General features: G+C 41.7%; 8 protein-coding genes, 3 long non-coding RNA genes and 1 pseudogene across 29 annotated transcripts; 4 read left to right on the top strand and 8 right to left on the bottom strand.

The window, feature by feature from the left end:
• Positions 1-16,408: 16,408 nt before the first annotated feature.
• On the bottom strand, positions 16,409-18,115 carry LOC111248580 (actin, cytoplasmic 3). The gene has a single exon (XM_022801125.2). The coding sequence runs from the start codon at positions 17,908-17,910 to the stop codon at positions 16,783-16,785; it is 1,128 nt and encodes a 375-aa protein (XP_022656860.1). The 5' UTR covers positions 17,911-18,115; the 3' UTR covers positions 16,409-16,782.
• A 6,442-nt stretch (positions 18,116-24,557) lies between these two features.
• Positions 24,558-29,095, top strand: LOC147756204 (uncharacterized). 3 transcript variants are annotated; one of them, XR_015326539.1, is made up of 3 exons: positions 24,558-24,700; positions 25,294-27,044; positions 27,611-29,095. XR_015326539.1 is itself a non-coding variant. In XM_086987280.1 (3 exons), the coding sequence occupies exons 1-3, from the start codon at positions 26,217-26,219 to the stop codon at positions 27,706-27,708; spliced, it is 372 nt and encodes a 123-aa protein (XP_086843406.1). In that variant the 5' UTR covers positions 25,830-26,216; the 3' UTR covers positions 27,709-29,095. The 3 variants fall into 3 exon arrangements, 1 of the variants encoding a protein (XP_086843406.1); XR_015326540.1 differs by having other exon boundaries at positions 24,560-24,700; positions 25,294-26,311; positions 26,706-29,095; XM_086987280.1 differs by lacking the exon at positions 24,558-24,700 and having other exon boundaries at positions 25,830-26,333; positions 26,706-26,862.
• A 27,522-nt stretch (positions 29,096-56,617) lies between these two features.
• LOC111249254 (putative aminopeptidase PLBD2) lies at positions 56,618-81,513 on the bottom strand. 3 transcript variants are annotated; one of them, XM_022802864.2, is made up of 15 exons: positions 81,380-81,513; positions 78,557-78,773; positions 73,716-73,989; positions 64,367-64,572; positions 62,060-62,182; positions 61,605-61,737; positions 61,031-61,137; positions 59,395-59,612; positions 59,087-59,178; positions 58,545-58,705; positions 58,177-58,269; positions 57,915-57,986; positions 57,595-57,747; positions 57,281-57,440; positions 56,618-57,071 (listed from the first exon to the last, which is right to left on the bottom strand). In XM_022802864.2, exons 4-15 carry the CDS (start codon positions 64,537-64,539, stop codon positions 56,886-56,888), a joined length of 1,671 nt encoding a protein of 556 aa, XP_022658599.1. In that variant the 5' UTR covers positions 64,540-64,572; positions 73,716-73,989; positions 78,557-78,773; positions 81,380-81,513; the 3' UTR covers positions 56,618-56,885. The 3 variants fall into 3 exon arrangements, with proteins under 3 accessions (XP_022658599.1, XP_022658601.1, XP_022658600.1); XM_022802866.2 differs by lacking the exons at positions 73,716-73,989; positions 78,557-78,773; positions 81,380-81,513 and adding an exon at positions 63,699-63,841 and having other exon boundaries at positions 64,367-64,505; XM_022802865.2 differs by lacking the exons at positions 73,716-73,989; positions 78,557-78,773; positions 81,380-81,513 and having other exon boundaries at positions 64,367-64,953.
• On the bottom strand, positions 69,515-71,390 carry LOC147756203 (uncharacterized; annotated as a pseudogene). Its single transcript, XR_015326188.1, has 4 exons — positions 71,254-71,390; positions 70,663-70,785; positions 70,302-70,476; positions 69,515-69,721 (listed from the first exon to the last, which is right to left on the bottom strand). The product of XR_015326188.1 is annotated as an uncharacterized LOC147756203 (transcript).
• A 422-nt stretch (positions 81,514-81,935) lies between the features above and the next one.
• On the top strand, positions 81,936-86,179 carry mRpL1 (mitochondrial ribosomal protein L1). Its single transcript, XM_022804762.2, has 5 exons — positions 81,936-82,355; positions 82,814-82,951; positions 83,404-83,482; positions 83,855-84,286; positions 85,056-86,179. Exons 1-5 carry the CDS (start codon positions 82,087-82,089, stop codon positions 85,332-85,334), a joined length of 1,197 nt encoding a protein of 398 aa, XP_022660497.1. The 5' UTR covers positions 81,936-82,086; the 3' UTR covers positions 85,335-86,179.
• Positions 86,180-94,522: 8,343 nt separating this feature from the next.
• Positions 94,523-113,705, bottom strand: LOC147756202 (uncharacterized). 2 transcript variants are annotated; one of them, XM_086987788.1, is made up of 3 exons: positions 112,368-113,705; positions 111,850-111,962; positions 94,523-94,745 (listed from the first exon to the last, which is right to left on the bottom strand). In XM_086987788.1, the coding sequence occupies exons 1-3, from the start codon at positions 112,416-112,418 to the stop codon at positions 94,523-94,525; spliced, it is 387 nt and encodes a 128-aa protein (XP_086843914.1). In that variant the 5' UTR covers positions 112,419-113,705. The 2 variants fall into 2 exon arrangements, with proteins under 2 accessions (XP_086843914.1, XP_086843915.1); XM_086987789.1 differs by lacking the exon at positions 94,523-94,745 and adding an exon at positions 102,498-102,728 and having other exon boundaries at positions 112,368-113,132.
• On the top strand, positions 94,536-198,831 carry p120ctn (adherens junction protein p120). Of its 12 annotated transcripts, none has more exons than XM_022805851.2 (12): positions 94,536-94,671; positions 95,155-95,252; positions 139,511-139,749; positions 141,295-141,369; positions 177,836-177,877; positions 182,607-182,823; positions 185,791-186,087; positions 186,583-186,746; positions 187,261-188,115; positions 188,481-188,968; positions 189,362-190,011; positions 191,087-198,831. In XM_022805851.2, exons 3-12 carry the CDS (start codon positions 139,733-139,735, stop codon positions 191,432-191,434), a joined length of 3,153 nt encoding a protein of 1,050 aa, XP_022661586.1. In that variant the 5' UTR covers positions 94,536-94,671; positions 95,155-95,252; positions 139,511-139,732; the 3' UTR covers positions 191,435-198,831. The 12 variants fall into 12 exon arrangements, 11 of the variants coding, with proteins under 11 accessions (XP_022661586.1, XP_022661589.1, XP_022661590.1 ...); XR_002673400.2 differs by lacking the exon at positions 94,536-94,671 and adding an exon at positions 190,413-190,773 and having other exon boundaries at positions 94,739-95,252; positions 191,087-191,225; XM_022805855.2 differs by lacking the exon at positions 94,536-94,671 and adding an exon at positions 96,569-96,661 and having other exon boundaries at positions 94,739-95,252.
• Positions 129,232-134,232, bottom strand: LOC147756201 (uncharacterized). Its single transcript, XR_015326917.1, has 2 exons — positions 133,936-134,232; positions 129,232-131,366 (listed from the first exon to the last, which is right to left on the bottom strand). It is a non-coding gene; the product is annotated as an uncharacterized LOC147756201 (long non-coding RNA).
• On the bottom strand, positions 151,047-167,826 carry LOC147756200 (uncharacterized). The gene is made up of 3 exons (XR_015326916.1): positions 167,278-167,826; positions 166,851-166,965; positions 151,047-151,800 (listed from the first exon to the last, which is right to left on the bottom strand). It is a non-coding gene; the product is annotated as an uncharacterized LOC147756200 (long non-coding RNA).
• Positions 184,112-192,779, bottom strand: LOC147756199 (uncharacterized). The gene is made up of 4 exons (XR_015326915.1): positions 192,641-192,779; positions 186,627-186,804; positions 185,584-186,097; positions 184,112-185,237 (listed from the first exon to the last, which is right to left on the bottom strand). It is a non-coding gene; the product is annotated as an uncharacterized LOC147756199 (long non-coding RNA).
• Positions 198,832-199,224: 393 nt separating the features above from the next.
• On the bottom strand, positions 199,225-201,762 carry LOC111249972 (splicing regulator SDE2). The gene is made up of 3 exons (XM_022804484.2): positions 201,621-201,762; positions 200,811-201,247; positions 199,225-200,250 (listed from the first exon to the last, which is right to left on the bottom strand). Exons 1-3 carry the CDS (start codon positions 201,679-201,681, stop codon positions 199,624-199,626), a joined length of 1,125 nt encoding a protein of 374 aa, XP_022660219.1. The 5' UTR covers positions 201,682-201,762; the 3' UTR covers positions 199,225-199,623.
• Positions 201,763-201,899: 137 nt separating this feature from the next.
• Ttc19 (tetratricopeptide repeat domain 19) lies at positions 201,900-204,552 on the top strand. Of its 2 annotated transcripts, XM_086987787.1 has the most exons (3): positions 201,900-201,972; positions 202,067-202,306; positions 203,187-204,552. In XM_086987787.1, the coding sequence occupies exons 2-3, from the start codon at positions 202,122-202,124 to the stop codon at positions 204,148-204,150; spliced, it is 1,149 nt and encodes a 382-aa protein (XP_086843913.1). In that variant the 5' UTR covers positions 201,900-201,972; positions 202,067-202,121; the 3' UTR covers positions 204,151-204,552. The 2 variants fall into 2 exon arrangements, with proteins under 2 accessions (XP_086843913.1, XP_022660218.1); XM_022804483.2 differs by having other exon boundaries at positions 201,936-202,306.
• The last annotated feature ends 11,002 nt before the right edge of the window (positions 204,553-215,554 follow it).

The raw sequence follows: 215,554 nt of genomic DNA, 5'->3' as shown, positions 1-215,554 counted from the left end.
TTTTATTATTGTTTGTGATCCTTATTACTGTTAGTGCCATGGGCGCTATCCACATGTAACATGGAACGGCACATAGTTCAGCTATCCGCGCGCGGAACGACCCGAAGCGCGGTCCGAGAAACCAGTTTCTTTCTTGCCCTCCGGTGTTATTAAACCGATTATTCACTCTTGAGTAACACCGCCTCGCCACCCATAACCGCGACCCCGCAAAGACACCACGGCACCACTCGTAGGGGCCGCAATGAGAACATTGGTGCCGTCGAGGGCAGCGTCAACATGGCGACCTGGCAATCAAAATGATCGTGGCCAAGCCTCCTGGGTTTGAAAGGTGGGGGCGGTGGAAGTTTGATGGGAGTCCCTAGCTCCGTCAAATATGCTGTCACCGCCATAGATAGGAAGCGGCGGATATAGCAGCAAAGATAACACAGTCGGGGGTGTTACAGCTGATACAGGACGAAGAACTCGCTAACTAGAAATTACTAAACCTTCACTGTTTATTGTACGCCAAATAACCTAAGTATACTAAATAGGATGGTAGATAAAAATTAACAGGCAATATAGTTAGTCATATATCCTGAGGTAGATCGTTGAACCGAGTCTTACATTTAACAATATATATATATATATATATATATAAATTGTATGTCTTCCGAAATTTTCAGACAACGTTGTCTATATGTGTCTCCTTTGAGATTCCCCGAAAGTCTCACAGAATCAATTAAAATACCTACAAAATTATTGCTTTTCTATTATCATTATAGGAGTGATTGCAAGTTTAATACGAACATGGGTTAACCCTTGTTAGCGTTGAGTATCTCCATGCCAAGTTAGTATTCGGCTGACAGCAACGTGTCCGCACGAGCACTCTCTGTTCGAAGCGTTCCTTTTCCTCTTCATTTCTTTCTGCTACTTGCACAAAGTTTGTGCATTGTTTGCACAATGGCATTCCATCGCGATGAGACTAACTACGCCGAAGTGAAGCGTTCGCATGCAATGCTAGCGACGGCGGCGGACCGCCCGCAGTGAGTGCCATCCCTTAGGGACGACGCCGGCACCGGATGGCCTTTAGGGGACAAGCTAAGAGAGGTCAATGCACACGACGGTCCGGAAAAGCGTGCTACTATAGCTCGTGGAGAACGTTGGTATCGTAAGGTAGTGGCGGCGGTGGTAGTGGGTGGGAAACAGCAGCGCCTGCGATGGAAACAACTAGTTCGGCAACCAACCCGACCGAATAAGGCATCCATGGTGCTGTTGGCGGTAATTAATGAAATATTCATCTATGTAAACTTTACTCCATCAATCTTTCTCGCAAACGAGCAGTGTGCCTCCCGTACTTCTACCTCCCTATGGCCGTTGCATACAAGCCGATATCCCCTTGCGCGACGCTTGTTCATTATGGAGCGGTACCCGCGAGAACCAAGAGCGAGTCGTAATTCTAGTTCACATTCGCACAGATACCGAAGTCTGTCGTTCTCACTGAAAGCCTGTCCATGGTAGTTCATCCCGGGCACGCGCGTCTTTCTGGGGAAATGACTAAAGTGAAGTGAGTCGTAGGCTAGTGTAGCGAGCAGAGAAAGAAGCAACCAGGCTAAAGAACTGCGAGCAGACCAAGCCAGCGGTAATGCACCCACCCGCACCTATCTACCGATTCCGTCGATTACTATCCTTTACCAGTTACCGCTGTTTACCGTACTTGTAGGAGAATCTGCGCCTCGTCGCTACCTCTCATCCGTAAACAATCCCTAAACAAATACGACAAGTTTTAGGTTTTGACCTTGCTTCATATCCATTTAATCAGACGGAGAAAGAATGAGATATGGTCTGCTAGAAGTAAGTTACTAACTGTGCTCCATCGCACTCTTTCTACTTTGAGCTTTAAACGTGATCAGGTAGCGAGACCCAAAGAATCGATAAATCCAGAATTAGAAAAAAAAAAATGGGAAAACAGCCTGTATATAATTTTGCATTTGCATACGTGGGATATGGGAACATGCATTGACCGCGTGATGAAATGAACTGACGGTATTTGCGCACAAATCATCCGCATAATTTAACTACATTAAGGAAATCAAGACAGAGGTGCAGCACGTTGGCTTTTAAACAGGTTGCTATTTACCTTGACATTTTTCTAACTAGGTTAATGAAAGGCTGAATTTCTTTTCATTTGCTTATTATGTTCGTGCTGCCTCTGAGCTTCCGCGAGTCGGAGCACAGAAGCACTAGAGAGCGCCTTGTTTAGAAAAAACAGCCTTCTCCATGCGTACGCTATTTCATGAATATAATGGATTGATTTCTCTAAGCAGCGGCTCCCCGTCTATACATTTCTTACGTCTTACTGTATTTAAAGGGTACGCCATGAAGAGAAACGTGCACCCATTAACCAAAATAAAGTCTATGAATGCAGATTTATGTCACTTATCGTTAGAACAGAATCGACCATGGACCATTAAGTGCTGGGTGCGTGAATTCTGAGTGTATTAGAACTGATAAGTATACAAACCGTCTTTAGGAATAATACTTAGAGTAAAGAGAGAGAGAGAGAGAGAGAGAGTTGCTGAGAGTTACACCGAACTTTTTGGATAACTTATGTATTAAAATTATTGAAGTAAAACGCTAAATTACTACTGTAAGTAGCAAATTTCTACCACTAATATTACTACGGCTGCAAATTTACACAATCTCGATACACCTATACGTAAGCTGAACTTAAGAAATATATATAATATTGTGTTTAATAAAGGCGCTTTTAAGGTACTTTTTATCTACTTATACTTTTTCTGTACGTGCCGATACGTTCATACGTTTAATGTAGATTTTCTTGTGGCACTCTACGTAGGTTACGCTGGTGACGAGCTGAGCACGCCATAGCAATCGCTAGCGCATGTTTGTGAAAAGTAACGCTTTGACTAGTTCTTTTCGCTTTTGTTCTCTCTTGGCTTGATATATTACGATGATGTCCACGTTATAGCCGACGTTGTATTGTGTCATGTCGTAGGACATTGTGATTCAAATGTGAGTACGCTGGAATTCCTTATAGGTTTACTTCAGTTCCTTGTCCATAGCTACTCGTTCTTTAAGAGACGGACGCTTCACTGATCGTGCTTATCAGCATGAAAGTAGCCTAGTTTAACCTCTCATTGTAGTCAAACCGACGAATCCGCGGCCTGCTCTCGTCTGCTGCCTCCCACTGCACACGCTATCTAGCTAGAACCGTTGCCCAACGAAATAAGGCTCGCCCATGTATGCGATATGGAGATTGTTGGTTTGCCCAGTACACTGCTGGCAGTAGGCATCGCAACTATTGAGGCTATAGGGCAATGGCGGCAAACAAGAAGGTACAGACGCGATGGCATTATAATGCCACGAGTCATTCTACGCCTCAGTCATCTTGTGGCCCTTTTGTGGCAGTCCCTGTAAGTCTTTATCCAGCTAGCTTTTAGACGTTTGCAAACGTGTCGCGATTCGGAAAGCATGCCGCTGGTTACGGTTAGCGCGTTAGAAGGGGACCGTCTAACGGCGTCAAAGATCGCCTGGAAATTCGTGCCTGCCTTGTTGGCGCCAGAGTGGGAGCGAGACAAGATGTGACTCGTGTGTCCATTGGGCATTCCGAGCACGACTTGTGTCAGCTGGCTCGCCCATCGTTCTCAATGCTCTATGGCGTGTCATGGGTCATTTGACCCTAGGGCGATATGGCATAATGTCACCTGTCGTTACGGAAGTCACCGTGATTGTTGCCAAACAACCCGAATGGATGAAGGCATAAAGATAGTCAACGTTCCTCATGTGTCCTTCCAGCCTTTGACATTGATTAGTCGGCATATTGCAGTTCCTTATGCCGCCGTAACGGCCGCACGGCACGTTACCATGCATATGACTAAAGAGACCAAGAGATACCCTTTAGTCGCACGTTAAGTTCAACGTTGAACGAGCTTAGTGAATCATTTTTCAATAATTTCACACAATGTGTATGCTAAAAGCGTGATCGGAGTAGAAAAGAAAATAATGTATTATAGTATGTTAGGCAATTGATAGAGCTTAATTGAGACGACCTTGATTAAATAGCATGCTTCAAATAATATTTGATTTTTCTAAAATAGTTGAAATTCTACATGTCGGAAACCCGTTCTGTGAATACGCTTGCTTGTCCTATCGAAAAAATGCAGTCGAAATTTCCAGACACATGTGCCCATTTGTCTGGTCTGAATACATAACCCACTTATACAAGCAGGGTTTTGTGGGTCGATACGTTACCCCGATTACGCTTTCATAAGGCGTCATTATCACATGGGCATTAGGCATTAGCTTGCGACAACGGATCAAGGAATTGATCGTTTACGCTTTATCGTTGGAGGGGCTGATCGTGCAAACGCAAGCAGCTCTTTTTTCGCATCGAATATCTTATACAAGTTTCAATTCGAGAGCCGTTACCGTCATAATTCGTATATTTCTTTTTCTTTTCTTTGGCCCTTCAAATCAGTTTAACGAAATCATTCGCGTATGATCGGAGACCTCTAGAACGTATATAGTAAAGCTAGTCCTATATAAATTAGCAATGTCAAGGTGCCTCTGTACTTTACATAAGAATCTTCTGTCTGTTACTAAGTTATTATAAAGATATTAGCCAATAAGGATGAATGAGATGACTGCATAGGATATTAATAATAGGTCAAAACGACCGCTACATACCGGTGTCACATTAACTGAAGTGCAAACTTGGAACTCAAAGCAGGGGCAATTGTCTACGTAGTTACAATTTAGAAATGTACATGTGGATATTGAATCTTCAATAATTTCGCTAACTTAATCTTGAATTTGTCGTATTTCGCAACGCATTGAAAAAACAATGTACAGGAACCTTAGTAAAAGATTTGAAAGCAAAACTAATGTTCATCGTGCACCAATGTAATGCCAAAGTGAGTCGTACCTGATATATTGATTACGTTATTTCTAAAGCGGGCTCGATTATTAAAGAAACGATATGCGTAGTAGCGTAGCTTCGTTGAATGAGCCTAATTTGTATTAGGGGTATGCTAAGAACCTCAATTAATAAAGGTCCAGTGTTCTGATGTATATTGAACTTTGGACGTTCCTAATAAAAGCTCTTTCATAATAACAGAGCGAAAGATGTTAATCTTTCGCTTTTTTTTTTATTACTGCAGAACCCGTATACGCATGCCAATTAACAAATAGATTACGGAATTTATAGATACACTTATATAGGCACTGGAAATTTTTTACGCACGCAAAATCTAAATACTCAGTAAATCAACGGATACTCAATAAATTACCGGTGCAAATTGGACCTTTCTGGATGACCAGTGTTTTTCAGCTTATTGACTGCCTTATATTGTTATTGTTTGAGCTAATTACTCAGAATAAAGCGCAGTGTCAGTCATCTTTAGAATCAACTGTTTTGTTCGTTACGACCTTTTTATTGTTTGATCTGTCAAAGAGCCATAGTATATGAAATTTCTATTTTATATTCGTATTTTTCTAGGCAGCACCCTAAATAGCCGCATTCGCAAATGTACTGTCCGGCCACTATGTAGCAAGGCAGGTTTTGTCTAGGAAAGCCAATCAGGAAGTAACAAGGACAGTTGTCATTGGAGATGACCGGCGCACGCCTTTAGCATGGAGACAGGCCGCCCTCCCTGTCGCCTCCGTAACGAGTCAACGAAATAAGAAATCAGCTCATTTCCTCATTGACCCCCTTGATGGAAGCCATAGTTGAACATCGACGAGCAACGGACTCTTCGCTGCGACTCTTAGCAAAGTTTGCCGCTTTGATTGGGTTATAAAGACGTGGGTCGTGCGCGAATCAGCCAATGATGTGTGCGTCCGGAGAGAATGCCAAAGGATGTCGTCTCTAGCCTGGTGCCTTGAGGTGTTCTAAGACGGGTTGCGTATGCTTGCAAGAGCGCTGCGTGTGCGAGGCCACGTTCGAAGCCTTCAAATGAGTGACAATGTCACCATTGTTTTTTCCAAGACTTCGCTGGGAATTTCCAAAAGTCTTTACGAAGCTTTGTCCCGCATCCTTCACTACAAGAAATACGTTATGGACGCATGACGCTTTGACGATGTTCCCGTGTATATCGGGTTCGTCACACATCAGATGTACGCGATGGTTCAGAAGAAATCGAAGCTAAGGCCTTCGTAGGTACCCACAGTAACGGTGGTAGGGAACAGATAACTACGATGGTGGCGGTCGCAGCTGACGCCGCAGTTCGCGCTCGATAAGAATGCCGGCAGGGAGACTCTCGGAAGCTGCTGACAAACGACCTCTGCGCATACAGGCATCGCAAAACTCACTTTTTCTCTTGCGCAAAATTTTGCGAAAGGTTGTTCGCCATAAATAGTGAAAGAAGAAGCATATAGGAGGGTCATACATAAGTCTGGAGAGGTCGGGTAGGCTGACTGCAGCTAAGCGTGTGTTAAGGGATGAGTCGACAAAGAGCGACTAGTCAGTTGCAGAACGTTCATAGCGCGACTCCACAACGGAAGCGACGGCGCTATTAGAGAACGACGAGCCGTAAGGTGAGAAATTGAGCTAAAGAAGTCTAGTTCACACAAGCGCGTATCTTTAAATATGTGTGTGTGTATGTAACCAAGGAATAACCAAGTCGTCGACGTCCGAATATTGTAGCGCTTGCCGCTAGAAAGAGGTGAAGAGAAAGCGCAGGGGGAACGCGAACAGAAATGTCCGCGGGTAGGCGCCGGAGCATACATGATTTCCCCTGAGCCCTTCGTATGGGGTGTTGGTGGATAGGCAAAGCCAAAGGCGAAATTTTCGGGACAGCCTCCCCTCGGCTTCCTTTAGACATTTGTCCCCATTTTCGTCACAGTTTCGTCTGCTCCTGCTTTGCCCTAACCCCTTTAACGAACCTGCGGCTGCCCCCTAGCGCTGACGCCTACACTCCGACTAACTTCCTGTTTTCTCGCTATCTTTCACTCTGTCTTTTTGTATATTTCGCCTCTATCTCGTTGAAGTTTAAGAATGCACTCAGCATCGCTCACTGCAGCCGTTGCCGTGACAAATTTACCGTTGACTTAACAGTAGCCGCAATCAGCCAATAGCAGTTCGGCTCTGCAACGGATGACGAAAACGGGCCCACATAGAGAAATACCAAGAGCACCAACAAGCAAGGTCGTAAAGCAGCACGCATAGCTGTGAGGCTCAGAAAAAAAGGGACCAGTGTGTGGGATGAAGTGAGGCGGGCAAGATGAAACCGCTCCACCGAACCCAAAAGTCAAAATGGGACTGGCTTGCGCTCCTGATCAACAGCCCGCTACTGCGTTCGAAACTGGTCACAATGCACGGAGTTCCTGGTCAGATTGTAGAGCGCAATCACCCGAGGCGGCGCAAAAAATACAGTAAGAGAAATGAAGAGTGACCTGGCATAAGTGGGTCCGCTTAGATAAATGGCCAAGATTAACCGCAGAATCAACGCATGGTATGCTTCATTTCGTTCAGCCTGTTCATCGTATTTTAGTACGTGAAATCTACAGACCAAGACATAGTATAATTATAACTTATAAAGTTAGCGGTACATGTATATGACGCTGTAATCTAATATCATATAGATAGTCCATATATTTTAATAAAGCTAATGTAGGCCGATCCAATATCGTCATTAGGAACAAGTTAGATAACAATTGAGTAGTCTTTATTTTAAAAACTAATTCGTCAGCTACCCTACACCTGAGAACTGTCCAGTCTACCAAAATCTAAATCGCAATGGCGAAAAAGATGGACCGCAAAACTCTCAATATAATGATGAGCTGAATATTCAAAACCGAATCACGCGGGTTGAAAAAAAGGGTTTTACCTAAAAAAGTTCTACGCAACCTAAACGGACACGAAGTCGAACCAATAGCCAGCACAACAAATATTATTGATTAAATAAATTTAGACTTTTCCAAATAAGGGCAGTACGGCGATTTGAAAGCACTTAAGATCGCAGCCTTTGATATCTCTTAATTTGAATCTATAAAACTATAGATATCGGAGACTTCGCCGTATGTGGAAAATATCAATAGCCGAGAGTAAGAGGAAGAGGGTCGACCTTCACTAGAGTTTAATGAAGAAAACATACGGACTGCTAGCATGCCAAAACTGGTCTGTTTGGGCTATTTTAATGTTTGGATTAATTTACACTTCGGAGAAAGCTACACTATAGCAAGTACTACGTTGTAAGACACGATGTTCTTCTACGAAATAAGTGGATGAAAAGGGTCTCAAAGCCCAGGCTGTCTACAGACCCAATGAAACTACTAACACGAATAAAATAGAGATGAAGATTATCTCGAGAGTGTAAGAAAAATACATGTTCGTGTTTTTATATGCGCGGAAATCTGTTCCACGGTACTTCAAAAGTGTATCAAGGCAAAGTCTCGTCTCCACCTAAAAGCCCGTACTCTAAAATGATTTCTAAAGGCACGCGCTGTTGTATGCTACATTCCCCCAACTAAGTAATGGACTAGAACATCTATATACTAGTGAAGTCTTGTTTTCATCAGCTAGGCGAGCTGTGCAGCTCCATATACATTTACATATTAAAAAAAAAACTGGTAACATCATACCCTATGTACGGCCTCTTTGACCAATTTTAATAACAATAATAATATTTTCTTTGTTTTTTATAAAAGTATAGGGCAATGCATTTACACACGAGCGATATACCTTGAGCTGTTTCTCTTTATGGTTTATTTGATGGGGTCCCAATGTGAGACTAACCCATTTGTTTGCAAAAACTAAAAAAAAACCTCACTCTAATGATGCAGCGTTTTGCAGTTTTTTTTTAAATCTTTACTCTTTTTCCGCGTCTTGTATTTCAAGGCTTCGTTTTTACGCCTTAAAATTATTTTTTTTTAATTAGCGAATAATATGCCCCAATACTTTTCTCCTCTACTTCACTCTTCTGATCTGAAAATATGATCAACACCTATTAGTTATGTTGTTCTAGACGCATCTGACAGTACTTCTCTGCGCTCTTCTCGCAACTACAATATGGCGCACCCCATCTGTTTTGCCTGACTCAAATAATACCGTATGGCATGCTAGACTTTCCCTATTTTCCCCATACAGGTTTACTGTTGACCATATATATATATATATATATATATGTATATACTTGGACACGGCCAGTAGGAAGAATGAGAGAGACTCGCAGGTCCGGGATGAGGAACGTTGTCCAGTTATTTGTTTTGTCTGTCGTTTCCAATTGTGATAATTTTTTTGGCATTTCGATCCATCGTTTGCCTTTCACCAGCAAATTTGAGCGAATTTCATTGCAAACAGTCGTATACTAACCTCTGGCTACTGTAATACTCTTGGTGTCCTTAACCAGGCCCTCTGTTCCTCTGAGTAATATTCGTTTCTATCGAGACAGCACATAACACTACGGATTCCAATATCGACATTTTGAGGTTACTGAGGGACTTCTCATTTTAGGCATAAGTATCAAAAACAGCCTAGATACTTTAGCTATCGCTTGCTCTGTCAACGCGACTTCCTTCCACTTTTAGCACAGCCCCGGCGATGTTTTCTTTTCTGTCAGACAGATTGATGCGCTTCTCTCTGGGGCCACCTAAAGACAGCAGTTCTTCTTCCAGTCCCGTGTGGAGGTAAGGACCTTATTTGTTTCTCCTTTTAACTTTCCTTTAAATAGAGTTAATAAGGTCTACGTTATACCTTAATAAGAGTCTAGAAAACTAGCACAATCCGTTATTAAAAGCAGAACACATTTTGCTATTTTGGTCAACGATGATTCGTTGTTCTGCTTTACGAAAGGTGTAAAAGGAATGATTAATTCTGAGTTACAGAAATAAGCATTGAAGGCATTTTACGGTACCTCCTGCTGGACCAGGATAACTGGAATAAAGATAATCGGCTCGCACGCACTATATTCACACTAAATTTACCGACGCTTCTTGTATACCTGCTTCAACAATGCATGGTCAATATGAACGATCCCTAAAAAACGTATTACGTTTATAATTAGTAGCAGATGACGTACATTTTGATTACAATGTGATAACTTTTGCAAAATTGAAATTCTAAAAATAATCTGAGCTTTCGAATCGACTGCTAGTGGTAGGTTTAATGTAGTGTAAGACAGAAAAGCAACGCCTAGAAAGCAGACGGCTTGAGACATTATTAAGAAACGAGCGCGTCGTGTACGTAGTAGTAAGACCAAGCTCATTCGCAGAACAGGAAACTTGCTCAGATTTAGGAACCCGGCTTAAGTATCACTTGTTTGCTATTGAATGAGGAACTGGAACAGAGAAAGGAATCGAGATTACAAGGTAGTGGCCTTAGCCCGACACTCAGCCCGTAACAAATAGGTTTATTTTAGAAGTGTCCAGCTAGTAAAAAAAAAAAACACATTCATGACTACTTCTCTCGTATTAACTTTATCGAAGCATTTTTACGATAAAAAATTGATGACAAATAAAAAAAACTGTTGGCTCTAAAGGTTAGTTAGTTCTAAAGGGGTTTATCGTTAATTTTCATTTGAATAACCTCCATCATTTCGCGAGAAACGATCTATATTGGTAATTGGTCTTGCGGAAATACCAGCTTAACTGCATAAGGGTATAGCAACTGTTAATAACGAAACGCAGCAATCGACCTACCAAACTTTGTCAACAGAAGCTCGAATTCGAAGTAAGGATACAAAAGTGCAAGTTTTTCTTTGCAACAATTCGGGATCTATTATAGATGCAGTCAGACGAAAAAAATTAGAATAAAATGTCCCTATTTACCAACTCAACTGAAAAAACTCTACTGAATGTTACGAAAAAAAAATGGGAAAAGTTCTTAAGCTAGAGTTCTTTAATACGACGTAAACTATGCATACTCAAAGGAACATCATGTAATTCCAGATGTAATTCAAAAAATTCCACTACCTGGTCTACTCTGTTTATTCGAATTAATATTTTATCCCATTCTTATTTTAAAATTAGCCATTTTTGTTAGTCAACCGGAATCAGCTTAAACGTAAGACCTCGCTATTCCTTGATCTTAAACTTTAGCAGTCTATTATCTTTGTCACCTAAGAATACCGTAAACTGATCTAGTTGTGACCAAAAAAAAAAACAAGCCTTATTCCCCTGTACTCTGAAACGTTTTTTGGGTACATAGGCTACGTGCATTATTGCTTATTTTTTGTAACTACAAAATCTGTCGGGTAACGACTCTCAAAGGTGGTCTACTGCGATAAACGTTTAGGAAGCCAAACGCTCTACAATAAAAAGTAACTACAAATGTGCAAAAAAAAAATGTTCTTCTCATTCATAAAATGCAACGTATGAATAATGTCTGTAACCTTAATTTTTTCTGCTTACAGACACTATCCATATGTTGTCTGTGTTACAGGCGTATTCGGCGCAATGAAAATTTAACTTCTGTTCATTAGAAGGTAAGAGAATACACTGCCCGAGCGGACAGAGTAACCAGGCCGCTTAGGACACGCCGAAACCGCACATCGTCGAGACATCGTCGGAAGGATTGCTTTTTTAGTCCTGTGATGAGTTCCGCGCTGTGGCCGTAAAAATTTTCACGAGTATGTTTTAACGAAACACTAAAATTATTCCACCATAAAGTTAAATCACCCGGAATATACGACTCCATAGTTTGTTTCACTGTATTATTAGGTGTATATTATCATAATGTGGATCACTTCTTTCATCCGCGACCATAGGCCCTTTTCTCGTCCGTATTTCGATTGTACACGCAAAACTGCCACTGAACAGATATCTGTTATTTAATATTTGTTCAAAATTACGATATTTCCACTTCTTGCCGTTCCGAACGTAGAACGAGCCAGATTCCGAAAATAAGTTGTACCATTGGACCACTAGAACTTAAATGAAAATTGCCTTTAGTAACAACTGATCAGATGCTAATAGTTTATCTAAAATGACATTTGCTTTGTATTTGGGCACATTAACGACAATGGAAAAGCTCTTCAGTTAATTGTTAGCACATTGCTTTTACGCTGAAGTAAAGTCGACCTATACTAGGATTTTTTGGAAGGCTGCTGGTGTCAGTGACCTATTAGTGAACCAACAATCTCTTTCGCCGATGCCGTATCTCATCCTACCGCCAAATTAGAATCAAAAATATACAACCGTCACAATATACCACAGACAGTTTCCGTGGTCAGGCCTATTTAGGCTGTACCTTTAGACACGTGTGGCACACCTACCGTAAATCATATGCGCTAACTGGGCGTCTGTAGCAAACAAAGAACATTAATAGATTCAAAATTTATCTGAGTGGTCAGTTGTCTGCTTTGTGAGTCTCTAAACGAGTATCACGGGTATTATAGCTACATCTGAAACACTGTGCATCTCTGCTCGTTCTTTTTGTTAAGGCTAGCCATTCACTAGCGCTTATCTACATTGCGTAAGTCTTTAACGTAGCAAGTAGCACCAGATATATTATACTATTATAATTCTTTAATAAAATCAGTACATTGTGGTATTCTACTTGTTACGCCTATTTATGATAATGTACCGTTAAAGCTAGCGCATAATTGTACTGATTCATATATATGGAAAAAAAATGTACCATGTCTCAGAAGTTATTATTATTACTGTATCTCTGAAGTGTGTATATATAGTTTTCCCTTCAATTCAGAACATTCAGCCTTTGTCCAACCGAGGACACCGCTAGATAGCTCTGTCCTTCCGCAGCTATGCCATTGAATGTTCGATTTGCATGCCCTTGCCAACGACCGAGTTCCGGCATGATTCCCAGGGCGGCGTCGTGTACCTATTTCTACAAGCTGCTCCCTTTGACCCTAACACCAGTCATGTTCAGCCCCCTGCCTACCCGACTCCCCCATCCGAGAGGACTGCTACCGTCACCCAATATTCAGCTGACCTAATCTAACGGACTATCTTAACTACTGTCGACAAGCTGAACATCAAGCTGCTGAGGATGTTTCGTATCGTCTGCTGTATCAAACCGCAGTACCAATGCCAGGCTCAATCGATTTCGATGCATAATTAAAAGATGCCCATTACTACCTCTGCTGCATTTGAGGCTTGCAAGAAATCTCTTAGCGAATATGGGATTTTGACTTCGTAGATATCTGCTTCGGTGATTCATCTTCGGTACTCTATGTTCGTAAACGCCTATATGGTTGTTATTCAACCAAGCATAGGCAATTTGCTAACCATGGAAATCGCATCTTTTCGATGACTCGCAGGCGTCTCAAACAAATACTTTGGCCGTCGAAGTCCAGGGCAGACTTGAACGCACACAGATCAAACTACATTCCGAATAATAATAATAATGTTCTGCTTGCAGTGAACTTCGTTTGCGCTTGATGGGTCGTTCTCTCAATACGGCTTCGCTCTGAGTGATGCTTATTTCTCATGAAGAACATTTCCCCCATCAGCCGCTGGCTACCGCTGTCAAAATGGAAGTCATTTTCAATCGCCTATGGTGGACTTAAGTTCATCTGTGAAATGAGAAACGCGGTGCCCTATAGCTAGCAGGCCAGCCATGCGCGTCGCAGGCGACAGCTAGCTGCCGTGTACATCAGCATTGCGTTATGGCCGACCGGCAGGCCTGCTGGTCGTCCAGGCGCTGCTGTGAGCGACGCCCACAACCCTTAATGCGACGATGGAGAATGTTCGAGCGAGAAGCCGCAACAGCTGTGCCCTTAATTGCACTCATAAAATGAAAGTTTTGCTTAAATATTTAAACCCTTAACGTGACTTTAAGTGGTGCCTGTGAAGGCCCGTATGCGGAAAGTCCTGTTTTTGTCGCCCGTTACTATGCGTTCCCATACAAGCACCGAACCAGCATCTTTCATACCGAAACGAAAGAAATATAATGATTATATTATTAGTAGCAGAAATAATAATATGAACAAAAATACTATTAATCTTTTTCATTTAGCTACTGTGTTGACTTGCGGCTTTAATAATTAATAATGATAATAAGAAGGAGAACTTATAAGGATTACTCAGGATGACAAACAGGTTTTATCGACAGAAATATTAGTGTGAGCTCAAAGAGTATATATATATATATATTCGATCTATTTTGGTAGATACCGCAACAGTAGTTTTTACCTAAACTAGAATCCCGAATACTAATATTGCAGTGGCTGTCTGATAACGTCCGTCGGCGCAGATTTGTCATACTTTAATGATGACTTTTAATATGAATCTACACCGAATATGCATATTGTTCGATCTCTGACAAACGTAGATATTCCGTAACTTGCATGGCCAGCGTTCTACATTAAAAGTAAACTTAGACAAACTATGACAGACTCATCTTACTTATCTTCCTCTTTCGTATAAACAACTACAATCTAATAAATGATCATTTACTTCGTTTCACTATATATTTCATTTTACACATACATAACTCCTAACTATGTTATGTTATGTGTGATATAAATATATTCATTTGAGAAGTCATCGAAGTCTGAACTACACTGTTCTTCTATTATTATTAGAAATTAAGGCTCATCCCAGAAAATTGCCCCTTTCAGTTAGTAGCACATTCAGGCAAAATTCAATGGTGACATCAGCCACATAAGCAGTGACGATGTCTATCGCTACACAAGGCCTATCATTTTGTTCCCGCTTGTTGGTCTGTTTAGTGCCTTTATTACATTCGGCCGACTCATTCACATAGAAGAATCGGGAAGAATCAGAAGTTTATGGTAACCCTATGTTAGAGCAGATGCTTTTGAAAGAGGCTCACCCGTCTTTGAAGCTCAAGTCTGCAACCTGCACCCTATTCGCCTTCTGCTTGTGTCACTATTAGCATCACTCGGTACTCGAAATGAAGCCTTCTTTGCTGTTGGCTAGATTTTCTCGGTCCTTTTGCTCCAATTTCAAATTATGTTTCTCAGGCTCCCCAAGCCTGCATGCTCTTTGCCTCGATGCGGCCAACCGATCTTTCCTTAACCAACTGGCGGTAGTTCCTCCTTTAAACAGTTTGCTCTAGGTGGCCCACCAGTGCGCGGCAGCGGCAGTAGTAACAGCATGTAGTTAGAGAGTTGCTTTTCTGTTAGACTTAGTCAGAGGCATCATTAGAAGTAGCAGCAAACTTTTCGATGAAGAAGAGATAGACTTCGTTCGTGCGTCGCTGGTGTCTGACCTTTTCTTTCCTACACGACCATCTCATTCGAGGCGGATCTCGGTGGCCCATAGAAACAGTAATAGTAATAGTCGAACGGGAAAACGGCGCCAAACGCAGGCCATAGTAGTCAGCTCTTTTAAAGGACCTTGACTGGTGGGCGTAGTCGGTGGGGAGGAACGTTGGGTTACTAACAGCATTTGTATCATAGACCAACCAACGAACTGCGACCCTTTTCGTTTGGTTCATTCGTCTTACCATTTTACCATACTTTGCTTGCGGTGCAGTTCACTACCATACGCAGTCCGATGCTGTTCCGGGCAGCTCTTATTTGGTTCCCGCCGGCCCAAACCACAGTTAGTTCAGATCTGTGACACGAACAGAGAGAAAAGTCACGAAGAATGTAGACCTTCACTCGCGTCCCCTTCCGAACGAACTTGGCCAAGCGTTCTTTCGGACGCGCCTGTACGCTTCCTGACCTCGAGAGTCTTAAATGGGTAGATGCGACGGAGAAAAGACTTTTCTAATACAGACCCAACAATAGTATGAACAGCCAGATTAGTATAGGCAGAAGCAGCACCATGTAGTACGGTGCGACAAATCTGTATGCGCGTTTGGAAGTCATAACGCATGCTACGAGAATCGTCCGGGAAAAACCGGCTGCAACTATCTGCGATTCTGCTACATAAGAATTGTGCCGAAGACCAACAATGCAGTGAATAACTTTTATGAGTGTATATAGCTTGCTGAACACTTTGCATGGCGTTGTTATGATGGAAAAGGTTGTGTCAAAGGTCCTACAAAGATTTTTTTAATATCATAAGGTTCGTTTCGTTAGCGCGGAGCCAACTGATGCGGGATTTAGGTATGAGGTAAGAATTAAGGAAATGCCAACAACATACCGAACGTGCATACGCTGGTTTGTGTCTTTAGACAGTTTAAAATTAGAGTTACTTAGGCTCTTTCTAACAATAAATTGTAGTTTGGACCGCAACCCACATAAGCTCTTTGTTCTCGCTTTGGGAATTAATGGGAGCTATAAATCTATCGTTCTTCTAATTTTGAAGTTGTGGTGTTTCTCAAATATAGTGATAACGAACTTATTATACACAAAGCGCTACGAAGTATCTTGTACCGAAGCACTTAAATACGCAAGAACAATAGAATGGTGTTTCTCAAATATAGTGATAACGAACTTATTATACACAAAGCGCTACGAAGTATCTTGTACCGAAGCACTTAAATACGCAAGAACAATAGAAATTTTCGTATATATATTTATTTAACGAATGGGCGAGTAATTTCTCTAAAATTTTTTAAAAATCTTAAAATAGCACACGTGAATAGACCTTTATGTGATGATATCAATCGATAGTGAAGCTTACCGATCAAACATTGATCTGATTAGTAACCCGGATGATCGTTCGATGCCTTAGGTCAAAAATTTTCGATGGAACGTGAAAAACGGAGCGGTAGCTTACTGTTTAAATAAAATAAACTAGAAAAAAAAATTAGAGAAGAGGTCTGTTGCTGTTAGATGTTTGCGGCGCTCATGGTATCTGGTGTCGATACTATTAACGTCTCATCAGTTATTCGCCCATAGTGGCCGTCAGATCAATACCATCCATCAATATCAGACAAATCAATACCAGCCGTCATATTAAACGAATCTAAAAGCATTTCTGGTGGACAATTGAGGGACCGCAATCATCGTATTCCTGTTTCGTGATCCACATCTGTTGGAATGTTGAAAGCGAGGCCAGGATTGACCCTCCAATCCAGACCGAGTATTTCCTCTCCGGAGGCGCAATGATTTTAATTTTCATCGTAGATGGCGCCAGATTGCTAATCTCCTTATACATACGGTCGGCGATTCCTGGGTACATCGTTGTTCCCCCGGACAAGACCGTGTTGGCGTACAGATCCTTGCGAATATCAACGTCGCATTTCATAATAGATGCATAAGCTGTGTGATGAATCCCGGATACCTCCATTCCAAAAAACGATGGTTGGAAAAGCGCTTCCGGACAGCGAAAACGCTCGTTTCCGATGGTGATCACCTGTCCATCAGGAAGCTCATAGGATTTCTCTATTGATGGTGAAGAGACTGCTTTCGCCATTTCCTCTTCGAAATCAACTGCCACATAACATAGCTTCTCTTTGACGTCGCGAACGATCTCACGTTCGGCAGTAGTCGTGAAGGAATAGCCACGTTCGGTAAGAATCTTCATTAGATAGTTGGTAAGATCGCGACCGGCGAAATCGAGACGCATGATGGCATGGGGAAGCCCGTATCCCTCGTAGATGGGTACCGTGTGCGACACACCGTCCCCTGAATCAAGCACGACGCCGGTTGTACGACCCGATGCGTACAACGACAGGACAGCTTGGATAGCAACATATATTGCAGGTGTATTGAACGTTTCGAACATTATCTGTGTCATTTTTTCGCGGTTCATCTTAGGATTAAGAGGCGTTTCGGTAAGAAGCACGGGATGATCTTCGGTGATTACTCGGAGTTCATTGTAGAACGTGTGGTGCCAAATCTTCTCCATGTGATCCCAGTTCGTGACGACGCCATGCTCGATGGGATACCTTAGAGTGAGGACACCGCGTTTAGATTGAGCTTCATTTCCAACGTACGAGTCTTTTATTCCCATACCGATCATCACTCCCTGGTGACGAGGGTGGCCAACGATGGATGGGAAAATTGAGCGCGGAGCGTCGTCTCCAGCGAAACCCGCTTTGCACATTCCCGAACCATTGTCAACAACGAGAGCGGTGGTATCGTCGTACATACCGCCGACTTATTGCAGTAATAAACAAGTTCCTATAGAGCACACAGAGCTCACGTAGCCCAATGATTCTTCTAGGCGAACAGGTCTGATACTGCGATAAATCGGCCAGATCGGCATAACATCGTTATTCTGAAAAATAGCCTGTGATGAAAACCGCAAACATCATCTTGTAGTCCCGACGCAGTGGGTTGGACGGCTAAACCTTCATCTGATCAAACCAGAGGCTAACGACATATACTATAGGATAGGTTTAATTTAACAAAGAAATATACATTACTTTGAAACGAATTTGTGACAAACAGAGCCAAGCTAAGCATTTCCTTTACGTCTACAATGCATCTATAAATACAAATCGATTAGTAATCGCAGCCACTGCCTACATAGATGAGACTCATATAGAACTATATGGGAGTAGGCGTAGTAACAGCAGTCACTTTCGTAGAGACCTGTCACTGACATCGACTGAGTTTCGATTAAATATCCAAAAGGTCATTGTTCACTCGCAGGATGTTTACAGGCATACGACATTAGTGGTTAAGCACTTTCATTCATTTCAGCTGATTAGAGAGAGGATCTTTTATTTGTGGATCTTGAAAAGGTCAACCTCCTTCTTTAGTTACAAATATAAAATGATAATTCAATATTTCGTTATTACAAGCATTACTGACGCCCTTATCTGGCATCAATGATTCAGATTTCGTAACAAGCATTGTATTGTTTAAATTAATAAAGCGGCATATTCCACTGGGAAAACAGCTAGTCTGGTGTCGCTTTAAAGCTCCCATTGGGCTTATAAAAGCTAGGTTTTAAACAGAACACCTATAGTTATGTAAAATCGTCTCCTATAGGTAAAACGTGACAGACTCGTGACCGCTAGATGTAGCATGAATCCTAGTTAACCTGAATTAGTTAAAATTTTATTGCTTACATTACTCATCTAGAATTTCGTAGCGGCGAAGATTCTGATTCCGATTAGATGCGTATGGTTTGTTTTTGTATTTAAGTTCGCCTTTATCTTTGTGTCCATAGTGCACAAACATTATTAGAGCAATCCATTACATTAAACCCAATCTGCCAGAACCTTGCAACAATGTCTACTTTCTAAGAAGCCCTAGCTTCTTGGCAAGCTACGTGACGATGCGGGTAAAGACTATATTATTCTTTCTCCCGAGGGATTTATTCTACACGACTAAGAAGCTCACAGTAAGTGAAGAAGTTTTTTGACCTGTTTCGGCTCTATAGAGATGTTGAAACATAGGGGTCCATGGGTCCATGGCTGGAATACGCTCACTAAAGATCAACTATGGATGACTAAGGTCTGGGCTCGGAGTCGATTTTGAATGAACAACTTTATTTACTCGGCGTGCCTAGAGCACGCACTCGCATATCGATCATCTTTCAAATTAGATTCAACTCTATTGTACGCGGCCAACGCTAAGCCTATCGCGAGAGCGCAGAAGAGGAACGAGTGTTCGCCATACATCAGGCACGAGACGCTCTACGAAGCTGTCAATATCTTGTCATTATCCGATCGACACTCGCGGACCGCTCGAATAAAGTGAGAGGTTTATTTTCATAATACTAAAAAAATCTAGCCATGTAGACATTTGATACAATTACAGTTAGTTGAACTTATCGAATAAGATGACAAAATGTCAAATCAGACCGGCTCCTTTATAACTTACTGTCTCAGATAAGCGGAACGAAACGAGATTTATATCTAGAAAGGTAGGCTTAAAAAATGAATCACCCTGTTGAGCTATATGCAAGCATCATTATTATCAGTCGAGCTTAAAGTTAAAGTTGCAATGAAGTTGTAGAAGATTTACAGAACTCAGACATTATAGTAATTGTCGATCGCCCACTCAGACTGTGGATGAAGACAGGTACGTTGCTTCGTGCTGATTCTTCCTGTGGTAAGTTTAAGTTTTTCTTGAAAAATCAGCAATGAACATCATTAGGAAAAGAAATGGCAAAGCCAGATGATAGAGAATGTCATATCTTTTTCTAATATACTAAGTAAATAATTTGCAAATGAGCTTTCTATACCAGAATAAGGAAAACCATCAATACAGTATATGTAGGTGCAAAGAGTGGCCCAATTAAACGGGCCAACTTAGATCAAAGGTGTTCGCTAATAGTAGCTCTTGTATATGAACATTTTAGGCTCGTCACAATTTTATTTTACTCCTTATAAGCTTATTACTGTCCCACGTTAATATATTTCTCGATTATAATAGCGCGACCAGTGAAATTTGCCCATCTGCATATATTCACAACTACCGCTCAGAAACAGGCATATATATATATATATATATATCGGAAGCTTCTTTATCTTTTGTTTCGAAGACACTACCGAATTGATAACAGATATTTCAGCGAAATTGTTTGCATATGCTAGAGGCGTTATCTTTGACTGGGATTCGTCAGAAGTTCTATGAGAACCGGCAATGGCGTCGATTTTAAGCAAAAAAGAAAGCTCTTAGTTCTGGTGGAGGTTCGTTTTACGAGAAGCGATTAAATAATAGCTCAGTTGCGCTTGTACCTGAAAGATGCTAAAGTCTACACAATCTTACTTCTATTAGGATCAGTGCTCAGCAACCTAGCAAGAATTCTACACATTGACAACAGCTTTCATGATCATTGCGGCTCTTCCATATCTTATTAAATCGGAAGACCTTCTCTGTCCGTGCGGCTATCCGTTTTCCGCCACCTTCGCCATTGAGAAATGAATAATTGAGTTACACTAGGGAGCGTTGCGTAGCATCGTGTATCTGGCATTTAGATGCTTATTTTCAGCAAAGGAAGTATCCTTCAAAACCTCTTGCCATTTTTGGAGCATTTTTCTTCACTACGCCACATCACGGACAGGAAAACGGTGCAAATACGTTATTTCCGTGACATCCTTTTTTCTCCCCTCATGATTTTTGAGAAGCCCTCCCCATTTTTGCCGGCCGCGTAAGGCTATTATTACCCAGAATAGCTAAAAGCCTGCTTCTATGCAGCAGCGTAACGGAAAAATTAACGTGGGCCTGTCGCTGACGATCAAGACGCTTGTGTATGCAGATGACGTATCCTTCATCCGTCACGAGAATAGAGAGTCAGCCGTTTCTAGCGAAGTGACAGGTTGACTACGAGTGGCACAAAATGCAATATTTGTAAGCGTGCTCGCACTTCCGACATTGCGAAATCAACTCAGTGACTTTGGATCTAATTACGCTGATTGAGTGCTCGACAAAAAAGACAGTGAGAAATGGCCAGTGGAAAAAAGGGTGCAGATAGTCTCTCGTAACGCCAAGACGCTTAGAGCGCATGGCGTTCTCCCAAATGTTAAATAAATACATCTTTCATGCTAGCTACGCCGTCGTTGCTCTTGACTGAAATAAACACTCTTAGAAGGTGTTTTCGTCCTGGCTGGAGTCAAAGAAACCGTAGACATGTTTATCGTGCAATTGAACTTAGAAACAAATTCGTAATCAAACAGCTTTTAGAAAAAGATAATTAAGGACCAATAATTGATGTTCAATTAAGTGATTTCCTTAAATTAAACACATATTATCCTGTGCATTCAATGCCGAAGGTGAACATAGGATATATAAAAAGTTACTGATGAAATTCGCCATTAATTTTACGTTTCCTAAACCGTACGATGCTGACAACTGTACCAATAAAATTTTCTTCATTGCACACAGCAGAAGATCACGTGCACATAGAAGAAAATAGAACCGAGTGTGCCGAAACTTCACACCAGCTCCTCTATAAACAGTACATGACTGTGTCCGGAATAGTCTCTTATAGCATTATAATATAGTGCATGCATTGTTTCGTGGAAAAGCCTATAAAGGATGCGACACGCTGACTAACTACTACTACTACTACTACCACCACGCTTCACTTTGGATTCTCATAATAACCATAATAATATAATAATAACACTTTTGAAAGATATGCATTTTATTTTAATCCAATTTAGCCACGGTGCAGTATCGTCCCTGGTATACGGTAGTCCACGAGCGTCTGTGCTAATCAGGCACAAAACAAGCGTATCGTCCTATCTTTGTCTGGCTGTGTTGGCCTGTTGTTGTGGAGGCCAGCTTCATTACTTCCTGACTCCCTTCTTCACTAGCTCCCTGTTAGTTGGCTCTGTCGCTCGGCTCTTAAGTGCTGCGTCGTTCAAATAGGTTTACATTCTGTTGCTTACTGGCTGTTTAATGGGTTCTACCAAGCCTTCCCACTCGCTATGGTTGATCCGGCTTGGACCCGTCGTCTCTCGCGTTGCCATTTATTCATTCAGACCTTCTCTCTTGCTGAAGATAATGGTGGTGCATTGTTACCCATCCACTTCCACCAGCTTTCCAGTGCCGGTACTAGATTCTAGTGTACACGTACATAAGCTTATGCACACATGCACAGATAACGAGCCGCATACATAGAGCGAGTTGGTTACGATATAGTTCACCTCCGAGGAATGTCTTGTCGTTTCTCGTTGGTGCATACCCCATCTGTAGAAGCCATGACACTAGTGCGACTGATGCCCGCGGAAGGCCTGTACACTACGGGCAGTTACATCCTAGTAAGGCCTTATACAGGTCCTCTCAGTTCTAGCTTATGCTAGTGGTCACACGAACATGGCCAAGCGTACAGCTGCCACTCCGCTAGAGTATAGTCCCTTACAGCCGGCGATGCTGGAGGAACGTTTCAGTCCCGTGGCCGTATTTTGCCGCAGCCGCAACCTCCGTCTTGTTGAAAACCTCTACCTTAATTCCTTAATTAGGGCAATATCACACGATGTAGCATTGAACGAAGCCGGAAGGACAACGAAGGTAGGCGATGGACTGTAAGAAAGCGACGAGAAGAGAAGACAACGCAACGATTAAACGGCACCTTAATTTCATTATAATTCGTGCAATTAAATTGCGTTTAAGGCCGACTCCCGCGATCCCTAATTTAGCATAAGAAGACACAGGAGAAATAAGAGTGCTTCGGTAAACCGAGCAGGAAAGAAAGGTAACAACCGAGGCTAGATAAAGTGCCCTTGGTTGATTTGCATTTGTGCGTTATAACTAAGGAAATATAGGTACTTGCGAATGTGTTTGTAATTTGCTACGTAATGAGTACATCGTACGTACAGGGTAGTACCTGTGCGAAGAAGAAAGTGAATATATTTGCCTAGCAAGAACTTTTACGTAGTGACTTTTGTATTTTTCATTCAAGTTATTTCAATTTTTTTAGAGAAATACGTGTTGTGGTATTATCCTATCGAAGACGGTGCCCCCTCTATTCACCGTTTCCGGTCGATTTTTTCTAGGCTTGTGTTAATCTTACTAGTTATCGACAGTAGAGGTCGGGATCAATCGTTCTGCTAGCCAGCAGCAACTCATAATGCACGATTCCTCTCTAAGCTTACTAAACACCTAATACCACATTTCTTGACGCCAGTCAGAACTCTGCCACAGATTGCGGAGCAGATGTATGATCAGTTTTTCATTGTCCCTAATAAATCACACCTAAAATCCGCTCGAGTTCATTGCGTTTCTATAGAATTTTGCAGATGTACCTCGCAGAGTAAGTCCTATTGCATCAGTTCGGCACAATGGGCTTGTTTTTGCAGCCAGCTTTTTTCGCTAATGGGCATCTCTCGCATCGAAATTTCGAGAACGATAGCCACAGAACCATATTTGAAGTCTGTAATGGCATTCTAAGGATTTTACTCAACGCAGCTTCTATAACAAGCAATATGCGTCCTTGAAGCTATCTAGCGAGAGAAATACTCAACCCTTTTTTTATCTTTAAAACCACCAAAGTATAATTGAGCGTTAAGCCTGTATGTCTAGGGCTCTACTGGCTGCAAATGAAAATTTCAATGATTCTGTCCTTGCCTAATGAATAAAAATACTAATGCCAAGCAGTCGTTACTAGTTGGGTAATATAATAACGAACTGCATTGTACGTTGGGCCATTTCACCGAAACAGTAGACCCGAACATTTATTGATACCTTTATCGCGTATCGATACATATATTGATATCTAACAGAATGCTGTCACTTATCTAAAACCAGCAGGCATAGGCCATACGGATTTCAACTATACCCAATTTCAACCACCTCGATCTGCAGAAGGGCTCGAACTCGGTACCCCCGGTAGCACTATTGCTGTGGACCGGTAAGAGTCAAGTCCGTATTCCCAAAGCCACTGCTTCGTTATGCTCCTATATTTGTGCTGTTTTTATAAATTGTGTTTCAGGTAATACGTTACATTGTTCCAGTCAATCCATTGTTTTGTTCGTTAGCCTATTTAATAAGTATAATAATTATTAGTATTTTGTTAATCCTGCAATGGCCGATCTGGCCGACTGCCGCGACCCTGACGCTACTGTCTTCGTATCGCCTGGCCGTTTTCCACTTTTTAATCAATTAACTCGTGCTACTCTAATGTGACCCAATTGTGTAGAGCTTGGAAAACTAAGCTATTCTTTCTGGGCTTGAATGTTTCGCAAATTGTTGGTCGTTGTCGAGATCGTCGCCCAAAATAGTCATCTTTCTACAACTTTCAAGGGAGTTATTGGAGGCTCGTTTATATGTTTCAATGTAAATCGTGTTTTTTTTTCCTTTAGCCGTCGCACTTTTTTCCCCGTATATATGGACAAAGTATCACAAAAGAGCCCTCTTCTAGGTGGAATTAGCGCCCAGGTACGCTGCATGGAAACGTACAGTCTCTTCCTCGATTAAGAGCCCAGAGCACCCCTGTCTGGTTAATTGTTAAGAGTAAACATTGCAACCTAGATTTACAGGTAAAACTGTTTGTAATGTTCAAACGTTTCCATTTCGATAGCGACTCTTAAACTTAGCATAGAAACCTGAGATTAAGGGCTATGTACGGTAGGCGATACGCCTGGCAATTACGGTTTTTACTGTATCTTTTAGCACTAATTACAAAACTGATCGTGGAATTTTTTTTAATGAAGTATGTATATAACCAAATTGAATCCGTTATTTTCGCTTTTGCTCATATTTTGGTTTATATTAAATCATGTTCTATATTGTATACATGCTTATTTTGTACGCATACATGGTTGATCGCTAACATCTTGAACGCGATATTTCAAATTGTCCAAATTCACATATTCACACACAGTTTAATTATTTTTTAACTACCATACCATAAACATGTACTGCCTATTCATTAACAATAGCAAATATATTTTTTGAAAGTGACGGCCTCGGCTTATCTAGATGCGCCAACTCTATCTAAAGGGGTTACGGAGTTTCACGCTAGCTGAGTTGCGCAGTCGATTTTTCACAGACTGCCCATGGGATATAGAAAGTGGCGAGCACTCATGAGCAAAAACGTTTGTAACGCTTACCATTACCTCGCCGATTGCAGCGGCATCTGTATCCTCTAAGCCGGGCGACGGTGGTCCCGTCCATGTGCAGATCCGTTTGTTGCGGCAGGCAGCTAGATCTAGCCGAACGGATGATGAAATGGTGCTTTTCATGCGTTTCTCCCGGTACCCAGCACGTGATAACAGTGGGAAGTGGATCCGTACGACTAGAGCAGGTAACCGCGTACCACGTAGATTACAGCCACAGTGTCTACGGTCGTCTCTGCCGTCTTCTACGATCGAACCGCGAGGCCAGCTTTAGCGATTCATAGTCTTTAGGGATTCTATTAGTATCATCTTGTGCTACCGTATTGTGTTAAGAGGCCAATCGATCGGAGGCTAGCGTCGTCCGCTTGTCAAGGTGGCCAGCAAGAGGATCGACAGAAGAGAACGCGCCAGTGACGAAAAAATGGATGGGAATGGCTACCGCCAACATGTATTAATCCATGCCTCTATGGAAAAAAAAAAAAGAAAAAAACGATTACCATAGCCCCGCTACGGATGCCTTGTGGGCGGGCGCACATTGTACATAGACCGTATTGCACCGACAGAGCGCATATTGTATGCGAAGTGTAGGAGGCCTCGGCTAATACTGTTATTGAAGGTGGGCGTACAGAGAAAGACTGTAAATTATGGATTGGCTATCCCACGGGTGACCGATTGGATTTCGTCTGTGTACGATAATGTCGAAGGTAATAAAATGCGACGATCTCAACCTCTGCCGCAATGTCGAATAGCCCCATTGCGCCAGACTCGACAGGAGTGGCGACAGCCTGCTGTACTTATTTGTGATTTTATTACAGATTGATAAACTACTATTATAATTCGGATCCGAAGCGTGAAAGCTAGCTCCCTGCTAGATAAAGTTTTCGACTTTGTAACCCTGAATAACTTCTGTAGGTACGCCCGGTCAGTGTAGCAGTCAATGATACTTTCGACGCTAAAGAGGATAAGATGTTTCGACGCGAAAAAGTTCAATGACAACATTTCGATGCTTCGAACAATTATATTCTGGAAGAGGTATGACGTTGCGGTCATCAAGGTAAAATATTCATGTTAACTTCTCAGACGGACAGCGCTACTGCAATTGCTGAGTTTATGCTTGTGGTTTTACAAAGGCAAGCATATGGAAAGTATTTAAAGAAAGAAAAAGTATAATAACCAATTTAATTATTCAAAAATAATATACAAAAAAAAAAAGAAAATTCTATTTTTTCAGAGTAACTAGTGTAGTAAAATAAAACCAAATCAAACTTAAATCTAATAGTTTAATTTTTTTCTAACAGTAACAACGTCAGTTCCGCAGCGAACTCTGAACGAAATCAGCAGAAGCGAGAAAACAATAGAGGCCGCCAAAATCCGTCCCATTTTTAACAGTATTACCAATTGTAATATACGATTATCCTTATTGCAGTTATTAATGATGTATGTGGAAGGCATATTTCTGGTGAAAATATGCAATTATATTCGACCGGACGTATCGGTGACGCCGTTCGCTGTCATCTGCAATGGCGTGCGTGACGAAGCTGGAAGTAAGCGAAACGCTTCTCGCAAAGTGGCTGTGTCAGCAGGTACGTCGCGTATATCTGCTAAGCTTTGCCCCCATCTGGTACGCTGCTCATTTACCGCGCCGCATAGACAGTCCACGGGCAGCAACGGCGGCAGCAGTTGATGGTCGCCTCGATCAGACGACGTCTTGCTGGACGAGTGGAATCGCTAATAAATGGCGCTACTGTTCTGACTACCTTCTCAGGTACTTTCTGAGAGAAAGCTCCGGCCTTCTGCGATCGATACGTTAGTTGCGTTCCGTTGAACCTCCAAATCTGTTCGACGATGCTGTTCCTTCTGAATTCATTAGTACCATCTTGTAATGCTTGCGTCAATTTCGAAATTCAACCAAAACCGCGTATTACATCCCCTAGTTAACAGCAAATAGTTGCTGCGAACTAGTCCGCAATACCTGTTCTAAGGGACAGAACGACAAAAAGAAATTGACTAGTGGGCTAGATAAGAAGGCGGAGAGTTTTAGCCCACGTAGGTCCGTGTGTGTGTGTGTGTGTTTGCTTGTAGACATATATATTGTTCATGCTAGAAACAACCGAAGTTCGATGGTCAACTGTAGTAAATAACCTATATAATGATGCTTAATCGGCAAATCACTAAAAAGCGCGAGGGACCAATAAACCTTGAGGCACTTCTAACCAACTGGTTAGAAGTGTCTCGAAATTGCGTAAGCCAACGTATGAAGTATGAACTTGTACTAGCGACTGATATATGTGTTGTGTGTGTTTCTGTGTGGTTAATCCTTGCGTTTGTCAGTCTGTCTCTTTTCATGGCATGAGCATGGTGATATCAAACGCACGAGGGCTGCGGGACTGCAGCCGTCCCTGACACCAACTCAGGCCCGTTTCGGCTAACTAGCCATAGGTACCTGCTGGTACTTGTGTAACTGCCGCTTGGCATCAGTATCCACTTGGTTCGCCCCAGACAGGATTCGCATTCCGCCGTTGCCGCCGTCACTTGGGAGAGAAAGAAGGGGTTATTGATGATGCGGAGAGTTGCCGATATAACATCGCCCAGCGTTGAAAGCGGCTGGCGGTAACGGCGGCGTTCCGTGAAAGCTCAGATGATATATGATATTGCAGGAGGGGCCAATTTACTGGCCATTGCCTACATCTTTCTGCACTCAGCCGCTCCTTCACTGCGCAGTGCAAATACCTACACACAGATGCCTCTCTCAGTTCTCACAGGAACTTTGACGAACATAAACACCTAAATACGAACAGTGGAAACATCAGACGGCGCCGTCAGCCTTGATCACCTTCAACACACAATGTGCGGGTGCTGGTTTATGTTAGCAATGCCGGTTTTGCGTAATGTTCTCACGGATGTTCTCTCGAGTTGTCGATAATGCAAATAGGTAGAACGCCATCCTAGCGCTGCGATCGGCCTCCACATACTGTTGCCAGGGCTAACATCAAGCCCAAGTTTTAGTTTAAAAAAAATAAAATGCTTGTGAAAAAGGCCTACGTTTACCACTACAAACGAACGCTTAAAGTGTTCCTCCCGGTTCCACCATGCGCAACGTAAAATGGAGTTATTCTCCAATAATAAAAAACCTTCTTAATCAAATACTTCCTATTGTGTTAATTATTTTTTTCTATACAGTTGGCCATTAACTGCGGGGGCTAATATTGAGCCAGACGCGCTGGACATTGATCAAAAGATCTCGAGAAATAGACGACGTAATGGGATGAACGTGTAGAGAGAGCAACAACAGCTATCTCAATATCCGAGTAAGCGAGGGGTTCGTATGAGCAGAGATCGTGAAGGTGTGGGCTGTAGGGGGGAAGGATAGGGAGCCACGGCAGAGAATATGCGGGCGGGAAACTGGGACATGCGGCAGGTCTGGATATCACAAAAACGACGAAAACAACGACTGAGCTATGGGAACTGGGAAGCGGGCAGCTAGGAGATAATACTACATTATGTGCGGAATACAGGGTAACATATGAGGTATCCAGGGGATTCAGGAAAGGCGGATGTTACTAGCCAGCCAGACAAGTCAGGAGATAAAATGAGATAATGAGTTTATTTGCTTGATTCCGCTGCTGGAGAGACTACTGCCGCACAGCCCAGCGACTCCTATACTGCAGGACTGGAATCAGCCAGAACTACTCACGTATCGATTCTGTCAGTATAACAACGCTACCAGGTTGTTATATTGACCAACGAGCATAAAAAGAAAATGTAGAAAACACATTACGTTAAAGTATACTAATAAACTTCTTTATAATAGCGGTTCTTTTTGGCGTCTTTTTTTTGGGATTTAGGATTTACAAAATGTGGGTTAAAATATACCGGACCATATTGTTATCGTATTATGTCGGTCAATAGCAGGGCGCAGTTAATTATTAAAATTCGGTATTGCATTCGTCGTTTTTCCCAAAAATCGGGCGAGGTTTTACTAAAAACGCAGCCATTTACTGTCTCGCAGGATCGCAATGCGGTCGTGACGCTTAGCCGATCGGGCTGTGTAAGAACAATTTACAACAATTTATAACAGGGTACCTAGAAACTTAGGTCCTACTCTAGTGACTAAAATAGGCACGGCTGCATCCGGTTAACAAAGCTCATACGCTCAGGATGCTCATGCCTAAACGATCTTGTTGATAGTACCTGATGCAGTTGGGCCCGTATAAATAAAGTATTACATGCGTCTCATGCCGTTAATCTGTGTCAGCAGTAATGGTAAAGGCAGCTCTATGCCACCCGCCGAACAAGCATATATGTGTAAATTGTAATTAGAAATTAATATCAGCATGCGAACCTATCTACTAACGGCTACGTAATAGTTTTGGCTATGTTAAATAGTGTTATCGTAAATAGAGACGGGTCGAGGCACACTGCGTAAGTGTTCAGACGACAATGCACCATCGTGCTAATTGTAGTTTCCATGCTGGCAAAGTAAAACACGTTCTTAACATTAGACACGGCGCCGAAAGCCTAAAGATTAAGGGTCAAATTGTAGAAGACCGATCGGCGCTTGTACAAGAGCCGCGACAGAAAGTACGACAAGCTGTTAAGTAGTATTCCACGTGACACGATGCCCTCCCTATATATCGTAACTATTCGCTTTAGCTTATACGATTTGTATGCATGCATGCATCTGTATGATGTATGCTATGATCATTATGTCCGATCAGCCAATGGTTAGTTCCTTGTTGTGGCCTTCCAGGTATTTTGGCAGCCTGCTCCCAAATTGCAACTGCGCCAATTTAACAAACCAAATAAAAATAAATGCATAGGTTCTGCATAAGCCGATCGTTTCGAGTTATTGCGTCTATCCTTGTCCTAAATTATTTTTATAAATTCTACTTAACTGTTGCCACATATTCATTTGATTTAGGCAGAGGTTAACTCAGCCCTATGAAAAGTTTTTGCATAACAGTGTGATTTCAAGTTAATTTCCAACATTAAGAAATCAATAGTTTCATATTGATAAGTTACTATTTTATATTTACAGAAATACAGTGCAGATTTGGACGTGGTTAGTATATTATTGTTGCGTATGTAATAATAAAAACAATCAATTTTTTCAAAGCTGAACTCTTGTAACAATGAGGGGCATACATGTTAAAGATATAAAAAAAGAGATTTTAAACAGAGTTTTGTTTGCATCCTCTTTAATCACTTGCATTACTGCAGTAGGAAAAAGGAATTAAATAGAATAATGGCCACAATAGATACTGATAAGGTTTTTCTGCTTTTTTATAAATCTGTTAAAAAATTCTCATAAATTCAGAAAAAGTACTCTCGCTAATCCTTGAATTAATGATGCCAAAAAATAACTCCGAAGGCTGATTTATACAAGAGTATAAGTGAAAATTAGCTTAAAACACAACGAAAAGCTTTAAGTGACTTCGTATTAATAGATGTGGGTGCGAATCGAAATCGCTTCCTGGATCAGGCAAATTTTTCTTGCTGGAAATTGATGGACGTAGATGGTAAACTTGAAGTATTGCTCTGTAATAAAAAAAAAAAAATTATACCATATGGCTCTATTTAACTAAATAGGAGTATACATAATTAGTAAGAAATACAAAGGACAACAAAATTCCTAGCATCAAATTTTAAGTTCACTCCCATTCCAATTATTGGCTCGTCGAAAATATATTAATCGTTTTTCTTACTAGATGGCTCTAAAGTTACATGTCTCGTGTAATATGGGTCGGGTCGGGTCGGGTCGGCGCTGGTAGCATTCAAAAGCTGAGGTTTGGCAAGTAGTTGGGTTACAATTGTTAGAACGCCTATATAAATAATGAGATAAATAGAGCGCCTCGCAGACGACTGAAGCTCACTATATTTTACGATTCTTCTACGATAGAAACCAAATGTTGCCGGAGCCCATTGGAACATTTATGCTGCTTATAATCAAGATGCGTGATCGGAAGGAACGACCCGAAGATGGCTATGTCGCTTTCGTTCGATTAGGAAAAAAATTTTAGGATTAGAAATTATAGCGGAAACTGAGCAAGACCCACGCGTGAGTCACCATGATATCGCCGATGAAACTATATATTTCAAGTTGTATGACCTGTATGCCATTAAGCATTCTATGGAACGGCTAAATCCCAGCACGAAACGAAGCGCATCCATGCCCAGATTTGAACCCAAACCATGTGAAGAAAGCTGGCTGCAAAGACAAACTCGATATTTGGTGCCACACAAGCTAATTTACTCAATCGTATTTTCATCTGCGAAACTTTACGGAATACGCGACGAAATCGAGCCATTTTAGGGCAGTTGATAGCTGAAAAAAAATGTGCAAACAAAAAAAAAATTAAAAAGTGCTCCACAATCAGACTATTGTGAAACAAAGGTGAAGCTATATATTTGATGGGATTGGAAAGGAATCGTACTCTAAGAGTTGCTGTCGCCTGGAAAAACGATTGATTCGAAACTCTGCTGTCTACAATTAGAAGAAAGAAGAAGTCAATCGAGACCACATACGTTTTTAGCTATCCGGTAGAAATTGGCAGAAGTTAAATGAAAAACACACAAAACGTAACCCAGAAGCCACTGACATTCTACAGTGATAGGATAATCGTATTATCATCGTTATTGAAAAGGTCATCATCGATCAGAACGGCCGTTTAAAATATTCAAAAGAAAAAGATTATTTTCAATTTTGGCCCAAAAAAAGGTCAATACTTTTTCCATAACTTGATATGTATATTCCGCTTAGATCTAAAGCACGAAACGCGCTTTTCACAAAGCAGTGCCACCGACTCCAGATGAAATGCGTTCGGATTGATTTCTGTAGGCAGCACATTTTGGTGGGGCATTCCTTGAGCTGTCTGTATCTAATCTGCTGTATCAAAATACGTCGATCTAATATCTAGATGGCGCCTTCCTTGGCGTTGCCTGTAGAGGCCTAAGAAAGAAAAAGAGATAATTGGCTGCCATACGAGCAGGACTCATGGCCATATTCCGCACTGAACGCAGTTTTCCCCCTGACTTTTTTTCCGCTAAACCTCTGTCTCTCTCTCTCTCTCTCTATTCATTTTCATCCTTCTCTACCTCGCGTGGCTCTTTTGGCAAGAGAGATCGAAAAATCACCATTGCGCGCTTCTCTTGATTATCACTGCCCTCGTTGGGAAGCGCGCAAACGAAGCAGGCATATTATCCTCAAGGTAAATTATTCTCGTTTCCTCGGCAAACCAGGTGGCGCCATAGTGGAGGATGGTAGTGGTAGTAGCGATAAACGAACCTTTGGGCTGAATTCAAAGCAGGACGAACGGGCGGCGAGCTTTCATTTCGCGTGGCCTAAGATGGTGCCGCGAAAAGTTCGGCAGGCGATCGGACGCGGCAAGCATTGGTACAACTGTATGCTTCAAACGAATCCTCGTCTTACTATGAGCTGCGGCGGCTGTAACCGCTGCTTCTCCACTAGTAGCGAGATATTGGCTGTAATCCTACCTACCCAAGGCTTCTTCCTAGCACAGTGCCGCCTTGGCGGCTTCTTATGGTGTTGTCGCTAGCGCCGTTGCTCCTGCGACTCCCCATTCGAGACGTTTAAAGGTGGAAGACCATCATAGATTTTTATGCCCAATGGATCCATCTCCATAGGCCATCACTTTCTCGCCGCTACCAAGACTCTGATCTCTCACTATTTCTGCTACTGCTGTTATAGCTAATCCCCATTCCCCTCATCCCTTCTGAACAATCTAAGCGGAGATACAGTAGCAGAAGTGCTACCGGTTCTCTCTTCGGGAAGGCGAAGAGAGTCGAGAGAGGTCAAGCGATTTAGAACTTAATCCGTCTATCCGCCGGCCGACCAGGCTGTTAACGGACTTTTTGACTTAAAAACTATGGTCGTAAACCGTGGCCAAACAAACTTTGAGCGAAAAAAACGTCCTGGCCGATGCCTGGCTCATTACAACTTAATATGAGAGATTAATATGAGCTGTAAAGTAAAACATTTTTTATTCAAGACTTTGTAGAAAATTTTTGGATTTCTTATACTCATCCCGAATTTGAGTAATATCATGTATACATTTTTTAACTGTCTTACGTTGGGCTTGATTCAAAGGAAACAGTAAGAGTTGATTTTTCTTGACAAACGGTAGTCAATTGGTTGCTATCTCGGTCCTGCCCTATAATGTAGAGTCAGGCAAACAGTTTAGTTTCAGTAGAAAAGGAAATAGGAATGCATGCATAACGTAGATATAAGTAAAGAAAACAATTGCACAGGTATAAAACATTATATTATTCGATGTTAAACCTTTATTTTTGTATCGGAAGTTTCCGAGTGTAACTTCCATCAGCTGTTGTATGGACTCTCTCATTGTAGCTGACGGAGGATACAAGGCAAAGATTATCTACAACCAACGACAAATCGACTTTATCGGCGTACACGAAGAGCGTTCCCCTAAAAGATACCGCTTAGCGTTGCCTTTGAGCACATGACCGGCCATGATCGATAAAAATACTGTGTTTATGCCCGGTTCACAATTGAAACCATACATAGAATCATGTATAGGGCGCTTGACACAAATAAGACCAAAATAACCCTAAGTAAGGCGGTCTGTTTTCGATTCTTTTTTCAAACCCGATCTGTGAAACCAATTTTTCCAGAATGTCTAAAAATATGGCTGTCTGCCTTTCAGACATCAGGGCGTATCTGAGCGAGACATTTTGTCAGTGACATATTTCAAGGTACATGTAGATTAAACATGGGCCTGCTGTGAATAGGTATGAACCCGTTATCCTAATGCCACAAACCTATAAATGTACAAATCTAATCTGGTTTTTGAAAAGTAACTCAAGATACGTCCTCAATCGAAATTTCCCGTATAGTCAAATGATCAAAATATCAACATTTTCTCGCAGAAACTTTCGAGCAAGAACTAATTCGCAAGTGCTCCTTCTAAAGCCAGAATAAGGCACGAAATATTTAAATGATAAATTACAATAAGCTGTAATAAAGAATAGAGAGTACTAAGAAACATCTATAATGCATATGGGTTATAACGTGTTAGAAGGCCTATTTCTATTTCAAACATGTCGTGAACAGCAAAACACCTTAAGAATTTTAAAGTAGTATACGCAGGCTGTATCATCGAAGATTTATTCTTTAATTTACAGCTGCTTTTTGGAACGGTGTACATGATATAAAAGCGTCATACATCCAAATCTGGCTGGGCTCGTTTCCTATGCCGCAGCTGAAAATGCAAGAGACATTCTCATGCTGCACGCGTTGGCAGGAAATGTTTGCTTCTGAAAGAAGCCAGATTTCTTTGTTTCACTCGCCTACCACCCGTGTCTTATCATATAGATATCGCAAAGGATCAGGATAAATACTTAGATTCGCTTACGCCTCAGAGGCGTCCTTTTCCCTACACTAGCGGTCATTGAAATCTGCTGAAAAATGTAGCCAGCCTGTGGATTTCCATACAGCTAATGCGAGCCATAATTCAAGTTTTTGTTTTTGAAAAATATCAACGCAAATACCTGTCGCAAGAGGCATCGGGCCCGATTCTCATGTGGTAACAGGAAATATAGGCCTGCGTCTCTTAAGCCTTGTTCAGAAGCATACATTTAACATGTGCAAAATACGTTTTAGTATCTCAGAATCAAGCATTATTACATGTTAACACACTTTTACAAGGTAAACACTTGCCGGAACGTATAGCAGTATCGGGTTTTCTACTACTGAATAAGTTAACGAATCACCTGTTGCCTACGGTATAATTAACGAGCCAAGTATACAAAAAACGTTCGGTTTACTGAACGAACTGGTAAGTATCGATATGCTTGATAAAGGCAAATTTCATTAAAAAAAAAAAAAAAAAAAAACAACCTGTCAAAGATGTTACCAACTGCACACCCGTAGCACAGGGTACGTTATTTTTTCACAGTTTCATCTTCTGTGTGGATATATTACATGCGATTCAATAACGGCCAATAGTCACGCGTATATTATTGTTGCTCGTGCTGTTATTCACGTTGAATATTGACCTACCTGGGCACACATCATGACCCAGCACAGGTCATATTAGTAGCACCATTCGCTCTTGCATCTTTCTTTGCTAGCACACTACAGCACGCTAATTAAAGCTGGATAATTAATGTATCGTGCGCGACTAATGAGTGCCTGGCGCTCTCAAGAGCAAACGGAAAACGCTAAAGCTGCGCGAGTGATACAACTAAGACGGGCGAGAAAGAAGAGGAGTAGAGTCGAGCGTATGTCTGCATGTGTGAAGTCGACAAAAACAAACCGGCCAAAGCATTCTCAACTATATTGCCATCAGTACACGCGTCTTTGAACTCTTCTTACTGTTTCCGGCTGGCCTGGGCTTACAGCTGAAAGGAAATGTGTTTTAGGAAGAAAGGGTTTTGCCGTCAGCGAAAGGGGAATTAGGGGATTCCTTGCGAAGTGGTTGTACGGACCCCCGATTACAAACTCGATAATGGCCAGCCGAATCCGGAGCCTGAAACTCGTAGTCGACTCTCACAGGCTGTCTTCTCATTGTCGTCGTCGTCAGTAACAACAGCAGCCGGTACAGTTTCGGCTATTGATAGCAGCGTTGTTCTAGGCTCGGCTCGTCTCTCGCTTTTGCGAAGCGGCAAAAGAGCACTGTGTTAGTTGCTGGCCAGGCCAGCTGCAGTGGACCGCAGTTGCTGCCGAGACAGCCATAACAGCTGCAGTTCTTCTCCTAGTCATACGGGCGCAGTTTCTGTCGCGTAAGCAACTCCTCTTTTACCGCCTGATCCGGCTTTCGCCAGCATCCCCAAGTGTTCCACTGCTACTGTCAACAATACGACGGCGACGAAGTGGCGTGCCCTAAAGCCGCCCCTACTCTCCTAGACAGCAGCAGAACACCATGAAGCCACTGGCGTTCGTTTATACAGGACGCTCCCCGATGGGTCCCATCCAGTCCCGGCGGCATACGCTCTTGCTAAGAATGCCAGCTGAAAGAGCGGTACTACCCCCGATAATGATGCCGCCGCGGCACCGCAAGCTGCCCGAAAACAGAGAGAGTCTTCGTAGGGAGAAGACGGAGGGGGCGATACGGAAGAACAGTACCGCTAGTGGCACAGCAATCCAACGATTTGCCCAAAAGCCGTCAGCACAGCCTTAGGGCTCTCATCGCTATACAGCTAGGCGGGGTACTAAGTTTCACTGAATCCTTCCGACACTTTCGATGCTTAGTTCTTTTTCATACTTGAGCTTACTCGGACAAAGGGAATGTTCAGACTCTTTGATGGAGAATCGTTTTGGGGCTAGGCGGCGGCCATGGAAACTGCATGAGGATGGAGTAAGAAACTCCAAGTGGGTTTGGGGGTGTTGAGGTCTTCGAGGTCCATGCGTGATGAGAGTGCGTAGGCTTGGATCTTAATGAGCGTAAACAGTTCGTGTATAGTAGCTGTGCTGACCACGCAGTTACAGTGCCCAACTCGAAACAGCTACTGCGATTGTCACAAGCCTCATCGGCCAGACCCAGCCGCCCCTGGCGACCCTGGTCCGTACACAACGGTGTCAGCTGTCGTTTCATCCCATCACTTCATTGCTGGGTAGCCTCTTATCGCACCGGCAGTAGCAACTAGTAATAGTGGTAGTTCATTCTCGACCAGTTTGCTTCATCCGCTATCTTCCCTGCCTTAGAGCAGGCAAAGAAGAGTCTTCATGCGATTCTACAACCCCGACCTCTGTAGTCCAACCGACATTACTATGACCATCACTACCACCGCGTCTTTATTCGGCCAGCGCAGCCAGTTGCGCACCCGTCCGACGGCCTCTGTTACGCGCCCCCCACCGCCAACTTAGTTAATGCGTCCCACTTTTTACTTAACACAATGGAGAAACGGAATTCAGCAGTGGAAGACGCGAAGAAGCCGCGCTATCAATTGGATAGTTAAACAAACGTCATACAGTCACACCACAGGAACGCTGGCCCAAACAATAAACAACACATTCCTGCTGCATGATCGAAGAATTAACTATCGAACGAGCTAATGCGTTGCGGTAGTGACCGGTAGCAATTACTTCACGCTAGAACGATGACGACGCGAGCAGCCTTGCAGTCAGCTAGGACTAGTTACCGGCCGTTCAAACGGCTTGTTTTCGTCGCCTGAAAGGCAGTTCGGCGAGGTTCCTTTTCGCCGATCTCCCCTTTTCTCTCTTTGGGGAATGGCATCCTCCGCTCGTTATTAGCCGCTCGATAGTCTCTGGAAACCGATCGCCGTCTATCACATGCTAGACAAAAACAGCGACACTCATTATCTTCTTCGGAGATTATGATTATGACCTAGATGTGGAGCATGTGGAGGTTGTCGTCATGCACGAATGTAGGGCAAAACTGGCGGTATACGAAAAAGGCCAAGAAACCAGATAGGCAGCTGTTTAAATTTACCAATCACATACAGTCATTGTCGAACTTTGTACTATCTTCAAAAATATGTGTCAAAATAATAATAAGTCTTCTCATAAGCAACGTTCTCAAAAATGAGACAATTTATTGGTTTACGCAATTGTTTTACGCTGATTTACGCTACAGAAATACCGGCTTCCTTAGACGAACGCAAAACGATGTACGCAATTTCCCACTTATTACACCTGGCTCAAATAGGTGAAATTTCACACTAAAATGAAGATCCGAACCAGTTTCGCATGCAACAAGACGTATAGCCAGACAGTCCGTATATCGTGACCGACTAGGACATTAGAATCGCAATATTTCAAAATGCTATGTACACCTCGTTTCAAACTCCTCGTCATAGACCCAACTTCGTCCTTAAAATGTATTCTCTTAATATAGGCCCTGAACGGAGGCTAGTCCGGAGCGATTGTTAACTATAGACTTATGTAGCCCAATGCAAATCGAAGAGTTTCGTAGCGCAAGTCTAAAATTGAGGCAGAGCCAAGCGACCGAAAGTCTCGTTATCGCTTTATGTGTCTGTACAATGTCGTGTATCTGTAGCACGTGAGTGTATGCACTGATGGCGATAACGAATACAATATATGTATTGCTAACGATAGGTAGGAGAAGGAGACGGATTGCCATCATCTCATCAGCTAAGAGGTGTTTCGGCTTACCGCTTCCACTAGTCGGCTACCGGCCCGCTATCCATTGTAGTAACGGCCCACGAAGGCGATACGTTACGCGGGAAGAACTTACCCCGATCCTAAGCACAGGGATAGCCTATTGCGAGCCACAAGCAAACACACTGAGAACATGGTGCACTACTGATTAAAGCCATCCCAACAGTAGTTCTATTTATATACAAAACAGCAATAATAATGGTAGCATTCACGAAGTGACGACTACGACGGGAAAATAGCAAGGAAAAGGGGAAGTGCAGGTCGTGCTACCGGGTAAGGTTGAAGAAAAGCAAATTGGCGTTGCGAGCAGACGAATTGGGTTTAACATTGGGGAGGAGGAAAGACAAGGGGTACATGCGTCAAGAAATGTAAGTGATGGATCTGTTCATTCTTCTACATAGTTCCTAGCTGCATTTCGTTCGGACTGGATTCGGCTTAACCGTTGTGGATACCGGAAGTAGGACGATAACACGAATGATAACAGGGCAACTAGTAAAAGTAATAGTGGAACGTCAGGGAATAGTAAGTACTTCCCATTCTGACAGAAGTGAATATTTTCCATTGATTCTAAATATATAGATTTTAGGATTTAATATATATACATATTTGACGGTACCTTAATCTTGACCATTGTCACAATTTTTGGTCATCATCATCAGCAGCATCGTCACGTCCCGGGGCTGTGAATATCATTATTGTTTTCAACAGTCGGTCGTTCCTTCGCCTAGGTTGTAAGCACTAAGGGATACAATTGTAAGCAAACAAGCTAGGTTAACATGAATTAATGGACGATCTACGCAATGTAATATAAAATGTTTGAGGTTAATCAGTGAGGAGTGATAGACATCAGTGAATGACAATGATGCCTTGAAACGTTTACATTAAGACTGGCCTTAAACATTCAAACCTATTCGAAAATCACTCTAGGAAAATAATTTCGAGGATTATGCGATTCCGTAATGAATACTACCTTGACTAAGGAAGTGAGGACCTTTGCATGTGGGAAAGGGCCTTGTCTGTCTTCTAATAGCTACTCTAAGGTCGTGAATTAAAAAAATATATATATATAATTAGTCAGATAATCAAAAGCTGAAAGGATGGAAGGTTTCATTGCCCAGCTTTGAAATTAGGCCATTTAGAAGCTTTCTATCCTGACCGAAGCTCTGAACGTGCCTGTGTAGAACTAAGGCCCAGATCTTTTATTTAGCACCAGTCTAATACCAACCGGGCAAGCAAAGTGGGCAAACGAACTTCAGACATAAAGGGTGATAATTATGGCCTTTTTTTTTTCTATACAGTCGGTTATATCGAGCCACTTTGATTCGTAATCACTTAATATTTTAAGTTTTTATTTGACTCGTCGAAACAAAAAATGTAACGAGCGTTGTCCTAATATCTGCCCGTTCGATAATTAATAACATTAAATGAATAACTTGTACTAGCATAGTGTTATCTATTCACCGACGAGTTCGTCAAAGTTTTGCTCACACGTATTTTTCTCCCTTGATGTATTACTCATTCGCTATCCTATAATTGATCATAATTTTCCAGAGTTTTTAAGGAGTAATTTTGGCTAACCAAGCAAGAAATAATAGTCCTACTATTATGCAAATCTTAATAAGCCTAATCCGTTGTTAGGAATCGACGAAAACCTTAACAAGAATCTTGTAGATTACGCGAAAAAATCAATCTTCTATGGCAGTTCAATTATAATATTTACCATATACTTACAACTTAGGTTTATCGCTTTTACATAGTATCGGATATTAGCGTTCAGGATTTACAAATGCTGGGCAACTTGCTTATCTAAATTTTGTTGATCATGTCGGCAGAACTATGAGTAATTACAGCGGCTTGTGAGGATACCTTTACTTCAATCTAACCTTGCCACGACCAGGTTTATTCCAGGCGATGTGTGCCAAAATGTCGGCGTTCGCTATACAGGGCAAAAGAAAAAAATTCTTGGCAGTTTACAACAGAGTTACTTAATAATCAAAGAGTTTCCATTCTGCATACGTGCATGTAGCAGGGCAGTAAAATGTAGCAAATAAGAATTATGGAACGGCAGGAACTTTTAGACAACTTTTTTGAAAACTCTCAAAGACTTTTGCGTTACGCTGTATGTACGTTAAAGCATCATGCCTATGCCGTTTATCATCTGTTGTCGCTATTCTTTGGCTACTATTGTTCGTCCTTTAGCGGCTGTTTGTGGGTCCCCTGTTTTAGCTATTTGGCCGGCAACGACAGGAACCTCGCTCTACTATAACTTGCTTAGTTCGCTTTCGGGAATGGTGGCTTCCAGCATTACGTTCTCTTTCTTGACAGGACAATATCTTACAGCACTGCTTGCAAATCACTAGCCCGTGCATCGCGGCTAGTCATGCCGTGAAGCATTTCGGCCTGACCAAAATAGGAAATCGTCAAGAAAAAGTTGCTACAGAATCTACTACCCTGTTTTCGTACGTGCTGTGTTAGTTAGGCGGAGAATCGTGAATCACGGAAAACCGACGGAACCGGCCATGTTCATGAAAGCGTCGGGCGGGCGTAACGTTAAACTCGGAAGGGCCGAAAAAATGAATGAAGGAGGACAGAATATCGCTCAAGCAAAATGATACCAGACGGATAACAGTAAATGAGCAGGCTGGCAATAGTATATAACTCACAAAAGAACCACGGATCATTTCTTGTTGCTGCTTAAAAAATATAATCATGAGAAAAAATTAAACTTTGTTGTACTTTATACAATGTAACAGAACCAGTGATAATGAGCTGTTTATTTATACATGTTTGTGATGATACCGAGTTAGATAGGCGATGGCAATGGAAAGGGTCACCTTGAGGCGGATTGCCCGACCTCTGCAACCACGGTTTATATTCGAAAAAAAAGCCACGCAATACCAACAGGACGGAAATAAAGTATCGCTGATATTGGCAGTTAAGTCTAAGGAGTGATTCATTTCATTCTAAGATGATGCTCATTCAGTCGTTAGTTCATTATCCGTTGCTGGCCAGGCCAGGGCCTGCCTAATAGCGCGAGCGAAACATGAATGAGCACAAATGGACTAGCGAGAAGCAGCGAAATGTGTTAATGAGGAAGGAGTCAGGACAAATACTCTCCGTCGGAATAATACCCACTTTACTCAGCGTCAACTTGAATACCAGCCAAAATCAACGCCAATATAATGGCATACTGAAAACATTTGAAATGGGGAAAGGTCAGCGTTCGAGAAGATAAAAACACCTTAAGCAAAAACAGCCACAGCAGCAGTGCAATAGCACATTGATTACCCGGGGAAGCTGGCAGCTCTGTTCGACATCCGGATCCGGGCAGCTGATTTGGGTTTTTGGGACTACTAGCTTTCGATTTTGCTCGAAAATTAGCTTTGGCTCCGACATACATACGAGCAGTCTTGCATCAGTAGCTGATAGACCTACGCCATGCCGAGTATGTACTCAACACACTCAACGATACCGATTTTTAGACACTGATGGATCCCCCCTATATACACCCGGTGTCTACTAAGCCTGAACAGGAAGTTGTATATCAGGAATGGCTGGTTGGTGGGTGAGTCCATCTCAAATCAAGAATGCGCGTGTGACCTTTCACCTAAACTTTTCAATTCTACGATACCGTGGTTACTCTGGCGAAAAAGAATAGGTCAGATATTTTCAAGGACAGGTCAAGATACAAATAATATCGATAAAAAGAATAGAGGCCATGTGTTGGTTATTAAAACATTAGTGAATACATATGTGTAGATCTAATGCTAATAAGTTAATCTTCTTTTTCTAAAGTTCCCTATTTTGTGTCCTTAGTAATCACCAGCACTAAAATAAACAGTTAACTTCTCTATAACGTTAGAACAAGATTGCAGCATTTTCGGCTTTTGCCTACACAGTGACAAAGAAACTACTGATTGGTGGGCAGGTTGTCTCAATAAGATCGATAAGCGGGAAACCACAAAGCGTTTTTAGTGAGGGAGTTTCAAAAAGATCGCTTTTGGCGTTCGCCGACTACTGGAAAACAAAGCGTCGTCGAACCCTGCTTTGTTTGTTAAAACACGTTTTTTTCTTTCCAGGCTTTTGAAGTTCGATCTACGATCACAATGGCGGCCATTGGTGGTGATTTTTCTTCATCCTCTCAGCTTGTTTTCCGCATCATCTTTGTATAGGCTATTTCACAAAATGGTATACCTCACAAAAACAGTGGTAGCAACCACTCCAACTGCTGTTGACGCAGAAGACGTAAATACAGCCGTTACCAAAAGCCTGTGAACATTTCTAGGCCACCAACGCACGCCGATGCCTAGGTGAATGAATCGTTTAGAGACAGCTGTCGAACATAATATTATGTATATACAAAAGCACACATGCGTTAAGAATACATAACATTTTTTATCGTTCATTACAAAGAGCCAAAGCTTGTCTAAGGTGTGTCAGTCGATGTAGCATCGATATCTAACTTTAGCTGAAATGCCTCTAACGACACGAATTGAGCAGTCAGCAAACGACCCTCATCCAGTTGGGCGGGTAGAGAGGCCGAGCCCCGTCGGAGAGAAATTGGACTTCGGGAAATAGGAGGAAAGGCAGGAGGGGCACCACGAACTAGACGTGTGTGGCGAGGGCTACATACAATGGGGATTTAGGCTTTCTAGCAAACCATTCTTGCAGGCACTCCCGCAGTGTGGGGGTGCTGGTGGTTCTGGCTGTGACGCGGTGAGCGGTTACCATCTGGCGTCGAGTACCACTCCATAAAACCGACGAAGGTTGGACTTTTAAGGTACAGGCAAAGCTACGAAACAACCGACACTTCCACAACGTTGAGTTTCATTTGTCCACTAACCCGACAAGGGACCAATGGGACTCAGCCGTTGTCAAGTTTGCGCACATTCTTTTCCGACCCAAAAACCTACGCCAATCCTCAACCTTTCCTGCTAGCTGGTTCCCCTAACACGCTCTAGCAAAATGGTCGGCAGTGCACCTTCAAGCCAGGCGGGTCTGATATTGACAAGAGCTAGGACCACACCCACGAAGTCAGACTAACATCCACATCGTCAGTACAGTCTGTACAAGGAAACCGCAGAAATGCGTACTTACTAACACGTAGGATGGGGAAGATATAAAATTTACGCTGAGCAGAGTACTATTTTTCGTAGTATGTTTTGTGGATCGTTTATACGTATGGCACGGTAAATAATACCTAGAATACATAAAGTCAAAAAGGAAATATGTATACAAAAAGTAGTTGTAATCGTGAGCCTTTCGATACAATCCTGCACGCATAGTATCCCGCCACCAGGAGCCCTAACGGATTGACCAAGTTTTTAAATGACAATTGCTAGACCTCGTTGGCCTTCCGATAGAAAAATTCATAAATGAAAAAAAAACGAATAATAAGACGCGCCTCTTCAAAAAACTCGCAGCAGTAAATTATTCATGTTTATTGATTTTCTACCGAACTTATAAACGTACTACGATTTCTGCCAAGATCATAAATGCACTGAAGTTATGCATTACGTATATATCTGTTCAGGAGTACCGCTAAAACAATCGTACATTAAAAACAATTCACTAAATCTAAACAAAAATTATACAGATTTTATATAGCGAGCCATACATTTATTCAAAGAGAGACTTAAAAAGTATTCGGCCTCGTTTATTAAAATAATCTCTCATACGTAAAAAGAGACGGCGGAAGTATACCAGCTGCTCGGTGCAATTTCTTTACCTAGTGGTTGATACACAGGACGAATCACAAAGATAAATGCTAAAACACAAGTATTTCGGCAAGTCATATGGCAGCAAAGGTCGATCTATCTGCAAACAAGTAGACCAGTCGGTTTCCTGGACGGGTGCAGAGTGAAGACCCAGGACTTGTATTAGGAAGGCAAGTTTACTTTGTTCAGGAATTCGAAAACCTTAACAGATAGTTTTTCTAGTATTGCTGGATGCTCTGTCATGTGGCCAAGGCTAACTTCGTCTGCACGAAAACCCGATGAAAGGTCGGTCTGTGGTCTGCGATCAAGCAGACGACTCTAGTACTTTGCCACTATATGACAAACGCAAATTAAGCGAGCATTTTCGACATTGTACTTAGTCGTTTATTTAGTTTAAAACGATAATAACTTTCGTCGCGCAGCCGTAAAACTTTAGTTGCCTTTTCCCTACGATTTGAGCTGTGTGCCACACTGGGGAAAAAAATGATCAGTCAATCAATCAAAACGCCTGTGCGAACGTATCAAAGTGAACGGATTTGTTTCAGTGTATAATAACTGCTTACTAGAGGCCGATATGTTTTACTTCTAATTAAATCTTCCTGTTAATCACTTAGGCAAACATGTCTGGGGTAATAAGGTGATCGAATACATTTGGGGGCTATATTGCGACATAGGTAACACGTCACACAAACAGTAATTGTGGGTGCATCGCTGATAGGTGAATCTGTTCTTGTCGAATGGTCCATGCGCGCACGTGTCAATGAAAGCGAATTGGCGAGACAAGATCAAAGTTGCGAGTCCCACAAACGTGATACGTTTCCTATTCTGCATCCTTCCGCTATCGGGGGGACTAGTGGGAATGCTGACGGAGTCGTCACCCCCAACTTTAAGTGAGCCGCATGACTAACGCGTAGTGAACCGATGATACGACGAACTGTCGCACGAAGCGTGCCAAATGAAAGCAGCTGGTGAATAAGGGGTTTCATAACGCTGTAAGCAATCGTACAGTCGAAACTCTGTGGTAACATTGACTGAGGAAGGGGGCAGTTAGTCCTCTTCTGCAGAGATAACGATAGCCATTGGAAGAATTTGCAAGCGATTCGAGAGGTAAAGTGGTGAATGCGATGAACTGACGCTTTCCTCGCACGACTTCGTTTGTTGGTCGGTTGCTGGGATGCTCAACTTCGTGAGAGGAAGAGGAAAAGATCGAACTTTGCTTCCCTGCGTCGCCATCGCTGACGAGAGTCATTTGCGGGTCACTTACGCCGAGACTGAAAAGTGAGGACGTTTCACGTCAATGGGGTACGGCCGAGCGTAGACTGCAGGAAATGCACAAGAGTCTCGATAGATCGACTTACCGTAGTCGCAAGATAGAATGTAGATAGGGCCATCGCAGCGCACGTGAACATTGCGAAAGACTTTTTGCAGCACGCTAGCTACGGTAAAACGGTAGGTTTTTCAAGGTACACGGGTACCACGAGTGATGATGTTGCCATTGCTTTATCGCAGGTAAATCTTAGTTGCGTTGTAATAAAATCCGTTATTTTTCGAGGCGAGTGAAAAACATAACGGATAGCAATTGTGTGTTTGCGTTAGTATAGTGTCCCAACATAACCGGCCGTAAAATCTGTATAAAAACTTCTTTTAGGTTAAATGGTAGCTTTGTTAATCTCCTGCCTTGGCTAGAAGACCTTCGCGGACACACACTTAGGACTAGTGATATGTTTTCGATTTACTACACTGTAGTCTGGAATATTAGCTATATATATATATATATATATATATTACTAGCTGTTTGAATCGTACCTGAATAGATCTAAAATGAAAATAAACCACCGTATCGACCTCGTCTGTTTCACAGTCATTGCACAATTAAGACTCTTGTTTTTAAAGTCTCATCTAGTTTGATATACATTGTTGCCTTGGCAATATGTAACATCTAGTAAAATATTGTATAACAGTACGTTTTGTTGGCTGGATTTTATCAAACTTAGTCATACTCATGCCATATTGTGATACAACTGTACAGAGAATCTATCTTGTTTATATCTAACCTAGCTTGTCAATGGTAAGATGCGGTGGCGGGCACTTGTGTATAGCTAGCCCGGCAAGGTGCAAGGTCAGTTCTATCAATGACATTTATTCATCAGCCATCCTCGGGACAATGTTGAGCAGCATAGCAATATTCGACCGTACACATAAATGAACTGCAAACGTAAAATTGAAAAGATGGTCGATGGTTTTAAGCAGCGTTGCCAAATAATTCTTAAAATACAAACATAAAAAAGAGTCCTTCTAAACATGTGTTTTTTTTTTATTATATACATTCGTCGAGGCCAACCTACAAGAAAGGAGCAAAACACGTACGCCCGCCTCCCAAAATCCCTGGTACATCGGCACAGTTTATAAGAGAAATAAAGTGTGTAATTATTCGTTTAGAATCAATATTAAAGAAATACATTTGCTTTGCATTACTGTGGAATCGTATTTTTCCCTTTAATAGTATTGGCTGAGCACGGCTTAATGAAGCATTGGAATTGTTACACCTCGGTGACGATCAATCGTCTATTGTCTCTGGCGATCTGAGAGTGACATATATAAAGATAAGATGAGAAACGGAGACGGGCCGATCGATATACAGATAAAGGCAAGCATACTATAATTGGTGGATGCTGTCAGCAGCATACGCTTTGATAAAAGCCAGTGCCCGTCCTAGCACGTCGCAGGAGGAAACAGGGACAGAAAGCCGCTAGAAAGACCGTAATACAAGTCATAGTACTTGCATTGATACGAACAGCGGGTGGAATAGAGCAGGCAGATAACCAACTAAAACATAGGGACGGATGGACAAGCAAAGAACTAATCGTCAGAGATTATTGAAATGCTGAGTAAAGAAAGTAGCGCGGGTCGTCTGCTGTAAGTTTTCAGCTCAGGCCTTAGCCCTGGCTTCTGCTGCTGCCGCTGGATCCCCCGATGACGTCGGCGGCGAATTATCTGAACAGACCAGAAGGAGCGCCTACATGTAGTCGAAAAAGGAAGGCCAGTGAGAAAGAGACAATGTGCAATAATCGAGCGTCTGCGTCTGGTACACTGTAGCGGCTGCAGTAGCTTCTGTCTGGTAGTTCCTTTCTCCTTTTCATTGGTCCTTATAAACGAGATTCAAGAGCATAACCGGACACAATTGTGCTACCGCACTGGCAGTTCGCGTTATGGTAAGCGGTAAGTAGGCGGTTATCAAGACGGGTTTTGGCTTGTCGCTTGCCTATCTTAGTAGAACCAAGTATAGCAAAGCTGCAGCGAACGCATGCAGCCAGTAGTCTACGTAGCACTAGCAGCGGTGGTGATAGCCACAGAAACAGTACGGCAAAAGACCCCATAGAAGCAGAACTCATGGCGAAAATTGAGGCGGTAAGGCAGAACCACTGATCTATATAAGCACGGGCTAAGGCGGCCAGGTAGAGGGCAGACACAGAGTGGAGGTGCGAGTTAGAGGGTTTCCTAGCTAGCTGTCTTCCTGGCTTGGCGGAGCCAAGTACGACGGAAAAGCAACGGAAGATAATGACTGAGTCCAAGCCTCTTCTGAGACCTTCTGGGACAGACCCCAAGGATATCAAACGAAACTCATTTGCCAGCAGCACAGATAGAAATGATTGGAAAGCGAAATTCTTCTGCTGTTCGTGTAGGTAGACTGCAAGCGAGTAGGCTGGTAGAGGGGAAGCGGCAGTTAGGTCGATGAAGGGCGTCGATATCTTACCAGAAGGCAAAGCTGTACTTTCATTGAGCGAAAGATATCGTTGTATTTGGGCGTCGCAGTTACTCCCAACATCACTCCTTCTACTGCTGCTAAGACAAAGGTGAAGAATAAAGGCCAATTCCAGCTTATGGTGGAAACAGCTCAACGTTGATCAGGCCTTGACTGGACCAGGCCATCGTAATGTTGAGACACACTACTGCCTCATAACTCTGTCAAAAATAGGTTGAGCGATGGTCAAAGTCGACACGTAGCGAGTAAAGTTCGTCTATTTTAATCACTGATGCCTACAACTCGGGTCGCCAGACTCAAGTGAGTGCAGTGCATTCGAAACTAGAAATGGTTCATTCGCCTCTATAAAAGGGAGGCCAACCCTTTTATTGTTTTTTTATCGATGGTAAATTTATTATTAGACACAGGACAACATAAATAAGCGTTCATCATGCGGAAATTACACCAAAAACGGCATGTTATCAAATTTTTTACATTGCCCTTACGCCTTTGTACTGCATAATGGAGACCCTGAATCATCATATGTGGACAGTCACTTTAATTAAAAGCTCGCGTTCTTACCGATCACATGTAGCAATCTTAATATTGACTTTGTTTAAGTTGGTGAGACTGCTGTCTCATGTAAAGGCCATATGATTTATATCTTCATTTATTCTTAACCCAATTAACCGCTTTGTAATCGATGTGTTATCTCCAGAACTAATCAAATAAGGCCTTTTTTGCCATATAAGACAGTGTGGACAAACATATATATATATATATATATATGTATGTATAGGTTTTCTAAGTCAGATGAAGCGTTCCCAATCCGATCCTATTCGAAGAGGCGAAGATTCCTAGTGCTAATGTATTTGATGGGAGCACTGAGGGTAAAATATATTTGGGGTGACAGTGGCAACAGACACGAGATGCTGGCGGCGATGGTGCCGGACAAGAAAAGGGGGAAATAAAACTGCTATAGTGGTCCTTCTGGCCACTAACCAGCACTCAGATGAACGGTAGCGTAAAAGAAAATGTAGATGATATTGCCACAGGGTGGGAAGGGATAGGACAGTTGAAATTGGCCGCTATTAAAAGAATCCTACTTTAGTCCGTTTGGACTAGAAGAGGACTGGTAGCATCTGGGCTACCAGCACTTCGACCAGTTAGGCCAAATAGAACGTCGAAAAGTTATTCTGCTCATTTAACGATAACAGTAACAACCGCAGCGACAACGACGGTGGAGGCCGCTAGATATAGAACAACGCCGGCGAGGGTGTGGCTAAAGAAGCTAAGCCCCAACCTGCTATATCCCGGGAGGAGAGGTGCGGAACCGCGCAAGACGCAAAACGAACAAACAATGGTACCACTGCTGCTGCAGCAAACTCAGCCAGCGCCACCACCGCTGCAAAGAAATAGGTGTCACGACATGGTTGTCTGATGTCATACTGATACTGGCTGTACGCAGGACCAGTTAACAGAGGTCATGGAATTTCGTGATGGACACACAGACCATGACGGAACCTACGGGTAGAAAAGCACGAAAGGAGGAAAACAGAGGATATCGACAAGAAGACAATGTCATCCATGTGCAAGAGGACCCTGGGGTAAAGCGGGAATGCGTACCCAGTCGGTGCGCCATGTGTGAGGCCGAAAAGATAAAAAAAAAACTCACCAGACCAAACGACGACTAGTAGCTAAGAAAACATGGAACAGACCTCTTGAACAGGCGTTGTGACAAAGCGAGCGCAGAGAATCCTCACAACCCAACCTACAATTCGCCATTTCCCGCTCATCCAGCAAAATCCAATGACAATGGCTATGCGACAACGATCCTAAGAAGAAATACAGAAACGACGTTGAAAGAAGAAATACAGTGAAGACACTGCCGGGAAATAGAGAGGCAGGGACTGCAAAGAATGGGCAGTCGGCGACCAGCGCAGCACAGGCTTCATCGAATGCCTCAACTGGGCTTGGCTGGAATAGGGGAAGGGTCCTGAGAAGAACAAGGATTTGGTCGGCTATCCGCAGTCACATGGCTTGTTCGTCCGTTGAATCGGATTATCCCCCGTTTTTATCCGCGTAAAAAATACGAGGCAAATCGACGAACCGGTCGGCTAAGGAAGAAAGAAGCTATGCGAATGGAAAGCAAGAAAAGGACATAAAAAGGATTTTATACGATGGGCCTCCCAGGACAACGACGGCATCGGTTAGGCGATTCAGAACAGAGTCACAGGATGACACCCAGGAGTAAATGGATACCAACGAACAGCTAATAGCTTTACCACCTTCCTCTTTTTTTCGCTTTATTGCTCTATCTTTCTTCCGTCGCTATTTCAGCCCATTTCGAGAAAAAAAAACAACGGCACACGACAAAACGCGCTACGAACGGACCACAACTAGAGCAGACTGAGCTGAAAGAAGGATTTCTGGAGCACAGGATCAGGGCCTGGCCAGCCATGGTACTAGGATCCGAATTGCAAAGGGGATTGGGCGTGCCGAGGGCTGGTAGTGATGGTCACAGTGGCTGTTGTTAGCTTTGACATCTGTCAGCAGGTACAAAGACTCCGCCAGCGATGGGATTAACATATTGAGCACATCAAGATACGACGCTCATAATGAGCATGAGCGCAGCGAACGATTCCAGCTCGATTCGTTAGCCAGGAATCTCCATTGCTATTAGTTGATAGCAACCAGCAAAAGAAAACACGATGTGAACAACGTAACATTGTCTTATTAAGAAGTACAACGAAAAAGACAACGTAAAGGCCCGTGACATAAAAAAAAAAAAAGAGGTAATGATTTCAACTCAGTTAAGCTAGCCATGTCCCTTTCTGTTGACCAGCGTAGTAATTCAAGCATTATGTGTATAATAAGTGAAGACCGTACGCCCGCCGGAGGTCACAGCAGCCAGTTAGATAGTACTTTCGAAACATGCGTGAGGTAAATGAAGGACGAATCTTTAAACATTGGTAGTGTTCAATGTACAGTATTGAAAATCCATATCACAACAAAATACACCTATGTTCCTTGTTGCTAAAAAAAAAGACAACTGCCAGCTGTACTTGGTATGTAGGTGAACATTTTGACATAGAAATTTTCCTTATAGCTTGACTTATGGATCCCAAGAGGTTGAACTGAAGTAAGAAAAAGCTCCACTAGCTACCCCGTCATGTAGGAATCATACTTCGGTACTGTTTCAGCTACTGTGAAGTCCTATCTCTATAGGACAGTACCCCTCAGTCAATACCTGACTAGTGAAGTTAAATTTTTCTATCGACACTGTTTCTTTTGTGTGTCATGTTAGCTACTCCATATATTTTCGGCTTTATTATCAACGGAATAGAGAGGTACCAACATTGCGTTGTCGTGCTTTAGCTATGTGTGTAGTGACTAGACACATCCAATTATCTTATAAAAAGTACGTCATTTTCGTGAATAAGAAAATTCATTGAGAAAAATATCTAAAGATTTGTTAAATTATTGACAAGCGAATTTTTTTGTAGCCAAACCCTACCTAGCTACTGCCTTTAGCGAAAATACTGCTTTAACAGAATAAGGTACCGAGTCAACATTTGGACTTTTTCGGCGTACGGTTCAGCTTCTGATAAACAATTTTTCACTGGAGTCGGTATATAAAAATGGTCCTTTGATTAACACAGCCGTTTAGTTCCTTTGTGTCGATATATATATATAACTGTTACAGTTTTTACCTGTTTATAAAGATAATATTTTTTCGTTTCCGATTTATTAATTTTATAAGTGCTTTATTAATTAGACAAGCAAGCGAGTGATCTAGGATTACAATGAAAATTTTCCATTTATAGTATTATATTTAAATAAATCATTTTTTATTTTTAGTATGTAAATAGCTAGCCTTTTGCAACTAATGTAGAATGGAATATTAGCTATCAATAATATTTTTATTCTTATAAACCCATGTTCTATGTCTAATTACAAACGTATATAACAGATAACAAGATAGTATATTTGCTTAGATCACACAACATGTGATAAGATCGATATAAACTAAGATGGCGCCACATCTAAGCGTTGTCCTCATAAATGTATTTTGTAATAACTAGTTATATTGATATTTACAACAATCCATATCTAGTGTCTGCTACTTCCTATCTCTGAGTCTGTTGTGTGCATCTGCTAAGGAAACTATAAGAACAATGTTATAATTATTTGTGAGTTCCGAGGAAACAGATAGCCAGTGCTTTAATACTAGCAACGGATGCTTCACAACGAAAGATAACTGTTGGTATGAGTACTTCTATTAGCTAGCGTGGAAGAGGATGCACGCATGCCTCTAATGGGTGTATTTTAAATTAAATATTAAGCAAGAAAATTCGCAAAAAACGGCGTCTACTAAAAACGTATAGTTTATCTTAAAACGCTACTGGTATATTCAGTACTTAGTGATTATGCTACACAATTATTACGAAATTTTACATTCAACGTAGACATTTAACCGGTGACCAGCACCGAGAGAAATATAGCAAGATTGTGATCTCATTTTATAGATCATCTGCGAAGATAAATAGGGCATGCTTTCATTAGGTAAAAATTATCACGTCATGACTATAGCACTCAACATAAACTGTTAGATCCGATAAAGGATCGAAGACAAAGGGAGCTGAGTTTCGGAGAAGCGATCGAAAACAAACTATATACAATAGACGAGCTTTGTAATGGTGGTATTTTTGTTATTATTTATTATGTAGGTGATTGTCGACATAAATACGAAGAATTAGCCTTGATTCTAAGTCACTCGTTTTACTAGCACCATTTGGTGTAGTTTGTCCGCAGTAAATTTTGGCATTTTCTAGCCAGTAGTATGTAATAGCTTTTAATTTTGTTTAAAATTAAAAATTATCGTTTACATTCACTTTACGTGCTTGAATCAGTCATTGTATAATGCTTCACTGAAGCTGTATAAACAGCAAGTCATAATTTACTCTGCGTAATTCTATAATAATTTCAGTCAGTTATGATTATTATTAATAACACACTGATTGTTGTAGCAAATGTTAAATTCTTACAAATTCGAGCTTCTGTTTGAAGAACACATCATTTATGTGCCATCTGCGAAACCCTATCAATAATACCTACAATTGTCCACCTAACAAATTATATTCATTATTATATATTATATTCAATATATATATATATTCAATATATATTATATTCAAATTATATTCAACTGACATGAAAGCAACCCATCATCGACGCGCAAGATTCGCCTGGGCATTTGGATGTCGGAAAGCATTTTCACTTAGGGCATCCATAGCAGTATCAGCATCTCCCACTAATGTCCACACATACGAAGAAGCTGTATAACAATGTACGCTAATTTACCATCATTAAATGTTTGGCACAAAATTATGATAAAACACTAGAATAAGGCGCTACCTACAAGACTCACAGATTGATTAACTTCTTGTGAATAGACGTCAGTGTTAAGAATCTCGGTTATTACAACATCTAAGTGTCCAATAAACATACCGCAGAAATGACTGCAGGAAAGCGCACACCCTCGGACTGTGGTTGAGTCTCGTAGTTAAATACATGAGTATTGGCAACATTTGCATATCAGGCCTAATAATTAATATTTGAAATTTAAACTGTTGGCGGACATTTTTAGGCGCGAATTTCAAAGTGCAAGCGCGAAGTTCACTTTATGTTCATTTTATTTCTTGGGAAAATACATGTAGAAAATGCTGTGTTTTCTCGGAAGTTTTCTGTTAAACATCGCTTATAAAGAGGACGTTCATTTTCTAAACCAATTAATTAAAAAAGTAGTTTTTTTTTTGTTCTATGGTAATTATGTTACGTCGATTTTTAGCGCTGTCTGTTAAAAAAATTCGAAATTTTTTGACCGAATGTTGCATTTTCATGGCGAAGGAACTTTTCTTTTTTAGGAATAAAATCACATTAGCAGTATGATAAAGTCATATCGTCGAAACGTAGAGGTTTACCGTTTGTCACTTACCGCGTGAAAATAATCTTTAAATTTGAAAACCATGAATTTACAGACTTGTTCAATCTACAAGTCTCTAGCTAATAGATACAATAAGTCTATTTCCAACAGTCACAGCGCATCGGTGAGTTCTATCCTAACACAAAGAACAATGAAAAAGGCCTATGCCTGTGTTTACTCGATCAACAAGTTTTAGAATGTATAAAGTCACAAGATGATTTCTATGATTAGCCCGTCTGGAAATGACCGTTTAGCGTAAACCACTTAACGTACTTTGGTACTTCATATCCCGAAAATAAATTCGTCTCTTATTTAGGTACGCTGATTTCTTTCAAGCGAACTGGTGTAACCCGACAACCCAGCTCTTGTGGGTCATACGGGGGTGTCCCGTATATAGAAGATTTTGATTTCCAAATTCAATGTACGTATATTAGTAGCTTACGACAGCAAATTCGATTCGAAGTACAGAGGGCCGTTGTTACTATAAAAATGTATTTTAATTAATTCATATAATTTGTAATTCAGTTTGCTCATTTACGGACTAGTTTGTTTGATTTAGTTCGCAACCAATTTATTGACTAATAGACTAAGAAACATATAGGGCTGGACGTGTTCTAATATTTAGTGAGAGCTGTCTCTCACGCAGTATTGAATCGGCGAAATAACTATATAAAATAAACTTCTATGGATTGGTGGAATGAAAATTATTCTCTTTTAAGATGGCTCATAAGGAACTTTGGGATAAATGAAATACATTACAATAATTTTACTGTCGATATATGTAAGTCAGTCACTACATGACTGCAAGTAGAGTTGTTCTCTCGTCTAGCACTGGTGTAATCGGCATAAACGGCATAAAAAGACGTCAATACAAATGATTGAAAGAAACGCTTTATGTGACCCGCATCTCATTCTAAACTAAATTCTAACCTGTATATCTATTATAGACACTACAGGGAAGCATGGCGCTTCAGATAAAGTTGTCTGTATCGCTTCTATAAGTTTTGGCTATATGCGGCTGGACGAAAAGGCTGTTTTGCCGTACAGGGCTCCATTGGATGATTTAAACACCTTGCGTACTAATCTTGGGACCGGGAGAACGTCAAGCTTATGAGAAGTGTCATGACAACAAAGCATTTGATGGCATCCTAAGTTGCAGAAGCAATTTACGGGCAATAATAGGAAGCTTACTATTTTTTCATGATTTCAGATTGCTGTGCCAAATCGGAAAAATTAATTTTGCTGAGACAAGTGCTCTTGGGACCTTAGAATTGTTCAGAAGCACAAAACCACGCTATTGAACTTGCTTTGCAGTTCTATGTTAAAAAATCTTGTGATTTTTAGCTACTCCTTTACTCTCAAAAAATATATAAACAAACAATAAAAAAATATTAATTTAGAAAAAATACTAAGTCTTCGTTAGGGGCCTGATTTGAGACTACACGTCCTATTTATTCCACACCGCGGTAGCAAGATGTACAATATGTCTAGTAAAGTTACGAAGTATAACAGCTAGTAAAGTCAAGAAGTAAGGTTTTATAGTCTCAGTGGTGCTTACATAAATGTATGTGTTGTGCTTTGAAGTTACCTTTACGGGCGAGACTATCTACGGATTACGAAAAAGGCCGCTATTCCACAGTAACTGGGCGGAGGCACTTATTATTATTATTATTATTATGTTATTTCTTCTGTCACCAATGTTTAATTGCCATATCCCAATAACGATTTCCAGCTGCTCTATCTGCAACTGTACGTTTCACATATTGTGCGGACACGTTCCAATAATGGCCAGGCGATTTTTAATAGAAAAGTACATATCCTCCGGGTTAGTAACCCTTCCACGGGTCGGGGCTAAGTCTGAAGTCTTTCACCACTTTGCTTAAAAATGGTTAGTGACGATTTGCGCGCAGGATCAGCGTTAGACTATTAGAGAATAAATAAATGCTGTGTGGTCCTCAGTACGAATCAGCCTCTAGACACGAAATGCGTCCACTTTCAACAGTACTTTCCTGTTTCACCGAGTCGAAATACGGCTTCTGTGAACATCTCATTATCTTTATAAGATCATGAAAACCGAATTACAAACTAAAAAATTGTAAATTTCAGGCTACGTTCTAACTGATGCAAGTTTTCACCGGTTAAAATCTGTTTGTAAAATTAATACCTATCTATCATTTAGCTAAAAACATTGTCGCTGCCATTGCTAGTTCAGTTGGACTCACGGCTCCTGGACAACGCTCCGCAACGTAGCAACTGCGTATAGAAGATGAATAACTAAAACTTAAAAAAAACCAAGCAGCGCTTATCTCCACCAAGAATAGGATTGATTTTCGGAAACTTGTTGGACGCCATTAATCAAATTTATCGACCGAGTAAAGTTATAGCTGATTTTCAAAGTATCATCAAAGTCATACGCCAAGTACTAAACGTTACCGGCAGAAAGAGCTACTGATTATAATTGTAGTTTGTTATATTGGCTATCGTGAAAAGAATCGAAAAAGGATCCTTTACGGATTTGCCTGCAAAAACGTCCCTAGTGGCTTTGGCTACGACATTGTTATTTTTATTATTATTATTATTATTGACAGAAAGTGATGCGAATTTTCGCAAGGTTCGTTTAGTTCATTAAACAATAAACACCTATTTGTATGTTTATATAGAAATTATATTTCAATCGAGCTCATTTAGCATAACTAATATCAGAATTATATAGCACAGGATACTCGTATACAAAATACACTTAAACCGTATGCTGAATAATAAGTACAACATATTTCCTGAGTCCATTTATTTTTTATCTAGTAATCCTAGAATAGATGACTAATTATATGTTTATCTCTTTTTATAGAAATTTAAAAAAAAATAGCAAAACAATTTAATTTTTGCCAAAAATTTAGAAGTCCCGCATTTCCTCGTGTGGAAAGCCTTTCGAACTTAGAACCCCTGATCAATTAAAGCTATCAAAATTTGCAAAGACATTAAATTAGTATAGCGTACCCGTTTGCACTTTTTCATCTTCATTTGAAAAAAAAAAATAGCTACTAGTCAAAGCTAGGCTTCATCCATCGGCTAAGAACAGGCGGGAAATTGAAGACATCAGGCTGTCCCTCATGTCGAATGACCTGATTAAAATCAGACTGCCTCCAGCTAAATGTCGGCTGTTGGTCGTTGGTCGGACCACACTGGATTAACATCGCAAATTCTCGGACCATTGTCGAGTTGGTCACCTTTAGATTACGAAATATGGCAAACAACGATAATTTCCGTAAGAAGTCATTCACAGAATTAACGACGTAGGTTTCAGAAGGGAGATGTAGCCCTGAGCTATAGTTTCTATAATTTCGGTAATGAAAAATGCCTACCAATTAGGCACGCTATTGAGCAAAAAAAGAAGCTTCTTCGTACATTTCATGCGAAACGTTAGAGTACGACTTACCTTGACGTCAATAGCCCCACGCGGCCGGTGTCCAAGAGCGGGGAAGGGGTATGTTCCGTTGGCGGGGTTGAGATCACCTCTTGCAGCAACTGTGTTTTCGGCCGAGTACGGAGGGGTACAATTGCATTTTGAAAGTGGATCGTTTTTGTAATCGTTGTACCTGTGAATTAGAATTGAAGAAATAAGTTCTATTCGTAAAATTTCTATAAGCCGAACTGCGAACTGCAGAGGTATGAAATGAAAAATGAAAGGTGACTGCAGTGTCTCGAATTCTCTCGTAGTTTCTGACGCTATTTAGTTTAGGCGAAACTAACCTGAGAAGACGGCGGAGTCCCTCAACGCTAACAGCTTTGCCGTGATCGCGCTGGAAGATAAGAGCCCGCGCAGTCTTGTCGTAGGTATACCAGTCACCGTACTTCTTTACTAAATCCCATTGGCCGCTGATGTTGAAAATATCCGGGAAGTACCTGCGGTGCGGTGCGGCGCATAAACAAGTGTTAGGGTATCAATTACATAACGTTCACGCAATTCCTTGGAGAAAAGCAGACGTAACTTTTGAGACACATTTATAGTTGAGTGCAGACTTGAGCGAGCACAAAAACAAAATCAATCATATTAAAAATTGTATACTCACGCAATATTGTAGCTTGGCCAGAACCTGTATTTCTGCAGGAACCATGACATGTCCCGGCGTTGAACATAGCCCCTAAATATAGAACATGCATGGCAGCAGTTCAAATAGTGCCCATCTATAACGATTCGGTTTAAATGCGCATTGAATTACAGATCCAGCAAACAGTAATAACCATAGTAACAGCAAAGATGACTACCATAAGGAAACTAACGATATGATCTCTATTTCCAACATAGCCTCCCAAAGGAGTCTCCCAACTTACGGCATCTGTTCAAGAACGTAGAATGCTCCTTCTGGTAGCGGTTCTCCACTTCTGAATAAATTATAATTGAGTATCATCCACTGATTGTTGTATCTGAAACGCGTTGATGACGTGTCACACAACCGAGTTAGGTTTCAAGCCGTAATTCCCATACGATGACAAGCGCTGTCGTGCATAAAATGTTGTGAATAACAGCGACGGCACGCCACCTGGCTCTTTGACTGACTCAATTCCCTGTACACTTGAGCTGTGAGGGATATTGTTAGACAGCATTTTACCCCAGCAGCCAGAAACCTAACCCCAGCATCTGGTCAAGTGGCTACCGCAGCCGAACAGAAAATTTAACGTGAATAATTTTCCTTACGTACGTTCCGGAGTTGTTGTATGCGTATAGTTCGACCCATTCCTCACAAGAGGCGGCCAGACGGTTGGCAACGATATTTCGAATCCACGATGGAACGGTTCCACGCGGCGTAGTATAGGAATAGAGGTGTTTGTTGTTGTTCTCAATGGTTGTCTCGGTCACAACCTAAATAACATACGCCGTGTATCGAGAAGGCTTTTTAAATTAACATGTCAAACTGCAATATGAACTACAGCTGAGTCGCATCGTAAGTTAACATAACGGCAAACGGTCTTCCATTTACAAATAGACAGTAAATTATGAAGGCGTAGATAAACAAATTGCAATGGTCACAAAACGTTTCTCGTCAATGTAACTTTAATCCTAGCAGCTCTCCCGATTACGAGTGCTCCAGTGATCGAAAGGATATTTTCATTTAAGGCTAGATTGAATCTGCCGGGCATAATCAGGTACGCTTGTTGTATGCTAATACATATACTGATGTAACTTGAGCGAGAAAATCATGTGACAATATATTCGTTAATATCATCGTTTACGTAAACGTACCAGCCCACTAGACAGGACATAGAAATCATCTCCAGAGATCAATCGACCAGGATATGATGAGAATGCTGCGCCATTTCCAGGAACTGACTCGTCTTAAAAACAGCAATCATGACGTAAAAATTGAGCGTCTATTTTCGATTATGTGCAGTTATGCGGTTTATTTATTAGTGCAACCATGCTAAGACCTCTAGAGCTTGTTAAACTTCCACAATATCCCAGTATTTATAAAAGACGTGATGTCGTCCTTAGAATAACAAAATGTTAAAAGAAAGGGCTTAAATAATGGCATACAAATGTGTAAAACTCACTGCTATCGAACGTTTTGTGGTACTGAAATGTAAACCTCTTCTGTATACGTAGCATGGCGTTATAGCCCGTCCAGGTGTTATGGCCGGCGAGGAGGTCACGGTCTCCTTCTGTTAAAGCGATCAGAGCAGAGCAAGACGATTTTGCACCAGGCGCCTCTTCCTTCAGCTTGCCCAGTTTCTTTTCAAGATCGCAAAGATCACCGTGAAGATTCATTTGCCTTTACTCAGATATTCAGTTGATCACAAAGAAATATATTGGGTCGTCGAAGAAGTATTAAGCCCTTTTCTAGCTAGCCCGCTTTAAAGCCGTAGGTACCATGAGTTAACTTTGGCGCAGTTCAAAAGCTAAGATTTGGCACTCGTAGATGTGTACCAAAAAAAAGTAGACAAACCACTGGAATGCCTTTATTTAGACCTAAAATAGGATGCATTGAAGATCAGTAAAATTCCTGCAAGAAAACTTACTATATTTCGCAGTTTTATTACACATAAAAAAAGCACAAGTGCTACCGAGACCCATAAGAATATATTGACTGTTTTTGGTTATCTCAAGTGAAATGGCCACAGGATGCTTCGGTCGTTTCCACATTGCGAGAGATATTCCTCGTAGTGGATGATCAATCACGTAAGAAGTTGGTGATGTTATCACGAAAGCTGAACGTTAGTAGCCATGATATCGTCAAAGAACTAAAGTTCAATTACCAAGTAGTTTGATTCAATAAGTTGAAGAAAGTTAGCTAGAAAAAGGTTCGATTTACTCGATCGTATTTCCATCTGCAGACCTCTACCGAAATTGATCGAATTCGGGCTATCTTTGAACGCGACTAATCACAGGTGATGAAAAACTGATTACATACAGTAATAATGTTCAAATTAAAAAATATATGGCTGACACTGAAGGAGGTGATGCTGAGCGTGTGATGGAATTGGAAAAGGACTGTGCAATATGAACACGTCGCTGCCATCTGACAAAATGACGGATTCAAACTTCTGCTGTTACCATTCAACAAAATTAAAGCGAGCTCTTGAACGAGAAGTCGACTGGAACAGGTACGCAAAAAAGGTGTTATGCTGTATCGTGATAATGCCAGACCACATACATCTTCAACTGCCCGGCAAAGCGCGACAAAGTTTCAATGCCATTCACCATATAGAACGGATCTTGCATTATCAGACGACAATACTTATTCGGTTTTTTTTTTTTATCAGGACTTTTTTAATAGCGCTAATTCACTTTTACTGGGGAGGTGCAGAAATCACTTGTCGGAACTTTTCACCCGGAACCCACAGAAATTCGATAGTAATAGGATTATGGTGTTACCGGAAAAATGACAAAAGGTCATCAGCTATGATTTTAAGATATAAAGGATGTTTGCTTTCATTTCACCTTAAAAGCAATAAAGTAAAAAGGCTGACGTACTCTAACGATCAGGGCGCTGCGGGCCAGATAAAAAATGCAAGTTTTCTTATCCTGCATGTACACTCTAAATGTTCTCAAATAAGTCACAGTCATAGCTGCTCGTCAATTTCAGAAAGGCTACTTCTGATTCAGAGCACATATCTCATATTCTGCCTTAATAATTTCGTACAAAAGTACACAGAATAAGCGATCATTTTCTTTATCTGTAATACTTACATGATATTAGAGATATTAGGGGTCAGGTTTTCACCGACGTAGACATAGTAATCTTCCATACGAATCCCCGATTCAATACCCGCGAGTTGAACTAAAACCAGACCAACCTATTTGATGATCGAACAGAGTGAATGCTTGATCAATTAATGGCGCTAGATTGTTATTTAAAAAAAAAAAACAACAAACTAAATAGATGGTAAATGGATGCCCACGTCAGGTCAAAAAGGCATTACTTGTAAGCACACTCAACTTACGTGTCGGTCGATGTCTACTATGCTTTCCTATCTACTATTTTATACCAGAAAGGGTAGCTAGATGGAGATCCATGCGTATACGTCTGGATCATTTCGAAAACAACTTTAAATAGTTAGAAGATCTGTTTCTTAAAAAAATATTTAATTTAAACAGAAAAAACGATGATGATGTCAACGCCGTTTCTAGGAAATATGGCATTTATGCTAAAGCACATTGAAACAATATTCAATATATAGCCTTATAGGCGCTTTGTTAGCACACGGGTGGATTGACACATTACAGACACTAAATTAGACTTCGTTGAAATATTCTGTCTCACCTGGTGCCAATAGGGAACGGTAAAGCTGTATTTTTCTACCATCTCGAGCATGTAAGCTAAATTAGTCTGAAGGAAGAGATGAAGCTTTTCACAGTAGACGGCGTTTCTGTCACAGTAATCCTGATACTCATTTCTGCAACAGTAAAAATCAACACTAAAGTCAATATGACGCTTACTTTAACATGAGATACTCGTTTGAAATGAAATAGAGTTATCATTAAATGATCAACGGATCCTGTACACTACAACGGAGCAACGTTGCAGTTGCTGGGTGTATAGTGTACAGGCAGCTTTACAGTACTTCACGTATAACGTTGCCGGGAAAAAGAAAATATTTAAAAACTAATAGGAACGTTCATTCGTCGAAATACCTAAGCTGGTTTTCTATAGGCCGATTTATATTTTTGCTATTATATAAATAGCAGTAGCACCTAATAATAACACTGTACTCATACCGCCATTGCTTTTCAATTAGGTCTTTTGTAAGTCGAGCCTCCAGAAGGCCTGCAGCGTACGCCTGATGGTAGTCAAGGTAAGCTCCATTAAGCGAATTCGTGTGAATCTCGAGGAATCCCCAACTGAAAAGCTCACGATAAAAAGAGACAAAAACGATTTTTATTTTCACGACGTTGTAATGATAAAAATTTGTATGTGTTTCAAGCAATAGGTATTTGTACGTCTTTCGAACGTATAATCCACCATAGAGTTACTATCCCATGATGATGCAAAAGAATACTTCGAATTTTATTAGGTTAAGCCTTAAACTGGCCTTCACCCGTAATACTCGTTGTTTCGTCCGCAGGTAATCCAAAGTTACGACACAGATTTGTCCTGTCGTTGTGGTGCCTTGGCTGGCAGCCACCAGATTACGTCATTCCTAAAAATTTAACGCTATTGTCCATGCCAATTGTCCCAAGAATGTTTTCATATAAAACTTCCTAGATGTTATTCGTTTAGTTATGGCCAACAAATCCGTCACTTTAGCTTTTCATTTATTTATTTAACGGGAAACATCGGGTGTGCCTGTAATTGTAATTACATCTATTAGAAAAATTAGGCTAAGTACTTTTTGCGTTTATCACCGTGACGCTTATTCTTGGACGGTAAAGTTCAACTACGGAATCTGTATTCAACTCAGTGGCAGACAAAGATGTTTTATTGATTTTTAAAATAGTTTACATAAACTTAGCGATCATCCTTCTCAACGTGGCGCATTTAACAACGGTCAGCTGCATAGGTTTTGTTATGGGTAAATCATTGATGTACAGTGATTATGACGTTCAAGCATTAGCAATTGACGCGACTGTTCTTCGTTTTGCTTTCAAAAGCCAGCTTGGCTACAAAGCTTATCCGAAAGTTCCTGACGCAAATACAGGTGCTCCTTCGCGACGACCATTTACTACTATAAAAACCCTGTTTGTGGCCTTTCGTATCACAGCCCGTTTAAGCGTAGTAGCTGATGTCATTTGTTTACTCACTAAAAGAATGGCAGCAGCCAGAAAATGCCCATGCGGCCAACATCAGCCGCCCGCTCCTCACGTCAATATTGTTTCGTTTTGATCTACTTGGAGAGTTCAACACAGTGACCGTTATGCGCGGACAGTCACTAGAACCTACAGCTTAAAGGGCCACCAAGCTGGCCCTCATCAAGGGGCAAAGTCCGATAAATGACTAATCCATTCTCCCTTCTTTTGCTTGGACGATACTTATACGAGTGTGCATTCATTCGCATCGACTTTTGCAATAAGCAGTCACTAGAGTAGTACCCATCAGCCGTGTCATAATTCTGTTTTGCCATTGTGGTAAAAGGCGCACGCGGACCCGCCACTGCTGATATTTGTCGGCCAGATCAGCTTCACTAGACAATACATAATACATCCGTATGAACACAGTCAACATGCTTTATTTTCGTACGTTCTTGACCAGAGGAGGAAAGCAGTCTAGGCAAAGGCTGAAATTAGTCAAAGCCTTACTTGTCCTTGCGCTCTGAAAAGTAGTCGTGCACGACGCTTACCGCAATAAAACTCTTAAATGGAACCTCAGTTATTGGGAAGATAAAAAATTAGAGCTACTGCGAATATATAAACAGTTTACCTAATCGTCACAGAGTTGTACATCATCGTGTTCTAGATTTGCACATACGCTTCGTCACGCTCGTGGCTTATGTATTCAAACTGGATACTGCAGTCGTCGCGTTTTTTGAGAAAAAAAAAAGCAACATACGTTGGACCAGATACCTGCGCATACAACCAGAAGCATTACATCCGAAAGAAGGTTATTAAGATATTTTCGAGATATATCGACTACCATATAAAACAGGAATCTCAACTACACAAACACATACCTAATATATCTAGCCGTAGGATGGACCGGGTTTTGGCCAGGCTTATTTACCCACTAGATACGTAAATTTTTCCTACCAGCGAAGCCAAGATATTGTTCTGTGTCTGAAATATCCGTCCGCAGCGATGATAAATTGATTAATACCAATCGATCAAAGAAGGAAAGATATGGTTGCGTTAGAGAAACGAAATGTACGGACAGAGATTTCTGCAGATCTCGATTTCCTTGGAATCCATGTTGTTATCGTAAACGGTGCAGTGCATTCGAGCAAAATCTAGCTGCTTTTATAAGTAAGTTGAGTAACATGACAAAGATCATTCTTTGAATAAGTTATGTCAACGTTATTTGTATGTATGTTTAGTAAATTGGAGATGTCAATATAGCTTTACGGTAATTAATTTACTGGTAACCGGATTTACCCTGTCTCTGTGATGCTATCGTCGAATGTTCCTGTCGCAAGCGTTTCCTTGATCGGCCTTCCTCCGTTGAATTCGAAGCGGCCATTAGTTGAATCCCAGGTTACGTGTCCGGTGCGGATTGTAGCCTGATTTAGTCCAGCTGCCACCAAGACGAACCCCAAGATGGTCAACATGGGGATAGTGTCACTAGCCAATACTCGCACTTACTGTCTCAAAAAGAAGAGCAGATACTATTGACGCACGCTGATAGGAACACAACGTACCCTTCATAAATACGTTCCCAAAAGGCAAGAATCGCGTGTGTAACCGTAATGAAAACGCACTGGTACTGATTTTATCTGTTGTAACGTTGGAGCGTCTCCTACGCTAGGCCGAAGTGAGCTATCAAATCAGATACATTGAATGCGATTTGATCAAAGAGACAGAACCCTATCAGATAGATTACTGAGACTTAAATATCCCGCCTAGCTTTTCTTGCAGGAAGCTGGAGATGTTTAGGCAGGCGAACGTTAAACGAGCATAGAGCAACATATCACGCCGGTCCACTGAGCTATCAGGAAATCATCGGGATTGGCGAAGAAGCTGTTCTAGCGTATTTATTTGCAGTAACATGGTAACACGGCTCAATGGGGAAGGAAAAGATTTAAAGGATAACGCTTTCCGCCACAGCCGTTTACTAACGCCTGCATGGAGCGCTCGTCTCGAAAAAAGAAACCCAACAAGCTAGTAAATGCTAAGAGAGAGTAATGAACACTTTTGGATCACCTCACCGGCGTACAATACTGTACCTAATGTTCCACTTATTATATAGGTTAGATGAATTGATTTATTTCCGCGTGATATTGGTAACAAAGTTTATTTATATGGAATTTCACCGACAACATTTAGCGCCAATGTTAAGCGACAAGCAAATGGTTAGCGTACAGAATCTAGAGTTCTCTTAGGGTTACATTTCATTTTGGCCACTGAACGTCGAACGAAGCCTTATAGATTACGTAGGCACCAAGGGTGCGAATTTTAGCAAAGCACTCAATAATTCTGAACTGAATACATCTACCCCTAACCTACCAATTCTCTCATCGATTCGCAGTACCTTCGCCGCGGGCTCCTAATGCTATGAAGGTACCGCTTCAACTTAACTTAGTTAAGATGAATAGAATTAGCTATTTGAAATGTTGCCATCCTTAGATAGTAACTGTGAATTCGTTGTCCGCTAAATCACAGGAGATGGTCCAAGATCGAATATCGAAAGAGCTAGCTAATTAAGAGCCACCTCAAAGCTGACGCCTAGTTTTTGTTCTTCAGTGCTGGATATCTAGCAACGAGACAAACCTCCTGTTCAGTGGTACATATCGGGCTAGTGTTCGCTGTCTTGCGCGGACAGTCAAACATGGGATAGGTGACATGCCCCGATTAGGCGAGAAAGCTATAAATTTCAATACTAACATACAAAGATAAGGCTCAGCAGATAATAACCAACAAAATTGATCGTTACAGGCACTAGGTCACAGTTGATTTGTTGTCAGATTGGAGGGCGTGCTCGTGCAGGCTTACAGGAGCCTAGCATTTTGCATACATATACATCTTGATGTCGATTGCAGGGACGCTGTATCAAGAAATTGTTAGCTATTGTTATATCTAATTGTTAGATTCCTTTATCCATTACGAACTTGTTGAATGTACGTGGAGTGTTCAGTTCAGTGACTACCAGACGATCGAGCCCAGGCACACATGAGCCTGATTTAAACCTTTTGCGATCAAAGCTGGTCCCATTTCGCGCCAAACAGTTTGTTTGCCATTACAGAATCGATCGAGCTATATAATGTTAGCTAACAGGGCCTCTAATGAGTTAATATGGTAGTGAAATTAATAACCAGCACCGGCTGCCAACGCTTAGCTGACTCATAGAAACTCGTTTCAACGGCAGAAATTGCTTAAAGAGCGTGCAAATGAAATTTGGTATCTAGCTGCTTCGTCTGCTCATAGAAGTTAGTGAAATTCTGCTGTAAAATATATAAGTTGAGAACACCGGCGTTGCGCTACTAGTGAGGTCCAGCGTTCGAAACTCGTATAGGCACCTATGCACACTTTCAAAACTACCAAACGAGAGCTTTTTCGTGCGCTATACGTTAATTCCACTTAACAAAAATGGGTTTCGACACGACTTCAAAAAGGCTATTATCGATGGCGTTCTTCAAGGGCATGATGGAAGCCATGGAAAACGACAATTGAAAACCTACATTGCAAGGAGAACGGAGCACAGATAACTGTATATTTCTCTCTATTTATCTGAAATATTTTTATACAATATATACGGTAACCGAGACGCTTTGGTCGAATTGACACTAACGTTTCTAAACGAAAGTCGTGATTTGAAAAGTAAGCAAACTTTTCAAAGAAGATCAGGAATAATCCGATGAGTATTTTAGAAATTATCGCAGCCCATAGATACGCCACGCCAACGATGCACGGTACACCATGTACAATTGTTGCGCAATAGGTTGGATTTTTCTGTTGCGATCCCTACAAAAGAAAGCCAACATAATTATTATTATTATTATTATTATCACTATTAGCGAATTAAATGAAAATGAAATTAAAAAAAAACAGAAATATAAATACAAAAGTATGTAGCAGACAATCGCGGTGTCGATGCATACACTTCATTGAAGCAAGTACGCGCGTATTCGAAGAGAATCGAACGTCACCTAATGAGCGACATGCGTCATTGAAAAAATTACCACTGGGTTTGGTACCGAAGGTTACTAGATAGTGGCCGGCAGTCTATTGACAATTTGCTTGGCCTTTAATGGCTTTATTTGACTAACACAAGTTCTATGCAACACAAACTTTTGGCAATACATAGGTTGACTGATGGCCTCACGAAGTAGACGAAGGCTGTTAATTTCATATTACTTTGAAATGTAACAATTCAGGTAGACGCTTGCTTGACTAGCAAATAACATATGTTGCAAGGTTTTTCACACAGGTGTTGCACACAGTTACGCCGACATAAAATTCAGGCTAAGCCTTTTCCTGACTATACCACTTTCAATGTACTAGTAAATTCGTCGCCGATAGACAACGCTTGTATATGATAATCAACAGAAAAAATCAAGCGGATAATAAATCCACATCCGATACTCTTTCTTTCGTTTTTTTTTTTTTTTTTTTCGAAAAAATCGTTTCTGAAAAAATGCATCGGGATTTTTTGAAGAATCAAAAAAAATGATAAGGCCTGAAGAGTCAACATGTCCTAATCAATTTTTATCGGCTCTACTAGCGGCGGTGGAGTGTTGAATTCACTTAAGTTTTGTTAGCTTTTTTTAGGGCACTGCAAAGCCGCCATGATATACCTGTATTAGTGCCACAAGCAAATAATTTGACCAGGTTAACATAACACCCTTCAGGGTAAATAACCAACTCCCTCCGGACGAATGTATTCGCTCTATTGGCTTTATCTATTCCGGTTCTAGCGATTCCGATCTGATCATTTTAAGGAATCGATCTGGGTCGGACAAACATAAATAGATGAAATTTTAACAGTGTATGAACTGATGGATTTAAGTTTATGGGCCTTTACGATAAGCCATGCACCTTTTCTGTAGGGTGTCAACTCCGACAAACATGCAGAGTTGTTTGAGATCTTTCTATATATGTTTATATAACAATTAGTTTTTATTCATGTAACCGCGACCACGATTTTGTGATTTTATGTACAAGCGCAGCTTCAGTATAACTCATAAGCCGTCTGTTATCGTTTGACATTAAAGGGATACAGGATTTTTTGTTTTAGGTCTCATAGTTACAAATATTACCCTACACGTACGATACACAGTACAACTACGGCCATGATATATTACGTTACGTTATCTGAGCCTGCTTTCTTCAGTAGTACATTTACTTCTTCAAAACAAACATATGCATTCATGTATTTTCCACTAAGTAAGTGAAGTCCCTATAATAACACTTACCCTGCACTTACCTAACATAGACTTCTCTTGTTCTTCTTGCAAGTGAAAGAGTAAACATTCTAAAAAAATTTTTGCTTGTGATAAATTTTAGGCATATCATTTCAAATCAACAGACGACCAGATGATGTAATGATATTTACATGCTCACTTCGAGTGTGACATAATAAATAAATTAGCTGAATAAATAAAGTAGCTCTTATTTTCCTTAGTTTGTCCTTTGGTTAGCTTTTAATTACTGTCAGAGGCGAGTTCTAAATGCCACGGCCCACGGTTCCCGGTCTGCTATTGTGTCGTTTAATGCTTAGTCCAATAGGAAGTAATCAAAGCATTTTTATCCGGAATTGTCTAGTTTATGCCGATATTGTAGCTTATGCTTGTTCACCTGCCCACCCCTTAAACGATGAGCCCTCCTGTTCAGGACACCTCGTGTACTCGACATGTAAGGACAACAACCTTAATCGATAAAGTTACGACCAGTAATCGTTCATAGGTATCACTGTGGCACGTAAACAGATTTACAGGAAAAATTAAAGAAAACGCCTGAGCTCCACGAGGAACATTTTTTTTTTTGTAGATATATTTCAGAACAATGAGGGTGTAAATCGTGGAAAAAATCTAGCAGTACTTACAACTTACAAGAGGCTAACGGTAATAATTTTAAAGTTCACGCAGATGCATCTATATCTGTTATACATATTGTCAAACATAGTGATTATATCACTTTTGTCATTAATTCTGTCTGAGGTTTCGCAGGGAAGTTGTATTATAGTAGAGTTAACTTCGACGCTATCGTTTCTGCTCGAGAGACTGGGCCCATAAGCCAGTTGTAAACTTGCTGCACTTTCCAATGGACACATCAACGCTACGACGAAACCCAAAAATAGATCATGTACCAATGATTATAACTATGATGAAATGCATTTCTACCTTGGAAATGGTATCGTCGAAAATCCATCGCCCTGCGAACGACTTAACCCCTATACAAATAATCATTGCGAAAAAGTATGTCGCCACCGTGTGGCCTTCGTGATTTTCTTGACCACTAAATATTGCCGGGGGGCGTTGAACCCCATGGCGTATGCAGATTGAATCAATCGTTATGAACCATAGGCCATGAGTAAGAACGGCAATGGACCCGAAATAAATGAACAACTAGATAAAACATACTTAAAACAACTGTACAATATATAAATTATCTTTTTATTTTGAACACAAAACGTAGTAAACGAACGTCCAGGTGTCTCCCTACCTGAGGTAGCCAAGCACACTCCGCGCAAATGATCAGGACTGCCACCGTGAACGAATAGTTCAGCAGCGTATGCATCAACACATCCAGTGAAGCCCTACCGTGTAGGTGAAATCAATAGAAGATACATTGGACCTAAAGCGACCGTTACAGCTAATGATACATCTAATAGGCATAATTATATAGAATATCATTTACTTAAACTGAATGCTAGGACCTTTTTCAAGTTCGACTATGTATACATAGTGGATATTTAGCGCATCTATTTTTTAACTAATGTTCTTTCTATGGTTTTGTTTTCTTTATTTTAGCATTTGTTTTAGGCAGCGTAACTTTTAGCAAGGCTGCTTAATAGCAGTCGTCAACATGGCAAGATACAAGCAAACAAAGTAAACTTCGAATTTGGATCTACTTTCTCATACCGTCAGACCGGTAGAAGCAGACTGCCACGTAATAATATCCTACCAATTGGCGTTTGATAATTTAACTCGTTGAACACATGGTCGGAGGCAAATTCGCGGTTCCATCTCTGAGAATACACTAGCGAACATGCTGGTCGAAGGCAAACTTTACGCTCCGTTACTCCGTAAACATTGCCATAGCTAGTGTCTAATAGGATTCAAAATGCAAATTCTATCGCCAGATTATGATGGCATTTCGTAGTTACGTAGCTAGAAGAACAACTCTTTCGTCTGGGTATTCGAATGTGGCAAACCATAGCATGACCATAGTTGAGCTTCCCCGCAAACCGAAACGGGATCGCCAAACAATAAACATTCGCCACAAAAGAGCTGCCTTGCGCGGCACTCATCAAAGCTGCGAAGTCGCTTCCCAGAAGAAGTAAGTTTTTTGCACTGTTCAGGCCTACCGTTGCCTTCTCTCGGTCGATCCTGGAACGGATATGGTAACTTTTAGCTATCTGTAATTTGCTATTGGTCCGAAAAATACAAACATGCTCCAACTATAAAAAAGAAACAAGCAATACTCCTGTCACCAGGCTGACTCGACCAGGTCGACGTTGATAATGATTTTACTAGTTACGTAAACTCAGCGAACGGCTAAGTAACGTTACACACCTCTGTCGCGCGTGAACAATGTCGATGACTCCATTCATCAGAAAGAACGCATACATAGTTATGTGCTGAAGATTTCCTATGGCTGAAAAACGTCCCTCAGGATCAAAACCCGTGTATACTTCTCTTAATACAGAGGTTGTCGAAAACATACGAAAGAAAGGGACATTTAGCTAGATTCTACCCGATCCTCGTCCTGTTTATTATTTGTTGTCCCCTTCTAAAAACGGTCATCTTCGATCCTTCTAATTCGATAGGAGCATTCTCTCCGGAAATATAATCAGATGCCGCGAACTTTAGTCGCTGTTGTCCGCTGATGCAGTTTTAAAACAAGGAAAACTAGTGGAGGTGTAACGTTGTACGATAAAATGTCGAGAGCCTTGCTCCTAGTTCGCTATAAACTTAAGGCACCTATCCTAAGATGAAAGGAGTGAGGAAAAAAACTTGTACCTAAAAGCCCGTTTGAGATGTTTAACTGGTCTTTGAAATGAGGCCTGTGTAAAATAATGTGAATTTATTATCGCAGGCAACGATGAGCAACGAGCACTCACTGCATACAAGTTTATTTGAAGTACTCAGCTAGACTTGACTCACTAACCTACGATGCTAATACAGGTTAGAAAAACTTTGCACCATGCTTCCGGACTTATCCGTGCCCCTGGCCAGGGATGAGTTGCACGATTGCGGAAAGAACATTGGTATGTCGCAAGCTGCGGCGAGATCACAAACATCCACCAATTACAGATTAGACATTTCAATTAGAATGTGAACTATTTCTCGTGCAGAATTGACTGCTAAATATTAACGAAGTATGATACATTAACAGTTTTCGAAGACATCTATGATGAAAACGACCCGTATTGATTTTGGCCGCGCGGATGAAATACTATTTGGACGTTGGAGAGGATAGGAACATTATCGACTATCAACCTGAATCATCCGTAGCTATGTTGACCAACGTTTAAGTCACTGTGACCATTGTGCATCCGAGTGAGGCGTTATCTCGAAACGCCTCGCCGATCGGACCTATCGTTGGTACAGGAAGCGACGTCTCACCCATTGAAGATTATGCAGCCTATAGCATTCTTCTACACTGAGTGGCCATTAGTAAACGGCATTTTTACAAGACGGTTATCTATATAAGTTAGCAAAATAAGTGACACATTTGCTGCTAACTCATGGGCAAACATTTTTTATGATGTCACTGTTTTCGCCTCTGACTATAAGTCTTCTTTTTAACGTTTTAGCCTAGGACTGGGCTTCCAAGGATAACGGAATGTTGACATGTCGTTCACATTGAGCTCTCGAAATTTCATTTATATACAATTTATAATCTCAAAACTTTAGCGGAATCCGTATAATTTTGATTAATCCACAGTCGGATATGTTGCTTACCAGCTCTTCACATCGAAACACCAGGTAGTAATTGTCCTACAAAGGTTCCCATATTCCCTGCAAACACGAATCGCTTGTACATGCTACTGGTTAGCTATAAGGGCGGGTACAAACATGGGAGGCGCGAACTGAATGGAAATCATGACCATTGGTTACACTAAACCTTAAAGAATATGGCACGGCCGGAACATTCGTTAGGGCTAAAATTAGACTATTTGACATTTAAAATAAATAGAACTTCGCTTAGACAGCAGCAGAGAATGTCCTAAATAGTTCTATGCTATAATGGGAATGCAGCGCTTAGTTCTGTACTTTTCTATCGAAAAGCAATCTTTATAGCTAGAGACCGTTACAAGGTAATGTCTAACCAAGTTGACTTTTCGGTAAATCGAATCGTGCTGACCTGTCGATGGTAGAAAGCTGGGCTCCGCTTGATATAATAAACACACATTTTAATCTATATTTCTAAAATAGTTTATACCTTAAAAATGAAAAGGAGAAACTTGTGGCGACCATTTTGAGCTACGACAGATATCGGCACACCTGTACAATCCTAGCCCGACTCGCTCATCGAAAAGGTTTTTTCGTCAGGGGGTCCTAGATGTTAGTAATCAAAATTTCGTTAAATAGCTTTCTTAAATGATTTTGCATCAGGAATTCTACGTTTTGTTGGATCCTAGCAGAATATGACACCGCGAAAGTAGATTGTCACTAGTCGGCCATAGAGCCTTCAGAGCTATTGATTCTTAGCTGCGAGCAGAGCGGCAGAAGTGCAACTCCGAGAGACAATATTGTTACGATTAGAAAACAGAAACGCGAGTAGCTGTTATCTATAGCTTACGCTCCGAAGCATGTGATAAATGAAAACAGTCCTGCTTTTGGGACCAATGATCTTGGAACCGGAGGTTGGACAGCAGTGTCCCTGTGGCAACTGAGACTGCCACACACAACGCTTGAATGCCAAGCTCGCGTCGCAGTTGGATTCAGACCAGATATACTATAATTTACTCAAAAATATAAATGTGGCTCGCCTGACGACGCGTTGATCACGACCCCTCTTTTTCACGATCACGCCCCCCAAACGACCTCGTTTTCCCACAAGTTATTTACACGCTCGGAGAGCTAGATGTGACCGGCGATGGCCCTCGGCCAAACCGTATACTATACTCGTGCCAAAGTTAACCTTTCACTTATGGTTTAACTGGCGAGCGCACGAGAGATACGAGGCTTACGATCGAGAACCACCTAATAGACGATAGATGAGCTCGTATTGTTAGGAAAATACCTGATATAGATATTCCACAGCTGAAACCGTTAGTAGTTCTTAATATCATACCCTATAGAGCTACATGGATCGAAAAATATGCCGCAACTTTCTGGGTACTTATTATCCAACATAAAACATGTTGCATATTATGAGGCACACACCGTAATTTTGCAGAGTTCAAGCGATTCAAACGAAGTAATTATGTTAACTCGACTTTGTTCCAAATATAGGAAAAATGCTTTCTATTGACATCTAACGAACGTAATAATTGTAAGATAACTTGCGTGTTATACACAACAGCTTAACGCGGTAGCAGAAGTAGCCTATTAGCTACATTTAGGTTTCAATATATTTCAATGATCTCAAAATATCGAACAGTCGATAACATTTTTACCGTTGCCGAGTAACGCTGGGTGATTGCCTGCCACGTCGTATTCGATAATTTCCCGGATTTGCAGGTCCTCGAAGGTTATGAAAGCGTTTTGAATTTTACGTTCGGTGCTGCCGTTCAGCACCACTTCAGACGGCCGGCAGGGATACGATTATGCCTGGCTGGATTTACGTTTGCGTCCGTCCGCTTACCGTGCGAACGCGTTACTATGGCGCCATCGTGGGAACAAATTCTAGGAGATCGGCAACGCTTTAACATTCCGCCATATTCGACCGAACTGTAATGACATCCATCAGAAAGGGCACACACACCCTCAAAACAAAGTCACCATCAACTTCGCATCACATTCAAACAAATGTCACAAAACTAAATTTAAAAAAAAATATCCATACTGGATGATCTATGATTGAATGATTTCGTTTGAACAATCGTCATGGCATTTTTGTTTTAGTTAAATATTGCATTATCTATATTTCGATTTTAATGAGAATCAGCTACCTTTCTTCTTGGGAAATTAGACTGACAGCGATACTTCGAAACTATCAAGCGTCCGCTGCATTATAGGCAGTCAGCAGTGGTTTCAATATTGTAAATAATCTTTTGTCACAACTGTGGCCAGCGTACGTTGCCCCTTTATCGGTGTATCGATAAAGTGGAAAGCTGAGGCGCTTGTCCAGATTGTGATCATTCGACATGTTAAACATTGATTGTTATGTAAGGTGTATAGGCAGGCCAAGAGGTTCCGTGCTGAACACAGAAGCAAGTTTTTCATTGCCACTTTTTAACATAGCCTTCATGTAAAATTCTATGATTTTCTCATCAGCGACATTTGTACCTCTTTAATCCGTCAGTAGTTGGCACGCCAGCCGGCGAACTACGCTCTTGAGAATTACCTGATTTGCCTATTTGGTAAAAAGTTTTGGTCCGAACGGAATTTTCAGCTTAGCTATAGTGAATCAAAGGTAGAGAACTTAATTTGAGTTCTTTTTCTCTGCCTTTTTTCTTGTCCACAATTTGTGAAAATATGATACACAGTATGCCCTCGTCATTATTATCCCTTTTTCAAGGTAATTAATAGAGTTGCATGGCTGTCCTAAAAAGATACCCGGCATTGCTTTCCCAGCCGACAGAACAGTCCTCGCCCCTTTTCAATGCCAATTTATCGTTTACTGTTTTTCTTTTAGATTGTATCGAGGACACCTATGGCAGGAAAGTCTATTCAAAAACCTTGTATATGCCCTCGGAATGGGCTGCCGCTAGACTTCTGAATAAATGAATAACATTATTAATAAAGTCATTAAGTACTGTCAGGGTTAGAATCAACACTAGATCCCGGAAATAAACAAATTTGCCTTTACGTAATTACCATCGTGAGCATAAGCCGTGAAAACCAGCATCTCTTTAATACAATAACAATAAAAACAAAGATGAATCGATGTTCCATGAGAAAATGATTAAAACACAAGTGGTTCTTCAGATTTCCGCTGTAATGAATTACTTTATATGCAGCTGGGCAGACAAATCTCATAAAACCACAAGTCTACGAAATATCCGTAATGATTTAGCTCGCATATGGGGATATTGTTTCAAGTGTAACGTCCCGTATTGCCGTTTGCTATTCCTTCACACGGCTGAGTTGCAGCACAAAGCTAGGTACGTCTACGCCCTGATTAAAGCCCTACATACTACTACATATTCCTCAAATTTACCAAGCAAACAAGTTACCCACTCTGCTATTAAAAGCACTATCCGCTTGTTTCTGAACTTTGGTCCCTTATTGGAGTGGGACACAAGCCTTGGCATTACGCCGGCTCCTTTTTGAAAACCTGCATTGATTTTATAGCGCTAGTTCGAAGTTCTTTACAATTCGTTTGGTGCAGTTTGTATGAAACTAGGTAGCAAGCTAACTCCGAAATACAACTTCCGCACTTCTAGACGCATCGTACTCTAACCGTTGGAATAGAGTTATATTAATTTACCGGGGCAAGGCTGTATCGACAAGCACGCTCCCCATACTTGCTTAGTAAATGGCAATTTGGGTTCAGTTATTTACCATGTCCTCATTTGAGGCAAAACTGCAAAAAAAGCCCGTTCGCCTAAGGACCACCTACTTGAACAAATTTCAGAAATGGCAATTGAAAAGTACCTACAATAGCATGTTTCTTTCATTCATACTGCGAATTTTTCGTACGCAACTGCTGTATGAAAGTCAAGGATAAAAGAGGATGCAATGAACGACAAAACAATGTCCAAAGAAATTATATTTTCGCTAATGAGCCTATCTCATTTGCCATATGATCGTTTTAGCAGTCGAGCTTCGGCCTGCGTCCTACTGCCACGCGCTCAGATGTGTCGTTCCAATTCTATTGATACCGTATACACGTACTCTTTGAATTTATCCGTCATAAAGATGGATGGCACGCACCTAGCCATCCTGTTTGGCCAATGGTATTTTTCCCCTTAAAGAACATCAGTAATCGGGGCATACCATACCTTTATACAGTTTGCTGTTAGATACGTCGTAAGGCACGAGGAATCGCTTACTGACTCCGCAATTCATAACGGATCAAGCGGTCGCGCCGCTAACTTTTTCTTTCGCCATAATGTCCTTGCAACAACTACTACAGCCGTAGCAACCGGAAGAAGTTGTTGTAGTGATTTACAGTAAAGTTGTGATTCAAATGGCTTAAGGTAACGATACCGTGGACGTTTATATAAAGGGTATACGCAACCGATAACGTTGCGATACTTGCCCGCAACAGCGCAACGTCAGATTAACCTATTAAGCATCGCTCGGTACTACAGCAAGCCCTCAATGTTGCATAGGTCTTATCAGCCACATTACAGGTTATTTAAGAGGAAAATAGCGTCAACATTAGGCCGCACCCGTCCAGCTCACGTCGTGCCTAATTTTGATTAGCTAAGGCATTAACTCTGTCGACAAACGCTGTTTCGTTGTTGGTTCTTGGTGATGCGTTCGTCACGCTAACGTGCCCTATTAGCATTACGCAGATGTTCTACATCTTCGGAATCGATATATGTAGATAACTACCGAATCAAAGAAGGCTCGATCCCGTCCCAGCCCGATATCTTTACGCGTATAATACTAGTATACGGCAAATGGCTTTAACGGTGTATTCATTCATTCAATCACAGTGTTAACTAGGGGCAGTAAAGGCGATGTTTGATATAAGGTTGCAGATCTAGAGGGACGCGTAGTGGCTGCTAAGTATGCCGTCAGTGCCCCAGCAAATGAACTGGCATCTTCGGAATTGCTCAAAATCTTCCCGACAATGAATATTCGATTCACTATATTAGGTACATTTTATTGAAAAGATGGGTGTCACAAGCACGGCATTTCGCTTAAGATTAGGGAGCTTATTCGGGTCACATTATTATAGCTTGATTTTAGTCTTGGGGGCATAAAGCTATGTCGACGGAGAAATACCGAATTGCGCAAGCGTCTACGTCCAAGACGCAACACAAAAGAAACAATTGGATATAGTCAATAATTGTTGCAGTCATAATGTAACACAATAAAGTTGTTAAAAGGCATTGCACTCGACGATTTTCAAGCCTTTACTCCAGTATATCTGAAGTAGCAATACGAAAATCGGTTTACGCGTATCTGACTCTACAGAATACACTATGAAGAATAGAAATGGCGTACCTTCAGTCAATCGATTCAAATATGCCATAAGACAAATAATCATATTAGCGTCGTTTGACCACCCCTTCTTCCGGCCCTCGTTTCTTATGTTAGCACTTGTTCAGTCTTTCTCCCTTCAAAGGTGGCCTGTAACATAAGGCCCGGTTGTTGTTGTTGACACAGCTAAACCGTCCTAAGTATTAGCGCAGGTCCGGCTACCTAATGGCGCTCATATTTAAACAGCCCTTGCAACCTTACTTTATAACCTTGCCTTATACAAAGCGGTAACACATTGCCTACGATTACATCATAAGTGACCTATGTAATCAGCAACGAAGACGAGTTTTACATTTGCATTTAGGAAATTTAGCGTCTTCCATTACGGCCTGCGAAAGGGCCCTAGGTTGCGAGTGGTATGTGACAAGGTCAAGATTCGCCGTTCGCCGATCTGTTAAGTTTTGAATAAACTCGAGCCTGATGGTGCTTGTACAATAAAGAAATAAGGGTACATCGATTCTGTCTGACGCGGTGTTCGTATAAGTTCAGTGCTGTCCGCAAATCTGCGTGCCCAGAACTTGGCTCTTTCAAAGACCGCTACAACTTAATTATTTAGGAAATTGCTCATAGGTTTCATTATTGAAGTTGCGTGCATAGAAGAAAGTGCTCTTACAGCGGTCCTTACATATTAGAAGCAATTAGGGTCGTCAAAGGGTTCTAAGCCAAATAAGTTATTGGCTCGTTCCGACCAACCTACCCTTACTCCCAACTTCTACATTTTTGATACACTGAATTATGTCATAAAAAACACTCTATTGTTTCTGTCACTAATTACTATATTTAAGCTTCTGTGTGAGGCTGTATCCAAAACGTATACTAGACCCTTAAGATAAAAGATTTATTTCAAAAACTATGCTTGTTATGTTTATCTCAAGCCTTAAAGTGATAAAATGTGAGAAAAGAATTAGAACAAATATAAGCTATGAATCATAAAAAAGTTAGTCGTTATTTTAAAGACAGATTTTCTGCTCCCAACAATTTAAATTTTGCAGTCGACGGCTGCACGAGGCGAGCCAAAAAGCGCTTATCGTTGTAACTGTCTATTATGTTTTCCATATGAGTTTTGCTACCTTAAACTCGTTTAATTATACAGTAGTTTCATAAACATGTAAATTTGTAGTAAATATAAAGACCTTACGGTAAATGTTTGCGTATGTTACACGGTTTAGGGCGCGTAGAATCAACTTCGTGTGAGAGCTGGTGTATCATCTTCTTCCATCCGATGCAGCATAATCGTTCGTCGAAGGCGTTCACTTCGAAGTGGCGCCAACGTTCTCTTGTGCAGTAAATTGCCAATGATATAGTGGAGAAGCACGCTGGTTATGTCAATCCACACCGTATGATAAAAATTTAATCTACAAAACAAGCACAAGAAAAAAATAAGGCCAAATCTAAGTGTTGATGAATGACCTTCCACTAAACTGTAACTGCAAATTCGGAAAAAAAATATAGCCATACATAACAGAGTTAGTTAATAGATGTCCTGATCCCTTAAAGTCAGCTAAGTTTTACGTCCAGAAGCTCCGTTTGGTATTAGACGGAATGAAAATCACGGATAATATGAGGCTCAGAACTTATACTGGGCTACGAAGGTTGTCGACCTCTAACAAGCTGTCGTGTGACAATTCAACTTTGCGAAACGTTTACTAAATTTACTATTTATATTGGACAAAATAATGATTGAAATTTGCATCAGTCATTTGTCAGGGTAGCCATCTTTTAACTATTCTCGCGGCTCATTAGTCAGATTTAGATCGCTCAGATGGTCACTTGGGCAGATCCATGCAAAGTGGATTTCTGTAAGGACATATTTCTATGTTTGTCATGCATTGACTAAGACTGATTTGGAAAATACGCTTGTGTTAAATAGTTTGTCGTACTCGATCATCTGTTAAAAATGGAAGGCAGGTTTTCAGGATGATAAACGGAAACGTCGTTAGGTGTCTCCAAGCCCATTTTAGAATTGTTAGGATATCGAGATATAGACGAAACGCACAAAATTGACACTAAGTTAAGAAATTCTAACGAGAAGCCCCGCCAAAGCAGCCATTTTAGTGCTGAAACTACTACCACTACCACTATCGGCGTATTCAACGGAATAGCATTATGAATATTGGTTGAATTTAGACAAATTATTTTATAGCTGTACCTTACATTACAAAACACCATAGTACGAGCGGAGCATGTTGTTGTTAGTACAGACCGATTTTTTTTTGCAAAATACGTCAATGCTATACTAGATGCATATAAAAAAAAAAATATGGCCATTGTACTCTGTTGTAAAGATTTTACTTTGTGCAACCTTCTTTTGATTTAGAAAAAAAAACCTTTGGACGACGCTCAATGAAGACTCGATCACAAAGTGTTAGGCTACCATTGCCCATGTAATAATCTGGAATAAACCTTAATCTAAAACATCGTTTTAACCGGTTTACGGATTGGGGCACGAGGTTTTCGATATAATTTACTTTGTGTGCTGTACATTGCAGAAAAATATCCTTTAACAAATATGTATATTTTGAACAAAATATCAAGCTAAATCAGTAATGTATTCTCGAGGGAGCCGCATGACATCTAGAAATGTATGCTTTGATTAGTGTAAGGTATAATAAGATGCTGTTTGATTTTTTTTATTTTCTTTGTTTGTTCATAATAAGTCTAAAAAAAATTGATTGCTTATCTACGTACAGCCTAGTCAGCGGCAGCCGCTATGGCTGTGATCCTTACCAGCTACTACTTGCGTCCCAGAATAGGAAATCAGTATCGGCTTTTCTATAGCAGAAGAGGAGCTAGCACAAAGGATAATGGTATTTTAACAACCACTAAACAAGAACGGGAAAGAAGAAGATGCTTGACGTCTACGCTGGAAAGGTAACAACGATATAAGTGTATGGGTCATATATATTCAATGATTCTCTGTGTCTGGAGAAGCGACAACCTATTAGCAATTATAAGAGTGGAACTGAAGTGAATCAGGCACCGGACGCGGAGAGTGAAGACCGCCAAATAGGCTATTTGTAATTCTAAGAAGAAGCAACAACAGTTAGTGAGCTCTATTAAACTAGGAGCTCTTATAGAGTTCTTGGAAACTGAATCTAAGAGCAGGGAACGCTTTCGTACGTTTAACAAAAATGTTTACATAAAAAAGACTTGAAGAGAAATTAGGTAAACGACGGAAGTCGTCCCCATCGATCGAACCGTCCCAGGTGCAAAAGCAGACATCACTAGGTAGAATGCGTTGGGAGCTCATGCTTACTATCCTTGGCCAGCTGATGCATTCTGTATAACCGAAGCTAACTATAATTTTAGTGGGACGCTTTATGTACTATCAAAACCCATTTTTCGCTCGTAGATTAGGTGATAAATTTTTCGTCTCAAAAATGGATCTTTTTTTGAGCAACTTTTTGAAGCTATGTTATTCTACGAATGAAAGTCGTTTCCAGACCTAGTAAATAGCAACACGGGAGCGAATTGGCAAACTTGGTCGGTGCGAAGGCAAATGACATTTAATAAAAATACTAAAGTAATTTGGCTTATCGATGTAAATATATGTTCACCGCTTCATTAGCGCCCCATTCTGGCACTGCCGCTTCTTCTAAATTTACTCAAAAATTCCGAACTTAAACGCCATACTGTGTAAAAAATAAATATAGACATACAATTAACCAGATCATGTGGATTATGCAAATGGATACGAATGCCTCTTATAATGATCATTACTAGCATTAGCAATGGGCTTATAAGCACAAAGAGTGTTTAGTTTAATACATTAGCTGTGGGGTTGGAGTCAACAGAAGAAGTTAAATATCGAGTAGTTCGTAAACAAAATAATGAGATAACAGTGTAACGTCCTAGGGAAACCCAACGGCTTTTAAGATTTGAAATAATCAAATTAACCGATAGCTCTTCTAACAGCCTAATGACCATAACGCGAGTACCTACGCATAAGATCGAAACTTACATTCAAGAACACATATGTTGATTCCAATATACCGAAAGTATTTTAAATACCATTTTCTAACATTTCGTACCCAAAACATTGGAGCATCTTAAGATGAATGGACGCGTTTGGTCCAAGAGTTCCTACAACAAAGAAGACAGATTTCCCTCTACGGTTCAGTTACGAATAATAGATTATAATATTGTTTTATTACTTTAATGTTAATGTAACAAGCGTCCTTTACTGAAAAACTGACACCTTGGCAGAGCGATCTCTTTATACTTCTGATAGAAGTGAGACTGTAAAATAAAATGTTAGCTTAAGCATTTTCGATGTATTTTCAGGTAACCGATATGATCTTTTGCTCTGGGAAGTTTTCTATTTTTTGTTGCTTATGAAAATAAGTTGTATTCAATTGGGCAATGTGAATATCAATTAGCTTTTGTTATCGTTTTAATTTATGTGTGCGTGGAGAACCCAAGCAGCGGAAGTTATTTTAATATCACGAAATGCGAAATTTGAAATTGGCGCTCTTCGGTCGCCTAAACAGCTGGTGCACTAGTCGCTCTCGCAGCCATCTTCTGTACTGTATCCAACTAGGGCCGTGTTTTTTTTGTTGTTGGTCTGCTCCACGTTGTATTCCTAGCCAAAGGAGTAGGACTCACAGTTTATTGTTGGTGCGGGCGGTCAGTGCATTTAAAATCGATTCGAATTCGCAAATTCGAAAGATGTCGATTTGTATGATGCGCGGATTTTGGCGATCTTTAGGTCCTCATAAAGTGCCGCTCTTCTCGTCAGCGTTTGGCATGCAGGACCGATTGAAGCTTCCGTATGAGCAAAATCGTGGGTATCCTACTCAGAAGCACCAAAAGCTGATCTTAGCTGCTCAGAAACGTAACCGGGCGCGCAAGCTACAAAAGCTGGAAGAGACAGAAGTAGATTTTGTTACGTCTCAAAAATCTGCTGCTCTTAGAAAGACTGTACTCAAGAGTAAAAGGTGCGTTGACTTTTTGATATTCATTATTCTTATAGGAAAATGTTATATCGGTTTAATGCGCGATCCCGTAATCACCGCGCTCAACTGATTCGATCTGTATGTAATGTAACATATTTCCTTCGCTTTGCAAGCCATGCTTTTAAAAGTCTGCACCAATAGCAGTAATTCACATTTATTATGTGTTTGTTAATTTAATCCAACTGAAATGAATATAGTACTTCACTATCCCAAGGAAGCTTGGACGTCCTAGTACTCTCACACTATGAGCGAATCAGAGGACAAATTTTGGTTGTCAAGTTGTGTAGATGTTATGAAAATAGCAAACTTACTTGTTTTGTGCATTTAAGTTATACTACTGCATTTGTTACTATATTTTATACCCGCATTATGTCACTCTTAAGCTGGCTGGATATTTTGTCACCACGCTGTTTGGATATTTGTCTGCTAACTGCCCACAGATATGATCCGGGTAATAACCTTCCATCTGAACTGCAAGAGGACGTATATTTTCGGTCGTGGTATCGAGAAAAGACCTACTCGCTTGAAGAGTGTATTCAGATGCACCGAGAGCTGATGCATCCATCGATGTTTGACAGGCATGTACAAAAGAAATGCATTTGTTTATGCTTTACTTCGATTTCTGCAATATTTCAACGATATAATTCATCCTTGTGTCAATGTATATGTAGATTAACGATTTGGATATGCTCATCCATTGCCTTACACTGCAAAGCTAATGAAAACTGCTTCTGTGTGTACATATTTCTTGATTCCACCAATCATTTCTATAATTTTTACCAGATTAATACGGAAAATGTAATACCTTTGGAAGTCGTTTGCACATTGATTCATTTTTATGCCTAAAGTTGATCACAATTGCTCTGGTTGCAAAAAAAAACCTCTAAAATTAATATAAAAGGAAGAGTAACAAAGAAGAAGCAGAATTTAAAGGGGTTTATTGAGGAGGTCGATAGACCTTCAAAGCTAAATAAATTACTACCACAAACTATAACAAACTTTCGCTAACGAAAAAGCTTCGGCGCTTCAGGAGTGACAACATTCTTATAGCAACTGTTGAGCTAAATATGCAAGCTAAAAAGAAGAACAAGTATCTGGATCGTTTCGAGGTTAGTCATTTTGTTCACGGTATCTTACGTTCACTATATTTTCAATTTATTCCGTAAAAAAATACAATCGAATAATTTGAATCACGGAACATATTATTATTCGGGGTATATCCATTCTCGGCCTTGACGTGTCACTCGTTCGTCCTTAAAAATAGCAGTCTTATATTGTTCGATGTCTCCCTTAGTCCTAAACATGGAGCTAAATCAATTTTTACTATGAATTTGCTGATTGAGTTTCATGGACCCTTGTAGTGCTGTCGATCTGAACCTATTGTTCGTCTTAAAAAACGCTCGTTCATCTATGTGTTTCTACAAACGTAAGCTCTTGATCTAATGTTTGCTTAAATAATATATTTACTGTGGCATTTTCAGGGCACTCTATTATACCCTCACGTGTTCCCAAATAAAAGCCGTATCACCAAGATCCTCTGTTTCTGCCGTTCCTCGGACGATGCTGTTAAGCTGATGGACAATGGAGCTGATTTGGCAGGGGGAACGGCACTTGTGAAAAAAATTACCGCTGGCGAAATAGACCATACTCTATACGATCACATACTGAGTTCAGTCGACATGATGGAAGAGCTCTTGCCTCTGCGAAACATCCTGAAAAAAAAGATGCCAACCCCACAGAAGACCATGACAAGTGACCCTTTCACACTTGTCAAACTCTTCCGCAAGTCGGTTGTGTATGAAGCAAGGAAAGACCCATACGAACCGGATTACGCACAGTTCTCTGTGCCGTTGGCCCGACTAGACATGCCTCTTGATCAAATCAAAGCCAATTTGAAGTTCCTCTTTACCGAGGTATGATAAGCATTTTTACTCAATAGTAGTAATAATGTACGCAAGAATTTTGTCTTTTTTTATCAGGTTTTGCTTCAAAGTACATTAAATTTATGAAAAACATGTCATCTGTGCAAAAATTATACCAGAAAGCCACGCGTTGGAGTTTATATTACCTTCCACTTTAGGTCAAATAAACAAACTCGTTACAAGGAAGATCTAATAATTAAGATTCGTCATAACGATGCAGATAATTCAGCTGTAATTAGCGCAGTTATCTTAATAAAAGTTTTGGGCTTCAAATAATTTATTAAAACATTTTCAGAGATGCATTGTCATTTCTGCAGTAAAAACAAATACAACTAGCCTGCGGTTTTAATTAATCTTAGTAGTGTCCTTTGCGGATTTTTTCTGTACTGTCTGGAGTAATTGTGGCGCGTGAGTCGGTACGTGGCGGTTTCTAGTCCGCCATCACTTGATAATTACTGCTCTACAAAATTCAATGTCACTTGAACTCGGAAATATCTAAGTACTTTGGCCTCTGGAAATAAACCACTCTCTAAAACGTCATCCTTATCATTTTTCTTTTCAAGAAATAATCATACTGTGTTCTTAGAAGCCTCCTTACCGCTTGGTAAGCATGTGCGATACCTATAATTACTGAAATGCCCTGCTAGTCTCAAGTTACCTGAAGCGTTTATCTAAGTAAACGAAATGACTTTAAGTAATATTTTTCAGTAATCCTTTTAGGCATTCTGACTGTAAGGAATCAACAAACCTTAACTTTCAGGTAAACGAGCATATGCCGTCAGGTCGACCGATTAATTCTTTTATCACGCAAGTTTTCATCAGTTCACCTCCGTCACCAGAACGCTTTGTTCTAAATAGAGACCCTTATGAGAAGTATATTGCTGAGACAACTGTCGTTGCGGAATTGGCTGGACGGAACAAGCTGGACAAACAAAAGAAGGCTATTGTGATTCAAAGAGACGAGACCCAAGACGCTGACGATGAAAAGGAGGCCAAAGAAGGAAACGAAGATGCGAACAAAACATTCCAAACTACTTAGCAGTCCTCAAAGTAGCTATATAAATCTATTAAAAGGTTTATAAAAAATAATGTATAGCTGATCATATGTACAAAAATAATTATTGACTAGCTAGCAGCATAGGCAGAAATCCAAAAAAATAGGACGTTGGATACGCTATACGATAAAAACTGAAGTGGAACACACATTTTTTAATTTCTTTAAGCTTTTTTTTTTAAGTAGTTACTATTATGTCTCGCGAGTTCATGAGCATGTGATTAAAAAGCTTCAGCTAATGTGTTATCATAGATTGGTAACTGTTGCGATAGCAGACCAGTTTATAAGGTCTTAGATATTAGTATATTATAAGGCGGATCATTTTTATTATTGTTAAATAAGTTTCCTATTACCTTAATCGACTAGTTTATATCATGCGAATTTTGGCAGTTCCTTAGCTTAATACCATGTCAGAAAAGCTTTAGATTGAATATGTGAGAAGCTGTCTTAATTTACTCTGTTTCTGGGGATCTTGGTTCAAAGCTTAAAAATGTAAAAGGCTGTCTTAATTTACGCTCTCTCTCTCTCTGGGGATCTTGACCCATTTATTTTGAGCACGAAATGTGTAAATATTATGCAAAACTCCACTACTTCCTCCGACTTCTATGTCATAAGTTAACCTTTGCAGAAATACAATCTGTGTATTGTATCAATCTGTTAAGCTATATATTTTTAAACTTGTGTGAAATTCGAGACTCGGATGTTATCATGACCTTATTACCCTAGCTGGACCGAGAATAGAGAGTACTTTTATTATTATGCCTTTAAATCCGAAAAAATTCCAATGGTGAATTTGGAGAATAATGAATAAAATCAGTTACTTATTTTTATTGAGGTTATGGTTTGCATGCTCTAGTAATTTTCGCTTAAATTTAAAGATTACTCTGTCCTTATTTTTTAACGCTGATAGTGTACTATACACTTAATATCTTGCCAAACAAAAAGCATCTGCAAATCTGATTAGAATGCCGTGTCTGAGAGTGCTGTTTAGTTTTATTCGTTCCAAAATTATTTTTATTAAGTGTCATTGGTAAACGATAATGTAAAAACTCCTGGCTCACCAATAAATTTCAGCTGCATTCGATTTGTATTTGGCTGACAAACGCTTGCACTTCAAAATGACTTGAAAATATTTTATGTTACTTTTGTGATATGTCGACGGAGCTATTACTAACAAATTACTAAATGTATGGTTTGAAAAAAATCGTTTCGACTGACCACAACCACTTTTCGTATACATTTTATTCATTCGAGTCAGCATGTACTTCTATTAGTTGAGGTTTATTTCAGCGTTAGTGAGCGAATAATTATACCCAGTTAGGTATACTCGATATATGACTAGAGCAGACAAGCTTTGTATATAGATTATAAAAATTGTTTGAAAACTCGACCATACGCAGTGGTCACAGCTCAATGAAGAATCTTAACATTTAAGAGTACAACGGCAGCTTTATCATCGAATCAATACAAAATTATTTCCAATCATTTAGCTGGTACGCTGTTACGGTAAACGTTACGCGGTTTGAAAAAAGAGTGAGAGAATTGAAAGGGTAAGGGCGAAGAAGACAAAAATAAAAGCTGTCCTCTAAGAGTGTTTCTAGACATACCTCTGCTTTTCGTAATAACGCTATATTTCCAAAGTTAGGTGACAAGTATCAACGTAACATAACTATAGAGATTACGAGCTTAATTACAAAAACACGTAAGGGCACAAACCGAAAAATGACAAGTGATCGATGTTCTCGGATAAATAGGTATTCGCATATAGAATAAAATAAAAGAAATTTAGAATCACTTCAGATCAAATTTCACCGACTCTAATTGTCACTATTAAAAATATTTTTAATAATGGAGGCCGTTGTTTCCGAAACCGGATTAGCAATATTATTGCTCTAAAAACCAGCTATTGATAACATATCAGGTTGACTAATGTCTGCTATTAGAACAATACATCAAATCATTAATTTTTCAGTTTTCAATGTAAAATTAAAACGGTCGAATTACCACTTATAGGTAATTTGCGATTTATGTGAAGGATACGCATATATTTCGATGTGTGCAGCGACTCTTAATAATATAATTCCTAGGTAATTGTGGTCCATGTTGGATTATGAGAGGCTATTTAACGCCAATTGAACGGTAGTGTTCGTAGTGGTGCAGCGCTGCAATGTTTGCCTACTAAACCGTGGTAAGCATTGTAGCGCATCGTAGCATTTGGTGGCAGTATGGATCGAGCTCTCGGGACATGCTAGGACTTATAGACGATAATGTTCGATGCTTGTCTTGCGCTAGAAGAATAAGTAAATGACTCCGCGCTACGTGCTCAGACACAAGTGAGGACAACGCGGCTGCAGTGCTTGAGGCTTTTGTTGAGAACATCAAGGCTATTCTTCCGCCCGATTTGCTACGGTTAGGCTACTCCATGCTCAACAACGGATTCTACAATTAGAATTCGTGAAAAACACCCAAAGTTGGCCGCGTTACTGTTTGGCCTGTGGGTTGCTATATTTGCCGAGGCTATGGTTTTAAACGGCGGGTCGAATAAATGGTTTAAGAGCTAATTGTCCGAGAAGCATCTATAAAAGCGGCTCCCGGCCCATCAGAGTGCTATGGTCGACATACTTGACGACAGGAAAATTTCTATGCCCTCGCCTAAGAAAAATACGGTATGGTAAACCGGCTGGAGCTCTCTGACTTTTCTCGAGAACATTAAGGAACAGAACCAGAGTCACAGCATCGTTAGTCGGGTTAGTGCAGCTGCCTCTGTTGATTTTCAAGCCCACGCATTACCTGCTTGCCCAGACTCGAATCCTGAAATGCCTAGAACAGTCCTGGACTTGCCGGTATAAAAGAGGCTGGTTCAGCGAAAGGATCAATTCAGTGATCGTTTTCATATTCTTCCAGAGCGGCCTAGGACAATTTAAGACGGAGTGTGAGCTTCAAAAGAAGCTTCGCCTCTGTTCGAGCGCCAGTTGTATAAACGGGATAACCTATGGCCTATTCGTGCCCAAGGCTAAGCTTTCCAGCAGATTTATCTCGCTAGTCCAGCGAGGAAAGATAGACGTAGGAGGATGCGATGAATCTAATGCCCGCGCCGGATGGTTCCTTTCAAAAGGTGGACCACTGCTTAATCGGCATGGAAAATTATGCCTTTTATTTTTCCGTGGCGATCTTACTGCAGTCCATTTAACCAACTCTTACCGGTTCAAAGGGCGATGTAATCTGGATAGTCACAAATAGGCTAGACGCTCTGGTAGCCAAGGTCTGCAGTCCGCTCTATAATTATAGCTAATTATTTAATCCCAGAATATATTTCTGTACAGTTAGAATCGGAATATTGTTAAATGTCATTAGCTCCCTACTTTCCTCTAAGTTTAGCTTTATCGTTTGTTGATCTTCGCTAGAGCTTGTCAACTCTAATGTGTTCGTTTAGTTCAGATTAGAGTTCTTTGTCGTCTAGGAACTAAAACATTCCACAATTCTATGAAAACAAATCATCACCTACTCGAATCGGCTGTTTCTCTTCAACTCAAGCGTGATTGCGACTTCAAATGTATTGAACACGCTATTGAAATACTGAGCTTTGCTGTTGCAGACGAAAACTCCAGGTATGAATTCATACATAGATGGTTATTTCATAATTACACATAAAAACCAAAATAATGATAGAGACAAGGTACGTAAAATTGATGCATTGGCAACCATATGAACCTTAATGCACTTTTCTAAATATTTTTGATTGGTGTGAGTCTAATGAAGATGATTGACTCAAAAACTTTAAAGGTACTATTAAGCATTTGTGAAGAATTCCGAATTGTTTCGGCTGACAAGGTGAAGTACACCGAAGAGGTGCTTAGACTATCGATGTGTTGGAGATGGCTCGCAGAAAAATGAAGGTTTGTTCTGACCTATAAAAATATCTAATACTATAGAAGTCACTGTTGAATTTAGCAAAACGTTAAATAAGATTACGTCCACTTAATTTGTTCATATCCGTTGAGCGGCTGAAAATTGCAATTTACCATGTATGTATTTTATTAGAGCTGTGCTTCGGTCTCATCATTTGTGCTATTTATATTCAGCCTATAAAATGCAAATACTGTGAAAAATCTGTTCAAACTAATCAAGTTATATTAAAGGATATCCATATTTATCTACACAATTATGCGCTTAGCTTAATCGAATTGTCAGCGGGTCTACTTTCTTCTCCACAGTCAGTACTGGAAAATCAACTAAGCCCAAGAATAATGATTTTAGCGTATAAAGGGAAAAGCAGAAGCCATCGCTATGCTATCGGGATAGGTTGACCCTTACGTTCGGTCTCAATTGGTGATTCCATAATAGAGATCTGACGGGGTCGAGCGTTGCTCCGAAATTTCTCACGCACCAACGTTAGTTAACTGCAGTTAATCATAAAGCGACCCTGGTAAAGCTCAGAGAAAATCTTTACTAATATCTAATTTTTAGTTAATTTTAAACACATCGTTAAGCACATTATCTATACGAAGCGGCTACTTTGATGTGAACGCGCAAAAGGTTCCGTTCAAATTTTGGGATGAGGTATACCTTTAACTAGCTGTTTAAATATTTCTGTCGTATATTCGAACACGTAGTTCGCGGAAACAGATCGGAATTATTGTGTGAGTCATGAAAATAATAAAAGCAATACATTTAGTCAAGACAGTAGTGAATAGTAATACTCAAAAAGGTAACAGATATCTTACAAAACAATAATGACAACTAAACGATACATAGAATTGTTCTCTAAATATTTTCAGCGTTGACATCATCGTGACCCGTATCAAATTTCCCAGCAAAAAACAAATGAGAAATTACAGTAGAACAAATGCAAAGACGTCGCAGAGCCATTGAATCATGTGTGGCTCATATTTGAAGGCAACCCTTACATATTTTTAGGAATGCATAAACCCGCATTATCTCAGACGACCGTCATGTCTCAGCAGTACTACAATTTGTCCTATTTGAGCCGTCAATCTCGTGCATAAACAGCTAGTTAAGTTGCATATGTGCTATATAGTGTGAAAAACGTGTGAAATTCGTAGCCTAAACATGATAATATTCGGTTTGAAACAGGATTTGGAGAAACATTATACCCTTTCCTTAAAAAGTACCAGCATTATGTCCGAACCAAGAGTTCTTGAAACCACCGTCAATCTGTAACTATATTAGGCTAAGTGTTTTCGAAAATAAGCAATTCGGGTAAGACCTTGTTCGAGCGGCATATAAGTACCCAGGGCAAGTCTCATTCTGGGTGCAGATAAAGGCTATCGACTTCTCCATACGACACCCAAACTCCTTCTGGCTATATATATCTTCAATTCAACCGTGGTCTTCTCCAACGTCGAATGGTGAATTTTTTTATTACTGCCAGTAGACTACAAATTTCACTATGATATAATTCTATCACTATAATTAATATATATATAGTGATATAATAACTATTATATCACTATAATTTAGGGCGAATGTTGATTATGTGTCGAAAATTTGATATTCAATAAGCTAAAGTGAATCAAACAATTTGAAGTTACTGTTTAGATTCACTTTTTTGCGGAGCCTAGTTCATTGTTGTAAAGCGGCATTAGATCTATGGTATACCACATGAGCCCGTGAAAGCTTACCAGTCCAACGAACGAGTCGAAATATGGACAGCAATCTCTAAGTAATTCATATGTTAGGATTCGAATGTTGCACGTCTGTCCCAGGCTTCAACATTGGAGCCGTTGAACCGTTTGGGCAGGATAGTTTGCTCATGCTTCAAATTGAAATGAAATTCAACAACATCCTCATTATATAAGTACCCCGATCGTGTCTAATTCTAGTTTCGAAACCCAATTATTTAACGGTCGTGAAACACAAAACTTTAGCCGACAGTCTAAACGAAGTAGAAAAACATTGCTGTTATCCAAAACTAACACTTGTTTTAAGCCAAGATTGAAGAATTTATTTAGTTTTTGATGAACTGAACTTGAATGAAATTTATGGAGTATTTCAGCATGATCGCGGCTGATGAAGCTCTAATCGTTATTTTTTTTTCGATTTATATGCTGTATCGTAATTGCAAGAAAAGTGCTTTTTTGCCCTTAGGTTCAAATGGTCCAATTACATTAGCTACGAGTACTTGTTACTTTTCTAAGATTAAATCATCATTATTATTATTACTCTTAGGTGTTACTAATCCTCTCAGTACAATCAGATAAAAATGATGTTATAAAGCAGTATATCCTATGGATTGCAGTAATAATACCATTATTACTAAAATATGTGTTTAGCTTTACATTGGGTACAGGAGCTAACCGATTTTTTTTAAAAATTCGTTCCAGTTTTTTGAGTGACTTTTTTTTTTAATTTTAGATCACAAATTGCTTTATAACATACCTGGTGATACAGTCCGATAAGTCACACATTTTCACACTAAATGAGCCGTAAATCTTCGAAAAAAAAGTCTATGTAAGTTTATATAATATATCACCATGCCTTTGCAAAATGTTGTTACTTTTAAAATTGCTGCATCTAAGTAAAGACATTAAATTTAAAAAAGATCATCAGGTATACTGATGATAAGCGTTCGAATTACCCGACGCAGTGGAGTACCCGCAACCAGGGCGACATAATGTTATGAAAGCGATCTTGTTTTTGAACTGTTCGGATAGTACGTTTCCATTGTGAAATCTACTCCACTTAGAGTATTTATAAAAGTGTGTGTTGTATCAAAGACAGCTTCAAACAAAATTTTTTGATTATCATGCTTGAGGCTCTATTTAAATCTGATCTTGAAGTCACGTAAACTCTAACTGACAGAAAGACCTCGTATAAAACAGACATGAAAAATGACTTTTGGCTGGTTTTTGTAAGAACTTTGTGAATTTGTTATACAATAAAGAAATAAATCATAACTTGCTCGGGTCCAAAGAAGTTATCACAGAATATGGCGAACAAATTGACGGATTTTTATCGGTGGAATTATTTTTTAATCTGGTCGTCTTATTCAAGGTCAAATGTAACCGTGATGAGAAATGAATCTTTAAAAGCAAGACCTTCTTTCTCATATACCTGTGTTGAAAAACAATATGCTTGGAGACACAAATAAAAACATATTTTTTGTCGAGAAAAAAGACCCTTATAACAAATTCCCCCTAAGAGGCATTATTACTATTTATTATTCGTGATACAACTAGGACAAATTTTTCTAAAAATTGAAAAAGAGCAAAACAAAGACATAAAAAATGATTAAAAAAATAATCGTCCAATAGGAAGCCGAAGTTTTCAGGCGGAAATAGCCTGAGAAGTTTTTAAATAAATAAAGCTCAAAAGGTTATCAAGTTTATGTCAAACGTTACGATTAAAAAATCGAGTTTACAGCCCACTTTTAGGGCCCATCATCAAAAAATCATTAAAAAAACACCGTAGTAACAAAACAGCCCTTTCTTCCTTGCAAAATTCTTTTCCCTTGTGGTCTCCATAGTGAAAGCGGTCCTATTTTTACAGTTTTTTTTACAGTTAGATAATAGAGTTCAGTTAGAAAACTTGAAAATTCGATATTGCCATTTCACGTTACAAGGACTACCTATGAACCTGTCGGCAACCTGCTGTTCTAGCCATAAACATGGCCATATGTCTATAATCGTTTACACCAATCGATAGTAATTCACGAGACTAAAACAAAAAACGTTTCCCTTTATAAAAAATGGTAATTATTATTATTTCCCGCCTACCGGCACGTAATTCACAATTGGCGCGCCACTGTGAGATTTGCCTGCTAGCCACCAGACGTCGCTGCTCGCTATCAAAATGGAGTCCTTCTGCTTTGGGTGGCTTCTTCTCTCCGTTCTGTGATGGTGGTGCTAGCAGCGGTGTTGGTTAACTGTCTACATCTCGCCTAGCGGCGCGGCTGCTACCGTAGCGGGTTTGGCTGCTGGTTGCTGCTACCGCTGCTGCTGGCTGGCTGGCTAGCTACGCTGTACCATGATGATGATGTTGGGCCGATCTCTCTCTCTCTCAGGTCTCAGTCGGTCGGTTAGTGTTTGAGTTGTGCTTGCTTCACTGCCTGCAGCTACTGGAAGGTGGCTGCATGAGAATTCGTCGGATGTGTCCCTTTGCCGCTGCTCCCGATCTCGTCTTACAATTCCGGTGGGATTCTACCACATGGAACCCACCTAAACTGACGGCAGTAGTGAAGTAGTGACGGCGGAAGAAGGCAGCGTATGCCGAGCATGTGAAACCGACGGATGTGTGTTCGTTTAGAGAGCGAGCAAGAGAGACAGAGACAAAGCGAACGAGAGAAAGAGAGAGCGAGAGAGCTCTCATAGAGAAGCTAGAGAGCTCCATTGGATTGTTGTCTGGCCGCCGTCACAGTGTGCAGGTCGTGCGTCGAGTTCGAAGCGTATTGAGGAACAAGCGCTCGTTCGATAGAAGGGTGAGAATCAGTTTTTCGTCGGCCACCATCGAAACAGACCGGTCGTCGCACCAGCTATTATTGCTATGACGGCAAGCACAAGTACGAACCTGTCAATTCACAATTCGGTTAATCGGTTACCCTGACCGGGAGCTCTCGGTTGCCACCGTTGCGGCCGTGTCGAATCACAAAACTATTATCGCCGCTAGAGGGAGTGCAAGGGTCGCCGTCACTTACTGCATCCCAAATCAGTTGAAATGAAACGAAGCGTTGGCGTACAACTTGAATGAACAGCAGCCGAACGAAGAAGGTGAGCGTGGAGACCGGCGAGATAGCGTTAGATAGAAAGAGTTGCTACATGTGTGTAGATGGCCAGCGTAACAGGCTCTGGCGTATCGTTGCTGCCGCTCGCCGTCGCTCGACATACCGTCTAATCATTGTCTGTCTCTCCGTCTGATCTATTTCTATCCGGAATCGTTGTGCTCTGATGTTTGCTACGGATCATGTTTGTTTCGGTGTATACATATGATTATATTGGTGGGTAAGGCAAGGACGAAAACAGTGTCGGGACGGTATTCCAGCAGTACAGTTTAGGTAAGGGCGCATTCGGCCGTGTAGAGATCTATAGTCGAGACGAAACGCTATAGCGAGCATCCATTTTTACTCTCCTCAGACCATACAGTGGCTATATGAGCGTATTAATGGAGCAGGAGTTCACTTAGTGAAGGATGGTTGTGGACTGAGTTATTAGTCCCACCTAGTCAGCTCGGACCTCGCTCGATACAAGTGAGTTCCCTGCTCCTGAATCAGTGTGTACATATAGCAGAAGCCGGCTGGAGAGCAATGCACTTGACCCCCCCCCCCTGGCCCCGTGAGGAGTGAGATCCAACGAAGGAGCTACTGCAGGTGAGTCGAAGGCGTTTGTAGTAGTGCTGGTTATTTGGTGCTCAGTGGATGAAGAAGCGATGCGCTGACCGCTCCTAAACAAAACAAAAAAAAAATAGATACTTGAAGTGTGTACGTGACACCACGAGCATCATCGGGATATTACTGTTAATCCCCAGGCCAGTATAACAGCGACGGCAACATCAGCAACAATAACGATTGGAATAAGTCGATGCACCATTTGGATAGGGTGCATCCGAGAGCGGAAGTAATAATTAGTGCGAGTGTGATAAAAAGCAAAGAAGAAAAAAAAAAAAAGAGCGACCTGCCTTCCCAAAAAATGTACATGCCCATTGTGCAAGCAGTATAACGATAACAACATATAGTGTATGTGCTATATATTATGCTATTGCCCTAAGGATAACTAATAACGCCTACACCCAAAGAAATCGACCCGTATGTACAATGCTTCTAACGCTCTTTTTCCACTTGGCGAGTAACTAGGAAGTGTTCCAGTGCTCTAAATTAATATCTGGGCTCTCGTCTGTACGTTAGAGGATAGCAAAACTTCCTTTCTTGGCATAGGAGAATTTGATACAAAGGTAAGTGGAAACACAGAGTTCCAGTAGCTAGTGTTCTGACTCCCGTAAATCCCCCTATCGCCGGGTGGCCCAAGTCTCCATACTTGTACCTACCCCCGGGTATTTAACACACCTGTTATTTATACCTTTAAGTCCGTACACATACGGAGCCTTTCATCTTCGTAGCTGTATCGGTGCGAAGTTTATTATTGCCTTCGATGCGCCTATTTCTGCTAGGAGACACGAGGGGGAAGAGAAAGCTGATTTTCTAGTGGACTATCGGCGAAGCTGGAACCGCGGTTCGCATAAGATCAAATTGCAATTTTTGGTCATACGAACAGAGCTGTTTCTCAGATTTGGAGACAACTGGGCTGAGTCCTCGCCCTCTTTGCTATCTTACTACTTTCAACAACTGTACTGCAATTACCACTTCTGGATTCTGTATATTGCGTCAATCCTTGCTGTTAGACGTCCCCAACTGATAGATGGTAGTATGCCGTTTATGAGACCCGATAGGCCCAAGTAAAACACGATTGAAGCTCGGGCGTTGGTAATACAATGACTGGCTCGGCCGAGACAGAGTGAGTTTGTGCCAGTTTTTGAACCCCATTAAGAATGCTATTGTTCTTACAATTAGTACAGTAGTTGTCGATTGCAATGTTAATGTTAGTTCAGTATAGTCGTCTGCAAATGTGATTGCCGCTCGGTGTTGCCGGCACTGCTTTCAAAAATGTAGCTTAAAATTCACTGTAGTTATGCTGCAATACAATTTAGCATCGGAGGTAGGTTATAGCGTGGATTGGCCCGAGCAGTCATAACAGTGCTTAACAGCAGTACGCAGTACGTACAAACTCGAAACGTTCATTGGACTTGATGGCGGTTTATGCATTCGTTATTGCATCCATTCAGTTTTTCCAAACAAAATGCTCGCTTTTAGTTATTCTCGCACAAATGCATAAATACAGGTTATATGTAGTGTAACGCTTGAGCAGGCACAAACAATGTCTGTGCGCAAACGTAACCGTTCTTGAACGGTGATAAACGCGAACGCTTTTGCGAAGAATTTCCGAAAGAAGAACTCTCTCAGCAGATAAATTATACGAGATTTAAGGACAGCAAAACGTACTGCTCAGGCGAAGTGTGAGTAAATAAGGTAGATGCATTGGTAGCGGCACTAGCGGTGCTAGTGATGGGGCTAGGTGGGCAGGGGACTTACACTTCCGTGGGCAGTCAAGCAAGTTTGCATGGGGTAGTATATGAATCTGGGGTTGTGGGAAGTTGGTGTGTTGGTTCATTGATACGAAAGTAATTCGTTAATGGTTTAATCTTGTGTTCAGGAGATCTTAGGCCGCCTCACCGCCAGCATCCCGGGGAGTTGGCCCGGGCTTGACCGAGCTGACTCAGTCAATGCGTTGCATTGCACCACGATGGTATGTAGTTGATGGGCTTCTCGTTCTGCTCCTGAAAGCCGTCGCTGATGCTTTCAACAGTAGTGGCGGCGACAAGTCACCGTTTACCGCCATAGAGTGGCCGGCCCCATTTAGATGGTTGTTCATCCACTACTAAATATAACAGTGCCAGGACAGCCCGTCTGGTCATTTACTTCCCCCTAACTGTTATAGGCCGCCTTAAGTTTCGTGTGCCTTTCAAGCATGCCGCATGTTTACGGCTCGTCCTAGAGTTTTTGCTAGATATCGTGTTTGCGCGCGAAGTCTTACTTTGCGTGTACTACCTCCCTTTTCCCAAACCCCCGCTGCTGTTGATAAATAACTGTCTGGTGGGACTCAACGAGCATGAGAAAAACAGGGCTTGGGCGTTTCGAGAATTCAAGGGCTACCTTAACGTCAGGCGATCCTGCATCCCTCGGCCACTCCAACGGCTTGTGATAAAGATGGATACGCACTTACTATCTTAGCTGAGCTTAAACTAACATATCGCTATTTTTTTTTCTATTTCCGCAGCGGTTACGCATGCTCCAAGCGGGTACTTATCAAAACAATGAAGCTATATTTCTGGAAATCAAGACGATTGAAACTTAGTGTCTGTTCTTCGCATTTTGCCCATAAACGCCTTTGTCGAAAAGGCCTATTGTTGCTAATAATATGATTAGTAATGGTAAGGCCGATGGTGCAGTTTTCTCTGTGCAAACGTCGATATTGGTCATGGCAATATAGAAGTAGAAAAGGGGAACGTCATTGGTGCATTCGATTAGAAAGAACATTTAAATGCCGACCAACTGGTAGGTATAGGGCGGGTACCATTTTAGCTGTATCTTGGACCACCAAAACTGTACAAAAACTGCTTTTCAGCGAACGAGTAGATTCGAAAGTGACACGCTCACCGGGAAAATCTACTACTGCAGATTTTTCGTTTGTTAGGGTATCTTCCGATTTATATACTACTTTATCAGATATATATACTAGAATGTTATCAGTCACCGATTTTGGATCAGCTGTTATATATATGTGTCCGATGAGAATTTAATGAACAACCCAGAATTCTTCGTTCGACTCTCGCCAATGTTCGTTTTATGATAGAAAGATGCGTCTTTTCTAAACATTAATGCGTCTAATCCGAAGTAGTTTGACACACGTTTGTTTCATCTTAACAAGGTCTTTCTCCAGTTACACGGAACACTGGTGTACACGTAAATAGTAACGTGATGTCACTTTTCGTCTGACCCAGCTCGAACACCACTGATACTTCTATTTTGTGTTCGTTTCTCCCAAATGCTGCAGCGATAATAGCAATAATATCAACGTGTTGAGGAATCAATCGCTGGAGCTAGATGCTGCATATAGTTCATCAGAAAAATCTACAGGTTAGTTCGCGTATATTATAGGACCAGCCGAGCAGGACAGTGTTGAGAACGTTGGCGGCTCTCGTTAAGTTCTTTCCTTGAGTTGCTGTGGACGTTTTTCGCTATTTTCGTGCGCTTTTCGGTTTCGTTTAAATTCGAAGTGACGATGTAAGTTTTAACTTCTACTGCCCTTATTAGCTGTTGTATGGCTGTGGGCCAACGTCGCTGCCGTCAGCTGAGTCTATCAGCAATCAATAGCATACTAACCATTAGTAACGCGATCACACTTTTCGAAATACCGAGGAAATACGAGCAGAAAAACTGGCCAGCCAGCTAACAACCGTTGAAGCAAAGGACAGGTAACTAACTGCCTAGCGAACTTCCGTGGCTTTGTGTTTACTATAGAGATAGTTAGTAAGATAGCTCAACTCGACGAACTGCGCTATTACTCCTCCCATGACGGACTAATAGATAGCGAAAGTAGTGGCATACAAATCTGTATATGTAGTACAGAGCTCGCCACTTCTGTCGACAGCTATAATTGTCAACGCGTAGGGAAACTTGTGACGTCTCGCAGTGAAGGAGCGAGGGCGCCAGAAAACAGAGAGGTTAAGAAGGCCTCCAATGATTCGGGAATGTCTGTCAATCGAGAGTTTGACCTCTCTGTAATGATCATGTCGAAGGCGATGGAAAAGCCGCAGTGGTGCTGGCAGAGCAGTGAACGACAGCACTCGATGTTTACATAATATCTCCAGGAGTAAGTAAATTAGCCTTCTGAAATGACGTCAGCCTCTATCGAATATATATATATATATATATATATTAACGATATCATTTGTTGGGTGCTGCTGCTGAAAGTGTTGGTCCAGCACCCAGTTGGGGGAAACCAAACCGAATGTGAGTTAATACGAAGCTACGATGGCGGCAACAAAAAAGGCCAAATGATATTTCTATGAGCGGCTACTGGTATGGTTTGCAGCGACTGGAAAATAAAAAACAGACGTTTGTAGATGGCTTTTATTGCCTTGATCTAGCATTAGCTAACAGGAAATGTTAATAAATATCTGTGTTATTCAGAATTATTTAGAATTAGTCGGTCATCGGACGCGGGTGTGGCTTCTTTTTGCTTACTGTTTACCCTACGGCTATATATGTGTATGCTAGAGTGTGTTACTCGGCCGAGCGTTTACGAATCTGTGGCTAGCAGAACTAGCTCTCATTTATGTAACTAAAGGCTTGTTTCTCAAAGGTGCTAGCGATTTTCATACCAGCTACTTCTCAGCTTAGTTAAAATATGAGGGCTTGGATCAGTGGTAGATTGAGAAACAATGAGAGAACGTTATAGTGAACATAAAGCTGGAAAAATTTAAAATAATTATTCCAGAAATTGCAGGTGGTGCAATAATAATAAGACGCCAAAATTCAATTATTGGCTATAAAATCATCGTTAAATCGAATGCCCGTAGGAAAGATACTAGAACTATCCTTCCGAGTGTCAGCATATGAGCTTTACGAAGATTTTCCTTCCCTGTATGAATATCATGACTAAACACAGAAATTTTTGGGCTCGACTGTATAATGGCTGGCAAGTTATAATAATAATAATAGTAATAAATACTTGACTTCTCAAAGGCCTTTTAAAACATATGCTCTGTGTTTCACTATTAGTACTGCTATATTATTAATATTACTATCACTATATTATTAACTGCGAACGCTCAACAAAAGTTACTGTTTTTACTGCATTGCTGCTTGGAGTTGATTCACTATCACAAACATACCATGGCTTCATGCTGATCTCATCAATTCACTAAAATTCACTAAAAAAAAAAAATTAGTTAAAAGTCTCTAGATTTTTAACTTTTTTCTCATACGATTTCCTTGCGAATTGACTCTACTGTGATTGACTTCGCTGCTATATACCCGAGAGTTATTATTATTATCGGAAGTAACAGCGTTTGGTCAAACCCCGCTGATCAGCATGGATGACGCGCGGTTCGCTTCGTGGCATATCGTGGAAAGATTCAGCGGTAAAGTTCATGGAAAAAGCTAGTATCCGTCCTTATGTGACCATGATATTATATTGTATCATATTACTAATGCCTAATTGTTTACCCTTAGTTTTTCCACTGCTTTTCCTAGTCTCTACTGCCTTTCGACTTCCTCATGCCTTCTAAAGTTTCTTTTTCCTTCCTGCGTGGCACGACATCTCTGAAATTCGAGGGTTTCATGGCTGACGAAAATAAGAGACAGCAGAAGGAAAAAGATGCTGTCGTTTCGCGCAGGACTGATTGCTTGGCAAGGAAATTCGAGCCGAGAATAGGTGTCGATGAAGGTCGTTTTCGTCCTGCAAAGAAACAGTGCTAAGCGAACAACACGATGGCTTCGCGGCTGAACATTAATATTTGATTGATATCGCGAGTGCTATTCGATTGGTGTAGCAATTATAGCTCAACGCCAGTGTGCTGTTCCGCATCGCACGGATGCCTCCAGTTCCAGGATCATTTCAAGTCGCCAGTTAATCTCCACTCGGCTGAGACTGAGTCGACTAGCGTATTAGCCATATGTGCATGCAGGTATTTTAAAAGCTTCGTTGTGGACTTCGCATTTGAGGGTTACAATTAGTATTGCATAACCGGTATATTAATACTGGCGCGACGCATCTCACCAACGTAATTAATGTGCAGCATTGTTCGCTTGAAGACCCTTTTTTGGTATCAGCTATAAGATTAAAAAAACCTACTTGCAGCTGTACTTGTTGCTCGTATGCCTTCATACGGCGAGGTAGGGGACCACGAGGCGATGGGAAGCACTAGACACTTCTAAACTTCGTACAAAATTTGATAGCGAGTGATAACCGACACAAAGGACTCGTGAGCGATCGATTTCCAGCGGCGACGGAATCCGACCGCCAAAGCGGTGGCGCGAGTAGGAATCGCGACAGTAGAAGCCAGTTAGAAGATTAACCAACCAAACGGCTGGGGTGAAGGGGAAAGTAGTCGCATAACTGAGTCTGTGTGCTTCACTGAAGTGGTCAGTAGTAAATGGGTGAGGGAGGATAGGTTGGTCGAAAAGTTGGTCGAGTGCTTGCAGACTTTGGGTTCGCCTTCCCAAACATCTCCGCTCTAATCAACAGCTGCGGTATGGGGGGCCTCTTACGTTGCACTCCTTTGAAGCGCAGTTTCCACCTTATTAAGGCTATTATCAGAGTGAACGTCAAGCGAATGGGTGTTACCCAACGAGCCAAGCGCCGAGAGGTTGTGCTTGATTGAACTCCGTCGGGCTCCGGACTTGACTAACAACGAAAGTGAGAGAGACGGCGAGCTTCAACGCATTTGTCAGAAGATGGTAAATTTGACTTCAGCTGGCATTGGCGTACAGCTTACTGAAACTTTGTTTCGGTCATATAATGTTTCATCTAATCTGACTGCTGATGGGAGATCTTTTCCCGCTCCTGTGGGGCCAGTTATTGACAGGAGGAAACAATCCTATACTATTTCCGATGGCAGAAGATTCTTCCTAACTATGGGAATCAACAGTATGTTTAAAGGAGAGCACTGCCAAAAAATCGCAAAAAGGAAATGATCTCAATGTCGCGTTGGCCTTCAGCCATGCGCATATGTTTCATCTACACCGAGATATAAAAGAAACTATTGTACATTAGGCGGGCGTATTTGATATAATCCATGCACGATTTGCATTTTACACAGGAATCATGGCCGTTGGTGCATATCAAACGTAGTTGGTCCAGTAAGATTTGATTCAGCTGTCAAAGTTCGTTTTGGAGTCCCGTAGAGTGATAGAATCTTTGCAGTGGCTGCGGTAAAGGTGAAAGGGAATCGGTTATTTCCGGTCGACTTATTAAATTGGCTGAAGTAACCTAACTTTTTTGTGATTATACAAAGTTCACTTTTAGGTCAAACAGGCATTACGCCATTTTGAGAGCGAAAGAATTCGTGGCTGTTGCATTGAAACAGCCGCTACTCCGCTGTTTTATATCTGAATCTCTATACGACCTTTGTAGTGACTTGACTCAAGGAAAAGATGAATGTTGTTACGTGGATATCTCTGAGAAGTGTCAACCCCTACAAAAAATTAATTTCTACAAAAACCAAAAAGACATTCTCATAATAAAACTGACCGAACCTTCGGTTTGTCGGAGTAAATCATGTATTTTAATATTTCTACTATTTTTTTTTACCTTCAAGCCTTTTGACCTGACGCACATTATTATTTTTTCAGGAACCCACTCTTTTTGTCTTAAAGCTTTCTTTGTTTCCTGGCATCTATTAATATGTATTTCATGCAGCACATTTATAGAGCAGAAAACCGACAGCATCAAGATACATATAATATCAATTGATTCTTAACAATTTTACCTGTTTGTCTAGCAAAGTGAGCTTTAAGCACAGCAACATGCTTTTATATATTCACGTCTATCAAAGAGCTTTGTCATTGACGAGCTGTTTTCCTTACTTGGCGATTTGTGAAGGCTAACTTGCTAAGTTTATTATTGCGTCATCCCAATATTTGACAAATTACGCATAGAGGCTGCAGTACATCTAGAGACGTTCCTTAATAGAAATGCTTGCGGATAATGTTGTGTACCAAAATAAACCTATTATAATTCAGCATTCAGACTTTCTGGTACAGTTATTTCACGAGCGAGGTGTCCAGCGGATATAGTCCAGAAACATCTGAAAACATAGACGAGAGGACCAGTAGGTGAATAAAAGGAGTAGTTCGAAATTTGCGCACCAACTAAGATTGAAGCTCTAGTAACACAGTGACGAAGGCTCTGGCTTGAACATTACCAAAAATCCAGACACACGAAATGTCTTCGTTTTACAATAACATATTAAGTGCATTTGAACGTAAGAATAAGACAGTCCTCGTGCTTGAGGGATACTGTGCCCTGCTTTTATCACTAAGCGTCTCTCAGGGATAGGTTACTACTATTATTGATCCCTCTGATCATGCTGATATTTCGAACTGGTAATAGTAATTCTCTTTGAGCTTGGCTAAAATCATCGGCGAACACTACGTGAGGTGCTAATTTTTTCCTCACTGTTTTGCTGTTCGGGAGTGTCCATGTCCATTCTTATTTCCCTTTACTATGTCTTTCATTTGCCGCTGCAAGGATGATGACCCCTGTTTCGGGCGGCAAGCTCATCATATTGTATCGCACGGCATTGGCTCAAGCTTCAGAAGTGAAAGTAGCTTGGGGGGGGGGGGAGCGGCCCGCATTCCGATGTTGCTACTGCTGCTAGATGATAGTAAAATACCAACACGAGGTAGGACATTACTTGCATTTGCCCGTCGGCATCTCGCCCTGACGCTTTTTAGCCCTACCGCACACAGACCCAGCTGATGGTATTGTTGTTTTAGGCGTCCGTCGCGAGAGTTGCTTAAATTTGATTTTGCTTTGGTATCGACTGAGTGTCCATTCAACCGCAATCCGCTTATGTTTCGTTCGAAATTTACTCGGGAACAGCTGGCAAGTCGGGATTCAATAGCCGAGAACCCTTCTATTAGGCTCATGTCGCTCTCCTCAACTGGCAATGTTAGTTGTACCACAAAGATGTACCTTGTGCAGCTGTATTTGCTTACATTTGCCCCCAATTCTCTTCTGTAGTGCAGCTCCAACCAAGCCCCTTCTTTTCCTCCCTCTGCATAATCAGTGATCATTATGGTTACCATCATTATCGTTAAATTCCATATCGTCGTTGTTACTACAGTTATCGTCACTCAAATGAAAAAGCAACCTTTGCTGTCCCGCTTCTGATGAAGAAGTCACATGGAGAAAATTTTTCTTTTAACGGAGAGGAAAAGCAACACGCGAGATTCGTCGCTTACTCGCGCGCGCTAAGACTTACATGACCGCTTAGCGAAGCCGACTAATAAAGATATGTCTTCTGATGCTAGTAGTACTTCTGCATTCGCTTCTGATTTCGGCGATCCCGCAAGGCCTGGCAAGAAAGCGTTGCCGGTCGTCATTGTAATTGTAGCCACCGTTACTTGATCGGCGTCGTCGCCCACATTAAGTTCTCAGCCTACTCGTTCTTACTTTACGTTAACCTTACGGCTAAATCCCTGGTCTTTTGCTCGACGTTTGTCTCCTAAGACGAGGGAGAACAGTGGAAAGCAGGGTCGAAAGTTTATGGTGGCTGCATAAAAATATATTGCATATAAGGCATATTGTATAGGCACGTTTATGTAGCGTACCTCTGGCTGTGCGCAGGACCCTGCAACACGACGAGCAATTCCTATTGGATAAAAAGTAGATTTCGTAACATATAGAAATTTTTCCTACGGCGTTCGTCGCGGCTAGTCACAGTTGGATTTAAAAGCGATAGCCATCGCAACATGGATGGTTGCAATGTCACTTCTACTGCGCGCGTCGTGCTACATTCCTATGAATAATGACTATCATCAGTACGTTCAAAAGTCGGCGTATGTTTTTGTGCGTAATACTCCAAACGAAGAGACTAACGTGACTCGACGAAATATATGTGTCCCTTCATGAGTTAGAGTTATTTATCTCTGAATAGAACGATTGCTGCGAAGTTTCACATGACTGCCAGAGAAGTTAACTAGTTTGATAGGATTCGCCGCCGATCGTCGTCATAGTTTCGTTGGTGTATTGTGTTTACGATGTTGTTCGTCAAGTCCGCTACAGCTTGAAACCCCAGCTATATTACATCGTCTGGCTCATTGGGAAATTTGCATCTGAGCATACTGCAGCAAGTGCCTGATATTCACGCGGCTTTCCTTGTTCCCAGTTGCCATACCGGGCGCTTGCTTGCTTTTCTTAGATGTTTAGGTGACTCAGGCCCGAGCCGAGAATGGTGCTGGGCCGTTATTTTTTAGTCTAATACAGTTATGAGGAAGCATTTATAGATAAACATGATGCAGAGGCAAGCAGCTTCCGCAACCAACGGTTCGTACCAAACTGCGTGAAGGTTCAAGGAGACCGAAGGGCTTTCTCCGCCGCTTGTACAAGTACTACTAGCAATATTTACATATAGCGCACGGTGAAGGCTGCAGGACTGCAGCCTGGCCCCTGCACTTCAGGACTCAACTTTCCCCTCTTCAGTTACGAGCTACGCCGTCGTCGGTAAAACTGCTTCTACAGATGCTGTTAGTTTCACTTGTGTCCCGAATTCAGGCAGGAATCTCTCTGTCAATGCACGAATGGACTCGGTAGTGGCATCGACAACGTATCATAGTAGTAGTGAACAGCGTCGAACAGAGTCGAATTTCATGGTAAAGACTGACAATTCATCACGAAAACGGATTCGTACGGAGCTGCGGCCCCTTTTACTACTAGTGGCGCCTTAAAATGTCGGTACAAGACGGAGAAGAGGCCAATACAGGTTTATCAGTATGCGTGTTCCTTGTACATGTGTGCATCTAATCAAAGTATGCTGGGGCCAATGGTGTATAGATAGTAATAAAAACATTTTCCAAACAGCCCTACGAAATAGCGAGAAAAATCACATGTTGTTTAGCATACACCCGAAAAGCGAATCTTGAAATAAGTTGGCAGAAAACATATTTCAGGGTCTTGGCTACATTTTATATCTATAATGGCTGCTTTATTTAATGAAACATTACTTGTTTTATAATTTTTTGGACAATATCTATCTCTTCGATTAAACCTCTAAGCAAAAAAGAAAACTGTTCCACGGAAAAATATTCACTTACTGAAAAAATTAACTGAGATGTCGTCAGTTATGAATCATTTAAGCAAAAATCATTGATGCTCTACTAGTTCAAACCAAAAGTTATTGAAAACAAAAGAAAAATTAACAGCTCACCCCAAGGTTCAATTATATAGAGAACTTAAAAAGCCAGTAATCTTCTAATATAATATTTCACAAATTATTAACGGTTGTCGAATAAATCGTAAAACACGACCGAACTAATATTGTGCTGTATAGGAAAATAGATCCAGAAAAAATAGGTTAATCTATTTAATTCTTGCATGTTTAGTCTGCCTAGTTTGTTGTAACTAAAACCGTTCGCACAATGTTTTCCGCCTGACCAGCGAACAGCTGAACGAATAACTAGCATTAGCAGTGACCATTGAGTGGGTAGACCATTTGATCACCTCGATGCGGCCATATTGCGCCACGAACTGCTAAACGTAAGGTTTTGCTCTCCGACTTAAGCCTTTGTTGACACTAAGAGGGGCTATCAATATTTGGCGTTGCAAGATACAGAATGTTCCGCCTTCGTCGCGGAACGCATCAGTCTGCCGCGTTCAGTTCTGTAACGACGATGTATGTGTGCACTCCGCTGATCAGCGGTAGTTTATACGGAGCGAACCGACTCTAAACGGCTCAATGTTTGCAGCCGAGATATCAAGCACACAGAGAGGATCAGGACGGTATAAAAACGAGGAAAAACAGATAGAAAATTAGGAAAAAATGGGTACACTGTCACGTTGTAGATGATAAGGCTGAAGGAAACTAGCGCAAGGAAGAAAAAAGGAAAGAAAAGACTGAATAAGGAACTGATGTAGAAAATATAAGTTTTTATGACTGTTGATAGATGTGTCGTAAACGGGGGGGGGGGGGGGATAACGGAAGTGGCAAACTGAATATTGTAAAACTGATAAAACTGTTGTAGTTACTTAGTTCCCAAGGAACCACAATAATTTTATCCATACGAAATAATTGAATTTAAAAAATGTAATTTCTATTCAGTTTATTTTTTATATTTATATTATATTTATTATATATTTAACTCATTTTTGTGGAGGTTGATATTAATTTCGCTACTACTTTTAGCTACTATTGCTCTTAGGAATAGTTCCAGCATAATAATGATAATAATCATAATGAAACTATATTACGTGTTTACGTGCTATTTGGAGATTTTATCGTTTCTGTCAATATAGTTTTGTTGTTCGCTGTCGTTCAACGTTTTTATTCTAACTCAATATATAATTTCCGAAAAAGGAAGCGAACTAAAACTAGGTTGCAATAAAATCTCGCGGTGAGTGTGAGGCATCTGCAAAAAATTGCACTTCTTGAAACAATATTTCATTTTCTGTATCACGCTTCGTCTTTCTTGGATAACGTTTTTACGGTGATGGGGTCTGCGATCTTGGCCCAAAAAATTTGATCCAAGCGTGATCGAAGTTGTAATACAACAGTTGCAGAATTTGTTAACATTCGTTCGCAAGCTGGAAGCTAAACATGGGCTGTCATATAAAAATTTTGCCGTTAAACTTTTCATTCTTGTGCGATCGGTACGTGTCACTAAAAAACACAAATCCACAGATATCGCTGTTTCAGCTATCCCTTATCGTCTTTATGTAAACACCGTTCTTTCCTTTTCGCCTTGAGCGCGCACTGAAAATCGCTCTGTTGCAGTTTCTGTCTGCAGTTCTGCGTGTCTATACAACCTCGTGATATGGCTAAAGGCGCTCTTTGTGTCTTTGCCGTTCCTACCGTTGCGCGGAAAGGCTGTCGCGAGCTTCTCCTGCTTTCGGCTTCCATAACAGCTGCCGCAATGTGTGAGCAAGAAGTGCTAGAAGTGGAAGTGGAGGTGGAGGTTTGCACCCCTCATTCCTCCTTGCCTCTGACCCTTTCGTAAGAGAACTTATGTAGCTGTATGGCAAGCTCTTTGTTGTCGCCGCATTGGGTAACCGAGCTGGTCGATATGGAGCAGCCGCCGATTCATTGCTAACGTTACCGATAGTCTCTGATGGGAATTTGCTTGTGATTGGTATACTATAACATACATAGTTCGCAGCACTCGCGCAACAACAGTCGCGTTAGCGACCGAGAACAGCTTTACCCGATTAGGACTGAACGGAGCCGAGCTCTCTGACCTAAACTCTGTCCGGAGGTCAGAGATACGCCATATCTTGATGGTAACGGCAGGGGCAGCTGTAGTGCTGCAGCTGCATCGGTGGACATACCAGCAAAAGCGAACGCAGGATCAAACAGATAGCCCAACGAACCAGCCTGTTGGTGATAGAACTGGCGCCTAGGAGGTGGGAATATGGATAATTCCTATGGGATCCGGCGAACCAACGCAGAAGAGATGAAGCCTGCTTTGAGCAGACGTGGCGGGTAAAGGAAGAAGTCTTGTACGCTGACTTGTGGCAGTAGGACATTCCTACCTATCGTCCTGTTGCTATCACCATTACTGCTGCACCTCAGTCTGCATGGGTCGCAAGCAATGGACCTGTGTCGTCACTATGCTGTGCATGGTTTGTTTAGTGTTCGATTGCCGCCCCCCGGCAACAACGTCTATGGTGGCACTGGTTCGTGTGCCCCGATAATGACCTACAGGACAACATACGAAGACTGTGTTGGCCTGTATAGCCGTGTCGTTGTAGACGGGTACTGTACCGAAAGTAATTCTGTAGCTTGAATGGCCTATCTGTACCACGAATAAAAATTGAACAGATAACGGCGTAGCGGTGAATTTTCCTTCTTTAATTTCTCTGTGTAGAAAAATTAAAGAAGTAAAATAGCGAAAAAAAAAACAGACGGATGAACTAACGAACGAAGACGACAACAAGATGGCACCGGAAATGAAAGAATCGGCGAAACTCTGAAATACTGAACGTTGACTTGCCTTCCTTGCATGTTTACTTTTTTTCGTCACTTTCATTTCAGCTACTATGGTTCAACTTACGTACTTTATTCTATAGATTCCCCAAAGCATTGGTCCACCGAAAAACTAGAAGTGCCGTGGTCAGCTCTATAGAGGCGGGGATCTGCTGGGTATTTGAATTGTATATTTTATGCGTATTGAAAATCGTCGTAATCTTCGTTCTTTTCGTAAAGGTATACTATGAGTGGATGACAAAACAAATATTTCAGCTTAGCTGGTTGGAAACGAAACAATAATGTATCTTGGTGTGTCAATGAAAGTGGGATTTCTTTCTTCAACAACCCACCTTCGGCAATAACCGCATTTTCAGTTTAAAATGCTGAGCCTTACAAGCTACAATTACGAAATTATAACCCAGTTTTGCGAACACAGGGGCTGACTGACTTACCTAGATAAATGATGTTGTTTTATGATTTCATATTCAATATCCAGGTTCACTCTTGATTTTGTATGCGAGATGTGAAAACACGTAGTCCTGAACGTCTAACATAGCATAACCGGTTTGGCAATGAAACGCTCGGCTTTTCGGTGTGCCGTAGGCGAAAGAGATAAGCAGGCTCAGGCAATCTGATGTTGTCTTGCTCTGAGTCGTAAGGGCCGGAGCCCACCGCCGTTAAGCTGCGAGCTTTGCCCTACTATAGCGTCTCTCCTCTCCTGCCGTGTTTAGATGAACAGCGCAGATAGCCTTTGCAGTAAGAAAATACTTAACGGCGACAGGCGACTGAGTGAATTGAGAACAACTACGGCGACTCGGCTACGACGACGAGCACAAGGGTGAGCCTGAAGACGAGGATAATGATGTCGTCCTTACAAAGGTCACTGATTAAGGTCAATCACCGGTTTACGTTTCTGCCGCTGGAACGCTGCTGTTATTGCAGCTGACGCTGTTCGAGCAGGACTACCCATTTGTTATTCTGCGTAGAAAAGCGCAAAGCTAGTAAGAGTAGTAGAAAGCAACACGGACTACGGCCGAACGCCAACTTCGCACTAGCTAGATCCATGTGCAGATAGCGTCAGATTGCGGCCGATCCAAAAGTTGAATGCGTGCATAAAAAAATATGTACGTAGCTTTGATAGGACCGCCTAATCGTATAAGAAAAATAATTCTGTGATCGTTAGAGAAACGCAGAATAGTGTAACAAACACCTTCATTTTGTGAGAAGCGTCTATACAGTTTGATCGGGTGGGAAAAAGTAAGTTATTGCGAGGGATCACCGAAACTTGGAAGTGCTTATCGCCTCTAACTCTACATATATAAGCCCTATAGAGTTTTGATTTAAGCGACTTAAGAAAACGTCTGAAACAAATAAACAATACTTTCACTGTTGTTTCTAGTATAGCTGTGTGTATAGTCTACAGAGTTTCAATTTCAATTCGTTTTTGATATTTACATTCAATTTGCGGGCCCAATTATAGAATTAAATAGGGATTTATCTGTATAAATATTATTTGCCGCACAGTTTGTGAGTTGCGTCTGCCTCGGATCACATATGCCTCGAATCTAGCTAGGAGACTATACTTTTAAACAAACAATAAAACGTTGCTAACGTATAATAGTTTAAATAATTACGAAAACGTTCACCATTTAGTAATAATTTTAATAGAGTTGACATGCCATGGTATTATCTACTAGAGGTGGGTCCCTGTATGTTGTGTTGTACTGTATATGAAAAGGGGTAGTAACTATTTCGAATTCCTCCGACTCAGTCTATATATACGTATAATAGATACAATAAATGGACTAAAAACGACCCAAAAAGCTAGCGCAATGGCTTTTTTCCCTATAGAAAGAATGCGGAGGTCTTTATGTTACGTATTAGTTGATTAAGGCGTCGATTACAACTTGTCCCTTGTGTAATTAATATGGTATACAAACATATCTTATGCGGCATATATATATGACCCTAACCATTTTGGTCACCTATGGAGTCGCGCATTACGCCACACGTTTACGTAGAAGACGGATGGGGCCCGTGGCACTGGTATGCGCCATTGTTGTTGCCATTGCTAGCCGTATTGCAATGTCGAAGTGCGTATAATTAAAACACCACGTATGGAAAATTGAGACTGACGTTGAACATGTTCTATATTTCTGTTTATGCCAAGTTAATTAGGCTTGCTATTGTACAGCACTGCTCATGGCAGTACTAGTAGAAGTGAGAGACGCTTCTCCGGCTGTTAGGGGATGCGATATGCAGGTGGAAAAGCGTGACAGTAGGGGCGGGAGAGGCAGATACTGAAACTAGTGCGGGCTTGTTTCAGTATCTGCCTGATATTTATAGGATACTAAGGGCGTGCATAGCAGCGGCTTGCGGCCCAAACACGTGGCGCCCAGGGAGTAATTCGTCCCAGTGGTCTCAGCTAAGTCAGAGAAGAAGAGCTTGTTAAGCTGTTGGTGGAAATCAAGAGAAAATTCTAGCTAGAGAGAGAAAAAGGGGGGGGGGACATGTACACGTGGGAAAACGGGGACGATAAGGGGATAGTAGACAGATGTATCGTTGTTTTGGAATGGTACAAGTGAAGGTAGGGGGCATAATGACAGGAAAGGAAAAGCTTAGTGGGACAGCAAAATAGCTAGGACTCAGTTTTGTAATTTCAGCGAACTATATGTATATATATATATACATATAGACGCTTAAAGTAAATTACTGAGCACTAACTTGGCTGACAATGCTGTTCTTGGTGAGCAATTTGCTATAATATTGACCCCATCCAATAGAAGGCACCTCATAGAGTACATTAACGGATATTTAATTATAACTAACCTTTAAGAAATTCACAACAGATACAACCCTATAAATAATCATACCGGTTTGAACAAGGTTTAGCACCTAATGGTGGTTTGGCTGAAAATCCCACTAGCCTGATCTTGTTGAAATATCTCCAGCCATTGATAAGCAGGAAATAAACAAAGCAATTTTGAAAAAGAACATAACTTGTCTTTACAGCTAAATCTAAGTAAGACGAGATCGCTCAGAATATTGAGCACTAAGTAAGCGTCGATTTTTAGTAAGCGCTAGATGCACAGTTATTTCTATAATAGGTATAAAAATATAGGCTTAGAGCTCATTTTGTAGCCGATAAACGTCTGGATCAGGGTAAACTTTGCCGCTGAAATGCAAGTCAGACTGATCCTACTGTTCTTATTAAACATATCTATAGCAAAATACGTATACTGGCCTTTTTATTCCACTGGTAGGTCGTGGGGCGCTCTTGATCCAGTTGGGAATGTCGAAAAAGGAACAATTTCTAGGTGCATTGGCTGGCGAGTTAGCTGGGGTCTGTTCATCAGCCTTATACGAACATATAGTAACGAATTTATTATTATCCAGGAAATTAAGGGAACGATGTGTATTATCTTTACTTGTACTCTAAACGCACTCATTCCTTTTAAGTTAGAAAATCTGCCAGCGTCTTGATTTTTCTATAAAAGTGATTTTATATCGTTTCTAGATTTTGTGAGCTTTTACTCGCTCACGACTTTGATGTGATTTGTCAAGAATGCTGAGGCGACGCCACGATATCTCACGCGGAGAATTCACTAGCGCTTGGTAGTGGAAACAGAGCGGCAGACGATAATTCTAAACAAAAGATTTATCCGATAGGTGTTAATCAAACTACTTTCGACTCCGACGAATACAATAGTCTCAATTGAGTCACGCCAAATGAAAACAAGCAAAACAGGTAACAGTTGTTACCTCCATATTGTTCCTCCAACCATAACAGTCGATGCTGGGTAGGTCGGCCATGTTGCTTTGGTAGAGTGACGCAGCTGTTGCACGTCTATTTTCTCAAACGGCGTTAACCATTTACAACGGCCCTACTATGATCACCCACTGACTGTTTGGAAATCAGGAGAAGTAGCACTTAACTCCATCTAGATTCAATACGGTACACGATAAACGACACAGTTTCGCGACAATCGGCAAACAAATGAGGCGACCGTGCATTGAATGCTCCTCGCTTCTCCATATGCGTACATGTCTATCCTCAAGTCGTCAATATAGTTACACTAACATTAGTAACGGTTGCAGTGACGCAAACACCTCTGCATGCATGCGAGACTATCAAGTGCTTACGGAAGAAAGCTACGGCCTGATGCAAACGCTGCGACGGAGCACGTCGTCACTGCTGACAATGGCGAGACGACAGCATAGATATAATTGTTGTATGTGGAGGTAACTAATGGTTTAGGGAAGGACGAAGAGGCGTTTGCGATACTGTTGATTCCCTGAGGAGTGAGTCGAATATGTACAGCGGAAGCAGAATGCGGTACACATTAATTCCTCCGTCTTTTCCTGTCGGCTGAGCCGTCAGACGGTGTCGCTACATGGATACAGTTGTGCTGTCCTCAATGCTATTGGTGTTAGTGGGGACTCTGTGGTTTTCGGAGGTAGGAAGGTTGGACAAACTGAGAGACGATGATGGGAAAATATTGTTGCCAGCTGCCCTGCCAATCGGAAGAGCATATGACATGCATTCAGCCAAAGGTGCCGTCACCCGTTACTAGCATTACGACCACCAACAATTGCTATAATCGATATATACGCGCATATACAATATGCGTGAGTATATATGCAAATCCTGTAGTGCACAGTATTGCATGGTGCAGTTGTTGTGCAGTGTGTATGAGTAGAGAAATGAACATTGCTACATTAGGCGCTGTGCCGGGTGGCGGCGAATAACGGATGTGTTTAAATAGATGGAGCGGTGTACGATTGAATCCTGCTGCTCCGACTGGCACCGGTTTGACTCGCTGACTGGACACATGGATGCGAGCGCGGGGCACGCTACATACAACACTTCCTTCTGTGTGCGTCACCTACGTTGTACAGCACTCAAAAACGCCATATCGCGGTGTCAAGAGGCGGTACAAACAGCCCACTCTGCACTCCAGCGATCGCCGCCCAAATCGAAAGTTCGCACTCTGCTATCCTACGCGTGCGTTATTGAAACGGTAGATATGGTATTGCACGAAACAAAGGTTAGACGGTGGCACGATGCTGCCTCGGCGGTGGAGAGCTACGGTTACGTCGATGATTATACCGGCCGTGATCGAGTAGTAAAGCGCACTTCATGTAATTAGCGTCGTCGAGACCAGGGAAGAGTAGAAAGGGTGACTTACCAGCACTGTGACCGCGAGGCTGGTAATCAGCATGCCGAAAGGTTTATTGTGTGGATAGAGAGAAGGAGTGCGGAAATGGGGTAAACGAGCAGAGCCAATTGCACGACACTCTCAACCTTGTCGCTTCATCCATGTGGAGCATTCAACAAAGCACATGAGCTATACATTACTATTACTAGTATCGCTGCGGCTAGACGTTGCGGTGGCGGCGATGCGGCGAGAATGAGGGTCCTAATAAAAGCTGGTTTGTCGACTCTTTGTTGCGGCCTGTCCTATATCGTTTCAAATACCTGAAGTTCCCGGTTAGTAGTAATTGTAGTCGTCGTCGTCAGGATTAGTTCTGTTGTGCCATTGCTTTTTAGACAACGAAGACAAAATAATAAGGAGGAATAAAAGTTAGAAGAGGGCGTTAATAGGATCTTCTCTTCTTACGCGCAGGCTCTCCTTGAAACTCAGCCAGCTAAGATGAACGATCTTCCGGTAAGATCAGAGCAAAAGGCTGCGATTCTTACACATTGATTGATCGCGGTCTAGGGGTCTTACCTCCCCCGAACAAGCAGGACCACGGACGATTCATTTAAAACCGAAGTAGACACACGTACCCACAACCAGATACACACAAACTATAATCGTGAACACGGTTCTAAGGGTGAACACAGTCGAATATAGTTGATCAAGAGTTTTGTATGTTAAGCGAATTAATAAGCAAAATGGAAAAATCACTAAAGATTTGGAGTTTATCTTTGCAAAACTGACCGAACAGTTTAATCATTTGAGGACATTCAATACCAGGCTACCGTATTACTTGCTGTATAGGAGATTTGCGGAAACTTGGCCTCGTTTAGTTCACATTATAATGTGGCGTTACATTATTATAACAGGCGTGACTAAATAAGAGACATTATAATCTAATAGAGTAGCTTGCTTGGAGAAATGTTTTTTTCTGTGGATTGTGCAGGCCACCAGCGGAAGATATAAACCTATTTTATTTTGTCGTCCAATAAATATAATAATAACTTTACATAATTATTAAATACATTTGTTACCTGACATAGACGTTTTTCAGTTATTTTCAGATATCAGAAAACCGTTTGGGCGAAATAGCTAAACTGATTAAGTGGCGTTTAAGTGGATACATACATTACGACTAATTCAGTTGGACAGATTTAAAAACGAATGCATCTTTATGAGATCAACATCAGTTGCCAGATATTCGCCTAGGTCTCATCTGCATCACTATAAAGGACTGATACTGTCTATAGACTTTCGTTAGCACTACTCTGTTGAAGCTCAAAAATAGGTTGGAAAAGAGGGAGGGAAACAATTGCTGCAGAATAAGAGCAGGGTTTTGCGTAGATTCTTACGTTTATATCCTAATCAGATCCGCCTGGGGTATTTGCCCGCGTTGTTTCGAACAGCCTCGAAACCTTCTCAGACGAATGGGACGGCTAAATATGCTATCTGTACATGGGTATTATTTCTCCCATCTCGGCTGCTACGCAATGAGGATGCCATCTTTTCATACGCTCATACGTTCCGGCTGATTTATGTTAAAGTTTACCTTAGCCAAGCCGGACCACCTCAGCCGACTGGACAAGAACAATGTACATTCAACGAACGTACACGGAGCCTCCATGACATAGCTAGCGATGACGCCCAACGATGGACGAACGGGCGAAAGACCGGCGAGCCGGCCGCCAATTGTCTACCTTGGTTCAAGGCTTAGTAAGCGAGTGAGGCAGTGGCTGCGATGGCAGAACACCCCCATCTACCTACCTGTCTGCCTGATTTCGGTGCAAAAGGCGAGAGGGTCCGGCTCACCGACGCAAACAAGGACACAAAGACACCGGGAGGCCTATTAACGACTACGAAGTCTTTATTCTTTCTTTTTAGCTCTTCTTGTTGTCTCTGTTTTTCGACTGTGTAATGCCTTATTTCCTGCCGTTGCTGGGGCTATAGCCCCTGCTCTTTGCACTGGTAGCGAGTGCAGCCTTCAGGGCAAAATATACATATATGTGATTTGTGAATGCGTGTTTTCTGCTGCAGACAACAAAGTTGAGTCAGGCCGGTGAGAGCGACAGCGGTAACATACAGACGATTCAAACTCAACCAACCAAAGCTGGAGCAACAAACGCGAAGTCTTCTTCGCGTCTTACGTGGCGACTTTTCACTTGTGCTGCCGCCTTCGCTGCCCCGCGAACACGATATTTGACATTGAGCGTCAACATAGGTGTGCGTTGTGCTGCGCATACCAAACCAGCAGCAGCAATCGTAGCGAGAGGAAAAAAAAAGCAAAAGGATTGGCTTTTTTACATTCCGGGCTTGCCTCGGAGCGTGGATCGGTCGAGAGAAGAAGCAAGGGTAGTCAGGCTTGGGGATTTAAGAATAAGGGAGCCGCCGGGACGTGAAGTGATGGCATGACCAAACGGAACAGCTGTACCATCTATGCTGAAGGGTAAAGGAAAGTTTCAGTTTGTACATCGCCACCGCCATCGCTGCCACCTCCATACTTCACCTTTCCAGACTGGACAGGAAGTTAACTTTTGAGACTTATCCTCGGCCCACTCTCTAATCCACTACCGCTAACAGGGCGGCCTGGTCCCGTAGGTCCGAACTGTTCACGTTGCTTCTAATGTAAATACGCCGTAACGACAAGACGCAGGAGTGACGAGAATGAAAAGAAAAACAAAGGTACACTTTCCATGTGTTATAGCGAAGGTATGCAATGTGTACGTTTGATGTTTTTTTCGAATGCCTGGATTAAAAAGCTTTCCTATTGGATTGAATATGTAGAGAATAACTTTAGCGGACTTCTGTTGATACAGAATAAATGTCACTGTTTTTTTTTTTTATTTTATTTATTATTAAATGTTGCAACCGCCTAACCGGTTTTCAGTGTTATAAGATATCGCTTGTAAGATAGAAAAATGTGCATTTTTCTGGTTTAAAAAGAACAGCTTTTTCCAAAAGTGAGAGTTGACGAGGCATTACGTCGTCGATTATTGCGTTTAATGCTGTTATACTATGCCTGCATCATTTTAACTCAACGTTCTGTACACTTAGGCAGTTGGATCTTACCATGAAGCGGTATTATACATAGCGGAACAATTATAACAGGTGCATATGTTATTAGGTCCATTCGTAGTGTCGATCTACTGGGTAAATGTTTAACAGTCACAACTTTATTTCAACGAACGTAGGCCGAAGTATTGCCCTGAAAAACAGCAGCTATCAATGTATAAGATAACAGACGATATTAAAAATAGTTTGATAGGTTCTTCTGTCCAATCGAAGGGCTGGAAGTTTGATTTAGCTCTATGACAACTCTACCATGTATGTATGTATGAACAGCATATGTGCTGCACCTGCTAATGCTTCATAGTTTTAACGAACGTTGCGGATTACTAGGGAATTTTTAACACATACCGCGGAGCGGCGTTCCACCTAACTACATCTATACTATTAGCAGTCCAAATGCTAGTACTCTGTGCTGCTTCTGTTCTATTATATGCAGCACTACTGCCACATGGCTAAATTGCCTTACATGATAACCTCTTCTCGTTATGCTTTTCTTTCTATGGCCTTTGTTGCTTGCGGCCAGCGGACCCAAAGAAACCTCTGCTCTATATTATGAAATTCAAGACAAATCTTCTATATCATCCTATCTACAGAAACGTATGTGCCTGTATGTATCTATCTAAAGAGATTTTTGCCTTTGTCTCTGAAACATGTGACGTCCTCTTTCGCCATTATCTTTGTCGCATGATGTTACTTGGTCGATGCCCACTTGGTGATGCCTGTTTTGGTGGTCTGTTGTACGGGACTTTTGCTTTTGGCGTGGCGGGGCGTCTTTCCTTACAGCATCATGTTTTTCTGTTTTTGTCAGCCCATACCGTCGCCTTTTGCCTTCCCTTTATTCTCCGGGACGTTCCATGGCATGCTTGCGCTCGATACATCAAGACCGTTCAGCAATTCGTCTTTGTTCGCTGTTGCTGTCTCCTTGTATGTGTACGGTTTTTCTGCTGCTAGCTTTCAGTAAAGTCGACGGAGTAGCAGTCCAAAAAGGGGTAGATGGCTTCAATCCTTTCCTGGTTACTGCCCTTTGCGCTTTGTACCTGGTGGCCATCCGTCGCAACCGATAAGGCCAAGCAGAAATAGGCCGCCAGCCACCTATAGGCTTAGCGCTTCCCGTATGGACGCTGAGTGTTGGCTGGAAAGCTGGGAGGGCGCTGCGTTGATAACTGGATATACCAGGAGGATCGGGAAGGAGTCCGTCTGGGAGTTTCAGATGGGAAGCATATAATAAGCTGTAAGCAGGTAGTAGTGCTAAGTGGCCGAAAGGCTAGGTAAAATGAAAGAGAACTGCTGAAAAAATGGGCTGACTCTTTCCAGAGATGTGAGGCCACATCGACGGCGCAATGTAGGAGTCGGCTGTAAGCAGCAGCACCAGTAATAGTGGTGGTAGTCGTTGTAATAACTAGCGGAGAAAAAGCAATGCACACCAATCCTAACAGGGGACTCGGTAGCTCATAGTCAGGCATAGTCGTAAAAGGTGCGCATAGGTGGCAGAAAGCAAAAGTAGTAACGCCGGCAACCAGAGTAAGAGTACAGTTCAGATGTTGGTGTTGCTGGCTTGTGATGTCAGGGGTGGTCGATATACAGCAGCAGTTGAGCGGCAGCTGGGCTAGAACTATAGCGTCTGCTTCTGCCCCTATCGTGGCAGAGCACGATACGGACCTCGATGGTTAGTCACTCTTAGCATTGGTGTGATGGGTACGGGGCGGATGTGTTGCGGGCAACCAATGCCTGGAAGATTGAGAGCGAGAGGTAAACTGAAAGGAATGACAGATGGCGGGTTGTTGGCATGAAAGAATGTGCTCGAGAAAAACGAAGAACTGCAGGTGAAAGGAAAGTAGTAAATGTTGAACGGAGTGAGATGGAACAGTGCTGCAGTCGGCTTTCAACATGCACAGTCGGTCCTGCGGTAAACGAGTGGCGTGCTGGAAGTAGCGAAACAGAGGTAGTAGTAAACTGACCTTAAACCCGTCTTCCTCGTGTTTTATACCGGTCAAAATAAACGGGTGTCGAGACGGGGCTAGTGAAGATGTGGAAAGACGTCGCCTGCAACCTCGGTGCTGTTAGTTTTCCAGAGGCCAACAGCCTTTAGCATAGCAAAAGCAGCAGGTAGAGAACCCTGCAGCGGCCCTTCTTGATTGCCTGTCCTTGGCTGCATTGGTCGGTCGTGCAACGCGCGTGTCCAGTAGGAGTTGTAGCATCAGGATCTCTAATTGCTAATCTCTAATAATTAAGTAGTAACTACTACTTGTTGCAAATAGCCAACTGGAGGCAGCCATGTGGAAGCGAAGAAAGGCGCCCGCTAAGCAAGGAACTGTGCGACCGCATGTAGCTTGCAATAGTGATAGTGTTCAGTCGACTTTGAGTGTATGTGTACATGTGGGATGCGGTAGCTGGGACGGGACGGATAGGTTGAGCAAGTAAATGAGAGCAGAAGTATCCGCTGCTGGTGATGGCGGCGGTGGCGGATGTAAGGAACCTAATGTCTGCGGCGATGGATGAATTCTGGATGGGAAAAGGGTGAAGTTTCTAACTCGTTGTGTATGCGCGTGTGTGCGGTGCGACGGGAGCAAACGAAGAGCAGACCTCTATATTGGCGAATGGAAGGAAGGATGGATGAAAATACGTCAGACAGGAGAATGGGAGATAAACGGCAGACATTGCTTTTCTTCGGTATGGAGAAAAGACGGTGGAGTATCACTGAGAGGTTAGCACAGCCGTAAGCGGCTGCGGTATGGGCGATGCTCGGAAAAAGAGATGGACGTCGACTAGAGAAATATATGCCAAAACGGATGGAACAGACAGCAGTGTCAGAAACCGATGCTCAAGAAAGTAGCGGTAGCGGCCGCAACACCGGTGGCGTCTGGAGAGTGTAACGGGAACGTACGAATCAACGGGAACCGAATCGAAGAATAAAAGGAAGATAAAGAGAAACAGCCAACGACGACCCACAAACGTGGATGGGTTGCTTTCGTACACCAATCGCCAGTATCCGCAGTTCGATCTTGCCCCTGTTCGTTGATTTTGATTTTGGCCTTGGTTTTCTCGCTGAATTTACTGATTTGATTCTTCGGTGGACGACAGCAGCACTACAAGGGCACGAGCAGCCGGCGTCGAAATCGGTCAGGAACCGAATCTTGAGGATTCGAAAAACAGTTTTGCAGCGTTTGGTCCTAACGTCGACCTTCTCGCTATCTTCGTCGGTAACAGAATGACGTTCGCTGACAAAAACGGAGTGGATGAAGCGAAAGAGTTACGTCGATTCAACTAGGCAAGAGGGAACGATAAAAGCTCAGAAATGAGTTCCCACCGAAGTTCCCTACTTATTTTTTCATCGTACCTCTAACCACAGCCATCTGAGTCACCTCAGCAGGCGAATACGTGGTAACACTAAAGAAATAAGTGCAATAGATAGACCGAGTGAGACATAGGGCGAGGAGCAGAACCGAAGGATAAACAGCATAGGGAGACAACACAGAGGAAAGAGAGAAAACTATAATAGAAGGGTGAAGTGGGCCGCGTGCTCCGTCAGGCACTGCGTTTTCCCAACTTTGCATATGAATTCTGTCCTTTGTTTATGTTTCGCTTCCCTTTTTCCTATTCGCATTGGACTTAGTATGGCCTCTGCTTGCAGTTGTCTCTGAACCGTTAGCAGATCCTCATCGAGGGTCGAACAAGGCTAGCAGTAGCAGCAGCAGCTTGTAACGAATCAGCGATTCAACCGACAACAGAATGTTAATAGCTTCGTTGTATGGCAGAACGGAACATAGTGATTATGAAAAGCGTTAGGCAAAAAAAGAGTTAAAAGCATTGAGCGTAATGGTCATCGGCATACGATCTTTTGTACACTTCGATAGAGTCCATTAAACCAGCGAACAATGAATACCCATCGCAACTTTGCCGTCTTGCTGTGCAGTCCTCCGATGTGAAACGTGGCAGCACAAGAAGTGGTACTCGCTAAAGTCCGGTAGGATGCGTACCGGTAACCAAGGATCGTATTTTAATCCAGCCAATTTCGTTACCCCTACGAGCGAACACCATGACATGCCTTCAGCGTTTTCGCGAAGAAGTCCCTTTGCCGTGTTAGTACATCATAGACGCTGAAAGCTCAAATTAGTCTTGTTTCGCCTTTCACCTAAACATCGTCGTACCTTAGTGAGTACTGTTCCTGAGTTTACCGAAGTAGAAGGCATATTCTGGCTAAACAAGCCAACGATTGCCTTTCCCAGCGACGGTCGCAGTCCGTCGAATTTTTTACGACGGAAAACGGTGAAAATGTGGGTAGCAAAAGAGGGGTTTGGGGTGACCCAGCAACACCAGCAGAAGGAGTAGTTCATTCAGTTGGCTGCGTCCGGGAACGGTGACTATCGAGTGAATCAAAGCTGCAGTAACTGCGGCTTTCGACTGTACGTGCTGGTAACACAACCAAACCCTACGTGCCACTGACGTTCAAGCTGATACTGGCGACGAAGCGAGATTAGCGTGAACGACAGGAGTGAGAACGAAAAGTGGGCAAGAGCAGAGCTAGAAAATACAGAGGAGGCACCGTTCCCTAGACACTCTGCAAATGTTTCAGCATCTCGAAAGGAGCGCTGGCTATCTCTAGATGGCGGATACCCACGGGAGGACCTCTACAATATTTACGAAGAAAAGAGGAATACTCCGGCGGAATGGGGACCAATCCGTGTGGAGGAACGGCAACTTGCTTCCCCCATTGGCATCATCTCTGTGCGGGATCTGTGCACTGCCTTTTGGACGCTTTCCAGCAGCCTGCTTGCCAGCTTTCGTTGTCGCAAGGCCCACCATGTTACGATGGCCGCTGGGCGAGCGATCGCAATAACGGCGTCGGTTTAGTATTTTCTGTATACTTAGCAAGCTCGCTGCTTAGTCTGTTTTGTGCACTTACTCTGCGCCATGTGAAAGGCCGAAAGCCCCCAGAAGAAAGGGCGCAAGGAACTCGCTGCTGCTGCTGCTGCTTACTGTACAGCAGGGGAATAACTGGACTGAGTTGGTGAAGAGAAAGATCCAGCCTGGGAGGCAGCGAATCCACGCAGAGAGGTAAGAGGAATAGCAGGCATTGCCATAGCAGCGGTCCTTACTGCTTGTTCGCTACTCTGCGGACGCTTAATCACTAGCGACGGAAAGGAGTGATCTTCAAGCAGTGTTGCCCATTGCATCACGTTGTGGCACGAGTGCCGACCTACAGTTTCGCTCAAGACATCTTCAGTCACTTACAGGGCTAGGGCTGCTAGTACTGGTTTTGCGAGCCGTAAGGATCGTAGTGGCAATATCGAAAGAGCCCCATACACTGCAGTGACGGCAAGTTGAATGGGCTAATTGGTACAGCGTAGGGCGCGAGAAGGTGCGGATTGAAACGAGTTACGCGCTAGGAATGGTAAATTGTACGATCGCGATGGAAGTTGGGTCAGATGGGTGAGTGGATGATTATATGATTGAACGTTAGTTTGTTGATTCGATTGTTAGCACTGACGACGCTTTTCAGCACACGACGACTACAATACCAGCGCAGTCCTATGAAAGAAATTGAACGCTGATACAAGGTAGACACAAGAGGCAACTGATGTGGGTGCAAACGAGCGAGACAAACGGGGTGTAGGTGGTCGCAAGGTCTAGTCGTACATGATCCGAACGAATACGAAAGTGCAAAAAGTACACTAATTATTGAAACCCATAAGCGGATGCCCAAAAAGTGTCTGCCTGTGAATGAATCGATTGTAGCTGAGAAGAAATATTCGCTAGTTCACACTGTGTACATTTAGAGATTTTGGTGAACGTAAGCAATCGTTTGTTTTAAGAACTAGGTAAGTTGAATCTAAATCAGAATTAAACGATGTACAGACAAATCCACAGAACTTTTGTTAAACCGTTTCGATAATTTTGTTAAGCTGGATCCTGTGTCAAACTAGACGATCAAGATATCCCACTGAATTATGCCTACAAATTTAAACTTTCTTAGTTTGTACGATTGATTCAAAATGGTTAGTTCAAAATGTAATGTTGAATAATGCTTCCCCAGTGAAATTGCGGTTTTCTTAGTACAATATTAACGCACGTGATGACGAGTTGGTGTTCACGTCTTGTTGTTTCTTTGTGATTTATTGCTTTCTAGTAATCATAGAAATGGTGAGACTATAATGGTCGCTGGGCCGTTAATCCCGTAGCGGACAAAACATAGAATGAATTAAGGCTTGGTTGAGTAGTCAATTTTAGGATCAATTCTAAATAGAAACTTCAATAGCCGCGGGAAGACGTCGCCATCACAGGACCGAAACAGATTAGAAAGGAGCAAAAGAAAGATACGAAACAAGATTCGTTGGCGCCTGTCACGTCACCGTGGGTCTCGCCTGCACTACCAAGGGATCACCATTCATCCTTGCTCAAAAGTAACTGGGAATAGTCAGCGGGAGGAATTACGTCAGGAGAAGAAAAAAACTTCCCAAAATCTAGAACGGGAAGCATGATGAAAAGTAAAAGTACGAAGGAAGTATGAAGAGATTAGGGGCGGAAAAGGATCATTTCGGGTGAAAAGAAGACGTCGTTAAAGCCGGCAATGCCAAGGCGAAGGCGACAGACACTAAGTGAACGATGACATTAGGAAAAGGGAATGCTCAGTGAAGGAAGAGCCATTAACCGAGAATATAAAGAAGAAGAAGAACAGAAAACAAAATCGTTTGGTGTTGTACCAGCTGGTAATCAAATCGTAGTCGTGGCTATTGTTGTGAATTTTTTATTCAGGGAATCAACTTCGCTGCTGCGTTTGAATTCAATTCATATCGTCTTGACCTTCCTCTTCTCATAATTCGGAGTCGCCCATGTCTGTCTACCACAGTCGGTTGGCGAGACGACATCTCGTCTCGCTCTAGAAACCTCCGTCACTCGCAAAATGAATCGGGCTTCGTCTAAATTGATATCGGTTTCAGCAAACAATTGCTAATAATAGTAAAAAAGTGTTGGTTGAGCGCACAAAAGGAACGAGCTCAAACTGGAGTTGTTATAACTTGAATTTGGTGACCAGAAGGGAAAGGCACTGCAGCGCCACCATGGTTGTCATTGATTTAATGTCTTGTATCGTTTAGTTACACTTAGCCCACGCTATACTATTCAACCTATATTGTTTAAAGTGCACACTTCACTTGCGTATGGCAATAACACAGGCTAGATGGTGACTCTGCAGAAAGTATTCGGCGTGGCATCTTTAACTCCAATGACTTTACTCAACATTCGCAGCCTAAGTTTTTAGCAAATGAGCATACGCTCGTTACCATTGATGTGGTTATTATTTTTTTTACTTGTCTTTTTTGTCTGATCCCTAGTGTTCTCTAGTGGATCTCATAGAAGCCTTATATACTTTGGACAATATTAGAATAATCCTAACATAACGTAGTCGACTTGGTAACAAAATGACAATGTTGTTTTACGTTCCCACAGATAACAGCTAGTGATGTTGAACGTAGTGCGCATTCTTAGCCTGCTGCATTGTCTTCCCTGTTTAGGTCTACGTCCTCTTGCTTTTCTCACTATCACTGGCCCACTTTGTGGGTGCCAACTACGCACTGTTGGAACGTATGACAAATTTAGCATTTTACTTGTAAGTTCTCAAATGGTGGAGGCAGTCGCGGAACGCAAAACTACAAGTGTTCGGGTGGTATATTTGTTGAAAATGAAAGACATTTCTCCACGTTGTTTCGCGTTGTTGTATTTTGGCTTTGTTGCTGTTGTTGACAGCGGCCCCAAACTGGGGGTCTCGAATCCTCTTCACCGTTTGTTCATGCTTTTAGCGTAAAAACTGGTATGTAGCAAGTTTTGATGAATTGGATCATGCGTTGCTGCTTCACCCCAAAAAAACGTGCGTCAAGGTTTAGGTGCCAATGAAATTGGCCTATTTTCTTTCTATTTTCGTCTCTGTTCCTGTTGGTGGCCGCGTTACCGGTGCCTCGGTGTTGTAGTTCAAGGGAACGCATAGGGCATTTGCGGGCGTTAGCCAAGCGCCGCCTGGCCCAAGTGTCGCCCACCGGCTGGGTCAAGTCTTAAATTAACGACAGTAGAGGAACAAGTTAACTGCTACTGCAACAGTACGCCGCTACGTTACGGTCCACCGCTTGCGGTATAAACTCATTTGATTAGTTGGCCCTTCTCATCAGGCAATGGATCATGGTGATCGGTTGTTTAGCACCTCCGGCAATGCCATCGCTACCCACTAAATCGGTGGACCAGCTGCTAGCTCAATCGCTCGCTACGCCCAGAGGATGCAGAAGTGACCGACAAGAAAAAAATGAGAGCAACTGGCAGACAAAGGCGAAGTTAGCTAATCACTCATCTATAGAGGGAGAAGTTAGTGGCTCCATATTGAAAGAGTCTCATGTGACACCCTGCATGCGAGTTGATTTCGGTTAGTCGGCTACTCACCTGCCTGTCGCTTTCCTTCGTATCCTTCGAGAGAACTTACCGTACGTGAAACTCTTACAGTTCGATAAAAACAGCCTATGCTATCGGACAACCAGGGAAAAGAGCAGTCACCATGGAAACTGGAACCAGTTTACGCTACGTCAGGTTAGGCAGCCTAACGGACCAGCGAATCCCAGAAGAAGTATGCAGTGGCCGATGCTACCTGTACAAGCCTGGCTCTACTCCAGTGCCACTGCCCCTCGTTACCGACCAACCAACCGCTTATGGTGGAGCATACAGGATTAGGTGTGCGAGATTAGAGAACAGGCGAGCGATACAGAACAACTGCGTTGTACAAGGAAACGAGTTTTGATTACAAGCTTAGCTACCTTTCCTTCTCTCCCTCATCCGGTCGGACTAGCAAGCCACAACCCGCAAGGCTAGCGGGGTCTCCCCGTTAGTCCTCTCTCTCGTCTTTTAGCCATTGCTATATCATGATGGAGTTGCAGAGGTAGGTAGAAGAACTACCCCGGTTTGTAGTTGGATCCGAGAAGCAGAACAAAGAAAGCCGATATGAGTTAGAACAGCACCGTAGGACCACACAGGGGCTTGAGGAAAAAGCACTTGAGGTCTGGTAGGGATGAAAGTGGAAAGCCATTTCAGCCGAGTTATTACAAGGGACGACTCATTGCTAACAAGGAAGGCTCACCGGCATAGTCTCAACATAAAGAATAGGGAAAAATGTAACGTTGTTTTGTCTCGCAATTCGTAACGTCGTGGATTGTATTTTGCATCTAAATATGCATTAGATAACTCTCTATTTTTGTTTTTCTTTTTACTAGGGCTCACTTATCATTGATTAAGCGTACACGCTGGCTTTTTCTAAGGCAAGCAAGCAAAGTAATTGCAACATGACCAGAAATCTTTCCTTTTGCTTTGGCGTATAAGATTCTAAGGAGATTAAAAAGCACAACTTTAGATATCTAAACGATGTAATCACACAAAAATTACACAAAAAATTTGACACATATTTAATTTAATACCTTTATACTTATGTTGAAAAACTCGATTTACACTCAAAGGCCTCTAGCAACGAGCGTTTTTGGAGCTATTTCGTCAGAGTCCTATACTCAGGCCGCGTGTCCGCTGCCCTTAATTAGTTTCCCTGCAGATTAGGCCAATAAAAGCAGTGGCGGTGGTAGTAGCTTGCAATCGACAAATATACAGCAGTAATACCTATTTTTTCGCCTGTTTTGTGTGTTTGTGGGGTGCTATCAGTTAGTCTGCAGGAACATAAGCGAGAGCATTAGTATATTTTCTATTCGCACACTGGTCTATCTGCTCTTTTTACTGCTTCTGATTAAAAAAAAACATTGAAAAACGATAAAAAAATATGTAACAGAACGGACCGACAGTACAAAGGTATTACAGGCCATAGAATACTGCTGCGCTACTATTGTGTAGCCAAGATACGTGCGAGAGAAAACGAGATCAGCGAGAACGTTGTCAGCTAAAGCGGCCGTCATGATGTTGTGCAGCAGTACGATGCAATTCGCTCGTCACATTTTGTATATAGCGTGCATGCTAAGCAGAAAAGTATCAGTGAATGAATGAACGAGTAAGCTGCCGAACGAAACAAAGACGACGACGGAGATCAGCAATCACTGATATACACACATATATCAATGATGACATGTAGAACATCGGTACGATTATATCTTTACAGCTGACAAGACAACATGAATAAGCATGTTGATCCGAGACGTATCCGAGAGTGAAACATATCTGAAGGGAGGAAATCTACGGAAGACGTGACCCCTTACCAATGCAGGTAATGAACCACCACGCCAAGACGTATACAATCCGCCGGCCCTCCCAAGATTGCAATAGATGACGAGACAAGATGTGAACTCAATTCCGCGACCTGTTGCAAACTTGAATCTATAAGAATATGTTGCGATGATGGTAATGTGACAACGCTGATTGTCATGATGAAGTTCTGGCGGTAATATCTAAAAGGGAAACTGCTATTCTCTATGGTAGTAGTGTAGAAGAAAAGCGACGGCTGCAGATAATAGAAATGGCAATCCTTTTGTGGTTGGAAATCGCGACAGAGATGAAGGCGCTCCTACTGCCAGTGTCCTGTTATAAAGCCAGCAAAAGTTAAACAACAACTACAAGCCAAGTCATTAAAATAGCAATCAAAAGAGACAAAAGAAGAACAGTGATGCGGGCATCTTAGTGTTGATGCGTGGGCGACTGCTTTTCCATAGTTGCGTTTCCCCCTTTCGTGTTTTATCGTCGAGCGATGAGCAATTGCTCCTGTTAATCCAATACAACGAAGTAATGTCGGTAATAAAGCAAACAGACATGGCGTGTAGATTATTCTTCTGAGTAAGATGAGGCTAATAGGAATGAATCGAAAACAAATATAAATTATGTACCTGTATGTATGGCTCAATATATTGTATCTGACGAATTTCATACGGTTTTCGACGTGACGCTTTGGGTCGAGTAGGTAACGGCAAAACTTATCCTAAACATCGAGGAGTTTATATCTACGGTCCGTATTGGACTCGTCAGACTCTCATGACACACATCGCCGTCTGGACCCAGCATAGCAGATTAATAATTAGACTACAATAAAAATACTCGGTACAAATGTAGTGATAATTTTTTTTTTGGTATGACAAACCGAAGTAGATCATAGTGTTAATTATTTCTATAATTTTCAATAGTGCGATTAAGCCTGTGCAACTTGACAAATATGTTGTTTATCTATTACTGCTAGATGTGTAATGCTGATATTTCTTACCAAGAACGTTACTTTATTGTCTCAATAATATATGCGCCAACCGAATCATACTTTAAAACACTAAGTCCAACTTATTTACCAACCCATAATGCCCATGCCTATCTACATATGTAAATGAGCGTGCTGTTTGTTCATGATACATAACTTGATTTTAATCATGAACTTAAAAGAATTGAAGGACTGAACTATCGGATTTCTGTACAAAAAAAGATTGTCCCAGAGATCCAGTGTTTACGGAAAATATGCACATAAAAAATCATTTTTTCAACCGAGCCGTAACTCTGCCTATTCGGATTAGTGGAAAAAAAAAAGCTGCCCCACCTAAGCGCGAGAAATTAAAATTTCTAGATAACCGTTCTATGAAATTGAAGGTGTGACCGAATTTTTTGTGAACTTTACATTTTGACATTTCTCATTATGGATACGCATTTAAAGGCCGTCCTTTAATCTGAGCGAATTTCAACTGTATAATCTATGCTTGCTATAAGACAGCGTCATTTACTGCTGCACAATCCAAAGATTGAAGTTAGTGCACGCAGAAGTTCTATAAAGGCATCCTTATCATGCCGCCTTATCAATGCGATATAATTACGCTGAACTGGGAAGTGAAGTTTATAGCTATAAACTTTTTATAATTGGTAAACTAAACATAACTCGATGCACGAGAGATGAATGACTATATATATATATATATATATTGGTACTCCCTTATATGAAATAAGTGAATAATTCCCTAAGGGAATTTAGGCCAAAGATTTATATATTATTTTTGCATGGATTTATCTCCATTCGAGGCTGAGGTAACTTGTCAAAAAAACAGCAAATCGTTGGAAAAATGCGTATACATGTACGCGGATAGAGAGACGTGTGCATTCATATGCAATACGTGCAGGCTGTGTCAATGGTCAATTCTAAAGGATCTACTTCAAGGGAAAGAGATCTGCAAAGAGACGGTATATATAGTTATATACCGTCTCTTTGCAGTTATTACAATATAAGTTAATCTTGTATGATAAATGTATTTTGTCTGCATTCTCGCATGAGTACTATTATAATACTGCTAGTGGTTAACGCGTCTGGCGAGCCCTGCGCTTTTTGCCTAGAGCCCTATCTACCTAAAAAAATGAAAGTCACTGGCGGATAACGTTGCATATCGCTGCTGCAAGTGTATATTTTGTTCGTGCGTGCGCCTCTGACAAGGAGAAAATATTTGCGAAAAACTGAAAACGCAGCAATGACGCATTACGCTTGGAACAAAACGACGACCTTCATTCTATTTCACTGATATCGAAGTTACGTTGCTTTTCGAAGTTTTTCCGTTACTGCGCTGTCATCATGTGTCGGTGTTGATTCTGCTTGGGCTCCCGAAGCAGAGGTCAAAAAAGGGGTATCTCATATCGCAGCTGCGGCGAGAATCTGTCGGCAGACTGAAGTTCATAGGTGTAGCTTCAGACTGAAACGCGAAGGAGGAGACGCTCAAGCTCTTTCACGGAAGTATTAACGATTTAGTACAATCCTTTCTGGTTAACTGTTAATAATTTCTGCTGCTAATATTGATACGTTGCAGAAAATTGCATTTTGCAACATCACAAGCGTAGCACGATATTGCACTAAAAGCAAACGCTACGAAAGAAACATTATCGTAAAGCTGAAATCGCCTGACTATTGATCGGCCACTCGAGCGTGAATAGGCTGAGGCTTTTTGTACGATGGTTAAATGTGGCTACGGTGGGGCAGTACAGGAATAGGCGTACGCGTAAAAATATATTCAGCGCATGAGGAGATGTCACAAACAGGTGTCTTTGTAAAACTTACGATCGATAACTATAGCAAGCTTTATCTGGAACTCCATTCGCGCTGTATTCAATATGGAGACATAATGTTAGCTAGGCCTTCTAAGATAATGAAATCGTAGATATCTGCAAGCAAAGTAAGAGTTTCCAGATGTTCTTCACGTTTGCTTGCAACGAACGAAAGAGTAGTTTCAGATCCCCTACTTGACGGTGTTTTTATTCAATACTTAGTAGATGTTAGGCCCGCCAAATGTTATCTACGTCGAATGTATTCAATGGGCCTAACTATGAAGGGTGTTAGATAGCTATTTTCTTAAATAGCTATTATTTTTATTGCTTGCAATGAAGGGAGATAGGAAAGTAAGTGACATATTGTATTGTTACTTCGATTTTAGTTACAACTAGTCAAAAGCCTCTAAAGCCTATCTTTTTGGGATATTTTTCGTTTTTGGTTATCGTTTCCCCTTCATCTACATCCGCAAATGGATTAAATTTGATTAGACTGTCCCCTAGCTATGTTTCACTTACTCTATCCAAGCTTGTCAGTGCTTTTGTGTTTTAGCTATTCTGACTTTATTATCGTCATCGTTCGCTAAATCATAGCCGCTTTGGTCACTGCTAGCAGCGTCGTCAACCCCATAATTACGTCCCAGTGATCATCATCGTGGTCGTCTTTTTGTGGTTGTTGTCTGCAGTAGCAGTATGTCCGGCGTCTCTGTGTACGCGAGTCGGTAATGACTTATAGCCCGCCATGTTTGCTGCCGCCGTGGCGGCGGCGGCATCCTGTTCCAGCTGTTCCACTGTTCTAGTCGTTGCCTGTACTATCTGCTTTGATGCGTTGCAAGCAGGCGTGGCTTATTTTTGTTTGTCGTCGTCGTCGTCATGGGCAGGCTTGCTACATTTCAACTAGCTTCTTCCTTGTCTGCCCTAGATAATTGATAGCAGTTGTTTATTAGTAGATTAGATCACTGCTGCAGCGTTCGGGAGAATTAGACCAATGATGAAATAGGTAGTAGCGTGGTCGAGGTTAAACCTGTAACAGCAGCAGATGCGTGAAGGACACATCGGTATGCATGACCCCAACCGTGCTAATGTTTTTAATAGTAAAAAACGCTATTTTTGACGATGCTGCGGCTATTACCGGCGCGAATGACTGAAGACCTGTCGTCTCATCCTCGACTAGCGAAACGCACGCGCGGACCCACATTCATTTTTTCACATTTGAAACGATCTTGTTCCGGAGTGGAAATGGACACGGACGGATAGAGACAAACAGTTGTTCGCTGCTCCTGGTAATTGGTGGTGATAAAGGGTAGACTCTTGCTTTGAACGTACGCGTTTGCCAAATAGCTTGTATCGTTGCTGTGGACGAGTGATCCTTTCAAATACAAAGTCTAGGTTGCAGTACTGTAGCTATGGAAAATCTGTGAGGATGAGACGGCGAGCCAAACTGTGCAAAGTTCTTAAGTGGGTAAACAACCACCTGGTAAACGACCCAAACAAACACAACACAACACAACACAACGACTCGATAAAACCAGCAATTTTGTCGCGAGATTATTCAGAAACTAGGAAAAATTAACAGCAAATAAGATCACGAACAACGCTCTTTCGTTACTGTTGCTGGTTAGTTTTCTTGGGAGGAAGAAGAGCAGTTTTACTCCATGTGCCTTTATTTAGTCGGTTGAAGGGCTACCCAGAGCCGACAAGAACCACTCCCATAACGCGGTGACTGTATGCAGATCCGCCGCTAAAACTTTACCAACTGCAGCGACAGCAGTGGCAGCAGCTATGGCAGAGACATTATGACGCTGCCGCATTAAGCAGATGGGAAAGATACGTTGCAGAAACCTGCAGAACGAGCCTCTGGGCTACTCTTTTTCTCTCTCATTTGCTCCGAGTCTTTAGTTTTTAGCGCGCGAGTTTCTGCGGGTTGTTTGGCTTGCCGTTGGCGTGACAACGGCTAGCAGACGACTCTATTGTAGCAACATAGTGTATTATCGCTGTCGCCAGCGTGCGCGCCTGGTTCTTACGACGGCAGACGGAAAACTGAAGAAAGCTCTTTTTTGAATATCCCGCCCAGCAGTGAACTGTTGAACGGCATGAAAGGCAACAAAGGAAGCGTTCAAAAAAAAAGAGAGTGAACAGGAAAAAAGCTAAGCAATTGACGAACCCGCAGTTGTGGTAGCAGCAATAGTAGCTAATGGTAGTCATGGCTGAAACAGAATTGAAATGGTGCGATCTGCTGCTGATGGTTTTCACGTTGCTCATGCTACTGAGGAGGCAGGACGAGCGCACGGAGAGCGCATTGCTATGAGTATATCTTAGGGCGAGGACAGTCGATCTGGTCACTGCCGGTTTAGAACAAAAAACAGCAATCGATAAAGGGATCGAGCCGAGCAGGAGCAACAATAAGCAGGCTATTCGTGCCTAAAGCCGAAAGAAAAGCTTCTTTCTTGACGTCGTCACGTAGCAGATACCGCCGCGCGATGACATGAAATTCCTGTCAGCGCGTGCTTTCAGCGTCAGCGTGGTCAATGCTACAAGCTGCTTCGGCAGAAATAGCGACGATGCGGCCGTATTTCGCTGTTATTATTATGTTTGCCCTAGTGGCAGTAGCCGTTCGCCAATTTAAAGCGTCACCTGAAACTGGTCACGCCAGTCTGATAAGCCTGGTTTGCATGCCGGTTGGCCATTCTACTGACTCTACAGTAATTAGTCTATGGCTGTACGCTACGACCCGCTTATGGGCGAGGAACTGGTGGAAAAGTGAATGGCAGATGACAGAAGAAACACATAAATAATAGCTTAAACAATAAGCAGACATGGATGGGCTTAAGTACTTGAATAGGGCAATTATCTGCGCGAGTCGTGTGTCACAAAAATATTTAAGTGTAGATTTCTATGGCCTGCTTCAAGGAATGGGCTTATTCCGCTTTGGTCGCATTTAACTATAGAGTAGTTGCAAATGTTTTCACTCATTTATATTCACCGCCAATGTTTCTAGTGCAAAAAAATTGAAGACCCATCTTGAAGTGTTGTTGATCATAATAGCTATAAAGCGATATGTTAATTGAATCTGAAACATTCTTACCCCGCCAAAGCTATTCTTCAACGAGTGATAAGTAGCCTGTTCTTTTTCATGGGGCAAGATTTTGAGCCGTAGAGACTGTTAGTATAACGACGGTGTTTTCGGCCAAGACATTTTGCCGTCTAGTCAATTCGCGAGTAGAGAGTTCGCGGCGAATATGGACGTAATATATCATAGTAAGGGACCATCGGCTGCTGAGACAGCTAATAAGGTGCAATCGAACGTACATAACGTGCCTTCGATGTAATTGCCAACTTGAAGGCTTTTAAGGGATATTATTTTCATAATGTATAGGAAAAGAAAAAAAACAATACTAGTCGACCTTAGGCCAGAATGCTTGTATTGCATGGCCTATATGAACTGTTAAAACTGTAAAAAACTGCTTCGGCTCGAGACGCGGCTTACATTTCAGCTTATAAAAAGATGTCTGTAATTATGGGCTTCGATCGATAAACCCTTAACGACACAAGTCTGCTAATTGAAGGAGTTTGGTCTGCGCAGTATTCTAAAAGCATTGCCATATTCCGATACGGTCTCTGATTACTCCCCCACGGGAGATAGAGTCACTAATTTGCTCAAACATCGTTACCAACGGAGTGTACAAACATCCATGATTCGCAATTGAATACTGGTCACATCTATCAACTGCCTCATCGCGTCTATTAGCTCTTCTACATCAAGTTGATCTTTCGTGATCCCATCGCGATCTTTTCGTTTTGTAAGGTGGCGCTGTTACATACTCATCATAGCACTTTCTGACAAATTCAACTATTTTCACAAAAAGTATTATACTGAAAAGGGTGTACGACTGAGGTAGGCTCTAGTACCAGACATGGTTCTGCCTCACTTTTTCTCTCCTCTCCTATTCGAGCTTGGCCTTGGCCGAAGTAGCAACGGCAATTCATTGCCCTTGGGATTCAGACTTGTCCTGATTGCGTTGTTTTGCCTGGTCTTGCCTTACCTTGCCTTCGTTCCAGTAGTTGTTTGTCGTAGCCGCTTTGACTTTTTCCTAGCTGTACTCGACGTCGTTAGTCTAGCCGATGACAGACTGGTCGGCAAACATAGAACTGTAGAATAGAGGGCGGCGGCGACGGAATGATGAAGGCGGCAGCGACGAGTATTGGTATATCGCTTAGCCGTCGTCTGCTATTGCTACTGCAGTAACGCTCGTATTGGTAGCGAAGGGTGGTGGTGCCATTTGACTTCTGCCACTGCTTGGCTGCTGTCTCTTACCGGAAGAGGTAGCTGAAGAAGCTGAGATGTTTCCAAGCAGGAGAGCACAATAGAAACAGTAGCAGCGGTATAGTAAACCAAATTAGGAACATTCACAGTAGGACAGTGAGGCAAGAAGAAGATGGGGACAGGATGATGTCGGAGATGCGGAAGGGACGGCTGGATAAGGAAGGACATTTGAGAGAAAGAAGAAAGAAGGTTGTCTGTCACTGATGTCACAACGAAGTTTTTAGGGTTACTGTATGTAAGCGTCAGACGCAAAAAGCTTAGTTAGGCATGCCTAACGGAGTGCGGCCCGCCCCTAGTAAAATAAATCTAGAGTGGGTCGGCGAAAGATATGGAAGAAGCGACTTGGATAGCTAGTTAAAAAGCCAGGACTATGAAGATATACACAATACCGTAACCAAAGCATACTCATCCACATTTAGGTGAATAATATAATACATGTAAGTCGTCTAATCTAGGGCAAACAGCAATAACCCCACTGATTACAAGATGCTGAATCATTACTGTCAGTAACTCTCGGCAGAAGGTTATAGAGGTGACAACGTTGCTACGGTTCGACCTGGTAGTCTTGCACATTGAAGGCACAGGAAACGGCAGAACGCTAAGGCGGAGAAAAAATGGGTATCAGGAATAGGTACGAAGGAGAATCACATACGTTTCCGATACGGTAATATATCAAAAGGCGAAACCAGAAAGAGAATGAAGAAAAGGACATCTATAGAAGGGATTTCTATATATTGTAAAGCTATCATTATTATTATTATTATTTTTGTTATTCCGACACATACAGCGCACAATTTCGTTTTTCCGCAGGGACAAAAGAATTCAGCTACCCTTTACCATCAAAAGCGGACTAGTTCCGCTTCCTTTGTGCCACGAACCTTTCCCCCGAATCGGGAGAATACATCGCATGCCAGTGATATACTTATACGCTATCTTAATGGGACCACGCAGCCGCGAGTGTTAGCGCAAACAGCAGAAAAAAAACGAGACCACAAGAAATATTTATTGTTGAGAGCGCCTTCTGCTTTCTACGTAAATGGGTGACTACTCGCTTCTGCTATACGTTTGGGTCTCTAAATTAGCTGCTTGCTAGCAAGCAAATAATCTAGACGAGCTCATTTGGGCCACTGTATGTAATGCTGCCGCTTATGACGCATAGAATTTGGCTTGCAACTATTGCATGTTTTGTAGAAGCAGCTGATTTTCGCAACGGGAACCCAGTGGTGACGGGATTTGTCTAAACAGAAGTAGATAGAATCAAGGCAGCAACCATAACGTATTTTAAATTTCTGATGAGTCAGTCGCAAAGGTGAGATAAGGGATCGCGCCGAGGGAGTTACCATGGAGTTCGCAGCCATCGTAAGAACGCGCTGAAATAATTGCTCCGGGTTCAAGTGCGATCAAATTAACGGGCCAATGGTGCAATGTGTACAGCTTTACTATTGTGTCTAGACATGCGCGACATATATAAAAAATATATAGCCAGTATTGTGACGAACTGATAACTCCGATTGCTCCGGGGGGGAGGGGGGTGATAGCCGCTGAATGGCATCTAGCCTGTATATATATCGGGACTCATGATACTTCAGACTTATCTTAGAATATCGTTCAGTGTTAGTAGGTTACTCACCGCCTCGCCATAATATAGACCAAAAAAGCCGATTATAGTCATTATATATAGACACCCTAATAATATTTAAAGTAGTTATTGAAGAAATATAGCAGTCTTTTTTTCGATTCCCTTTATTACTTCGCTGTAAACGCTACATGCTCGTAGCCGTTTTTGAATTATTTATAAATTCGCACTGAATTGTCTACCCTGGTTGCATCATTCTTTCTGTTCATCAGAGGTAACCTTCTGATTTGATCTGAGACGAAACATAATTGAAAGCAAAAGATGTGCTAATCTATTCTCAGATAGATTGGTTGGGGCCCTTTCTTCAACTACTGAGTCAGTCCATTAGCGACTTTGTTAAGTAATTAACAGTTTTAAAATGCGGCTGAAGTTGGTAGGGGGATCGAAAGGATTGGATCGTTAGCTCGACGTTTTTCCTTAGTCACCAACAAATATTGCCTCTGATCGACTTCGACTTCCGGCAGCCAAAATTGAACAATTTTTTTGACCAGCTGCTTTCACCTGTCTGCTTTTGAACTTATCGTCGGTGTGCATCTCACACAGACACAACAGCGCATAGTAATACTTGCAAAAGAAGGGCTATAATGACGTGCTGTGCAAAGCAAATCCACAGTTGTATTTCTATGCCGCACGGGAACATTCTAAGGTTCTAAAAATTAATACACACAACAATAAATCATAGCTTCATAAAAGAAAAAAGCTTTTTAATTACTTATATTGCAATTAGACCTTTCCGTTTTAGCATCGTTGGGATAATACTGAAGCCTAACCTTACGATTTTAAAGGAACTGTTGAAGACCATGAAACTTTAACGTGAGTATCGGAATGGTAAATATTAGAAATTGCACGTTGTTTGACGTATCGATGTAGCAAAGTAGATTTATTGTTATGTGAAACATCGTATAAAGACTTATTTTTTTTTTTCTAGATGGTAGCAAAGGCTCGTTATGAAGCTTATTGGGGACGAATATGGACTCGACGGCTTGGTTCGCTTTCGTGTAGCCTGCCTTTCTATGGCCAACTGCAGGATCGAACCGACTAGCTAAGGGACCAAACCTTTTTCGCGTAAAAAACAACAACGTCTCGCATCTTCCCTGTGGGATTTGGTTTGGGCTGAACGAAAGTAGTTGTCTCTGGTCGTGCTGCCATATGAACGCTTTGTCAGCCCTCCTAAAACTCCCTGCTTGCTCAAGCTGTGTTTGCGTATCGCTATTTGCGATACGTAGCCAACAGAATGTCGTGTGTCGTCATAAAAGTTTTTAAAGGCATCACCTTCACTTTCCCCGCTGGTTATAGTGGGCCAGCCCGTTGTCGTTTTCATTCCCAGCTTCCGTGTGACTGGATGACTCGTTTGCGGACTGTATAAGCAGAGAATCTAACTGGCAGAGCATGAGCGGGCACTCGCTAATTCGTGAAAGAAGATGTGTTGAGAATCTACTTGGACGCAAGCATGGTACAACTGCTGATTCTTCTTCTATTGCCGCAGTACGCGCACGACGCGGGCGTATGAATGCCCTTGAGTTGGTAGATCTTGGTCTGTCTTAGTAATGACTATTCCCCTCCGCATCACAAAGGCAATGGCTAACAGAGCAAAAGTGCGGCAGACAACTAGAAACAGGTATTGCTTCTTTCCTATTGAAGAATAGACGACCGCCAGGGTGATCTGGCCGCACTAGTAGTACTCGACGTTACGCGCCTTGACCGGAAAAGTTTCAGTTAGAAATGACATGTGTTGCCAGATAGAATCGGGGAGTCTGGTGTGGGAGAGGCGAAACTGCAGCGTAAAGAGATGGACAGAAGTAGCTATGAAGGGAAAAAAAATATCGTTAGCTTTATAACGGTTAAAAGGAGGAAATGGGACAAAACTCAAGGAACAAATAAACGGAGATAAAAAAAATGACGGCGAAGAATATAATCTTGCCCATCTTTATGAGTTCCTCGCGTCGCAGTCTTTTAGTTTGTTGCCATTTTACGATTGCCAGCGTGCTTTCATAATGATAAATATAGAAATTAAAAGTTCGAAATTTTCAATTTAAACCTGACTTTCAGATAACTAGTTGCCACAATAATAAAGAACAATCATACTGAGGACTTCAAAAATCTAGCAGAAGTAATCGCATCGCTGATTAAGCTCTCCTGATCTGGAGACGGCACCCAGACCTGTGTATAAGTACGCGAAACGTACCTGGCCGCTTGTAGGGGCCTTCAGCTTCTAGGTGGCTTCGTAGATTCGTCCGTCTCTTTTGATTGTCTCGATGCTGGGCCACAATCCTCCTTCATCCGCTTGTTCATCTACTGTCTGAAAGCGATGGCTAAAACCATTTAAGCGGCTGTAGGCAATGATCTCACACTACGTAGTTCTTGCCATTTTTCTTACCATGTCTTATATTCTTTTTTTTCTTAGACTTTGTTCACAATATCTGGGCAATTGGTGGGGCAGAACACACGTTGGCCGTTTCCTATGCTACGAACTTCATTGTTGGAATAAATTTTTTTTCCTCTAAAGAGAGCGATTCATAAAGCCGCATTAAAGTCCCACATTGTACAGCGTGGACTGTATGAAGTAGTACATGTAGACGAGAGTAGATCTGACTAAAGCTGGGCTAGACTCAGATTCCCTGTCAGTGTCTCCGGTCGATCACTAGCTGTTCCTTTTCATGGTGGCACATACGGTCAGTACATTTACGCCGTCAGGCTTCCGTTCCGCCGCATGCTTACTTTTTCCTGGGCACGTTTCCCATAACTAGTTCTTTACTCCTTCGTTGGTATGTTGACATACGCTGTCTTTTACCATCGTTTTGTGTGTCCCTGTTCTTCCTCTTGGCGATTGGCCTGACCCTCCGATTAGGCATCAGCTTCTTGCAATTTTCAACTTCATGGGTGGAAACAGATCTCGGTGCAAAAAAAATACGGAAAACAAAAGCTGTGTTGTCTGCTACAAATGAATGGCCACAGAAAGAAATAGGAAGTTCTCACACCAGACAGGGCGGGTCGAGCACACTAGAAGCGTTAACTGATGAACCAGCTTAGCAGTATACCAAAAATCCCAGTCTCAACTTGAACAGTTATTACCACCACCATATTCTATCGTTGTACTAAGCGCCCGGCAACAACCGACCGGACGACGGCGGGCAAAACGCTTGTAGGGCAGTAAAGAAGACACATTTCGTGCTTTAGAATCCGGCAGCCACAGTGACTGACGACGGGACTGGAAGCTTGCCCCCCAGGTTTGGCCCTTCGACATTGGCACGTACGAGTAACCGCATAATAATAATAAAAGGAAGAAGGATTGCAAACAGCCATTGTACGGGCGAAAACTATTTCACCTTATGTTACGCCTTTTCGTCTTGGCTATATGCACATACGTATGAGTGCGTTCACGTTAATGCGGTCCATGCTATGCTCAGCTATCGCCTTTATCGAACGAATAAAGGAGTATGGTTGTATGAAGGGAAAGTTTAGGAAGTAAATCCATTTACTTATCGGTGTGTAGACTAACGATATGATCGCTATGTGCCAAGGCCGTTCTCTGCTCTAAACCCGACATTCGTTTACAAAGATTTCATATAGCATTTAGGTTATATTAGCTTAGCCTAGCCAACCCTTACTAACAACCCTTTTTTGCCTATTTTCATCCTTATTCCGACTTATATTTCAGGATTCAGGATTTCAAGCTAAGTTGACGTGTGCGTGTGTGTGTGTGTATGTCGGAGGAGGGACAGAGGAAGGAAATAGCGCGAACGATCGAGAAAAGTTGGCATAGTCCTCCGCGGGCGACAACTCGGCCCAACCGCATAGGAGAGGCGGATCAACCGCGAGGATGAGGGAACGCCACTGAACCATCGTCACCCCCGACAATCCCTTCGGCCTTACTCAGAATATGGCCGAAAATCATATGTGAGTAGTGTGGAGCATGGAATGGATTTAAAAAATGAAGGATGAACCGCGTTCTATGTTTATTACTAACAGCCCATTTAGGTAACATCGATATAATTACGAAAGTGGGCAACAGCTTGCGTAGACATTTCATTATAAGCATTACATTGTTCCATACCAAATCAGTGCTGGCCCACCGCGAAACACGCAATATCACAACGCCAATGATCTTTTGCCCAAAAAGAAAATAGTACTACCGATAAGCTTCATTGCGGTTACTTATGGCGATGCAGCATCTTGTACATCTCATGTATAAGATGTATCGAATAGGTTTTAGCTAGTTTGGCCGAATCTTTAACACAATTGTCCCTAAAGCTGTATGTTCATGATGAGCACCATACTCACTCTAACAATTCCAATTAAGCAACAAAACACCTAATGCCAAAGTTGGTAAAACGTATAGAGAATATCACTAACAAAAAACAAGGCAATGCTCGCATCCATTCTGCTGTCAACCCAGCTCATTAATCTAACCGATATTTATCGTTTCACTTTCTTTCCTTTAATAAGCTACATGTATTGTTGCATTCGATGTTTGATAAATAAATGTATTTCTTATGTGTAGTTATTTGCCGACAAGTCACGTTTCTACTAGGCGGACAGTGACGCAAACCTGTTCTACCTTTCTTTCCATTATGAATTGACGTCGTCGGTATTTTCCGGATGTTGTTGGTGTTGTGCTAAACTTCCATTCATGTAAAGACAATATTTAGAGTTGCTGCTATGATTTTGTCTATTATTCCCACTTTCTATATGTAGCTGTCAAATTATGTATATATATGTACAGATTATATATCAATGAACCTGTGTGCCGTATGCGAATATGTTATGCATGTGGGTACGACGCTCCTTGTCCTACACCCTTATAACATTGTCGTAACGGCTCCTCTTTTTCCTTAATGTGTTGCCTTTCTCCTTAATGTGTCCGTCAACGGTTGTTGTCAACCACTTACGTATGCGTGGGCGTTTCGTACGTTCTTCTTGATAATCGCCCTGCTGCCTGTGTCACAATCATCATCAACATTACCATTACGACCCATCGTGGAATCCTTGGCAATCTGCGATAACTGTGGTTTGGCTGTTGTTCAATTATTGCAACGACGTTATACAATAATTCGTACGGCAACAACAACAACTTCTGTCCTTGACAAAACACATTACACAATGACACCGTGTTACCACCTCGCTTTCCGTACCGGCTGATTGCCTGACACTTCTGCCTGGAACATTAATGGACTTGCACCGAAACCGACCCTCATCAATCAACAACAACAACAACAACTACCACGACGACGTGATACGATCATTCGCGACTGAACTACCCTTCGTTACCACCTGTTGTCACCTGTGCTCGTATCACCGCTATACATTGTCTTCTTTGTACCTTGATCGTCTCGCCTTGGACATCTTTTCTCGTCGACTTCTGTTGATTTACGTCTTGTGGTGGCAATCCTGGTAACTTGTTGCCATTCTGATCACGTTTACCTCCTTTTCGTTGATCGACAGAGCTGTAACGGTCACCCAAGAGGTGAAAGAGGAACAGAAATCGGTAACGAGCCAGGTTGTTCAACAGGTGCACAGGTAAAAGGTTTATAAGTTGCCGCACGTAACCGTTGAACTACAGTTGAGGCATGCTTGTGAGACCGCGGCAACAGTCCCCGGCTCTCGCTGCTAGTAAGTTCTTCATGAATACTGCCACCGGAATGCTTCTTCATACGAAGACCCCCTCATACCTGTTTCATCTTTGCCATCTGCTATATACGTGCCATGATCCCAGAAGCTGAATGAGGATCCTGTATGTGTAGATTGCCAAGAAATGGTGCTTTTTTCCGTCGCTTTTTCATCAAACTACTGCTCATCGTGCAGTTCTATCGTCATCTCGCTATCTCCAACGCTGCAGCCCAACACCTTTTCCCAATCCTTAGAGTTACAAGATCCTGTATCAGTGCGAATGTATACACGTAATTGGCCTATGGTCGATGAATGACGGCGTACATCGACACGTTACAGAATGAAAGTACTTAATGCATAAATCTATTGCTTGCTCGGCAATTACGGAGTAATCTACTTGGCGACGAGGATGCTGTAGGTCATGATGGTCATGCCGGTCTGGCCCCGTATGCTTCGTCGTCCTTCTCCTTGATTTTAAGCGCAAAAAACGCGCAATGATCATGTCAGTCTGTCCCGATATCCGCCTGTTTGTTAGGTTTATTAAAGGGCGCATCTATGTATGAGAGCGAGACTTTGTCTATTCGAAGACTTTCTCCTGTGATGAAAAGATTGGTAAACTGCAGAGCAGAGAGTAAGCGCAATGGTGTCTGTCAGCCGTATTCCTGTCAGAATATACAAGTGAAGCGTGTTTTCTCTTCCTAATCAGAGGCCCGTGTCTAAGCTGAAGTGAGCATGTCCAGCTATGTATGCTTGTCAACGAACAGACGAATCGCCATCTTAGCTTTATATTATTCATTGTACTTTTGTAGTGTGATTGGCTGGGAGCCATTTTTTCGATACGTTCGCAGCTTTGCATGAGTTCCAATCTTGAGCCCGCCTCTGTTGTTACCAACTGATACTCCCCGCTAAGTGTGCTTATTATAACGGCTATGATTACGGAATGTTTTTTGTGTAAGTGATTCTGAATAATGAAGTTATCTCGAGCATCTGCATGACAAGTAGCGTTATCCCTAGAACCACTTAATGTTTCATATGTAGATTGATCGTTTTCGATCTCAGGCTCATTCAGTTGGCAACTAAAGTAATTAGTAAATTTATTTAGGTACTGATCATATAGATGCGTATAAACGTTTCTGTGCCTTATTATTTATATGTAGGTTCAATAATGCACATCACTGACTTCATTCTGTGATAAAGTCAGCGACAGTATTCATTGTATGTAATTATGTTATAACATATTGGTAAATGTACGTCGTCTTCGTATCCTTGCTTGGGTAACGTGTTTATGTACATCGAACAGAAAAGGCTCAAAAATTCAATACTAATCAGTATTTAATTTAATCACCTATTGAGCAATTTTCAGGATTTTTTTTTCGACGGCAATAACCCGATGACACGACTTTAACACTCTACATCAGTCGCAAAATAGCAGTCATATATGGAGCTATTGTCAAAGTGTTCCTTTGTAATGTACGTCTAGTCAGGCATGAACGAACATTTGACTGTCCTGAGTTCCTTCGCAATCCGTCACCATACTGCTTGTCGATTATGTGATCCCTATTGACTGGAAGTGAGCAAATATTGCACATCTTAGATGTTTGGTAGAAACGTCACGCGATGGATAGGTGATGTTTTTTGGATAACGACAATATATATTGTTTTAATGTGACCTAACCTTTATAGCTCAGCTAGCTAGGCAGATTCGAGTCGGCATTCGTTTTCGAACGTTTTCTAATCTTATGCTATGACGTTTATGGAACTTTTATGGAAACTGATGTTTTGAACGCTCTCGTACTAAATACGTACACGCAAACCATTTACGAATAAGTCAACATTTAAACACGTTAAATACGTCAAGCCATCAATGTCTGCTGCTGTACAGGCGAAATCAGTTAACTGAGCTTCGTTCGCCTTCTCTCTCTCGCTCTCTTCCTCCGTATCTCATTTCTAGCCTAAAGTGCTCATTAGGTAACTTCACTCCTTAAGCAGGCGTAATTCCTTTGGATGAAACCATGTGCTCCGCATTGGCGCTTCTTCCACCTTACTTATTTTTCTCTTATTTTCGAGTATGCCCTCGATTTGGATCTCCTCTCGATTTTCTCGAGCGCTTGTAGGTTCGATTAATTGGTTAGGGGCTTTATCTACAGGCGTGTTTTTATTGCTGATAATCTACGCGGACGTGACCGCGGGCAAGCGAGCACCGTCCGAACACTAAACAAGGTAGATTGATGAAGACAGTTACATAATTGCATTCGCCACGATATAGGGCAGAAATGTATGTGACAATGGTGAAACGTTTACGAGTTCTAACATATGAAACGCTAAGAATAAAACCAAAAAAAAAAAAAAGCTTATTCTTATAAAAGATTTTATAAATTTATCGCGTGGCTCAATACGCTTCTGTTCCATATTGGGATTTCAAACTTTTTTCAGGGTGATTATTTGGTCTATGGAGACGAACATGTCAACTCTGTGTAAATACTTTTCTTTTCACGTTTTTTACGTTTCGAATATTCGTACGTTCAGCGATGACAATATCGGTACATTGTATTTAGCGATAGTTGGTCGTCTTCGAATTCTTTCTCTGGATTGTGCCTACTGTTGAGTCGTCATTTCTTGTAGCCGTGTGCTCTCCCCCGTATCAAAGGGCTTCATAAAAAGAGTCGTTAATCATTTCATACTCCCATAGTTTTAGATCGTGTGCTATCAAGCCAGCGCCTGTCTTGTTGTTGTTGTTAATGCTTCTGTAGGTTGTTGCTGACAAAACCTGCTCTGTTGAATTCAAAACCTTTTTGTGCCAAGTACTTGTCCCGGCATTCATTACCGCTAATGCTAAGCTCTATGCTATATAGTTGTTAAGTGGGCCGTAAGGTAAAACTTGCGGGGCGGAAGTAATGGCAAGAGTATCTACGGTCAGCGTCGATATTGTTATGCATAAATTGAAAAGGAACTCAAGCGGTTAAAGTTTCAGAAGTCCCTTAAACGTAGGGTAATTCGTACGTTATTGTTCTACATTGCGTCTGCTATTCTGTGGTCCATTCAGGACAAACTGGGAGGTTTTTGTTAAACTCAGTGATGAAATAGGGACACCGAACACATGGTTGCTAGACAAGCCATTTGGCAATCGATGAACGAGGGACAAGGGGAGAGCGAGGCAGCGAAGTGGAGAAAACACTAGTAACTACGCTTGGTCCTCTGGGAGGGTCGAACTGGGATAAACGATTAAAATAGGATTGAGTCGGTCCCATGCATTGTCAATGGGATCCTGAGCACTGGGAATTATCGTAAGCTCGGTGCTTTCTGGCTTGTTAGAGTAACTTGGTGCGACGATGACGACAATCCAGGAGCCTGTATCTCGGGGGCTTTCACTGACACCAACAGGCGTCTCGTGATGGGTTTGGGCATGTGACTTAGCTCTAAGCTAGGTAATGCACTATTCAACTGAAAATCACACAAAGGTCGAGGTCATGAAGGATTCCATTCAGAAATCTACCACTCGAACGCTGGTAATTAGTAAAATTCCCTAGCGCATCACATTATTCTAGAAGACATCTATTGGAATCGGTTACATGAAAAGGTTGAACGTAAAAAGGCAGACATACATTTCATTAGATGTACAAAACCTGTATCAATATGAAGCCTCTTCGTTGTGCTAACACTGCGTTATGATCGACAGCTAAACTATTCGGGTAGAAATAAAAATAATTAGAAAATGAATAAATAAACTTTGAGTAGAAAAGTTTATTAAATTTCTTTATTTAAATAAGGACATTTTTTGTTTCTTTGAAAATTCTATTGGAAATTGGATTGAAAAGAAACTCAAGCTTGCGTTAAGGATCGATTTAGGCCATCACACACGGCTGTACACGCTCGGTGCGTTTCTTATCAACATCTGGATGTGAACTTTTACAACACGTCTATAGCAAAATAACGATAATGGCTAGATTGTATTGCCGAATAAGATTAATAAGTCGTAGGATGCCAGAAAGAAGGGATACGAACCGGCGTCGTTGGCAATTCTTCGAGGGAGCAGTGATTCGTGGTTCGCTAATGTTCTTGTCACAATGCTTAAATCGTTTTGACGTCATTTTGGCCACCTTTCGACCGCTGATTGCATAAGGCCACATTCCATGTTATTGTGGCTTGTCAATCCTACTGCCGCAGGTGGTACTGCCCTGGCACATGCTTTCACTGGATAAAATACGGATTAAATGTTTATCTCCTGACCCGCATTCAGAAAGCGGCCGTAAAAAACGTGGGATCAGGTGGACTGCTGCTACCGCAGGACTAAAATGTTCGAAAAAAGGAGGAAGTGGGTTGAAACCCAGAACAAGTATGTTGAACAAATATGGTTTGTTCGCAAAATATTCTTTGCGTTGGGGTTCAACTAGTTTCAAAGGCATATCGTTTTTATTATAACTACATATTGATGCATCCGCAGACTGATAAGTTCAGCTAGTGGTCGCTTGAAGCTCTTTTCAACAACTGCACTCCAATGGCGCTTTTTCGGTTTTAGAAGCTTATCATCACAGTCATTGTCATTATCGATCATTGATTTGTCACTGAGCGACAAATGAGAGAGAGCACTGTATATTCTAAGAACTGTATATTTAAAGGCATATAGATACAAGAGTATTTACTGCTTGTAAAAACGGAATCGCTTATGATTCTTGGTTACGATAAACATAACAATGGAGGCTAGCCCCATCCACTAAAAGGCAACCACATTGCAGGCATGTAATAAGCCCTGATTTGAAACCTGGAAAATCTTCGTGCACCGAACGAATTTATAATTATTTAGCGCGATTCACTGTCGTTGTATTGGCTGCAGTATTATCACTTACAATAAAACATAATCTATAACGGCAAACGAACGGAAAATTAGGCTGTTACTATTTGAGAGTATAAACAAAAACGTTTAGTTGGAAACATTGTGCACCACATTAGGAGCCATAGCGATGGTCTAAACATGCCTAGAATAACTTGAACATAGATAGAACAAACAATTACGCTTTATTATTTTGGAAGAGCCGTTTTATAAAGAACAAAGATGTTGTTCTTTTGATAATGTGTACAAGATATATACTTGTCTATAGTACTGAGATAAATATTTATAAAGTGAGAAAATATACTAGCACCTGATGAATATAACTTGCATTTCATTAGTATTTCTGGTAAATATTTATATATCTACTGGCGCAGATACCGTAGTAAATGAATCCGTCAGCCCAAAAACAAATCCATCGGAACGTTTAGCATCAATATCCACGCAATAGCAGAACTACTACGAGGTAGATTTATTGCTATCACCAGTCGCAATGATCAGACTTATAATAGAATACTTGTTATTATTATAAAAAACGCGCCATTAAGTTAAACATACCTTTCAGTCCGGTCTGCTGAACAAATGGTGTATAGCGTTAAGTGAAGCGCACCGAAGTGGATTCTGTCTACGTTCTCACAGAACGCTGCTTCTGATGCCCCCTCTTTCCGGTTTGTGCCACTTCGTTTTTCTGGTTAAGCGCTTCTTACGGCAAGCAACAACTTATCAATAATAGCACGCATATCGTCAGCATCGGTCCGAGTCGTTATGGCTGACGGTCGACAACGTAACTCAGCGTTCGGAGCTTAGTTTCGTTTCAGCTGTGTTCGTCGTCTAAGAGATACTGAAAAAAAACTGGCAGCTAACGCTAGCAATGGGTTTGGTACTAGATTCGACTAGTTCGTGTGTTCGCTAACAAGTAGCTCGATAAATTGACTTGCAGATAATCAGTCCAAACGGACGCTGAATAAACACACACGTGTGTATGTGTGTCTATTGTATACAGAAAAGATACGGGAAGCAGAAGACGGACCGGCTGCCGATTCGCTATAATTAACACTTTTTTTTTTTTATCGTCAAAGCAATCTGGAAACGGTCGCCATTCCCTGAAAAGAGTTAGTGATATATACCTGCTAATATCGTAGTGATAAAACTTACGCGTAGATATTTGTTAGTTATATTGATGGCCATTGATATACGAACCCATACGTTAATACACGTTAAGAAATATTACCGCCTTGCCATGCCACCACTGCCTTCCTTACGCTGTCAAGTTGTGGGTTATATCGAGATTGACGGGGATTCGGCCCAGCCCAGCAAGTAAGCCAATCTCCCGATGACAGCGAACAACGGAAATGTGACACATTGCGAATAACTGGCTTCTATTCTACAGAGACAGAAGGTTACGTCGCCGCTAGCCACGACAGCAGCTTCTGAGTGGCAGCCAAAAAAGAGCAGACAGCTAACTTCGACATTGTTCGACAGCGTACCACAGTGCAGAATAGTCGTCACTTATATCTTACTTATGTCCTACGACTTCAGTCATTCTCGCGTTCTGCCCGAGCGCCATGTTGGCCTCACCGCTCAGTCGTTCGCCAGTCTTCTTCTATTGAGTATTGGCAACGGGCAAGCCGCGCCGTTGCGCTCACATGAATGTCGCATTAACCCTGGATGGCCAGCCAGCGATACCGAAACACATGCTGAAGACTGTACCGGATTCAGTATCCGAGATACGTGGATGGATCAGTTGAAATACAACCTGATACCAACCCAAAGGCTTATGAGCAGAAGAATATAGTGAATTACAGTCGAGAGGACGCGAATCGGCATGAGTACCCGCCTGAGCGTGTGAGACGCGAATCGTAAAAGAGTGTTGTCAACCTAGCCTAACAGCTGCTAATGCGGAAACGATTGAACTACTGCGACGACTCCTGCCCGGAAGGGAGGCGATAGCGCGACCCCAACAATGCCCCAATTATCGCGAGTCGAATAATCTAGGCTGGTATGCTGTATAGAATTAAAAGTCGACAATTTTCGACCCTCGAAGCGTCAAAGAAGGGTAGACAAAGAAAGTCTTTTAGGACAACGCCAGCGGAGAGAAAACTAGAGGCGCAGCTGTAATACAAAGATCTAATCAGACGACTAAAATAGATTAGGTATTAGCCTATATTCGGCGGCTTGTTGCAGAAACACTCATTAGGTGGCGCTGTGTTAGCTGTGATCACCACTATAACACAAATGATTACTGGGGGTACGGTTATAGATATTAGCGGGAGCCTTCCTTAGCCTTTCTATCGGCCACTCCTTCTTAGTCCGCATCGCTTCGTTGTTGCTTTGCACATTTTATATTAAAATATGCCCGTCAATGTGTCGTAAGTACAGTTTTACTTTCTGGTCTTTTCTTTTCTTCGTAATGACCTTCCATTAGCTATCTCGCGGCGTTTGTGTCTCGATTGATGAGCTTTACTGATACCATGCAGAAAAAATTTATAAAGGAAGGGAACACTGCAGCTTGTAAGTCTAGAAATTGACTACAGGTCTATATACGTTAGGTTTAAAAGGATTGGCTAGGTTTGGTTAGTCGCTTGCTTGATAAGCATGGCTGGCATCGTTATGAGCTTGACCAGCTTATCCCACTGTTTTTTTCCCGCCCACTCTGTGTCCAACAAAGTTTATGGTTTGAGGTTACTGACCGTGTCGGGCTCTCGGATTGCGTGTATAGGGGGCTAACCAGCGAGGCGACTGGAAACCATATGGTACAGGCATATCATCCTCGTTTGGCAAACGGCCAGCGGAAAGCAAATAGCAAGTCAATGAGAAAATAGAAGGCCCAACCTTTATCTAGCCGCTGCGAAATAGACCAAGAAGCAAAAGAACCCTAGGTTGATGATGTGACGAGAAAAGGCCCTTATTAAGAAAAGAGCATTCGAGAGACATCTTAATTACAATGTATAGTGTAGCTGCGTAGGACTTCATGATTATATTTCAATTTATTCACCTGAGAATTACATTATAATCTCTAAATAAATGGAAAATATGTATTCGAGTAAGCTATATGATCTGAGTTTTCGTTGGAATCGACTGTTTACCTAAAAAAAAATCAATAATATTCGAGATGCCTTTAGTTAAATATCAACAAACCTTTACGGGCGTACTCTACTCACCCGTTTGAAGATAATTCATTGTGTTTTTTTCGATGCAGATGTTATAGTAAACAAATTTCGTGACGGGCTAATAGGACCGTTCTCGACCTAAATAAGTTTTACTGCGATCAACTTTTGCCATATGACGTTTATAAGAAGTAGATAATAACAGTTACGCAGGAACTAGGTGCGCTATTGCGGCCTAACGTTATCTCGTGTCACTGTCTGATACGCGCCCATATACACACACACCGACATAGCAGTGTAAATGAACATAAATGTGAAGGTCATCAATGATACACAGAATTTGATTCGAACTTCAACGTTAGTCCCACCGCTATAGTAAGGGTGTAACGACAGGCATTATTCTGTAGCAGTGCATGTACTTCTAGCTATTTTTCGATAGAACACACAACGACCTGCTGCAAAACTAGATGAAACACATTGCCGCAACAATAATCATACACATTAAAAATAGCGTAGCATTATCATCGCTGCGTACCTTCTAACAAGTGCTAGCTACGCTACCTTCCCAGACAAGGAGGCAGAGCTAGAGTCCCTTTAAGGGACAACAGGTTAACGCACTCGGCAAGCCCAGGCCAGATGCCGTAACAGGCAATCGCTCTTCATCAATCTCTACCTTTTTTTCGCCGAACAGCAATAACAACGAAACTAGCTTTCGGATACCCCAGTTGATATCGTGGGCCATCTTCTTTCTTGCTATAGCTACCATTGAGAATCGTCACTCCTGTCCTCTGGCATCTGGCGGTTTCCTCGCTTCCGCGATTCCACAACTCGAACTGAAGCGCCATTTGTATAGAAGAACAAGCAACTAGGTCTCACCTTTGCTGCCATCACCTAAGTTCATCCGTCGCTGTCGGCGTGACTTCATTAGAGACGTTTCACGTCTCCGCTGTCGTCCTCGTCACCTGCATCTTCACCCATAGTTCAGTCCTAAAGTCTTCTGCAAGTGCGTTGGAACCACTTTTGATTCTGTTCTTAATACGAATGCTTTTTAGCACTCTATTTTTGTCTCTGAAAAATACGACAGTTTACCAAAGATTGCTCTGTTTCGCCCCCTAGAAAAATACGCGCGACACGTGCAAATCTGTGCTATCTGATAAATTTCATTTTTCATTTAAAATAGTAGACATTCTTAAAGATTGTTAACGTGTGTATTGAAGTCAACGAAGTTGTCGGTACATTCGGTCTGCCTTATTAAATCGGACGTTTCACATCCGATTGGGGGGGGGGGGGGGAAGTAAGTGAACGCACGTCGAAGTTCGTGAAACCCACGTTGAAAATGTCATAATGTTAGCAGCCATTGTAGCAGAGGTCGTATGGATAACAGAAAAACAGTAAATCCAAAATTTAAAAATAGAGCCGACACTACGTTCACTGAGTAGATCTCACCTCAGAACGATAATAGGTCGAATCCTATTCTAAATCCTTTCTAAAGATATTTTTGGTGTTACATTGACAGCTTTATAAGCTTTTTGCTTGAAGCAACAGTGAATATATGCCATGGAAAAAACATAGCAGCTGCTACATTTTCTATCCGTGTCTCATGAAAGCCGCAAGACTGCCGAAATAATAACACCTACAATGAGGACTCTATAACTAAGAGCGCTACTTAAAAATGATTTATTTATTTATGATTTATTAAAAATGATGAATAACGAGCAACTGAATACGTCCATGTTATTGAGCCATTTTTCAAGAAATTTAATTGTTCGATAAGTCTATTTTATAGAGTGCGCGAAGCAGATACTTTAGAGTTGCATTTGTAGCTTCTCGACAGTAGGAAAATATGAGGTAAGACAAGTGTCGAAAAGTTCCCTCTTTGTCAGCCAATATATCCATCTTTGAAGCTTGGATTACAAGCAAGTAATTATGATCTTAAAAAAACGATAAAAGTAGTCTGTGGGATAGAAAAAATTCCGTGTGACCGTTGAGGAAACGAAAAGCAACGGCGAAAGAGAAAGCAATAGGCTAAAACGATCTTTACTCATTTACTAATCTCACATATCGCCAATAATGATCGCCCACGCCAGTGGAAGAAAGCATTAGGTCACTCTATTGCGTAGGTACGTAGAACAACCACTGGTATCCTGTCTTCGCTCTGTGGTCCCATACATCAGGAGATACGCATTGCTCGTCGGATTCGGCGGAAAGTGTCGATCCTTTTGCCTCTATTTCCACTGCGCAGGCCGCTGCCAATAGCAAAGTAAGGACAAGTATTGGGAACTATATACACGTCGTCCTTTCTTCTTTAAATCCGCGAGATGTTCCGTGGTTTTCCGTTAAGTTTTGATGCTGCTCATGGTCTGTTTTGATATTGTTGATTGCCACCGGGCAAGATGGTGGCGGACATGTCTACAAAGAATGAACGGACGAGACAAAGGTGAAGATTGCAAATATTTCATAACAACAATCGTAGCAGCTAGAGTGCTTACTACGTCAATATACATACACACTCACACACACACACATACACGAGCCGTTATCTTCATCATAAATTATAAACACGTGTGAAAGGCATTGTCGTCAGAAAACCCGGTAGACGGCTAAGTTACACAGGCCTTGTGTTTAATATGCCACTGTGTAAAAGCAGTGCGTTTCTGCGTTTGGTAAATAAAGTTACGAAAAGGACTTATCACCAGGTCTTCGCACCAATCAACTCTTATTTTAAGGACGACTTAATGTTTCACTGAAGCATGTAGTAAAGCCTTTTATTTCATAGAATTATCAGAATGATGATGTTATCACAGATGGAATGACTGAACCTAACATACTAAGTCATACAGCTGAAAGAGTAAAGGTTTCTATATAGCGGTTAGTATCGCCATTAGAGTGCAAGACTCTCTGCTTTATTCTTATATACTTGCAAATATGAGTTTGCCTGGTGCGTGAGAACCTAAGCACGTCTATATACTTGTGGATATAGCCATCTAAGTCGACTACTTTGCCCAGGGACAGTCACGTATTACACAAATCGCATCTGTATGTATATATAGCTTGTGTAGTACTTTACTGAGTCGTTTGTTTCCTCGAAGCTGCTGCATTATGGACGCTCTGTCAATGTTACTCCACGCGGTGTCGCTGTTTCTCTATAGGACAGCCAGAATGTGTGATGGGCATGGATGGTGTGGCGGATACGTGGACCACCGCAGACAGCCACCCGGAGTTGGGCTGGCACACAGTTTCACCACACGCGCGCGAGGTCCGAGCGTGGCGCCGAAAGTAAACGTTAGTGCCAGCGAAAGTGTTGAGGACTACGAGTTAGGGAAAAGTAGAAGTGACTTCTGCCTGCTTGTCTTCTACTCTTCTTGAAGAATTGAAGCGTCGCAAAAGCATACGCTGTAGTTTGACGAGTGTTGGCGCAAACGTGCGTTGGATGTTGAATGGTATGGCTGGCTTTGGCGGCAGCCAGCCAGCGGCCAGGCATGTAGACAAGCCAAAAGGCGGCGTAAGAGTGAGAGGGGCGGAGAAAGCGTATGCGAGAGGAAGCCGAAAAAACGGTCACCTTTGACGTTAGAGACGTCACTGGAAAGTAGCTACTAAACGCTGTGATGAAACAGAAACAACGGCCACGGCAGTCTACCAGCAGCAATGACGGGTGGCGTTGCTGCATGCCTGCCTGCTGGACGTGAGGTGATGATGGCATGAAAACTAGCTGATCTGTGGCTGCGTGGCTGGATGTATGTTCGTTCTGATGTTTGGAGGCTGACGCCATCGGGGTCTCGATCCATACGACTATCTGCTTGTCTCGCTAAACACATAGAGGCTTTGCCGCATTGTAATACAATTAAGTGGAAGAAGTCGAACAACAACAAGCCTGGTTCTTTGAGCGAAGTAATCGCCGGTATCTGCTGGATGTTGGCGAAAGCTGCGTGGTAGGAAAGCCAGTTGCTATAGGTTACAGGCAATTGCTGAAAGACTACTTAACGTAATCCTAGGCTTTTACCACCAGAGCTGCTGTCGAACACATCCACGCACCCGACTGCACTCTTCGGGCAAGTTGACTTTAAAGGTTACAGACACCGAGTGGCATGGGCGCTCTGAGAACTGACTTGAAAATGATATATACACATATGACGCCTAGCCGCTACGATTGGCAAAGCTGGTCTTGGCCTAAGGGGAAGTGGGAAAAGGGTTCGCACTGGACATTACGACACGCTTTGACTATACTCTTATGATGTTTTCTGGGTACACAGACTTCGATCACAAAAACACATTTGAGATTAGATCGACACACAAACGCCTAGTTCGGCGCTTATGACGCCCCTTCAAATGCAAAATGTATATGGCGAAAGTTGGCTTTACTACTATCTCCGATATATATGGCGGCGAAACAGCATGCCATTCTGCAGTCTGGGGGACCTGACATAACCTATTATGACCGTCATTTGCACGACTTAATCAACGTTTTTACTATGGCACGGTAGTTTATGTACGTACATATGGTTGATCGAGCACATTTGCAACGAGTACACGGTCAGCATTGAGTGATGATAGACGATTGAGCTATCTTAGCTCATACACTCTCTAAAGGTGGCATCTGCTCTAGTCGATAGAAACTACTAAAAAAAAAAAAAGAAAACTACTAAATTGTAATAAATTTCCGGAAAAGTAGCGCTTCTGAACATCAACATATGAAACGATCATATTGCCCGATATAATAAATGATAATAATAATTGTAGTTATCTAAATAATTTTCATTTTCTAAAGGTTTCTGAAATGCTGCTTGTTGCGGATCATTTTACTCGTTACGTAGGTGAGTCTAAATTATTCTTTCGCCGTCAGTGCACTCGGAAAGACGCCTAATTGAATAAAAACTGTTGTTTTAGTTTAAGGAAAATCTGGTCTCACCGTTTAACCATCTACGAAAAACTTTGGTTTTATAGTCGATGGATTCCGAAACCCCAGTTTCGGAATAGATCCGTGGAACGTTATTGGCGATTAAAGCATTTTGTATACTTTCGTCGAGCTAAAAGCGTTTTATCATGTCGAAAACATTGCTCTGTTTGCGTCTGGTCTTTCCTCGCTTCATACTGTTAGCGCAGAGTCGCTTGCAGTCATCGGCGATTATGCGGCATCACGCGTCGACGCGAGATTCTTACACGCTGATATTCATCCTGACGGTGCCATTGCCTTTAGCAACATGTCAGAATAGGTCAGCGTCAAGCTACTCGTAAAGTACTGCATGACGTGGCTTAACTACATTCAGGAAGGTTTTTCGGGCGGAATTTTGATTAAAAATATGGTATACTAGTAAACGTCGGTAAATCTTTCTCAGAAGTTAGATATTTGTAAGGAGCTAAAAACGGATACGCATTTGTATATGTGTGTATGTATGTATGTATGTATGTATGTATGTATGTGTTTATATTGTGTCAAAATGGAGGAACGGCATGACACGGTATAAACACGCTTCATTTTGTACGAGGCAAAGAAAAAAACCTATGTAGGTCAAGCTATAAGAGCCAAGAAACTATTCGCTGAAGCTTAAGCTGCCGAATAAAACTGCTTGAATTGGAATAAGGTTGAGCGGCAAAAAATATGAGGGCCCCTGCTGAATGCGCCTGACTGAAGCTAGCTGGGCATTAGGCAACCGACGGCAGGCCGCTTCAGCAAAGAACGTAATGTTCAGAAACTGCCTTTGTACTTGCGCACTTTACTTTGAATGGCAGTACTTGCATTGCTGTTACTGCTCGAAAGAAAAGAACATATTATGCACGAGAATAGAAGCTTAGCTTTCTAGGCGTTCTGACTGTTGACAATTTCTGAATGAGACGCATCACCGTGGACTGCTGATGCTTTCGCTGTTACTGGATAGTATGACGGCGAGAGCCAAACCAAGACAGCCAGACCAGACCAAAAGGTGTTTCAAGACGATATATTTTCGAGGCCGTTGCTGTTCCCGCTCTACGCTTTCGATGAAAAAGCAATGAAAAAATGGAAGCCTTCATCTCGTAACCCATAAACGTTGACAGACGCTCGGTGGCCTGCTTCTCTGCTTGCCAGCGTGGCCGAGTTGACACGACGTTGCAAGTAGGCTCTAGGAGTTTGGTAAAGTGGGGAGTGGGGAAGAATGTACACATAAACTCTCGTTCGTTCGTTTGTTCGAAAGCATGGCTTTTCAATGGGGCCTGCCTATCCTCCATCGGGGGTTCTTTGTTCCTGTCAGACATTTCATTCAGTCGTCATTGTGCTAAACGCTGTTCGTCGTTGTCGCTGACAGTGCTGCTCTTTCAGCGTTCTTGCCTCGCTACTGATTGTTGACGCTTCGTTCGTCCATGTTGTTGAGTCTGTTTCCGGACAGGGGTAGGAGAACTGCGCCGGTAGAAGGGGTCGTTGAGTCGTGTAAGTGACTGAAAGTAGTGACTTATGCACATAGTTGAGCTCAATCCACACAGCGCAGCTGTAACGACAATGCATTGCTATGGACGGTGAGTATAAGAGCCGAGAGCGGCGACGGGCAACTAAGGACGCTATGGTTACTCGTAGATTTGTGCCCTCCTTATCTGGTACTGTCTCTCTAAGCACTTTCGGCCTGCAGCTGGCCCTTTTAGCTTTGTAGCCTGACTGACCTGTACGAGTGAAAGTCGGCAAATGAGCTTAACAATAAGACGGCTGCTGTTCGGTTAGACTGCTTGGGTCGACTGTCACAAACCGTATATTGTTAGCAAAGTAAGCAGACTCTGGCAGAAGTTGAAAAGAGAGAACGGCAGGTAGTGGATCGACCGGCTTGTCAGTTGACAGGGCATCAGAAAAGCGCGATGGTCATGTTGAGCTTCGGCTACGCAAAACTTTTCTTTACGAGGCTGACTGAATATAGGCCGGCAGTAGAACACAGCCGTTAGACTGTTATCTGTAACTATAAACTATCTGTTAAGAAGATAGTTGGTACTGTGGGACTCTCGCCCACTAAAACCTGGATCTCGTGTTCCTGGATCAGCATTTAGAATTCAGTTATATATTACGTCGAACCAAAGCTTATAGGGATGATTAATGGTCATATAGTACTATTACCACACTAACCACATTTCAGTTTATCCTCCAGTCGAGTTTCCCTCTTCGTCCGACGCCCTCAATAGCGAGCGCGGTCTTATCTCCGCTATTTCACTAAAACGGACTCTCAAGCAGCCTTTTGTTTACGTAAAATCTACACTGCCGGCAGCCCGGCATCGCCGAATCGATCCTTCTACTCTAACACTATAATACACTATAACACTAGTACTCTAACACTTCCAGGTAGACGATATTAATAGTTTGAAACTAGCCAATGATATTTTTGTAATTTTGGAAGTTGTGCTCACCAGAATTGTTTAATGCACACCTCGTATAATCCTGTCAGGCAACGTGGGCTTACTATTAGTCATCTGAAGCCATGATGTTCTGAGTTGTCCGATTTTTATATTATCCCGCTAGGATCGCTCTTCGTTTTGGATGAAGCTACAATAGCAGCAGTTGCAGTCAGTGCCAAATTCATGGATGAGCTTTGTTTTCCCTGAACTAGATAACTTACACGAATTTGTCGTGCTCGTGCTACCTCGCAATGCCAACTCATGGGTAAATCTTTCTCTGCATGCTATGCAATATATATATGACCAGTGCAATTATCAGGCGCGTACAGGATCACAAATCGGTAACCGATAAGCACCTTACCAGGGTGAAGAATTGAGCCTGCGCTAGTTAATTGCTATCTGTCAGTTTGTAGCGGTACTTACGGAAGGACTAAGCCGGGCGGTGTGACCACTCGAGCCTAAAAGAAGGTTTGCGTCGATAGCTATAGATCCGACTGTACCGCCGATCTCTCTCCCCCCTTTTTTTACTGAGATTCATTGACGTAGCAATTATGCACCTTCTATGAAAGGACAAGGAAGTATGAAGCGAAGAGAGAAAAAATGCCGATGGCGCAAGCTTCCATAAATGCACTCTACAACCAGAGTGCGGACGTTCCTCTACGTTGACCGCCAAAGTCCTTCTGTAGTGTGTTTGTGGAAAACCACGCATGCTGAGAGAGGCACACGTGGTTTCGATACCAATAAATAGTGGCTGAGATTTTCGTCAATTTAATGTAAGAGGCGAAGCACTGTATTTAAGTAAATTTTTGTTTACATATATGCGCTATAACCTTAGAGATCGACTGCTGATTTTATTATGAATATACAGGTATTTTAAAAATATTAGTAGGCAGCCAATAAATTGATCAGATTTGATGCTCGAATTCAATTTTTAAGAGCGAAGTTTTTAGGGTAGTCAACGCCTCCTCTGTTTCGCCAATAGCTAGGGAAGCTTCTAAAAATTTTAATCAAGTACTTGACAATGTATGAAAGCTGTTCCATATGTGTTGACTTAAATCCGTTAGGTTCTTTCCCGTAATTCTGGTGTAGGTCCTTGGAAAAAAAAAAATGTGCCCATAATTAATATACATTGCATTTGAAGGGAATCACTGAGCGTGGCTTATATACCAGACAGTGAGGGTAAGTGGTGTAGTCTATAGATTACTATGAATTGTATCGTGTAGTTAGACGACAGATCTCTTAAGCTTCGCCAGTTATCCCTTTAACGATAATATGAGCCACTCTCCAGACAACAATGTCCGACAGTTGTCAAGTAATTTATTCAGAAGTCGGTCGTCATCGGCGCTGGATTTTCTGTCTGGTCTGCTTTTCTTTTTGTAAGGGGTATACCGCAATGGACTTCCGTGAAGATGATATACCTGCATACGTAAAGGGAGGGTGATGGTTCGCTGTGGACAAGAGTGGGATAGTAACGGACTGGTGTAGGGCCTATCTGCAATGCAAACTAGCTGGATGACCGCATTATATGAGGGGAGAAATATTTGTCGGGAGCGAACAAGGGGACGGGACGTCGAATCGAGCTACTTGATTCCTGGCCTTGTGTTCGGATAAACCCATTCCATTGGATGTCTAGTTTAGGATCGGAGCTGGCCGAATCAAAGCGACGGCTGAGTTCTTTCAAACCTATCTATCATGTTCGGGATGGACAAAAACATCTGACCTGGCAAGCACTGATCTGCGAGCGAGAACTATCCTGAGCGCAGAGATGAATATGAATGAAACCGTTCCAGCCTTTTCTCGGAGCCGGCGGATCCAACCAATGTTGGGCGGAGTAAGAGCGAAAAAAAATAATGAAGCAAACAGAAGTTCGTGTTATGGGGACGTTGCTTCAGCTTCAGTTATTTTTCTGCTGCCAGTCATGTAATAAGGAATAATTTGTACTGACCATCCTCGCAAGGCGGCCTCCACGCTTGTTTGTCTATCCGTCTGTCTTTGTGAAGTCTGCAGGGAAGGGACATGTCAGCTTAGGAAAACGGCTATAACTTTTGTTTGCACAGGAAATAACGGGGTAGCGTGTTTGTACGACCGCATCTTCTAACGTACAAACCCGACCACCCGCATAACTGTACTGCCGGGCAGTGTGGTCAACCTTTCAGTAGTTACGAACGTTGTGATGAAAAGTAAACGAATAGAGGGGTCGGAGGAGTGCAGAAACAGATAAGATACGAGTTAGAAAGAGGGGCAGAGAGAAGAGGTTCGTTCGTTTGCGTCCATTCAAACGTTCATAGCAAATGCATTGTGTTTCAGGCTAAAAGAACAATCAAGTTGATTTTGCTGCTGAAGCGCTGTCATCGCTTACTAGGCTGAACTTGAGCGTTATTCGTGAAAATTAAGGTAAAAGGACAAAGAATCCGGCTAATTTATTTTACGCCTTTATTTCTATGCAATAAAAGTTATCACATTAGGTATGGTGGTAAACATTTACCACAGAAAAACAAAAAGTGAGTGGGTATCTTAATGATGATTGAGCCATTATCATTCTCATGGCTGTTGAAATCGTCGCAGTTACCTACTTCTCGCGGCAGTGAACAATAGCAATGTCAAGTTGAATCAGTCTTCTTACACATGTCGAAAACCTGTGTAGAACGCTTTGTTTCAGCATCAAAGGCGGCAATTATTAGAACATCCAAAATTGTACGAAGCAGCTTATATGAAACACGAGTTGCTCGTTTGGGAAAAGGCAGTAATAATGATGGATCTGGGCCTTTTATTTGATGCAGTTAATTCGATTTGGCCTGTTTGTTGAAACGGCAGTAACGCCCAGCTAGTAGCAAACAGGAGCCGGAAGTGAACGTAGAGATTGCCAAAAGGCACGAAGACAACAAATAAGAAGGTGCCGGCGGATGAATGCCACTGATACGAGGTGGTCCTAATCTGCAGCGTGGCAATACCCTTATCCTCTAGATATATATATACACACACACACGGTCACATTGAGGTAGACACGATACAACTTCAAGGCCGGACTGTGTGTACGTGCTTGTGCAAGATGGTAAAGCAGTTGGAGCTAATTTTCACTATTACTATGCACAACCGGGACCAATGAGCTGTTGCCGAAACAGCTGGCTTGTTAACGGTACTAAATATCGAGGCTCAAAAACCGATTGCTTTACATATTGGGAGGGCCAGTCTTGCTTCAGCACGATAATACTGATGTTTCTGAATGAATAACAGTATTTTACTTGGCGAACTAGGCCAGTGTCATTATTAAACAAGCGTCTATTCGAATATTGGCAGCCCCCGTGCATGAAATAAGATAGTGGCTAACTTTTTTCCTAATGTTAAGTCTAGAGCAACTGTGAAGTGTTACGCTTAGCAAAGAAGGGTCGCATAACGAGAGAGATAAATAGGGGCAATCAGAGGGTGAGAAAGAGATGCAGAAGGATTAGGCCCACTTCAGCTAGCGGGCTGCTACCGGTCCTGATTGGTTGCTTTCAGACTCACCGAGTGTCAAGGCAATTTCTATAACAACATAAATAGCTAGACACTTGGTCGATAGGTAGGATAGCCAGTTACTAGACGTTTGCTGCTCTCTCAGGTACAGCTAGTAAGACTTCGGTCCATCGCATGAGTAACTGGTATGGAGCGACTGAGGAAAAACTTCCGTAGTGTATCTGAATAAAACCGTACCAGCGAATGACTATCCGAGAAGCAGAGGACGTAGCACATCAAACTAGCTATGAGCCATGCCGAGAAGCAGCAGCGACTGAGGCGTGTAAAAGTGGACAGAGCGTCGAGCTTCCCTCGACTCATCGCGGCGGCAAAACTGCTTGCTGCAGACCGGCCCTCATAGCGCTCCATTTGTATTGCCAGTGTCGCTGCATTGAACAACGATAACAAAAATAAGAACGTGCGCCGTCCGACAAAAGCCGCTTCGCTCGTCTGCTAGGCAAAGTACTAAGTGCAGATATATGGGGCGAAACAAACCGGACTCACGCAAAGCAAATCGAAAATGGGCTGAGATGCATGCCGGAGACATCTTTGGTTTGTACTGGTCCCTTTGTCCTGCATTATATGTTATTAGAGACGCCCGTTTCCGGTCATTGGCCGATCCACGTTCACAACAACAACAACAACCAGTGGCGCATCCTATCGACAACAAGTGAAGCTAACATATAGGAAAGGCTGTGCGTAGACTAGGAACATTTCGAGTATAGTTATTCTTTTTTTTCTCTCAGTATCTGTTAGGAGTAACCGAAAGTGCCTCAGAAAAGTATATGCTGTTCGGTAATGATGTGGGAACGACTTTCTGCGTTTCATTCGCTCTACACGTTGAAGGCTAGAATGGAAACGGGTAAAATATCTACTACCGAATACTTCAGTAATGGTATAGTGGGCTTTGAAGTATCGGGGAAACACTCAGAAAGAGAACTCAACCTCTTGGTGTGACATAGGAATGTCAGAATAGACAGCCTGCAAGACGTCAAGTCGGAAGAATGGCTTCTTCTCTACCTTCCAGTAAACGATGATTCCAGTAAAGGAAAACATTAAATTGGTTTAAATATTCGATCGGTGTACATCAAACAGTAGTAGTACGCTAATTATAGTCGTTTGTGCAGGGAATGACGTCGTCCTATATATATACAGGGATGGCCTGGGATGACTGGGTCTTCTTACCGGCCAAACACATTGGCCAGTGGCAAGAGAAGGTGCATTGCAGCGAGCTGCATATCGTTGTCATATGCCTGCATGTAGACTGCATAGAGAGGGCACGTGTTGTAGCGGCGGAAAAACGGTTGAGGCGGGACCCAGTCAACACCAGCGTTACTACTGCAAATATGATACTAATACGCACATAGACTCGATCTCTTTCGCTCAAATTATTCTTCACATTTGGGTGTGTCGTTTCAGTAACAATCGCAATAGCAATAGCCAGCAGTTCCGACTGTTCGTTAGAATCGAAAGTAGACGTGTGGGCGCCCTTTAATCAAGATTGAACGTTATCAGCTGTGCACTATGCAATTATATCTATTTATTAGTATCTATTTAAGATAAGATGATTTTCAAACAAGTGTCACTGATAGAACTGCTTCATACCGGAAATCTAAGTTAACTTTCTGTAAGTGCAATAACTTCATGCCGATTGCCATAGAAACCTATACAAATTTAACTCGTTTTACTGCATGCCACGAGTAGAAAAAGGCGGAAAAGAAAGATGCGTCAATCTAAGCAGTGATGCCAAAGGGTACCAAGAAAAGAGTCGGCGTCTATTTTGGCCTACATAAGACTGTGAATAGCTGAGAAAATACACACCTCTCAATACCTGTATGTTTATGCAAATAGATCTATGTAGTGCTGAATATTGCACTTATTGTTTGTCGCACATTGTGACTTCACTACAAAAATAGTAATACATCCGTTTTATTTAAGATATTGGTTAGAAGTTGGATGTACCTCGGAGGTTTTATTGAGAAAGGATGAGTTTCAAAAATTTGGCATCTTAATTGGTCCACATGTTCATGCACGTTTTTATTCCATATTGACATTATCAATGCTAGATACGTACAACTGTTTGTGTCTGTGTCGTAGCAAACTACACGTGCCTTCGGAGCTCTGGTCACAATTTGCGACAATCGCAACGGAGACGACCCAGTGCATATTATGAAACTCAGTCGAGCAGCGAAAGGGGCTAGAGGAGAAAAAACAGCCTTGGGCGCTCCGAAGTCAATACCGACTCTCTGGGGAATGATGTTTCGACGCTTTTTCGCTGTGCAACGGCAGGCTTAGTTGGTTGTACCGCATGCGTAATGCTGTTTGGCTGGGCTGGCCATGGGTGGATCCGAATGGATCGGCTTGGATGCGCCGCCGGGAAATAAAAACGGAGATTTCGTTGTAGTCTCTTTTCTGGTCGGTTTTTTGAGTTTGTTCCCGGTTGTTCCAATCGTGCTGAGACACAGACAAGGGTATTAGATACACAAGCAAGACATGTGCTGGCGTCATGTAATGACATTGGCGTCGCATCGACCCTTTCCGAAATCTACTACGTTCTTGGCATTACACAGCACCAAAAGCACCATTACCTCCGACTCCATTGCCACCAGCGAACGTAGCTATTTGGATGGTCCCAAAGGCAACATACCAGCCCAAGCCAGACTAAGATGGAAATACGTTTTATTGCTGAATAGTGTTGTGAAGGTTTTTCCTGCTCTACTCCCCGTTCCTCCATAACTTTATTTCTTTCTCTCTCTCTCCCTCCCCTCTTTCTCTTTTTCTCTCTCATACATATACGATGTCAGATGTATGTATACTGCCTTGAATATGATATCATCATCTACCTGCGATTTGTCTACGACCTGGAGGTCTTTAAGTGGCCGCTGCTACTGCTGCTGTTGCGGGTAGCTGTACCATTCGTACGATTGGCCGTTATTGATGGCATTGCGTGTTGCGTAACCGCCATACTGCTTTATGGCCCTTTCGCGCGTAGCCTGCCTATTGATATATCAGTTTATTAAGGCGGGTTTACTAACCACGACGAGGATATTTTTGCTTACCGTGCCGATATGACATTGCATATGTTACTACAAGCACACTGATTACATGTGGGCGTTGGCTTGCTATTGTTTTCTATGTCTTGAAGGTTAAGACTGCCGACACAAATAGTGCGGACTGTAATTAACTCTACTATGCGAAGATAAAGAAATAAACGAGAATCCCTTAAAAAGGCTTCCGTTAATTTTTTGCTTTATCAATTTCTACGATCTTTAGAGCTTTCTTGCTTTTTCTCTATCGTCATTATATTCTCAACTACATTGCTGGCTTTGGGACAAAACTAAACGGTCATAGAACCCTGCGCTAGTCGTTGACGAGAGAATCAAAGGACGGATGATATTCAACGCGTTCCTGAATTCTGTTTTCGTCAGGGTCTGTTTCGTTCCGTTTCGAAACAGAAAGGAAACGGTAAGAATGGCACTTCGAGAAAAAGTGGAATATTGAATTAATTCACAGCGACAGAGAGTGTCGACAATATCGGATAAACGATAAAGGAATAACGAAAAATACTAGATATCATTGAGCGTGTTTGGCTACATTGCGTGGGAGAAACGAATTAGGCTTAGAAGAGAACGAGAAAGGAGCAAGTGTTAGAAGAAGGCTAAGACCAGCGGGTCAGTAGAAAAGACCCTAAAAAACGGAGAGAGAAATATTTGAAGCAATATGGAAACGCGGGGGATACTGGTAAGTTGCCACTAGAAAAGAGGGATAGCGCCTTCGTTTTCTATTATGCCAGACGCTGCCAAGGAAGCGCGACACCGATCACTACATTGGTAACACATTCGCGTGACTCACACAAATATGTGTATAGTGTGTATACGCCAAACCAATATGGACGTGATTCAAACATGCTACAGTGCAGCAGTAGTTCAGCCATGTATGATGTGTATATATAGATACGGCCAACAAAACCTATACGTTTCCAGTCACGACCTGTTTGCAGTTTATTCAAATAAGTACAACGCATTACATTGGTTAGACTTCAACAAACCGTAGCCAAGTTAAGAACCTTGTCTTTGGCTTGTGATGATCATTATATTGCCACTACGATATGTGGCACGACAATAAATCAATAACGCATGGTCATTTTGTGATTCTATCTTCCGCTTTCATCCGTGTACACAGGTTTAATCGTAGTCGCAACTTTTTGGCAGCTTTTGGGTGACGTAAGTGTTTACTCAACTTCGGCTGAAACAGTTGTTAGAGATAGACATATTGGTGCCGAATGTGAGATCAGTTCGAATCTTCCTACCGGAGTTTTTTTTCACAGTGAACGCCGTAGTCGCCGTTCCTTACCGCGTCTTTTCTTGCGCCATTTTTTAATTTCACTAGGCGACGCGGTCAGTATACAGGAAATAAGAGGGCAAGTGGGCAGATCGGTGATATACTAGGGAAGCTTCTTGAGTAGGGCCTGGCGAATGAAAGAAACAAGACTGCGTTCAGTGATTGCAATGGTGGGATTAGGGGAATAATTTAAAAATGGATTTTAAGAGGGAAGTCACGTTGCGCTAGATAGCCATCCATCGTTAAGATGGCATCTTCACTTGGCTTCGTTGCCGAAAACCACTGGTAATGGCGTACACTGTCGTAAGTTATACCCTAGTGGTAGTTGTAATAGTGGTGCCAGTTGTAGCAGTTAGCCTTACCCGATGTTATCCTCTCCTCGGCCGCTCGTTCCTGATTGTCCAGGAAGATCTTTTCTCTGGACGGGTTTGTGGAAAGCGGCTGAGTATGACGACCGAAAAATAGCAAGAAAAAAAGAGAATTACCAAAGAACCTGGAAAGCCAAGGGCAGTTGATAGTGGCGCAGGCAGACAAACAGGCCTGAAAGGCCGACGAACGGCAGAACAGGTGCACATGTAGGAAAAATCACTGGGACCGCCTTTACCATAACCATTACCACAAGTACTGGGAAAGCCAGCTAGCTGAGCGCCCAGTGGCAAAAAGTGATGGAATCGATACCGTTGATGATTGATGCAATTCTGCAAAAGCGAACAAAGAACCCCCAAAAAAAATATTTCTTTAAGAACATGGAGACAGATATAGGCTAAGGACTAGCCAAAGAATTAACTCGGCTGTGGCATGGATGGCAGTAGACATTAATGAGGGTTCTAAGCATCACTCTTTACCGGTCCGTGCTGATCTGGGTCTGTGTGCAAAGTTCAGAAGTGAAAATATGTTAGGAGAAAGTCGAATGGGTATATGTGCTGTCACGCAGGATGACCGAGACTATACAAAAAAAAGAAACGCAGGCGAAAAAAACGAAAAGGCAGGAGCAGAAAAAGCGAAAATAGGGAAAAGAAACAATGAAAAAAGTGAACCAAGTCGTTGAGTTTGGTTTAGATACCCCTTCGACTTGTCTATGAAGCCTTCGGCTGCGTTCTGGAACGATCAGAGAAAAAAGGGAGGTCTGGCAAGGAAGTTCGGCATCAATGTTAGAGGCGCTGCCAGTGCCAGGAGCGATGGTAGCCGCGTTTTCGGTCGGCCAATTTTCTCCAGGATGGAAATAGTGCAGGTGATTTTTCCGGGATAAACGTAGGTTAAGGGAAGGGGAGTAAAAAGGAGGGGACGATACCTATAGCCCCTCCCATAGAGGATAAACCACCTCCCATTAACTCTTGGCTTCCGTGGACTCTCATCGCACACGCGAGAGCTTCTATTCTGACCTCTGACTTGAAGAGGGCTGGCTGGTGGTTGTCTCTTGAAGCAATAGGTGTTGAGAAGAAGGAGGCGTCAGGAGATACGTGCTTTTACTGCTCAACCCGAACGCTAGCAGACTTTGTTTGCAGAAGAAAAACACGTTTGCTCACCACCAGCAAAACCACCGGCTGGATTGCTCTATACATTTGCTTGATATAGCGGCAGTACCGCGGCTATAAAGAGTAAAAGAACTGGGATTACAAGAAAAGAGAGAAAAAAGAGGAGCTGAGGAATCATAGAAAGATGACGAAATAATCGCTAACTCAAACATGGTTCGTCATTGCTCGCTTTCGAATTCCATTTTTTTTATGTAGATTCGTCTGTATGGCACTTACTGTGGAATACACACTGGTTATGGCGATCATGATAATTAAGTAAACCGGAGAGACTTGCGACATGTTGATAGTATGAAAATCAAAACGTCGAAATGTTAATAAGTAAAAAAAATATATATATATATATAGAATTAATGGAACTTCCGTTGATTAGAAATAATCAACGGTAGTTGGTGGGGTATAGGTATCTACAGTACGTCCCGGTGATAGCGTGTTTGTCTGCTAAGCTCGGAAGCACACCTGTGTTCGTGCTGGAAGCCAGTCGTCTAATGGAATGTTTAACGGCGGTGCCGGACCGTAAAACTGGAAACATTCCGCATGTATCTACGGTATGCCTACCCGTGACAAATATCATGATATGAATATGCCAATTAGTCCTAAGAAAGTCCAATATTACAGAACGTAGGTACAACAAATTATAGCTTACTATCAGCTTATCTCAAATATTCATACAAAAATCTGCATATCTATCTTATTCGCACTTTATATACGCATAATAGCCTAAGCTGTAGGTCATCGCTTGCCCCATACTTTGCTTGCCGTGTAGAAGTGGTGAAGAATAGTCCGTACGATCGATCTTAGAATATCGGCTTTTCCAGGGTATCAATCAATTGGCACTGATAATGGCTAAACCGGATCGCCACCTCTGCACAAACAAAAAACGGAACCAGGACCACTCGTATTAGATAACTGACCAATGCGCTCCTAATAACGAGCTTTTCATTTTACCACAGATGAAGCGACAAATAACCGCAGGCGATTATTGATCTTCCTAGAAGCGTGAAGTTACAAAACGAAAAGCTTAGATGGAACTTAAACAAGGCTCATTATAGCATGCAGATATTTTCCATAAATTTTTGCCTGTGAGATCGAAATTCGCGCATACACTTTTCAGATCCAGAAACAGTTGTTTCTCTTTCTCTTTCGCCAAGAGAGCTGCTCTCAAACCTACTCTTACCAGTGCCACACGCTCTCACATCTCTTGCCGTCTGATTGCCGCGTGTATACATGGTTAATTTCTGATTGAAAATAACAAATTTCGTATTAGTGAGTCTGCACTGACCGCAGTAAACGACTCACGCACAAAAGCGATCGCGCAGCGCTTCCTCTTGTTTTGAATTCGCTCTTTTCAACGCCACATTTTTATTCTTTCTCGTTTCTATTCACCGATGCTGTTTTTCCTTCTCTGTCCGACGACGTGAAGAATATCCATATCCGCCGACCTCTAAAGGCGAAGGAGCGGCGGTAGAACCAGGTTGTGACTGCTGAGTGGCGCTACGGATGCGCTCGGGGGAAGATGAAGGCGCTGGCCTGAAGGCGAGGGCTAGAGTAGCCAATGAAGACGAAGATGATTTCATGGCCGCTGCCTGCGATCGGTGCAGCTCGCGTAGAATCGACACCGCGTACCTTTCTTTGGATAGCTATTTCCGTCTCGTTCTCTAGTGCACCCAGTAACACCGCATCAGCAGAGACAACAGCAGTAGCAGACGACGCACCAAGAAACAAATACGAAGTAGCAGTGGTCGCTCTAGTCGCTTTAGAAAAAGCAAAAGGCAATTTTGTTGGAAAAGAGACGCGCGCATGAGGATGACGTTGGATCGGCGTTCTAGCCTCGGCTAGGAAGGGATGCGTCGGAGGCTGGTAACGAATTCCTCGCGGCCATCCAGCTTTCCTCGGCAGATGAAGCAATTATGAAGTGAAGAAGGTTGCCCAGCCTGCTGTGCCTCGTAACGCTGCTCACTATGTTAGCCAGTGCTCGATGTTGGGCGTTGGCTCCGGGATCTCAGACAGCAGTCGTAATGGAGGCAGTGGCCCATAGACGTGAGCAGAGTAGGCTACTCTCTATGTATATACGCTGGTCTTGATCGTTATCGTGGTGATGACGGCTTGACGGACTGAAATGGAAGGAGCGAGCGCAGAAAAGAGAAGAACTATATTAGGAAAAGCGCAACGAACGCCCATCAAAACGCCAGATGGGTATAAAGACATCAGGGTGAAGGCGACTGAAAGATTTAGAAACATTTGCTAAAAAGAAGCGCTAGTTGGCGGGGCCGGCCGACTGGCCAGTCAGCCAGCCGGCCAAACGTTGCCCGCATCAGGTTTCATCGGAAACTCTATGGCGAGAAAGGAAGGGCTGGAGTTTTAAAGGAAGGACCCCCCCGCCCCCTAGCAGAAAGGGGTGAGGTACTACGAAACCGCCTGGCTGGATGCGGAAGGATTGAGTGCGGCTTCTGTGTTTGCAGGGAGGAACGAATTGTCAGTCTATTCATTTTATCGATTCTGGTCTGCTCATGATGAGGCATAGATGGACCAGAATGGATGATAGGGCCACTGGAGGACTAAAATGCAAGCGGATTGGAAAGCAATGGCAGTCTGAAAGAAATTTCGAAAAGGCAAAGTATCGACGCCAATGCGTAGGGTGGTCTCCAAACCAGCTGATGACAGCTGCTTCGTCGCTTTTCATTTGTCGAATCTATCGGTGAAGATAGCGGGTAGGACGGAGATGTGAAACGAGTTGCAATAGAAGGTAACGTGGCTCTGGGGAGACCGAAAACCATAGACTTTTTTTGGAGGGCACGTTTTTATGGTGGCGGCACAAAGGATAGGAGACTATTTCAGGACGAACTTTTAGGGACATCTGCGGAGCTGCGGGACGAACTACGGGAACTGAAAGAACTATGCAACTAGCAATGTTAACGTGTTACTGACGTGAAAAGTCGAAACTCCCCGATTATATTCTAGCGAAACAAAGCGCTCTGCCACGAACGAATAAATAAGTGCCTTCATCCGTTCTTCAAAAGCGCAACAAAAAATAAAACTGTAATAACGAGAGATGAGGGAAATCCTTGCCTGAAAAGCTCGCAGCGAAAAATTCCAGCCTAGACTTGGATTCGCACTCTTATGCGAAGTGAACGAGGACCGTACGCGTTACGACAATTGTTGTTGATGTTGCGAAGCATTTTGTTTGAATGGACCTCTACAGGAGTACATATACGACACTGCAAATATAATTAGCTGCCTTTTTATATAGTAGTATGTAGTGGAACTGCAGGTTTGTCCACAGATGGGCCTCAGACTGCTAGCCATCCTATGCGTCGTGTGGCAAAATGTTTGGCACGTACGCAAGAATATTTGGAATATTCACAGTTCACTTGTTGTATAGCTTGCAGTTATTTGCTGTTGTCACAAACACTTCGCAGTCAACTTTCGACTGAGCTAGTCTTAAGGCACAAGTGTGATGTTTCCCTAATTAGACGGATGCGTCTCCGCGCCTGTCTGGCGAACCGGCAAATCAGCGACAAGGATTCGAGCAAAACAACGTAGATTCGCGCTTTTTGGATTGCCCATGCATACGCACGTATGTACGTGCACAGACGTTGATAAACGTCAATTGCTTGAAATAGCAAAGAATTACGCAATCATTAATCAATCATATGGGCAACGCAAGAATGTTGTAGCTGATGAGGGCTCTGCTAGAAAAATGCAGTCTGCCTGCTTTCGCCGGCAAGAAGGCAAGCATGACTACTTAAACCAGTCATTAATAGATTATTTAACACATAATTGCGCTGACCCGAGGTAACCCACGAGACGGAAGGGCCGCTTTTCGTTTGAGGTGGCTCTATAAGGAGTCGCTGAGTAAAGTCATTGGGCAACGATTTAAATGAGCTAGCCGATGATGACTCGCTCGAGCTAAAATTATCGAACCGACATTCCTTTCCGCCAAATAGTCGTGGCGCCTTCAACTGGTGGATTTGTCTTCATTGACATGGGCGTTCTGACGAACCGGTCGATGCTAAATTGAAGTAGAAAATGTTACCAATTGAATTAGTCGACACCGATAGACAAATACAGAGGCTATGTGCTGCTACAACGTTTCAACGAACAGACGTCCTAATCGGTCCTGATGAAGAGGATACGCCGTGTCATTGGTTGGCAACAGCTATCCACTGTTACTGGCCTGGTGAGTACCGGAATTTGTACCGTGCCCGTACGATTGGCCTAGTCGTAGCTGCAGAAATCGAGCATCATACAAACAGAAGTACGTACAAACATGACACGATGTTCCCAACTTGGCTCATTTTTGTACCTACCATATAGTACAGGGCGCGTAAGAAGTTGCCGGCCGATTTGGTTCGATTGAGGAAAAACACTTGGCTGATGTGTTCGAATCCTGTATCGAAACTTGTATTGCAATATTAAACTCGTCACACTAAACGTTTATATCTTCTTAATAAATCTGCTGGTCTACTATCATGTCAATTTAGCATGCAATTTCTGTTCCAGTGAAAGACATGTCATATACCCATTTGCGGAAAACTGTCAAAGAGAAGTTACTCTGTGAAAGATAAAAACAGGAGAAAAAAGATGCTTAATGAAAAATAGACGAACAAGGAACGCGATATACACAACACGAAACATGGTCCATTCAGGTTTTTATCCATTTTGAAACAGTTACTCTCCATTTATTCGACATAGTCTGCCCATTCAAAATAATTTTGTTAGCCACCCTTATTATCATAACCCTGCTGGCGGAGCTGTAGCATATGGCATTACCTTAAGTTCATTCGAAGCATGCTCAAATAATTTACGTTTCGTTGTGTTATACGATCAAAGTTATATAAAATGACTGCGAGAACCCCATTCCACCCAAGGGATAAACTTTCCATATTTAACTTGTACGAAGAAAACTATAAATATGCTTTTAAAATCTGTTTCGTTTTGTCACATCTTAGCTTTTTCCTCTATTGTCGCTCGCAGCTTTAGGAAGCGACTACATTGCGGCATATCCGTTAGATTGTCCAGGGGAACCGTGGTTCGGACTATTTTCGGCGATTATCTAATCATAAATTAAATGGTAACTTCTCTCCTTGCTAGGTTTATCAGTTACTTTGATGATAGCAATGGTAACACTGTCGCATTCTGAATGACTCACGGGTTCGCTACTCCGATCGTTCCACACGAGCACTAGATGAAGTGATCAGCGTGAGGGTCGTCGCTTCTATCTAGAAACGCTTTTCTACGGAAACAGCAAAACCATCGGAGTTGTAGCATGTTAATGTATTGCAGGAACTTAGCCAATTTTAATATGCTGCAAAACAAATAGGCACAATAACAGCCAACCCTGAGCCCGCCTAGTAGCCCCCTGTGCTGTGTGACCAAACAAGTACACAAACGGTTAACGGTGGATACTTCTAGCTGGTGGTACGAAGTGTTGTACGTTCTCGTGAAGAGGTGAGTGGAGGTAGCTGTACACAAGACGGAAATCTGAAGGCATTGCTAATGCTTACTGTGCCATGTTCGTGCACGTATGGATAGTGTAACAAAATCAGATATACCCACTAGAAAGTTACTGATGGCGATAGCGATGCGCAGAGGAACCTTTCAATGATTTAAGCTGCCTACCACGACACAACGTCCGCGATCCGTCTAGCATCTTCATGCTTGGCATAGTATAAACTCCCCGCTGAATTTGTCAAGGTCGTATAGTGGACCAATTACGATGTCAAGTTTGGTGCGTGCCGATGGCATTGATTTGTTTGTTCATTCTTCTTTCGGCTGTCTGTCGCTTATATATTGCTACAGTATGGCTCCATAGTTGCTGTAGTAAAGGCGTCCCGTTGGAAGAACATGGCTATCTATATACGGTCACGTCGACTGGGCTTCGTGACATTTTGTAAAGTGAGAGAGGAATCTTTATTTTCGTATTTCTAGACCATTGTTTAATAATATGCGCTGACTTAACGCCATCATGGTGCACCGTAAGGTTCTGAAATTGATTCGTTTTACCATCATTAAATAAAGACCCTTCAGGGAAGATCGTTGCGATTCTTGCCATACTATAGTTTTAACGTAAATAACAACGAGGCAAACGTTTACGCTAATAATTTATTTTATAATATGACGGTGAGGACTATTGTCTAGTATCCAGTTTCCAGGAATCCGCATAAAGCCACATTATTTCTTACGAACTGTATTCAAACAAAATCACTTATTTCAACGATTTTTTTCTTCGTACGCCGGTGCTGTCATTGGGGGTTATGGTTTCTTTTTTTTAGCATAACCACTATTTACCGTGATTATATCTTCGATGTAGACCACTAATTACTTATTTTTAAAATACTCCAAAATACCAAAAGAATTGGTTGTAGCTATACGTCGAGCGATGTTGATAAACGTAAAAAGCGTATTCAACCGGCAACTCAATCAGAGTTGCCGGTTGAATACGCTACATAAAAAAAAAACTTAGAAGTATTAAATTTTAGGCCGATAAAAACCCCAAAAATCCTCAAGACGACCAAAACGTTTAAGCGGTGCAAAGAGACAACCATTAGAGATTATTTGGATGACCTAATTAACAACTGATATTCTCCTTCGATGAACTACTGCTATTTTCTGTTGAAAAATCCAGGTATATCAACAGTGGTTTCTGGGCTCTTTTGACAAGCTTTTGAGTTCTTTAAATCTACACCATATCAAGGATCTTTTAGGTTGTCTTCTCCTGGTTTTTTACAGTACACTATAATGTAGATTGTTGCTTTCGGTTAAAAATGGTTTGGACGGTCCAGCGCGGAAGGATTGAACAATAGCTGATAATTATTTTGGTAGCGAGAGAAGCGTATGCATGCATATCCGCTATGACAAACAGCCTAAATCTAAATGTTCCGAATTATATGTCCGGAATTGCTTTTAAAATTTCAGCGAACGAACAGCCTACAAGGGTTTGTCTGAACTTAAATGCTTTTTCTATATACATATAATTCAGGGCAGATTTTTTGCTAGCCATCGTAACGTGGCATACCTTCTGATGGGATTTAGTTGGTATCCATCTACAGTTGTACTTTCTGAACAACCCATTTTACGGTCTTATCTGTATTTAGAACTTTTACGTGCCCACTCATCTGCATTGTATGCTCCACATCACTGCGATCTTACGATGTTATCAGGAAGTGCACAAAAACCTCTATTAAGGAAAGGCGTGTGTCACCTCTGTTCTAATGAACTGAGCTGCTTGTTTTCTTCCCAACGCATCAAATAAATCGGTACGTCGTTGGTTTGCAGCTGTGTCGGTTCGTTAAAGTGTTCCGTAGAACCGACGAAAACAGTGGCGGGTAGAAGGCTCCAGGTCCTAGGCAAGATAAAGGTCTTCGTTTAAACTCCTCATAACGCACCACTACTGGCGACTCTCTCGCGGCGTCAACGCTACTACTACACATATCACTACCTCGGTGCTGTTAGCACTTTGCGAACAAAATATCGATCATATGAAGCTGTAAACCTGCCAGCTACCCCGACTTGACTTGAATGAGAGATGGTTGACCGCCACCTTCTTGCTTCCTCGTGTTTCCATGTCGGATTTTATGCTGATAGTCGCATGAACGAATTAGTGAGCATGTATGTGCGTCCAAGGAATGATTCCCGTTAAGATAGTGTTCCACTATGCATATATATAGCGAAAGAAAGCGTGCGAGATATGGCTAAAGTGTCTATGTGGCTCCTGTTCGAGAAAAGGCGCAAAACAATAGCTTTGTCGTATTGACTTTGTCGTAAAAATATGGCTTCATAATGGTTGGTGGTAAAGGAATTGTGGCCATTGCGAACTAACCGAGCCCATAGCGAAACGTGGCTTATCAATCACTGTCCGATAAGTCACTGGCAATGGCCACTGGGCTAACTAACGAAGAGAACTGATCAAGTATACAATGCAGTAAATGAGTAAACATTTCGGCTGGTACTTGGTCTTTGCGTCATCTGTTTCGAGCACATAGCCATCAATCAAATTGCGGGTTAGAAGATGTTTTGTTAAATAACAGAAAAGCAAGAAGTCGGCTTCTATCTTCATTCTCACGAACTAGCACCATCGGTCAGATGCGGCCAGATGACACAGTGCAATGCGTGTACGTATGTGTTTCCAGATGCACGTGTGAAATACACAAATATTACATGTTGAATTCAAAGAACCAAGCCTTTGGGCATGGGTAATTTTTACTACGCAAAACTGCAGAAACAGGTGGCTTATTTCTACACATGCAAGCACCTGCTACCACTATGGTTTATTTATAATTACGGGAATTCGAGATTTTCATCCGATTCGATATTATCCTATTAGGGAGTACATGCTCAATATGGTACTGGATGATATCCCTTTGTTTGATACTGAATTTTAGTGAATCAACCATTTCTGATGGTCACAGCTTGTGCGTGCCCACGTAGTGGATACCCGCTGTGGCAAATATTGTTACCGCTCCAGCTTTGCGCTCGGATCACCCGCGCCCGGTGTGAACGAGACCTTCGACAAGCTTCGCTATAGTGACGTGTGTACGTTTGTACGCGTCCTTCAAAGCAATTGTTCGTGAAGTCGTCCTACTGAACGTGTCGTTGAGGAAACACTGTTAGCTTTTTATAACGATTTTACGCATTAGTCAATGAAGCAATGCATAGTGGTAAATAGAAATGGATTTCAGGAGATAACGAGACGAAATTTCAGCGACGGAAGCGCGAAGTAAAATCTAACCAAACTTGAAGTAGTGACGAAGTTATGGCGAGACGAATAAAACAGCAACTAACGATGCGTTAAAGAATGCGTAGACCCACTATGCGGAAGATTCTGATAAGGCACTTATCTTTTTTCGATTTTTCTCATTTTTATTCGCTCGTTATCTTAAACAACCTGTCTTACTCCTTATATAATATTTACGCACTTTAAAAAAACTGATAGTAAGCGGGGCTGCAACAGCTGTAGACAAATTAAGCCCACATATATATATATATATATATATATAGAACAACGATTTAGCTGCACAGCCGCTTTACGAGTATCGCCACATTGTTGTCAATGCACATTGTGTGTTAGGACGTAAAGGAACGAGAAAATCAATTTTTAATACTGTCTGCCATCTCTGTCTTAATTTTTGGTAAAAGAGCTCTTTGATGGCAATCATATGGAAAGTGTTTTTGCACAAATATAATTTCACAGATCCTTATTGATCGAAGACGATAAACTGATCGGTTAGCTTTGCGTTCAGAAGGAATTAGCGGCACCACTCAATAGTCAAAATTGCAAGTCAAAAACAATAACATTAAGCTTGACGGTAACAGATATTTTGTCGACAATTCGATCCGTGTTGCGGTGGTCCTTCTAAAAACTCATACTGAACAATTTGCTCACTTTCTAATGCCATTGGAATTTGTTAGTATTTTCTAGGCCATTGTTTTCGTCCACAAAGGCTCTAACTCTCATGTCATGCCAATGACAAATTTATAGTAATGGTACTTTATTTGCAAGTGGCTGACGGTCAGCCTACTCAAGCCTGCCTTTTCTTCAGATTACCTGATTCTGTGAGTCAAATAGCTCACCGATATCAGTAAGGAGCTGGAAGCAAGAATCTCCAGCTGTGAAGTATGGGACCGCGTGAAAATAAAAGAAGAATGGAACAGAAAAAAGGGAGACGAGTTAAGTTAAAGATTTTGAACCAACAACACATCGGATTCAAAAGGGGAATGGATGCTTGCGGTCTAGGCTTGGGCTTAAACTTTTGCTTCATACCGTGGAGTTGGACGTGCTGCCTGCAGTTGGTGGAGGCTAGATTGAAACCTAATTTGCACTTTTCCTAGTTTTGTCACTGGTCTTCCTTCATTTCGACTTCATTGGCTCTTCAATAAAGAGGAGTCTGGGGCAGCCACGCTGCACTAGGCCACTCTAGTGACCGAAAGAAGCTTCAGGTGAAGTCGACAAATGTGGAGCTAAGGGAGGAAAAAACAAGGAAAAGCATGGCAGCGACGTTGCGGAGTGTTGCAGGGCTTCTTTTCAAAGCTTCTGGGCAAATGAAAGATTGGCTGGAGGGTTAGCGGCTGGAGCTTGCTAGCCCTTCATACGAGACGGACCTGCGCAGAATAAGAACGGACGGTTTAGGACGGTAATGACCGTGTCAGTGCTGGTAGCGATGATCCTGACTTCTCGAAGATGAAGCACTAAGCGGGTTATGGTCAGTGGCCAAAAAAAAAAGCATCATCGTATAGTATGGGCTTAGTTTCGCGTTATTTTTAAACGAGAACGTTAAGATGAGACTCGCGAAATAAGAAGTTGGATGAGAAAGTGCTGGGAACTGTAGTGGGGGGGCGAGAGCGACAGAATTATGATGAAACGGAAGTCGGCTGACGAATTTTAATGGAACTCTGTCTTAGCCGGCCAGGCTCGATGAGAGGATTAAGAACAAAGCCGGAACGTCCTGCCCTGTTCTGCTCAGTCGTCTAATAGGCTATTAGTTTGGCCTGCTCTCGGGGAACAGGTAGACTCGAAACTAGCAGCTATGAGCTATAGAGCTGGACCTACCGACAGTATAGATTTGTTTTACTATCAGAGGATTTGGGTTTCTCGTAGAGAGAAGTAGAAAGAATATTCTCGCCAGCAAGATATGTAAGTTGATGTTTTTAAGATTGGTGCCCATAATAAATGTAGTAAGCAGAAAGAAGCACAGTCGTGGTAACAATCTTAGTATCTTTATAGATAGCCCAGCTAATTTGATTCCAATATCGTTTACTTTGTTATGTATTCCTAGAATTTCTAGCTATCGTCGTGACCAAATATGCGTTTCATTTATACATATGTATTATTCACACAACAAGCGTTTCTGTTGCAATCTGAAAAGGTGCTGTCATGGGAGCAGTTCAAGAAACGTAACAAAGCTTGATCTTTATTTTTTGCACGCAACGTCATGCTTAGCTGTAGCCTACGCTGTCATTTGTGTCCATACACGACCCAACATTCCACTTACTTACCTGCCTCAGCCTGCAAGTGGGTCTGCTCGTGTCTTTGCTGATTCATTCATATTCTGCGTCGTCTCTTGCTTGTATGCACGTTACCCGAGCCCACTATCGTAGTTAGTCATGAATGCAGTTTTTTTTTACTCCGTACAATCAGTGCGCGGCTGTTTGGCTTACCCATTAATACACCATATACATGCGGTGTAATGAAAATTTACATATCATTTGCAAATCTGTGGCAGGAGACACAGGTCCTGCTTAATATATGTATATATGGAGGTTGTAGAGTATGTCATCATCCCGTCGACGCTGCATCGGCCTGGCACGCCGCAATGGATATTGTTAATGTCAATATAGTACATATTAATAATAGGCAGTATTCACTACATATATATACAGAGAGAGTGAGAGTGTGTGAGAGGGAAGAGAAGCATACTTACTTTCTTGGTGATGTTCGCGCATCGATCTCCATCAGTCGTTCGATCGTGATGACGATAGTAGCAGCTTATGGTTGAGGATCCTCAAGTTCGTCTGTCAATCATTGGTTGGTCGATAATCCCATCGATGATTAATTGTACGATACTAGTGATTGTTGTCAATGTTTTCTGTTGCCAGGATTCATATGTTAATTTTTGCGCTTCTTCGGGCTGTGAGTTTGTTTCTCTCTCTATGAGATTTAATAAGTGTGTGTGTGTTTATTATTATATTTATAGCCGCTTTCTTTATTCTTTGTCCTCTCTTTCTTTCTTCTGTAGGAAGTTCTACCCAGACCAGAGTCAGGAATTCCAACGCTTCGTGTAAGTTAAGATACGTTTGTGTCCTAACGAATGAGGGCAATTCGACGAGTAATGCCCGTGTGCGATGATGCTAAGGTCGATATGTGTGAACAACGTCGTGGACAACAGCGGTTCTGGCACCCCGCACCAGCCTACTCAATGGGGGGGAGGGGGGGGGGGGGGGCAGTGATAGAAAACTAGAGGCGATAATACATATGAATTGTGAGAATTGTTTGCCCCGTTCGTTGTTCAGTGTTTAGTTGATTGTTTACATTCACATAGTAAAAACAAACAAGCAGATGATTTACGACCCAGCTGGCCCAATCAGCCTTATGCATTGGCACATAAGCAGACACCGTCCTTCTGTTTCTTTATGCGTAACAGGTAGAAATTCTAGTGAAACAATCTTCGTTCTCCAGTATGGAATGGAGCAGCATTTGAGCAAAAATCGCCGTAGGATAGAACAACTAATTCCCGTTAGTGGATATGGGTGTGACTGTGTGTCCGCGTGTAAGAGAAATGACGTGAATAGAGGAAATAGACAAATGAAATGTATCTAGTTATCATTTCGTTTGTAGAGATTGAGTGGATATCTGCAAATAGAATAGAAGAATCGATCTATTTATTTTATGGCATCCTATATTAGGAATGCATATAGGATATCAGCGCACCGTTAAGAAATGGAGTAGCAGTAACTTACAGAATCAGAATCACATGCGGGGTATGATGCAAGGTATCTAGGTAGGGAATTTAAATTGCTTCACCTAGCTGATGAGGATTCAAGGATGACAGCGCGAGACGGTGAAGCCATTATTCTACTACACAATTGCTGTATGTATTAACAGCTAGTTTTTTTAAGTTACTTCAGACCAACTAAGAATGAGAATATTGTATCAACGATAATAGGAATAGCAAACGGGCGAAAATGGCGGAGCGGAAACGGGCGAAGGGGAAATAAGAGGACAGAAAATAAATTACGAGCAGCACACAGTACGGGCCACGCAGAATTTTACAATATTTTCCACCACCTGACCAGGTAGTTCAAAGCAGCATCTAGATTGAATTTTGCTGAGGTCTTCTTACTGATATCTTTGTAAACTCCAGCACCTTAAACTTTTTCTCTTTTTTCCCAGTTATAATGACCATATGAGTTATTACCACATCCGATGCTACGTCTTCTTCGGTGTAGTTACTTTTTTTAGCGACCGAAATTAATAATTATTTCTTATTATTATAACAGTAGTAATCTGATATCAGCTACCTATCTTACCTTGCGCAAGTGTCTAGCGCGCCATAGGCCACACAACACAAAAATGGTCGATTGAGTCCAAACATTTGTAAGAGATAAAGTAACTTAAGAGGTTCTATCAACGGCGTCTTTTTCTTAGGCAAATGTTACTCAGCAGCTTTGGAATCGTGTTCTCCCTATCGGCACGTTTCACGAGGTGCCGATAGACCCGAACTGCCCTAACTGTCATCATTGAACACCTTTTGAATAGACACGCATGGCAAGCAATCCGAAGCTTCATGAGAAAACAGACTTTGAATTGAAAGCACTTTAGATCATATATAGATCCATCAGCACATTGTAATAGGTGCGACATTGCATATTACTGGAGAATATATCCTGCGGGGTTTGTATGCTTCAAAGTCGCTTCTTCTATAGTTACGATCGTTATCATCATCTGTTGATGCCCAATAAAAGGCAATATATGTTGTAGCCTTTGAAAGAACCTTTGAGTGTGATAATGAAACTTACTTAGTGATGTACACTTTTATTATATTGCAAACAGATGCATTCTAACAACATTTTTTACCTTGTTTTTTTTTTATAATTCCCATAATATTTTTTCGGGCAACTTCACCTTCATAAAATGGCCTAATAACGTAAATCATAGTTAACGAGATTGATAGAATTAGTTCATTGTTTGAATTTAACCACAAATAATCATACTGCGCGATCATACTGTGTCCTATAGGTGATGCGAAGGCGTCTATATTTCACTAAAAGCTGCTGATGTTGCTTTTATCTACAGATGTTTCTGTTTGTCGGTGTTAGTCCGATGTCATTGAGGCCACTGGAGCCCAAAATGGTGGTGAAACGTTTATTCGCGGAACCATGCAAACCCAAAACGAAACTAAGACCCGCCCCGCCAACTCGCTCGTTCGATCTGCGAAACTGCCGCAGCAGCGTTTGTCTGACAGGCCTACACCGAATGGCTTGCCGTAGCAAAAAGGCGTATGGATGGCCGTCGAATGCCCAATGGAGTCACTCCTCGCAGACCATGGGCGGGAAAAACTCAGCAATAGGGAAGAACGGGGAAAAAGGGGGTGCAGTGTGGGGTTCGAGACGACTATGTTTCCTCCATTTGTCATGATGGGCCTCTGGGGTAGAAAAGGAGCAAAAAGGATATCTACCCTCGGTCGTGCCTCATTTGTGTGGTGGTACCAGTGAGGTCCGACAGCCTCTCAGCTCTGGCCGAATAGCCAGGCACTCAGTCGTCCATCGTACCACCCGTAGACCAGCGGCCGTCGTCCTTTTTCTTGACCGAGCAGGGTTGTTTTTCCTATCGTCTCTAGGCCCGCCACCATCGCTACCGCTGATAATGCTACCGGAGTAAGAAAGAAGAGAAAAGGTTGGTTGGTAACGATACACCTCCTTGGCAGAAAGAACGCTATGAGGAAAGTAGGAAGCCCCCCCCCCCCCCCCCCATAAAAAAGATTAAGCTAGGTGAGCCTGGCGAATTTTTGTTGAGCGAAACATTTAGTTAAGGGCAATGGTTCTGGAATTCGGGGAAAAGACGTGGCAGGTTTAACAGTACAGCAGATGGCGGTAAAAGTAAATGGCTGAATTTAGATAGCACATTCAAATGAGCAGCCTGAGGTTGTGAACCTTCTAGATTTTTTATCGGGGTTTACTGTACGCAATGATTCGATAACTCAAAGGATCTCGATTCGATTACGCATTGCTAATTGACCTTATCATTATTCCGTATAGTCATAGTTCTTGGTATTGCATAACGGTTTGACTAACCGTGATTTGATACCAGTAGGCAGGTTTACTAGGGTATAGGTGTTAATCAAATGAAATAGAGGTGGAATTGTCCTCTATTTTGTCCATACTGGTTATGTACCAAAAATCAGAAGGTGGACTATAGTGTCTCTAACGAATCTAAAATATTTGTATTTATGATTAGGTTGCGCATACCTTTTCCTTCCATGAGAAACGTAGGACACAGCTGATCAAGATTGCTTTCTAGATCTAACGTGAATATTGCTCGAGCATCACGGACTCAAATTTTATCTTGAGGGTAGTGATTTGTTCATTTTAGAACTATACAATAACAAAAAAACGTAGCCTGGAAGGACAAACAGAAGGCTCGCGTACAAAAATGCACCGACTGTATAGCAGCGCCATGCAATAAACCGTAGGAAAGAGAAGGTGTTAACGGTGGAACTCTATAATACATGCGCGATTGAACAGTTCAGTAAGCCGTGCTTGCACAGTCACTACCAGATAGTTGTGGCCGCTGGGAGGAGTGATTCCAGTCGTCGCCTGCTTGGTCCGTCTATCGACGAGTGTTCTGGCGATTGCTATAGACGAACGCTAGAAAGCCGAAGTGAGTGCTCTCTACGCGACATACGCCCCCTGTAACGAGCCAGCGAAGCGAATTTTGCCCGAAATGACCGAGCTCTATAGCGAATATCGGTCTGTCTGGATAAATTTGTTTCTCCTACTACTGCGGGCAGTGCACAACGTTCGAGAGCAGATTTCTTTTGCCTATGAGTATAGTTCGCTAGTAAACAGCAAAGCAAGCAAAGGAAAGGGGAGTCTTTCGCGTTCACCGCTCCGCCCTCATTTTCACTGGATGCGTTACAACTTTGAGAATTTTGTTTCTGGTCAAACAAACAGACCAGATGTCTCTTGAAACGCGCAACAGGTCGGATAAATCAGTGGATATCTTGTTATCGTGACTTCTGCTGATAGTGACTGATTTTTTTAGGTTGCTTAGACAGAGCTGCAAGATTAGCGGGCTCGTGGCACTGATTGCTAATTATACTACTCATATTGTCTCGTATATTTCTACCACGTGCGCAGGCTAACACTAACCCAACAGATACTGCAGTGGTGGTAGTTTTGCCCTATATGGCGTTAGGTGTTGCTGTGAGCATCGGCTACAAGAAAAACGAGCGACAAACGTGCGTAAAGGTAGAATTGTACTGTATTGTAGTGACATACGTGTTAAACGGTATACGCGCACACCCGCCCATAAACATGTGTGCCAGTGGGCTCTAATAACTAGTATAATAACCGAAGGCTAGTAAAATGGCTTGTAATCGTGTAGATGTCATTATTTTTCGATTGTCTGCCTTCATAATAATAGTACCTGGCGTGTAGCTGTTCTCGGTCAGCAGAAGTTCGTAGTCTTAACGGCCCAAAAGAAATTATCGGCGCTCACGACTACAGGGAGTTACAAGACAGGGAGGGGAGAAAGAGAAGGATGAATTGCCTGGAAACAGCAACACCAGCAATAGCTGCGTTAACAAATTTAAAGCATGACACCACAAGCGACCATCCGTTCTCCGTTCCTGCGTTTAAGGAATTTGTTCTTTCTTCCTCTTACTTGACGCATGCCCACTCAACCTCTTCGTCAAAATCTACCTCACGACAACTGCCGCTACTTAATCGGATGACGTCACTGGCCGCTCTTCACGCTTCGCAATGGTCGTCGTCGCTTCCACGAAACAGGCAGGACGGGCCTTCGCAGCCCCAAGTACAACACACCTATACATATGAGAGCTCACAGGCGACAATTGCGTCAAACGGTGGCGGGGCCGCTGGTGCTGCCGGACCAGGTACCGGCGGCACCCAACTGGAGGACAGTAAACACCTGCCGGCCGCTAATCTCGTCGGAATCGAAAAACAACTCGTTAGCCGAACGCAACAGGAGGTCAAAACGCAACAGGTACATGCTGCCCAACCCAATTTGCTTTTTGGCCGTTAGGTTTATTGCCAACTGCCCTGCTTGTCTTCTACTAGCAATTACCCGCTTTAGCACGCTTGGGCGAAAGAACAGGGCCGGATAGGTCATACAAAGGCAATATCGGCGATAATAGGCCCTTGTATCTCAAAATGCGCGAAGTAGACGAGCGAGCAAGTAAAAGCTCATGTTGCACGATCAACTGGCCTGCCCTGAGATCTCGTCCAAATATGATCATGTACGCTTGACCCCAGCCGGCCATGAGCTCGTTGGCTGCATACGTTTTACAAGATTTTGTCTTGGCGGATGCTATTATTGGCTTATTTGATTCGTTCGTTGGCTGAGTTAGTTTGATTGTCGAAAATTACGTAATGGTAACGCCATGTGGCACTTGTCAATGCATTTAAGCGGCGGTGGTGATATACTTCGCTTATTTGCGCCCCTTATCTTTCTATATTGAGTTAGTTCTGTTATGTGGGTTTCGTTGACGAAACATTACCTCCTATCATTTTTGTTCTTGTTACGGTCGTTCTAGAATAATATCGAAAGGATCTTTAAAGTGTTTTCGTTAATTTACAAGCAAGTATTTTTGTTGCCAATGATTGGCTAGTGTATTGTTTTTTTTTTTTTGTAAAGTTTTGGATGTAAAGCTTAGATTAAAATGCGTGAAAATAGTTGAACGAATATAATTACTCGATTTTATGGGTCCAATTTATACGAGAGTATATTCGTAAACATTATTCTTAATTCAGGTTGCTACGCTCTCTAAATTATATGCATGGCCTTGATCATAGACACCATTGCTCCAAAAAAAACGTACGTTATTTGTTTTCACAGTTTCGCAGGCGTCCCGTAAATCGGTCTCTACTAGTAGCTAACAGAGGACAATGGTAACAACATTTTGTCCCGAAGAAACACAAGCACTAATCGACGATACATAACACCTGATTTTCGAATGTCGCGATTCTAATGGAAAAAACAAGTATTATGTCTTATATCTTGTAAATTGCGGCTGTAAATAACATCGTTCATGCATCATCAAGTGGCTAGTTCTACTTTATTTGATATTGGACAGAAGAGAACTTTAGCCAAACTTAAATATGAAATGGCCGCGCGCAATGCATTGTGTTGTAGTACTCTTTTGGGCATGAATGAACCTATTGACTGCGACAAAAGGGCTGACGGAAGAACACATATGTATGTTAGCCAAATGTTGATCATTGCCAAGAAATGTTAAAAAAAAGTATTCCACTTAATTCTTCTCATCCTTGCCGAATATAAGTTAGCGTTTTGAAGATTTAAAAGCTATTGAAATGATTATGCAATATACCTCTCAAACAGAACGGACAAAATCAGTGGTTACACTACACAGCTCCATATTAAGTTTTTGTTTATTTTCTTTTCTATATAAATTCAAGTAACGCATATCGCAGTTACTGGGTCCTATATTGACCCACATTATGTTATGGATATATATGTTTAAATTTTGGCATGCATTATTGCTGCTAGGAGTTTTAGCATCTTTCTTTCCGGATCGCAGTTCTGCTAATTTTTATTGTTTCTTTGTGGGAGCTTTTTTTCGGATATCGTTTTATTGGTTATTTTTTCTACTCGTTGATACATCAGCATTGTCGGCCTGTTATCAGAGCGACTGCACAAATATATTTTCCGGGAATGATTTTCCTGTATTTATATTCATTACATATGTGTGCCGAAACAAAGATAGTAAAGTCCAGCAACTGTTTTTCTATATCGTTACTATTATTTAGCTTGAATGGCATTGCCACCATTTCTGGGTTATAAAATCTTTTGTACAAATGAACACTAACCCAATCTCTATTTAGTTCTGTGTGCATGCATTGTGTTTGCCTATGTGAACGTTTTTATGGTAACCTTAATTCATGCACAGATTGAATATATCTGTGATAATTTCTCATATGGGTAATAATACATTGTACAGCCTACTTCGCGCTTCGGCCATGTGTATTTATGTTAATGTGCCACATTCCTACTAACCGCTACGGATACGAGTCGGAATGATCAAAGAAAAACCTTTTTTTTATTCTTCATTGCTCCGGAGCGGCTGGGTTCTCTTCTCAGTTGCTCAGAGAGGTTGGTCATCGACCATCTAATGCTCGGGCCATCATATCACCAAATCAGACGCGAATCCAGTACGAATTCCTCGGCTATTGCCATTCCCTTATCCAACCTCAGTGTGAGGCACTTGTATGCATCCCGAGAATTTTCGTTCCAAACGGTTTACGCGACCCCCGTCTCCCTTTATTCTTTTGCTCTGATACTGTCGGGTAAAACCGTTTCCTTTTATCAGCGAGGTACCCCATCTATGAAGTGGATAAAAAAATGTTGATTATGTGTAGTGTAGCTTTGCGGTCCAGATGCTGCAACCGATGGATGAAACAATAAAAATTGAACCTGAGCATGCTAATTATAACGATGACTAGCCAGCCATACCTAAGTAAGCTTTTGCTAAATTTCTCAGCTCTCTAATGTGTCGTCATGCATGATGAATATTATGTTATATTCGATAATAATGTAAATAATAATTATAATATCATCACACAGCGTGTCGTGTCTATTTCTGTAACCGATGTTATAAGAGCGCTTGGTGGACTGAACGAACCTAATGGAGGTTCCATGGCAATGCGCACTTCACAGTAACTGTCAGCTAGCGTGGTACTACTTTTTTTGATAGTTGTGAATAAGTTATTTTAAAAATCGTCCTACCTGATAAAGTGACTCATATCATGATGCTTAAAGGACGGACATTCAAATTGGTTTTTGAATGAGCCGATTATCGTGACAATTGAGCTTGGGTTGGGCATGCTTTTCCGTGCTTCCGCCTTGTCCCGCTGTCTCCAATGTTTCTCCCTCATAACTTTCTGTGCTAACTGCTATATACTGATTCGATTCGTAACCCACCGAATGCCAAAGGTGAAAACGGTAACAAAGTTGGTCAAAACTCGTGAGGTTCGTCACATCGGACCGGATGGTCAACCGGTAGATCTGGACTTCGCAGCTGGCCCACCTTCGGACTTCATTCAATACCCGCCCCATCCGGGACACCCAGTACATCCAGGCCATCCGGGCTTTCTTCAAGAGGGCGCAGACGGCTCCATGAGCTACTTCGAAGGACAGCCGCCTTCGCCGGCGAACTATGACGCTTATTACAGTAGACCGCCGCCTCCCGCGGGACCGGCTGGCGCCTACCCGGCAAGCGCCAACTTCCAGGTACACAAACCTAAAAGCGCAAGCACGAACGAAGCAGGAGAGCGGTTCGTTGTTTTTGGCAAAGGAAGAGGATGATGTCCATCTTAGTTACTTGTTAAGGTGACACAGTATTCTTAACCTCCTGCGAAAATTCGTTTTAAACAGTCGATCTTCTGCGCTTCTGTCAGAGCTGAAAAACCATTGCTTTATTCGTATTTGAGACCACGTGTCAACATAATATTTAAAAAAAAGCTGATTCCCATCCTAGCCCAGCGATTCTTGAAGTGATTTTTATTCCCTTTTTTAACACCCCACAAATATCCTCACCGAAACTATGTGTACAGTTATTCATTTGTTAGTCATCCTGATTCCACTGTTGCGGTTTCTGTGTTCCATCGTGTCTATTTTAATGCTTCTATTTGCGGGGTGACCCTGGGCCGTTTGTTCTTCTTGATCCATTTGTTGGCCATGCGCCACCAACGTTGCCCGTTATTATCTCGTATATCCGTTCCGCAGGAGTACGAGTATTACCCCTCGGTGGGTGGCCGGCAATCACCTACCTCAGTCATCTCGGAATCCCCGCCTCATTCGCACGGAGGTGCGGGAATGTTTCCCCCAGGAGGTCCTCCGACGTCCGGCTACGATGAACTCGACTCGACTCTCGTTACGCCACAACAGAGGTAGGAAGTCATGATGAGTTGGTTTGGCACTGCCACGACCAAGTAAACAATGATGGTCCTGAAAAGCATTGACAATAATTCGTGTGGACGTGTTTGTGTGTTTGAATTGATTTGTAGCTAAAACAGAGCATAAAACAGTAATATGAAGATCATCGAATTTTAGGTGACGATTTACTTACAATTGAAAAAAATAAGAAATTATTTATTCTTTAGTTTAAAAGTTATTTAGATGGTATACAAATTAGCGGTTGGGAAACTTACACGTATGCATGCAGCTAACACATGTGACTAACATACATAGAGTAGTAATTCTGTACCCAACAAGTGCAATTTAACATTAAGCAAAAGAATAGGATTATCAGGAAATGTATATTTAGAAATTTACATAAATAAAACCTTTTTCCTAGATTGCATTGCAACCATTAATTAATGTGAGCAGATTAGCTATAACCAGCTTTGTTTTTCGTTTTCTTTCCATGCTCTTTCCTTCGTTACGTTGCACTCGGCCAAAAAGGGCCTCGTACTATCAGCAAGGTTACCCAGGCGGCTACTTAGATCAACGAAATTCTTACGATCCGTACGGCCAAGCACCGTTCGATGGACAGCCACCACCTCCCCCTGCAGCACCTCAGGCGGGCGAGAGCGGTGGCGGTGGAGTTCGTTTCCGAGATCCCGATCTTCACGAGGTCATCGAGTTCCTCAGCCATCCAAACAACGTGGTGCGGTCAAATGCCGCCGCCTATCTCCAGCATCTTTGTTATATGGACGACAATATGAAGCAGAAAACACGTGCACTCGGCGGGATTTCACCTTTGATCGAGCTTCTTGCCCAACCGTTCCCTGATATCCAACGCAACGCGTGCGGAGCTCTGCGCAATCTGTCGTACGGTCGGCGTAACGATGAGAACAAGAGGGCAATTCGAAACGCCGGTGGAGTTCCAGCGCTCGTCCATCTATTGCAGTCGTCACCCGACAACGACATACGAGAACTGGTTACGTGTGTCCTCTGGAATCTCAGCTCATGCGACGAATTGAAGCGGCCAATTATCGATGATGCCCTCCGGCCGCTTGTACAAGGCGTACTCATTCCGCTCTCTGGCTGGGACCGGGCGTCCCTGTCACATAACGGCGGGGCCGGAGGCGATAGCAAGCCCGCACAAGAAATCTATTGGACAGCCGTGTTCCGTAACGCATCCGGTGTACTACGTAATGTCAGCTCGGCTGGCGAGTTCGCGCGCCGACGGCTCCGTGAATGCGAAGGTCTACCTGAAGCACTATTGCATCTCGTACGAACGGCGGTACGGAAAAACGACATGGATAATAAAAGCGTCGAAAACTGCGTTTGCATACTCAGAAATCTTTCATACAGGTTTGTAGTCATGCCTCGTTTATCTCGACCTGTTACAACAAATATTACGTTGTTTTAATCATAGATTATTGGCTGGGTCATTTTTCATTTGTGCTGTGTATGCAAAGGCTAAAATCCCTGTAATGAGGTAAAAACGGAAGCGGCCACAAGATACAGCATTACAATAGAGAGTCTTAGGGGTCACTCCTTCATGCAAACGTAAACCAACTTCAAATATAAAATAACGTGTGGTTACACAGTTGCAAACAAACATATTAAATATAATTGGCCCTAGTTAGATTTACGACATCGCTCTAACCTCAGGTTTGGTTCTTCTCGCGTTAACTTGTGGACTGGTGATACAATTAAATTTTCGTCACGACCAGGTGCCAAGAAGTACAGGATCCAGAATACGACAAAGCGCCACCACCACAGCTGCAGGATGGCACAGGGACAACAGGACGTTCGGGAGCCTCTTCCGTTGCGTTCAAGGTTGGTGAAAGTCTTGGCTGCTTCGGCGCCAAGAAGAAAAAGGCTCAATCGTCATCATCTAGCGAACAGATCGCCTCTCATCCGTCATCTGCCAGTCCATCCGGTATGGAGCTCCTATGGCAGGCTGACGTAGTGCAGCCATATTTATCACTATTATCTGAATGCTCGAACCCCGAAACCCTGGAGGCAGCTGCAGGCGCTATTCAGAATCTAGCTGCTTGCTACTGGCAGCCGTCGGTTGACATTCGCGCTGCAGTGCGAAAGGATCGTGGCTTGCCAGTTCTTGTTGAGCTCCTCCGAATGGAGGTTGATCGAGTCGTTTGCGCGGTTGCCACTGCGCTCAGAAATCTCGCCATGGATCAGAGGAACAAAGAGCTAATTGGTAAATCTAGGATTTTTCAAACATACATTTTTCATCTACATATGTAATACCTCAGGACAAACAGGCGCTAACCGAACACAAATATAATAATAGACATACGTTTGTTACACATACTTCGCATGTAAACTGTACGTTTGGTCCTTTTTGTTAGCGACTTCAGAGGATATATTTGTGCATACGAATCGTCGTTTTGTTGTACTCTAGTTGTGTTTACATCTTAAATGAACTGGTTATGAAACTGCCATAAATGTTCGACTGTGCTTTATATATGGAATCGATTTTCAAGCAAAAGCTGTCTCACCCGTTTTATTGTACATTTCTGTGTTATACGTACCCAAAAAACAACGTATCATGACTATCCATCACCAACGTATGTTCGTACAATTTTTTCAGGCAAATATGCAATGAACGATTTGGTACAAAAGCTGCCGAATGGAAATCCGCAGCACGACATGGGCACATCAGATGATACCGTAGCCGCTGTACTAGCTACGCTCAATGAAGTTATCGTTAAGAACAGCGATTTCGCGAGCTCTCTCCTTGAAGCTCATGGCGTCACCCGGTTAACTCACATCACGAAGCAGAAACAGCGCTTCTCGGGTAGAGTGGTCAAGTTTGCATCGCAACTGCTCTACAATATGTGGCAGCATGTGGAACTCCGGGAAGCGTATAAGAGTGCCGGGTGGCGGGAAAGCCACTTCCTGACTAGGAACCTCGGCGGCAACGGGGCCGCGGGGCCCTCGACTGGATTAGGTGGGGCCAACTACAGCACGCTGTCAAGACCGATTAGTTCCCAGGGTGGCACCCGTTACGAGGATCGCACATTGCCACGTGGCGCCGGTCGAGAGCTCAATCGACATCATCACAACAACAACAATTCATCGGCAGGACAAGCCGCTGGTCAAGGCAGCCAGGGGGCCTTCCGGGCTGCGCCTGGAGCCCAGGAAATGCCTTTAGCTGAAATGCATAACCTTTCGATACAAGATGGTGCACCACATCGTCAGCCGCCTGTCGGAGGTGTACCCATCTTCCCACCTGGACCCGTAAGTGTTAATATTCTATAGAACGTAACTGTCACTAGATGTTCCAATCAGAACCAATGGATAATGAAATCGAAGGTTCAACAAGCAAAAATGGCGCATATTTATTAGGTCATGGCGAACAATGTTCGTACAGTTTTGCGTCTATTAAGTACTATAGTGCGATCTGGGATATTCCTTTGGATCACTGGACCAAATATTTTTGTCAATGTTTAACTTTAAAAAACTCAGAAAAGGAAGACCTAACTAACTGAATTTCATTTCTGCTAATGACTCGCACGCTGCCTTGGATTATTCTGACCGATTTGCACGGTTGTTTTGTACTGCGTTTTACCGGGGCCGTCCTTTCAACATCGAATAACCGTCAATGACGTTACGTAATAAATACCTAAACGATAAAACAGCCCCCCGGCTTCTAACAGCTTCCCGACCTGGTCTTACACAACTAGGCTAACCCTCACGGAGGGAACGGCAACCCTGCGAATCCTTGATGCTCAATATCTTGAATAAGTAATTCAGCTAATCAACATATCCCCTCAGTGGGCAGTTCACCTGCGACCTAAGCATTCAGAAAAAGGACCGACAAAAAAACGTCACTTCACCGATCTCTACGATCAAATAAAAACAATTTACGCTAAAACTATGCCTCTATAATCGAAAAATATACAAGTAAACATCGTCGACCTCTACGAAATGGAGCTGTCAGATGTCTTCCGCTGCTTCAAAAAAATTCGACTCGTAAAGACTAAGATCGAAAGATAAATGGTGTGTCTATATTTAATAAACTGCATGTATGGATGCATTTTAGCGAGCATTATTATAACGACTGTGGTTCGTACCCGCTTTTATCACTCTGGGATTGTTAAATCTTAGTGGAGCCTGACAGAGAGCAAACGTAATATGATGAGCGAAATAGCTTCAAGGTTACAATAAAAATAATTTCTAGATTTGATAGTAAATTGTTTGCTTGTCTGCAACAATGTAGCGAAGCACGTTTAGTTATTTATTAGATGTGTTAACGTTCATTACCTTTTTTATCGTTTCGCTCTGGTATCTGTATATACGATCGTTCTTACAGCATCAGCTGGCCGAGGTGCACAAAGGGCCGATGCTAGCTAGAGAACCAGTTTATGCCCAAGTGAATCGGGAAAAAAAGCTGCGCCATCGCCCCCCCGGAGATGGTCACATGAGTCCTGTGGCGCATCTGCTGAGCCAAAGTGGACATATGAGTCCTGTGCCCGGCGGAGCTCTCAACGTCAGCCATACAACGTTACCACGGGATACGCACCCATCTACCAGCGAAAGTACGCACCAGCTTATTCCACCGGGAACACCGACGCCTAACGGGTTGCACCATCCGCACGCGATTCAACAAGTTGTTACAGCCAATGGAGGCCCATCCGTGGGAGGTGACTCTTGGGTGTAGTCAAGACACAATATTATATACGGTGGTGTATCGACGTTCAGCTATAGAGCAGCTTCAGTGACACGCTACTGCAGAAGTGATTCGGGCGCAAAACCAAGTCTCTGATTACCACTCAAACTTAATAGCACCACTGAATGGGAACGCTTGCTCCGTTTTAGTTAATCGTTAGTTAATCAGTTGTGGTCGATTATGTGAACTGCAGTAGCATGACGCAATCGAGGACAAGAGAAAAACAGCCAGAAAATGATTAAATATAAAATATGTTAAACGCGTCTGTACATTCCATCATTTTGACGGCAGGCTGCTCTTGCCCCTGATGCTAATTCATTTAACGGAATGAGTTTTTAATCAAAAATTAAATATATCCAATATGATCAAGACCATCACTGAACACACTGTTAATTAAGCTTGTTTTTCATTGAGCTCAAAATTTTATAGAGTACAACTCGTTTCACGCCGTGCAGTATCGGAACAAACGTCTGTCAAACAGTTTATTTATATGGGACTCATTATATTTATGCCCCAATTATGCCCGTCAAGTTGAAGAGCCAGATGTAATAGCTGCAGCTAAAATATAATGACACTATTTTTTAAACTGCTTTTTTTCACTTATGCCTTGTTTAAACCTGTGTATATGACGAGCTAATATTGGAAGATAAGGAGCTACCGATAATCAAAAGCGTATATATATATGTGTGTATGCATAAAGCTGGTTGGATCATGTTGTTTGGCTATGGGTCCTCACAACCTTTGCTTGAGTTACAAACATAAGTGTACTATAAATGGCAAACTAGTGGCAAATAATCATGCTTTTTTTTTTTTAGAACATTAGAAGCGGGGAAAAACGTTCTGAAAACGTTACGCACATCACATGTGGAACTGTGGCGGATGTTGGACTAATGACAAAGCTGGTGCAATTCTATCCATCCCACATGCCGACATTAATGGTACAACGAAACGCTGCCACGAGTGTATAATTGATAACAGCAGATGGACGTCTGACAGATAACCAGCTGGTTTTATAGCCACCAGACAAAACACAAAAAGCAAAGCAATTGTGTGCATGTATGTTACTTCTATAAGAAATGATTAATTAAAATTGTACACCAACACACAGAAACATATGAGAAGAAATATAATAGACGAATATTAGGTTTCTCGCCAAAGGAAAAATTTGGTATAGGCCAGACGTTAACCTTGACTTACTGATCAGAGGTCAGAGAAAAACATCACATCGAACATCGTTTCGAATGCCGAAACTTCGGCAGCGGCAGCATACAAAACGGGTGATATTTATCGAACGAATTAATAAGCGCGTGCGCTGGCCATTTTTTCGAGGGGGCGCATCCAACCTACAAATAGGAAGGCGCAGGGTTGTCGAGTTGAATCCCTTTTCGACGAAGCGGTTACCCTTAAATATTACCAATTGTTGCAGTTGTGTTTCTGTACCATACTGAGTGATGGTAGTGTGAGGCCAGGTCCGGTGGGGGGTCCCCAACCAAATATCTCTAACCTAGGACACGACAAACAGAACGAAAGACAAAATACGAATAAAACTAACTACAATTTTTGAAAGTCAACTAACAGCAACGGCAGGGATAAGGTAATCATAAGTACCAATCATGAATTCATAAAAAAGCAATGCTACTATAACATAAGAAACAATAAGAGTCAGAGAGCCGATAACTACTGGAAACAACAAGGCGGACGTAAAAGATAGTTTATAAGTATTAAGAAAACAGCAAAATATAGAACGTTAACATTAAACAGAGAAATCTTACAACAGAACAAGGAACATAATACCAACGAGATCATTATGAAAACCCAATAACGAACGGAACCGATTAACAGAGTAGGGAATATCCTGGATCCGGGACGGATTCGCAGCAGTTGCTTGCGTTCTGCCCCAAACGCTTGGCCCTGTTACCCATTCAAAAACATGTGTAGAATATATATGGAATTCTGGAGAGTACGAAGCACAATAAGAACTATGGCAACATAAACAGATCAGCATTCACAATTCAAAAGTCATTCGACTAGCAGCTATATATATACATATATATATATATATATATATGTATATGTATATAGGGGAAACAAAACCATAAACATGAGTGCAGATTACACGTACTGATGAATTCATACAATTCATAGAAAAAAATCCTTTATTCTAACTGTCCTTTCTGATGTTTTTTGACCTGATTTATTGATTATGATGCCGACTCAACGACGCCTAAGACAGAAGAATAGGTGAATCAGATCCCGTCACTTGAACCTCGCGCCGCTTTATTTGATATTTTAAAGAATAAGAACTATTATAAACGAGAGAAAAACAGATGGTGCAGGGATAATGTGAGAGAGAGGTAAAGGGTGCAAGAGTATGCGCTACGCAGACAAGTATTGCACACAATCAGAATTATTATTCTAATAGAATGGAACGTTCAGATCATTACCACTATTATTATAAAAATATGTGTGATAATCTTAGAGTCACAAAGTTCACCGAAGGAAGTCATCTTTAAATTAATCCTAACCGAATAATTATCAGCGAGTGTCCACAAGTGAGAAGAGATACTGTATTGTACTTCGATGATGGAGTGAAAATAAAACAAGTATTAATCATAATAATAACAATGAATACAAAAGTATAATCGTATAGAAAACCTCTGTCTCTTCGAATTCGTACTTGACAAGAGCATATGACTATAACCTACCTGCCTGCCTGCCTGCCCAGGTCGCATTGACCAAATCATACCATATTATCTCATAGCAAATACACTGAGGCAATATACTTGATCGTTTCAAGCAGACAGGATTAGAAACAATAGCAATCTTGGCAGGTCGGGTTAACGACTTTGCTCTTATTGAATGCGCGCGTCTGTCAGCCTGTGAGTATGTGTGTTTAGATGTGCAAGCGGCTGAGTGCAAATATCTGCGCATATTCTGTGTGTGTGTGTATGTGTGTATATATATGTATGTACATGCATTGGGTTCCTATTCTTATTGAGTGATACGTGAACGAAGTTACCCAGGCTCTCAAGGACACAACAGAATGGAGAAGAAACGCTTTCATAATTGATTCACAGTAGTACGTAACAGATGTTATCGACATATTGAACACACAAACACACACATCCAAATACAAATATACCAGCCATACCAATCATACTACTATATAGCTCAATCAATCACAGTCAAACAGCGTTGTATAGAATTGAGATTCACCCAAGATATATATATATATATATATATATATATATATAGAGAGAGAGAGAGAGAGAGAGAGAGACTTTAATGGAAAATACGCCCTATACAAGTCGATATGAATTGAACAACTAGGGAACACGCAGAGAAGTAAATACATAAATAATCAAGGACAGAAAAATATCCAGTCTGATTGAACAGGCCGGCATTTTGTGGTATGGTGTCTATCGCAAGTACGAACTCTGGAATAATAGGAACATACATGCGATGCTAGTACACACACTTAGCAGACCGATGGCAGTACGCCGGAGCTGAGAACAGAATCGATAGTAGCAATTAGATAACGGTTTCAATACCGGCTTTAACACCGTCCTCTATCGGACTTTCCTGGCCAAAACAACATCCATAAGGCACTTGGAAATAGAGAATACCTTTTTTTTTCCGTACGGTAATAAACGCTTTTCGTTGACCGAACACTTTTCGCTAATCTAAATAGGTATAAACAAACTAAAATGTCGCTAATTATGTTGATTATTTAATCGACAGACTCGCTTTGGTAGCGTTTGCCCACAGAAACATGAGTTGGCAAAGAGCGCCAGCGTTCGCTAAAACTTTTGCCTTTCAAAATACGGCATGTAGATTTCAATGATAACACATGAAAATGAAGACTTTTAAAAATAAACATACAAACTGCGACAATAGATATAATGAAGGCTATCGACGAATCGGTCATGTCGCTACAGTCCCTGCAAAAAGGACACTATGTTGCCACAAATATATATGTATTCTATATAATTATTAATCCTGTGTATGAATGATCAACCTGGCTACAAAGCTGAGGTTAGATCGAGAAGGAAGCTCGACTTCTAGAGGCGCGACAGTCAACATTTAATTTTACGCGTGTCTAAGATATATAGATATATATATATATAATAAATGTGTATGTGTAATTGTACTTAAGTATAAGTGGAATACGAATGTATGAAGTGTGCCATGGCCACTTTGATGAGTAAATGATGATTCTATCGGACATCACTACATAAAGAGAAGAATGGAATAGTAACCATTACTATCACTATTATTATAAATAATGATCAAGGTCGACTATACGAAGACGGAGAAATATGAAAGATATATGAACATAATTCCGATGACAATTATACAACTGAATTATATGAGAGAGAAGATTTACGATAAACCACAGTCCATGCGTTCCTGGCGAGGTTTGTCATTGCCTGCGGGTCGGTACGAATATTGAATTCATTCTCGTGAAAGGACGGTGGTGGACGACGAGCTCCTGGCGCAGGGACGTGCAGTTACTTTGTTTTGCAGCCCACCATTTGTATATAACGAGCCGCACATTGCTCAGCAGAGAGAGAGCGTAACGAAAAGTCATGAGTATATAGGGGTTGGTGGATGGAAAGGAACATCAAGAACAGATGGGAGAAGATCGAAGCACACGTGTACTCTACCACACATACATAAACAAAAAATACAGGTGGAACGGAAAAAAGTCGGATATATATATATATATATATATATATATATATATATATATATAGTTATTTAGATGGTAGGAAAAACTAAAAACGGAAAGCATATGTTGCACGCAGCAAGTTACAAGATCGAAGAAGCCAGCGAAGTATCGAAACAAAGGGTTACTCTACGTCTGAACGTGTAAAGCAAAACAACAAGAAAACAGTAAGTCTGGCAGAGAAATAGTCAATCGTAAGAGAGCATGTTTGGGCCTCTGGACATATGACGGGGTCTGCTGCGATTACGTGGCAAAAGTAAACAAGAAATAGATAACAAACAATAAGGCCGCCTATGGCGATGATAATAGAGATGACTTTACTATGAATACTATTAATGATAATGAATATAAAAAATGGAAAAGAAGACAAAGATGCGGATGATAAGATAGTCGGGTACGTGCGTATGTGTACAAGCGAATAGTTTCAGAGTGAACTGAATGGCGTTGTGAATCTAGCAGCAGTACTGACATAGAAAAAACGCCTGTCATTTTGAGGAGACGGCGCTGTAAATTGACGCTGCCTGGAATAGAGGACTCTGCGTAATGTGGAAATTAAATGAGATGAACAGAAAACATGAGGGTAGAAGAAATCGGCAGCACCGGTTCATTTTTCCGAAAAAACTAAAACATTAGAGATATTCACGAGCGCAATGAGAAAAGACTTGCTAACGACAGGAAGGACGCTCAAAGTAATTTATGTGTGTGTGTGATCAGAACAGGTATGATAAGCATGATTGACAGCACGAAAGGAATTAAGAAAGTTAGTGGACTGCAAATCATTAGGAAAAATTGCACGAAGGGAGAACAATGCTGCCTAGATAAGGTTGGAGAATTCGCAATTGGTTAATAGTTGGGAGCGTACACCCGTATGCGTTTATTGCCGGCTACGGGTAAATATAATGGTTTTAAAAGTAAATTCGTCAGTTAATCAAAAAGGCATCCGGCGAGTTCACAATTAATTCAGTTATAAGATAAGATAATAGTTTACAATATTAGCCTCTAGTGCCCGCTAAAATAAAATTGAGCCATTCTGAAATTTAGTTAGATAGCTTCCTAGAAGAGCAGCGTAACTGGCTTGAAGAAGACCTTTGAACGTACGTGTCTTCACTATAGAGGCTATGACGGTCTACCCATTGATACGAGTAGAAACAAAGGCGGCAGGATAATGATTGGAGCCATTGGGGTACCAAAAACTTTTCCTCATCCTTGCGAGGACACCAAGTTGCCAGAACGTTTCGTAATCATTTAGCGATACTCGTAGGCAATCTGAAGTAGCACGCTATTCATCGGACATTTAACTCGACCGGCCACCACCGTATCACATTTCAATCATTCGCTGAGAGCTGATGCTTTGCAAGATGAAAAAATTTAGGTACGAAAGCGAATAAACACAACAAATAAATTAACGGATTTAGCGACAGATAGCCGCATGCAGGTGGTCGTGATGGTAATGACGATGACGAACACGAGAGGCTACTTCATTCCACGTGCGCACACATTGAAATATAGGATGAAAGCAACGATGGTAGAGAGCGCGAAAGCAAGAGAGACAAAGAGAGAGAGAGAGAGAGAGAGAGAGAGAGAGAGAGAGAGATGAGATGAGATGAGATAAGCGAACACGATAAAGTGATCAGTGAGGAGTTATCGAACGGACAAGAGAAATTTAAAAAAAAATACAATAGAAATAGAACACACGAATAAACAGCAGCAACAGGAGGAAATATCGAAGAACGTCCCGTACGACACCAACAATTACATTGACCACGGCGCCAGCGGCAATGAACGCGCGGCGACTCAATCGTCGATCATGCTATTCAGTTAAAGAGGTGGGCTTTTTTTTTGGAATTTTAATGACACCATAGAACAATTAGGACGAAACAAATGAACAAAGACAGTAGAAAAACCGATGCGGTTAAGCGAAAATCATAGCGGACGCCGGCCAGTATCTCCATTATATACATACGTAATATGAATGGTATATTGTAAGAATAACAGTTATACTTCTTATTCATATAAAAGGAGAACCGGCGCAATTTGAGAGTAATAATAATAATAGTACCAATGATAGTAATGCCCGTGCCGTGCCAATCTGCTGCAAATAAGACTAGCAAAAGAAAAAAGAAGAAAAAGCTGCCAACAGTTTGAAATGTAAACGACGTCGATAGTACGTAAGCAAAATGACGCGAATAAGAGAAACTCATAATGGTAACATGAAGCACGAAAAATGGTATGATGGATAATATAAATAATGAAATATATATATATATATTTCGCTTTAATGGGACCGCAAACAGGCCGACAGTTTGACGGATCGAGGGTAGGCGGTTATGGTAACGACGGGGTGACCGTCATTCAGATGTTACGAGTGCCACTGTAGGCGATACGGATTATCGTAAGGGACGTGAGAGATCTAACCGGTAAAATTCAATGTAAAACAGGCAGGGACAGAATGAGAGAAGAACGAAACGAAAGAGAATAACAAATCGAAGAAAGAGCCAGTCGTTACGAAAGACAGTAAAATAATCGAATACAAAACAGCTCGATTGCAACAACAGAAAATGATATGGAAGACGACGATGACGCTAATGACGATTTCTATATAATTGAAAGTCTTACTATAACAAATATATGTACCACTAATAAATCAGTTATCTGCTAAGATGTTCGCGTGCTTTGTTGGTCGTAATTAAACAAAAATATTCACTTAATAAAAAGGACCACGTGTGAATGGCTAAGGCTAATTAAAGAGACAAGCTTTTTGCAAAGACATTCTAAAATATATTTTGTATTCTTAAGAAATGAAAGATTTGTGCTGATCGAAAGTCGAGTCTATTTTCTCTACGTTCTATATATACTTTCCTATATTTATTAATTTACGTTATTCAACGTGACATGAGATTTTTATCACAAAGAGTATGTGAAATTTCTTGAGTCTGGTTGTCGCCAGATCTAAGCAAATTAAGGATAGCAAATTTGCTAAAGTACCTAACGCATTAATGCTTTTTTATAATTTTCTGAAGTTTTTTGATTAAGTTAAAGATAATCATTATCATTGCTTTGGACCAATAGTATATTTTGACACCCATTTTATTTACTCGTTAGTAGCATCAAAATAGTCCCTTCTTATTTACAGTTATCAATCATTCGCCAGGTGGTTACCGTACAGGCAGAGTGCAAACTTAATATTTTGTTTCATGTGATAGCTATAACCACAGGGAAAGTTCATATGATTTTTATTTAAACAGTGCAAGTATTGATAGAATATAAACCGAGGGAATGCGACGTAATATGTTGCTTTTGGCTGATTCTTCCACACCTTTGCGAATAATCTTCGTCAACATGACAGGTGCATAATCTCGATAGGACAATATTTGCAAGTAGTAGCTGTCCGACATGCTGCCGACTTGCTGCAAAAGCAAGTGGATTGTCAAAACAGAACAAAATGAGTAGATTATTTTTTAGCTCGAAGTTTTTTTGGAATGTCTTCAATTCCCAGATCCTTCACTGTCCATAATCGTTCAGCCCTCTCCTTGGGGGTACCACCGCACTTCACGCCGCGCCTACTCAGCTCAGTTTTCAACTCATCCGCGGAAAATTTCTCAGTAAGTTCATCGATGGAGGAAACACCAGATAAATTTAACGGGCATCGATCAGCTGAGGGCACCTCAGTCTTCTCTTCTGTTGTAGAATGTGGTCGTTTCGGTGGTTCTGTAGCCTGTTCGTCAGTACATGAAGTCATGCCTGCCGAATCAGCTGAACTACCAATGTTAACGACTTGTCCCTCATTGGCAACAGCAATGTTTTCTATAAGGACTTCCTCCACTGATTCGTCGCACTCAAGATTTGGGCTGCTTGGTCTCTCAGAGTCGTCGATAGGAATCTGCGTAGAATATGGATCATACTTTTTACTCTTGCGTTTCGACGAAGCCTTTCCTTTGTCAGTAATTTCCTCGTCGCTTGCGGATCTATCGGAGGCATTCTCGGTCATTTGCATTTCAAATTCGAGTTCATCCAGCCATGTTCCTTTCATGTTCTTGGGCGGTACATACCGCGGCTTCTTTCGTGATGGTCCGGGTTCCTACAGACATAAGCACAATTCGACGTATTTGTTAACTGTACGCAGTAAATTCTAAATTAATTTGGACCAAGAGGAATAGATCAATGATGATCAAAAACGCATACGATACAATATGCATCCAAAAGGTATACTCAGGTGGTATTTATTGAAAGGAAAGTATGTTAGTTCCCTTATGTTTGTACAAGCCCTCAATTGTGAATGTTTTCTTACAAAAACAATGATTTAATGCGTGAACTTCATATTTAACTGGAGAATACTTTCTCGGCAACGAAACCGTGGTTATATTTAAAAATGTTGCGATGATATAAACAAATGAAAATATCCAGAAAGTTAAATTTCCTTAGACAAATATGTACAAAAATCACATAGCAAGTGCACTAGCGCTAACTATTCATGATAAACACGATATTGTTATGATTGTAATAAACGCTAATGCCTGACAAAAATATCCGATTATTTAGAGTCAAAATTGTAAAAAAAACAGAGACACTTAATAATCAGTACTACCATATTGTCATAGTACTACTAATGATCCCGCCCTAACAAGGCAGGCTTTTTACCTGATAAAGTGCATCTTCAAGAGCCTTTTCGACACGATCTGGAATCTGACTGCGTTCGTTAATATACTCCTGGTCGTCGAATTCGTGCCGTGGTACTGAGGTTGCAAGGGTCTCCAGCTTTTTACGCCGTCTTTCCTCCCTTTCCTGTTCCCTTTGTGCTTTTAGGCGTGCATAATGGCGACCTCTTCGCTCGTCATTGATGGCCCGGAGTCTCCTACCCGTGAGATCCCTGCAAGCTTCGCGATTTGTGGTCTTTTCAATCTGAGCTCCGATCGCTCGTAACATCGAACCGAAGCCGCCTTTACCGCCTCGAAGGCGATACACAATATCAATTGTATCCTCCGGGCGCAGCTCATCATGCGGAAATAAATGGTACCCATTCTTATGGAGGTAGAAGTCACCTTTGAAGCTTCTAAAGATGGCATTGCAACGCGAGTCTGCAAGTGTAATGCAAGTTAAGACTTCCCTATTGCAAAAAAAAAGTACACTACCTTTTTTGTACATAATTACAGTAGTTGCTAAAATTTTCGCTATTTTGAGTATCCCAGCATTCTAATAATGCGCGTATTACATATCGTAACTTATAGCAATGATCAACAATTAGCATACTGTCGTAAAATATTACATGAAATTAGCTCAATAAAAGAACTATACTATTATTTATTATAGGTAACAAATGAAAAGCTGTTATTGATTAATAAGTTCCGTTCTCTTAAGTCGGCCCAACTATTGTTGCAGTTTGATTAATCAACTATTTAGTACTAAACCGGATAAATAACTTATGGCTATTTTTATTCGAATGTATCTGACCTGTTGGAAGACAAATCGTAATAAGTTCTTTCGAATTCGGCAACCGAATGTACACGTCCATTCCGACCGATAGTAGAGTATAGATTACTCCGAGATAACTTAGTTGCACAGGCGGAATTCGGCCTTCTTAGATGTATCTATTTTTCGCTTTTGGCACGCCGAGTCGTTACCGAAAATTGCTTCTACACCATAAAACTCATATCGTAGCGTCTAAATGTTTTGTTTCTGTCGGCTAGCACTGATGTTTATGTTTACCCCGCACTTCTAGCAGACGACCCAGCTTAGTAAAGAGTGTGTTTCATAGTTACAGGGACATATTTTTCCATATCGAATAGAAGTGAATACGGTTGATGTAATTGAGATGTTTTATTTGTCTATTGACTGTTACACGTCATTTGGTAAAAAACGAACATTTTTAACATCGAGATTATGTCGTGATGTTTCAGCCACTAGGCCGGTTCCGGTGGTGTTAACACAGGACGTTCGACCCGACGTTCGAACATGCTCGTCTACGCTCTGAGAAGTGCGCTCCGTCACAGATTTGGAGAAGTTTATATTGCTGCACAAAAAACTTTTGCGGGCGATTGCCACTATCGTAGTGATCAGATAACTGTCAATCGTAGCGCCGATTTTCAAAAAAAATATGTTTATCATGTTCAAAACGGATACGGTTCTAGTCAAACATGGCAAGTGTCATTTTGTAAAAATGTTTACTAATTCTACTGAGAGTACTTAGTTTTTTTTACTATTATCTTTTTTTATCATATAGTCGTCATTTATTCAACGTATTTTTTTACGTAGCATACTTTACGTCTTTCAAGTTATGGGCTTTATAAACTTTTTTTTATTCTGTTTCCCTATTTCAGTTAAAAGCCTAGTACACAGTATATATACATATATATATATATATATATGTGTGCAAAAGGCCGTTAATTGAAACAGGGTTAATTGAAACCTGTACAAAAGGGACATTTTAAACCTGAAAAGTGTATAATAAGTAATAATGTTATGTTTTAATCATCTACGAGAAAGTGATCTGTTGCTAAATTGAAGGGGTCGCTACTTTCGAAAGCGCTAACGCGCACGTATGAATAGAACATATTAATAAACCAAGATTTTAGTATCGCCATAAAGTCCCGTCACTTTATTTTTTAGTTACCATTAATGGATTCTTTTTTTAAATGAAATAAGTAAGTAATTTTCAGTAACGTCATAAAAGCACGCTGCCTGAATCCTTGTCTCACTCTCGTGTATATCTAATTAACAAACATCTCTGGATAAAATAAAAGTTCATCTCTCACATTTTGGATATTTTCTTAACATGCCAATTCTTGGCGCTTCCGCTAATGTTAATTAATGTAACTGTAATTAACCTAAACACTCTTCGCGATGCGACATATATAGAAATAATAAACATTACGGTCATAACCTCAGACCCATTGTTAAGTATATATATATATATATTATTAACGTTAAAATCCTTTTGAAATCAATTGCAACCAATGTGGCTGATGGGCTATCCTGCAGATCTTTTGATTGGCTGTATATTGGCTTTTTATGTTGCAGGCAATTTATCGCGACACCACCGCTACGTTTGGGAGGAATCTTGGCATTTCTTGGCTTAGAATCGAAGGACAAAGATGAGGAAGATTCAGTTGTTACCACGATCAAACGTGGGATTCTTGCTTTTCAGCGTAAGGACTACAAGAAAGCTGAGCGTATGCTTCATTTGGCGCTGAAAATGAGTCAGGAACGAATGGATACTCAGGCGGAAACGTATTGTTTCGATCTTCTGGCTGACATAGCTCTGGCGCACGGTGATCTCGACAAGGCTGAAAAACTTTATGTTGAGGTTATGCGACGGTTGATCATATCGGGAACAGCTAAAGACGATAACGCCATTATTGAGATTTCAGCTAAGCTTGCTAATGTCTTTAGCAAACGCCATGATGATAAAAAAGCGGAACAAGGTTACCAGTTTTGCATCGATACGCAGGAAAAGAAATTAGGCGAGCTTATTAAAAACTTCAATAACGTGTCGTTTACCCCTGAAGAAAAGAATTCGGTTGCCCTCTGGGGCATGTGCATGGACTGGTACTCAAAACACCTCATCTCTCGAGGAAAATATGCATATGCACGAAGTTTACTTTCGCAGTCCCTTGAGGTTTCACGAAAGATATTCGGCGAGAGTCACGAACAGACCCTAGTGGTTAAGAATGATCTTGCTCTTGTTAATACCATGCTCAAGGACTACAAAGAGAGCATTCGAATTCTTGAAGAAATTATCGGTCTTGACAGCGTAGAGCAATCCGAAGATTTGCCAGCGTTTTTATGTAATTTGGGAGAAAACTATATAAAAAATGGAGATTTCGACAAAGCGCAAGAGTGCTGTGAGCGTGCCAAGGAACTTGCGAAGAAACAGAACAATGAGATGGCAATTGAGGTAGCTGAGTCCTGTCTGGGAGAGATACAGCAGAAACGCAAAGAGTCCTCCAGAGACAAAAATGCGACTAGCAATGGTCGGAAGTAAAAACATATAATGACAACGACAACTGCAGGCTGTGAAGCTAAATGTTAGCCACAGTCGAGTTCTAGGTTAAATTTGATGGCCTAAGGTAAAACGGTAATGATTTTGAAAGCTTATTGAGTAAAAGATATATATACTATAAATGTTACAGTCGGTACTCTAAGTACATTAAGCAATGAATTGGCGTTTTATTTTCAATTTCTAGTATGAATATACTTTTTCAAAACATTATACCTCGTATTTCTAGAGCTATAATTAATTAAAGCTTTCATGAAGAAAATTAAAAGCTCTAGATTCTGCTTCAGTTTTATACATGTTTTATGAGCTTGTAAGATCCACCGTGTTAGTGGATTTCTGTAAACGGACAACAATGAGAATTTCTAAATAAATATTTTTTTCTTTTTAGTTTTCAGCATTATTAATCGTTCAATAATCATTCATCGTATATGGACAAGTCCTTGGGACCATAACTTTCTGCTATAGCATTAAGGACTTTCCTCAATTAGGACTCTAACTGAAGTGGGTCTTCCTGAACTTTTTCTAACAGATTTGTAAAATAGCATAAAAACCATAAAAGCAACCTGTTAGTCTTAATAATACCCTATTTTTCTTAGTTTTTTATTTTCCTGATTATTGATATATAGCAATGATATTTGTCAATAGTGAGATTTGGACCACAGTGGCATGCCTGATAGTCGTGATTACCATAATAATATACTTGAAGAGATACGCATTAGCCGCCCAGACCGCTGTGCTTTCATGGGTGAACATTTATAATTAAATCAAGTAGTTATAAAAGTAAAACTCATCAGTATTACCATGCATGAGTTTATGTCAGACCGTTAACAAAATAGTCTGGCTTCTTGAAATTATACAGCTGAAAATTTCGTCAGGATGCTAAAAAAGTGCCATACTGTGCATTGTCTTCGACGAATTAAGGTTAAGCTGTTCAGCTATCTTCTACCATTTAAGGGAAAAAAATTTCCTCATAGTATGGGGAAATATCTAAGAGCCGTGTATATTCTAACCCTGATATGCAATCGACCGACCTTAGTCAAAATAACAAAGTGGTTCTATTATTAATAATAATATTATAGCGGTTTTTGGAGGCTTGAGTTTAATATAATGAGGGCGATATTGATTTATGTTCTAAATAGGTGCGTTTTGCATTCTCTTAATAGTAGCCTTACCGAAACTGCTTTCTTCTTCAGAACTATCGTTCCAAAAAAAACACTGATTTGATGGGTTACTATAGAATGGACGATTTAAACTCGTATTCTCAGAGATGAAACCTGCCTTCAAGATTTTATGATGACACAAATCTTTACTTTTATCGGAAAATTCGAAAATTTACGTACTCTGCATAACCGTTTTGATAATATATATATTTTTTTAATAACTGGGAATTTACGGAACAAACAGATATGTAAGTAGTACATTATTTTTCTTTGGGGAATTACGACATTAATACAGGTTCTCAGACAGTTTCGCAGTGCCGAACTGTGAGCGCTCTAGCTGGTCGGGCTTAGAACCTCTCTGTAGGGTAAAGCTTATCCTAATTCTGTCCTCAAGTAGCTGGACGAACAGCACAACTGTTTAGCCGTATTTGGCGATGGTGGTAAACCGGCTCGAAACTACGCGGGACGTTCTCATGGTGAAGAGAGATTCGCAAGCTCGCTTCTTCAGCGAGACTTCGAAGTATACCTGCTTTAAAGCTTTGCAGAAGCCATTGAACTCTGTTCTTTAAGTTATTTTCTTCGAATGATTATCCTCGGATTAATACCAGATGAGACACAAAAAGCTCCTTTGCAATCGCGAATCAACTATATGTAAGTTAGGGCAACATCAGCAGAGACGTCAATGCGATGCAGCCGAAAGGCAATTGAAACACGAATCAAAATCGGCTTGAGATTAGGGCCGGCTAGCAAATAGGCGCTGGCCAAAATCTGATAGGACATCGGCAAATGAACAGTCTAAAATAGAAAAATATCATTTATCATTCTTGACTACGGTAAAGCTGCTTACAAAGTTTAGTAAGGTACTAACTTTCCCGTCTGTTCTCTTCAAGAAAAGCCACTGTTGCCATGAGAGCATATTGCTATAATGGTGTAGTAAACTACGACACTTAAATACTAGAAAATGGTATGGTACTTTGCGACTGGATTGGACACTGTTTATATTTGGCCGTCATCTGGCAACAGCGGTGAGCAGTGCTGTCTCCGTTTCTTCATAACCCATAAACATAACCCATTGTTACCATAAACTCAGTCTTTAGCAATCAGGTGATCGATTTTGATCATTTCCCGCTCCAAGAGTGCGAATATATGTAATACTGATAAGAGCCCATAAGTACTACTGGGATGAAGTCTGGAGCGACTTTGCCGAAAAAGTGCTATCAGCCATTGGATATAGTGCTTAAGGAACGTAATGCTTGCTTAACGGCAGTATTGGAAATAAGACCTGAAACATTTAAACCAAACATTAGATGATAGATATAGATTAGATGGATAGATTAGATAGATAGATTAGATAGATAGATGCTACCAAAGTCGAAAAAGATACGAATGTCTCGTAAAATAGGTGGGATTTGAGGACAGCCTGAGTCGAGCCAATGGGTGTAGTAAATTTAAGTCATTCCAGTAACCGTGGCTCCAGCTCTATTTGTTCGAATAATCAAGCCGCCATCTTACTACAGTTCCGACGGCAAGCCCTGGTCGACAATGCTCTCCGAGACATTATTTTGTATGTTACTCAATTTCGGCGTATGAATTAACAGTACAAATGCAAGCCGTAGGTACAAGCTCAATAAATTTGTCTTTGTCTAGTTCCTGCCCGCCTCGGTTAGCTCACTTGTGGTACTTGGTTCGTAAAACGAACGAGAGTGCCATCATTGAAAACTAGCGCGAAAAATTATAACATTGTCTTGTGTAATCACAACATAATTGAAATATCGACGTATTTGAATAAGCTTCTGTATGTAATTGATGAATAAACTCAATTTCCTTTTTGACAGAAGTTATTTCAAAGAGCCAGAGAGAAAGGATCTTGTTCAATTTATTATATATTATGTGCTCAAGAAGCGGTGCATAGCGATGGTAGATCTTACATTTGCTATTTAAATTGAACCATAGTTTAAATATCAATTTTTCCCTTTTCTATCATTTTATATTACGCTTCACATGCTCTTTCGTGTGCACAAAAATTAAGCGTATAGAGAGTTAAGTGCGTAAAACACGTGAAACTTAATTGAAACATTACATATTTATGCGGTGAATCAATATTTTGAGTGGTTTTCAAATGTCAAGAGTTTTTTTCTAAACTTGGCAGATATTATTATTAGTACGGTTGTTAATTAAAACATTTACTGTTTTGTGTCAACGATGTATACTGTTATTTTTTTGTCGCCACCCGATAACGTCAACCTTGCGAGCAGCATTTGGTAGAGCTGCATGTGCATGGGCCGTTCCGTCTTTTCTAGCAAGGAAAAAGCAATATTTCAGACGTTGAGCGTTTTTGCAATTTCAGTTGCTGGATTTACAAATCTCAAATAATAGGGCCATTCACATGATGCAAACAATTCCTTAGTTTCGCTAGACAGGACCCAATTATTTGGAGTTTAAGTAAACCTGTATGATTGATATCATCATTTCTCATTAAGTGGGCAGATAAAAAAGTTGTATTTGAGTTTGACCCTTGCCCTAGCTGGCTTGGCGCGATGGTATGAAGCATCGGTGAGATGCTTTATAGTGATTCCCATATCCTCACCTCTGACAAATAACCACACCTTGTGGGGCTTACTCAGATACTTTCGATTTTCTTCGAAAAATAACTGGATCACTGTAAGCCCCTTAGGCCACGGGACGGAAGAGTACTTGACGAATATATTGCTGTAGTTTTTCTCCCTTTTGCGGCAATGATTATTGAAGTGAATGCTGGCCTATCTAGTCTTACCATTTCTATTCTAATTTTAGTCAGAAGGTAGTAAACAGTCGATAAATAATAAGAAGTACGTTTGCTAATTAGTAATCACTGCTTCTAGTACACATCAATGAAATATTTATATTGCGGAAAAACACTACCCTACAATATTGTTTACTACACAAACAATGGGTCAACGTATGGAAACATCTTTCAGTCCTAATGAACAGTGAAAGAAACATAACGGCTGGCGTAAAGTAGGAGAAATGTTCTTTTTTTGACTCCGTATTCCGCCCATAACGGCACATATACTACAGTACTTCCGCTTCGCGTTAGAACATCTCAGATTCGATCGTGATCCGCTTACATTGGGACCAATGATGTCCACGATATTGTTATCGTTCCTCGTTTCAGTGCCTGTTTCTCTCGTGTAACCTATTACATTTATCCGCTGATTTATCTTCGCCGGGCAACGATTCTGCAAGCAATTTATTTATATTACTGACAATGGTTATTGGCGGAATGACGTTCAAGGAGCCTGTTTTTCGATTCCCCACATGCACTAAATCATTCAGCTGGGTAATTACAATTGACTAAATAGCAAGGCGTTCGTGCCAGTCTTTGGTGCAATCGAATACACCTTAATTTTTAAATGGCATCCATAGAATTTGGCAGTTCTTTGTTTTTAAAAAAACATAAATATTAAGTAAACTTTATTGAAAAAAAAATTCTGTTTTTCATCTTGTTTTGCTTGAGCCCAATTGTATTACACCTGCCTGCATGCTTTAACCGTGGGACTTTCGTTGTAAGCGAATCGATGAATTTTTACTTATCTATCTAAAAAAACAATGTATATCTAAATGTGTATGAATTGTATCCAACTTCAGCTCCCTTTTAGACAAAATCGTATTTCCATACGGATCGTATTCTTTATCGATTCCAACTTCGAATTTTAGAATGTCACGTCCGTAGATCCAATACAAGCAAGCTATCTGAATCTCTAGCAGTGGATTATACATCGCGATACTGCCATTTACTTAGATATTGAATCAGGCTACCCAGCAATTACACTTTTAAGCAACCAAGAGCACGATAAGGCTGCCGTAACAATTCTTCAGTGCTACAGGGGGACTGGAGTTGTGAACTGGGCGTGAAACTTGAGTTTGTTTAGTGAGTAACCTTTGGAAAACTGCGAGATCAGCACCCTTGACTCATTTCTTAACTCCGCTTAGAATCAGTTCGTATACTGTGCTAATGGTGTAAAGGAGGATCGGCACTTGTTGATGCGAGCGTTCCCAGCAAACTGCGCGCTATACGTTATGGGGGCACCGTCCAGCTATACTAGCTTACTAAATTTCGCAGTCGATTTCCTACGATATTGCTTTTCCGGTGTACAATATTATCTATTATAAATGGTCCACTCTTAAGATCCTCTCGGAAGAGTATCATTTTACTAGGTCTACTTTTGACATGAGATAAATGTTCGTGATAGAACTTATCAACGACTCAAAGTACAAGAAATTTGAAAATGGCAATCAGATGTACGCCGGGGCTGCCATAAAGAAATAGAGAACACCGTCATGTCTTGTGCTAATTCTATGTCTCTAATAATTCTAAGATTTTGCGGCTATAGCCCTCTTTACAAAGTACTATCGAATCTGATAGCCTTTTCGTAGGTTGTAATGATGTAGCTAAATCATCTGCTTCTTTTTTCTCGAAAGCAAATTCGAGTACGGCAGCCTAGTTAGATGCATCACTACTACATGCCTTGACGCTCCTCCTAGAACGCTCTCTTTTCCAATTTCTTATACGTTACCAAAAAACTAAATATTTCTATTAAAGCGGATTTCACTGGCTACTATTTCCCAGCAAACATTTACGCACCACCCCATAAAGAACCTATGTTTTCAGACTTCTTTTTTGTGCGGCATTGTTTAAGACACACAGAATACATCGTCAGTTAAAGGAACGAGTACTCTAAAACAAACCGATACTCAAACTACGGGCCGATAAGTAGGACTTATTTCTGCGCGGTTTTTTTGAAAAATGTTTGAAAAGATCTTAGACCTCACTTATCAAACATACTTTTTTCGCCTTAAACTTGCCACATGCTTTTTTCGCTTACGTAACTCTGTAAGTTCATCACCCATTCATTTAATGGGTAAACACCTCTTTTGTGACTTTCATCTATATCGCAAAATTGTTTGACACCATCTTGCAGAATGTTTTTTTTTTTAGAAATAATTTGCAACTGTAAGTCTTCTTCTGCTATTTACAATCGATTCGCATCTTAATCGATAACTGCTTCCGAACTGTACGCATCCATAATACGGCCTCGAATAACCATTTAAATAGTGAGCTTCTCCAAGGTTCGGTTCCAAGCTCTTCATTTAATCTTCGTTCTGCTACTTCAAGCGCCTCATCGTTTCCCTCGTATGCTATATGACGTTAAACGTTTTTTCCTAACTTATTGCTTATTTTATTTAATACTATTTTAGACTTGCTTATTTTAGACTTTACCAAGCGGACGCAGTTTGCATTACTCCGCACGACGCTTCTTAAAACTATACTTATGTGTTACGTTTATTATTACGTTAATACTGTAATAATTGTAAAGCATCTTAATTTAGTTTAAGGATCTCATCGACTGCTCTAGATGTCATTAGACAGAATAACTTTTATTCGCACGGATTTTCAGCTTCGTTAAAGACACGCACGATATATACTGGTCGACCGTAGTCTATAATGGACCATCGATAAAATCTATGTGACCGGGTCTCTGAGATCTCAACCTTCTTTTTCTGTTTATGAATTGTGCCTTGTTCAAGAGTATTGTGTGTTACTTTTACGTCAGTTATCTTACGATGAAGCGTTCTGCTCGCTAGTCCCAGCGTTGACATGTCCGGTTCAGGTTTGACTATCGACCATGTCACTAGCTTGTGTTTTTGCTGGAAACTGTGCATTTAGTTATTTAGCCCTAAGTGGTCTTGAAACCGCTGCTCCATATCATGATGTTGCCATTTGCGCTCCTCTCTATTTAATGAACAGCAGTATTCATCAACAGAAAAGCCTAGTCAGTCACACGACACAATAGCTTTCCCCTGCATCAAACACTTGCATCGAAGTCTTTCCCACAAGTAACTAGTTTACCAGTATAAGAAGAATGAAGAATACATAAAGTTACGCAATTTCAGAACCGAACACGCACATCTTATTGCGTTCGTAGTAGTCGTGCCTAAAAACTTCGGATTTGTGAGGCTCTAGGGGACAAGCGTCGCCAGAGAAAAAATACTCCTATTTGACGTGAGCTTAGCTAGCATGCTTTAGATTTGTCTAACATGGCCAACGTAGCATCTAAAATATGATTGGTAATTAGTATTAGGGTACAATTGTTAGGGATAGAAAAAACACGCTGGCCGAACCAAACACTTTAACATCTACTTCTGGTAGAAATGTATTATGATATTGTCATATTCTACTTATGATTCACCTAGTTATTAAAAAAAAAAAAAAAAATATATATATATATATATATATATATATATATTGTATCCAGTGTGCGGCAAGCGCATTTATGTCATGTCGCAGCTTAAACACTTACCGATTTTATTCCTTGTCGACTATACGTCTAAAGGCGCATATGGAAACAGACATAAGCAACACTCTACTTGATTTTCTTACTGGCCATGCAAGTTATGTTGCAGGTGCCGCATATACAATAAATCAAACATGAATAGATGATCCACGCCTTAAAGGAGTTACTTTGGAGTTGGCCTTGTCACTTCTCTTCTAGAGCAAGAAGCAAGAATCTATGTTGTGCTATATTTTTATTTACTTACTTGATAGATCTTATAGAGATCATATGCACAGAAAAAGCACCGCACACTAGTAAAAAAAGCAAGATCTGCGATCATAGTAGATCCTTACACAGATGTTCTAAGGAAGATTTCGTGCGTCTATTTAGAAAGGCAAATTAAAAACTAACAGGAAGATACAAGAATTTACCAATCTTCATTTTTCCCTATTTGTAGTATAAATATGTTTGGGGACCTTGTGTCGAAATGATACACTAAGAATAGAAAACCGTGTGCGGTGTGTGTATTGTTTTTTCCTTTCAGTAGTGAGTACATTAATTTGATAGTCCATATATGGCACTGATGAAGTAATGAAGCTTCTGAGATTAAGGACACAAGTCAAGGACATATTAATTCGCAATTATCGCTTAAGCTTATGGAAACGATAGATATCTATAAATAGAATTTTTGCGTTTCTTCCTGCAATTCTATATTAATAATAATAATAATGATGATGATGGCTATTATTTTTTTCAGTATTATTTCGTGCAGTCGATCGAATCGCCTCAGCAATCGAATTTTCATTTTTTTTTTTTTTTTTTTAATATTGGGCACGTCAGTAGCAGGTCAAGGACCTCAGCAGTAGGATATCAAAGTTCTACTTACCACTGTAATAATTTCATACTTTAAGATTCGGAACATCAATCTATTGTATGCTCTCAAGTTTTCTATGCAGGCACGTTTCGTCCGCGCCATTACGATGGGAAGAGTTGATAGGGAAGCTACAAGAGCTTCACGTTTGCATAGCTATGTAAATACAGGTTGCGCACAAATTTGTGCAGTAACGAGGCGGCTCGTTAAAATAGGTAATTTCTATTTTGCCAAAAGTACGACGATATTTATATTCCAACGAGAAGAGGTATTTTATATATATATATATATATATATGAAAAGTGTCTTGCATTTAAATAGAATTCTGTAAATTTCCTACCTTCCAGTGACTTGATAGCGATTTGTGCGGTATTTCCTCACTCTATGAATATTTCGTTAGGGGCTTCCTAACAAAATTAATATTTACAGAAGTGAAGATACTACCTATAGAAATTAGTCAAATGAAAAATTAAATGAGTACTCACGTAGACATTGGGAGCAGATATATATATTATTAGCAGTCGGTATGTGTCATTTCGTGCCTGGTCAAATAACTGATATAACTATCTTTAATTTTACCCAGTAAAATAACCAGCAATAAAAACTTCATTGGCGAAATTCATTGCCCTTCTTAAAACAGCTTCCGGTGAACACTGCTCACTCAAATTGTGTATTTGAAAACATTGATTCAAGAGCGACAATGCTTCCAACTGTCCAAGGCTCTTGGGCCCTGTGAATAGGCGGTCAATAGGGACAGAGTCAACATAGAGGAAACTTTAACTATCGTTTACCTCAAACTATTTATTCATAGGCGAAGAATCTGGCAAGGTGCTTAATATTATTTATCTGCATGAGTCTGCTTGGAGAACATTATTTGTTGTACAGAGGATGCACCGGCATAACCAACGTTCCGGATTGAAGCTATTTTACAAAACGGCTAGTAGAATTTATTTTAAGTGCTACTATTCTGCATCTCTGCTCGTTGGGCTCGCGCCGACGGTAATCCACTCTACTACCTGAAATGAGGCGACACTCATTTCCCCTAGATCGTTTTGCGCTGAAAACCTCGGTACAGGAAACAACACAGGAATAGCTCAACAAAAGGTGATGGCTAATTCTAATTTGCGCTGCCAATACTCACCTCCATATTCCCCGGCTCCTCCACCTCCTCTGCTCGTTACCTACAACCAAGACCGCTAGAGCCCCTTCCTCCGCTGCTTCGACCTCCCACTCCGCCGTAAGCCCAACCTCTATAACCGCCTCCTCCATCTCTTATCCCGTCGCCTTCATAACCGCTGTAGATGGGCACAGCATAAACAGTAATGTATGACTTCTTTTTTTTCTTGGAAAACTTTTCCCCTTCTTCGCTTTTTTGATTCTCTTCGATTTGTTCGCACCGCCGCCTCTACTTCCGTCCCCATAGCCGCCCATTGCCCGGCTGTATCCGGGCATGCTGTAGCGATCGCATAGCCATAATTACTACCAGGCGGCAGCATCATTCCGCCGCTACCTCCTGAACCGCCATTACCGCCTGCGCCTTTGCCTCGGCCCCCATAGCCCCTAGAACCGCCTGCGCGTACACTTACGCTCCCATAGACGCCCATCCCTGAGCCGCTGTAGGTCTCTCCGTAGACTAGAGCGGCAAGGAAATAATTAAGAGCACATTTTTTATAAGGAAGCTTTTGTTGGCTTATTGCCATATCGATATTAAGAGATAGTTCATTTGACTGAAAAACATATAAGACGGGCATGTATAGCAAACATTAGTATATTCGATGATAGAAATGATGATTCGATGATAGTATTAATTAATCTTTTTTTTTCCAAAAAGATGGCTCCGAAGTCATCTATCTCAGACAATATGAGTCGCGTCGGACCGGCGTTGGCGTTATTCGAAAGCCAAGATCTGGTCGCAGCAGATCTGCAGCTAAAATTGTTGTAAATATATAGGGCGCCTAAAAGACGAGTGAAATTTGAGTAAAACTTTACTATATTTTACGATTTTATTACGACAATAGTAGAAACACCGGCCAGGCCCACAGGGAAATTTATGCTCTTCATGGCTGAGTGGTGGTGCGTTATCGCAAGAAACGCCTAAACATGGTACTGTTTTGCAAATTTCGATGCGAAAGACTATACTCGTAACGGTTGATCAAAAATGTTAATAGAACTTAAGCTAGTAAAACTTGAGCAAAATCTACACGTGAGTAGCCATGATACCGTCTAAGCGGGAACTGAACACCCATCATCAAGCAGACTTGAACCAGTCAAAGGAAACCGGCTCCAAAAAGAGAGCTCGATGTTTGGATAGTAACCAATTGACGCAGTGTTTCTATTTACGAAAGTTAACAAAAATGCAAAAAAAGTCAAGCAACTTCTAAGATGGTCGATCACACACATGTGCTGAGAAATATGTTGCACACGATAAGAATGCACAGGTACAAAAACATAATACAAACTGTGTACAGGTAATCTGTGACACATCCTAAACTGGTACGATATTGGTGTGTGTATTTGTGCAGTAAGCAAGGAATCGTGCTGGCGCCTGACAAAACAACTGATTCCAACCTCTGTTATAAACAAATAGCAAGATTGCAAGAAGTCATTGAAACAAATCTATTTGAATTAGTGATCAGAAAAAAACATTGTCTTCCGATCCTTATCCGGCAAAAATGGGAAAAAACTTAAATGCTAAAATTTAATGCGTCTCACCTATAGCTCAGGTCTTTTAACAGTAGACTACTACAATTTGTATCGGTTTTTACATAGCTACTTCAATGGTGTTAATTTAGTTTTGATGTAGGGACAGCAAAACCCCCAGTTTTCATCCAGGAACCAAGCCAGGAAGTTCTACAGTGATGGGATCATGGTGGCGTCTATTTAGTTCAGTAGTAACTCTATTATTTCTATAATTTAAAAAGTGATTATATAGATTTCGGTATAAAAGCAGTCAATACTTTTTCGACAACCAAATATACTTATATATCCAAAATCAATAAGTTACATTGTGTGCTTCATACCGATGGTTTTGTACTATGATGTTG

Source organism: Varroa destructor, unplaced genomic scaffold (assembly GCF_002443255.2).
Source record: "Varroa destructor unplaced genomic scaffold, Vdes_3.0 BEIS01000004.1, whole genome shotgun sequence".
Taxonomy (NCBI): domain Eukaryota; kingdom Metazoa; phylum Arthropoda; class Arachnida; order Mesostigmata; family Varroidae; genus Varroa; species Varroa destructor.
The sequence above is the reverse complement of the archived record's forward strand: the minus strand, read 5'-3'. Positions and strand labels throughout refer to the sequence as shown.

What these genes read in the sequence shown, in the direction of transcription:
- p120ctn (XM_022805851.2), top strand. An exon ending in GTTGTTCAACAGGTGCACAG is followed by an intron (nt 141,370 to 177,835) that starts GTAAAAGGTTTA and finishes TTTCTTCTGTAG; the next exon opens with GAAGTTCTACCCAGACCAGA. An exon ending in CCATCTTCCCACCTGGACCC is followed by an intron (nt 190,012 to 191,086) that starts GTAAGTGTTAAT and finishes TCGTTCTTACAG; the next exon opens with CATCAGCTGGCCGAGGTGCA.
- LOC111248580 (XM_022801125.2), bottom strand. Translation starts at nt 17,910, where the DNA reads ATGTACGACGATACCACCGCTCTCGTTGTTGACAATGGTTCGGGAATG.
- LOC111249972 (XM_022804484.2), bottom strand. Translation starts at nt 201,681, where the DNA reads ATGGACGTGTACATTCGGTTGCCGAATTCGAAAGAACTTATTACGATT. An exon ending in TACGATTTGTCTTCCAACAG is followed by an intron (nt 201,248 to 201,620) that starts GTCAGATACATT and finishes TTACACTTGCAG; the next exon opens with ACTCGCGTTGCAATGCCATC. An exon ending in TTGAAGATGCACTTTATCAG is followed by an intron (nt 200,251 to 200,810) that starts GTAAAAAGCCTG and finishes TTATGTCTGTAG; the next exon opens with GAACCCGGACCATCACGAAA.
- LOC147756204 (XM_086987280.1), top strand. Translation starts at nt 26,217, where the DNA reads ATGATACTTTCGACGCTAAAGAGGATAAGATGTTTCGACGCGAAAAAG. An exon ending in ATGACGTTGCGGTCATCAAG is followed by an intron (nt 26,334 to 26,705) that starts GTAAAATATTCA and finishes TCCTTATTGCAG; the next exon opens with TTATTAATGATGTATGTGGA. An exon ending in CAAAGTGGCTGTGTCAGCAG is followed by an intron (nt 26,863 to 27,610) that starts GTACGTCGCGTA and finishes TGCGTTTGTCAG; the next exon opens with TCTGTCTCTTTTCATGGCAT.
- mRpL1 (XM_022804762.2), top strand. Translation starts at nt 82,087, where the DNA reads ATGTCGATTTGTATGATGCGCGGATTTTGGCGATCTTTAGGTCCTCAT. An exon ending in CATCCATCGATGTTTGACAG is followed by an intron (nt 82,952 to 83,403) that starts GCATGTACAAAA and finishes TCGGCGCTTCAG; the next exon opens with GAGTGACAACATTCTTATAG. An exon ending in AGTATCTGGATCGTTTCGAG is followed by an intron (nt 83,483 to 83,854) that starts GTTAGTCATTTT and finishes TGGCATTTTCAG; the next exon opens with GGCACTCTATTATACCCTCA.
- Ttc19 (XM_086987787.1), top strand. Translation starts at nt 202,122, where the DNA reads ATGCTCGTCTACGCTCTGAGAAGTGCGCTCCGTCACAGATTTGGAGAA. An exon ending in TACGGTTCTAGTCAAACATG is followed by an intron (nt 202,307 to 203,186) that starts GCAAGTGTCATT and finishes TTTATGTTGCAG; the next exon opens with GCAATTTATCGCGACACCAC.
- LOC111249254 (XM_022802864.2), bottom strand. Translation starts at nt 64,539, where the DNA reads ATGTTGACCATCTTGGGGTTCGTCTTGGTGGCAGCTGGACTAAATCAG. An exon ending in CCGTTCCCTATTGGCACCAG is followed by an intron (nt 61,138 to 61,604) that starts GTGAGACAGAAT and finishes ATCATCAAATAG; the next exon opens with GTTGGTCTGGTTTTAGTTCA. An exon ending in GGACTCCGCCGTCTTCTCAG is followed by an intron (nt 57,441 to 57,594) that starts GTTAGTTTCGCC and finishes TCTAATTCACAG; the next exon opens with GTACAACGATTACAAAAACG.
- LOC147756202 (XM_086987788.1), bottom strand. Translation starts at nt 112,418, where the DNA reads ATGGCCGACCTACCCAGCATCGACTGTTATGGTTGGAGGAACAATATG. An exon ending in GTTGGAGGAACAATATGGAG is followed by an intron (nt 111,963 to 112,367) that starts GTAACAACTGTT and finishes TGTTCGTATAAG; the next exon opens with GCTGATGAACAGACCCCAGC. An exon ending in CCTACCAGTGGAATAAAAAG is followed by an intron (nt 94,746 to 111,849) that starts GCCAGTATACGT and finishes TGTTTTGTTTAG; the next exon opens with GAGCGGTCAGCGCATCGCTT.